Below are 219,325 nucleotides of genomic sequence, written 5' to 3' on the forward strand. Positions count from 1 at the left end.
TAGCAGGAAGCGACAAAGCAGGAGCGTCACAGGAACCCAAACCTCGCACGTTGTACCTTACGTTTCCAATGAAATCCCTTCTTTGTACAGGGGACAATAACTTTACAATATGTAGATGGACAGATATGCTACTCTGTTATGAATGTTGTTTGGTGTAATTGGGGCAATTTTTTTCATTTTCTGCTGTCGAAACCAAAAAGGAGGGACATCTATGTGTTTAAAAAATAGCACAATCGTAGACAAAGTGGATGCCGATCAGTCCCAAAAATATTTTTTAAAATCTTGGCAGAGGAGCTTAAATTTGTTTTAGAAAAAACATTTTGTCAAAGATGGACACGTTGATCTTATTTTTTGTTTCTTTTTGGAAAGGCTGATTTTTGTGTTTTTGCGTTGTCAGAATCTCTTGTGCTTTTAAATGATGTGTGGTGGACAAAAAAGTGCGACTAACCAGACCAGTCAGGGAATGGAGCTGCGACACCAGGAAGCTGTGGCCTCTCAGATTGGAATAAGATAAGACGCACTGGCCAGATAGCGCAGGTTTTTTCAGTTATTTTTCTGGTTTTTTTTACAGTGAATTCCTTTTTCTTCAGAAAAGGAAACAAAACACGAATAAAAAAAATGCTACAACGCGTTCCTAATAAGCACACATACACATGTGTGTGACATTTAAAAAAAAAGAAAATCAACTGAGTATAGCTGCACAGTTCAAAGTTATCACCTCTGGGTGAGAGGGCAGGGAAAACCCTTGCCGTGTCTTTGAGTTGTAACCTCTTTCAGTCAATCTGTGCTGGCGAATGAAAGTTGTACAAGAGGAAGAAGAGAAAGGGAGTGCATCTTTGTGTTTATCAAGTACTGAGTGACCGCCTTGGGATCTCAGGGAAACTGCAGCAGTCAGTGATTATATGTTTCTGAATCGCCTCAGTTGTTTTCAAAGAGCGATAGAAGGTCATCGTTGCTATTGCTGGGGAGGTCTGGGGGATCCAGGTAGGACAACAGTTCATCTGGGTTAGCGAGCTCTGGAAGAAGCTGTATGGTAGAAGGAAGGACAACAAAAATTTGCTATGTAAGTATTCAAGGAATCTCCTTGCATCAACTGTTAAATATGTCAGATTACAGATGTGAAGATTCTGATTGTTTCAGAGGACTTACGTCTAAGGACGGCTCAGGCATGTCTGACCCTGCTTGGCTGTCCAAACTGCTGGAGGGGTTGAAGGCCAGGTCGCTGTGAGGGTGGTTGTTGGGGCCGGGCTGCTGTTGTTGTTGCTGTTGTTGCTGCTGTTGTTGAGGAGGTGGAGCTTGTCGTGAGGGCTGAGGAGGCCCGCTGTGGTGTAGCTGCTGCCCTGATTGGCTCCCAGGGTGTGGAGACGCGTGTAAACTCTGCTGCAGTGGACCATGCGGTTGGTCATTGCCAACAGAATGAGGTATCTGTAGAGAAAGAGAGGGGGAATAATTCAGAATAGCCATATACGTCTTTCAACCTGTTTCATTTTGTGACTGCTAACAACCTCCAACAAACACTTTAAATATAAAGCTAAAGCCATAATTTGGCTAGCTCAGCTAGCTTGGCTAAATTTATGAATATGTAAGTTATATGGAAGTGGAGCCAATTATTGGTAAGTTTAGTTATTCTGACTCAAGTTGCATATTTAATTTAGCTGTAGCCAGTAACTGTTTTTTATGCTAAGCTATGCTAACTGGTTGCTGCCAGTATTTTCCCACTTTTATAGTTAGTCTATATACAAAGTAAAGCAAAAAGTATACATTATGTAACAAAATACAAAATATGACAGAGTCAGTATATTAGGAATTGTTGGTAAACTCACTGTGTCAGGCATATTGTGGGACAGTGGCTTGTCTTGTGCCATCAGGTTGTTGGGCATGTCAGGTGGGTGAGACAGCTGGGGACCATGCATGAAGTCATTCATTGACGTACCACCAGGGGTCCCGTGAGGGAAATCAAAGTTCCCATGGCTCTGGTAACTGTTGCCTAGACACAGACAGAATATGTTTAAAATTTTTTGTTGTTGCTCTGCTTTGTTTGCATAATTCTGGGTGCTACTGTACTTTTTGTACGTTTGAGCTACCTTGGCTTCCGTATTCGCTGTTATTGCCTCCTTGCCCAGAAGGAAGCGATGGGTATGGTGAGGGTCCGGGGCCAAGCTGAGCTATCATCTCCATCACATTAGGCATGATCATCTGGCTGGGACTCATCGTCTTAAACCTCTTTGCCAGTGGTCCATCTGGATCTTCTTTTATGTGAATTTCTGATTTTATAGCCACCGGCCGCCAACTACACGTCGGGTCAATTGTCACTTCCTCAAACTCAGAGCTGATAAAATGTAGATGAAATCAAATAGTTAAGTTAAAAGAAAAATACATATGCATATAAGATTGCACTGATGTTCCTATTTCTGCTTACTTTTGAATAGCATTCAGGATTCCCCACATGTACTGGTCCACCTCGAGTCCTTCTAACAACGCAGTTTTACTGAGGAAAAAAGAGAAATAGTATTTAAGAAAAAGTCATCTAAATAAGGCAAGTGCATGTACTCCTTAGCATTTTAACTCCTTAGACATACTTGCATACAGGACATCGCCATGTTCCCCGCTCACAGTTCAGTTGTAAATATGATTCCAAATCAAAACACTGCAAGAACAAGAAAATAGATTTTTTGAATGTATATTTCTATTTGTTTGTCACTTTTACTGTGATGGTGTATCCTTGAAGTCTTACCTGAACATGTTTGCAGTCATGCCCTCTTGCTGGAAGCTGTATTCGCCGGAAGGTGATTGGACATTTGAGCGAAACCTTGATGGCTGTCTGCTCCACGCCATCCTCCCCGTTTAATGTGGTATTGCCCGACGACGCTGCCACGCTACTGAAGTTCCTCTTTACTGTGAGGCAGGAGAAGAAACACAGTGAGTAAACAAGTACAGAGCAATGAGGACATAAGGGTGCAAAATGAATGTGAATACCTTTGGTGATGCAGTGCTCTGCAGGCAGAAGCCTCTTCTTCAGTAAGCCTTGGAGGACAGAGCGAACTGAGGGCCGATGGACCAGTTGTAGCACAAACAAGTGCGACTGGGGGGAAAAAACATCTAAGTGACTATCAAAGACATTCTCCTAAGGTGTATCTGTTTTATCCATTCTTTACTGTTTGATCAGTTGTGAAAAAAAAAAAGGAGACATGACAGATCCCTTTTGTTATTTTCTTTCTTTTAGCATTAAATATCATCTGATGGGAAACATTTTGCATTTGACTTGAGTGGATTTGTATGAACCTGTTTATTTTTTTCATTAGCTCTGGAAATGTGTGTACTCACACAGCAGCAGGCAGTGACTGTGATCTGGATCGTGTTCCTTCCAGGCTGGCATACATGTTTCAAGTGCAGGGGTTTGTGGGAGGTCTTGTTGTCTCCCCGCTCGATTGTGAGCGGCGTGGCGTTGACGCTGACTTGGACAGATGCCGGCCAGTTCGTGTTCATCTGACGGTCTTCGTGGTGGTAGCACTTAAACTGCAGCTCCAGGTCCGACCTGCACAGATAAAATATAAAGCGGTTACGGTTATGGAGGGTTACTGTATGCAATACATGAGTTAGAATAACGGGAATTCATTCTCACACATTAACAGGGAAATTTTTTGAGGTAATATATAACATTAATTGGATGCTAAACTTAGGATATAATCTCAGCTTGGCAGCAGGAGAAATCCTCATATCAGGACTCTTGACTTGAATTGACTTTTACTTAAGATAGTGATGAAGGAAATTGCAATACTCCAGAAAATTCTGAAAATTAATGCCTTAATGATCCTTACTTGTCACGTTCCTGGGAAAAGGGTTGTTTTTTTTTTTAATCTAATGTTCTTGGCTACTAATGAAAATCAATAAGAGAATATTTACAGCCTAAAAGACCCATATAACTGTTAAAGTGGATGGGGGAAAAAAGCAGTAGCACATAAATATGCGTTACCTCCACATGAGTGTCTGGTGTACAGAGGGCCGTAAATGGAAGACGTGGTTGCTGACAGCCAGGTTATGTTCTAGCCTGAAGGGCTCTAGGACTACTCCATCCCGCACTGGGAACGTCAGACGCAGTTCCTCGTTGTGGCTTGCTGTTTTTGGAGATAAGAACCAACCTTAAATCACAGACTTAAAAAAAAGTTTAAAACGCTTGAACTTACTGTTCATTGATTAATTACTGACCTGGTGGGGGAGGGAGTGCGGTGATATTTGGTTTAATGTCAGGAGGGAAGGGTGGCTTCACATCCTGGTTTGGCGACAGGTACGGCGGGATGTTACTTCCTGGTGTCATTGGAGGAGTAGGGTTCCCTGGCACAGGCGAGTGAGGGTAGTTCCCCACTGGCCTTGGAGGCTATATAAAACACAAATTGAGTTGTAAATCAACTACTTAAATCACTAAAGAGTACATTCAAGTATAATGTAATTTTAAATTTTAATAAACTGGTACCAAAGTAGACTTACCCCATTCATATTTCCCTGGTTGTACTGATATCCACTCCCAGAGAAGTTATTTGTTTGGCCATTGAAAGGTGGCTCTTGCTGTGATTTTAATTAAACAAATAATTTGTCAAATTTACACCATTATTAGCTAAAAAAATGTCAGTGAGACTTTGATAAAACTGCATATACAATATGAAATACACCATCACATTTTTATTGAATAGCTTTAACACTGCACCTTATAGTACTGGCCTATGGCACCACTGGGTGGTGGGTATTGGCCTTGCAGCTGCTGTCCTGGCATCCTCGGGCCAGGGTAGTTGGGGGATGGCAGCGGCCTGGAGGCATTTGGTGTGGGATATTGGCCCTGCTGGTTAGGGAACTGGTTGTTTGGTCCATACTGCTGCCCACCATAGTTTGGCTGTGGAATCAGTGACCGGGACATACATTCAGCATATAGCAACGGAGCTACATATTTAAGGTGACACTGTTGAATCCACTCACCTCCCCTGGGTACGGTCTTTTTATGCCTTGCATACCCATGCCCTGAGCCCGAGGACCTGCATAGCCTTGCTGAGGCATTCTTTGACCGTGTGCCCCAAAAGGCCCCATGCCTTGGCCCCGGGGTTGGTTAATTCCCATTGGAGGCCCGCTCATGTTGGATGCATTCATGCCTGTGCCCATGTTTCCAGGAAGGGATGGAGGGCCGCGGGGTCCTGGCTGGTTCATGAACTGACTGTTGTATGCCTGATTTGGCCCCATCTGGAAAGAGGAACTCATCTGAAAGACAAAAAGAATTTGATCAACCACCTCAGACTTGACTGTCAATATTACGCAGTTTCTGTTGAATCAAAAGATTTTATAGATAACAAACAAACAAACAAAAAAACTCCACCAGAAAGAAACAAAATGGTATCAACATCTGAGAAACAGTTTGTTTGCTTCTGTTGCAAATAAATGTGGTACTCCAGCTTGCTATTGTTAGCATTAAAGGGATAGAGCCAAAAGTCAAAGTTGATGAATTCTAAGTACCGTAGTCTCACACGTGCACAAAAGGCAACAGTTTATGCTATCAGTTTGTGCGTCATCCTACCGGTCCATATTGGTTCATGTCCTTATTCTGGGTTTCCTGCAGGGCAGCTACAGTTGCTGTTGCAGTGGCAGTTGCGGTGGCAGCAGCAGCAGCAACTGCAGCTGCGGCGGCAGCAGCGGCAGGCTGGGTGAAGTCAGAGGGAGGACGGGAGTGCGGAGGGATGCCCATTCCACCGGGTCCAGGATTCGGCCCTCCAGGGTAACTATAAGAATAAGCAAAAAGATATTAAAGAGAGAAGAGAATTAATTAAAGTAATTGTCTGAATTAGTTCTTTAAGCATTTTTAATCACTCCAGTGACCATCAGCAATCCATCTACTGGTTACTTACTTGCCACCAAAGCCTCCTCCTCCAGGGTAGTTGGGTCGACCGTACATCCCCTGCTGCATATAGGCTGGGTTTGAGTTGCCTTTGTTGGGGAACTGCTGCTGCGGACCGGGGAACTGAGGAGAGTTCATACCTGGAGTGTTACCAGACATACCCGAGGCCATAGGGTTACCACCAGGGTTCATGGGATTGTTACTGTTGGCCATGGGATTCCCCAACACCTGTTACACATTAGGAATAGAGGGAAAAACACATGTAAATGTTTCACTGATTTCAGATGAGGTTCAATTCAGAATACCACTGCCAAATACACAAATCTGCAGGTGGTATTATTACAGCTATTAAATATAAAGACTTGGAACAGGCACATTTTTACTCTCAAGCAAAAAGGGGATCTCACCTGGCTCTGGGAAGTGTTGGTCACACCCCACACAGTGGTCACCACAGACACTGAACCAGGAGGCTGGTTGGTGTTTTGCTGCCAGGGAACTGAGTCATAGGGAAAAGACCCATCTCTGCAGGGAATAGAAAACACATTTCACTTAAGCAAAACAAAATGGTTTGCCAAGCAGCACAAGTATTTACAGTATAGTTCTAGTAAGTATGTTTGCAACTGCTGAAAGACAGGAAAAGGCAAGTTATGTGGTTAAGCTTAAAAAAATATGAATGCGTCTTTTTCTTCTTCTTCTTGAAAGGCAAATGGTTGAGTTACTGTTTGCCACTATTGACTGTGCTAAATGCAGTTTGTCTGGCCACTGATCCATAAGGAACAACGGGCCTCACACAGAGAGGAAGGGCTTTCCCCAAGGGCCCAGTCTGTCTGTTCGCATACCCAACACACACAAACACATCTCACACACAAGCCAAAAAGCACAGCAGTGAACACTGACCCATGTGAGAGGCTGGGCTTCATGGAACTCATGGGGGGCTGCATGGGCACTTTTCCTGGAGGCTCGTTCTGCCTGTTCTTCTGGTGACGGAGGAGGAGGAGGCGTCCAAGCTCCTCACACCACGAGGAGAGGAGGGCTGGAAAGAGAGCAGAGTACATAAGTACTATTGGAGACCTGTTAGAAATAACTACAGAGGTACCACCCTACTATTGCAAGCACTTAAGAACAAAAAAAGCAAAACACTTCTGAGCAAAAGTTCATGTTAAAAATCCAAAAAGCAATGGCCTGACTGGAAAAAAGTGCACAAAAATAAATATGCATTGTACCCTATGGCACAACTGTGGAGCTATATTCTGTGCAAGGTACCTGCAAAATGGAACAAGCAAACAGTATGTAACAGTGCAACAACATTAAACACAAAGACATCCTATCATTCATGAGATGTGAAAAACAATGTTTGCTCAAGAGTGATATGTTTACAGGTTGTTATGATTTATTTATTTAGTAAATAAATTATTTATTTCAAAATTAGGGCGGTTTATTTTCTGGCACTTGTAGTTAGTGAATAAGCATATTTCATGTGAGGGAAAACAGGAGTGTTTGGGGGAAATGCACTAAACAGCTTATATTCATACCTCACACAAGTGCACACTGGGGCCATTGATTTATATCAACTGTGCTTATATTTACGCTAATACTCACATAACCACACCTAAATGTCATTGCATAAATAGCCATGTGCGACCCACATGCACAGGCTCTGCTATTTAAAATATTTTTATCCTGTTACTTTTTGTTCAGTTTAATTTAGTTTGAAAAGTCTACCCGTGGACAGAAATTTCTAAATCATGATTGTGTTTGTTCTAAGAAATGTTGGAACATTTTAAGAGCCCAAAGCCTGTACCTTTAAGCTGCAATATAAAGGATCAGCCTAAATCCTGCATGCCACTGTAGCTCATGGCCACTAGGGTTCACTCTGGGCCTGCAAATGAATTCCAGTCCTTCCCTTCTCCCCACCTACCTACCACTTGGTTAGGTAGCTACCACAGAGTGCGTTTGATCGAATCATATGCTTTTCATCTGCAGTGCATGTGTTTGTACTGTGCCAACTACAAAAGACTCACTTTTCCCTTTTCTCTCCCTCTCACTTCCTCTGCCTCCTTCTAGCCTCTCTCTGTGGCTGTCTGAGGAGAAAGGGAATGTGGATTCAATCAAAGAGCAGGGCAGCCACCTCCTCTTATGATTCACAGCACTTCTAGGCTGAGTAAGGAGCGGGAGGGGTGGGTGAATCAGAGTGCTTGGTGATTTCAGCTGCGGTTCGCGCAAAAAAGCCACGTCAATATGACAGCAGACAGTGCGCGCTGTCCTCGCAGGCAGATGCACCCTGCTGCCACATGCAAGGGTGGGCTGCCACATATTACACGCACACACACACACATACAGATGCAGACGCACAAGGGAGAAACAACCGAGATTAAAAATAAAGAAAATACAGAAGGCTGAATGAATCAGCGAGAGAGGAGACATCAGTCTAATGGGGCTGATAGGAAGGAGGAACAAACAAAAGCTTCTGACTCCCATCACAAACATGGCAACCCAGACATCTGACCACACATGGCTGCTTGCAAACCATACAAGCTTACCAGCACACTCAGACAAGGAAAGAAACAGCACGAGCTTATAATAACACACACACACACAGGCGTAAAATAAATAGGACACAAGATGTCCTCTGAGTGTGGCGAATTTTCCGAGGACAAAACTGAGTTTCTGCTTCGACACACAAACACACACCTTCTCCTCTCAGAGCACTGCACCCCAAAAGGCACCTCCTATCCTTTCATTTGAACACTGAGCACACCAGCCTCACTCTGTGTAAAGATGAGGGCTGGAATACAAAAGACATGTACAGATGGTGCCAGCAGTCTCCTTGCTTCTCCCTCTCCTCTCCCTCCCACTCCTTTAAAAGCAGCACGGGGCTCAGGCACAGAGGCAGCTGGGTTTTGCCTCTTTCCCACCCGCTCACGCTCCCTCTCTTTTTCTCTCCTCCTCTTCCCCCTCCTCTTCTTGGCAAGGCAGGTGCCAGGAGACAGGCTGTGCTGTTCCTCCAGAGAATTGATCTGACTTTACCACGGCTGTGCTTTAGTTGACGGAAAAGGCCGCTCAGGTGCACTTTCTGCTAAAAGCATCACGCTCAAAGGTAAAGGCGCAGATTCCTGAGTTACTTTTAATTTGATAAAAACCGGATCCAAGTGTGGCTAATAGGTTTACGGGTTTCACATCTATGTTAGTACGTCCTGCAGTGTTTTTAACAGCACCCTCCCTCTCCTCAGACCCCCTTCTGATGGAGAGAGTTTTCAATTCAAGGGCCTGGCGACCAGCCAGCATGTTACAGCTCAATTAAGTCCCATTATTCTCTTCCAACAAGGGGTAACTTGCACTTCTTCTATGTTGATAAACATGTCTCCACAATTTATCCCATAGCTGTGCCACTGTGGGGCCGTCTGGGTAAGCAGACAGCGTCCCTGTTTCACGCCGAGGCCGACATCAACAGCCGCAGGACATAAACAACAACCGTGTGGAACATAGCAGAAAGATGACAATACATCGGCTATCTGAGAGAAACAGGAAAAAAAAAAGAGAGAGAGAGAAAAGGAATCACAAGTGTTGCCACTTAAAGAATTATTCTACCCCATCATTAGATAAAGGGCTTATCTCTGCACAAAATTACCACCTCCACTAAGCACCAACCGGTTTAAAGGAGAAGCTCTGTCATTGACTCAGAGGATAAACTTCAGGTTTCAGATGACGGGAGGAGGAACAGCCAACTCGTTTCTCTTCAGTCGCTCCCTCCTACTCGTCCTACACCCAAACACGGCTCAGGACAGTGCAGATGAGGAACACAAAAGGATTACTGTTTCTCCTCTCCACTCCTCCCACAGACGGCCCTTCAATAGACTCATCTGTCTCTCTGAGAAGAGCCAAATCTGGAGATAATTGTCTCAGGTGTTGCACTTCCAAATCTCAAAGACCATTCTGGAGTGAATCAAACTGGCATTTTGTGCTAGAGAGCATCCTTCTGCCATGTTTACATTGGTCTCCCTGGCGGCAATGAGTCTCTGCCTTCCATAAGGAGACAAGGCTATCCTGTTTGCCTCGTAGATGGTCCCAGGGGCCCAGCTGAGTCTGAGCCGTATTGATATTCTGGTGCTCAGCTGCCCAGCCTGATGGTCAACCATGGCGAAGGGTGGTAAACGCATCTGCTGGGACTAGATGGGTGGTTCAGTGATTGGGTCTGCAGCTTCCAGCTTCACTTGCTGTCATAAAGCCCCAGGGAGACATGACAAATGACATGGACTGCATCCCTGACAGTTATTCAATGCTCTATCCAATGATAGCCTAATGCTCCCCCAACCTTCCATCCATGGCCCATGCAGACACGAGGCAGAGAGATAAACTGTGCTGATTAAACACTCTGATTTGGGCTCTGCCGTGCTCTCCCGAAAACAAAGAGCTTTTAATAAAAGGTCAGTTAACCCAGATTGCAACATTAATATTTTTGTCATTTGACTGCAAAGTTAGATGTTCATCTTTCGAGATATCTGTATGGAGGTTGATAGAATTTATTTTGTGCTGTTAAAAGATTCTTAAAATTTTGCTCATTTCTAAGAGTTTCATGTATCAGTTTGCTGTAGGCAACAAGGCAGCTATATAGGCATGTGTTAAAAAAATGACAGTGACTACCATATACTGTTATGTAGGCCAAGTGGCTGCACTGTAGTACCTTAACATGTGACTATCAGTGCTAGAGAGATCTCAATTAAAATTTCAATTGTAAGGTTGTGTGTAAAGTTATTTGCTTTTTGGGACATTAGCTTATTTTTAAGGTCTACTTTCTTTCTGCACTAACAAGGTAATTAAACAAAATATTCTAACACAGTTAAACCAATAAAGGTCGGTTATTTAGTGAGTTAGCTTGCTGCTAACCAAGCTAGCCAGCATTACCTTCTAATCTCAGTTTAGTAAACCGTATTGATTTTACACAGTACATGTGCACGTGCAGTCCTTTTACACCACAAGGCATTTTCCCATTCACACACGTGTATACAGCACATTATTCTATGCATCAGAAGCAATTTGGAGTCCAGCAGCTTACTCAAGGACACACTGACATGCAGACTGGAGGATTCAGACATTGAAACGTCATCTTTCCACTTGCACAGCTGCCCCACTGTAGCCACCACAGTGGTGATGCCCATGCCCAACATACCATGGACTCATCTATAAATACAACACAGACCAATCAATTTACAAAATCTGGAAATAAACTCGGCAGATGTTCCTGTGTCAATATCATTCATCCAGTAAAATCATCCCCAACGCAAAGCTGTCACTCATATTACAAAGTAAGTCAAAGTATGCAAAAACAAATACCGTGATGAATAATAATATTAAATTAATAAGAACAAAATACATCTTTTTTTGCAGTTGCTACTGGATGGCAAAAACTTCCATGCAGACTTCATGTATGCTACAGACATTAACACTGTATGTCATTACACAGTGTATATTAGTGCTTTTAAGAAATTGTTAAAAAATAAAAAAATTGAGCACCATAATGATTAAGGACCATGTGCTACAAGGGAGAATATAACCTTAAACACATGAATAGCTGCTATTACAAAGGTCACCCCTACACTTGCTGCTGCCTCAAGAATAGTTTCCTCTACTCCTTTTCATTTTCTACCTCCCTCCTTTTCCTTCCATTATTGGCAGGGCACTGCAAGGGAGGCAGCAGGTAACGCAGATGCCAAGAGTTTCTATGATCCTCATCCGCACCCGTTCTCTGCCTCCCCCTCCCTCTGCTCTGTATGTAATAGACACCTGCTCCCTTGTCAACCCTGGAGTCCCACCTGGCATTGTCCCACATGGTTTGGTCACTAACTTCCCCACAAACGCACAGCACATATCCTGTCATCACGTCAGAGTCACATTATCGACAGTACTTCCTCGCTTATTCCCTTATTAGCCATAGGAGTGAAGTCCAATTTTCGCAGTAAACCTGTCGTAGAGAATCACGACCCCTAAATGGCTTGTTTGAAGACGTTTAGCCAGAAGGGCTGAAAGGAGAACAAAGACCATGAGCAAACTAACAAGAGCAGCTCTAGTGGGCTGCACTCTTTGGTTTCTGAGAGCGCTCTATTCACATTCGATTCCGCCCACCCTCCCTCCTCTGCCCAGAAAGGATTGAATGGACACAAGCCTCCTGCAGGCCAAAGTCAATTAAAAGAAGACAGAGTCTAGGGAGCCCCGGTATCCCTGGTTACTGAAAGCACCTAAGAAGCCATGCAAAACAACCACGTTTAGTTTTAGCCAAAGAATCCCTCACTTATGTGCCTCATGTAGGTTTCCCAGAACTATAAAACTCTGGGATTTTCTTCAACATATGTATGGAAAACTACATGAATAAGTAGTTGCTATGGCGTCGCTTATGAAGGCCCAGTCACCGCTGAGCTCTCCTGCGTAAACTGCAAGCTGCATCGTAAATCATCTCCCGCTCTGCCTGACATGCACACAGTAACCAAAGAGCCACGGATGCCAACCTGGCAGGCATCAGGTCTCTCTTTGTCTTCACACAGATGCCACGAATTATTCATTGATGCCAATTTGATAATGAAATGGAAGCGACATGTTCGTCATGCAGGCTTTTTCACCAGCAAGGCGAGTGTATAACAGGTTACGGACCTGTCACCCCACGACAGGCCAGAAGATTGCTACTTGTTCATCCATGTCTGGATAATTAGGTAGAAGCTCACAGGTGAAACACCTTAAACACATGGTGCACATTTCACTCCCTTAAACTGTTGACATTAGAGGCAAACTCGAAATGGGGGCTGTCAAATTAGTTTGAGATTTTAAATTTGGGTGGCTATGCAACATATTTGAGGGTTTTCATAAACCCGATGAGGTGGGGATGATGTATAAAGTAGGCACATGTTGGTATCATGGCTGCTACACGGCATCAAAGTTAAGGGGCGATTTCACATGACTGCTATGCATCTTTCATTGAAAGATGAAAGTTAGTGTTAGCAATGCAAGATCAGCTTTGATGTGGATTGAAAGTATTAGTGCTAACAGCTATAAAACAGCATGTCTGTGTAGGCCAGACAACTGCCTCCTGTCTGTACCTCATCTTTTTTTTTTTACATTATTCCCTCTGCCACTCTCCCTCTCGGTAATATTGGAGTCTTGTCAATGAGTACTTAGGCCCGTTGCCTCACGGGGAGCCAGACTTGCTGGCTAGGTTTTATGGCCCATTTCAGAGCTGCCCTGGCTTAAATACAGCCTCCTGCTGGCCACATGGCCACAATGTCGTGCCATGTCCATCCGGCGAAGTGAAGAGGGGGGGACGCTTGGACTCCCGCCAAAAAGGTTTTACTGAGGCCACAAGCATATGTGGCCATGTGGAGGCAGGAAGACAAGGAGGTTGCTGTTTTAACATCCTGTGTTCCTTAATGTCGCACCAATGGTGCTGTAGTACATTTAAAAAAATAAAGTTTATAATAAAATATCCAGCTAACCTCTTTGACATGCAAATTTATCTATCTATATAGAAAATGCAGGAAATTTAAAACATGTATCTTCAAAATAATAGCAGTGCTCTCAGATTTCAGATAAGGATTTTCAGATAGGATTATGATTTAGGACTAACTGGATGCCAACTGGAACAAGATACAATATATGCCACAATCTCCAGATGATTAATGCAGATCTCATCAGTGGGACTGTCATTTCTTGGTCATGGTAACACAGAAACCAACCCTTGCCTAAGCAGGGCAGTGTTTTAAAAGATAATCTCCTTTGGCACATGCAACAAATCTCTTCCATTTAAAACAGGGCACGCCATTCAGTGTCTCTTTTAAGCATGAAGGTGGAAATCTAGCATTGCACCCCCTGCTGAGGATTAGTACTCTATGCATTAAAGCCAAACATCTCCCCAGCGTCAGTGTTTAGTCTGTTAAAATATACATTAAGCTGATTGGCAGCAAAACTCCTTCCAAACCTACATCTTTATGTCTTAATGTGGGAGTTAAGGTCTGGCAACAAAAGTGCCTGAGGTCAAGTTTCATAGCTTTTTTGAAAAACTGTTCTTAAGATCTGTCACAACTAAAAACGTGGACATTTTTTTTTAATTAATCTTGTGCTATAAAAATCAACATTTTGTTAAAGTCACACTTGCATTGCATGGCTCCTTAGCCAGAAACGAATAATCAGGACTGGATTATCACACAGTTATAATGCTGTAATTTTATTCTATTGTATTGTGCTGTGTGAATAAGTTAACTAAACTGAAGTCTCAAGACATGCTAACTATACCGAAATTGGTGGAAATCAAAGGAAATATGCAGAAGAAAGAAAAGTAAAACAGCAAATATGTTTATATTACTTCTAGTTAAAGTAATTACAATTTGAAAACAAGTAAGACCCAGCAAATGATGGAAATCCTCTTTATTCGATGAAACGCATTTCACTGACTAAAAATGGCCAATATACCAACAGAGTGTTGATCTAACTGTAGAGTTCTCCAACCAGATTATCAGTTGAGCAGACCTGCAGAGAAGCAGCTTACAGGGGCCAGACTGTTTCCCCAAGCAACAGGCTGCTATTAACAAAGGCCCAGCCTTAAGCCCTTGTCTACAATGATACTAATTAGCAATGGAGCAGATGTGCCTGGAGTTGTGCCCACCTCAGGGTGCTGGGCATGGCCGGCAGTGTCGCGACTGCATTCGCTGGTGGCTGATTCACCTGTGACCTTTACACAGTAGGCCTGGGGTCAAAGCTTCTTTATAAATACAGTAGAAGCTGACACTAGTGGAACCTGGGTCTGGTCTTGGCACCCCTCTAGGCTCATTAGGGGGCGATCGTGGCTCAAGAGTTGGGAGTTCGCCTTGTAATCGGAAGGTTGCCGGTTCGAGCCCCGGCTCGGACAGTCTCGGTCGTTGTGTCCTTGGGCAAGACACTTCACCCGTTGCCTACTGGTGGTGGTCAGAGGGCCCGGTGGCGCCAGTGTCCGGCAGCCTCGCCTCTGTCAGTGCGCCCCAGGGTGGCTGTGGCTACAATGTAGCTTGCCATCACCAGTGTGTGGGTGGATGACTGGATATGTAAAGCGCTTTGGGGTCCTTAGGGACTAGTAAAGCGCTATATAAATACAGGCCATTTACCATTTTACCATTAGAGACTTCCATATGTGCAACAGATCAGGATTTGAATAAAAAGCCCCCTCGTGATAAACATTCAAGCCAAACGGAAACAATGAAACTCAAACCTGATCCAAGCCGACATTATTCTGACACTGAGTGCTTCTTGGTCTTTGATGATTTTTTAAAATATTATACAGTGCTGTCCTGAGCCACCCCTTATTTCTTTATATTTTGCTAGCAAAATGCAAAATGGGTCCTGTGATTTACCGACACATTTACATATACATGGAAATAGAGTACACAGGGCAATTCTAACAAGCTTGTAAGTCAATACTTGGTATGGCCACCTTTATTCTTTAACACAGCCTCTTATGCAAGCTTCCTTATAATTTCTCTGGGAAGTCTTCTGACAATTTTTGGCGTTCTGACAGTGGGCTGTCAGAACGTTCTGACAGCCCACTGTCAGAACTCTTAATGTTAATTAAGAGTGTGAGCAGGCTTCTCCCATACAGTCATTCTGTCGCTGCTATTGATTGGCTATGTTGCTGCTATTGCTACTGACTGTGTCCCGTCCAATATCTTGGCAGATGTGCAATTGCCATCCCTATCTTTAATGACCATGGCCCTTCCACCCTTATTTATTATATTATATTATGATGCCCTTGTATACACCCCCACAATGTTTCCTGTAACTTCTACATAGTGGAGGTTTTTTTTGCACCTTTGTGGTCTTGTTATCTAATTTCGCTGTGCAGGCAACTGTACAATGACAATAAAAAAAGTTCAAGGTCAAGTTCTAGTTTTCCAGGCTTTCTGAAGGATAATCCTGTAGCGCTTCTATGGATGTGGACTATCTTTTGTTGCATTCTCTGAGAAGATGATCGCAGGTTTAATACATTAATAGTGTGTGTGGGATCATTGTGATGCTGAAAAATGAAGCCAATTGGACACTTTCTATATGATATTTTATAGTATATAAAAAAATTTGATGCTACTTTTCTGCATCAGTTTTGACAAGAGCTCCAAAACCACTGACTGAAATGCAGCCCCAAACATGACAGAGCATCTACCATGCTTTACATATGGCTCTAGGCACTCACTTTTTACCTCTCCTTAGACCTCCTCAGTACATATCGAGGAAAATTTGAACCAAAAATTTCAAATCTGGATTCATTATTACATAAAACCTGTTGCCACTGATTTTCAGTCCAGTTCTTATGTAATTTGGCCTCCTTTCCTTAAGAATGACCTCTTGGTAGCTACCCTTCCACAAAGACTATTTCTGATGAGATTTTGGTGAACTGTAGATGGATCAACTGAAGTGCCAGATGCATCTCTCAGGTTCTGTGTCTGGTCTTTGCTGGATTTTTCCCTATTTCTTAAGGACATGACTTTCAGATACTGTTCACCTGCTGCAGATTTGTAGCCGTGCCACTTCTTCCTTTGCCCTTCATTTATCCAGTTTCCTCAAACTTTTTAAGGACGCACTGCACACCATGTCAAGTTTTTGGGTAATAGGTCTTTAGGAATCACCTTGTTGATGCCAAAATACTTCTTTATGTCTATCAAACAGTTTTCTTTACATTCAACTAAAGAAATGGCAACAAATTACGTGTTCTGTGACAGGCTGATAGTAAGAAAGTGCTTAAAATACAGTTCAAAACGTTTTTTTTTTTTAGTTGACTGTTATTTTTAGACACAAGCGTTGAGTTAGGTGTTTTTTTCATGTTTGAACAGTTAGGCCAGTGGTGTGTTTTACCAAAGAAAAAACATTCCTTTGAAAATAGTCAGGTACAGGGACTGGACTGAAAAGGAATGACAGAACAATAAAAAGTCCAAATGAAAAATCAAAAGACCTTCAGAAAGCCTGTAAAACTACTTTAAAAAACCTTTTAAAATCACTTACAAGAAAGTCTGACTCCTTGGAAACAAAATATAAAGAAATGACGGGTAGTTCAAGAGCAGTATTGTACAATTGACTGATAGTGTGGAATTTTAAACTAGATTCCTGCAACAATTTTATCATCTTTTTTCATCTATCCTATTCTATACAGTCCATTTATTTCACAAAGTGTATTTTGTATTACTATTTTCACATCCTCTACTCATATCCATTTTACTATTATCTATATATAAAACGTCAGTATGCTTGTTTCCGATCGATAAAGTTTCATTGCATAAGTCTGAGGTACGTGCAGCTTACCCAAGTCTTACTAACTTGTTTACAAAAGTGGGTATGGAGAGGTATAATGACTTCAGGAACAGCTGATTATGGTTTGGACAAAAAGCCGAGAACATAAACATGAACTGTGACACAAGCAAGATGGCAATACATGTGCGACATGCTTCATACTGTAAAACTCAGACAGACAACACAACAGCAGCTACAACATGAGTATGTTTGCTTGGACTGAGCCAATGGGTTTCTGTGCACCACTTTAATATATGGCAAGTACCTGAGTCAGACTGACATCTCCTGCAGCAGCTGGTTTCTGTAGGGTTCAAATTTTACAATTTACTTCACAAAATATTCATTATATGACACACATTTGATTGTGAATTGCTCCCCTTTACAAACAAAAACACACGTCAGTGACCAGATGGTAAAATATATCTTGTACGCCACTGACTACCTGAGAATCAGCTATGACTGAAAATACTACTATAAGCAAAATTATGGACATTTCTTACTGTTACGTCATGTCATTCCCACCTGAATAAGACATTTCCCTAATTTCTTCAGTACATGAAGATGAAGTGCTTTCCACCTTCACACAACTCCCTAAAAAAGGACCAAATGTATGATTACTCGGGGGAACTAATCAAAAATTAAGATAAAATTAGCTGCTGCAGTCTGCTCTCAGTTGGTCTTGTTTGTTCTGTCAGATAAAGAACAGCAAGTAGGCGGAGGCCCTCGTGTCCCGCTTTGACATGAGGAGGAGAATCCACCCACAGTAACACCTGGCAACTACATGCAAATTTAAAACTAAGATTATCTATATTTTCAGGTGCGGATCACACCATGAAATAAGCTTTGGTTTTCTAAAACAGTACAAAAAAAGTCTAATTATTTTCATAAGAGGCCCAGTGTTTTCCTTCAGCAGCACTTATAATATCACAAACTGTATAAACCACTACAAAACTTGAGACTCTTTTCCTCATTCTGTCTTCAGTCACAGTTTAACATCTGTTATTTGGAAGATTCAATATCAAATGCGATCAAAGTCCCATTGGAGGTTTCACAATATAACGAGAAGTGTAAACACACTACAGCCTATAATTACCTACAGTGCATTTTCTTTGATTAAAGTAAAGCAACAAAGGGCCCTGCACTTTCCACGAGTATACAAATGGCATCAGCAATCGGCATGCTCCAGCGTGCTGTTATTTTGATTTGGAACTCGAAAAACTTCAAAGAAAAAAGTCCAAAAGTGCAATTTCACAACTTGGTGTGAACCCCCCCCCCCCAAACATGTTCAATACAAAGAACAAGAGATTCATTGAAGGTGACAAAGCAACAGTTATGAACAGTTGGAAGTGTGGATGCCTAGTTTTTGTCTTACCATGTTGGTAATTGTCCCAAAGACACATTTTTAGCAAAGAATTACTTGAATAATTGCCCAAATGCTGTACTGACTGACTGACTTTGCTGCACTGCTAAACAAAAACCCTCTCAGTGGAGAGAAAGCCAACAATAAACAACCGAAATTCTGGAGACCGAAGTGTTCGATTGGCGTCAGTGGGAGAAAATAATTACACCTGACTCTTAATCGTAACAAAAACTTCATTTTGCAGTTTGTGCTAAATACACGGCGTTGGGTTTGACAGGTGACGCAGAAAATAAATATAGTACAGGACACCACTTAATCACCACATTAATAGATATGTAATTTTATATTAGATTGTATTATTTTATTAATTTAAATCACAACAGCTGTCTCATGCTTTATATTGTAAGTTATGATCCTACAATAATAACACCAAGAACCCTTCAGTGCCTGATACTGGATAATGGGAAATCTGCGATACCCACAATAGTGCTTTTACTGGTATCTCACTTGAGTCGCTGCAGTCAGATTTTTAAACTGAAACCTGTTGCTCCCGTTTAAACTCTTGGACCGTGACAGAACAGTGAACTGAACCCAGTGAATTCCTTCATGTGCCTCAGCAGTGAGCCTGGCTGGTTGCACTGTGTGGCACTGAGGGGAGTGGGTGTGATAAACTGCCAAGAGTCTCGTGGAAAAACGCTGCCTCAAGTAGGTCAGAGCAACTCAGAGAGAGATAATCAAGGCCATTTTGACCCCCTCTGTGTGAGCTGTAAGTGGGTCAAATGCAGCAGTCAGCTGTTGCAACTCTATCACGCGGGGCGCTGCGAGGCACTCGTCATACTGTCAAAGCCCATTCCGTTAGTTTAAGACATGGCAGGGTGCCTGCTTGCACCCACCAATGCAGGAGTCAGCCTTCTATCTGCCCCCCTAGGGGTGAAATAATGTGAAGTTCCTGTGAGTAGCAGCAGCAGCAACAGCAGTGGCAGCAGATCCACCTTCCCTCTTGTCACTGAGTACACCCTCTACAAACACAGCAGTCTTTATCTGTTGTCTCCTCCTTTTGACAGCTCACAGCTTTGCAGCCCGGTCCTCTTCGCTGTGGCAAAGACTCTTCCTCAGTCTCCTCTCCATGTCTAAAATGCCACCCACATTTCTACCAGACTAACTCCAGCAATGTCCCTGCTTATTTCTCACTCTTCATTGAACAGAAAAAAAGGGAACTCATGTGTCTAGAAACACTTCTGAGCACAAATCTGCAACAGCAGAACAAAGACAGCCTAATCTTTGCACTACTGAGGGGCTATTTTAAAGCTCTTGCTCTGTGTTTCTCTCCATCCCTCCCACCTTTCTCTCTTCTCTATAACATTCTTCCTCTCTCCGAACCCCTCTCCTCCCCTTCCCTCCTTCTTTCCCCCCTTGTTTCCCTCGGTGTCTGAGGGCAGCAGCTTCTGTTTTCCTCTCTTCTCTCCCTGCGTGTCCAGTGACTGACTGCACAATACACATCAATTATTCATGGCTGCTCTCTGTGTTTCGCAGGCAAAACCAATCACAGATGGAGTCACTGCTAATGGGCTCCTGCTGTACTTGCCACCGGCTTCTTTGCACTCAAGCAACAAATACCCCAGAGACAATGAGAGGAAAAACAGGGATAAGCTGTTAAAAAAAGAAAAAAGAAAAACAGCAACTTCACACAGCACTAACAGCAACAAGAAGGAGAGCAGGACACGCGTTTGTGGTCAGAGGAGAATGCAGGTACGCATCGTGACAAAAAAAAAAAAAAATCACCAAAATTAGGAACCGGCTTCTGCTGCAGGAAAGGGTTAAAAGACTGAGAAGGGGGTGGGGAAGGGGTGATGGTGGTGGTGGTGGGTGGGTGGGGGGGGGGACAGAGAGCTTGAGAGAGAGGGTGGGAGGACAGGCAGAGAGGGAGAGAGAGAACCAAATGCTTATCTCCTCACCTCGGATGTATGCAGCTGTTATTGATGTATCTTCTTTTTCTGTCTAGTGATCCATTGCTTGCTCTCCCAATACACACATCACACAGAAGCAGCCACAGCCACTTCGCCAGAAGGGAGAGGGAGAGAGAGAGGGAGGGAGAGAGAGAGAGAGAGAGAGGGAGGGGAGGAGAGGAGAGGAGAGGGGAAAAAAATGCAGGCAGCTCACATTTCAAACTTGCAAAGGGGGGTGGTGCCTAATGTGCTAGACAGCCTGTATCTTGGCCTGAGTCCAGAGCAACGAGTAAAAGAAGCCTCAATCAATTCATTTAAAGCAACATTTGTTGCAGTGGAGAAACACTGCGGGCCCCGTCAGAAACGGTTCAGGCAGGTACACGAATCTGCGGTTTCAGCCCTCGAACCTTCTCTTTGCAATACAGTCGACTTAATCCATCAAACTAGTCATTGTAATTAAGGGGCATGGAAGAGGAGGGGGGGAGGAGGCTGGGCGTTGTGGCTTCCTGATGCGCAGAGGGTTGGTATCAGCGAGGGAGGGGCCAATTAGACCACATTTGTCTTTCAGCACACATGAGCCCGGGTAAGCTTTTGGATAAATAATTACACACTTATAAAACATGTAAACTGTGAGTACACAAGCCACCTGAGGCAGCGCAGGGGCTTCCATTGTCATCCGCTAATAAAAGTACTTGCACTCACCACAAGCGAGTCAAATCGGGTGTCAAATTAATGAAACTGATCTCTTGCTAAAAAAAAATTGCAATAAGCATTTAATTAGAGACATAAGGTACAATGTAAATCAATTTTAGTATGCAAACAACCAGTTTTCTTGTACAGTAAATTACTGAGCCATATGGGGCATAGCTGAAGATGCTACACCTCCTGCTGCCACAGACATAATAACTGCAACAACTACAAAGGAGGAAGGACAGACAAGCTCAACAGCTCTTATCTCTAGTCTCTCCTGTCTGTATTTGCTCTCCTGGTATTTACTATCAGCTAAGTGCACGGCGGGTGACTTACAGCCCAGCACCCCTGCTGCAAGTTAACACATCAATCACGGTTGGCTGGAAGACTTTCACGTCTAAGTGATTACAAAGTACAAAAACCCCCCACACAGATTGTCCAAAGTGGATACAGTGTGGATTTAGTGATTCTGTAACCAGGCCTTTAAAACTCATCTTTAAAATACCACAATAACTGGAGCCAAAGTCTGTTTTCATATCCATCTCCCTTATTTTACCCAAAAGTTCCCCTAATGTGGTTCCCCGAATCTGTATTTGGCTTTCTTTATGTTTATGTTAGCTTGCTTGAGAATGATAACAATAATGGGTTTAAGACTAGGTATCACAATAGTGTTTATCAGTGCTACCTGCTTCAGGATCTGTGCACGCTTACATAAAAAAGGGGTATGTCATGCATCATGTGACTCTTCTTCTGCACAGAATAATGCCTATGAGTGCTGTGTCCTCCAAATCATTAAAAAATGTAACAGTAAAACGCAATGCTGATGCAAATAATATGAGATAAACGCAGCAGAAAGTCGTTAATCATGGAATTTAGTGCACAGAGCAGTAAAATAAACATTTTAATTTCAGTTAATATAGTTATTTTAACGCTGAGTGCACTCTCTGTGCTGCTGTTCATTTCTACTGTGAAGGCTGCACATTAGAGCTCTGAAACTTTCGACTGGATAGATTTCTTCACGTATTTAAACATTAGAAACGGTTACTGTCTCATAGGCTACTTAAGGAGATGTGGAACTCTTTAGATTGTCATCAGATCAAAGTGAAATTTAACGTATTGATTAAATTTAGTTATTTAATATGTGTTCTAGTGCCTGTAATTTCAGCAGTGTGAAGTAGACTTAGCAGCAGATTAGAACCAAGTGTAAACAACATCTATACATTTTCTATGTCACCAAGTGAACACATACAAACTCCAGTGCTGAGCATTATTCTTTACTTTCACTAAGGTACGGGTTAATCAAGTTGCGCATTTAAAATGTATTCCCTCTGCAGAAAATCTATAGTTCTAGTGACTCCATTGCACTTATAACGTGCTGAAAATAATACAATTAGTAAAAATGTGGTTCTTCCAGCCTAGACAGGCTGCGCTCAGCATAAGTTAGCCAGATAAAAAAAAAAAAGAGAGAGAAAGAGCCACTTTTCTGGCACAGAAAACTCTGACTTTAAGGTCGCCATAGCTTGCTAACCCATTAGTCCAGCTTTGTAGCACACGGGTCCCTCAGGTAATGGTAGTGATGGCTCTACCTTGATAGAGAGAAAAACAAAGCCCATTTTCCAACTTCTATTACTGGCACACTGTTACCCTGGGTACGAAATCACCACCAGTGCCAAGATCTGACTTCCAAATGAAAAAGAACGCAGCACAACTTCATTCATGAAACATGCTTCTAACAATTGTTATTGTTTGAAAACTCGTGCCACTGACAGCGCATGTATCGTCAAGCAAATATTCAGCAAGTATTAGCAGGCTCCTGTCATTTCAACGGCAGAATCAGATTTCTTTTAAGAAAAATTAAAGTATACAAGTGTTATTTAAAACTTTCCTTTTTGCTAAAGCATATAGTTAGGGCTGGACCAGGTGACCCTGAATCCTCCCTTAGTTATGCTGCAATAGACGTAGGCTGCCGGGGATTCCCATGATACATTGAGTTTTTCCTTTCCAGTCACCTTTTTTACTCACTGTGTGTTAATAGACCTCTCTGCATTGAATCATATCTGTTATTAACCTCGGTCTCTCTTCCACAGCATGTCTTTATCCTGTTTTGCTTCTCTCACCCCAACCGGTCGCAGCAGATGGCCCCGCCCCTCCCTGAGCCTGGTTCTCCCGGAGGTTTCTTCCTGTTAAAAGGGAGTTTTTCCTTCCCACTGTCGCCAAAGTGCTTGCTCATAGGGGGTCATATGATTGTTGAGTTTTTTTCTGTACCTATGAAGCGCCCTGAGGCGACTTTTGTTGTGATTTGGCGCAAGATAAATAAAGTTGAATTGAATTATTTGAAATCATATTTATTATCAAGATATTATTCATATTTGTAATAATGAAAAACATTTTTTATTTTTTGCAGAAGCTCATTTAAGCAGCTTTTTAGCTCCACCAAGACCCTGAAATAAAGCCACCAATTGTTTCTTGAATTGACATTCAGTTTGATTAACCATCCATCCATTCGCTTATCCTTTTTCAGGGTCTATTTTTTCTGGAGCCTATCCCAGCTGTCATAGAGCAAGAGGCGGGGTACACCCTGGACAGGTCGCCAGTCTGTCACAGGGACAGACAACCATTCGTGTGCAATTTGGATTAATCAATTAACCTATCCCCACAAACTGCATGTCTTTGGACGGTGGGAGGAAGCCAGAGTACCCGGAGGGAACCCATGCAAACACAGGGAGAAGATGCAAACTCCACACAGAAAGACCACGGCCTGTTGTGGTGGAATTGAACTCAGGACCTTCTTGCTGTGCGGCAATAGTGCTAACCACCGTGCCACCGTGCTGCCAACCAGTGATCTTAATTGGATAGATTGTTGGTTGCTTGGTTGGATTCATTTAACCCATTAACCTCTGAGTCATACAAGGTCACCAACAATGTTTTTAGCCTTCTGTGTTAATCTCCATTTAGGAAAAGCCACAGCTAAACTATATGTTGAAACCCGTTGAGTGAAAGGAGACAGAAAAAAATATTTTGGTGTGGAAAGCTCCAAGAGTAGAAATTATAGCCCTGCAGAAAGGCATGTGTATATTCAACTTCTCTATTATGTGTAGAAACTGAGACCTTTCCACAGCTCACCAACAACATATCTGACCTCATCTTAAGCACCACTTAACTGGAAGGCATAAGCCGCTGAATGATCAGCACTTGAAACGACAGTTTTAAAGGAAATTTACACATGCACCCAAGAATACAAAGGAATTCAACCAAGTCAGTACTTAGAATAAAAGTCTTAGACATGTTCATTTTAACCTTAGCTTTGTCTATCTTCATCTTTGTTCTTTGAAAAGAATATCCCATTCAGGGGAATTTCCATTTAAAAAACAAAGTTCACTTGAAATAAGTTACATTCCTTGCATCAGTATTATCCTCCGCTTTTCATTTAACTCTTGCAACACAGCTTTGGGGGGCAAGACTTGCAAACTTTTGAACTCATTTGACTTGAAGGTTTTTGCTTTTTCAAGCCAAGTTTACATTATTTCCTATAAAACTGACTTGACTTACAAATTGTGATAGAAAATGTAAACAGAGCTTTGACTTTTCTACACGTGGCCACATTTCCTTGTCTTTAGCAAACAAACCCAACACCCCTCCTACACTGTCTCCTGCTTGTTTATGCTTGAACCGATTAAAAAACTGGGAAACCACCTTTTGATTTTAAACACGATGAAACAAAAGCAAAAATTGCTTGGATATTTTTTTCTATATCAAGCTGACACTAATAACTAAAACCAGCAATGTCTACTGATCGTACTTGAAAAACAGCCTGGCAAAAAGGTGTAAAAATGAGTGTAACAAGCCCAACTAATTATCTGCTGAATAGCTAGTTCACCAGGCGTTTGTTACATGAGAGAATGAAAAGCTTCAGGGGCTGAAAAACTTCAGCTGGAACCTCCTTTCACTCTTTAGAGCTGAGGAATTCCCAAAGTTTGCTGAAGCGCAAACGATTGGGAATGTGCCACTCTGTCTCTCTTGCAGGAAAAATCGTCATTAAGCATTTTGCAGAGGCTCTCGAACCGGAATGAACCGCCGGTGACGCTGATGAAACAGGCCTAACGGGGCTTGTAATGTACCCTGTGGATGGAGAAGGGAGAGGTGAGGCCCTGATGAGTTTTTGCAGACTGAGCAAGTGATGTCTTTGCTTTGAAGTCCTCAGAGCTCCACGAGTAATCACAGATTAATAGAGCAGGCTAATCCCATTGACAAAGAGGTCACTACTAGCAGACAGACGCCCCTCCCCCAGATCTGTTCCAACACTGTGGGCCACAAAGGGAAAAGAACTACAACCGGACAACCCCCCCGAGTCCATCCATTACAGAGATCAACTCACAAAAATCACACTGCATGATGGGTTTTCCAATTCCAGTCTGCTGGATAGTTTTACAATATCTAACAAACATTGTCTAAACTTCTTATACAGCTACATTTTGAAATCAATAGGATATTATAGCTAAGTTTTGCTCAGGTGTCATGAAGATAAAGGTCTATTTCTTTAGCGCTTTGCCTTCCTAAGCTTTTTTTTTTTCCTAAGATGGAAAAAAAAGAACAAACTAATGCCTTAAATTGTTGGAGGCATTTCATGATTAATCAATTTGTCAAAGCTACAACCTACTTCAGCTGTAAGCTGACTGTGAACATTGATTTCCTACTGCTGAAATCAGCTCAGCCTCCCCTTCCGCTCAATTTTCGAACATGTTCAGGAGAGGAATTTTAGATGACATAACAGAAATGTAATAGCTTGACCGCGCCGTGCGTCAGAGCCAAGACAAGTTAGGTCTGGTTAAAATGGGATGCCAAATCTGATTTACTTATTAGCACTCATCCGCTGACCTGATGTTTTCTGAGGCAAACAGCCCAGCTCGTAACCGCCAAAAATCGTGTTTTTCGCCCACTTTTAACGGAGACATTTCAGAGCAGATTACAAAATGCATGATGAGACTGAGCAGGCCAGCAGTTACAGGATATTCCTTGAAAGCTCTCGGGGCTTGGTGTAGACAGGTTGTTTTGTATATATATAAAAAAAAACAGTGCAGAGAATTTATAAAACACCCTCAGTACAAAATGAACATTCACCTCCAGGGACACAATTCTGCAAAAACACAGGAGACTATATTCATTTCAGCTCTTCCTCATATCCTCTCAACACATAAAATCTTTTCAGATTTGTTCTCAGCTGTTCAAGGCTTCCCAAAGTCTCCTCTGCCTACACTAACTTGTCTGTCTTTGGTCTTGTATGGCTGACCCCGCTGTTGCCACTCTGGCCCCCGTCATGTGACTTACTCCCTTCGTTTGTCGCTCAGCAACACCGCTGCAGGATGTCGGGGAGCAGGTCCTCCCTGGGGCCCCGTGGGAGTGTCTTTTAAGAGCTATCTCCCCTGGCTGCCAGAGAGGGTATTCTCTCCACTTTAACACCCTCCTTGACTCAGGCCTCCTCTCTAAAGGACCTGGGAGCTTTGCAGGAGAATGCCTCTGCATTGGTTTCCACTGCTCTCTCTACCTCTCTGCAGGCCTCTCCTCTGGAAATATTCATGCATTTACAGGTACATAATTGTCCATGAAATGTACTTTGGGATGCTGCCTAGACTCGAGAACTTGCCGCTTTCCAAATAACTACTGTTGCAGGAAATTATTCAGACAGAGAATCAATTGGCAATTTTATCTAAGCCCATAAAGTAGGCCCTGAGATTTGATTTAGCATTAAGTAGAATTAGAACATTTGGCAATGTGAGTTAACTGCAGGCAGGGAAGGATTCCCCACCCATGCCGACATAATAGTGACATTGCATGATTTGAAGCCTCTTATAATAGAAAAAAGGCAAACATGAGTGAAAATTCAAACAATATGTGCCTCTGACTTTCATGTCCTGGCACACTTAAGAGGGCTCAGTGTAGCGGCCGAGCACACAGAAGCAAATGCACGACCCAGCTTTCCCCGTAACCCAAGACAGGTGGAAACCACAAATCACAAACTGTAAAACAGCACAAAAATATTTCTGTTATCTCCTCTGAGCTGCTGACAGCCTATGCGTCTTCATTCTCATTGTGCTTCAGCATGCTTTTGCCAGCTCGATAACAACATTTAGCAGTCTGCATCTGCTCCAATAATCCATCACAGGACCGGGATGATAGAGGCGTATGAAAACAGGAACTCGTCATCACTGATACAGTAGTTCTTGTCGCATGTGACAAATGGAATATTCTGCTGTACGCACTTTATCTAAAACCCCAGAAAAGGTAACAAATTGAGTTGTAGTTCCCAATGTTGTGAACAAGTTCAAAGAAAACAGGTCAAGTAGATATTAAAGGGTAATGTTCAGTTGAACCTGGACTAAAACTATGAAGGGATTTTCTTGGATTGCTCTTTATATTGAATATTGAACTGTTGGTCTTGTTTAATCTTAAAAGTCATAAATAGTCAAGACTTAAAGGAATGAATTTAAAAAGATCAGTGCCCATACATCTGTGAGGGGATCTAGTCTAGAAGCAATAAGTGGAGGAAAAGCGGAAAAGAATGCAGAAATAAACTTGAGCGGGCCAGCATGGCCAGATGGCCTGAGACGGCGGTTGAGAAAACTCCGGTCTTACCTGCTGATTTTGGAGTGAACTTGTCCCTGTTGGCAGCGCACACAGCCAGGAGCCGATAGCCCAGGTCCAAGTCAAAGCCCTGCTGCGCTGCTACGCGGCTAACCACCTGAAAACAACAACAGCATGCAGCACAGAGTCAGTATGGCCTGAGGTATGTTTTCTCTGAAGAAAAAGCTGAACGACACCAAGTCTAAACCTCTTTTATTTCTCAGAAAACTTCACTTTCTAAGCATTATGATAGCTTACACCTACATATAGGTCAACAGAAGAGAGCAGAGGTCAGCATACAGTGCTGAATAGGGACATTACTGCAGAAAGGTGTTTCTGCAGGCTGTTTCATTATATTTCCAGCTCACAAACAACATTTTAAGAGCAGATTTTGGGAAATTTGCATAAACTCAATATTTCCCTTTGTCTCTAGCAGGGAGTTCCTAAAAAGGCCAGCTGAATAACAGTGGGGGCAACTATGAGAAATTTCCTCACTTGTTCCAAGCCCACACAAACATTCTAATGTGCTTATTTTCCAAACAGAAAATGTTTACATTTTTGATTTACCATCTGCAGCGCCATTTGCTTTGACATCCACATACAGAGAGAGCATCACGGCCTCATGCACACGCCTCCTTTTACTCACTCCAGTGCAGCAGCTGATGGCAACAAGCTTTGTTTTCATGATAAATATTGCAGATCGCCATCATAATCTGCTCAGTTCTTTCGTTCCTTCTCCTAAAATTTCCACAATTGAATCTTGAAAATCCTGCAAACTAATGACAGACACTCGCAAAGCTGTACGACTGCATCCGTATCTACTCAATACAGATCTGTGCTGGGTAGTTAAATCCACCACATGACGACTTTTCCCACAATCTGACTGTTAAAGGACAACCTCATTACAAGTTTATCAGTTCCATATGAGTAAGTGGACAGTAAGATGAGGAAAAAAATACTGCCTCCAGTCCAGAGATGCCGACTGAGAGGAAACATTAAGGGGAAGCATCAACATGCCACAGGAGGCCGTGTAAATCACCCTTACATCCCACATGTTGCTTTGATTTGCTGTCATCATTATCAGCTCAAAAAGAGCCACTCAAATCGTTTAGACCTTTAGGACATACTAAGGTCTGTGTGGACCAACGGGCCCCACTAGATTCCCCTCGCTGCCTGGCTTTTCATAGCAGCGATCCCGCTGTCACACGCCAAACTTCAGTACAAGCCCTGAGGTAGCACTGCTGCTGGGACCGTATCATTATCTTCTGTAAGTATAGTCTGGACGTGACACCAAAACAGATTATGTATATCTGGCCTTTATTTATGGGAATCCCCCATTAAGAAGAAGAAATATAGAGTACAGGCTGCCTAATTAGAATCTAAACTTGCGAGGGACATTTAAATGGTATTTTTAGTGTAAGAAGTTACAGTTCTAATTTCAGGACTTTAATTGTACACAGTCAGAGGAGTTGTGGTGAACTGTCTACCATAAGGCAATCATCTAAGCAGGCACTGCAAGGCTTGAAAGCAGGGAATTGCTACTCAGCTGTACATGTTTCTGTAGTTTCAAGCTCGATAAAATGAATCTTTTTGTTAAATTTGCTTGTTTTTTCCCCTCTTAAATATTTTGGAGATTAATCAACTTGAAACAAGCTTAAAAAATCAATACTGCGTCATACATGAATGCTATATATTGTCATTAAAAATACGATTTTAGAGTTATAACATGATAGCTTAATTGATTTGGGGGTTTTTTTCAAGAAAAAGCAATTCAACATCCAACAGAAGCTCCAGTCATAATTAAACATAAAAAGCCTTATTAACTCTTACATTGAGATGAATTAAAAGACTAGTTTTGAGTACCCATCTCCTGTTTTGAATACTGTATTACCTTATTAAGTCGTTTATTTATTTTTTTTAAAAGTCCTGTAATTTCCTGGGGTTTTTTTCCTCACTGCTACAGCAGCAAATTTCTACAAATGCTATCACCAGTGTTTAAGTGCAAGCATGCAGGCAAAACTGTAAAGTGTTTACCATTAAAGTCTGTGACCAGGTAATTTCACAATCACATCAGATTCTCTGTGCTTCCTCCCAGTGTGGTTCACACCAAGGTTTACACAACCTATAAACTAAAAGGAAAAGCTTTGAGATTTTCACGGCGGGAAACAAATTGAAGTGGCGAAATGGAGGAGAAGGCACCTGCTGCTGCACATTAAAGCAGGAACACAATCGCTTGAATGGAAGGACGTGTCACAGTAGTTTCGCTGAGGTCCACAAGCACAAACCTCTTGGGCTTCTTCACCTGCTGCAGCCGAGCTCGCTTGATGGGGATACAAATTACACCTAACAGGTGTGTCTGTTATGTAATGCTGGAGGCAGCATGTTAAAGCACAGTCAGGCCCACTGTGACAGGTGATTGACACACCCACTGTCTATTCACTGTTCTTTTGGCTGTTCTTTCTCTTGGTACTTGATTAGCTAAATTTGGAATCAGTGCATCAGCTCTGAGCATTAAAGGTTTTTGTAATAGTCAATGGTGAATGTTGGTTAAAACGTGGCATGGACAGCTATAATTATACTGGTTTTAATGGTGGCAAAATGTCATAAAAACAAAAACTTTCAAGTGAAATTTCACATAGCACAAATCTGCCTACGCATTTGCCTCGTATGGTTCATATATATATGTATATATAGCGTTAGCTCTGGTAGTTGTTCCTCACACATCTAAGCTAGCATAGATAAGTGCCGCATATTACAAAGTAAACAGGCTGTGTAAGCAGTGTGTTAAGTTTATCTTTCAAATTCTATATGTAATGCAAAACAAAACAAAAACAAATAAACACCACATATAGCTAAATGGACAATTTTTCAAGAGAAATTAGTCTACTATGTCAGTTTACCATTATCATATAGAGCTACACTTGCTAACTGGCTAAGGGTCATAGCAATAAACGACTATGTAGTTGTTCAAAAAATTAATTGCTAACTTCCAATTCAAGATTAAGCTATTATTCCCAGTGGAGCATTTTATTAAGTGAACATTAAACTCACTAGTATAAACAATATTCAGTCAGGGTTAAGAACTTAGCTCTTGACATATTGGCTGTGTCTGATTAAATTTAGTTGAAAATATACAAACCCTGACTACTTTGGGCTAAATGTTTTCTCCAGAAGCCTTAATTTCAGATGTCATAGGACAGTAATTATTCAATCAATCAAAAATCCATAGGCATTTGGTAAAGACACAGAGAAGATTGAGAGCTGATTGCTTTGTGGTTTGAGAATGTTTTTGACCTTGTGGATTTTATATCAAAGGCTGGAACTAAAGCAACAGAAAGGTGGCTAAATGGGAGCAGTTTCTACAAGGTTAAACACATTTTACATTTTCAGTGACCTCACGGATGATCACCAGGCTAAACATGAGTATTCTTGCATCCCCGAGGAGGTTATGGAAAGAGTGCAGCAGTTGTTCAAGCGGCTCATTCTTGAAACTCTGAACATGAGATTATGGAAGGTGCTCACGACTGGTGACTTACCGTTAGGCATCCCATCAGGCTTTGCTCGAAGGGGCGCTGGAAGGCTCTGGGGTCACCACACCAGTCCAGCAGCTCTGTGGCTGCTGTTTGGAAATTTGCTGGATTTTGTAGGTGCTATGCAGAAGAGGAGAAAGATGGAAATCAATGTGATTCCAGTAATATTCAAATACTTTAAGAAAATGGGACAGATAACAGGTAACTGCTGTAAGTAATAAGCATTAAACAAAACAATAAAACAAATAAGATGTTATGCTTGAAATAGAAGCATGACAATAAAAAATTGTAATAAATTTGTGCTGTCCTCTATGTTCATTTAGTCATTAATAAAATGTATTATCTTATTAGAATTCAATAAAAGCATTTGCTCGTCTAAAATGTGTGCAGTTACATGTTTTCCCACCTGCTCTGAAAAAAAAATCTAACCAGCTTTTAATATTTAACTTTTAATTATGAGCTCTTGGAGTTGAGCAAATGAGAACAGCATTTTTATGACCAAATGTTCTGAAATTTTGCTTATGATGCTTTGGATTAATTATTTTAAATGGGTTAAAATATGACCGCTCTAGGCTGATAGTATGTCCCAGTTCCACTCAGCTACTATCTCAGGTTTCTGTTGCAATAAATCTTCCTTGTATGGCTGCATGAATCCACGAGGAAGCCCTATTTCAGTAGCCAACCCTTGGCTGTTCTCTGACTTTATCTGACAACAAACTCCTTGACCTACGGACACCCTTTTATGGCATTCGTTCCCCTCCTGCAGCCAGCACTAACCTGCATTGTCTGTATTGCTGTAGAGCAGCACAGAAAACTGAAAAAGGACCTCTCTGGGTCTCGGTATCAACCTTACTGTTGGTCATTTCTCCTCTAAAAGCTTTCGAACCACAATACAAATCACTTTATACATAGCAGAGCAGATGCACCACCACCACCACTCTGCTGTAATCTGTTGCCTTTGGAAAGATTATGCACACAAGCTTTTGTAGTGCACTTGTACAAAACAGGAACAAATGGACTCCCACTCCATGGCATCAAAGGTAAATAGAGCGGTTTGTCAGCTTAAAGTGAATGGCTGCCTTCCTAATACGTCTGCGTGCTTTGATTTCACTGTCAGAGAGAGAAGAAGAAGAGGAAGTGACAGGGGTACAGTCACTGCTGTGCAGTGCTTTTTTCTTGCTTGCTCTTTAGGGGGCAGCAGAGGTTAGGATTTGATAAGGCTGCTTTCATATCAATTTACAAAGCTGGTGTTTGACAAGCAGTGGATGAAACCAGTCTTGTTTATTTCATACTCTGTCCAAGACCGTTCCCCACTCTTGTGATATGTCTTTGTTGGGGGAGACTAAAAGGAGATGTGGTGGGGTAGCAGAGCATTCAAATTCTACTGGTAGATAAAAAGTCTCCTGGAGAAGCACACACATCCCCAGATGCTAAATTTAGATGAGTCTGGAAGCTAGACAACACACGCAATCAGTGCACCAAGGATGGAAAAAGGGAGAAAAGGGGGAGGGAGGGAGAATATGTAGAGGGAAGAAAAAAAAATACACACCACCACTTGGGCTTGAAGTGATTACTGTTCTTTGCACTCAGAACAATTGGTCCCACCAGTGTGGCTGTCACACGGAGAGCTTGGCACTACCACGCCACAGATGTTCCCCTTTCTCTGGCCAAAACCCACCAATCAAACCTAAACTAGTGGCCAAGAGACCCTCTCACACTCTCCTATCCCCGTCCCCTGGGTAAGAATGATCCTCCAACACGTACACTCTTGTTAATGCTCGGTTCAGTTCAAGGGAAACAAAGAGAGACGGCACTTGCAGAGTCCTGAGAACATAGCTTTTTTCTTCTGACACAACTGGATCTGGATATAACTTCATTTATGTATCAGAAGTGATCGGGCAAAGACTCTTTCCATTCAGAATCACAGTTCTTAGTTTGCTGCTGTTGTTGCTCTACATTCATCGACACCCCCAGAGCACTGAAAACACGTTAATGGAGACAATTAACACTGGAAAGAACACAGCGGCAGACAGAAACAGCTGCACAAGCAGTGTAGGAGCGGTGCAAAGAGGACAGTCCTCCAGTTTGTCTTGAAATATCGCCGCTAAGAATGTGAGGAAGTGTTCCTGCGGCGAGAGGATGGTTCATAGTTTCTGGCGAACCCCTGTATGTATCAGCGAAAGGAGAGTCTGACAGAAAACTGGCTTCCCCACCGTGAGAGGAAAATACTGTCTCTGAAATAGATACCAACATTATCAGGCAAGCCATCTTCCCCAAAGTGCTCGCAATGGTGCAGTTCTGAGATGCAGGAGGAAAACAAACAGGCTCTGAGAAAAAACGTGTTGGGGGAAAAATCAGATAACTGTTTTTATAAATCACTTTTTAAGCATACTTGTCTGTTTGGAGGTTAAACAGGCGAACATTTGTTTTTCTGTATCACTTTCGAATAAATACAGATATATATATTTATATTCTAGGGTTATACTGTACCAACATCTCAAGCATTTTGTCTTTGTAACCACAAGACCCGAAACAGGCAAATTCTCACATCTGGAAGCTGTTTTCTTAAATTCTCCTTAATAAATAATAACCAAAACAAATATTCAGTCTTGCTGAGCAAATTTCTGTCTGCCAACCTATTAATTAGTCCCTTATCTTTCCCATTAACTGCATAACCTGAAACCAAAACAAAGTCACTCATTTTAAAGTCAGATTTAGCGCAATGTGGCAAAAGAAAAGAACGAAAGAAACAAAAAAATCCCCCAAGTGTTTGGTCGAGTTTGTTTAAAAATCATATTATTGCAATTTTACAACAAGACAGTAATTTAAAAATTACCACAGTAATGATTTTCTGATTTAACTTTCAACCCGTGATTCAATCAGGTTGACGGATTCCAATTTCCTCCACTTTATCATCGCGCTCAGCAGTAATTTATCATTTGAGCAACAAAATCAATTTGTTCCCCTGTCCGCTGCACTGGCTGGGAGTACTCAGAGAGACATGTCACATCTCCCAGAAAACAACAACACAATGGAGGAGGCTTCATTTATATTCCTGCTCCAAGTCGGTACTGCCTTCGAGATGCCAAATTTCAGCATGTGCACACTTTCAATTAAAGCAAACAGCTGGATTGGTTTACAATATTTCCTTAATTATTTTAATAGCTTGGATATTGGACAATGGGGAGCAGGGGGAGAAGATAGTGAGTTAATTGTTCTGATCTCCCCTGATGATCATCTTTGTGTGCGGGGAGGAGAATAGACGGTTGGCTGAATGGGCTCGCTGCTAGTCTAATTGGCAGGACATAAATGGTATTTATTATGCGGGCCTTCCAAACCCTGATTGTCTGCGGCACAAAGCTGCCTCTATTAGCAGGGTGCTGGCTCTTACTGGTTGGTTTGAAATGACCCAGCGCTTAACCATTTATTAGTTGGACTGAAGGCCTCCTTGTACGCCATGGATCTCTCTAATTGGCATGTTTACCCATGTGCTGCTTTCCTGGGTGCTAACATTGGGATGTATTTGTTTAAATTTTTGACTTGAGGGGTCAATACATTTAACCCCACAGCATTTGGGATTGTGTAAACTACTCTCAGACAAACACAGGTTCCCTTTCAAGTTCTGTCAACTTCCTTTACAGACCAATTCACCTGCTATTAGTAATACAGCGCTTTAATAGAATCAATTTTCTCTCCTCTTACAAGTAAAGGAGGGGAAATTGAATTATTTAATAGCCTGCTGTGAAGAAGGTAACCAGACTGAAGGCAGAGAGTGTTTACCTCTCCTTTTCTCTGTACCTTATTACTTAAGAACAAAAGGCCTGTTTCTACACATAGAGAAGCTTCGCTCTTTTTACTCCCCAAATGCTTGCCTTGTCTCTCTATCCGCCTCACCTTGCCTTATTTTTGGATAGCTGGGATAAAGCAGTTTACCACGTCCACATTTGCATTTAAGTGCAAGCCCCCATACATTGTCCCCCGAAGGCTTTCTGATGCACTTTTCAAGGAGGTGGACTTTGGCAGCACAGAGCCCAGAAACAAAATGGACCAGCAGTTAAGAGAAGAGATCAAAGGAAGATCCCTGTAGCCTGGGGTTACACAAGTATGCCTGCCTAATTCTGCCGAAGATTTGTCCTGCAGTAAATGGTGCTGAGAGGAGAACAAAAGGACACGCTGGGAGTCAGCAGCGGTGGAGGCAGAAAGCAGGGCGATGACGGGGGGAGGGAGGGGAGCCTCTGCTCTTTGACCCCAGTCGGTAACCTGAGTCACACCAGAGTCCTGATAATAGGAGCTGAACAGATTAGTCACTTAACTGTGGCCAAACAGGAAGATAGAGAGGCAGTCTCACCGTGGATGTGACTCACTACATGTGTGTACTTGGAAAGGTGAACAGGGCTGGTGAGGGTTTTTTTTTCCCTGCTTGTGTTTTTCCACCGGTAGCAGCAAAAAGTCCAGTACCTTACTAACTTACTGAACATGCTTTAGCCTGAAGGCTTTAAATGAACTATAAAACTTCATAATCAGTGTTAATAAATGGCAAATTAAAAGAGCTACTTTACTGTTAACAGACCACAACATGATAATCAGGAGGTTTACTTATTGGCTAATAATTCTTTTGTAAACCATTTATGTAATTCATCTGTAAAACCGCAGCTAATGTTTATAATATACCATGCAGTGTGTTTATAAAGTTTTCACAGATGTGTATAACACTTGTTTTTAAAAGCATATAAACAGATGTGCTGTAAATCACATGAATGTGAACCTGGAGGCTGCTGCTTGTGTGCTGTTTCACCCACCATAGACTTTCATATTCACTAGCAGTTTTTTGGGTCTACGGAGTAAAAATGTTGGATTCCAATGCACCCCTTCCCTTTATTAACCCAGATTTAAAAAGACAGAAAAAAAGGGGCCCTGTCACAAAATCAAGGAATAGGCCACAGTATTGCACAGATGTGTATGTCTCTGACACACCAGACTGAATAAGAAGCTCTCAAACTGCAGGGGCATGGCACCGCTGTGATTTTTTTTTAGAGAAGTAAACAAACAAGAGTTTGCTGATGCTATTGTGTTGATCTTTATTTTGCTCACATTCAACTTGGATCCTTTTTTTACTGTTAGCAGTCAGTAAAAATTGTGTGTGTGTGAGTGCAGGGTGAGATTTTCATTAGTGCGACAATTAAGAGTTTTACAACCGCTGGACTAAATGGTTGTAATCGAGGCCCTGGTAATGAGAACTGAGTCATTTACAAAACGACTGGATGATTTACTAACCATTAATAAATATAGCACAAGCACACATATGTGCAAATGAAGTTACAGCCTACAGTATATAATTTAAAATCTGTCATTTTATATTTAAGAAAATAACAAATACATTAATAATGATGCTTAATTATTGGAAAAAGTTATTAAATATCAACTTGTGATGATGCTAATCGCTGTCGTTGTCATCATCACAGTTTATTTATTTCGTTTTTTAATTGAAATATAATATTAATGTCTGAGAGCCAACACCTTCAACACCTCCTCACCTGTTTGATACACTGCAGACGGTCATTGGTCTGCTGTATGTGTCTGTCCATCGACGGAATCGAGTTCATGTTGATTGTCCCTCTTTGGCCTCTACCTGCCAGCCATTAAACTGGAGACTTCTGTAACACAAACACAGACAAATGTTAAGGCTCACCTCTTCCAAGTGAAGCTGCCAATTCCATCACCACCAGGATATTGCTGTTATAGTGTGTTTGTGTGTGTGTGTGCTGGGTGCTGTGAGCTGAGCAGGGAGATATTGATTTGGCAGGTGACAAGCACCTCAGAGAGCCCAAAGGATGACATTCCTCTCAGCTCCTGTGACACCCTTAACAAGCCCTGGCGGTTGCCCCGAACGGTGCCATACACCTTTGGAAATGACACACTGGACGTAGACAGGATGTCTGACTGTGTTTAAAGCACCTTGGGGTGAAAATGAACAGAGGTAGAGGGACACACACACACACACACTGAGTCGTAGCACCTCAGTCTGTCAGCATTACCTCAGAAAGCTGCACGAAACCCTTCCATCCTGGCCTGTGAGAACATTAACTTGGCATGTGGTTCTCTGTTTACATTACTTAGCCATTATGTAATCTTTGGTTAACAATTATCTGTACCCTGGGCCCAGACTTGCTCTACATTTTACTCCCCTTTCTCCTCCCTTCTCGCTCCAGCTACATAAGAGTTCCTCTAACAAAACCCCTTACAGCGCACTATTGATTTTGGAGTAGCAGCTTATAGAAAACCTTCTTCTTTTAGCAGAGAGAATAATATTTTATGGAAGGCAAACAATGAGGCTGTGAGCTGACATGCTACATACTATTATCACAAGTTAAAAAGTATCACCGGCTACATTAAAGGTTATCAATTTCGCCTCTAGGGGGTTTGATTTAATGTTGCATTCAGTGTCAAATAAATATTACACAAGGCTGTCGGCCAGAACTCGTAGTGACCTGCAGCTTGAAGTGGAAGGTTTAGTGAATTAATAAGCGCGTTTATGGGTGGTGAAAAGTGTAACCTCCATCTTCTCCTCCGCCTCACTCCCCCTTTATCTCATCCTGTCTCAATCTTTCCTTCTCGCTACTGCAGGGGCATCTCGTCCTGCGGTGCATCATCTCTCACTCAAACGCTCTTTCAGACCCCTCCCTCTCCACGCCATCCTTCTCCATTACCATCACACAGTGAGAAATTTCGCCGTACAAAGTACCTGAGAGATGAGGGAGCGAGGGGAGGAAAAAAAAAAGGAGAGCGGGAGAGAGAGGAGGCAGCATGCTGCACCATACTGATAATGCTCACTTAGGGGTCTCTAGCTGGATTTAACGGCAGGGCCAGTAATCTACTCCACTAGACAGCTAAAGAGCTTTTATGCTACCTATTGGAGCTGCTCATGCCTGTACTTGAGAGGAGAGAAGGGCACACTAGTGCATTCCTCTCCATAAATTAGAAAGCTCATAAAGGGGGGGGGGGGGGGAGATGTCCGAGTATTTTTTCCACTCCTCTTTGCAGATGGAAAGTGTTTTGTTTGTTGACATGTCTGATGTCTCACAGACTTACTGAATCCTCAGATGAAACATTTGAAGTGGGCGTGGCTGAGTTCTGATAATGATTTGAGGAATTTAGCATAAAAAAAACGATTGGGCATGGGTTTAAGTGACTTTCAGATATCTACAGCTTAATCAAATAACGTTCACATTTTATAACATGTGGTCATGGATACTCCTGTCAAACAACAGCTTCCTTAGTGACACATGTTTTATACATCCATCAGGTGTTTGCTGCTATAATACTCCCCCCAGTCACCTCCTTCTGCCAGCTGATAGTGAGCTGATCCTTGGCAAGGGTGTCCCCAGACCACTGTGCTCCTCAGCCACCAGCAGGTGTCTCCCTGGCCCTTCAAAGGCCTGGCTTGTGGCACAAAGAAGGCGGAGCAGTGTTGCTTTAAGCCTTTACAAGCTCTACAAATCCTCAGCTGCTGCTTCCTAACAGGGCCCACTCAGCCCGGCACTGCCTGTCTGACCTTGTGGTTATTGATGAGCGAGTCGACCTGCTCCCTCCGACTCTCTCTCTTTCTCTTCCCTCCTGCCCTTCCCCTTGCTCTCGCTCTCTCACTCGAGCTCTCCCCCTGTCATCTCTCTTACCTCCAACAGTGAGTTAAAATGAGGGGAAAGAAAGGTTGGGCTGCCATTCACCTCCTCCGTTTTTTAACCGGTTAAACACACGGTGCAGGAATCGCTGTAAAGCCTACGTGTGCACACATTTACATGCATTTTCTTCCTAAGATAATGACTTTTTTTTTTAAATAGCATGGCAGTGTTGAGGTGTAATTTAATTTCCAGATATTCATTTGTTCTAATTAAACACTAGTCCTTTGTTATATCTTTGATGACTAACAAGAGCCAATTTACAGATTAAACCCATGATGCTATGGAGATATGACAACAGTGGCAATTATGAGCCCGCCTCTATTTACAAGCTCTCATCTATCTTACAGATGCTATCGCTTATTATTTTCTGTGTGCTGCTACCTTTACGTGATGTTATTTGCCTTGATTCAGATAGTAACTCCGGCAATCCTGCCTGACGCTTCTGAGCGTGTGAGGGGAAATCGCTGCAGATATGTGCCTTACTTGAGCTTAATTTACTGCAAATTGCACAGCAGGCGTTACACAACAAGTTGAGCTGTGGATTCCTGCACAACAAAAGACTCGTGGGTGTGGGGGGAGTCGGAGAGTGGGACGAGAGCAGGGAGACCCGCTTCCCTCTCCTATTCAAGGGGGAGCTAAAATATATGTATTGAGTGGGAGCTGTAATAAAACGAAACGGGTGAGGAGATGCAGGCTGGGAACAAATATGAAAGGCAGTGGAGTATGGCGGCAAGGCGATGGAGCACCACCGGAGGATTGGATGAAATTATCTCTTTATAATCAGGGGGCTTCTGCATGGCTGCCTCCTCCATTGCCCAGTGACAGATGAGGCCTACCTCTTCAGATGGGCTTTTCACAGTGCTATCAGCCCACCTCTAGGGTAAAACAATGTTTTTCTTCCCCCTGTAACACTACTTTAAAGCTTTGTTTTCGCACGGCACCCCGCGGAGAGAGGACCGTCTCCTGTCAGACGGGGTCCATGTTTGTCTCATTACGTGATCATGTTACGTAAGCGTACCTTGAAAAGGGCTGCGGATTTAATTTGATGACAAAACTGTGCCACAGGAAGGGCTGGAAGAGGGTGACGCTAAACAATGTTGAATGAAGACACTAAAGTGCAACATTATCTGCAGTAAGTAAGAGGGAATTGCTTTTTGAACTGTCACAATCGCACAGTTTGGAATCTAAACATTATTTCAGACACCCAAAAACCTTCAAAGAGAGTTTTTAGCTTGTTAATGTAACGTAGATGAGCTGCGCGTCTCCGCTCTGCAGGATAAAAACAGTCGGAGAGGGAGAAAAGTAGACAATGATTAGCTTTATCCCGCCATCACAGCAGAACAAATGGATCACGAACCCGCGCCGCTTTACAGTCTCTCAACTGAGCTGTTGAGGCGCAGGGAAGTGGTAAACAGATTTAATTTATTCATATAAATGGCTTGTGAACCAAAACAGTCAGGCCACTCTGGGAGCGAGCAGTCTTGTTAAAGGATATTTCCAGTTTATTACATTTCTTATTTCCGTAGTTTTGGCCATTGCTCGTGATAATATTGTGCTCTCCAAAGTAATTGCTGAGATCTGGAAGCACAGTGACAATGCAACTACAAAGTGTGATAGGGCAAGAAATAAGATGTCAGACAAGTCGACAGGCCATCAATTCAGAAAAGATATTTGAAGGTAATAAAGTGTGCATACCTATGATATGGATTAGAGCGTTTTACTTCACAGAGAAAACAGCACATATAATGCAAGAGCAGTGAATCAAAGCTGAACTGGCACATCAGTCACTAAACTATGATGGATGCTGATAACACACAGGCGGGGTAATAATTTTAGCTCATGTGGAAGTTTGCTTAAAATCTATACAATCGCCTGAGAGCGTTTCCTTCGTGCCCTCCTGACTCATGTACCACATTTGAATGGAGACATTTTTCTAAAGCGCATCTCCCGAGGCGCTCAAAGTATTCGTCGACATGAAAAGGTGAGAGAGTGAGTGCGGCTACAGGTGTAGAAAGACAGCAAACTACGCTGGCTACCATCCCGACCACACGCGCGCACACACACAAGCACACAGATCTTCTCACCTTCCCTTGAGTGCTGGGCCGGCATCATGATACCATAACAACACCCTCAGTCACTCGTAATGTGCTTTACAACAACACTACAGGCAGGGTGTTACACCTCCGCAGAGCAGTGTGAAACACCCCCCTCTCCTCGACACACACCAAAACACATGCACGCACACACACCTCGCTAATCGAAAGCTACTAAGCTAAGCACTGCTGACACTATTAAATCTGAACACGGTGGCCTCAGTGAAGAAATCAGCATCATTCTCATACCTTATGGGGACATGTCAAGACTCAAGGTGATCCAAGTCTCCATGAGTCATCTGTTGTAGGTGAATTAGGCAATAAAGGACTAATCTGCACCATCATTGACTAGGGGTCTGCTGTTTGCAGCACTTGCTTAAGGGTGATAAAGATGAGGGAGTAGGAGGAGAGAAGGAAGAAGAGGAGGAGGAGGAGGGGGAGGAAGCATCTCTTTACCCTCATGATTTTAATGAGCTTTGATTCCGAGATATGTCTTGTTTTCTTCCGACTGTCGGCTGAGGCCGGCGTGAAAGCTCTCCTTTAATTATCTCAACATTGTAGAGAAGACCGTTTTTGTTTTTTTCGCACTGAGGGATGGGCGTTCAGTTTAGAGAGGGCACCTCTAGGACTCCAGGTGTCTGCCTGGTAAGTGGCCAGGCAGGCAGCGAGGACAAAGCTGTGTTTGTTCGACGGAGGAAAAAGCAGAGAGGATGGAAATGTGTACGTAACAGTGCTTCTTCCATTGTTGCCTCACAGAATGTGCCATAATCCCCGGCAGGCTCCATCCAGAGCTGGCACGGAGGATAATATGAGCTGCCTCCTGCCTGTCCCACCTCCCTGCTCTACCTCCCCTCCCCTCAGCCCTTCTCCAGCACCTCCTCCTCCCTTCCCCCATGTCTCTGCTGCACACACACATATGGACACGCAGCCACTCGAGTGCACACACACGCTCACACCTCCCCACATGGCTCCTTAACAGGCTTGGGAATGGATTTCTTTTATTTAATGTGGTTTGGTCTGTAGCTCCAGAGGCAACCGTGAGCGAGGGCGGGCTCGCACTTGTGCCACTCGCTCTCGTGCGTACACGCGCGCACACACTCAATCCAAAGGAGCCCTGCTGTGTTGGTCGCTGTTCACTGATCTCTCCCTCTTTCCCTCTGTCTTTCTCCATCTCCCATTCTCCCTCTAACTCACTCCACTCCCTCGCTCTGTCTTTCACGCAGATCCACATTCACTCTCTCCCTCCCTTTTTGCCCTCTCACTTTTTTTTTTTTCATGACAGCTCACATAAGCAAGCCTCCTGGATTCCTGCGGGAGCCCCACGTTCAGTACACAGAGATTGTTCAGCCATCAGGCACATCTGCAGCATGATTAGAAAAGCAAAGGGAGCATGGTATTGGAGGCAGGAGGCCGGGGTGGCAGAGACACCCCCCACCCACCCTTCATGGCCACCAGCAGAAGCAGAAGAAGAAAACAGAGGGTTGGGATCATAGAGGGGCCTTAGCAATATCTCCTCTCTAACCAAGTGTAACATTTCACCAAGTCTCAGAGGCTGATCTCTGACTACGATTAAAAAAAAAGGAGAGAGAGAGAGAGAAAGGACAAAGGCAAACGGGAGCCAGTCTCTCTTCACTGCCAAGCCACCATCCATCCGCTAGCCTGCCTCCCTCATGGAGCTGGCAAAAACTAGAGGAGAACCTGCAAACATGAGTAGCATCATTGTTTCTCCTTCTCCTTCTCTTGTTTGCTCTGCACTGCCTCTTCCAAAGAGCTACTCTTTTAATTTCCTTCCACCCTTACACTAATAGCAGACAAGGGGGAGGGTCAATTCCCCCGTGGCGCTAGAGGCAGCACAGATGAGCCACATGACTGTGCGAGCCCCCACCAAATGCAGAGCAGCGCGAGGTGAAACGGCTAGGCAGCTAGCCCCGCTCTGTCTCCCTGTGCCTGTGGTGCTCCATCAGCCTCACTGCTCGCTGCCAAGCTCCTTTCTCCTTCACAATCCTCCTGGAATTTCGGAGGCATGTGACGATGATGATGATGGTGATGATGAAACCAGTGAGCCAAAGTGTAAACCTGCAGCCATTGTTGAGATATGAGGTAAATTCAGAGTCTCACAAAAGAGAGCCATCACTACCACCCCTTGGAACACTTTGTCTTAAAAATTGCCTTTGATTGCGAGCATAGAGGAAAAGTCAAAGAGGCATTTTATTTCCATTTCTGTGAGTGATATTGTTGCCACGAAGGTGCCGACACTGCCTCAGACAACTTCTGAGCCCCCCCACCTTCCTTTCTCAGTTTTTTTTCCTGCCAGTCTCCTGGTTTATTATGCATTCAGCTCATGTGTCCCTCCTGTGAGTGGCTGTTCATTTTCCACATACCATGCTTAATCCGGCCAGCTAAAACTTTGAAATAGCGGGAGCTGCAGACGCAGCCGCTACCCAAGAGGAGCCATTATGAGGTCTGGGAGAGAGAGACTGATAGCGCTGGGGGGAGGAGTGACAGGCGAGCTGCAAGATACATGGGAAGGAATTCAAAGAAGGCTGAGAGCAGAACAGGAGGGGTGTGCGTGTTTGTGTGTTCGCTGCTTTACAAGCATACACTGCGTGAGAGTAGCTGTGATAAGTTAGAGGCAGTTGTGGGTGTTTGTTAGCTGGCGTGTGTGTGTTTGAAGGAGTTGTTGGTGTGGGCAGGGGGATGGAGGACCTCCTTGTCTCCATTGTGCCAGTGACCTTTGGCCTTTTGTGACTTTGAGTGAATGGGAGGAGAGAAACAGAAAGAAACAGAGAGTGAGGGATTTTAAATAGTGCATGAGCTCAACCTGCCTAGACACTGATGGACAGCGGCAACATGAGCTTTCTCTGTTTCACCAAAGGAGTCTGTGAAGACATACCATCAAACTGCCAGACCTTATAATGACCTCGCTAACATCTCCATTTGGAAATTTCATCAGCAGGAATATCGGCTTGAGAATATGTCTTAAAAATCCTGATTTATTTAATCAAAAGTCCAAAACCTGAATTAAAAAATATACATAGGAAAACAGCAACTGTGACCCTGTGACCAGTTATTTTAGATGTTACATTTTTAGAGAAAGTTTCATAGTTAAATAAAAAATACAGTCAACATCTGAAAGAAGGAATGCCACAACCTTCATCTTACAAATCAATAAAGCAACGATTCCCTTCACAACCATTTTCTGTTTTGTTTTTTGAACACTAAAAGCCATCTGAGATGTTACTTCATCTTTTTTGTTCCATTTTTCCAGAAACCCCCCCCCCCCCCAAACATTTTCTCCTCCAGTCCACAGACGTGAATTGGAGTGATCTAGCTGGCATGGCTCATAGAAATATATTCTTTTTTAATATTTGCAGATTGTTTGATAACCTTGCTGGGCGGACTGATCCCGTGTTAACAGCTTGCTAGTATCTACAGCCATCGGTCCCTCCGGGGAGAAGCCTCTCATTCCACAAATGTGCTCAATTAAAAAGAGCAGAGTGCTTAGAGAGGGCCAGTGAGAGGCCATTCCCTGCACCCGTTTGATCTGGAGTTCCTAATTGGTCAATGACAACACATTACCAGACAGGCGAATGCTTGATCTGCAGAGAGGAGGCTTTTTGACTAGGGCAGTTCGACCTCTCTTCCTTTCCCTTTCGCCCCCTGCACCTTCGACGTCCTACCCGCCCCCTCCGTGACCACGCAGAATGCGTGTGAGTCCGAGTGTCTCTGCATGTAAAAAGGGAGTATGGGTCTGACGTGTAGGAGGAGGCTGATTTAGAGGTTAGACAGCACAGGCTGCAGTAAATCCGTGTCACAAATCTTCCTTATGGAACCGTGGGAGGACACACGCGAGCATGTGATGAATCCCATGCAACACGCAGACCTCTGCCTCCCCTCCTCGGCCTCTTCTGGAGCCCACACCACACTGCTTGCGCTGCACTAATTTGCCAGATATCGTGGGCTGTTATGTTTTGATTGCCTTTGTGTAAATGAATCGGGAAGCCTCTCATTTCACGTGCAGCTGTGAAGAATTCCAATGTGTCAGGGAAGAAAAAGGAGATTCTCCAGGGAGAAAAAGACTTAGTGGAGTCTTCGATCAAGCACTGAAGACATTTATTCATTTATTCATCTTTCTTTCTTTATCCAGGCATCCTTGGATCATTTCACTCAGTGTATATTATTTCCCTATTGTGTGCGGCCCTCTTTAGGGAGTCGCTACAGCATAAAAACACCAAAGGCAAACCGTATCGCATGCAAGGAGTCTCAGCGATGCAGATCAGATGCTTGCACAACAGTATGGTCTCATTTTATATAATCCTACTGCTAGCTAAAAATAGTATCAAATTAATATTGAATGTTACTGTAGGAGAGGGTGGCAGAGTTCCAGCTTATGGAAATATGCTGTCATATGGAGCGATAACAGTCTATCCTTTAACACACCCATGTGAAAAAGAAACAAGTTATTAGGAATTTCCCACTGCCTCTGAAGTAAAATGTTTATATTTCATATATAGCTCTTATACTTGTGAAAGTGTCCCCTTGTTCATACAACACAATGTTTACTTATTCATACATAATTCTTAAAATTACGTTTTTATGAGGGAAAAATGCAAAAGGAGCCCGTTTCGTAAATAAATCACAGTCTTATGAGACATTAAATGGATATAAAACATAAAATTAGCTTTTAAAATCTCTTCCATACGGACATATACACTTTATATGCATAAACATCATCTGCATATACACCCCTAACAAAAGAAAAAAAAAGCAACCAATTAACAAACTTTAAAATGTGAGGACCTACCGAAGTGCTTAAAGCTTATGCCTGCATATAAACTCTTTATAAATAGGGTCAGTGGTCGGTCTGGAAACCCATAAGCTTCTCTGCTGACTTAGCCTCTGGGGACAACAGCCAATTTCTCGGCGCTTCCAGTGTAGCCGGCGGATATCCAGGCTAAGAGTTCCTGTTCCAGTCATTGTTTATGAATCCAGATACATTTGAAAAAAGCTAATAAAAAGCTAAATGAGAAGCAGTGATCCAGAGAGTACATTTTGGCAAGTGGAATCCCTCGTTTTGCTCTCTACACAGACCGTTTACCTCCATGCAACCAAAGACTGTTCAAACAAACTGATCAACTTAACTTGTATCACAAAAGGACTACAAATGAAAGGCTTCTGGTAACAGAAGAGTTTGCCAACATTCGTCTGCATATTCACTTTATAAAGATTGGGCAATATCATAATATATCCATATCACATTTAAACATACAGGTGCAACTGCTGATCATTTAAAATGAATTTGTTATGAACTGAGAGCAAAACATCACATTTGGGAATTATGGCAACAATGAATACAGTTTTGACTGAAAGTCCAGTCAATTAATCAATTTCCCAGCAGCAGTTCACCTTAGTTTTGTAGACAGGTATGTTGTTTGGGGGTATAATTTAGCAACAACTTGTCTCTAGCTGTTGGCAAACAACAAGCTCCACATCATCCATCAGAGAAGTTGAGGTAGCTTGACAGGTGAACATAAACAAAGCTGCCTGCAGTAGCATTTCCAGAAGTGTGCGGGAAACACACAGAGACACGCACATAGCTAAAGACAAACATGCACAAAAAGACAGAGTGGGAAGGTCTGAGAGGCAGCAGCACATTGAGGAGGGAGAAAGAGAGAAGCACTGGATCAGAAAGGCTGAGGAAATGAGTGCTGCAAGAAATGGAAAAAGCTGAGAAATTCTGTATCCTCCTGTTTCAGCCCCTGAAAACTGCTGAACCATCAGCAATTACAGGCTGGCTGGGTCATGAATCTCCCTCTGCAGTGGTCTGCTCTCTCTCTGCTGGCTGATAGTGCAGAGGTGTGTGGCCCAGTCACCTGGCCAGCAACAAACACGGAGACACGGAGACACGAAGCTACGTGGCGCTGCAGCTCCTATTAAGACTGTGCAAATCGCGCCCACACTTTGCATCTCCTTTTTCCATGACAGCAAAGTTTACGATGTTGGCGGTGCGAGCTCACATGCAAAGCAGATGTGTTTTTTTCAGGCGCACAGGTGAGTGCGATCCACGAGTGGCGGACCAAACATTACAGGCAGCCACGGGACAAAGGCGACAGAGGGCACACGCACATATGTCCGTGCACAAGTAAAAAGTGCTGAACATATAATTAGCTGCTCCAGTAGAAATCCCAGATAGGCAGTCACTTAATTAAAATGACTAATTACGGGCAATAAAAACTTCTTTCCAAACTGCTGTCTATAATTACAAGTCACTCCTTTTCTCTGTGGCAGCGTGCTTCAATATGTGTGCGTGTGAGCTTGCAGCCGAATGTGTTTGTGTGTGTGCACGTGATTGTCGCATCTCAATGAGTCCGTTTCTGCCGCTCATTCAGCGTTAGGATCCTCGGCTAATGAGATTAGTCAATAATGGATTGAAAGCAAGCAGCCTCCCTTCCCTAACACAATGGCCGGAGAAGCCATCCCTGTCAGTGACACGTCGATATTCACGCACGCATACACACATACACAAACACACTCGCACTTCCAAACACATCTAAACAACAGGGGCCTCCTTTTTAACATACAAATTGCGTTATAATATCGAGCGGCGCCTTTTTTGAGACAGTGACGTGCCTTGCAGACCACAGACAATTCCCCAGGATTTGAATTTAAATTGGGAGTATATCTAGTCTTGATCTACAGAAAAATGGATATTCCGGACGTCACGCCGGGCCCTCGAAAGCCCCGGATCTCTTTCATCACATTAATGAAAACTCCGTAGAGAACACCGAAAGAAAACAGTCCTACTAGATCTACGACTGCTGAGTGTCTGAGCCCAGGAAGGACAAACAAGTCTTGAGAGTTGAGAACTCTTCTCTTCTCAGATAAACAAAGACATGAAACAAGCTTTAAGGCCAGCCACAGCACAAACAGAGCTCCTTTCAAACGTGCGAACAACCTGTTCGCAAGGGTAAAATAAACCTTGCACAAACACGACACAGCGAGCTGCCGCCACTGTGCAGAACCCTCGTGCATTTACAAGAGAGACTTAAAGAAAAAGGAACTTGAAAGTGCAACTCAATTGCTTTTTTTTTAATGTCGACAATCACAAATCTGATGTTGCATCTAGTCAAAGTTCCTTTGAATGGCACCTAGCAGTCGATAACCACAGCCGTAATTTAGATTCAGACAGATCCTTTTTCTTTGTCGGCCCTTAACTTTTATAGTTCCAGTCCAATTTACTCAGTAAAATCACTTACTATCCTGCAGTTATAATCCCATTGACGAGTGGCTGAGTTGACAAAAATGCTAATTCACTCATCTTTTTTTTCCCTTTTCTTTTTTTTTTTTAACAATTGGCTCACACAATAAGCTTTACAGGCAGCAGAAAGTGCTCTTTTGGCAAATTTTATTAGATCCCAACTGACACTGACTTTCTGGGGCCAAAGTCAATATAGAAATGCTGTTATCCATATGCCTGCAGGTTTCACTTACATGTATGCATACATATACTGTGTGTTAGAGCTAACCTAGCATCTAAATAAACACACACACAATCCTCACCACCATCTGCCTAACTGTGATGTATGGAAGTGTGTTTCTGCCACTGGAAAAAAATGGAACAAAACTAAAAACACGAGAAAACTCAGCGAAACACTCAAGACAGATACACATGATAAACTGCTTTGATATGTTATTACATTACATTTAATGTTAATTTATAAGTTAATACTATTTTTTTTAATTTTATAATTTATTTAGCAAATTACATTTATTAAATATATCAATAAATAGGATATAACTAAATCTATTTATACCGCGCCAAATTATTTGTTCTTAATTTAGTGTTAAAAGTTATATATTGCCATTAAAAAAGCCTTAAAATTGCAGAGGATATCTGCATTTCCTGCGAAATTGAAAACTTAGTTAGCTTTTAAGTAAAAATTTAGATATATGCAACTCAGAATTTCAAATTACTGGCCTGAAATTTTGACTTATGGATGGCAATTGCTTTTCTTTTCTCTCTTTTTTTTAAACTGGTTGAAACAGCTTCCTTAGAGATGCTACTGTGCTACATGTGCTGCGACAGAGCTAATAGGGTAAGGTACTCTAGTGGATAAACGACTTCCAAACAACTCAAAATTTGTTTTATCTCTGTAAATAAAAGATGGTAATCAACATAAACACTATCTGTCACATCTGTGGGACACTGAACTAGCCTTGGGCTATATGCACGCTGCCCTGTGATTGGTAGATTGTGTTAGAGCTTTGCATAGCCTGTGTGTAAAATGTGTTCTCACCATTTAAGGCTGAAAAATGTTATTTAGACTATTTTATCTACATTTTATTCAGAAATGATGTATATGTATGCTCACGTATAAGGCAGAGTATGTAGCCGAAATAAAAAGGCCAATGCATTAAAGCAATTAACATTTCATAAAACACATATGTGTGCAATTTGCAGTGTAATTTGCTAGGGTGATACAATGGTATATAAATGTCGCAGACAGTATAATAACTAAACCGACACCCCTGTATGTAATATCCAGACTGGTTTATGTGGCACTGTGGTGTGTTAGTGTTCCTGTCATGCAGCCTCCCTGCCTGGGGTCAGCACGGCGCTACAAAAGGTCAACCTCCTAGTAATTTGTTTCGCCGCCGCCCCATCACCGACCAAACACAGGGCATTGTATCAGGTAAACCAATTATTATCTGACATGAATCGGAGAGCAGAGAGGTCCCATACGACCGTTTCCTCTATTATTAGCAAAATGTCTCTTTCTTCCAGCAAAAAGGCGCCTTGTCTCTGATTCCCAGCATGTCTTTGCAGCTACTTATCAGCTGCCAAGTGACTCATTTACCTGCAATGTGCAATTCTGTGTGAGATTTAAAGGTAATTTAACCTACATTCAAGACGAGAAAAGAAATTAAGCGATGCCGTTTCTCTCGCTCTCGTTTTACCTCCCTCTTCCTGTCTCCAAAGCATAAACAGCAGTCAAAACTGAGAGCTTTCTCCTGCTTAGTATTCAGCTCTAATTCTCCTGGGTGGACACCCCACTGTGTAGACAATCTGCATTTTGATTGGTGTACACTGGAAGTTTCCGCAAGGCTCTTTAAAAAGCCGCTACGTTGGAAAACAACATAGGACAGCCATTTAGAGATGCATTTCTAAGAATATTTAGCAGACTGTTCAGTGGGAATAGCAAATAACTTGGCGAGATTTATCTTGTTTCATTAAACAGAACCAGCACTGACACGAGGATATGATCTGAAACCGATCATTTGTTGCGCCGCGACTGTGTTGGCCAACATGAAAATGCCAGCGATATATAACCCTTTCAGAGAGTCATTTGTACAATCTCTCCATTAGGAGCCACTTTGTTCCTGTAGCCCCTCTGGCCTCAAACCAGGCTTCAGCCTCCGATGGCTGTAGTCATGGCAACTGCCTTCATTGTACACTTGCAAATAATGAAGACAATGTGTTTTCCATTTAGAAGAGCTTTTTTTAGTGCACAAAGATATGGAGAGTCCATCCTGACTGTTTCATTAAGGGGGCTTAATAACGCGATTCTTCTGCTGGCTAAACTGTGCGAGCTGAATCACAGATTAAATTGGCCTGGTGGGACGCGAGTCAATACCGATGTTCACGATTTGATGTTCGACAGCTAAACTTGGAAAAGTTGTTCTTCTTTCTGGCCTCGGTGGACACGAGCGTAGTAAGAAGAAACATCAAAGAACAGAGGAGCGCCACAGGCAAATAAATTTGTATCTTGATCACACAAAGTGAAAAAAAAAGTACTAGAGAGGCAGGCAAATGAAAAGTAGAAGAATTGCCTCTCGCAGGTATTTGATACCCTGTTGATTTTAGCTGACTTTAAGCAGTTTAGGCTGTTTTGAAACTTTTTACATGATTCTTCAAGTTTCACAAAATCTGGAACTTATTTTCATGTTTTAACCAACAGCTCTGTTAACAATCATATCATAAATTTCCCAGAAACCAATACCTGCTGACATCTACAGTAGCTTTCTTAAATGATCTCTCAACTTTGTCACTTTATTTTGAGAATTCACAACTGCTAAATAGTGCCACAAGGTGGTGCCTCATTCCAGTTTGTTTAGTTGAGGTGGCACTGAGAGTTGTAAACAGGCACCACGCTAGATTCTGACTATGCATGACTAGCAACTGTACCGATCAGAGATCTGGCGATGTATGATTGATATTCAGCACCATAAAAAGATAGAAGAAGAAAAAGAAAGCAGTGTGGAAGTTTCCTTATCTGTTTGGGTAAAGATCACAAGCTAAAAAAATAGCGCCAGTGCTCAAGCTAGGCAGCAGACCAGCACATTGCTAGTTAACACTAGAACAGGGTCATTTTGAGCCCTTGGCATTTTAGTGCTCATGTAACACTGTTAAAATAAAAGCCTCTCATTTCATTTTTTATGACTTTTCCCAAAAGGTTTTATTCATAATTCGCACACAGTGAATATTGGGGTGTGTGGAATAAAAAGAAAACCCCCCAAAACATTATAACCACTTATACCTAGAACCACAGAGAGAATCATTTAGACATCCATCAACGTTTGATGTGCCTGCTTGCCTAGCAACACGTATTGTTTACACACATTTTGTGTGATGGCTGCTATAAAATGAGACCGATCTAGCTAGATGTGATTGATAGATAAATATATATAATCAGTGCAGGGTTGGGCAGGTCAGGGATGGGCTGTTGAGCCATGGCAGAGTGGGGAAGAGTGTATGACGTCCTGTCCAGTTCCCCACGCGTCCTGCGTGGGGGAACTGGGCGGGTTGCTGGCAGAGCAGCAGGGGAACCATAGCTGAACTGGGCCAGAGTGTGGAGAACTAATTGGAGCAAAAGAAAGAATTAAATCTGGGTTTCAGGCCTAAATTATTCAGACATGTTAGGTATTGTGTTGCTTATTATACTCGTTATTTTATATTCCATTCTAATATATACAGACGTCCTAAAACTTAATATTAAGGTCTGACCTTTTAGAGGCTACCAGGCGTCTATTTCATCTGATTTCTACATTTAGGTCTTTTACCCTAATGGGATATTTAGAATTAGAAGGAGGTGGTGGGTGCAGGGGATGTTGCTCTTAACACACAACACAGCAAATTTATCCCCAGTTCTTGATTGTTCTCTCGTAGCTGAACTACTTTAAAAAAGTCAGTTTTCTTCAGATATTTTTAATTAAGATACAACATCATATGCAACACCTGTTTTCTCGTATCTCTAAATAAAGTAATTAGGATTTTTTTTTAAACTTCTTTCATGATGCAGCAGGTTTTTCAGACCTTGCTGCAGAAACGTTGCTGGTTTAAAACCTCTCACAGTTTTTGAAGATACTGTTACCATAGTCATCACAACAGACACAGTGGCCAAAGCTGTGGAAATACACCCAAGTTGTAATAATTAGGAATAGTCCTTTAACTAAGCACTTCCTGCATTAATGTTACTGCTGAAAACAGTAGCAAAAACTCAACAAGCATAACTAATTTTCAGACAACGCAAAATCCAAATCGGGAATAACGGGCATGCTTGTAAATTAGTGTTAGTTTTGTGAACATGTGCAAACACACAAGCACACACACACACAAAGAGAGCGTGGAAAGAATGGAAAGAACTTGAGGGGCAGGAATCTCCGTTCCACTGTTTATAGGGAAAACTCCCTGTAAGCTGAGCCAGCTTTCCGGGCCAAAATTAATTCAAGAGTTTTACAAATCACTAGACAGGAAACATGGCGTTGTTCTTCACTTCCACTTCTTCTCCTCTGCAGCCCCTGTAAACATTCTTTTGATTTGCTGTGTTGTTTGCTCGCAGGGAAAACACACAAAGCAGATAGTTACTCTAATTCCTTGATGACAACAGTTTATCTTGCAGAGTGGAGCGCGTTTCATAGAGTGTGCTGTGGTGCTTCGCGTGGTGTTTGTGTTAACACAAAACCCTGTAAAGACTATTGACTGGAAGTGCTGCTGTCAATAGAAATCCTATGATTTCTATTCTTGCTGTTGCGGAGCTTTGTGAACCTACAGTCTGGGGACTCTGTTCTCCTGCTTCCCTGACAACACAGCAAGTAACCTTTATGAAAAAATATTAAAAAAAAACCAAAACAAGGGCACCACAATACCACTTCAGAGCAGTTTTGTTGCTACAACAAACAAAGCAGTAAGCTCTGGCACTCCTGTGTGTGCGGGAGCCACAGTGCACTGTGATTGATATACAGGAGATAAGACGCTGTTTGACTCCCGAATCCGCCTCCAATCGCGCCGTCCCTGTGACGCAATGGCCGTACGTTATCTCTGCCACACACAACCCGCGCTGCTGATAGGCGAGGCAGAACCGCTCGTATCGAACACTTCCGGAAGAGTTTCTTGTTGAATAAATGAGCCACTTATACAAAATCTCTATTAACAGTATTGAGGTGCTTTGCTGATAGTCAGCGCAGACAACGACAGCAATTCAAACACTGAACAAAGACAAGCGCATTTGGAAAAAATGCTAAAATCAATTAACAAATCCATTAATAATCATCATAACTTCTAAAACGTTTTCTTGTTTTGGAACTTGTGCACTATCTTTAAAAATCTTACGGCCCTAGCATTAAACTATTAACCCAAATAGACTGCTTGATAATAACAGCAATCCCTTCTTGCAGCCAAATTTTCACCACGGATGCTGAAAAATGTAGAAAATCCACTTCAGCCCCTAGCTGCTCATTACCTGCTGATTGTAAACCAGCACAAGGAGTTTTCATGGAAAGCTTGCATGATTGGTACACTTCAGCTCAATACACCGCATGTATTTTTAATGAGACAAGCCTTTTTGATAGAGCGAGATTGCTAGCATGACTGATGATGCATTACATCTCAACTGGGTATTTGAGAAATCTTTTATGTGGGAGGCTTTATGTTTTGAAGTGATCGCAAATAATGAATTAGCTTTTAGTCATTTGTGGTCCCAAGGCAAAAAGAAGAGGAAAAAAAAGACTCTTCAGAAATCATTTATGCTTGTGATGGACACCGGATTGCTGGACACTTTTAAGTGCAGTCTCTTAGCTCCCTGTGGAGATCTAAGTTAGTCATTTGTCACCTTGTGGTAGTGCTGAACACATCCTTACGAGGCCCTGCCCAACGCAGAGGCTCGGCTAATGCTTCTTACTGGCTCTCAATGCCATTGCTTCGCACACATACACACACCGCCACATGATAAAAGCACAAGCACTGTTCAAGCACTTTAGAGAGATGACACGAGAGGACACAGTGTTGCTAAAGGTTAAAGAAAGCACAACAAATATGAAGACTGCAGGAGAATTTTGATTAATGCTAGACCTCCGCCATACACTCAGAGGTGCACACATATTCCCAAACCACCACCAGAGAGGGACAGAGGCTGCACTGAACCTCTAAGAGACCACCAGGTGTGACCTATTCATTATTTACCAACATAGGCAGGCTAGCAGCATCTGCACGCTGTGCACAACCCCTTGCTTTTTGTAGGGGAAATGTGTCGGGATCAGATGGGGAGAGGGCACCTTTGTGGATACACATCTTTGTTCACACACTGCCTGCCTGTCACCCTGCAATGCTCTTCGCAGCAGACAAAACGCATCTATGATTGTTCACAGCTATAAAGACAGTTCCACTTGTCCAGAACAGTGGCAGCTGAAGAAATCTATGCAGACTAGTACAATTACTAATTTCCACAAAGGCACGATCGCACAACTAAACATTTAAGTGCCTCTCCATATGGTTACTTTCTGGGAGTTCTGTGGGGCGATAAATACGCATCTTGTCGTATTAGCTTGGGTGGGAGGCAGCTAGCACATCCCCAGTGGAGGGGGAATATGTTGTCTGGTAACATATGTTTCATTTACTTGCCATTTTCTTCTCATCTGTTGAGGACTTAAAGGCTTTTATTTCATGTATTTCTTGTTTAGATTTAGTTTGAAATTGTGAGAGGTGGGGGGTATGTGCTTGTGCATATATGCACACACATGGATGCTAAAGTAGGCACATACAGATTTCCTAAATTAACTGTGAAATAATATTTTTATAAGGAGCCTTTGCAAAGACCTTAATAACCAACTGCTTAAAGAATAAATAACAGAATGATAGTACCACCTCTATATCCTCTTCCCACAGTAAGACTTGGTAAAGGTGTTTGAAGGCATCTGGTGACAGCGGCGTATGGACCTGTTCTCCACCTTTAATTTGAATGGCCCTCCAGCTTGCAATGGATGTTCAGGATAGAACATCTTGGAATGCCAGCTGCAGTTCAAGATGGTGGTGCTGGAGTCTCTTGGTTCATGTGACCAGAGACTCATACAGCTAAATGATATCAAAGAGCACCACAGCTGCAATGTGGCTGGAGGAAGAAAACATGAGACGGAGAAGGGGAGCAACTTAACTCTAACTAAATAAAATAAAAGGCAGGGGATCGCACGCTAGAAAATCAATTTTGGAATCTGTTGTTCTATTGGAGGGGTAAAACACATAGATAAAATGTATTTGTGTGAAACAATGGATTCTAATTATAATTGTGAGTTGTCACTATGAGCAAAATAAGCACAACAGTGATTTTCCTCATCGTTAATGTAAAGCTTTCCATTCAGGCAGCTTTAAAGAACAGAAACATCGTCTTCAAAGTTGACGGTGAAGGGGAAAGCTGCGCTATGTCAGGGTGCAACACAACATAAACATGCAGCAGAGCTGATAAGCGCCTACAGATGTGTATATGACATCCCACACAACGTCAGAACACAGAGAGAAGTCAGCAAAGGTCGCTACCTGTGAGGATGGAGCGAATTCCAGCAGATCACTGAGGATATGAAATGTTGACAGATGGGAAAAAGCCTGATGTCAATAACAAATCTGAACGGGGAGGGGGGATCACCTCATATCAGTGATTACTTACGTACATTGTGGACCACCACACTTGAGATGAAAGCCTTTAACAGATCAGGTGAGATAAACAGGTGTCATTACTATGAATGATCCATTTTATCCTGTGTGTATTCGATATTCTTTTGTCTTTTGTATAAGGAAACTGCCTTGTAGTTTATAAGGGTCATTAAGGTGGCTGACAAAAGCTTTTTTTCTTTAATGAATCTGGGTGTAAGTGTTCAGCCTCTTCTTGTTGAGACTATGTGCGTGTGTGTTTAGGTGATGCATTGCAGTGTGTGAAGAAACCTGGTTTCATTTCTTCTTGTAACACCCTAATGACTTTATTGTTTCATTCTTATCCAGCCTCCAGAAGCTATTACCATATAAACACCTGTGTTATCAAAGCACTGCAAACAATTTCCTGGATAATTTAACAAAGATGCGATTGTTGATTCCGTATGAGGTTGTGTGACTTATGAGTCTGTGTGTGTTTGTGTGCATATTTTGAGATATCTATTTTCTCAGTGAGTGTGTTTGTGTGTGGACGTTTTGAGATATCTATTTTCTATGTGAATGTTTGTCTCTGAGTGCATTTAGTTATATCCATTTCACGGTGTGTGTGCTTATGGGCGTGTGTATGTGTGTGCCTGCCTGTTTGTGTGTGTGTGTGTGTGTGTGTGTGTGTGTGTGTGTGTGTGTGTGTGTGTGTGTGTGGGCAGAGCGCAAACCTACTGGAACCTGGCTACAGCTGGCCACTTTTCAGCTCCAATTGTGAGGGAAAATATGTCTGAGTAACCATAAATGGAGGCTGTTTTGGTGAAGAGGGGACAGAGTGAATGCTCGGCATTACCATCATTCTTCGTGCAATCCGTATCAAAACCCTGGGTGAGGCAGACAAAAAGGGAACACTTGCATAACGTAGGAGCCTGATGTTACCCTGCAGATTTGGACCTCTAGTGCCCCCCCCTCCCCTTAGTCCTCCCTTTTTCTGTCTTTGACTCTCCCTCTGTTTCCCTCCCTGCCTCTCAGTCACAGGGGCTGGATTGTTCTGCTGAGGCTTGGCAGAGGCTGCGGATGGGAAAAGTGCAGGGGAGGCAGCTAACACTTCCTGCCTCCCTGAATCAGAGAGTTAACCTTCACTGAGGGCACAATGGCTTCTCGTTAGCGAAACCACCCCACATGCAGGCAGCCTGTCACCAGCCATGTTCCTGTTCGCTGACCACCTTTTGTGTTTCTCTGTCCTCTGTCGGACTTCATGTCCGACAGCAGCTGCACCTCAGATGAGCACAATGGAGCAGTTTTACAGTATAGCAATTAGAATTAAAAGTAAGCATTTAGTCTTTTTGAGGACTTGAGAGTGATGCATACTAGCAGACAGCAGCCTTACTTGGATTTGATATTTCGACTTGAATTGAGGTTAAGATTACAAGAGTGAAAACGAAATTAAATAATCTGCTGTGCACATGTGCATATTTGAATGGGTTAGCACTTTTGAATGGTACTATAGTCCAGTCCAAGCCACTTAAGTTGCAGTTCAGACATGCAGTCCATGTCAGTGCAGATGCGGATACATATCACGAGTTACCGTGATAGATGATGGCCAGAAAGTTGTTTTTGTACAGCACTACGACTTCACAGTGAGGCTGACCTTTAACCTTTTGGATATCAAATGTCATCAGCTGACAATTTGAACCAATCAGGCATTTCATTTTTGTGGCCTGTTGTTAAATTCTAAGTGAATGTTTGTGCTGCAATCGGATTTTCTCCGGGTGGGTCCCAGTGACCTTGACCTCTGGCCAGAAAAAAATATGAGCAGCTCATCCTTGGGTCCAAGTACAGGTTAGTAACAAATCTGAAGTAATTTTCTCGATGCATTTAGGACATATGAGGTTAATATTGGGTGGATGGATATAGAGACAACACAGGAAAACAATGTCACCAGCTCACTGGAGCAGAGGCACTGAAGAATAACAAGGTATGGAGTTTAAAAACAGACCTCTGTGGCCCACTCCTGATCCTTGAAGCAAGAGACTCAAGGCTACTGGAAAAACACATCTTAGTCTCCAACTAAATTTTCAGCACAGAAGTTGCTTTGTGGGCAAAAAAGTCTAGACAGACTCTAACAAGAAAGTGTCATTTGATTTGCCATTTGACATATCAAGGAATCTCATGATGCCTGCAGTTTCAAGCACTCAGGTTTATCATCCCTACAGAAAATCGCTGTGTTACAGACCTTCTTTGTATAAATAACAGAAATAAAAACCTTATCTTCAGAGTAATAGACAACCTTAGACAACTTAGGACAAGCAAACACTATACTGTACATTCCCCAGGATGGATTACGAGACACACACACAATCTCACAGAACTACCATAGCACAAACAAGAATGATATCACCCACCCACCACTGTAAAAAGGTCGATTCATGCTGGTGTATGTGATTGAGATAAGGGGTACAAAACAATGTGGGCTGAAGAGATGACGGGAAACAAAGCTGAATTTGTCCAGATGAGTCACAAAAGTCAACAGAAAAGAGTGAATGCAGTGGAGGTAAATGGTTTCTCCCTTGGTTTCCTCTCATTTTCACTGGCAAAAAAAAGGAGCACGAGGAAGGCTAGCCTAAGAGAAAATAAAGCATTGATTTTGCACACCGCCCTCTCTAAGGCAGAGGACTCCAATCAATAGGCTCAAGTAATACTCTGCACAAGTTTAATGCTTGAGCTGTACAGAGGCAGACAACTGCTTTGTCTGGAAATTATTCCTTTTTTTAAATTGCAGTGGCATTGCTGTTTGAAAGCGAAACAAAAGTAACTAGATCTGTTTAAAGAAACCATACCCTGGACGCCGATGACCAGAAGTCTGAGACTGGTGAAGCAGTTGGTGCACGCAGATCACCGTGTGGTCAAGGGTTCATCTAAATCAATTGGGGAAGTTACATGTGTTAGCCACTTTGTACGGTCATCTGGAAGAGAAAGGGAGGAGGAGGAGATGGGGGAGGGGTTTAAGGCATCAGGAGAGAGGGCCATGTTGCAAATCAGCAGCTGACCAGAGAGATGACCTCCAGCTAAAGGTGTGACCTTTGACACTGAGTTCTAGAAAAGCTGGAGAAACAGATACTGTCACTCTCCATGAATGGAGATTGAGTCAAGATAGGCATATGCTTCTTTGAAGTAGCCACTGAAAACTACAAACTGAAGGGTCTGCAGGTGATCCAATGCCTTCCACTAACATAAACGACCCAAATAAGTCTGGCTGAGCATATGGGGAATCTGATGAACTGAAAAACCCCCCCCCAAAAACAGTTCCTCCACTTTCATTTCCTGACTCCTTGCTTTTCCTTTTAAGGTGCCTCCCAAGTTCCTTCACCACCTGTAAAACGTTAAAAAGCCTTGACCCAAAGATTTGAACACTCATTAAGCTTTTTAACGTGGAGAATTCTCTGATATCCATTCTCTCAGATGTTTCTCTCTGTGCTGACCAAATGGTATATCAAGTTCAGGAAATTAGCCAGTTCCTGTCGGGGAAAAGAAAGAAAGAAAGAAAGCCGAACAAGGCCAGTATCAATGCAACACAGCTTTTACGCCGATGCTTCTCAGGCTTCTCTTGCATCCCTCGGACAAAATCAGAGAGAATCAAAGCTCATCTACTCTTTTATGTTGGCTTCAGAAACCATTTTGGTATGTTTTGTTGAAATTGAGACAGAAAATGAAAATATACAGCTGCATGCATGAATCTGAGCTTTCGCGGTGCAGTCAATTGCATGCTAGTCAAAGGGCAGACCTCTCAGCACCTTAAAAACACCTGGATATTCCTCTGGGCTAGTTCTTTGCAAATAATATGGCCATTAGGTCATTTAATATCCTCTGGATAAATTGCTTTGGACCCTCGAGACACAACTGCTGTCCACACATCAGAAACCAATCAAAGGTCTGTCCTAGTTATGGCAAAGACTCTGTCAGGCTTGAAGCCGCAACATGTCTCCAGGGAAATAGAGAGAGGCAAGATAATCAAAGACAATCCACCACTTCCTGTTCTTTATCAGCCCAAAGAATCTAAATGGGCTGTGATTAGGGCCTCGCTTTAACTAAATTTATCATAAGCAAGATTAAACTTTGAATGGCAGTGAAAGTTGACCCACTGAGTGGTCGGGTGAATGACAGCAGTATCGTTGCTAGAGCCACCACCAGCACCAGCCTGGGTTTGGCATGTCACACAACTGTGACCCCAGTCGCAGTCACAACCCACACACACAGTGTGGCTGTAGCACTGGTTGAAACACTAACCCTGCTGTTTCCATTGCACTCTTCAAACAGACAACTGGCCCCTGCAGCATGTGGTGAAAAGCGCTTTCTCGTGCATGAATAAACAAGTGCACACAAAGACAAAAATACAAGCTAAAGTGAGAAAATCGAAGTCGTTTACATGAAAATTTTTTTTTAAAAAAAACAACAACTTATCAGTGAGAATTCGCCCAGTTAGCACCCGATTCTTTGCTCGAATCTGCACAGTGTCTACTTGAGCTCTGTTGACCTGCAGGCGTCGAGGCAGACCTTTGCATGCTGCAACTGAAATTAGGTTAGGAGAAGTCATTTGTCTTTGGTGGAGGGAGCACGAGGAAAAAAAGAGAGGCTAAAGAGGCCAGATTGAGCAGGAAGGCTGCAAAGGGGAAGGAGTTCATGCAGACTAACATCTGTGATATTTCTTCACTTCATACTCCTTCTCCCATCCCCCCCTCTTTGCGTGTGCCAAATGTTAAGGTGGGGCTTACAAAAGCAGCAAAGTGTGAGTGTAGTATTTTTGGTGAGTGTTGTGAATAGCGCTGATGGCCACATGTAATCATAAATTCTTAAGAGTTTGAAAAAATAAATCAATAAATCAAACGTTTTTATATTCCTACTATTAAAGTCAAAGAAACTATATAAATGTTGTTATTTGCAATCCCTAGTTACATGCAACTTATGCATCTCCATCGTGGTTTCTTGCTGCTTTGCGAATGAGAATGATGTTACAGCTCATTGCTACACTATTTTGCAAATTCAGCAGAAGGTTAGGCGAGCTTATTGATTATATGCATTTACCTTTTCACCAACAGCGAGCTCTGAAAAGCCTCTGCTCGATTTCCAACAGAAAACACTAAACATGCAAATATACTTGATATTTCTAGGTGATTGCCTTGTAGTTTAGCTGATTCTGTGGTATTAAGCTACTTGCAAGGAGGTAAGACATCTGGATATTTCAGAAACTGTGAATTTGGGTTGATTTTGTGACCTTGAATAATATTGTAGATGTTGGTGCACTAACTCATCTGTAAGAAATAATAAAAAAAAACACTTTCTAAAGATGAATCAGATGATTAACCAAACACGCTGTATATTTCTTTATTGGTTTCATGTCTGTTACGCTTCATTGTTTAGACCTGCAAGCCTGAAACAGAACATAAACATATAAAACTCAGATTTAAAAGAATTTATGTAGAAGTACAGAATAAAAATACAAATATGAATAAAAATAATTCCCTGTACTGTTAATTTCTCTTTTCCACAAGTTTCCATTATTTTTTCTTCTTCACCTCTGTGCTTTGACCTCTGTAAATGTATTTATAATTGTAGTGTCTTTACCTTACAATATAAAACACCTTGAGGCGACTGTTGTTGTAATTTGGCGGTGTATAAATAAAACTGAATTGAATTGTAAACCAGTTCTACTGTTATTATTATTCTTATATTACTTTCAGTAAACTCTATGAAAAAAGTATGATGTAATGATATTTTAAAGCGTCACCACAGATTGTACAGTCATTCCCACTCCTGCTCTCTTAAGTACAAGCTAATTATGAAAATTGCCCTAGAACACAACTGTTACTAGTAAGTAAGAGGTGTACGAATATCTGTGATAACTGCCAATGTTTTGTCACCATGCCATTGCTGAGTTGTTTATAAATGGAGTCTAACAGGCTAACTAGCGCAGAGTGCTAACAGCTCATCCCTCTGTCCACGGTGGGGGAAAACCTCACTTTACTCCACTATGTTGGCTCATTATCTCAGCCTCCTCTCTGGGAAAAGCAGAACCGCAAAATGCCTCAGCTTGCTTGAACAGATACTTGCAGCGTGTTGTGGGCTTGCCCCACTTTGTCTTAGATACATTACATACTCGCACACAGGTATACACAAAACCTCTGTGCCCTATCGCTTGTTAATAGGGCTTTTCTTTAGGTGGATGTAACAAGGAGCCATGCAATGCCTGGGATTTTTAATAAACACAAATAGTTGCTGTAGGAGACTATAATGGGGCAGTTTGTCTTACTTTTTTAAAACAAACATATATTATGTTTAAGTTTAATAGTAGATTTAAAATGCATATGATTTTCAACTCATTATACAATGTGCACATGCTAATATGCAAGCCCCAGTAAATGTTATTAAGCCATGTTAAGACACTTATTCACATCTGTTACGCGCTTATAGGACTACATGAGTGTAGCTAATAGCAACATGTTCATGGTTAGATTATTCATGAGCAATTATAACAGTGACTGTTAAAAGCAATGATAAAAGTCTTGATTTTTTTTTTAAAAAAGAATTGCTTATAAAAAGTTGTTGAAAATGACTGAAGCAGTTTAACATCTTCATAACATTTGGCAAATTTGTAAGTTTAAGGAGCTTTATTCTTAGACCGTAACAATTAACTGATGATCACGCTCGTCTTAGATTAATTCTTTAGTTAATTGATTAATTAAGTAGTCATTTCAGCATTGCTAATTTGGGGCTTAAGACAATGAGTGAGCATCGCACCCTTACCCACACTGAGTGGGGGGAGGACACTATTCAGGAAGAAAATGCTTGGCCGCTGCTGCCACCTTGTTCTCGTGACTGGAAACATTATTTGTCTGCTGGCTCAGATGTTGCCTCCCGTCTCTAGGATGAGACCCCCCCCCCCCTCCTTTTTCCCTCCCTGTGAGCTCTTGTACCCCTCCCCCCTTCACAGTTTAGGACCCACCCTACAGGGGGGTTGAATTTAATAAAGGCTCCCTCAGCCACATGCTAAAAAGGTATGCAAATGTGCAGGTCCTTCTGTTTTCTGCTGTGTGTGTGTGTGTGTCCCACCACCACCCCCCCAAAAACCAACTGACTGCTCTTCTCTCGGAGCCAAAGCCAAACACAGAGGGAGGGAGAAAGACAGCGTGCGAGAGAGAGAGCAAGAGAGACAGAGAGAGAGTTTGGGTGTTTGTTTTTCAGAGGGATGGATGATTTTGTTAGGACTGCTCCTGGGTATTTGATCTGAAAAGCTATTATGATCATTGCGATTAGAATTAATTACATTACGAGCTACAGGAATTGTGAAAGAGGTACTTGATGTGCCTCCTTGTAGAGAGAGGAATCATAAACGCGCACACATCTAATAATTCCTCGAGAGCGGCAAGATGAAATTAATAGCGCAACAAAATTGGCAACCTCAAGGCCATTGCTAATAAATAAAATAATAAAAATTAAACACCCTTGCATATGTGTGCTGTAAAAAAGAAAAACAAACAAAAAAATAATAATACAATATTGACTTCTCCAGTCTTCTGAAGCAGCTCCTCCTCCCACATATCAGTGATCCCTATCTAATACAAAGGCCCCAGCCTTTGCGTGGCTACCATGATGACCCGTGTTCATGAGGAGGTGAGAGCTGATCATTTTGTTCCGATGTAGTGAGCCGTGACAGGCAGCAGTGCGGGAAGGAGGTTAGGGGGTGGGGGTGCAGAGGGGAAAAGGGAGGAGAGGAAGGCCATAGAGGGACCCACCAGAAGCAGCACAGAGTAAGGCCAGACTGAGGGGACCAGCCTTTCCTGCTGCTTCCTTCCCGTGCTCTTGGCCAGCTGAGCAATCAGGTCACCTCTCTTTCCCGTGTCGCTTCTGGTCAATTGTTCTCCTCTTTCTCCTCTTTCTCTCTCCCTCCTCTCCTCCAAGTGCTACAGCCTGCAGCTGTTGCAGCTGATGTCATTTTTTGATAGGATTTTGTCTGTGCCTGCTTGTTGGTTGCTGCCTCTCTGCCTAAACAAATGCAAACACGGTGAGGGCTCATTTAAAAAGGCACATTCTGCGAACGTGAGGATCTTTCATGTGGGACACGTGGAGGGGAGGAGGAGGAGGAGCAATCGCAATGCTGCTCTCATGCAAACCCGGGATAACATGCAAATATAGATTTGTTCTTTCGAGTTCTTCCTGGTATTATCATGAAAAGATGCTCGCTTAACTATGCAACAACACAGTAAAACATTTTGTCATGCGGCCTTTCCATTCATACAAGCAACGTTTTTTTTATTCTCGATCCATAAGCACCAATGCGCTACTCACTTCCTACAACCACTGTTAAGCTCAGTTAACTTCAGTTGAAGTTAAATTTGCAAAACAATATCAAGGCTTAATCCTGGGGGTGCTTGAGGAAAATCCATGGCAGAAACTAATACAGCACTTGCTTTAAGCTATGAGGGGAGATATATAGAGGGAGTTGTGATGATGCTAGCTGACAGTTAATTCCCAGCTTTGATGTACTCCAACACGGTCATGTTAAAAAACTCCCCTGTGTAAGTGTGCCGGAGACTTAGCGTCAAAGACAGATCAGATCGTGTTCTGGCTTGTTCAAAGACCAAGAATATTTACATTATTGGCTCAAACGGCATTCGAAGCGACTACATCATCGTCGTCATCAAGGACAGAACGGGGCATGCCGGAAAATTTGGCACATTCTCATCCCTAAAAAGAAAGATAAACGCAATCTTTCTTCTCTTTTGCTTTAAAAATGAGCAGTCTCACAACACTGAACAGACTCTAGAAACAACAATCTGGTGAAACCGAGAAAGAGATAAATAAAATCTGTGTGCATGTGCAACAATGTGATGCATACTATTTCCTGACCTTGAAATAACTGCCACTTATGAAAAGCTGTTTTGGTATGAGAGACACCGATTATAGCCCATTTCTAGGACAGCACATAATCAGTGTCCAAGTTCCAAATCAATGACCTACTTCCAAGCACACACACACACACACACACACACACACGCATATCCACTGAACATATGCTGTCAGGCAAACTCTTTTTTTAACAGCTTAATGTGGAGAAAGACAGAAATCAAATCGAGCCGACAAATTGTTTTGATCTGAAATTTTAACCGCAAGTAGACTTTTAGACACCCAAATAAGGGCAGCGTGATTTCATAACAAGCAGGCAGAGCAGCCGAGGCCCTCCGCCGAGCTGCTTGTGTTATTTTGACACTGGCTGGCAGCGAGGGGGGCCTGTGGGGTCACGAGCGCCAGTGCTTTACTAGTGAGAGTAGTTCAGAGCTGACCTGGATAAACTGAAGAAACAGTCGACGCTGGCTTCCACAGCCTCCCGCGCTGTGAGGAAATGTGAGTGGCGGCTTGCTTGGTGAGGTCAGGCTACACAGAGCGCAGCCCCTGCATGCCAGTTCTTAATGCAGGGTGGGCTATTTACAGAACCCCCCTCCCACTGCCTCTCCTGATCCCCTCGACTCGCCTCTACAACCCCCTCGAGCAGATTCACCACCACCACACAGCTCCATGTACCGTGCATTCATGCATACACATGGCGAAGACTTTTCAGAGGATCGAGCTCTAGTCTTCCAAAACCAGGAAATACTTCTGAGTGTATCTTTTAAATGAGACCTCGTTTGACCTGCGGGTACAAACAGTCAACATGAGACAGAGGAGACTGAGAGGGTAAATGAGCTGTCCATACATACACATGCAGCTGTCATGTACCGCAGCCCCAGACAGACTGCAGGCGGATGACAAAGACAGACAGGTCGCCATGATTTAACAACTAGAGGACGCTAGGTTACACGTGCCTTGGGTTTGTGTTATAAAGCTTCCCTTTTTCGATGGGTTAGTTCTCGCAAATGACAAAAATAGATTTCTTCATTTAGAGAATAGGTGCACATTAACCATCTCTAAACTCCACCCATACATTAAAATAACTTGCCTTCACTGTTCCTCCTGTCCATACTGCCTGTGGAGAGAACCCAGTCTGATTTCAGCATTCTGATTTAGACAAACCATGAGGTTTATTTCCAGAGTTACAGTCACACTGAGATGGTTTTGTTTGAATTTTTTAGGCTTTAATATATGCATCCTGGAGAATTTTGCTTATGCATATCGATGTAAGCTGTTTTCCCTTGGCTATTTTACTTCTACTAAGTCTTCAAGTTCATTGCGGTGGACTGGAGCAAAAATATCATGTTGCATCAAGAAAACAGTTTTATATTGCAGGCAATAGCTGAAGAATATATAGAGAAAAAAAGACACCATAAAGAAAGCTAGACTTTATAAAGATTTTAAAAGAGACTAGCTGGACTTGTATAACTTTTAGACTGTTTGGCTGTATTCTCTAGGCACACGTTGCTGCCATTAATTTTTTTTATTGTACTCTTATCATATTATTCCTATATCTACTTATAGGGACAGGCCTGTAGATTATCCACATAAATCTTTTAATGCCTTGTGCATGCATTTTAAATCCAACTCCCCGTGATGAACTCAAAAACTGGGCAAGTAAAATCAAGAGCATCTGCATAGCTACTAGTAGCAAGTGCAAAAATACAGGCAAGAAAAACCTGAACCCTTGACCCCCTGTGTGAGGGGATCAGGTGGCTCCGTTATGCTCCGGGGGCTTTTTGCTGGCGATGGTTTGGGTCCACTTGTTCCTTTAGAGAAAAGGGTCACTGCAAATCAATACAAAGTTGTTCTGAGCGATCACCTTTATCCTGCGATGAAACATTTCTATCCTGAGCGATTTCTTCAGCGTAACAATGGCGGCATTGAGGGGGGTCGCTGAATGGTTTGGTGATTATGGAAATTATGTGAATCATATTCTTAGGCCTGGGTAGTCATGGGAGATTTTAGTGCTCTCCACACCATATTCAAAACGCCCATTTAGGGAATACCTTTAGGAAGAATGGCATTTCTTCCCTCTAGTACAGTTCCGGAGATGTGGAAACTAAATGCCAAGGTGCATGAAACTCTTCTGGCAAGCAGCTTCTCACTAAGACATGCTATATGGGGCTTTCCTTTAATTTGTCACCCATCGCGGAAGATGTTTTTTCAGTCATTTTTCATGAAGGCGTGACACACATTAGATGAATTAGGCGAGCTGAGTAAAACTGCACGTATGTGATTTGTACTTTGGCCCACCAAGAAGAGGCCTCGGGGCTGTTAAGATATTTTGACGCAATCCTCCACGGCTGTGTGTGGCGTTCGAGTCTGCCGTTTCTCCTGGGAGCATTGATCCCGCATAATGACTTTTGTGGAAAAAGCTCTTTCCACAATGGACAGCCTTGTCTTGTGCCATACTCGTTATCAGGTTTAGACAACACAGGGATGGAATATGAACATGCCAGCGAGTGAAATAATCCTTTCCTCTTTTTCTTCTGAAAGGTAGATCAGGTTTTGTCACTGAATCACTGCAGAAAGCTATTATGCTGAAATGATATAAAAACAAATCAATTTTTCCTGTTCATGCATGGTTTCACAAAACTATTCCTCAAGCCCGGAGGAACAGGCACAAAATTAGTTTGGCTGAGCGTGGCCGTTAATACGGCGAATGGGGGGGAACCATTTGGGAAAAGGGATGGTGAAATACATTTTTTTTTTCCTTTTATCAATGAGAAGGCAAACAGAGTTAACTATTCATCCAGGCTTTATCACTGGAGACTAAATGAATGACTTCCTTTCTCTGTGCTTTGCTGGTCTCCAGAAAGGTTAAATGGGTATATCCTGCTGACCCTCTTCCCCACTTAAACCATAAACTTGACCTTCTTCGGGTTCTTGCTCTGCAGCCGAGCCGACTGGTCGCCTCCTGGAGGAAAAGTTCAAGCTGAAAGTAAAAGACCGAGGATGTTTTTTTCCCAGCATGTCAGGCACAAAGAAAATAAAACAGGTAAAGCTTTAAAAAGTGATTTCATATTAACAATAAACAGCAAACTGGCATACGAGTGGAAAATTCAAGACAAGAGCATTACGACCCACTGTCCTGCCCAGTGCATTGTAGTCAGACAAAGACCTCAAAGCTGTGTTTCTGGTGAAAAAGCAGAACAAATGGGGATTACAATATTTGAGGAAATAGAGTCTTTCAGTTGACCTACATCCCCCAAAGAGACTCCAAATTATAATCCGAGCATACATGTTCAGCTATTGAATTTTTAGATTCTGTATCAACACCATGAAATTGTGTTAGATGGCAACTAAATGGGCAAAAAAGGGAGATTAGTAGCTTGAGATACTGACAGCACTCACATGAATCTAAAGGTTGAAATGAAGGCTGAGGGCTCATGATTTCAATTGATTCTATTCTCTTCTAACTCGACAGCTTTAGATAAGAAAATCAACACATGCAGTTACATTTGACTGTGACGCTAAAAACAAACAAACAGAAGAATCCACGACTAAAAAAGTGCAGGCTGTATTAAATCATTCTTCACAATTTAGCAGCAGCCTCTGCAGTTTTGATTAGAGTATTCACCGAACCCTGCACTTTAACACTCTAAATCAATTAGATGAACGAGTGTGCACGCACACACACACACACACACACGCACATTTCAGCTGTTTAAATCCAATAATGATTTAATGCATGGGCATCCTCTAGCAACGACCAGTCCAATAATCATACACGCACACAAACAACATCCATTAACGGCTTCGGCGATGATAGCGCAATCACTAACAAAAAAACCCCCAAAACTTTTCAGTTATTTAAATGCGTAAAAAATATAGATTAAAGTGGCCACGCTGAAACTTTCAGGCGCACAATTTTAAGGCTTTTATTTCTTTGTTGATTAATGTCAGAGCATTAAAAAGGAGAAGTGCAAAGTAAAGTTGAACTTCCTTCTGTTTTTCTCGACTATTTTAAGGTTAGAGTAACCACAAGTTGGAAACAGATTCGCAGTTATTCCACCTACGACAACCACATCTCCAATATGTATGAGACTTACAGAGTCGCACAGAGACTTGATTTATTGATTTGTTAATATGCAAATTAACTCCTAATTTGTTCCTCCTTGTTTTCTCATCGCCGTTCTTTGTGGGAACTGACTTTACTTTGCTTCTGCCCTTTGCCTTCTATACAAATACGCACGATCATTATACTGTATTATTGTTGACTGTTTAAATAGCGTGTCTCTGTGTGTGACAGAGAAAAAGAGAGAGAGAGAACACTTGTGTGTATGTATGTTTACGAAGCCTCAGGAAATACCAGGACAGACATGCTGACTCTCCAGCACTTCGGGCCCATGTGACTGGAAACACACAGGCCAGATTGTTTGCATGTTTGCTTGAGGGCCGTGATAAGAACATTGGGTTAGAGAGAAATATCAAAGCAGAACTCGGCATCTGAATCTGGCCTCGCACCAAAAGAAGCGGTCCGGTTTGGCTGCTTATCTCCCGTTAAACTTTTGTTTTTGAGCGATCAGCCACCCTGATAATTTGCGTGATGACTCTTGCGTTCGTGTCCCCGAAGCGATCCAGTGCAGTCAGCCTCCATTGGCTCCCTGTTCTCATTACATTAGCATAATGCAAATGCATTTAGAGTCGGTAACCTTGCTGTTGCTCAGCACTATTTACAGCGTATACACACAAGCGCTGTGAGAGCTGCACTGCTTGACAGTTTCTCTTTGGCTACATGCCTCTGATACATTAATACATTAGTGCATCTGTTTATATAAAGAGAGGTAAGACGAGCGGGAAACGTAGCACCCTTTAACGTAACAAATAGCCATGTGACTTTTTTTGCAGTTAAAATTGAGTTGCGCATGATTAAGATGTTACTGGAGCTAAAAGACAGTTTCCTCTTTTTTCTAGCTGACATCAAAACATTTTTTAAGTCATTTAAGTCCTGCCCTGTCTTGTTAGAGGTCACTGGAAACCCAGCCGTGGATCGTTATGAAACTCAGGGGTTTTGAGTATTTTGAACAAAGGTGCAAGCAGCCAGTCTGAATAATTAATTCCTCCTGTTCGAGCTGCGGGGACTCTGATCAGAGCTCAACCTGGTAACACACTCTGTTATGATTGGCTAAAGCAAGGTCAGTGTCTTAAGAGACCTTGCTCTTAATATCCAGCAGCAATTAGTGGCTGCTGTGCGGGTGTTGCACATGTTATTATGTGATAGGGGAAGGAGAGTGACCGCGGGTAGAGATTTAATGTTATGTTTCTGCACGCTGTCACCAGGCAAAATGAAGCACAAATCAAGTGGCTAGCACATAAAAACACTGTTTCTAAAAGGAAGCAGGGTTACAAAAACTCTGGAAAGCTCTGGAAATAAGCAGTGCAACAAATAGTGACAGCTTAAAATGTGAGCATGGCAGTTCTTGGTAGAATACCTAGCATGCCCATCAGCATTTTACACCCTGGAAATGAGGGTGTCCTCTCTCACAGAAATGACGTCTTGACTACCGCTGGTTGGTGCGTTTTGGTGTTATTTTGGCTTATCATGCACCATTCACTATTTCTGTCCAGGTGTGTGAAGAGGCCTCTAAAGGCAGTTAGGTGATACATGAATGCAGGAGCGGAGGGATTTTACTATGGCACAGAGGGAGACTTCTACATCAGCTGGAAAAGGTGTTCTACAGAAAAATGTGGAAAAATCTCTACAAATGTTTGGTTTCCTTTCTTGTATTCAAATTCCAGCAAATCAAAGGGGGATATTTCTTTCGTTCTGAATAGCAACACCTATCTTTTAGGGGAAGACTACAGTGAGTCAAGTAAGCCTCGAATTTGAATAAAACACTTTAGGGTTGTGTTAAAATCACAGCTGCACAAGCAAAATTAACCATAACCTTAGAGTCAGTGGCAGGGTTTGTTGGGAAACCAGACGGGTTGAAGATGTTCAAAGGGTGATGCTGGTGGGATGCTAATGTGGGAACATGTCAGGTGAAAAGAAGCTGCTAATGAGCCGATGACCGCTTCGCAACCCACGAAGGACAAGGGTGTGACTAGGTATCGACTGAGGATCGGAATTGCAGGGAAACTATCCATTCCCACTTGTAGGAAAGATAAAACCGTGCAGAAAAAAAACAAATACAGTCACAGAGAAGACTGCTGTCTCCATCCGAACACAACAGCAACAAAGGAGTCAAACAGAAACTTCCAGTAAAATGACCATGAGACGGACTCCGCGCAACTGAGCGTCGACTCCCTATGAGTCAAGCCATTGTGAGGCGTACAGCGCACAAGTCTAGTTCCCAGTGAATCAGAGCAGTCAGCTGCCATCCACCACCTCAAGGCACAAGGCAGTCTAGCACAGGACTGCAGACATGTGACCAGATGTCTCACACAACCGCTGTTACTGTACTGAAACACTAACAGTGAGCTCTTAGATAGGTCCCGCCAGTGTACTACCATCTAAACATGTTTGAACAGGTTTTCTCAGTTTATGCAGTTTGGATACATACTGTGAAGATATAGCAGGTGTTTGTAAATCTATAGATAACTGTGACTTTTGATTTACAGTCTGCTGTCAAGAGGGCGCAGTGACATCAATACTGTAGCGGGAGTTTGTCTGAGGCCTTGCTGAGGACACCAAAATATCTCTCCACTTCTTCTGCCCCCCTTCCACTGACAGTGATACACGGCATTACAGCTGTCTAAATATTACTTCTTTTTTCCCCTCTTCATCTTGCTCCTCTCTTGCCTTTTCTGTCCCTGTGTGAGCTCGCAGACTTTGACCAGGATGAGTTTAGGAGGGACAAATGTTCAACTGGCGCAACTGTGGATGTCCACATTTGGGGCACCGTTGTCTGTCCGGCGTTCAGCTATAACCAGCCACACACCTGTGGTGTTACTAATCTTGCAGCTAACCATGATTTAATTACTCCCAAAAATAATGTTTTTACAAGGCAGTACCAACGTGTCAGTATATCAGCTTTTAATGCAGTTTATATAAGAAGCCACACTAACGCTAATCTCATAAAAGGACAAACAGAGCCATTGAAAGTCCTCTGCTCTTTACTTCATTAGTGGCTCAGCTTGCTCTCCTTATGCAAAGAGTCCCCAGGTGCATGAATGTTTCATGGCCACCCTTGCTGCCTGCTTCCCTCTGCTCAGATTCAGTCTTTCCTCCCTCCTCCCTGAGGAAGCTCAAACTCCACTGTCAATTGCACTCACTTACACTCTGCTATCGTCATCAGCAGCCAGGGGGAGAGGCGGCACATAAGACAGCTGTTTTGCCTTGATGACTCAATCATCCCCTTTAGTGGGATTAGCATCAGTATCATCATCCTTATCATAGCCTTTGATCCCAAAATTACCAAACAAGTCTGAAATTGATGACAATCAGCCTGTCAGACGTAAATTCACAAGTTGTCAAAAAGATCGGACTTCGCTGTATAACACTCAGTCATGCCAGATGCTACATTATACATTTGAAGTATGAAACGTATCAAGTATGAAGCTACTTTAAGGCATTTCACACTTTAATGTGACAAAGTTGTGTTTGTCGTAAATCTATAAATATTAAGATATCAGCTCTAGATCATTACTATTTATGGCCCATCCAACATAAGACTAGTGCCAGCAGAGAACCAGTTGCTAAGTAGTAAACAAGAAATGTGTGTCTAACCACACCTCTGAAGCATTTCATTGGATCACATAAATAACAATTAACTTTTTAGAGGTATTAGTAGATGTATTTTCAACTTCTAAAGAGGCACGCAAGGCGTTTTGCATTCTTTTCAGTTGTTATGCTAAGCTTAGACAGTTGCCTCTAGATCTTTCTATAACACATCCATGAGAGTCTCCTGGATTGAGTCTTTCTCCAGACAAGAGGACACTATTCCTTTAAATCTGTAGCTCATTTTTCTGGCCACTTTTTGCACTTTTATGGATTATGTTTACGTTTAAAGGTTAAAAACTTTTCCTTTTGTACAAACGCAGGTGTTAAGGAGCAACATCATTATTCATTCAGAGCTGTTTGTGGCCACCTGATAAGTGCAAGATCAAAATCCATGTTAGCTCTGTTTTTGGTCTTCACCATCTTCTGTCGGTTTATTTGACTATCCAGACATTTGAAGACATTTGAAGACAGTCTGTTTTTAGGTGAACAGCTCCTTGCAACAGCAAAAGGTCAACTGTGAGAATGAGTGAAAATGAGAGCGTGAATCAGACAACTAAGGTGTCGGTCACATAGTCATTAGGGACTGGGAAAAATGTGTATTTCCTATCTGGTTGGTGGTTACTGGGGGTAGCTCGCAGTCAACAGGTGAAATTATTTGACTATGATGCACCCAAAACCTGCTTGTGATTGTGAGCGGTTGCTAGCAGATTGCTGCAGTTACCCATAGTTCACCTAAAAGACTGACTTGTCTGCAAGCAATCACCATTTAGTCTCCGAGCTATAAAGAAACCAGAACTCGAAATGGAGAATTTTGTCTTTAAAATACAAGATTTTTCTTACAACTGCAACTGACACATTGCTTAAGGTGCAACTTTAATTCTGAAGTACAATCCTCGCCTTTACCAGTTTACATTGCACTCTTCACAGATCTACTACAGCTTGGCGAGCAGTTTTCCAGTGTTATGCAAACAGATCGCAATCTTCCCATGCAAACTACTGGTGACCGCGGCAACCAGCTAGCAACCAAAAACAACTGCAAAGTGGTATTTATTGCAGCGTCGTATACCTCTCTGCAACAAATTTTACGCCAGTGACCGCCTGCAACCTCCAGCAATGACTAATCAACTAGTAACAGAATACACACTTTTCCCTTGCTATCAGCGGGGCACTGAGCAATCTCTAGGCCCACGCAATTAGGGCTTTAGCGGTCGATTTAGCACAGATACCAGTGATTTCCAGATGCACAGACTGATCTCTAGACCTGTGTGACTGGGGCCTATACAGTGCAATGAAACTCTGAACTGCTCTGTAAAGTCGACAAATATATCCGTACCTTATTATCAAATTACTGAGGGGCATCACTACGATCGCACTACAACCTCTATCACGCTATTACTTTGTTTTCCGATGACCGTTTCAAATATTGCATGAATTACGGCCACTTGATGTAACTTGATGAATTTGAACTACAGCACATAGGTTCAGGGCTCATATTTGTCATCTTGCTGTGAATAGATTTTTAAAACGGGTAATCTGAATGGCAGTCAGATCAGCTGATGTGCTAATTCAAGGCCCTGCAGTGGTGCCAGTATAATCATTTCATTAGCTTTACACAGACACTTTATAAATGGAACAGTTAAGCTGTGTGGAGCTTTAGCTTGTTGGGTCTTGGTCATATTTTACAACAAAAATGTACTAATTTGATGAGGCCCTAGTAAAGCTTTCTAACAAAGAGGAATTCAATAATACAGTAGCGTGAGGCTATAGAAAGGTTAATGTGGTCCTATTTCGAGGCAGACCATTCACAAGCCAGCAACATGTCAATGCCAAGTGTTCTTAAACATATTACAGCATGTCATTAATTAATTTGTTGGCTCGTGAAGCGTGGCTTATTCAGGCTATTCATCATGAGCAGGAAATTGACAAGTTCTCCGTGGATGGCATGTCAAAGGGATATCAGCTTCAATTTTGCAGCAGTGGAAGCAAGCACTACTTCATTTGTTTAATATTATCTGCTTTTCTTTGTTTGAGCAGAGTCGGGTTGATAGCTTATACAAAGACAGATGAGATGTAGAGGACGATTCGGCAGGGTCACAGAGCAGTGGGGAGGTGCGTCTCAAAGCCAAGTGTTGGTTAACAGCTTCCTCCTGATGTACGTTGACTCAAGCAAGCTGTGGAGAACATCTGTCCCGAGTACACAGATACTTTGTACCGCCACAGTCGACCTGTCAATCACACACGGTCAGGCAGTCACTGACATGCTACCAGTGGTTGTGACCACCTCTGAGGATACATGCACGTATAAGCTGACACATCTACATTTGCATGTGTCTCTGAGAAAGGGGATATGAAGCTACATCTATTTTTAGTACAGTACACTGAGCTCTGCCTCTGTTACGCTGGTCTGTTCCTAGGACAGGCAGCTAGGTCATCTGCAGCAACAGAGAGCGCCGGGATGGAGAGATCTGGCCGTACTATCTGACCCCAGCACTCCAGCTCCTACATCAGTGGGAGACACTTACAAGATTCCTGGGCGGCCGTTGGGGGAGGCTATCTGGAAAGAAGAGATGCTTTCTTGACGGATGCTGTGCTCATCCACCTCTTTTTCTCTCCAATGACTAATGGGCTAATAAGTCAGCTGTCACACTGGCATGCTATCTTACAATTTCTCCTGGGAATACCACCCCACCGCAGTCTCAGCCTGAAAAAGGGATTTGTCCAACATTTCCAACCTTCATTTTAACTAAAAAAGAATACAACAAAAAAATTCAAATGAGCATTCAAATTCAAAGTCCAAAAGATAAGATGATAGAGAGATCTTAAGCACACTGCAAGAATGAAACCTCGAGTGCTATCTTGTCGTGCCAAGTTACTCAGCCGGTACCGTACAGGAAAATAATCTATGCACTCATCTGAACAATGCACCTTTGAGTCAACAGTCATCTTGACACAAAGCTTTAAGTGCAAAATCCTTGGATAACTGTTCACCGACAACAAATGTTGTTCAAATAATTCCACAAGGTTTCTCAGCGAGATCAAGTAATGTTTGTTGTAGCCGCTTTCACACAAGTCGTGTCATTATAAACCAGTCAAATACGATCCAGCATTCCCCCGACTGCTTTTGGACATTCCAATCCCACTGCTGGTAATAAGCAGAGTAAGATTTTTAGAGAACTGGGATTTTATTCAGAGAAGCTTGCGTTGAAACAGAATTTCATTAAGGGGACCTGTCTCTTGAATTCTGCAGAGAGCAAAATAGTTTTGCACTAAACTCTTGGTACTGATGGTTTAGATAAGTACGGCAAATATTCACTCTCCATGGTTACTGCACTGGAAATATCTTGTCATGTCACATCATGTAAGTTTGCTTCTGTTATCTAGAGGAATAAAATGCAATTACAGACAGCAAAATGGCCCCATAAAGCAAGGTAGTGCACCGTTTACATCGAGCTTAGATTGTTGTAACCAAGCAGACAGTGACGGACAGTTTAAATTGTACTATAACAAGCGCTTATTCACGTTTTCCACTATACTCCTATGTTTTCTTTCTAATTAAGCTTGGTGCTTTTCCCTAAAAGATTATCATCAAAAAAAGATTACACATGATCTTCATTTCTGGGCCATTTTAACTCGCGCTGACTTTGGGAAGTCTGTTGTGTATAACCCTGCATTCAAAGACAATCTCTGTATTTTTTGTTGTTTTTGTTTTAACATAGCAAACACTAGTAGAAATGTAGATTCTACTTTATACTAGCTAGCTTTTAGCATGTAGGGTATATAGGCTACAACAGCCTCATCACACTAATCAGTTTAACAGCTACTCATTCAGACCTGTGGGTATTTGGGATGAACAATAAATCCTGACCGCTCTGCCACGTGACTGGTTAATACAGTACTTCCACTTGACTTAACACCAGCCAGGGGAACAAGGGAGTTGTGATTGGGCCTGGATGTGAAATGGTTGCAAAGCATTAATTTGGCCACGGCCTGTTTTATCAAAATGCCTCTCTGTTGTTATAGTCAACAAAAATCTCTTCAGGATAAGAGTTCACTCGAATAAGTGATGATTATCCTTCTAATAGGCTTGAATATTTTCAAACCTGAAGTTAAGTGGCAGGCTCTGCTCCCTTTGTTTGCCTGAGCAGGGGGAGGTGGACATGTGTGCAGAGGCAGGGGCTCTGAGGCCAGGCCCTCTATCCTTCCTGTTCAGTTACCAGAGGCCTCTCACTTATCAGTTCCAGATCTAACAAGAACAGAGAGAAAGTCAGACCACTGACAGGAAGGAGATTTTTTTCCCCCTCCCCCTTTTTCCTTTAGCGAAGTTAACAGAATGTCTGCACCTTCGGATTTCGCAGAGGAAAGCAATTACTCATTAGAGCTTACACTGGCAGTACAGAGAAAAAGACCAACCTGGCAACCTTTAGATATCAACCCGGTGAAATGAAAGTGGGTGCCTAGTCTGCTTTGTAGAGAAAGACCTAGTCGATTAATCAATTAGTAAAACAGAATGCACCCAGCCAAGAATTTTTACACTGGTTTATGCAGCAAAAATTGCCAGACAGAAGCACCAGCTCCTCCTCGCTGAATAAGGTTTGGTTTGATACTGTTTTCAGACAAGAAATCTGAATATATCCCCTTAAGCTTTTACTTTTTTGTGATGGTCTACAGACTAAAGAAATGGCTGTAAAACAACTTTGATTTAGTAAATAAGGAGTTATGCTGTAAAAACTACTAGCTGCAACCCAACAAGATTTACTCCCAGCTGATTTATGTGGCTATCAGCCACTATTTACACTCCTCTGTTTGAGACTGTTGCTATTTCTCATGGCTGTAGCCATATCATCAACCCCCCTCCACTCCATCGCTCCACAAAGGCACTGTGAGAGGGGAAAAGTCTGTCACTGAAAATGAGAGAGAACTGACTTTGAGGCACTCGTGTCATGTCCCCGTTCATGTCACATCCCCCTTCGTTTCACTTGCTATCACCGTCTACCTCGTCTGACATTTCCACAATAATCACTTTGGTTTATCCCACTCAGCTGTGTGGCAGGCAGATGCTTGTCACAGCACCGTATTTCTCAGCATTCACACTGCTCTAATCAAGATTAACTACTCTTATCTATTCAGTGTGTGCGTGTGTGTCCTGGATGCCCCAATTCCTAATCCATAGCTGCATTGTATAATACAGTGGACAAACCAATTACATTCGCTTTCCACAACATAATTCTCCCCCTTCAGCGGGATGTACACTGAGCTCCATATTGCATAAGGATGAGCTGGTGGCTCGCCGATGAAGAGGATAGTTGTGACCTTCTGCATGTGTGTGTGCGTGCCTGTGCTCGGACTGCATATGGAACATAAGCACTTTGTTACACAGAGCCTCCCAGGAGCTCCTGATGAAATCAACATGTTCTGTGAGAGGAGAGCTGATGTTGGCCACACACAAACTGCTGCCATCACATGTTTACTAAAGACCCTCGAGTACAGCGGAGGACAGCGCATGCCAGTGCAAACAAAGCCGTGGTCTTTATATCACTGTAGTGACAAGGGAGGCAGATATCGGTTTCCAGTAACGAGATTTGTTTGATTCCTGCTTTGATACATATTTTCACACAAAGCAGCATCTGAGCTAAATAGGGAGTTCCCAGCAAAGACCGTTGAATTTTAGGATTTTAAAAATAATGTGGACACATATAGTTGTGCGCTCGGCTTTCAAACTTCACGAGGTGTACATTTTTATCACCTATGTTTATAGGAAACAAAGTAAATGAAATCATACAATAATAATGCGAGTCAGTCAGAACACCTCTCCCAGATGTTCTATTTTATGTTCTATCTGTTGCAGTGTTTACTCCTGTTTCCTGAACACCACATCAAAAAAGAGATATTGACATTCTCTGACCTTGCTAGCCTGTTAACTCTGTGTAAGCAAGCTTCATTTTTGCAACACATTTTTCCAAAATGGGAGCTTTCACCTGCTCCCTTATATCCCAGGATGTGAAGTGGATTTTACACCAGATGCCCTCCCTGACGCAACCCTCCCTGTTTAAGACCAGCACTAGGAGTACACTTGTGAGCCCCTGAGGCTTGATTTGCGCCTCCTCCAGGGATCTCTTACATAACCATAAAGCCCCTAACAAAGTTTAAAAGTCAGTGTTTTCCAAAATATTTGACTATATACTATTTGCTTACAAATCAACAGAAATGCATAGATACAAATGTGGACAGTGCAACTGAGCAATTAACCCGCGTTAGCTTCCCCCATTAAGGATTCTCTGATTCGCTCAACACAGGCGATCTCTTTTGACTTTCACACAGTTTAGCCAATTTAAATGGTAACTGTAAGCACACCATCAGGATGTAGAAGGTTAATTTAAAACTTCAAGTGGCAAACAAATGCAGCCTAAAAAGAAGGCTGGGAACAACTTTAATGAGCGCATTTGTGTAATGATAACATGCAGCAGCGAGCTCTTTGCAGAGCGCTCACACTTCCTGCTGTGGCGCAGATTTAAATCTGAGCTTGGCTATGTAAACCTCCGCCATATATGTTTCAGAAAAATAAATTACTCACCTGTGTTATTTTCAATCCTTGACTCTTCACCACTAAGGACCCCCCCCACCCATTCACACACCAGGAGGAGAAACACTCCAGTGTCTCAATTCTTCTGCCCCTGAGAAAAATCAGAGAAAGAAAATACATCAGGCGTCGCAGTATTATTTACCAATCTCCGAACACTGAATTATTACATTTGCATTATTCTCCTGAAACTCAATCTCATTCAGTGATTTCACTTCTCACAGATTCCTATGGGCTTTGAGTGGCTTCCATCTGCGCCTCGCTTAACGTGATACACTTCTTCCCAGCACGGATAAGCTCCTTCACGCTCCCGTGCCCACAAAGGACAAATCAAAAGAGCAGCCGACACTTCACACGACCAGCATGGCATCATAAACATCCACCACACGGTAAGTTCACTGCCGTGGCGCATTCACAATTCACTCCCAATTGACAGATAAGCCTATTAGGACGGTCCTTTACTATAGCTTGGCACCCAGTCTGGCAGGCAGAACTCCTGCATATACCCAGTGATATGCAGACCCTTAAAAAAATGACCATATTTTCTTTAAGGGTGACTGGTGAAGTACAAAACCTATAAATCAGTTAGGGAAGAAAGTAACCAGCAGCTAATTTTAAACCAAAATATATATAAACATACTGCTTATCATGTAGGGTCCACACAGTTCAGAATCACGTCTTTTGTTTGTTCGCACAATTAAGTTTAGAAGCTTTAGTTCCCTTTGTGAATTCATCATGATAAGGTGTCCAACTACTGGGATTCAGCAAACACTGATGTCAGTGCTCAGACAAACGGATGACCTCAGCAGTTTGTTGTCCCACAAACTCTCAAATGCGAAGACAAATTGTAGATGTTTAAGCCTGTCATTCAGATCTTGAGAGAGGGCCATGAGAGGGTGCAGAGTGCAACTTAAGTTCCCTGCTTTAAATGAAGGGCCACATCAAGGTAGTACTTGTAAATAGTCATCTCTTAAGGTAGTAGTTTCTCAGTTTGTTCAGAGAGATGAGGCTCAGTCAGGTCCAAAGAAAAAATAAGTTTTTGTCACTCTTAAAATGTTGAAGTATAAAATTCCAAGGAGCTGAATGAGTTATAGAAGAAAAGAACAAATTTAATGGCGTTTTCATCAGGTGACACGTAGCATACTAGCCATTTCTGTTCCCAGGCAGGTTTTTAGTGAGCTCATGCTTTGGTTGACAGGACAAGGCTAATACCCAAAATCTAAAAACTGTCTAACCACAAAGTGTGTTTTAGCATTCAGCGAGAGAGGGTGATCCCTTGTGTCTCGCACTTTTTTAATCCTATTTTTATGATTGGAAGATTTTTCAGGCGGCATTTCTCCCCTGTTGGAAGTGCCGCTCTCTGAAAAGAGAAAGTGGAGGAGCGCTGGGGGCTCAATGGGTCGGGAGAGAGGAGGAGGAGGAGGGTTTGACGCTGGGTGCCTCCTTTTTAAAGCCAGATTCTCCCCAGATACCTCTGTGCTATTCATCAACAGCTTTTCCAGGGCTGTGAAAAATCAATGTGCTCTGCACTGCAAACAGTTCATAATGACAGGGGATGGAGGGAAAAAAAGCTCAACTGCAAGAGAATTGATTTGTTTAAGTACAATAACACGGCTCTGCAGCGTGGTGAGGAGGAGGCTCGAGCACCCAGACAAAGACTGACTGGCAGTATGAAACCACAAGCAGTAATTGATAAACTGCTGGCAAAGTGCAAATACAGAAGCCTGTTATCTAATTAAAGGAGTTTTTCTCAAAATTACAACCTGACAGAGGAAAATACGTGATGACTAAATGTCTTTTCTAAGATGGGTAAACACGAATAAAGAGCATAATAAGATTACTCAAAATGTGAAAAACAGAAGATATTCTCAAATGAGATGGCGTATCCAGAGGAATTCAGAGATTTTTTCGTCAGAGTTGATGAATATTTTCGAGGTCAAATTAATATCAGTAACTTAAAAATGTTTGCTTTTATTCTAACAAATACCCCCAAACGTGTCCTTGAACCGACTTGCAACTTAAAAACAAATAATTTGTACTTTCAGCACTGAGTAAGTAAAGTCACTTCAAAGGGCACACGAGGATGGTTTGATGGTACACAAAGCCGAGTCATCACAATGTTTCAGGATGACATTAGGCTTCTCCAAGGGAAAGGGGGAAAAAATCACAAGGTGAGGTTTTCGTCCTGATGCTGCAAAAGCCAGAAGCCTGGAGTAAATTGTGTCAAGACAGGCCAGCACAATAAAACATTTCTCCCTGCTGCTTTTTAAGCTGGCCACAGAGGTGCATTTATCATTGTTATTATTCCTTCAGAGAGGGCCTCCCAGGTTTAATTGGGTCCTCATGGAGTCAAAATCCCCACTGTTGCTGAAGCCACTGGAGCTGGACAAACTTATTCCTCCCAAGTCAGCAGCGGGTTTTACTGGCTGCGTCAATGAACAGTCATTCAGTGCAAAATGGCCATGAAACCCGCTGGCGAGCCAGAAGGGCAGTGGGCTCTCGGTGCCACCCGCTAAGCCTCGACAATGGCATGAGAGGGACACCTGGAGAGAAGCACTCACCTGGCTCTGCTCTCAGCGCTGTGGGGAAAGCTCTCGAGAGCCATAGGGTGTCCGTCTATCCAGCCAGTTCTCCGGGGCCATTATTCCCAGTGAGCTGCATTTTCATTTTAACTCGTAACTACAGCCGGATTTAAATGCATATGGATATGAAAGCATGCGAACAAATGGAGGAGGAAAAGGATTAAAGAGATTTTTAGGTCTTAATAAAACAATTAGTGAAAATGATAAGCAGCTCAAAAACATAAACACAGAGAGTTGCTTTAGCATTAAAAGTGATGAATATGCTGAGTGTAATTAATTATGCCATGGGTGAGCCTTCTTTAAAATCCACAGTATATTTAGCACCCGTTTCCCTTTTTTTAATCACTTCCCTTCTGACAAATATGTACAGTGACTGGAAACTAAAATTCTTAAAAAGGAGATAAAAACAGTTTTAATCAACTATATTCTTAATAAATACCAGCTTTGAAACGTTTGAACTCCCATTCACCTCCCTTACTTCTACTTAGTGTTACCTTGGCACATGAATCACCATTCCTGCTTTAGACCACTTCCTGTTGTTGATATAGTCAAGACATGCAAGATCAATCAAGATATGCATCTCCTCTTTTCACAAGCTTTCTAAAAAAGGCACTTCAAGTCAAAGGAGAAACAGACAGTAACAGACTACTTGTTTGCAACGATTTTCATAATCGAAGCTAATAAAAACTATAAAAAATGAAGCACGGGAAACACAGAGGCAATCGCCTCACTTTGCAGCACAGTGAGTTTGTTTACGTATACACCAATATTGTAATTAGAGACAAATTAATTGAGGTTTCTGCCAGCTGTCATGTGATAGCATAATTATGTTATTTTTTTGTGGAATTAAGGTTAAAAGTCAATATAATTCTTTCATATAAACCACAGTAGGGTAACAAATGAAGACTAATTAAATTATAAATTGATTGGTTTAAATGACTATTTCTGTAAATAGATCTGATAGCAAATTTTAGTGCAAATACTACAATTCAAGTAATATTTAAAAGGCAGTTTTATGGATTTTAGAACAAAAAACCAAAACAAACAAAAACACATGGTCACTAATTAATGACACGTAGTTGTAGAGACCAGAAACAATTTCCAGCTTTATTCGCCTCACATATGTCCAGTTATTTGTGGTCCACTTCATGAATAACAACATGCTCACAGTGTTGCTGGCAAATAGCCATATGCATACTCACAGCCACATGCTAATATAGCATTACCAAGGAAGCTCTTCAGTGTGCACAAAGTTTACCCATGTTTGCAAGGGAAGCACCATGAAAACATAACAGCAAAACCTAATCTGGTACTTAAATTGCCCTCACCCAGAGGAAAATGCCCATTTTACAGAAGCTAAGTCATTAAAGCTAAAGCTAGCCAGAGCTCAAAGCCAGACACAAGCCAGCAGCCTCGGTGTGAGCAAATTTTTACTACGGAGAAAACAGAAACCAAACTCCACGAAAACTGATGCTGCTTCACAAATTACAACCTTAGCAACAAACCAAGTTGCTTATTAACATCTATGTGTGGTGGCTACTGATTTTTTCACTAGCATTAGCTAACATCTGCGTTACAGTAATCAGAAGATTTAATGGTTTATCCAGTTTTATCCAGTCGAGCTGGCCAACCAAGCACCCGCAAAAATGGCTGACACCCTAGCGTCATCTCTCCAGAATTGTTGACATGTTTCCTGATTACAATAAAAGAATTAAATGCATCTGTGATTTTTTTTTTTCAATGACAGACACATACGGTACACAGACTGTTATTAGCATAGCCTGTTTTGTTTTTGTTATATTAAATTCAGTCCAGTTTATTTCATAGTTAACATCAAATTTTTGCCCTCAGTGACAGTATTATGAACCCAAGGATGCAACTTCTTGAGCGTGAACTCAGTTTGCTTTTGTAAGAAAAGAAGTGAGCTTGAAACCTTAGGATCAAGAGTTTGACCATTAAAAGTTGTTTTTCTTCCCCCTGATTGAGATTTCTTTTGTGCTTATTTCCTTTTATTCTAGTCCATAAAGTGTTCCTTGATGTCCTTGAATAGGATGTTCAGACAATCTTCTGTAAGTACCTTAAATGTACGTGGAGGTAAAGCTCATGATGCTGGTTTAGCTTTCATTTTGGAACCCTGACTACACACTGAAGAACAGAGACAATTATTAAGTGTCAAAATACTTGCGGGGTGGGAATGCGGTTGAAAATATGCTTCGTTTTGGAGAGCAAATCTGACTCTAAGTTGGCTATTACCCATCTATCGTTAACTAACAGCTACCTTCCTAAACTAGCAAAACAATGTCTTGCATGGATAAAGCAGTCCACCCAAATATGTTAAGAAATTAGCTTCCAGGTTTCAACCAGGAACAGTCTGGTGTATCTCTCATCGCTAATATAACTGAGGCTGTTCTAGGTGTTACACAGAGAACTCTGTGTAAATTAGTAAATTATAAATGTTTTGAGTTAATACATTTTGAATCATTGTACTCAGTGTAAGTTAGAAAATACTGTATAAACAACATAAAGCTCTTCTCAAGAATGAATTTAATCTGTCAATTTATCCTACAGGTTATATTGTAGATACAGTACACACTGTAGCTTAGTGCCTAATGGAGGATTAATTGGACACTATCCCAACACACATAATGCTTCCCTCAGAGGACATCCATACAGAGTGAAGGCACAAAGAGTCACACCATTTTTTAGAGGTGAAAAGCCATCAACATGAAGCATGTTGATGCACTGAATGAATGCCGTAGAGATGATTACAGGTTTAGAGATAATGGTTTTTACCATGATACATTTACAGGGCATGAGACGCCTGCTCAGTGAGCTCCCCGATCTTCACTCTCTGCTGATTAACACAAATGCTGGTGCCTACTTAACCACCATTGCTGCAATTACATGGAACCTCTCTCTCTCTCTCTCTCTCTCTCTCTCACACACACACACACGCGTATCCACAACACACACCCTTGTGCAAAAAGGTGCAGTTGTATATATACTGCGTGCTACCAGATCAGGATCACAGCAACTACCAATTATGTGTCTTATTTATGCAAATTCAGGTAATTTACTTCCTGCTGTGCATAACTTCCCAATGTGTTTGCCCTCTAGCATCAATTATCTGTATTGCTAGATCACCTAAACAAGTGAAACAATTGAAGTCGCCCCCCCTCCAAAAAAAGCTGATCTTCCAAATGAGAATAATTTAAAGGTTAATTTAGAGGTTTATTATAAGGGATTGTAATGTCTATCGCTGTCAGAGGTTGTGTGTGGAGGCGTGGAAGAGATGACCCAAACGCTGGACTCACGGTGCAGAAATGAAGAGGATTTATTGGAGGGTGAGTGAACAAAGCAGGACCGATGGAGTGACTGGCTGGCTGAAAGACTGGAAGAATGGCTGGCTGACTAACTGAACATACAGACGGAGGGACGACATGAACATCAACATCAATGACACGACAGAGAACTGGTGAAACCGAGGAACTTAAATACACAGGTTGAATGATGACAATGATTGGAAACAGGTGAGTACAGGGCTGAACATAATCTGACTAATGACACGGGAGACAAGCTGACACGGGAAAAAACAGGAAGTGAGAACATTAATGTGGCGAACCAAACTGAACATGAACAAACTGAAATCACTGGGTCAATGACCCAGGAACCCTGACAGTACCCCCCCCGTTCAAAGGCCGGCACCCGACGGCCAAACAAAAAAGAACCAGAACAGGGCGGGCGGAGGGGGCCCAGGACGGAGGAACGGAGTCCACACAGAGACAGTTCAGGCGGGTGGCCACGTGGCCCGAGGCCGAGACGAGACAGTTCAGGTGGGCGGCCACAGGGAAGGCAGCAGCGACCACTGAGCCGGTCCGGTGGGCGGCTGCGGCGGTCGAGACGAGACTGTTCCGGTGGACCGACCGTGCGGAAGGCTGCGGCGGCGACGACAGCGCAGGTCCGGGGGCCGACCGTGCGGAAGGCAACGGCGGCCACTCAGGCGAAGGCGGTCCGGGGGCCGGCCGTGCGGAAGGCAACGGCGGCCACTCAGGCAAAGGCGGTCCGGGGGCCGGCCGTGCGGAAGGCAGCGGCGGCCACTCAGGCAAAGGCGGTCCGGGGGCCGGCCGCGCGGAAGGCAGCGGCGGCGGCGAAGGAGACGACGGAGCAGTTCAGGCGGCCGGCCGCGCGGAAGGCAGCGGCGGCTCTCCAGTGTTAGGCGTGCTGGCCATGGCCCGGTGGGCACAGGACCAGACGAGGCAGGACCAGGCGAAGCACAGGCTGGAGCTGCAGCAGGCGAAACAAAAGCCAAAGTCGAGGCTGGGCCAGACGAGGACGAAGGCTCTGAGGCTGGGCCAGACAAGGACGAAGGCTCTGAGGCTGGGCCGGGCGTGGGTGCAGCTGAGGCAGAGGCCGGGCCGGGCGTGGGTGCAGCTGAGGCAGAGGCCGGGCCGGGCGAAGCTGAAGCCTCTGGCTGGAGACAGGCCGGGCCAGCGGGTGCGGAAACCCATGGCTGAGGAGCGGCCGGGCCAGCGGGTGCGGAAACCCCTGGCTGAGAAGCAGGAGAGCTCACAGCTGGCTCTGGGTGCTGTGGCTGCAGGTCCGGGAACTGAACAGGATGGTAGACGGGCGACTGGGCTACAGGCTGGACAGGGGCAGCTTGAGCTACAGGTGAGTGGACAGGAGCAGACTGAGCTACAGGTGAGTGGACAGGAGCAGACTGAGCTACAGGTGAGTGGACAGGAGCAGACTGAGCTACAGGTGACTGGAGGGCAGGAGGAGACTGAACTGCAGGTGAGGGAACTGACTGGAGTGGAAGCTGAACAGCAGGTGCGGGAACTGACTGGAGTGGAGATGCTAAGGGATGAACAGGGGTAGGTGAGGCTGACGACGGAGCTGAGGTTGGTGTGGCTACTGGCTGAGCTACAGATTGAGCTAGTGACGGAGATAAAATTACGGCTTGGGCTAGTAAGGCTGGTGCCTGGGCAGGGGACAGTTCAGCTAATCTAACTAGGGATAGTGCGAGGGCGTGAAAGGCTGGGTCAGGAGGTGGATGAAGTGGTGACGTAGCAGGTGAACCGGTTAGCTCTTCCAAGTCTCTAGGGAGGTCAGGCTGGGTTCTGGCTGCCCTCAGCCTGGGCGCTGGGACGGGCACGGAAGGCGGCTGGACACCAGTCACCCCCACCACTGGGAATTGCTGAAAATAGTCCATTTTATGGCGGCGTGTGCGCCGCTTTCTCCGGGAAGAGGAAGCGGCCGGGATAAACAGCTGAGCCTCTGGCGCGGTAGCCTCCGTTGAGCCGAGGTGGGAGGCGTAGCCGTTGTGCCGTGGCGATGGTGGAGGTCCGGCGAATGAGGCGGCAGGTGTGTGAGCGAGGAGCGGAGCGGCGAGAGAGGGAGCGGCCGCAACGCGGCGTGAAACGTCCACTCTCCGCGGCAAATGCTCCGGTGCAGGTGAGGCAGCAGGTGGGGGAACGCGGCGTCTCCGAGGCCCGCCCAGAGCCAAGCGAGTGCCCTCGAAGACGTGCTCTCGCTCCGCGAAGAGCCGCTGTCTCTCCTTGAGTTTTTCAGCCCACAAGGAGAGCGCTACCTCCTGCCGCTCGTAGAGGTCCGAGTCCGCTGGGTCAAAAGCGTGTCTTCTTGGCACGGGTCGTGTCATTCTGTCAGAGGTTGTGTGTGGAGGCGTGGAAGAGATGACCCAAACGCTGGACTCACGGTGCAGAAATGAAGAGGATTTATTGGAGGGTGAGTGAACAAAGCAGGACCGATGGAGTGACTGGCTGGCTGAAAGACTGGAAGAATGGCTGGCTGACTAACTGAACATACAGACGGAGGGACGACATGAACATCAACATCAATGACACGACAGAGAACTGGTGAAACCGAGGAACTTAAATACACAGGTTGAATGATGACAATGATTGGAAACAGGTGAGTACAGGGCTGAACATAATCTGACTAATGACACGGGAGACAAGCTGACACGGGAAAAAACAGGAAGTGAGAACATTAATGTGGCGAACCAAACTGAACATGAACAAACTGAAATCACTGGGTCAACGACCCAGGAACCCTGACAATCGCTTAAGAACCTTGATTCAGTCAATTAAATGTCTGCTGAGATCAGGGAAAGGCAACAGTCTCAATCTCAGTCACTAAAACAAAGCACTTCCAAAGTGTTCAGCAATGAGCGCTCCTCACACAGAGAAACTATGAACAAGTGGGTCACAGGGAAAAGTTAAACGGTTGCAAAGTAGACAATGGCACGTGTTTGATCAAATGTGGTCTTTACTGTGTGTTTACTGAAGCTGTAAATGGTTATTTCACTCAGTGCATCAGAAGTGGTGCCCAAATCAAGAAAAGACCCGTTTATGAAAGCCGATTGTCACTTTAACAGACTGTTTTTCTATTTCCAAAGAGTGAGACGATGCTCATGAGTCCTGCATGAATTGATGGCTTCAATACTGTTTTTCCTCCTACTCCTCTCTCTATACTATATCTTGTTTCAAAGGCGAGAGCAGCCCAAGAGGGTGCTTGTGTTTTTCTTCCTTTGTTTCCAGTCTTTCTGTATCAGAGTGAGAAGGTGGTAGCAACTCCCACAAGGGAGATAGAGCTGGAGTTGTAGACTGCTGGCAGAGCGCTAAAGCAAAGAAATGCTGCACCGTCTGACCAGCGACATAAAAACAATGCCCCTCCTGCCTCCTTTACCTTGTCCTGCTTCATCTGCAAAGCAAACCTGCAGCCATAGATTCTTCCTTGGTCACCTGGCTGTTCTTACTGTTTCACCAGCCTGTGAAGGGTTTACCAGAGGTGAAAGACTTCATAATGTGATAAAGACAAGCAAGGCAGAGAAAAAGAAGGAGATCCTTTAGCCAGCAGCAAATTAGAGGTGGATGTGACAAGCCCTTATGTGTGACAAGAAAGAACCTGTATTTGCATTTTTAGCCCTCATTCTTCATCTCGTTCCCTCATCTTTGCTTCCTCCGTCTCATAATAAGGAAAAAGCAATGTGTGAGGGGGCGGGGGGGGGGCATATACACAGAGGAATCCAGGGAGGAAAAAGAGAGCACATTACTATTGGGAGGGGAAAATGATTAAAGGGTAAGATGAACACAATCTGCTGGTTCCAGAGGAAAAGGGAAGGAATTTCCAGAACCAATAAGCAAAGCATCACAAGTAGACCTGCCTTCATGTTATTCAACCATGACCGTGCTGGCCAAAGCACATTTTCTACATCCGACTTTTTGCACTAGCATGTATGTTTCATACACAGCCAACCATTAGAAGTCCTTGAATATTGATTTTTTTGTAAGGCACTGCTATCTTCCAATTATTGAAAATATTACAGATTTGATACAGAATTGCACATGTGGGCTTCTGATTGTTGCAGTTAACCAGGTCTAACAGTGTTACGATGACTCGGTTGCAAAGGCCTCTCGAGGCGAAACGGGCTAAGAGAAAGAGAAGGAAAAACAGCAACATCAATAATGAAGTGAAGGAGACGGGAGGAAGAAAACAAAGCCGTTCATAACAAATGAGAAAACAGGCAGAGCGTCTCATTGCGAGAACGCTAACGACAATCAATTAGCAATTCCTCATGATCTTGGGTGCGTCGGAGTATAAGGTGTCTTAATGAGTCCCATTTCCATTAGCTGCTCGACTCGAGAGGCATAAGGAGGAGGCTGCTTCCACCAGCTCCTCCATCTCAATGCCTAATGACTGCGAGAGTGGATTACTCCATCAATTCCTTGCTTCTCTTTGTTTATCCCCAGCGTAAATAATGGTCAACCATTACAATGCATTAAGCGGGCCACTCTACACAGAGCGAATGAGAGCGAGAAAGAGGAGCACAAGTGCTCCAGCAGCATCCTTCAGTGATCTCCAGGAAATCGGCTAATACCAGGCATGCCATGTGGCGGCAGGGCGGGGGTCGGGGTTGTGGGGTGCGGCATCTGATGCTTGTTGAATATTTGGCTGGTGTTTACTGGGCGCTATGTTTAAAGAAAAGCATCAAAAAGGTAAGAACAGAGCACAGAGTGAGCCATATTACCCTAAAAGATTAGTTCAATAAAACCACAACCCACGCAGAAAATAACCCGATAGGCTATCTGTGCAAGCTGCTCATTACAACCCATAGCTACATTTTTAATCCCTGGTCAATCCCCAAAGCTCTTGTGGCTGCAGGTTGTGATGCTATTACAGAGGTAAAAAGTCTGTGAGAGTGGGATACTGGGGTGTGGGACCTGAGATGCTATGTGCACCTATCTGTTTTTGCACTTTCATAAAACAAAAATCAGTTGAAAACAGGCCGAATTATCTATTTTGATGCTCTGACTATCACAGCCTAAACTAGTTTTGCCTCCATTGTATTTTCTGACAGAATGACCCTTTAAAAAAAGTTACCCGTTTAACTCTTTGGATGATTCATAAATATCTTAGATATAATCTGTACTTTTTATGTCAGTTTGCTCTGATTCGAATCTTACACAATCAACACCACACAGAGTACTGTTCGAGTAATACGACCCAAATAATCTCTCCTCCTTGTTGCAACGCCTTCACCCCGGATTGTATCGATCAATATTTCACCCAAGGCCCCGTCCCTCCATTTCTATTTCGCTCTCTTACTCTCGTTTCCCCTCGTGTCATAGCACCGGACAGGATAAAAATTAAACGCATCAGCAGAAAAACACACAAGTGGAAATGATAGCGCTGCTCAGGCCACTCGGGTCATGAATTCAGCTAACTGTGCTTATCACAGGCTCCAGCTATTAGTCTTAATAGCTGCTGTGACAAACCGCCTTGAGAGGAGATGGGTTCTGCTTCTCGGGGCTTACCACAGACAGGTGATTCTCATCTGTGGTCTCTTCATGTCACACAGCAGAGCGAACTGTCTGCCAGATTATTGTAGCAAAACATCAGAAGCAGGCGGTCTATTATATATACCAGAGCCATATGTTTTTTCCCATACTCAGCATCCATCAAGGACAAAGTAAGTATTCAATTAACTGATGATTTAAAGACCTCAAACAATTATACGAGGAAAGCCAGTGAATGTTCTTTGGATATGCCACATGCTTGTCCAGCAAAAGTCCAGCAGTTTATCTCAGTTCTTTAATAGTTTTACTGTCTTTTAGCTAATTGTTTTGGGTTTGTTTGTTGGAACATTTTGGTGTGCTCTTCCAGCAATAACACAGACATTTATTAATGCTCATCGCAGACTGCTGTCTGATCATTCAGCTGGAAAAGTTTCATAATATTTCTTTGCAGAAAATTGATAACCAGTCACTTTCACTTCTCAAGCCTGCAGCTTAAATAACTTCTCATTCATCACTACTGAACAAATACAGCTTGTATTACATTGCACTTTTCTTCCGGTGGAGAATCGACTACAGCTCTGCAGTATTTAAGGCAAACACAATCATTTATTTCTCCCTACGTGAGAATGCTCCTAGACTACGGCGTAAAAAGAAAACGTTGCTGGGGCCAAGAAACGTTAGTGGCATAAAGCCGTACAGAGAAAAATGATTTTTTTTCCCCTCTCAAATAAAGGTTACTTTCTGCAGCCCTTCAAGGAGCCGTGCTGTGCTGCCACACAGCCGGTGGATGGAGCGGCAAAGTAAAAGTGTTAAGCTAGGTGCCTTACAAAGTAAAAACCACATGAAAGCAGCGCATAGAATAACATAAGAAGTTGGCCCGCATCAACACCCCCGCAGAACAGAAAAACCATTGAACACACCAAAGTCCTGGGTGCCCTTTAACGTGAAGCCAGACATTGGCTGTTTCGAAAACAAATGTCAGGCAGTCTTTTCAGGCAGAGTCCTTTCCCACGAGCTACGGCTATCCTCCACTTCTTGACAAACGACCAAGCTTGTGTCTGGGACCATGTCAACAAGTTGCTTTGTTTAGACGGTAGGGATGGGGGACTACTTTGATGCACTTTGAAGCATGTCTTCCTTTACTGTCGAGACCTGGTTTTAGGTTTGGATTGGGAGAGAGGACACACTTGTGCCTCCACTCATGGGCAATACTCAGGCTAATGCTTTTGTCGCTGCGGTGCTTTGAGCCTAAATTAAATAAGAGTCTACAATTTCTCACATTTAAGGATGCTATATAAGCTGCAGACCACAAAGAGAGGTGGCAGAAGCTGTAGAGAACGGTTACCGCGACTAAGACGAGGCAGTATATTTAACAAATATGAGGTTCAGAAATGTGGGGCAGAATAGGGTGTATAGCTCCAGATTTGAGTGTAGAACAATGGAAGTATGTGCTGATTTCTGGCCTGAACAATGGCAGGATGACATGAAGCCTGACAAAGACACATAGAGCAGCAGGATCTACAGTGCAGACAGGAGAAGCAGTTTCACAGAGTAAAAACACTGCCAAAAAACATCTCATCTTCCTTTTTCCGCTTCCAACATCTTTTATGTGTTCTGGCACCTCTGGCACTCATAAGTCAAAAGTGAGCAGTCAAACTTTAAGCAGCACTGTGAGCACAGCCTTGTCTATTGAAATGAGCCAGTCACTGCTTAAAAATTGGGCGTGAGCTAAAAAAAAACAAAAATCTTCACGGGAAGGTGTCAACAGTTTCTATCCAAACGCAGTGCATATTTTTATCCAACTTAACAGGAAATTTTCACAAGAAAATGTGAAAAAATAGACATTTCCAACCAAGACTTTGATGCAAATATAAGTCTTTGGGTGCTTTAGAATTAAACCACCCAAAGCCTTTCCAATCGGATGCCATGAAACGTCTGCAGAAGAGAAGGGCTCAACTTTATGACAAAGGTATGAGAGCATCTGTCACACCTTGAAACCATGTGGAAACCAGTGGAAATATGTAATTTTTTTTTTTTTTTTACTGTATTCATTTCAGGAACAGCACAGACTTTTTGGTGGTCCACTAACATCTGTTGCAATTTTCCATCTGTCCAGTGTGGAGAAACCTCACATCAATGTTTAAAATGTACACATCTTCCACATTTTTAAATATTTTATTAATTATCTAAGCCTGTTTCCACTGCAATCTGTTGTTGTTTTCTATATTAATAGAAAAACTTCTCCACCTCAGGGAACTATTTTGACAACTTGAAAAGATATAAAAACAGGGCACATGGAAAAGGACATAAGGTTATAGTAGATTTACATATTAATTTGGAGCCAGCATTTTTATTTAAAAAATATGTTTTAACAGGGAATAAAATGATAAATAAGTTCAATCAAACCATGGTTTGTGGGCACCAGTTAAGACAAACATGATTTTATGAGGTTGTGTCTAAATTATCAGCATTTCTAAGCATAAAGTTGATAAAATAATAACACAATTATAAAGCAAACAAAAGCTATACAAAAACAGTTGTGCTAAATGGGGAAGGTAATGAAATCTCTTGTCTCCCATATGCCACTGAAGGCACTCAAAGTGCCCTTCATTATTAATGTCCTCAGAGCAGCATTTGAAGCAGCTTTGCTTCTCTTATCAATCATTCATCTGCTTTCCATTGAACACGCTCTGATTCTCTAGTGTCAAATCAGACTTAAAGTGGCTGAAGGACCACCAATCTCAGGTTTTACTTTAATTAAACAAGGCCGTGAACCTCCAACACTTGCTTGCAGTGCCACACAAATGGGCCCTGAGTCATTTGTTATATTAAGCGCCCGTCTGCCTATCGGTTTGACTCGTATCTGCACAACCTTCTGGTTTTTGTCAACACTGAAAACTTGAGATTCAATCAAAACAAAATCATGTCGAAAAAAAATGGGTGGAAAAACAAATATGTGTATTCAGCCAAAGCTGCTTCCTTCTCCCTTTCCTACCTCGCTCTCTGTCTGAACAAGATCCCATTTCTCTGTACTGCAGCAGGCGTTTGGTTAACAGCAAACATAACCAAACTTTGTGGTCTGCCCTTCTGTGAAGTTGAATCGAAAGCATATCGTGCGGAGTTCTTCAGTGGCAATCTCCAATTACCTTCTGCATACAAGCGTTCACTGCTCTGGAACTTTTCCATTTCATTATTGCACTCAAGCTGCCCCCATCGAAAGCCAACCGGCAGCAGCGGCAGTGGCAGCAACACAGCAGACCGTGTCATCCGTGCACAGCAGGGGGATCCTTCCAAGCTGCAGAGAATTCCTCGTTTTTGTCTGGGGGAAAAAGATTCATGTCTATACAAACCACAGGTGCAAGTGATTTAAAAAAAAAAATAGCGTAATGGGGCAGGGGTAACGTTCAGGTCCCCCTCGGCTTTGTTTGTCGCAGTTTATTCAGTAGGTCAGCTTTCCCATACTTTCATTAAGAGGTAAAACAGTGGAGGCTAAAACAACTGCCTTTTTCTGTCGCCCGCAGGAAATGTTTCAGCTCAGTGCCTCACGCTCAGAAAACCTCTGATGAAATCATTCGCCAGCCCTCACAATGGATTTGGGAAAGTCGAATGAGGGCTTATTTGATGCAACTTCCACTCAAGAGGCCAATTCAGCCTCACCAATCAATACTAATCAACAGGGAGATGACAGGAGATGAAATTCCCTCTGCTGCAGCCAACGTAAAGCGCACAGGCTCTTCTCTCTCAAATAACTGAGTCTTCCTACTCAAATATAGCGTACTTATTCTTTCCTTTCCTCGAGTATTCCTGCAGGAAGTATTCTTTAAACTCAAATCATACCCACAAAATTGTTATTTTTCTTATTTTTCTATGATCACTAAACAGCTGAACACGCATGATGCAAACTAAACTTTCCCTATCAAAATCAGCTGCATCTCAAATGCTGATACTTCAGAATAAGCTCCAAACAAGACTTTTAAGTTATAAACCTCTATAACTTAGTGCAATGTAACCATTTAACTAACAAACAGACTTAGCTGCAATCCATCACTGATCAAAGCTCACTGCAACACCATGCAAATGAGTAATCTACAGCACAGACGTGTTTACATTATCGAGCTCTGTCTGAGTACAGCCTGTAGAGGGGGGCCTTTCATCTTAAGAACCAACAAAGAGCATGAGCTTTTCATCTTACCAGGAAGCATATATTTAATGAGACAACCTCTGCAATCTCTGCTGCCATGCAAAGAGTCTGACCCTGCACCGCGGCTCGGCAGCGCTGCCGAACAACAGTCACGGCAGTCTAGACGAGGCCAAGCGTCAACTGGGGCCTCCCGAAAGCTCTTGTAATGCACAAGGAATTTGGTGCGATTTCCCCAGAGCGGAGGGGAAACGCATGAGTGAAAGTAAAGAGGGGGCGAGATCCCCGCAGAGGTCAGAGCGTGTCCCTGGAGGTGTCAGGGAGAGTAAATGGGCATGACTGCAGTACACAGGGTTATACTCGCTCTCCTCCCTCCCTCCCTCCTTCTCCCTCGTCGTCTTCGTGGGGTGCCCACTCTGACTCGTCCCCAAGCACCTCAAAGCGAAAAGCAGCACAGCTCTGCTCGCATGCCACACAAATTGGAACAGGAAATGGTTGTCAGCTCCGGGCACAATCACCACCTTATTTTCCAACAATAAAAAAAGTCCAAAAAACAAAAAAAAGATAACGTTAAAGAGGATCTCTCGGACGACACGGGGATGGTGCTTGTCTGATGACTGTAGAGACGGCTGCTGGTTGTCTGCACGGCTGGCTGAAGGCTGACACCAGTATAAAGGCACATGAATATTCAGTGACCAAGTAAATGAAGCAGATAGCACTTGACATGTTTAACATCCACCTTTGGCACCTTCTCTCTGCAAAGCCAACAAGGTGAAGCAGCAGAACAAATATGTTGGTTGTTGGTAGGCGGCAACAATCCCTGCTGATGAATTGGATGCTTTCGAACAAAGAGAATGAGCTTCAGTGGGCGAGCTACATCAAAATAAGCCGGACTTAGAAAAGCAATCTGGTTTCCTCAGTGGGATTTGAGTTGCTAAATTGCTACTTTTTGGAGACAGGCATTAAAATAAAAATTGTAGCATGATACCTTGCAATATGCTGACATTTCCATTCTTAGAAAAGCATGTTTCCCCCAACTATAATCCCTGCTGGTATCAAAATGTTTGCTCTCTAAATATTTACCAACCCAGAGTCACATCTAAAGCCGAACACAGGCACCTTGAGACTTCCTTTTTTTCCCCCCCAAGTGTTGTGTCCCAAAGGAAATGCAGTGAAAGCACTACAGACTATCTGGCAAGTGAGTAAACTAAGCACACGATGCATTCCTCCAACAACTCAAACAGCTCTGAGAAAGCAAAAGAAAAAAATCTGCCACCAACAAACTGCACTTCTTGAAATTGTACCTGTGTGAGAGAGGAGGAGAATTCATGTGGTTACATGCATGCAGTTTTGATGCCGAAAAACGGACACAGTGGTGCAAAATATTACTGCAATTGGTAAAGTAATGTAAATATTGACACGTTGATAGTGCTCACCAGTGCTTATCCGGCTGACCTGACCGATGACAGCCATTTAACATCTGCTCAGTAATATTCCAGGGTTAAATAGGTGGTTGACTAAAATTTTCCGCATCTCTCTCTCCATGCTCGGGGACTTTAAAGCATGGAAACTGTAACTCCAGACTTTTCAGAGCTACCTTTTAAGCCTGCTATTGGACAGTAAATCAGTGCTGGGATTCCCTGATTGTCATCAGGCGCTTGATTCGTGCATCACAATCATTGGTTCATTCACACTTGTGTGACTACCAGCTGGCTAATAAGACCCAATCAATTAAGCAACACTTCTCATTACGCCTTAAGTTGAATTTTTTTAAACTATTTGTTAGGACAACAATATTTAAGACTTCAAATATCAATGATCAAAACTCTGTCTGATTAGTAAAGCATTTCATTTAACCTCAGATTCTTTCCCAATTACTCTGCTGATGCACCAGCCCAGCTTCTTGCTCGTGTGGTAAACTCTAATATTGTTGATCTAAGATTTAACATCATGTTAACATTTATGCGAGATTAGCTCTCTGCAGATTTCTTACTTGAATTCTTCGGCTTCCTCAAAGAAGATTTAAGCCTTTCCAGCCAAATCCAGTTATACAATAATTTGTAATAAATGGTAAATGGGCTGGTACTTATATACTTTTATACTCAATTTGAGCACTCAAAGAGCTTACTTACTACAAGTGCCTTTTTAAAAAATACATAAACACTCCAGTAAATTCCTTGGGGGCAACTCGGGGTTCAGTGTCTTGGCTGAAAATACTTCAACATATAGACTGAAGGAGGCACGGCTCGGAACAACAACCTGCTGATCAGCAGATACCCTGCAAATATGGCACATTTTCAGTGAAGCAGTGCTACTTGTGCTGTGGACACGGGTTCAAGGAAACAAAATTTTCACTGAATTCATCACCTTCTGGTCTAGGACATGCAAATGCCACTTGCCACACTGATTTATGATATCACATGATGGTGGCACGATTGCTAAAACCAGGTAGTTTTCGGCACTCACTGTGTTATTCGGTAAGATTTTTGGTGTAGTATTCCCTTAACGGTATTGGTTAGCCGTTAGCATGCTCCACATGATCGAATACATAAACGTGTATTCACACAAACACATGCAAGAAAAACAAGAGGAGCCATGAATTAATTAAGAGGTCAGTGCTTCTGGACAAAACAAAGTAACACACACACACACAAAAACACATACTCTATCCCCCCCCCACTACTCAGTGCACCCTGCCTCCTGATAAGCTGGTTTGCCAAGCTTGCTAGTGCCACTGATGGCTCCGTTTGCACAAGCGCTCCATTGTTGCTGTGCAGAGTGGACAACTGCACTTTGGACCTTTCAGAGGGGAAAGCCTTTTATTATGTTTCCCTTAAGGGCATCCACTGTGTTTTATCTGCAACCTGCCAGCCACACACACTTTAAACACAGCATTAAGGATATTCAAGGATAGAAAACATAAACAGGAGCTGCTGCGTATCCTGCGCTCCCGCTGTTAAGTAGTGTACAGTCAGTTTTTTCCTGGGTGCTGATTTTTTTTCTCCTTCCGGAGCTTTAAAAGACTCATAAAAGGCAGCTGAATTATCTGTGTTGCTGGAACCTGATCCACTGCCGGCTGACCTTTTCCCACAAAGCAATATTAAACATAATAGTTGGGCTGAGTTAAGTGATTGCAATTTATGAGTCCATTTAACTTGATTCAATATTGGATGACAAATGATTACCTCTGTGAAGTAAAGCTTACGTACACAAAAATAACCCCAGCTACACACAAACGCAGAGCTTTATCAAACTTAACAATCAGCTCAGTGTCTGTCGGCTGCAAGTCTGGCTCAGCGGAGGGCTGAACAGAATTTTAAAAATGCATGACAAGACTAGAAGTAGAGGAAGAAGGAGAGGTTGCATATTAAATACACACAGATACCCTCATCTCCTCTTCTTCTTTTTTTTGGCTCCAGCTCCATTAAGTTAAAACTGATGCGTATTGAATAGATGTTTCCTCAAAATTTGGTCAACTGGCCAAATGGATTAAGTATATGAAATTCATTTTCCTGAGTGCATTGAGGAAGTGTCAAAATGAAACATTTTCAATTTAGCCCCTTAAGGTCCAAGATTTCTTCATCCTCCTGTACAACAAGCTGCTTACGCTGCAAAAACAGGCCGCAACACGTTGCTAAACGTGGCCCAGGCCTTAAATTAGCCCAACACAATCCACATATTTGATTCACTATTGCAGCCTGAGAAGAGTTACATGACTTTCAGGCATCCAGCTCAGACTATAAAGAAACAATGTAGCCTACTTTGCACACTCCTCACTGCTCTCTTTTCAGCCACATCCTCTTGGATTTTATGACTCTGGTTAAAATGCAACCATTAAATATTCATGTGTGAGGGCTTTCACCCGTGAAGCAGCTTCCCCCTCTCGCTCTCTCTCTTTCTGTGCGAGCTTTAGAGAAAGTGAGAAACTTTTTGATTTTAACTGACAGGAGCTAAATATTAAAAAAGAAGCTTTGGGAGTTCGGCAAAGTATAGACTACTCCTCTCCAATATCCTCCTCGGCTGATATGAGCCTTGCCTTCTTGGCTTTCATCCTCATTGTTCTTAAAATCTCACACTGTAGTGAGACTTGTCGAGTAAATTAACATGACAATACAAACTGTGGAGATTAATGAAAATAAATACTCCGTAGCCGAACAATGACGTTATGAAAATTGATGGTTGACAGTCATTCCAAAAACAATAGAGTTTCTTTTCTTTCTTTTCTTTTTTGGTCATCAGCAAGCATCACATCACACGCATCATAAACTGTATCTTTGAACAATATTGCTCATTAATTTTTCACTTGTTGTCTCGGCTGTTTATTATGCAAAACATTTCAAACTATCAGCAGCAAAAGTAATGACACAAATAATTCATAGTTTCCTTCTTAGAAGTACTGGCAAGCTCAAATCCATAATATATAGCAGGTTAAGAGAGTGTATAAAAATTAGGTATGAAATTATGTCTTCAGGTATAGACAGCAGCATAAATAAGGCTGAAATGTGATTTTGCTGCAGTGAACATTAGGGAAATTTCCAAAGCTTTATTTGGGTAGATGTTATTCGCATACAAATCAAGGGATGCAACATTCAGGGCTTCTCCAAACAAGTGATTTTCTAGACAAATGAAGCAACTGCTCCGACATGTGAGGCTTGCATCCAGTCTTTGTGCTCAAGAGTGGCAGAACGCATGTATGACAACTCGCTGCTGTAAGTTGATTTAACTGCTGAAAATTCATGAGGGACGAGTAAAATGAAACCTAACAATACTATTGTTGTCTGAGAGCAGCCGAAGTGCAAGCAGCATGAAAAGTTTATTCATTCTGAACTAATCTTTTTAGTGACTTGGGAGTAACGATTCGTACCACTTACTAATGAGTGAGGAGCCCAGCTAATCATGAGGATATTTATGAATCTCACTGTGGCAGCTAAGTCCTGCCATAGGCAAGAGTACAGTCCATCACTATCGTAGTTTGGACGCCGAGTGTATGTGAAACATGCAAAACCAATTACTCTTTCATCAGCCTCTCCTGCTTTGGCACTCAGCAGCTGATTGACACACACACACTTTTCTCTCGCACTTTCCTGAAAGAAGCCCCTTCCCAGAAAAAGAGTCAAACTTTCCATCGGTGCTCATCGCCGTCTTTGATTCCAGACAAATGAGAAAACAAAATGCGCAGGACGGCTTGTGAAACACGAAGCCTTTCAGAGGTATTCTTTCACTTTTGGAAGGCTGCCTGCCCTTTTGAAAGGGATTTTCTTCAAAGCAAACATCGCTGACATTACCCATTCTGCACCCAATTAAAATTTATTGAACACATGTAGAAAACACTGTACCGCCAATATCAGGCACAACTAGCTTGTCACAAACAAACAAATACAGCGATCACAAGGACAAAAAAATAAATAAAAAGAATCCTTTCCCGGCCTTTTGAGTTCATAACCAGCATTTAATCCGCTGTAATGATTTACAATATGACAAGTCGGGCAAAATTTACTGTGACAGATTGAATGGGGCCCAACATAAATATAATTACAGCTCACATGATCTTCTCCACCTCCCTCCTCCGAAGGAAGTGCACACAAAGACGACGAAGGATACGCAGCCCGCAGTAATTTGCTTTTTCAATTTGCTCCTTGACATCAGCTGGTGCCAGAAAAATAAAATCAAGAGCAGCAAAGCCACAAAGTGCTGAGGATTTAACGGTGAACTCAGGTGGTCCTTGTTACAGCAAAGCCACGTTGTGGTGTTTGACCTCAAGCAAAACCTCAGAGTTAACGTAAAAGCGGTAACTCTTAACTTCCTGTTTAGGGATCAGTGCGTTTAAACAGAGTTCAGGAGGCGTGGTGTTACACTCATGCTGATGGTTAAAATAATACTCTGGCTCACTTCTTTAGCTCTCGCTGAACTGCTTAAAAGTCTTTGAACATTTAGCCAGCACAAATCTAATGTGACACCTCAGAAAAACACTGATACTGGCCAATATATCTGTGCATCCCAAATTAATAAAATTATTGTCATTAAGCCATTTCTTGGATAATTGCTTAACTGTTAAAAGCCAGCTTGAAATACTTCCCCTCTAAGCAGGTTAAACTTTATTTCTGAGTTAAAACATCATTCAGTTTAGAACTTACAGATGCCATCAGAAGCTCTCTGACAACTGGGATAGATACTTCTCTGGCATTTTATGGACTAAATAATTAAATCACTTAATCAAGAGAATGGCTGATGCTGAGAGACAGCAAGACAGCGCGTGATTACTTAGTCTTAAAGACGTCTAGAAAGGTAGAAATCTCCACATCAGAGAGGATAAACATTTGTCGATATGCACAAATGCTGTCGAAGAGCTAAAGAAATATAGGCAGTTTTAAAGGGATGCAAAAACAAATAGCACTTTACAAAGTAGTTTAACGGCCCGACTACTCTCCAAAGAAAGAAGTCGTAAACTTTGTGAGAGGTGGCGACACACAGGGGTAATTCTCTGAAAGAATCCCGCTGTGACTCCCACCCACCCATCCCGAGAACACCCCAGATTTGGTTTCGCATTCCTGCCTCACAGATAACGCAGACGCACACAAGAAAAAGAGATGAGACGCAGACACTTTTTCTGACCTCGCACTATTTCATCTCACTGACGATGTTTACGCCATGAGTCAAGCGCAAGGATATCTCCTCTCTTGTTCTTCCTCCAAGATGTGAAGGATCAACCACTCCCTGGCACCCCTCGACAGCCTCCCCCCTTCCATCACCCTCCATGCTAATGTAATACACATTAGTGAAACCAGCCGCACACTGTGCACTTCCACAGTGACACGGAGGATGCTGGGCCCTCGGGTGAGCCATCTCTCTCTATCCCTCCCTCCCTCCCTCCCTGACTCTCTCCACATGCCAGGCACATCACGGGCACAGCCTCGCACCACAGCGTCTGTGACTCAAACATGCCCTCGTTTCGGAGCAGATGGTCAAAAATAGCGTCCACTGTCAACATTTTTGTAAGCCGTGGGACCCATTGGGCCACACACGGTATGCCAGGAAGAAGTGCAATATACGTGTGCGCGCGTGTAAAAATAATCTGGTCAGTTACAGTTTTTCTCGGTTTGATACTGACAAAGTGAGAACACCCTGTTGTTGCAAAAGAGCTTATGCAATCGGCACCTATAAATAGGAGTGTGAAGTGTTTCTGCATATGTGTCGCACTGCATGTTTACATTCAGGAACACTGCCCAATTAATTAGCATTCATCATCAGCAGTGGTGGCTGTTAGGATATCACTGATTACTATTAGTGTGAAAGAAATCTATTGTCTGCGGTCGCGGTTCATTTGCAGAAGCCAAAGGATGAAGGAACGTAAAGAAACATGGAGGACATGTTTACACTAGAGTTATTTAAAGCACTCTAGGATCTTTGCCTGTAATTTACATAAAATGCTAGATGGTCAGATATGATGAAATGTCTGTGTGCTGCAGATAAAAGTAATAGTAATGTAAATGTATAGAAATTTTGGATTTGTGCTACATCATGCTTTGAGTGATGCAAACCAGGTGTACTCTCACAGCTATGCCAAATTAGCTGAGGGCTACACCTGACCCTGGTGTTTTGGTAAATATTTGCTTACTTTGGAGCAAATCTGCACCACGGAAATGTCAGACTTTAGCTTTCTGCAGTGCCTGTTTACACTACTGACAACATTTGTCTGCCTCATATTAACACTGAAGAGAGGTCTGAGATTTGAGGATTATGAGATGGGAAGTTACAGAGCTTAAATCTCAATCAACTGAAAATTGTGTACAAATAAGGCAAACTCAGAACAGAAGGCGTGCTTTTTGCGACCTATAATGCATCAGTCGCATGTTAAGGGTTAACATATTCCACCCTATCCAGCACCGAGACCTCTCTCGTGATCTTCTTTCTCTGCCGACAGCTGTCACGTCAGTGTATCAGCTCCGGTCTGTGATGCATGCCTTGCACCTGGGTAACCGACCGCACACAGACACGGCGTTAGCATGAGGGTACAGTGTAAGCTGACACACAGGCTGTGGGTGTGGTGTCACGGCTGTCCACACTTCATCATCAGTAAAGACTTTGTTTGAGCAGGGAGGAGAAAATAAAGTATGATTGGGTCACAAAAGAAACAAAAATCATTATGGATTAAAAACGCAGCAAGAGAATTGTAGCTCCGGTAAACAGATGCTTAAAGGATTATTCAATTAAACAGTTGATCAGCAGCTGTAAAGAGCTTCTGTAGTGTGATGACTTTTTCTGTTTTCTATAATTGAAAACTGAATGTGTTTTGGTTTTGGACTGTTGGTTGCACAAAGCAAGCAATCTGAAGATGTCACCTTGGACCTCGGCAGTTTGTGCAAGCTGTTTTTTTCTATTTGTGCCAATTTTAAAGATTCAAACGTTAAATTATCAAGAAGAAAAAAACGATAAATGAATAAATAAATCAGCTTTTGAGTCTTTGGTGAGATGGATTTGCAAACAGGGCAAAAAAAGGACTTAAATAGGAGCAAAGAGAAGATCAGCATTTTTTTTTATTAATTTATTTTCTTGCCAAAAACTGCACAAATATGAAAAATCCCTAAAAAGCAAGCCTGGTTGCTTACTCAGAGTACACATCTGGCTATAACTGCTGTAATCTGCCATGTTCAGATTTTATGAAGGCTGCTGATGGTTTTGCACTGCTTCTCTGTGTGTGCACATGTATTTTTGTTACCTTGTCATGCTTATAAATTTAGGGTCTTGTCTGGCTGATTTGTGATAATACTATGGAAGTCAAGTTCTACCTGTTCATCTGTAATAATATATCCAGTATCTTGTATATTTTGAAGCAAGGGCAGGATTTTCATACATGCTAATTTTACAAAGGTAACCTCACAGTGAGTACACAAGTGCTCTTAACATGCACAGCAGGCAAAAGGCTTGCAAAGATTTATGTGTCTATTCTTGTCTGAGTGCTTTAAATGAAGTGGAAAAGCATGCATTATAACCCACCAATCAAAATATATTAATGCAAATTTTATATTTAGTCTGTTGTTGGGTTGTTGTCTTATGCCAGCATCAATCAGATTTAATCAAACTGCACACAAGCAGTACCGACGATGACAATTTATAAGCGTGAAACTCACAAATACTCAAAGATCCCATGAGAATAAAAGCCATGGAGCCCTATCTACTTTGGGTCACCTGCACGCTTTGCCGCAGTGACTATGCAAAGGAGAACAGGTGAAATGCAAAACAACACTTAAGCAGAACGCGTCTTTTGTGTCAACATACGGCAACAGATGAATGAGAGATGGGGCAACATGTCAGGGATTTTATCTACTTATGTTTTACATCTCGATAGCAAACTTGAAAAGATCTGACATTTGTGTTTGGGAAGGGAGGGGGCGTGGGGGGTGGGGGTGCTTGGGAAAGAGATTACCCTCAGACCTTTTCTTTGAGCGCAGGAGAGAATGGGGGAAGGACATTCCCTGTGTATTAGTAAATCCCAGTTAATTTTCCCTGTCACAGAACAATAAGATATGGACCCCCGTGGGCTCTGTTGAATGTAATTCCACCACTTGCTCAGAATCACCTTCATTACTCATCAGAGATGTAGATCTCTCTGTCTCCCCGAAAAAAGAAAAAAAAAATCCTCTGGAGCGCACACTAGACACTGATGCTTCAGCAGAGCCCTCTCGGGAGCCTTCCCGGTGCCCATTTCTTGATAGTGAGATTACACCTCTTGAGACATTTTCAAATTTTGAGAGCTAGTTTCTCGGTCTTTGCTCACATTTAAGAGGGGAATATGCCTGCTATGCAACACTTGGAAGATTTGACGGGATCCTCGGTTGGACCTTGTTTAAATTTATAAAGGCTGAGACTTTATAGAACCGGATGTTTTCCAAGATCCAGAGCCTTTCATTTACACTTAACACTGCGACAATGCACTGTCATCATCCGCGTCTGTTTTTCACAGCATGTCACATTTAACATGCATGAGCCTGCGACTGGTGGGGACCCCACAAAGCTCCAATTACATCCAGTGTGGGTTAAGACTCACAGATTGTATTCTTTTTTTTCTTTTGCTTTTTGCACAGCTATTTTTCAGTTTGCGCTCTAATTTGTCCACTGAAATTCTAAAACCCTGCTGACAACAACAAACATGCAAACAAAGAATTAGTAGATTTTAATTGCACTTTAATTATGAGCAATAAAGGAAGGAATTGTTTTCATAATCAATTAACAGTTATAATGCTGGGAATTCTTAGAAAAAGATTTGACTGACATCTTTAAGGAGATTGTTTTGTCCATTTGGTTGTCTGAATATTTAACTTACTCTGCAGAAAGTATTTGTATAACTTTTAACAAAAATAAATAAGTAGAAAATCAGTTAATCGATTAACCCTTTCATCTGTTTTAGATTTAAAAAATGTATTTTAATTTCACATTTGCTTCCCATGCCTACCAACGAGCACAAACAACTAAACAAAACTTGAATGTAATCTATATTTTTAATGATGTTGTGCCTTCTATGAAGCTAACCCTGCTGTCTTTAAACCTATTAATCAGACGGTGTGTGTCTTCTGTTCTGGCAAACTTCCCCTCCAGCATGGCTGCAGCTGTAAGAGGAGGCAAGCCTATTGTTCAGACTAACAAGGGGCACAGAGGTCACATGCATTTTCACAAGAGCTTTGCCAGAGGGGTTGGGGAAGCAAGCAGCACACTGGTCTGTTTGGTATGGATCTACACTAAAGCTTTTTCTATAAAGTCACATCGTTCCGAGTCTATTATAAAAGGGGATAGATTAGATTAGGTGAGATTATGTAGAGGGGCTCTTTAAAAAGAGCAAAAATAACACACTCAGTACTTAGCAGGCAAGTCAACAGTGGGATTAAGCCCAAAGAGCATGCTGAAATCCAATGCTAATATGCACAATGGTCATCCTTTCACCGGCTCACATTTAAATGCTCTCAAACGTGGTGACTTTGGATTTCTCAAGCGATGTTAATAGTTACAGCAGCAACTGAAAATCAGACTCGGGCTGTGTTATCGCTTTCTGCCATAAAACTGAAATTTCACAAATCTAAAAAATCCAAAGAGCTATTTATTTTGCCTCTCCTGCATCAAACTGTCATCTCTGTCTTCCCTCCTGTCAAGCCATCTCTCGCTCTCTCTCGGTGTGAGTACAGTTTGTACAATAACAACTCCTATCACCAATGCAACCGAAAATATGCACAAAGTGGTTGCACACGCTAACATGATTAAATGATGTGCGGTCTGGCGTCACTCCCAGCACCTCTCCCATCCCTCGCTATGCTCTGTATCTCCCTCCTGCACAAAGCAAGTACGCACACACACACACACACACATACAGATTCCCTTTCCCTGAGCTGTGTTTTGAAAATAGAAGCTTCATATTAACAGTCAACAGTCAAGCTGACAGGTACAGTCAGAGCATTCTATCCACCATAAAACCCCTCAGTGAATATCTGCGCGGTACACATGTTACTGCAGCTCCGTGTCACAGAGGTGGAGCGTCGCGAATCATCACACACACACGAGGAATGCAGAATAACATATGGAAGAAGAATACGCTGGTATGATGTAGCGCAAATGGTTATTTTGTTATTCAGATCAGCTGCATTCAGTTCCCTTTACCGAAACAGTACAAGATGTGTAAAAAAGATACTATAGGTAAAATATGTTTTCTGTGTTGTAGCTGGCTACGGTGGAAGTCAGTTTCAAGCCTTTATGCTGCCCTGTGATTAACGTGTCTCAACCTGAGGGTCAAGATCCTTTAATGTGAGTCCAATCTGAAGCAACATGTCTTACATAGACTATTTTGTTTATTTTGATTGATTATTTATCAACAACCAACCTGTTGCTCCCTCCCCCAAGTCTGTTTTTGCTGTGTGTATAGTCTTGTTGAAAAGGACATTCTTTTTCCCCACTCTCACCATGTGATTGCTACAGCAGATCCCTGAAGTTCTTAACAACTTCCCATACAGTTAATTCTGTTTATTTTAAGTGAGAAAATGGATTTCTTCCTCACCACATTCGCTGATCATACTAAGTAATCGTAAAATGAATTTAAATGTTAGAGGTCACCATGTGTGAAATGTTACCTGTTGCATTTTTGGCGCTTCCACTTAGTCACAATAAGCCACGAGGACCAATAAGGGCTTCATTTGTAACAATGTGTTGCTTTTCATCAGTTTTGTATGTAAAATTTATATCTGCAGAGGATTCGAAGTAGCTTGAGTAATGCATTTAGTTACTTTCCAGCACGAGTTACAATCTCAAAGTCACAGCAACACTGCACAAGGTTGTAATTACTCACAACTAACATAACAGGACTATTAAGTGCTGTTTGACACAAAGGTAAACCTCATGATTAAACTGCTATATCTACCAAGTGACATACTTTCTACCCCTCGACTCTCCTTACCATTTGAAAATAGCCATACCAGCAGGGTGATTCATCCCAAGAGTTTATTCTCTTGAGTAAAGACAACACAAAAAGGACCTTGAGCGAAACCTACACAAACCTCCCACAGGCTCTGACCGCGGAGGAAGAGCTTTCGGTTGCTTACTCGTTCACCTTTTTTCTGTTAGACTGCTTCAGAGAGCTCGCCATACACAGGAGCCGCTCACTGCAAGTGGAATTCCCAAGCTGAATCAATAACATTATGATATTATACACAAGCTAACAGGCCTATTTACCAGCTATTTACGTACATACTGTTGGTAAAAAGAGGCTTAGACTGCAAACCTTTGGGACTGGTTTTCTTTTACTGTTGTATTACAGATCAAAGTGGTCATATTTCCTTTCTGAAAACAGCATTTATTCCTAAAGTTTTTGGGTGTATTTCTGTGTCACGCCTCATGTGTCATGCGTTGGATTTCTTTCAGATGAAAGAAGCATATGATACACAGGATTGTAGTAAGTGAGATCAGCTAGTTAAGACACACCAGCTCTCGGTCTTCTCACAGGCTGACCAGCAGTGCTGCTGGAGGTAATGAGGCCTCTTGTGTGTCCTCTCTGATCTGAGAGTTGAATAATTTCCCATGTGGCACAGTCATTTCCAGCTTCCGCCTTTACTCTCAGCCCGTCGGGCGGGTGGGACAGCAAGAGCAGAACCCTCCACCCTGCGCTGACAACGTGTTGCCATTGGCAGCCTTACGGTGCCACATGCAAACCTAAGCCAGCCTGGAGTCTGGACAAAAAGAAAAGATTTGCTCAAGTGTGTAGAAGATGCTTTATGTATGATTTAATTTAAAAATATATATATTTAGCTTCTCTTTATTTTTAGATTTTGTTCACTAATACGTGTATCTGCAGAAACTTGTCCTTTTCACGACTTTAGTTTGTTGTGTCGACAGTTTCCATTGGTCAGCAAGAAACTGAGAGTTAATAAATGGTCTACTTCAGCACTCAGACACACGTGCTGGGTTGCAGATCTCTGTTTCAATGTGTCTTTTGTTTGACGGCTGGTGTTTCAACATCCTCAACTTGAATAGAAGAAGGTCAGCCTGGTGGGGTCTGTGGTTATTCAGGAGCCCAACCTGGGGCCCCACAGAGGTGGGGTGATGGGGAAGGAGGGGACAGGACCTCCTCTGTCTGACCAAAATTGTTCCAATAATTGAAAGTTTTAATTTTCCCAAATACAGGCACTCATTCAGTGTTTATGTGCCATCAAGTGCTTGTGAATCAGCCAATGATAGCCTCCTTCTTTGACATCAACTCAAATCTTTCATTCAGCTGTTATCTCAAATTCCGAAAACAGCAAAGTGAAGAAACTCAACAAGACCCTTGAAATTACATGGCAAACATGTAAATAAGCAAGCGAGGGTGCTTAATAACTGCAGTCCCCACGGAGGTTTTTTATGACCCCCATATGTGGCTCGGTGCAAAACACTCTGCTCGCAGGACAAACTTGGATGCTGCAGCAGCTAAAAGTAGATATGAGCCGAATGAACTTTTCAACAGCATAACACAAAAGCAGGAAGAGCTCTCCTGTGCATCTTAATAGGGGGACGAGAAACATCTGCACAGATATGTTTGCTTGCTTGATGCTCCAAAACTTGCATTTTGTAACAGAAAAGAAAATTACAGATGACAGAAACTCTCACTCGCTCTCCTCTCTCTCTCTCAGTCACAATGGTTAGGAAGTAGAACAGGAGCAGAGTCAAGCTTACTTTTTTTCCACTTGGCCATGCTTTTTTGCTTCCTGGACAGATGTACTGCAAGTGAAAGGCAACCTAGTTCTAAATGAGAGAGCCCCCCCCCCAACCCCAACCGGTTCCATATATTCAGACAGCTGGAATTTTGGGAGTCAACTTGTTAAACCTCTATGAAGCGCTAATGACCTACAGCAACAAGATAACTGCAGGCTGTCACAGACATGCTTGCTTTTTTCCCATTATCATTTAATAGTATACATGTGCTGTTGATATCAAAGTTCGGAAATTATGATTTTATGTGACATTCATTGAAAAATCCCGAACAGTGCTGTGACCGTTATTACCACGTCCAGTTATTCTACAGCTTGCACGTATCACCCAAAAACCCATTTTAGACAGACCATGTGCTTTGTGCGCATCAAGAAGCTGAAGGTAAAGCAAACCCCACATCATGAAATGACGCACACACGCGCACCCAGACACGGTTCATTCTGCGAGCGAGAGCCATACAGCCTGCTACAGTGTAGCCTCCAAGCCCCAGCGCGTTGGAGATCAACGCGGCATCTGTTACTAACGAAATGCACAACCTGCTTATTAACAGCCCGCCGGTTCAGTCCCGACGCCACGAAGCGGCGTGATAGTAAATAAAAAGCTGCGGTTTATTATTACAGGCTCCGACGTGCCGCTCGGTGCCAGTTCAAGTGGTCACTCTATTGTTGAGAAACAATCTGAGCTAAAGTGGAAACAAAACCTTTTCCGAGACAAGAGCCTCGCAGCGCGACACCGGGAACAAGCAACGTTAAGTTTGCAGCTACTCACCGGGTTATTAAGCGCAGAAAGTCCTCGGTAATTTTCGACTCTTGCTTTTTTTAAATATCTTCCCCCCTCGCGGCCACTGAGAATGGGCTCGGCGTCAGTGGGTGAGTAACTGAATAGACTCGGAGAGAGCACAGTAAGTTGAAGTGTCAAATTACATTGGCTATTCTATTACCAAAGGGACCCATGCTCGGTGGCTGCTGACAAAATGTGTCGCGGAGTATACACGCGGAGAAGCCATCAGGAGAGAGCCGGGAGCGGAGTCGGACTGTCGCTCAGCACAGCGGCCATATGGTATCTGGATGTGCTGGAGCGACCCGCTCTGATTGTGGCTCTGACCGGGTCTACCGCATTGTGTAGTTATGATTTGGGGATGTTTAAACAGGAAGGTACATTTAGATTCAATAATGAGGCTGTTAAAGCGTCATTGCTGGGTATTTTAGTTTGCATTTCGATACTGATTTAATAAATGCTATTTATGACAGTTTCTAAGGAAGTATTAACTCTAATGGCCTCTAATAAATTAGGTTTAGACTGATCAGAATAGACGAAAATATATGTTTTTAAACATGACAGCAACTACTTCCGCAAGTACTTGGCCACTGATGCTAATAATAATAATAATAATAATAATAATAATAATAATAATAATAATAGTGGCAGTGAAATAAATAAAATAACCATGCAAGGACAATAATATTTCCCTCTGTAGCATAATCTGTCAGTTTATCAGCTGCATTATTATAAGCTAAACATCTAAACATAATTAATAATGGGTTTAGTGCCTATTTAATGATCTAATAAATAGCAGTAAGAACGTGCACGGTCTACGACGAGCGCATTAGCGCACACGCGCGCTGTCACGCAGCGATCCTTTCCGGCGCTGACGCCACCCTCCATGTTTTGCAGGTCGCCGCTCTCTGATGGAAAGCTCTGAATAACAAAGACATGTTTGAGAGCAGCAGCGGCATCAGCAGCAGCAGCAGCAGGCTGGGCTGAGAGCTGACGTCAAGGAGCCATGACTGTGCCAAGCAGCATCCAGACTCCCGGCCACCACACACGCAAACAAACACACATTGACCTGCTGCTCCTCACTGTGGCCTGTTTGGAAGCAGCCATGTCAAAAGTTAGAAATACAGCGCCCTGCTTGCTGTGAGTGACTCTTCACCTGCGATCATGGTCAAACACGAGTTTTCTTAAGATCGCACTTGTATTATAATTACAAGTCATCACACAACAGAAAGGCAACATTTCATCTATCTGGACAGTCTATCTACCCCAGCTGTCTAAGTTAGAGGGAGGGATGGGCGTAACAATAGGCGCCATGTGTCCTGCTAAAAGGTGACAGGAAGCATTGATTTCAGTCTGTCCCAAGCTTGTAAGCCAACTGTGAATTAGCCAGGGATGAATACATCCCTTTAAGGGAGATCGTAGACAGCTGATTAGCAGCAGTTACTTCAGGAAACAGGATCAAAGTTTTGATTGCAGGATACCAAAGCTCCATCAATTTTACTGAGATGTTAATTGCAATAAAGCCCTCTAGTGTTCAATGCGTGATTGTTGCAAGGTGCACAATAAACAGCAAAAATCTTTAGTATGCAAGAAACCACTTTATTAAATGATTGTGTGTAACAAACAACTGTTTGGCAAGCAGACAAAAAGCAAAGCAAATCACTAGCAGTTTGGTTTGATTAAAGCCAGCCCAGCCAGATAATGGTTTTTAAGCTACTTTAGTGCTCAGCTGTTATATTCTTTTATACTTGTTGACTTCTAATCATCAAAATGCTACTTTTTGAAAATCTAAAATGTCATTTGAAAATGTTCTAATACTTTAGATCATTATTTTCAGGTAATATTCAGTGCATTTTGGAGCCTCCCTGCTTCTTAAATTCTTAAATTGCTACTTTTTAATGAGGCTAATTCTGTTAAGTGAGTCACACCCAGCTGAAAGAACTACAAGTATGCAGTGATTACCTTTTTTTCACGCACGTGAGCTACCAAATTCAGCAGATTCATGCTCCATCAGAATGTGGAGCGTGATTCACATTTCACCCTGAATTTCTGACTTCATTATTTATAATTCTCAGTAGTTTTGTAGATTAATATTTGGCTATCATGATATTAAATCTTTACTCTGGTAAATGATTGGGATTTTTTAAAAGGAATCAACCACACAGACCTGTGATCTCAATGTTGTAACACCTCCCGAGAGATGTTCCGATGAACGCCAGTGCAAGACAGAAGCATTGATCCAATTAGAGGGGAATTTTCCTCATCACAACTGGTTCAAGGAGACCTAGTCAAGCACAGTCTGTCTGCGAATGCTTATAAAATCATATGCAAAGTGATGCTCAGTGGTGCAGCATCATCTGGCTTGAGTGCAGACTCTGTGTGACATCAGATTTACTCGATATGCTTTACTGGCAGGGGCGTGCTGGTCCAGCAGTTAACAGTGTCACACCACAGCGAGACACACACAGGTTTGATTGCTGGATTTTTCTGAATGAAGCTTCTGTATCCCATTGTGTTGACTCTGGTTTCATTCTCTTGTCAGCGGTGTATAAAGCTTGAACTCGCAAGGAGGCACTAAGGACAGCAGAAGTGGAGATCATGTAAAATTCTGCTGAGTTAAATATACGTGAATCAACATTTTTATACCAACCATAAAAATACATCAGTTCTATCTATCTATCTATCTATCTATCTATCTATCTATCTATCTATCTATCTATCTATCTATCTATCTATCTATCTATCTATCTATCTATCTATCTATCTATCTATCTATCTATCTACTGATTCTTCATCTAATACTAAATACTAAATATATCTTAGCTTAATTACATATATCTGTACATTTCTGTTGGTCAGACTGTGTAAGGAAATGTCTCATGCAAATCATATTCTCACATGATGAATTTTCAACAGGTTTTTAAATAAATGAGTTGTTGTCAATGAAATATATAAAAATATTCAAAATATTTCAAATGCATGAATTCATAGAGCTGCATAATGTTCATGCTGAACCTGTCTGCAAACTGTCACAATTGTAGTGAAATAACTTGTTAATATTGGGGGAAATATTGTCGCCTTGGTAAATAATGTCAACAGTGGTGACAACAGACGGTCTTGTCTCACATTTGTAATACGAACACACTGTGTTTTTTTCCAGTGTTGTCACCGCAGTCGAGCGCCGATCACACACAGGGTTTTGCATACAAACAAATGGTTTTGGAGGCAAGAGAAATTAGATTTTGTTTGTTTGAATTTCTTTTTTTTTTTTTTCCATGTAAAATTTTATTTGAACCATTATTTGTCAGAGAAAGACTCGAGGTCTTCTGTCATATGGCTGCCATAAAGATAGCTAAATGACTGATAGGTGGAGGAAAATCCTGCCATATTTTAATTTAACTTTGAAAAGCTAGATAAATTTTAAAGACCCGATTTAAATGGCTTAAATATTTTTTAATTTCCCCACTGACATCTTCTTTTATGAACCTTCTAGGTAAGACATATATGCTGCTGAACCTTTCAAATAAAGTACAAAACATGTTGCTGATGTTGGACTCCTGCACGTCCTGCTGCTCCTTACATAAAAACAGTACAATATGATCTTTGAAAGCGTGGGCAGGGAGATGTCTGTGTTCTCATTTACAGTTCCCACCTGGTTTATGAATGAACAACCACCGGGCTCCAGAGACCAGCCCACATCCTCCGCAACAGACCAACCACTGGCTGTCTTCCAGTCAAAATGTGCTCTCAGTGCACACTTTACTCCACTGTGGACCATGAGCTTGTGCTGCTCAGCGGTATGTCCGAAAATATGGAGAGAAAGGATAGCCTTGGAATCATACAAACGCTAGTGTTCGACAACTGTTCCTGCATATTTCATGTCGCTTCCTTTAGATCATCTTAAAAATGACTGCTGTGGATGACAGATTCGCTACTTTGATATTTCTGAGCCCTTATCATAGGCATCCTCGTGTGTGTTACTGGGGTTCTTTGGGGCTCTGTGTGACCTGATGACAGCACTGCAGACTGTTAAACTGTAGAGTCTGCTCAACAAATAGGAATGCAAAGGATGGAAGGAAACAGCAGGGCAATTAGGAGCGAGAGGACATGGCTCTGCAAACAGAGGAGACAATTGCACTCGATTTGACAAAAAGGCATGAGGGAAATGTGTTAAACCCCATTGATTCTCATTACAACAGGAGAGGCAGACAGGAAGAGAAGAGACATACCTAGACAGGTTGTGGTGAAGCCTCCTGACAATTTCCTCCCCTCATTTTTTCCCTTAGACTTTTTTTGAGCAGCACCAGCAGAAAGCTGGCTGCTGGCACCCCATGCTGCTCTGCTTTGGGGGAGCAGAGGGCCAATCAATGTGTGCTCACAAAGGGGGAAGAGTATTCAGAAAGCCAACTGTTCCCCCAGGCCATGGGCAATGAAGAAGTGGGATAGACAGAGGCAGACAGTGCAAGCAAGGGGGTTGACAACATGTTTCCTTTGCTACTATACTGAGAGGAATAACATGATCACTGCACCAGTGACGTGCAGCAAATATAACACTGTGAGACAGACAACTGTTCATTGCACCTACATAGGGGTTATTAAAAGCATTACAATAAGACAGTACCAATAAATAATTCTATAGTTTGTCATTTTATGGATGTTTTAGTTCATAAAATAGCAAAAATAAAGAAATTCACCTATATTAAATAAACAATTTTGATAACCAGATGCATAAAGAAAAGTTATTTATTCGGTTTGTAGCAGCACAAAATATATAAACCTACATATATTCAGTTTACAATGATATTTAACAGAGAAAAGTGCCAGAAGGGTCCCTGTTTAGTCCAAAGATTTTCCTGCCAATTGACAAACTCGCTCTCCTCATATATACCAAACGCTCTGGCAGCCTATTTAAACCATTTCCCACCACTCTATCTGACATTCCAGCGCAGCTGCTCGTGCTGCCTTGCTTTACTGCCTGCTGTTCCGACCCCTCCACCACCCGACATCCACCTGTAGGTTGGGGGGATATTTACTCATTACGCCTCAGTTTCTGTAGAGTCATTGGGAGTGATTAACTCAGAAGCTTGCTACCGCTGTTTAAATAAATGTTTTCAAACTTGTGTCGTCTGACTTAACTAATCCTTCAAATGATATTTGAAAATCATAATAATAAGAATGAGAAGCTATTAATGGTTCGATTAATAAGGACTGTAGTTTTTTCCTTTTTGTCCTTTAACATTATCAAATAAAACAGATTTGGATTGTGAAATCTCTCATCATCTGGGCAACTTGTAACTAGAACAGTAGACAGAGACGGCCCGAGGGTTTACAGGGTCTTAAACAGAATTTGATTTGGGGACCCGCTAACCACCCTCCTTTACATTGCTAGTAATAACTTTACTTTTACTTAAACATTTGTGCATTTCACATCTAACACAACCAATATCATGGCTTATTAGTGTGCTGGAAAGAAATAAATCAGCAGCCAATGCATTTTAAAATCAAGTTAGGCCTAAATATGACCTTTTAACAAAATGATGTAAATGTAAAAGCAGACAGTATTAAAAAATGAAAACTAATAGTAACAGCTACTAGTAGGTTACCATCCACTTTCCCCCCCCTGTTTCCACACATCATTTAATCTCGCGAAACTGAAGGCTTGTCTGATGCTTCTGTTTAACTAATGTCATGATTAGTGAATCCTAATGATAAATAACTGATAAATGATTATTCATGGACACATACCTTTATTTTGCAGTTTTTTACTTCCTTTGTGTTTTTTTCTTTTCATCCGCAGAGGGATAAATGCTTCTTTGAGACATACTTGTTGCAATCATCACTTACAGTGTGCACGTTACTCCATCTATGATAGTGAAAAAGATTAAACAAGTAACAAGTTAGGTTTCTAGAAAATATTTCATCATCGCTTGTATGATTCATATATCATATGTACAAATATATATATTTTTATCTACCAGTCTTAGGTTACATTTCAAGTGCTCTTGTAGGCCCCCTGCTGGTGGAGGCAAGAGGAAAATAAAATTTCTGGAATTTTCAAAAATTTAAAAACTTTCTAACTTCACAATAATTTAGAAAAATGCTATTTAACAGATAATTACAACCACTGTATACATTTCAGGGGTGTTAATCTTCAATTATATGGTTTAACTAAATGTATAACATGTTGTTCCGGTGGTCCAATGGCAGTTGTTGCCTCACACCATTGAGCAGTTCAAGGGATTACCCTTTAACCTTTTGACGCATACACTTAGGTAAACATTTAAAAATCGTCATTTAACAACACTTTATGACTGTTTGATTCAATAATTTTATAATTTCACTGTTTATCCTTGGCTCGACTCTCTCATGCTGGCAGACCCTGCCATTTTTAACAGGGTAACACAGGAAGACAGATAACCATTTACTATCATTCCAACAGCCACTTTATACCAGTTAACCTGACAAGCATGTCTTTGGACGAGTTGAACTCTAGAACCTTCTTGCTGCAAGGTGACCGATGCACCACTGTGCTGCCCAGCTATTGTTATATTGGCTAACTCATTTAACTAATCAAAGAACACAATGAAATTTGTGATTTTTGTGTTCTCTGTGTTCTACCCTCTCCTAGTTTTGTCCACGGTAAATGGACTTCACTTCATATAGTGCTTCTTTTGCTCTCACCTAGCACTCCGCGCACTTTTAAATCTACAAGTGGCATCCATAGACACATTTTTGATGTTCGTACTTGGGGTTCAGCTGCTCTAAATCTTGAGTCACCACAGCGTGAGAATAACCAGTGAGGAGTAATATTACTACACTGCATACTCCTCTTAGCAAAGTAAGTAAGATACTTTTTCAAAGTATTGAAAAATAAACATACACCAAAACCCTAATAAACTAAAACTAATACCTGACTATGGATTTAGTTCAATTTATGTGTTTTATGTTCTTTAATGCCACGGTGCTATGCAATTGATCCCTACTATATGTGTGGGATATAGATGTTTTGTCATGCAGTAGTAATTATGTATAATTTGTATCAAACAATCCCTGCGTGGCTGACTGAGCTCACAGCGGGTGTTCCACTTAATAAAATCACTTAGTATAACAACTCCCACCTTGACATCTCTCTGTTTCTCTCAGAGGAGACAGTTTAGGTGTATTTCAGTGCTATGGAGACTTTTTTGTTTTCCTTTTATGTATTACCTGACAGGAGGTTAACTAGCTATTTCCAGCCCCATTATTCTTCTATAACTCCAGGGCAGAGTGAAAAGTCAATTATAGTCTAAGCATACTGTGTTTGTTGGAATCCCATGCTTGTGATATACCCTGCTGAATCATTTTCTGCTAAGTGCAGGCGTTTAATTATTAGCAAGACATTACAAGGTTTAATGAGATACTAGAGCAAATTGCACTGTAGTTTCATACACACCAGTATCTCACCATGATGGCAGTTTCTCGACAATATCAGAGCCAGTCTGTCCAGCCCTGTGACATTTAAGTAAGATGCTCTCCTTATCATAGCGGATGGGTTTCAGCTCCTCGACTGGGAAATGTCACATGTTTTTTAAGGTCAGGTTGAATCTCTCCAGTTATTTTTCATCAAAAGAGCTTAGTGATTCTCTCTTATGATAATGTGCGTCTACATTATCGACATACCTGTACTGAGATGGTGCTGATCTACAGCATGATTCAAAAGGTAAAATACAACCCTGGATATGCTTACACTGATATAGATTTGCCAAGATGTGACGGATTAAGTGTTTCTCAGAATGCCTACCTTATTCTCAACCTGCTTGCATCCATTGTCAGTTAGTGATTTTTCATTTTTCATAGTGTCGCACCAGAACGCCATTTGTGAACTTGTGAACTTGCAATAGGTCTTGCTTGTAGGTGACAAAGCAATATATGTAGCAGAGCTTTTCCATTAAAGCAAAAGCATGGGAAATTCAACATATTGTGCTGCTTTATTGCATCACAGTGTCCCGAGAAGCTATGGTTCTGCTTCTTCTATAATGGAGATCTCCCCCCAGTGTTATTGAGTGCACAAAGAAGCTGTTGTTGTTTTTCAGGGAACTGACACTAACAGCTTCCTTTTTCCTCTGATGTTTCAGACCTTTTCTACAAACGTCCGCTGCTGGGTATTTGCATAAATGTTTGGCCAGTTAATTACCAGAACAAGAAAAATGCACAAGGAAACCGCAAAAGAAGATTTGAAATGGAAAATATAACAGTTGTGTGTTAAATAAAGGGGATGTGCTAATGGTGATGTATCACCAAAACGTGTGGAGTAGCTGAGAGAGGACACAAAACACAGCTTCTTCTTTTTTTTTTCCAAGCTACTCTATAAAGTCTAACAAAACATGAATCCAAAATAGAAAACATGTGAAGCTAAGGAACACAAGAGAAGGAAGTGGTCACACACACACATACACAGAGGTGATTGGTAATTAGGTGCTGGTGCAACATATAAGCAGGATAAACCAGAAACACCTATAAACAGTAGGACTGGCACATCTTACCAAATAAGTCCCATTTTCTGTTTTTTAGCATTTTTGTTTCTCAGCAAACATTCAGAGCATCCATCTGCTCTTGGAGAGGGCAGCACCTCTTTCCTTTTATGTACTTGTGGACACAGCAGCAGAATGGCAACTCTGTGTTTTATGGGATCTTCACACTTCCTAAGTTGAAGTTAAATTTAGCGCCAAAGCTTCTTGCGTGCTTTCATGAAAACATTTGAGGGATTCATTCATTCATCAGTGCTAATGTCTCTTAAGTGAATGTATGTGTTTGGAATAGTCATTGTCAGTAGCCTCAGGAACTATATATCATGATTTGTACAGTTATCATCAATTAATTTTGCAGTAAACTTGTAACCAGGCACAGTTAATCCTGGTTCAAAATGAACCTTTTTGGAGTGACTATTCCCATAAGCATAGTGTGTGTGTTACTTTACCTTACAAACACTTTTTTTCTGTACACTTTTTCCAGTTACTTTTTGTACATTAGATAAAAAATGTTTCTATCATAGTCTTAGTGATTTTCCCGGCATCTCTTATATGCTGGAAAAACCCTGGCTATATATTGCATCACCGTGTTTTTTGTAAACAATAGAGGTGGTTACGTCATTACGCGCCTCCTTTGGGATAAGACTGGTTCATAATTGTGGCTGATGATGGGAAATTTTACAGACATTGTGGAGGACCTCTTCTATTTCTAAATGCAGGTTTGTGAAATCTGATAACTGTATTATCTGATTGAAAAAACAAAACGACAAAAAACAGAAAACAGAATGCTTCATGTGCTGCTACTATCATAAAACGTCAGAGTCTCTGCTGACTGTTGCACGCCACCTTGCATCATGGGTAATGACCAACAGGTTTTGGTGTGTAACAAAAAAGACAACTGTTGCAGTGCATTATCATTTTTAAAATCTGCCAAATCTCAGTCAGACAGTAAATTAGTAAAGAACTTTTAAACCACAGACTTGTCTCATTTTCACAAGCCCTAACAAGAGAAGATGTAATGGATAGGTATGGAAACTTTAGGGCTGTTTAAAGGCTTTTTTCCCCCTGAGCCAGCCTGAAAATAAATAGCAGCTATTGTCTATGAAAACTACTTCATTTAGCAACACGTAAAGAGTATTTTAAGTAACTTGCACAGCACTGTCTGTTATGTAATTCTGCCATTAATAAAGAATAGAGAGTGTTAGTCCTTTACAGGCTTTGGCGTGTACTTTCTTTGACAGTGCACTTGAAATGTCATGCAACATAAGTATACATTCTGTTTGTTTCTTCCTGATTAAAGGCAGGGCAATTCTAAATCACATCAAGTACACTTAAATGTACTTTGATTAGTCCACTGTCTCATAGAGAAATCCCCAAGACAAAAAATGCCAAGAATCTGACCTTATGTTGGTATGAGTAACCCTGATTCAATTTATTCCAAAAATAGTTTAATTAAACTTTGCCTAACAAGAGGCTATGATGTTCAATGCCTTATTAGATAATGCGAGGTTAAAAATTCAAAAGGTGCAGCAGCTTGTTAAGCCCCATGGAGGGCAGCAGTAGTACCTATTCATACTTGCACACACGCAGACACACACTTGTACAAACAAGCCCATGACACCATCTAGTTCTGCTGCTTTGCAGCTTCTCTTAGCCACATGTCTGTTTGGCAGAGGTTGCTGGGCAACAGGCTACGTAAACCTGGCACCTGACAGGCTGAAAGAGAGAGCAACAAGCCATTCTCTTATCATGCTGAAAAATGAAACTCTCCTATATGCCCACATGGTACAGTTACAAATTTGCATAAATGCTGGAATAATTCAAAGTCACCACCATATTTAATGTCAAGTGTTTTAAAATAGATGAGCATCAGTAACAGGTAACGTTTGAATCATCATAATTGAATTTTATGTCCAATCTAAGTCAAAAAAACACACAAAAAATGACCTGTTATCACAACAGTACAGGTTTTGTTCCAATGCATGGATGTTATTGAAATGTGCTTACAGATCCCTGTCCTCGCTCTCTCTCAACACACACACAGACACACTTTATGAGTGCAGAGTGTAAATCACTTCAGTATTTCCACTTTTTTATTCAACATCAAGGTTGGGGGCAGCTTTATTATCATGTAAAGAGCGCAAAAAGAGCAGAAAAATGCAGTTATAGCCTCCACACATGTTACATACTGTGTTTTAGAGAAAAAGATTTACCACAGTTATAAAAGAGTAAAAATGAAATTCAAAGTTCAAGAAAACAAGCAAATAAAAAGTAAAAAAAGCTCACAGAATTTGAACTAGTCTGTAAATATTAAACTGTCAGGACTAATGCAGCCGTGTAGCAGTTATGGAGATACAAACTATGTTGCTGTGTTTTTAAGTTGCACGTTAGTGTCCTATTACAGTGTACTGCACCATCCTGAACTCATAATGGCAAAAGAGTATATTGGTAAAAGATATTGCACTCTATAACAGGGTGAAGTGTTTTGTAATGACTTCATGAGGGCAAGGAGGGAAATGAATATCCAAATAATTCGTGCTGCCTATGCAACATGTAGCACAGTTTTAATAGATGGGTATTTAAATGTTGTCACACTGATATTGGATATTGAGGAGCTTCTGATACTTTAAAATGGAAAATACTCAAAGTTGTGGGTTTCATGCCAGTTTATTATGAGATTAGTCAGGCTTGTGGTTTATGAGACTTTTAAGAGTAACTACTTCAGGCCAAAATATAACACTTTATGTAGACTTTCATATATCTTGGAAATGCAAAAAGTCTGCAAAATGTGTTAAAATGTGACCTTTGATCTTGTGACCTGTGACCTTTACATCACTGTGTTGCACTTTCAGACAGGTTGACAGATGAGGTCATGGAGGAGACTATGATGTTCATCGCTGACACTGTGATCTGTAGTGAAAGGAGGGTATAGCAGGTGGAAGTGAACTTGGAGAGGTGGAGGTATGCTCTGGAGAGAAGAGGAATGAAAGTCAGTAGACGCAGGACAGAATACATTTGAATGAGGGGTAGACAGGTGTAACCGTGAAGACGCAGCAAGCAGAGGTAGTGAAGGCAAATTAGTCTAAGTATCTGGGGTTAACCAATCAAAGCAACAGACAGTGCACAAGAGAGGTGAAGAGGAGAGTGCAGGCAGGGTGGAGTAGGCAGAGATAAGTGTCAGGGGTGATTTGTGAAAGAAGATGGTAGTGAGACCTGCTATGATGTATGGTTTAGAGATGGTGGGACTAATACAAAGACACAGGAGGTCGAGCTGGAGGTGGCAGAGCTGAAGCTGATAAGATGTTTTTGGGACTAATGAATAAGGACAGGATTAAAAATGAGTCCATCAGAGGGACAGCTCACATTGAGCGGTTGAGAATTTGAGAGGCAAGGCTGAGATCGTTTGAACGTGTGCAGAGGAGGGAGAGCAGACATATTGGACAAAGGATGTTTAATATGGAGCTGCCAGGCAGGAGGAGAAGAGGAAGACCACAGATAAGACACGTGGATGTAGTGAAAGAGGACATGCAGGGTGTTGGTGTGACAGAGGAGGATGATGGGGATATGGTGAGCTGGAAGAAGATCATCTGCTGGGGCGACCCTTAAAGAGAGCACCTGACTATTCTGTTACACAGATATGTTGGCACCCCTCATTTAAAAATTGGTTTGTACACATTTGGCAGATTTATTGCAACTTTGCCTTTGTTTCATGTTGGGTTGTTTAACAGTGTGTAAGGTGAGAAGGTATGCTCAAGCTGCCCATGTGCAGCAGAAGGGTAGGTGGAAGATTTGCATATTCATATATCTACTAAAGGCCGAAAAGATGTAGAATTACTACTGAGCAATCTCAAGGTATGTATGTAGGAAATGTTATTTAGTTCTGATATCCAATCTGCCCTATAGACACACAATGGTCATGCAGTTGTATACAGCTATTTGCTAATTACCTCCTGGATAAATTAACACGAGTTTTAAAAACACTGGAGTGGTCATATATGATCAATATAGGGGGTTTGCATTTAGTTGTTTATTTACTTTTGATTCTATTACATTTATTCCCATAAATAATTAGCTACTGACCACTTGTACACTTTACTTTTTGTTAACCTCATTTTGTGTTTTTGTGTTATGGATGATTCAAGGGAAGGGTTTTCATTGATCTGTTTCCTACAAAGGACAGAGTTCAGAAACAAGATGGATTTCATATATCTATTATCTGATGTGACTTCTCCTCTTTAAGAGGATATGGATTTTCTGCCACTGATTCAAGCAGTTAGGATGGGCCAAGGATCTTCTGCTTCTAAAGGTTGCAACTAGAGATGGACCGATCCGATATTACGTATCGGTATCGGTCCGATACTGACCTAAATTACTGGATCGGATATCGGAGAAAAATAAAAAATGTAATCCGATCCATTAAATATCACGAAAGCACCTCACAAAACTTGCAACACGCCGTAACTCGCCTCAGAACGTCGGAGCAGTATGCATCACGTGATAGAGCAGCTGTGGCATGCGGGACCTGTCGGTGGTCTGGATAGCATTTGGAGCTTCGCTAGCAACCTGGCATTTCATCTCCGACAAAGTTATCCCCGAGAGAAGTAAAGCAAGTGTGTAAGTCCATCTCTGAATGTTTGTAAAGCATTCCCACGTTAAGCTTAACGAGCGACTGCCTCTCGCTCTCCGGCTGCTACTTCAATCGTGAAACTGCTAATGATCAGCTGATCGGCTTTTCTGTCGTGAGTCTCTCTTGTTTGTTTTTGGTCCACTTTGCGCCAGAAAGAGCAAACCAGCGGCTGAACAACAGCAGCACGTTTAAGCTTGATAAGCTGTTGTTACAATTTATTTAATATTACTTTCTACACCAGGATCTTTTTCTACGTAGCTGACGGCTGGTAACTGTGCAGGGGCGGATCTAGCAAAGTTTAGCCAGGGGGGCCGATAGGGCATTAACTGGGAAAAGGGGGCACAAAGACATACTTTTCTTTCTTATTCTCATTTAAAATGTCTAGCTTTTAATAAATAATTATCTGACACCCAAAGTTTTAATTTGATGTAAAATGAATAGAAGTCAATTACTGTATATAGTGACTATTAAGTCTAATATATTTACCCTAGTAAGCTATAGTACATTTTCCTTTGGGAAGGTACCATCTGTGCAGTCTGCAATTTTGTTGAAGAAAGATGTTGAATCTATTTAATATTTCTTGAAAAATAATTGATTTCTGTGCATTTTTTTTCACACTGCATCAAATTAAGGTTGATTACGTTGATTAAGCATCATGAGGTGGAGCGTGAGGGGTGGTTCCCTATTTTTTATTTATTTATTTTTGTTGTTGCTGGGAGTTGGAACCCTATTAGTTAGGTTGCTTAATATTTACGCTAAGTACTCTTTAAAATACCAGAATAGGGAGGATGGTGTAGGTCTAAGTTTATTAGATTGATCAGTATTGCTGAACTATGAAATATTTTTTTTGTATACAGGTATAACAGAATAGCTTTAGTGTAGTTGTTGTTTTAAACTTGAGTATGAACTTGCAGACTTGCAAAATGCAGCAAGATATTTTAAAAAACAGTTTTGTTGATTAAAAAACACTATATCGGATTCATATCGGTATCGGCAGATATCCAAATTTATGATATCGGTATCGGTATCGGACATAAAAAAGTGGTATCGTGCCATCTCTAGTTGCAACCAGTGGATTTTCTGTGCTCTGTAGGATAAAAGGTTACACTGCACTATATAAACTTTAAGCTGACATTTATCTTTGTGGTAGGCCTGAAATCCTGTTTTCTAACACTAAAACTAATGCTAATTAATTGCTCCTTTTTAGTTCATTGAGTAAAAAACAACAGCAACAATATTGTATTTTCACTTTTGGCCTGATTAAATTAGGTGCATCGCCCATCCCACTTCCACGATGTATTCTGCTTCCACAATGTGAACAGCACGCGGTTTTAGAACCATTAGTGTGCTAGACTGTCTAAAAATCACCTCCTTAGCTCTTCCATCAGGCTCCCCGCATTTGGCTGGCACTGATAAGGCCCCGCCAGAATGACCAGGGGGTCACAATTTCACCACTGAAGTCAACGGCAGAGATAGACCACTGTGTCCATCAAAGTGTAACTTCAGGCTGTCTCCGCAGTGTTGTCATTTCCCAGGCAGTGGGATGCTTTGAATTAATCTGAAAAACATGGGGAGAAAGATAGCTTAGGCAGTTGTGAGGGCTGACACTCCTCTTGGCCTCTATTTCTAACACATTGTCAAAACGTTCATGAAGGCTGAATGCGTTTGCAGAATTTCATATCTCAATAAAGTGTCTGTAGTGATTATTCCATTTTGACAGAGATTACATACAAACGAACTTGTCAGCAATATCTTAATTCGGTAAGAAAATAATACATGATGTGGTCGTTGCTCCAGGTATATATGAATATAAGTAGCCTGTATAGGTGTGAGTCTGTATACTCTACAGTACTGCCAGTTTTTGTGTCATAGGTAAAATAATCACGCTTACTGTCTTGTTGGCATTTATGACAATTATTATAATACAGTATTATGCATTTATTTAGAAATAGAGATCAGAATAAAAAGCAAATTTAATGAGATTTAGAGGTGCTTCTTAATGTGTTGAACTTTCTGTGGAATCATTTATAAGTTTATTTGGTTTTTGAGCAAGAGCTCCATGACACTTTAGGGTCTGATCAATACTCACTAATTATACAAAGCCTTTCCCCCCCACTTCTGTTAATGACATGCACAACGAGTGAAAGACAAAATTTATATGTCACTTTGCACTTATTATTATTTTACTTACAACATGACACGGCAAATATGTAAAAACTAAAAAAAGCAATTAAGTAAAGGAAAAGTACTATAGACATACGGTATGGTCAGCCTATTAGAAAATAACAGTTTTAACTCTTTCATTATATTTTCAGCTTAAACTGTCATTATATTCACTTGCGATATTTTTTAAAGAATACATTTTATGCAAATGTGTCTACACTGTCTGGATGTTCAGGTCAGCGGGGTAAAAAAAAATGTAGCTACAAAACTTTCACCAGTAGATAATTTGCACTGAGATCCTACTTTTGCATTACAAATTATCTGGAATTCTGTGTTTCAGTGGGGTGTATGCGGTGCAAATATGTGCTAATATTCACACAGTTTCTCAATCAAATTTTTTGTGTCTTTTTTTTTTAATATTCTGTTTTTATTAAAGTTATCACAAATAAGAGAGTATTAGAAAGTAATGTGAACTGTCAATGTTTAATATAGATTTTGAATATACATTAATAAAATGTTAAAATGTTTAGAATATGGTAAAGAATAAAGCTGGAAAGGAGAAGGAAAAATATGTCCCATATTGTTTTCTACAAGCTCTCACATTTTGCAAGATATTTACCTTCACACAGCCTTTATGTCTGTACTTTAAATTAGATACATTGTACTGGAAAATCCAGCTTACCAGTAGGAAAATTATCAGATATTCCCATGAAAGGTTCCCCAGGTGATTACTTACATTAGGACAACTACTAACTACAATCTAGTTTTCTCAAATATGTGCAAATATGCAAAGAAGGCAATATCTCATTAAATTAACATCACTGTAAATAAATCCTGAGATGTGTGTTTTGGATTTTGTGTATTTTTCATTCCAGTAGTGTAAAAGAAGGCATGCTAAAGGAGGAGCAAAATAGCCCCCAAATCACAAAATTGACTTGTGCAATAACAAACATGTTGTTGCCTGCAGTGCTAAAGCCTAAAAACAGCATGTTAATGATGCGGTAAATTCTATAATTTTTAGTTTCAACGCTTGGCAGTTTTTTCTATTTTCCCCTGTTATGTGTTTATAAGTACTTTGTAGCAATTTTCCAAATCTGATGATTACTTTAGGATTTAGAAATGCACACAGTCCTTTGAGTTACTCCATGCTGCACACGGGGCACAAACCAAATTATTTATGACATCAACATAACTTCAAAGACCATATAGTTACATCACTATAGCATCTGCCATGAAAGGATTGCAAGGATTTTGCAGAAGTTGCGCCAGCCATAAAACTGTATTAGAGTGCTGTGTGTGTGCATTGTCACGGAGTTGAGCCTCTGTGTATAGAATTGATTTGTAAATACCTTCTTGACAATACCTTTCAAACGCAGTGAAATAAATCCCATTCAATCCAACAAGCTGCCAGTACAGCCATTTGTTTGTCCATGACTAAACAAAAGGTGGCTGAAACACTGCTTTAGCATGTGTGGTGTATACATGTTTGACAATGACACAGCTAATACTAACACGAGGAAGGCTCAGAGTTCAACTTTAAGTTTTCTGTTTTTGATTTTTACAACACTCATAAAGAGGACAGATCTCTTTGTGTGTAACGGCATAGTCATGTAAACAGCGCTTGTAATATTTGGCTAAAATAAATTAAACTAATAAAGGAAGATCTGGAAGTCTACAGGATTAAGAACTGAAACTTTGTTCTTTCTTTCAAGTTGGTCATTTGGCTTAACGTGTGCTAATGCGACACAGGAAATGACCTTAAAAGTCCTGCTATAAAGAATAAAATATTAATGATATGGTCTGTACCATTAATAGTTTAATCTTTTTAATAATATGACAGTTAGACTATAAGTAAGACTATAAGTGCAGCAATATGTCAGCTGTCTACTATAAGATATGGAAGACAGAAAATGTATCTAACCACAGACTTTAATCAAAGAAAACCAGCAAATTTGAAAAGAATGTGAGAGAGGGGTGCAAAATAGGTCGGGACAATGGCTCTTTAGACTTTACTAAAACTGCTTTCTGCCAAGAAACAGCACCTAAATCCCTACAAGCTAAAATATGCACAGGCTGTATTTTAAGAGAAAAATTGTTAATTCGTATTGGTAATCGTATCAATATTTATAAATAAAAATCAAATTACTATACTGATAACAATTATAAATAATTATAAGTATGATAATAAAAGCACAAAATGAATTGCCACATAATAAAATGAGAATATGGTAATCGTTCAGATATATCTAAAAGGCATACTGGTGCTATGACTATGACAATCAAATGTGCATTTATCTCAGCTGTATTGTGGTGAGGGCAGAAGACTCAGAGCTTAAAGACTTGCTAATTAAAGGTAAACCAGTGCAATCTTGTTTTAGTATTATGATTATTTCAGTGCACTAATTCTTTCGTTTTAAACTCGCCTTTAATCTGTGTGCGTCGTGTGCATCATACATCTGTTATTATTATTGTCACCTTTGTTTTGAGTTTTATTTCTGCACTGCACATGTCATCTTATGTATAAATGAGCACATGCTGTACAAAAGTGAAACTTGCTGAGAAAGAAAGTTAAGGTGTTAATAGCACAAATATTATGATGAAGCGTCTAAATAACAACAGTGAACAGCAGAAAGCCAGTCATGCTTGAGGTCCAGCAGGACACTTGACACGACACAAGGACATCCTGAGGACGCTGGAACAGCTACAGCGAGCACACACACACTCACACAGGCGCACACACTCACTCCTCACCTCAAGACTCTGGAGAAGCTAAACCATCCTCATTTCAGCATTATGCCTCTGCCAACTGCCAGAGGTGGCGCTTGTTGTTCTATAATGATGATCAAGTACTTCAATCCACGACGCTTTTGTCTTTTTTCCTTTTGCTCGGATCCCTGTTTGCCAAATGATAAAAGGCTTTTTATTATCCTACTTTTCTCTTCCAATTTGTACTGTTTGACATATGTTGTCCCTTATATTTCCCTGACCCCTCCTTGAACTCAACATGTCCATTTAATGCGGTGGATAAATGGTGGGTACCAGGTCTCTGCTCTGGGACCTCTTGGCACTCGGCTCGGTGCTGAAGGAACACTTATCCCCACTCACCCACGTCAAATTCATTTTCTGGCATTGACGCGAGGCAGCACCATGGTCAGCTCATTTTGAGTCAAGGTAAACTGCCAATAGTACACGCCGTGAAACAAGATGAAACATGAAATATGCTGGCACACAATGCAGCGGTGTGGATCTCCGTCACAATCTTCCCCCTAACTTGCTCTCATTTTCTCTCACTCTAAGTCACTTGAGTTTAAGTGGCGCCATAATCCCCGAAAGGCAATTACCATGACAACAGCAGTCAAAATTTGAACTGCAGTAATTAGCGTGTTTAAAAAATTGAGGAAATTATGTGTTTTCTATGAGAACTGGTATGTCACACATCAGCGTGTGAAGTGAAACGCCAGGGATGAACCTGCGGGTAGAAATGAGGGAGTGAAAACTATCCGAGCTCCAGTTGTACACAAAGAGAAAAGCAGAAGTCTAGGTCAGTGTATTAAGATCTCCATTAATCACTGTGATACAGTGGAAGCAATGACTTGAGCAGCCCTTCTCGGTGGAAGTGATGTCATGCCCGTGTCTGTAGTAAAAAATGATGGTGGAAAAGGGACTGCTCTGAGTCTCAGCAGGGCCGCAAAAAAAAATATCATAAAACATCATCTGATGAAGAGGCTCTTTCTTCGAGTATGTAAACACTGGCTATGGCCCTTGATTCCTTAGTGGGGAGAGAAAGTGGGAGGGCTATTTGTTTTCTTTTTTCTCATTCTTGTTGAAATTCCCAGCATGATGCATCCTGAATCTCATTGCCCTGGATAGCAGCTTGTTGGAGGTGCGTGCAGGCTCACCTCCAGCTTTGCTCAGCTGCTGTAATAGATGTGTTTGTTGCTAAGTGGCGGTTGTAATGGGATGCTTGTTTGCCTTGCTCGGTGCACTTTCATCCTTCACTGTAGTGCAAATGCCACGCAGCAATTTGTCTCTCGGCTGCATGGCTTTTCCGTTAGGCAAAGGAAACAAAGAGTCTTGTGACATCTTACACTCTGTATGCACATCTGAATGTATGTCGTACATGCGGGCTAAGTATTTGTCGTAATTTGCCGCCAGTGGGCCGTTGGGTGTAAAAGGCCATAGCTGTTTCTGCCTAGCCCTATCATTCCCGGTGCCTTTGTGCAGAAAAGGTGCAGGCTGTACGGATTTAAAAAGGTTCCATGTGGGCTCCAGTCCAGTTCTGAACTACCATACACACTGCAGTGCTCCATAAATAGAGAAGCGTGAGACATGGGCAGAGGTGTAGAGAAGGGTAAAGATAGCGCCAGGTCTCCTCCCACACAGTTAGACTGTCACTGGCTTCAGTGAATCATCCAATCATGGATACCGCAATCTTCATCACTGCTTTCCAAAGAAAAGTCCCCGCTGGTTTCTCTCAAACACTCCTGGGAGTTATTTTAATTCAGGGACCTTCCAGTGTTGTGTACAGTTGCATCATTTATATATCTGAGTATCTCGGTCTCTACAGAGGATCACCTGAGGTCAGACTGTTGTGCTTTAAAATTTTCACCGTCTTTCAAAGCAGAAATAGGTTTCTTTAATTTTTTCTACAATGAATTGAAATCCGCTTTTCCGCAGCATCTTGAAGGCTTTTTAAAATTTCTATAGTTCCTATTGTCAGATCTTGCTGCCACGCAGAGTGCGGAGAGGCTAAGTGACATTTAATTTAATTAGACGTAATCATTAGATGGTGCATTCTTGTGAGTCGCAGCCATGACCTGGATTTGTAAATCTGTGTAAAGAAATCTGGAACATCATGGAATATGTAACCTTGTTTGCTCAGGAAATGTGTGGTTGGCTTTTCGCAAAATAAATTTATTAATCTCAAGGGACATGCGTTTAGTGTATTTGCACATGATTATTATCGTGCTATATAAATAAAGCTCCCTGTGCAGTATTAAGGAAGCAGAATGATGGCTGAAATGTTTGTTTGGCTCATCTTTCCAATGTAAACACTAATTCAGAATGTTTCTGTAAAGGTTGTGTTTCACTCTGCACGTAAATGAAAATACTGCCTCCCGTTTTGCCATCTATTTCCTTTTGCCATTTCATTTTAGTTGCTTTTGTAAGTTGCAACTCTATCACTTCATCACCTCCCGCCACTTCTGTATTTTCTATTTTACATGTGGTTGCTGGACTCGTGGGCAGCAAGGAGACTTAAGTGATTTCCCTGCTGTGTTTTGATAAGTGGGCAGTGCGAGTCCTCACAGTGCACTCTGAGGAGGCTGTCAGAAACAAAATCCAGACTTTTTGTCACCGAAAGTATTTTTCCCTTGGTTCCACTGTAAGTCACACCCATGACTGTTGAATGTAAAAGCTGCCCATTTCTGAACACTGAATAACACCGGTTAGAAAAGCTATTTCATGTGTATCACTCTTCTGGTCTATAAAAAAAGTGTAATGTAAAAGTGACTCTTGCTGTGCTATAAGGATTTGACTCGTGGGTTTTACATTTATTTATTTATTTATTTTGTGACGCAGTTTTAACCACCAGGTAATAAAATCGCGGTGTCCTGCACGCCAAAAATTTCAGAGCGGAACCACAGGAAAATACTAAAAACAGGAGGAAATTTCCACTCGCTAAGAGTCACTTTAAAACTGCATTAATAGATTTTTCTTTTAGGTGGCAGCATGGAGAGACACAGGAAACGGCTTAAGAGACTGGTAGAAAGGGCCAGCTCTGTGCTGGACAGTCCCGTGGACTTCTTCCATTGCGCTTTATGTGCATGTGTGAAATCTATGAGTGCATAGCAACCATTTCTAAAAAATATAATTTTTTTTTTTATTTGTACACTATTTTGTTTTACTTTTTTTTCTGAGACTTTGTCTTTGAACTTTTTCTTGTTACCCTTGTACTGCTGTAACAGGTAAATTCCCCCATATGGGATTAATAGTCTAGGTCTAATGTCTTGTCTGCTTTGACTGCAGGACAAAAAAGGCGGAGAGAGGGAAGAGACACTGAAGAGAGAAAAGCTCCAAAAAATTCCTTTGTTGTGGTTAAAGATTTTCTATATTGTATTGATAAAAAAAAAATAAAGCATTTTGTATGATGAGTTTTAAAAAATAACAGCCCCAATGTTTCTTCAGGGAAACACTGACTAGAAGCAGAGAACAATGAGCTAATCAGTTTACAGTCTGTAATTTAGATAATACCGATTTACACACCAAGCAACCATGGAGAAGAATTATCTTTCTGGCCATATTGTGAAGCTTTTTCATTCTTCCTTTCAGCTCTGCTTCTGTCTGTGACAAATATATCATTGTTGAGCTGGATATTTGGATGTCTTATTAGTTAGTCACAACCCTTGTTTGCCTGCATAGCTACCACACTGTGGGTATACACAGGACAAATGTGACAATCAATGTTGTAAAGTGCTGAAGTGAATCCTCGCAGTGGGCCTCCCTGTCTGTTCACTCTACAGGGCGCTTCCAGTCAGTTTGTGTACAGCGAGCTGAATATCTGAGGTTCACTTGGCGCCACATGCAAATGGGAAGTTATCTCCAAATGGTACCGGAGCTCGGCAAGGTCACAGCCTGCTATGGTAATTAATTTTGGCAGCAGTGTGTTGTAGTTGTATCTTAACATGGCTTGGATGTGCCACGCCTTTGGGCTCACATGTGTGGTCAGATAGTCTAACAGTAGCCACAGTTTGCAGCCCAGGGCTATAGCAGTAATAATATGCCACAACTGACCATTACAAGAATCAAAGAAACCACAGACAAGCTCATTCAGCGAGCTCAGTATAAGTGGTTATTGCCCCTCTGCACAGAACTTGATTTGAAATGGCAGGAGAGGACTCCCATATCCCAGTAAAAAAAATGTCAAGGTACAGCTTGACTTGGCGGTTTGTATAATAATATTACAAAGAATTTCTGAAGAGCTAGAGTTTATTTTTTCTCTAAAGTTTTGCATTCATCATCAGGAAATAAGTATGGGATAAACTGCTGGATGTGTGCTCAAGGCCATGAGTCAGGATCCAGCAAAGGAAAGTGTAATCTGCCAGCACTGACACTGAGCACTGACCCACAACCAAGGTATGATGGGATACAATTTCAATCGACAGCCTCAGTCATTGGTAGGTACAGACCTGAAGCGCTCCAGGTCATATTTCTCTGGCCTTCATTAATTGGTATTTTGACTACAGTCCTCTCTCTTGTGGTAGACCACCCGTCCACCCACATGAAGTCCTTGAAGTGTGACATTGCAATTACACTCACCGTGACACATGGGAGAAAATCCCACTCTGCTAATAGAGATCTGGCTGGCCTCTTCTCCCCTCTGCACTGAAAGGAAAAGGGAATTTTCAATAACATGGCCATTTATAGCTGCTACCACATGGTAGAATAAAGCAGAGGGCAGAAGCACTACTTTTCACTATTGATGGTTGTATAATGCTAATGGTTTGGCAATCAATACGGCATTGCAGTGGCTCTGGTAAATAAAATTACGATCAGGACACGCCACACAAATGACCTTATGAGTTATGCATTTAAGTACTAAAGCTGTACATAATGGCATGGCTATATATTTAGCATAAATATCAGTGAAATGGAAAGAAAACTACACATCATCTAGTAATGGGACCACTTTAGCGAGTTCTCCAAGAACACCCATCATCCAGGTCTGTCTGTTTTTTTAATGGTAACTATACTTTTGTGAAAAGCATGCTGGCATCTTGCCGATATGTTGACATAATCCACCCACAGACATAGACTTGTAATCACATTTACATTTAATTCACATTTTTTTTGTGTTTACACTCACTCTTTCAAATAGATGCAAGTAAAACACAGCAGAAAATAAATAAAGTCAAAGACTAGCGGTCCTTTTGCTCTATTTTCACCTGTAAAGCAGGAGTAGGGTAGGCGAGGTTTACCCTGGTGTAGGTGTGCCGCAGCGGTCAGTTGAAGAATCCGCGAGTTTACTTCCAGAGACAATAGCCAACTGTCGCCACACTATGGCAGAAATTTACAGGATGAATGCAAAGAGGAGAAACTTGTTTAAGCAGAATGCTGTTTGAGATTTATTATATTATATATATTCTATATATTATATTATATTAAAGCAATGCATTATCAGGGCGTGTAACATCTAGTCCTTTTTACTGAATTATTTTTAGATTTCACTGGACAAGCAGTCCTTGCTTTTAATTTATATATGAAAAATATTGATGCTCTCCTCTGGAACTGATTTCATTCAGTTTGTACCTGTTTCTTAAGAGGGATTAATATGGAAAAACTGTATTGTGTTTGAGCTTTTAAACCAATACTAATCGAAATATTAGGCACTATGTAAACATAGGTATAGTGTCGCTGGTTGATGTTGAGCCTTTTTCAAACCAATAGCATTATTCATTGGCAATGAGTCTCATTTGCATCGTCCAGGAGCCTTTGTGATTGCCTGTAATGAAAACACACTTCTTTGGTGATAAATAAAATGAATGCACAGCAGCTTAATGCAAATTCTGTTGCCATTATTCAAGATGATGGCAAATATATGCAGTAGGACTAGCAGAAATACAGTGCATAGTAATTGTATATATACTGTGTCGTATGGCATGAATAAAAAATAGCTGTAATTTTTGCACTACATAAACCTGCTCATGCAAACACAAAAACAATATTCTATTAAATTGTCATAATAAGTAGTTTTGCATATACAGTTCTATTTATCTGAAATACTGATGTACCAGCATATTGAATGTCTGCACATATAGAAACATGATGTGTATGTATGTGTGAGAGTGAAATAGAAATTTGGCTCATAGGCAGAACTTTAATTGCATGACTAATATTTAATGAGCTAAAAGAGTCTCTCTTATGTAAGTTGGAATTATCCATTTTTTTTTCTAATTAACAAGATTGCTGCAGCCCCCATTAGAGATGGACCGATCCGATATTACGTATCGGTATCGGTCCGATACTGACCTAAATTACTGGATCGGATATCGGAGAAAAATAAAAAATGTAATCCGATCCATTAAATATCACGAAAGCACCTCACAAAACTTGCAACACACCGTAACTCACCTCAGAACGTTAGCAGTCGGAGCAGTATGCGTCACGTGATAGAGCGGCTGTGGCATGCGGGACCTGTCGGTGGTCTGGATAGCATTTGGAGCTTCGCTAGCAACCTGGCATTTCATCTCCGACAAAGTTATCCCCGAGAGAAGTAAAGCACGTGTGTAAGTCCATCTCTGAATGTTTGTAAAGCATTCCTGCGTTAAGCTTAACGAGCGACTGCCTCTCGCTCTCCGGCTGCTACTTCAGTCGTGAAACTGCTTAAATGATCAGCTGATCGGCTTTTCTGTCGCGAGTCTGTCTCTCTTGTTTGTTTTTGGTCCACTTTGCACCAGAAAGAGGAAACCAGCGGCTGAACAACAGCAGCACGTTTAAGCTTGATAAGCTGTTGTTACAATTTATTTAATATTACTTTCTACACCAGGATCTTTTTCTATGTAGCTGACGGCTGGTAACTGTGCAGGGGCGGATCTAGCAAAGTTTAGCCAGGGGGGCCGATAGGGCATTAACTGGGAAAAGGGGGCACAAAGACATACTTTTCTTTCTTATTCTCATTTAAAATGTCGAGCTTTTAATAAATAATTATCTGACACCCAAAGTTTTAATTTGATGTAAAATGAATAGAAGTCAATTACTGTATATAGTGACTATTAAGTCTAATATATATACCCTAGTAAGCTATAGTACTTTTTACTTTGGGAAGGTACCATCTGTGCAGTCTGCAATTTTGTTGAAGAAAGATGTTGAATCTATTTAATATTTCTTGAAAAAGAATTGATTTCTGTGCATTTTTTTTTCACACTGCATCAAATTAAGGTTGATTACGTCGATTAAGCATCATGAGGTGGAGCGTGAGGGGTGGTTCCCTATTTTTTATTTATTTATTTTTGTTGTTGCTGGGAGTTGGAACCCTATTAGTTAGGTTGCTTAATATTTACGCTAAGTACTCTTTAAAATACCAGAATAGGGAGGATGGTGTAGGTCTAAGTTTATTAGATTGATCAGTATTGCTGAACTATGAAATATTTTTTTTGTATACAGGTATAACAGAATAGCTTTAGTGTAGTTGTTGTTTTAAACTTGAGTATGAACTTGCAGACTTGCAAAATGCAGCAAGATATTTTAAAAAACAGTTTTGTTGATTAAAAAACACTATATCGGATTCATATCGGTATCGGCAGATATCCAAATTTATGATATCGGTATCGGTATCGGACATAAAAAAGTGGTATTGTGCCATCTCTAGCCCCCATGCATGAAGGAGGTCTCGCATATGATGTGTGATGTGCAAAAAATATAAGACTAGTTACTGTCATCAAAGTCTCTGATTATAAAATGTTCTGAGCAGCAAGATAGCCATTCTAATGCAGCTTCACATTACTTTTAATTGTTTTATGCGCAGTGACTCGTAGCCTGTATGTTTTGGCTCTTCTCAAAAGCACCTTTTATCCAACGTGAATTTGTATCGGCTTTTGATGGATAATTTGACGGAGCCTGCCTTCACTTCCAGTTGTTATGATTAGGATAAATATCGCCGCAGCAGGCACAAAAGTCTGGACTGGACATTCATGGCTAAACACATTATGCGGAATCAAATTAAGAGCTGACCCATCTCTACAAAGTGGCTGAGACGGAAGGACAGCTAATCATCAATAACAGAAAAACACCTCAGAGACGAGAGCTGACAGCAAAGTGTCTAACACAATCCTCTTTCTTCTACTTTTTAAAAATGTATTAATTGCAAGAAAGTTATCATCTTTTCATTTGTCTGCAATATTTGATGCTTTCATCCAACCTCTCAGTGTGCTCTCGTTGCACAGCATTTTCCTTTCCTTTTTCTCAGAGGACTCACTCCCTCCTGCATCTTGTTTTTTGATTTTTTTTGTTTTCGAGGAGTGGTATGCAGGACCCCATTTCTCTCCACCTTCTTATCCCTAAATCCAAGCTGGTTTCCATGAGAAACTGGGAGGAATGTGTTTTATTAACATTCTTTGTGGAATACATATGCACTTCTTGTTCATCAAATCCAAAGCAGCCCACCGCCTCTCTAATCAAAAGCAGCCCGTGACGCCTTTTAAGTGGGGCTCAAGTGTCTTCTAAGAAGCAGCATGTCCATATGAATGCCACAAATGACCACATGTTAAAGGGTGTTGATCCACAACCAGTTTCGTGTGATCCCTTCCTGAGAATGATACAAATCATTTTGGCGAGATTATGACACAGAAACGATGTAAATGTGCGCATCACTATCAAACATTTAGCACCGATTAACTAACTGTATCTCAAAAATCAAACTTCTGTTGTATTTTTTTAAAAATTCTTTTGATTCTGTTTTTCTTCTCTATCATAGCTTATTCCGTCTTCGATGTTTTAAACCTGCTCTTTGGCATTCCAGAGCTGAGGGGCAATTTCAAGCTTAGAAAAGTGAAGGAGCCCAGAGATCAATGGACCTCTGCGCTGAAGAAACACACGGGCTAACATGGTGAGGGTCATGGCAAACATGCATGTTTAAACACAGGACTGGGAATCATTCAGCTGTCAATCATATGCAGATATTTCAAAGACAGAAGGATGAAGTCGTACAGTAGATTTTCACTTTATATCCAAGTGGCTAATGGGAAATGTTGGATGGACACCATGATGGTAGTGGTGATGTTTCATTAGCATCTTGTTTTAAATGTGCTATGTCACTTCAAAGCATTTTGTCACATAAGAGCTATTATTTTAATATCATTTTAATTCAAATGACTGAAAATGTGCTGCCTTTATTTGACCACAAACTTACTGTTGATTCAATTTTAATTTTCAGTGGCCAAATCATACAGCATTGTGCTATCACACACAGTATTAGTCACTCTGGATGATCTACAAAACTCACTGTCAGTAGTTTTTGGTGGTAGGATTTCTTCAGTAGCAGTAAAACCTGTGGTAATGGATTATTTTACGGTTTCCACTTTTTATTATGGATGCTAGAGCTAGAAAGTTATCTTCATTAGCATAAAAACTGGAAATAGGGAGCATAACTAGAGCATAACCATGGTAAAACCAAAAAGAGTAGATTTTAACAAGCTGGAACATCCAGTTTTAGAAACCTTTTCTTTTTCAATTGTGCAAAGTCAAACTAAATGTTACAACCTGTTTTCAGTCTTTGTGCCAAACTTAATCAAACAATTACCAGCCTTTAAGGTTTTGCAAACACATTTTGGATGAGTAACAATATAGTGTTAAGTGAATAAGACCCCTGAGATAGAGGCCTAGGCTGGTCCCTTATCATCCTGCAACTGAGGGGAATAATTTATGTTCCTTGGTTGATTGATGCATGGTTACTTGAGGCTGATGGCAGCACCTGTAAAATCAATTCCTAAAGACACAAAACGATGGTTAACTAGTGAGTGGAAACCACCACTCACTAGGTAAAAATATGTATTACCCAACTGATTACTGGTTAATGTCGCCTTGTGACTGACATAGTTGCCCATCACAGTCTCCAACTTCTGTCCAAGCAGCAGTGAAACTGTGAAAAGTGCAACACAAGCCAGAAACTGAATGAATATTATCCTTTCTGGTTGACAATTGCACTTTTTCAAGTATAACTACCGCTTGATTTATACTTAGCAAGTACTTGCATACAAGAATAACTGTTTTCAAAGCTGTGTAGTGCACAACAGTAAAATAGTTGCAACAGCTTCAGAAACACACTGCTTGATTTAGGTAAGACAACGATAGCTTATGCTGGAGGCCGAACACTTGCTAGTAGTGTATTAATTTAGTTAACTAAAACCTCATCACAGGGAAATGTCTGCTCAAAGGCTATTTTGAGTTGTAAAAAGTATCTCCATCCAGTGATGTCTACAAAAGTTCTGACTGCAGTGAAAATGGCTTACCTCTTGGCAAAAAGATAAAACTGAAGTACCACAATGATGAAAATGTTAAATAAAGCAAATCAAATTCACTTTTATCTCAGTTTATGTGAGTTGGCAAAAGATAGCTGACAGATGGAGCTGAAACGAACAAAACCTATCCGATCCACATGGTTAGATACCACTAGAGGCAAGTTAAGAGGGGAAAAAAAGCCCTTTTTAAAGCCATTTGAGCGGTGTCACCTTTTCAACAACCACATCACATCCTTTACCTCTTTTTAACAAGCTAAGCCTCAAACATGTACTCAGTCGGTATTTGTGGAGAAGCTGTGACTCAACTAGCCACTGACACAGTGACTAAGAGCCACTTGGTTGCAGGAAACACAAAGCAAATCAAAACAAGCACTTTTTGATCTGTGTGGTCTCTTTGTGGAGCGGCGGACGTGGTGAGGCAGTGGGGAGCGAGGGGGAGGTTGCCGTGTTTCACCTCCTCGAAAATCAGACAGAAAGTCATTGATTTTCCCATGACATACCCAACCCCCCCAAAACACACCCTTCAGAGTCAGACGGCTGGCGTGGTGAACATGCACACCATCTCACATGAAAAAAAAAAAACCATGCTCCTTAAACCCAGAGCCCTACCCCCCACCTTGGCCCAGAGACCACCCCCTCTTCTCCTATCTCTCCCTGGCTGTCTCTCTCTCGCTCCCCCTGTCTCATTTATGCCTTTGCAGAGCAGCTGCTGCCCAGAGAACTGAGGGAGCAGCATTCACATCTGAGCACATTAGTCACCAGATGTCACCTTTTGCTGCCAGCCCATCGAACATCCAGGCAGACAATGCCCCATGCATTCTGAACATCTGACTTACGATGTCTCCTACAAAGGGGGCTGGGTGGTGCTCTGGACTCCCAACAGCCATGGCTGGTAAAGCTCAAAGCCACGTCGACAGTGACACCTACAGCTTGTCCACACACACTTAAAGTAGTAGCTGTTCTTGAGGGATTACTATCAAACGCCACCTTGAGATACCCAAGCTGATAGGGGATGAGATCCCTCTGCAGAACGGATGAAGGCAGGCAGATTTTACACTAAAAACAGCTACTTATTTTATCATCACCAAACAGTTTATTGAGAAATGTGCCCAGAATTTGGAGTGTTTACCTGTTTTCCTGTATCCTAAATATGTCTGAGCTGCTCAGAGATCTGAGTCATGTGCAGAGATGCTTTCTGACAACCCTGATGCTGCTTTTGACACTTGCAACAGATCTGGTGCTGTCACCTTGAGGGTATCAAATCTGTGTTCAGGCTGAAAGACAGCAGCTTGGCGTGCTCTGCACTACAGACATAAGGAGACAGTTTGCATGTATTTGCCAAGTAGAAGGTCTCTCTCAGAGATGTAAACAGTGGTAAGAGCACACAGAATAGAAAAAAAAAACACCCCAGAGGCATAAAATGTGTGAATTGCAGAATTCCATTAACCAGCACATGTACTTTTTTAAGCCTCGGGTTGAAGTGAAAGTTTTTGTTTTGAAATATATGCCTTTTTCACTCTAGTTCACATGTGCTTTTAAATAACTTTTTTGTAAATAACTTCATGACACTTTTGTGACATCACTGATGCTTAATATCGCATCCCTACAATTATAATTTAGCGCTTTGCAATTTTGGTATTTCCTACTATCAGAAAAACAGGTGTAACAACTCTGTGATAATCCCGGGGATTGAAGAGTCCTCACAGACTGACTGCGTGGTCACGGTGCCGAACAAACACTTATTTGTAGATCTCCTCATTCAACAGCTGCTTCTGGAGGAGTAGCTTCTAGACATCAAATGGATGTTTTACAAAAACACCAGCAGCTACCCACCCATCAGAACTTCACCTTTCAGGCAGTGTGCTCAGCAACGTCATTAACAACACTGCTCAAGCCCAAGTCCAGGCCCTATTCTTCTTCTGCTCTCTTCTGTCTTTCCTCTTTTGGCTAAACATAATTTACTCTATAAGACACGCCAATAAATACTTGCATATTTGACGTCATCAGGTTTGCAGGCATTTTGTTAAAATGAGAGGGAGCAAGTTCAGGAAGTACAAGTAACATATTTCTAGGCATACCACTCCACCATAAAAAGCTTTCAGAATAGATACCTATATTAGTCAATGGGGTGTAAAATGGATAAGTAAATATTTGCAGCAAAGATACATTTAATAGGGAAACTGCATACTGTATAAGAAAAGTTAAGGGTGCCAAAAACGGGTGCTAAGGTACTGTTTAACAGACATTTTGGCGAGGTCCCTCCCACCTTCCTGCCTTCTTGGCCCCCCTATGTTGTCCTGGCTGCCCCATTGGACATTACACCTTTAAAGTAACCTGAGGAAGTCCATATCATGGGGTCAAATTTAGCTCAAACAGATACATAATTTTTTTAATGTATTTATTTATTAATCTTTGCTTCATGTTCAGCAGGGCATGGGCTCAACAGTCTTAAATTCTTAGATTCATAGTTTCATCAGACAAAACAACGATTTAAGTCCTGTTTCACTTCAACTGTTTATCCTTGTTACACCTTATCAGTAGCATCATCCTCCATCCTCCGCCTGTCTTTGCCGCTCTCCATATATTAAACGAGGGGTGGCACTTTCCCCTCATAGCTCTGCTACGTCGAGTCACCTCCAGACATATTAGCATATTTATCATCAGCTTCACAGACTTCAAAGTCTGTGTTTGCTTCTCACAGCGATGAGGAAGCGCCACCAGGAAGTCAGCACAGATTGCAAAGCACTAGATGTTCCCCAGGGATCAAATATCCATTTAGGTAAAGGGGGGCTGGGCTATAAGCAGAATTCAATTCATTTATTTGCAGTGGTGATGATGTCTTTAGCACTGACTTTAAATATTTGCTCAGTGCTAACTGCAGCTTTCACCACCGTTCTCTGATGTTAACACGCTAATGCTGGAGGAAGCACTTAAGATTTTTTTTAAAGATTTGTTTATATGCTACACAGCAAAACATACATCAACAGAGTAAACTGTCACGGGAGTGGAACGGACTCAGGCGCAGACTGAGGTAGCACAGTTCAACGACACTTTATTAATCACACTGGTGCACTATATACACGTGAAGGGGGGGGAAACACCAGGGTCCCGGGGATCACTTGGCTGGGGAGACACACTTCTTCGCACTCGCTCTGCTCCTCGTCCAAACAGTCTCCACACAAGCAGCTCAGCTCACTCTCCTACTCACGGGGTCCAGGGGTCACAAAAGGGCTGATCCAGGTAAACCTGTTTACACAGACGAGGGTAAGTCGAAGGCAAACACGGGAACAGTAGAATCGCAAGGAAGCCAGGCAATACTAACGAGAGTTACTCAATATTCCAGCGACGAACAGCTCAGAGCCCCAGCCTTAAGAGCCAGAGAACTGCAATCCGCTCGAGATCAGCTGCAGGTGCGTGGGCCAAGGGCAGGAGCCCAATCAGAGCTCCGCCCAGGCAGACAGGTAGGAGAGACAGAGTGAGAGAAAAACAACAAACACTTGTGGCCACACTGGGCTGGCCAGGGAGGCACAGGGACCATGACAGTACCCCCCCCCCCCCTCAACGGGAGCCCCCCGGCGACCCACCAGGCTTACCCGGGTGCAGGCGGTGGAAGTCACGGAGCAGGTCCCTACCCACGATAGCCGACCGGGGCACCCAGGAACGTTCCTCTGGCCCGTAGCCCTCCCAGTCAACCAGGTACTGAAAACCCCGACCCCGGCGGCGGGAGTCCAAGATGCGCGAGACGGCGTAAACCAGCTGGCCACCCACGAGCCGGGGCGGCGGCGGGGGCCTGGAAGGAGGGCACAACGGGCTGGAGACCACCGGCTTGACCTGAGAAACATGGAACACATCATGAATACGCATGTTGCGTGGCAGCGCCAAGCGGACGGATGCAGGGTTGATCACAGCACAGACATCAAACGGGCCGATGAAGTTGGGGGGAGAGCTTCCTGGATTCGGCACGTAAGGGCACGAAGCGAGTGGAGAGCCATACCTTCTGCCCCACCACATACTCAGGGGCGGCCGTCCGGTGGCGATCCGCGAGTGCCTTATTCCGTTCCTTCGTCCGGAGTAAAGCCGCCCGAGTGGCCCGCCAGGCCCTGCGACACCTGCGGAGGTGATGTTGGACAGACGGAACAGTATGCTCACCTTCAACCATGGGAAACAGAGGCGGTTGGTATCCCAGAGACGCCTCAAAGGGTGACACACCGGTAGCAGAGGACGTGTGACTGTTGTGAGCATACTCTATCCACGGCAGGTGTTCACTCCAGATGGCCTGGTTATGGGAGGCGACACAGCGGAGGGCGGCCTCCAACTCCTGGTTGATGCGCTCCGTTTGGCCGTTGCTTTGCGGGTGGAAGCCAGAGGAGAGGCTCACCTTGGCACCTATGGCAGAGCAGAACTCCCTCCACACCCGCGACGTGAACTGAGGGCCCCGGTCCGAGACAACGTCCTCAGGGATGCCATGGAGCCGAAAAACGTGCGTGGTGAGGAGTCGGGCAGTGTCCAAGGCTGTGGGGAGCTTAGGAAGCGCAACGAAATGGGCAGCTTTGGAGAAACGGTCAACGACGGTCAATATTGTAGTGTTACCTGCAGATGGTGGCAGACCAGTGACGAAATCCAGAGAGATGTGGGACCAGGGTCGGCTGGGTGTGGAGAGTGGCTGCAGACATCCAGACGGATGTTGATTGGAGTGCTTATTTCGAGCACAAGTGGTGCAGGCGGTGACGTACTCCCGTGAGTCTTTAATGAGGGCGGGCCACCAGAAATACCTGCGCAGGAATGCAGTGGTGCGGTTAACTCCTGGATGGCAGGAAAAACGGGCCGTGTGAGCCCACTGGAGCACCCGGGACCGGACAGCCGCCGGAACAAAGAGTCGATCAGGGGGGCCCGTGCCAGGATCAGGGTCGGTTTCTTGTGCCTCCCGGATGAGCTCTTCGATCTCCCACGTAACTGCTCCAATAACGCAGGAAGTGGGCAGAACAGATCCAGGGTCGGACTCCTCCCCGACTGCGGCGTATTGCCGGGAAAGAGCGTCTGGCTTAACATTACGGGAGCCTGGCCTGTACGTGATGGTGAAATGAAACCGGGTGAAAAACAAAGCCCACCTGGCCTGCCGTGAGTTGAGCCGTTTCGCCGAGCGGATGTATTCGAGATTTTTATGATCGGTCCAGACAATGAACGGCTGTGCAGCTCCCTCCAGCCAGTGCCTCCACTGCTCCAGAGCCAGCTTTACGGCCAGAAGTTCGCGGTCTCCGATGTCATAATTCCTCTCAGCTGGGGAAAGACGACGAGAGAAAAAAGCACAGGGGTGGAGCTTACCCTCGAACCGTTGGGAGAGCACGGCCCCTACTCCAGACTCCGATGCATCCACCTCCACAACGAACTGCAGGGTGAGGTCAGGCTGGCGAAGGATCGGGGCGGTGGCGAACCGTTCCTTGAGGCGAGAGAAGGCTTCCTGAGCCAGCAGGTCCCAGTGGAATGGCACCTTGGGTGATGTTAACCTAGAGAGAGGCAGAGCAATTTTACTAAAATCCCTGATGAAACGCCTGTAGAAGTTAGCAAACCCCAGAAAGCGCTGAAGCTGCCGGCGATCGGGTGGTCTGGGCCAGTCCAACACTGCCTGAACTTTTGCCGGGTCAGGTTTCAAGTCCCCTCTGGTGATGATGTAGCCCAGAAACGCCACTGAATCCATGTGGAAGTCACATTTCTCTCCTTTAACAAAGAGCCTGTTCTCCAGCAGGCGCTGCAGGATCTGCCTTACGTGGACCTCATGTTCCGCTTTAGATTTGGAGAAGATGAGAATGTCATCTAAGTAGACAAAAGCACATCGGTTAATAAAGTCTCTGAGAACATCGTTAACAAGAGCCTGGAACACGGCTGGGGCGTTGGTCAGGCCGAAAGGCATCACAAGGTACTCGAAATGGCCTAGGTGAGTATTGAAGGCCGTTTTCCACTCATCCCCTTCACGGATTCTCACCAGATGGTAGGCGTTGCGCAGGTCCAACTTACTGAAGATCGTGGCACCCTGAAGTAACTCAAAAGCAGAAGAAAGAAGGGGCAGAGGATACTTGTTACGAACAGTGATTTTGTTAAGCCCGCGATAGTCGATACAGGGGCGAAGGGTCTTGTCTTTCTTAGCAACAAAGAAAAACCCCGCTCCCACCGGGGAGGACGACGGCCGAATGATGCCCGCAGCGAGAGAGTCAGCAATGTAATTCTCCATAGACTCCCTCTCTGGCTGAGAAATGCTGTACAAACGACCAGAGGGAAGCGGAGCCCCAGGCAGGAGATCAATCGCACAGTCATACGGTCTATGAGGGGGGAGTGAACGCACCCCATCTTTACTAAACACTTCAGCCAAATCATGATAAACACGCGGGACCGAGGTCAATTCCGGAGGCTCGACCGGCTGGTCAGGCCCTGGAGATGTGGTAGGAGCGGGTGCAGCTTGGAGACAGTTCATGTAGCATTCGATGCTCCACCCGGTTACTCTCTCTTTCTTCCAATCGATGTGCGGATTGTGTTGGAGCAGCCATGGATAACCCAATACAAGGGGGGTGCGCGGTGCTTGAAACACGAAAAGCTCGATGCGCTCTGAGTGGTTACCCGAGAGAGTAAGAGACAGGGGTTCCGTGATTTGGGTTATGTCCGACAAGCGTTGCCCAGACAGGGCTGTGACAGCAAGCGGATCGGGTAGGGCGTGTAGTGTGATGTTTAGCTTTTTTGCCAGAGCTGCGTCAATGAAACTCTGCTCAGCACCTGAATCCACTAGAGCTTGAAGAGAGTGGGTAACATTCTTAATGGTGAGTTTTGCAGGCAACATAAGCCGGGGGAGAGAACTTTTAGTAGTTATATCGCCCACCAGTATTCTCTCAACTACTGGCGAGCGCGCCCTTTTGCCCGTGCGCGGCATGAAGAGGCAAAATGGCCCTGACGGCCGCAATATAGACACTCACCGGCAGCCATACGCCGTTGACGTTCTGCGGGTGAGAGCTGCGAACGTCCAAGTTGGGGAGACACACTTCTTCGCACTCGCTCTGCTCCTCGTCCAAACAGTCTCCACACAAGCAGCTCAGCTCACTCTCCTACTCACGGGGTCCAGGGGTCACAAAAGGGCTGATCCAGGTAAACCTGTTTACACAGACGAGGGTAAGTCGAAGGCAAACACGGGAACAGTAGAATCGCAAGGAAGCCAGGCAATACTAACGAGAGTTACTCAATATTCCAGCGACGAACAGCTCAGAGCCCCAGCCTTAAGAGCCAGAGAACTGCAATCCGCTCGAGATCAGCTGCAGGTGCGTGGGCCAAGGGCAGGAGCCCAATCAGAGCTCCGCCCAGGCAGACAGGTAGGAGAGACAGAGTGAGAGAAAAACAACAAACACTTGTGGCCACACTGGGCTGGCCGGGGAGGCACAGGGACCATGACATAAACAGAGTGTAAGCCAGACATATCATAAGATGCAAATGAACACTCTCGACATGTACTTTTTTTTTTGCTTCTATTTCTTCATAAATCCTTTAATCTGTATCTGTGCTGCCAGAAAACTGGATAAACAGTACAGTAAATCTTCTGTAAACAACATCAGTCTTACCTGTGCTCCGTCCACCCCTGAAAGCTGAGTGGGTCAGGCTGCATTTGTCCTCTCTGAGTGCACACTTGATAGACAGCTTGTCTCAGTGTGCGGCCAGTAAAACAACTACTCAGGTTAAAGAGAGGTCAGCGAGCAATAGGTTTCCCACTGCACTGCAGCGTATTGCTGTACGTGGCAAGGTTCAAGTTAGAGGACAAGGTGTACATTGACCAAAGAGTAACAATACAGTCAGGTTCAGTAAACCCATCAGTCAATGCATCCACAATATTTTAAGGACTGAGCAATGAAAAAACATGTGTGATAGGAAATTTTTTTATTATTTATCCTTTATTCCAAATTACTGAGTTATTAATTTGAGATAGCAACACAGTTTCTTGCCTGTCCTGTTTGGCTCTTTTGCCATCAGAATTATTGTCTAAAGGCGAAGAAAGATGCCCAATGGATTTACTTTACCAAATGGACCATCCCAGCCTTGCCGTAATGGTCGATTTGATTCACCTTTTATTGTTTATTTGTTAATAATCTTCTGCAATTTAATGCACATTTTGTGCAAGGTGATGTTTTTAGATACATTTTTAGATGTTAGTGGCAAACCTTTAGTGGATTTGTAGCAATGCTGTTTCACCTTTGGCACCTTAACACGATGCCAGTGTTTGATGTTAAACCATTTAATTTGTGATGACAGATTTGACAAAATTAAATTTTAATTTATTATTATTATTATTTTTTTAATATCTAGCTTTTTGTGAGTATGGGAAAGGCTACTGTAAGAACTTCACAAATAATCTGCAAATGGCACACATGAAGTTTCCTCTCATGGACATTATGCCAAATTACGTGACACAGCACTAAGCTTATAAGTTTAACTATAGGTAACTGAACTTCAGTTCACAAACTTGTAAACATCAAGGGCACAGTTGAGTTGATTTTACCCTTATCTGGAAAATATCCTCTTAAGATCGAAGAATACAGTGTTTTCCATCCATTCATCAGCTGTCCATCCGTCAGAGGATCACGGGATACTATAATGGCTACTCCAGCTGACACCTCAGACAGGTTAACACTCTGTTGAAGGGCCATCAGAAAGAGACAGAAAAATATCCATCCTCACGTTCACCTTTTCTGCCAGTTCAGAATCCCTGATTAACCTTCCAAAAATGTCTCCCACAGTGGACTGTGGCTGGATGTGGGAGCACCAGGAGAAAACCCACACAGGCATAGGGTGATGAGGTTAGCAGCAGGTTTGAATGCAGAACCCTCTTACCACAAGGCAACAGTGCAGTAGTGTGCTGTGCAACCACCAAGAAAATCAGTCTTGATGAATAATTAACAACTAGTCTACACTGGAAGTCTAAACAATTACTGCCAGAAATGCCAGGAAGGGGCTCTTTGGAACAAGTGACAAACTTGTGACTAGAAGGACCAGAAGGGACGACTGGTTCCCTTCAATCATATTGCCATTAAAACAAGAAGGTTTCACCTGAAGTGGATTTTTTGTGACATTAACACAGATTCTCTGGTTTTTGTCAAGAGAGCAGTACACACGTCTCTAAACTGTGTAACTGTTTTCTTGTTTAACACCACTGATAGCTTACCTTGTGTTATTCACTATTTAGGCAGTTTCTTTGGTACTTTTCTGGTCAACAAGGCCTTAGTTTTGGTTTTCCCTTCATCTATGCGGAATAATAATGGATCTGTCTATTTATCACAGGCAGCACGGGGCTCGTGTGTAGGCGCTTCCTGTGAACCACCACAGAGTGAATTGCAATCTAACATGTTCTCCCTTGATTTTTAAACATACATGCTCTGTTAATAATGTGCTTTGAATCATTAATATGCTACATTGTAGGCACCCATTGTAACTGGAAAATTAGTTACAGAACAGTGTCTAACTGCTTCCTACATCACTAATGCCAGCCCTCTCTCTGTGTCATCTAAACCCAATGCTAATGAAGCCTGGGCACACAACATGCAGAAGGTTGAATATCAATTTAATCAGTCCCTCCCTGCAGGGGCTTTCAGAGAGAAATGACAGCCAAAGTGCATTAGTAATTCAACTGCTGTCACCTCTCATAGCTGCTTACCTTGCAAACAAACTGCTCTAATGGCACCTGCCTGCTGGGCAATTTCAGCACTGTAGAGGCAACAGAACATGAAATGGACTGGAGACCACTGACCTAAATACAAAAAAGGATGACTCTAAACAAGGAGTAGCTCTCTTGTTGTCAAAGTGGGAAATATCTGGGTAAAGTGTATGCACATCGAGAGTAGTTCACTGAGATTGTGTCTCTACTTTCAAGGCACACTTTTAATGGAAATGGAAGAACAGTAGAGTTGTATCAATATATATTCTTTTCAGGAAAAAAAAAGCTTCTTGATCTGAAATTCCTGCCAATTATTTTGTCATTAAAAACATCTTCCCCTCACATTTCTAATTAATATCTACAGATAAGAGGTGCAAACAATACTTAAATACAGAAATGAATAGATAAAAGAAAGAGTTCATTACCTCCACTCATACAATTGAATTGCTTTGACATAATCCCCTCTTATTCCTCAAGGGGATGGGGGAGGGAGAAAGCTCCACGGGAGATGGGATTGGGTGCATGTGTGTGTCCGTGTGTGTGTGTGTGTGTGTTGGGAGGTGGTATGGCTCATTTCAGTGTCAGCCTCTGTACGTCAGCAAGGGGGAAAAATATGCAATTTCTCACTGCTTCTAGTGTAGCAGTCCATGTTTTCATTCATGTGTCATCATAACACACTGATGCTGCTCAGTGTGTCAGCTTGAAGGGCTGATATGAACTTGATGACTGGTGAACTAGTGCCACCTGTTGTTAGTAGTCACAAGTGTTACATTTTTGAATTGCTTTCATTTTGAAATTAATCTGTTTTGCTGTTTTTGTTTTAAATTTTGTGTGCGCGCGCGCGTGTGTGTGTGTGGTAATCTTTCTCTCCTGGACTGCAGTGTGAGTCCTCTCTTTTCAGCCAACTGCATGCTCAATATGCTGCGGCCAGATGCCTCTTAGCAGCCAAGCCCCTTCGCATCAATATGTCAGGTCAATAGTGTTGGTGGTATTGAATGTGTCAAAGAAAAGAACTTCACTCAGGGAGGTGGAGTGGTGGTGGCAGAGAGGATGGGATCCAGGTCTCCTCCGGCCAAATATATCCATTCCAAGACAGAAGAAAAAAAATCAAGGCCAGGCACGGCTGGGCAGAAAGCAAGAGTAAAGATGAGTCAAGAGGTAGTCAGAAATATAGTGTCACCCCCCCCCCCCCCAAAAAAGAAAAAGAAATGCTAGTTTTGAACCCAAAAGCGCATCCGTGGTGTGACTTTGCGCTGCATGGTTACCCCACAGCAACAGACACACCTTTTCAGTCGCTCATGACATGATGTTATATGCTGCTCTCCGGTTTATAACATAGCAGCAACATGGTTGGGAGTTCTCTCAAAGCCATTACGCAAACCTGTAATGAGGAGCCGCCTGGCGTGATTAGTATTATCTTGGACACCTATTAAGTCCTGATTGGATGACACAGAACAAGACTAAACATTTCCCATCCGGTCGTAGCGACTGCTCATTTAATCACGGCAGATACTGAAGCAAAAGAGCATTTGCTTGAGTACCCCGGCCTCACGCATGAATATTTAAAATGCTGCACGCAGTCAATGAAACTACCTGATTGTCTGTTTAACCAAGGCCGGCTGCTTTTTTAGTAGACTCCCTCTCGTCTTTAACTACTGCAGCGCTCCAGTGAGAATCCCCTTGAACACAATTGATTCATAGTTATCTATCTCATAGCTGAGGGCTGGGTAATCACAGCCAGAGAATCAAATCTCCCACACTACTGGTCCACAAGGGAGAAGAGTTTGTAAAGAAACAGCCCTCCTCCCTGCCTTAATTGTGTTTTTGGCCAGTGGCATACAGATTTAAGTGGTGTTATTGTTGTTTTTTCAATGTTGGGATTACGGAAAATGATTTAATTAATCTCGACAAGGGTATGTGTTATCAAGCTTCTAATTAATCAAGCCAAAAAATGTGCAGGCTTGATACGATCAATAGATTTGGACGTGCATGCCACTGCAGATGTTGTTAAACGTTGTAAATTACAGAATCTTTTATATTGTAGTATTCCGGCACGGTGGTAGTTTTGAGTTGTTTACAAAGGTATTAGAGGTATCTGCCTCGTCATTATCTGCAATGACAGTGATACAAAGAGATGGATTTTTTAAAACCTAGCAGCTACGTAATATGGATAATAAAACCATAAATGGTAATAACAGTTATTATGAGGATTTTTTTTGGGGGGGGGGGGGGGTTGTGGAAATTGGTTGTTATTAGTGGACATTTTCAAATGCCCCGTGCAATAAAAAAAAAACGAGATTATACTGTAGGTTAGAGCTGTGCGCATTAATAAACACATGCGGATTTACGCATACACTTTCACACAACTCTGATCTCTCAGATTGTGAAGTATGCAAATGTTTTGCCATCGACTCGACCCAGCGGAGAATGACAGTAACATTTGATGCAGCGCAGCTTTTTCGTGGAGTCCCTGCAGAAAGCTATTTTCACAGGATGTTATGTATGCATTTTTCAGACAGATTGCTGCAGGAGACAGGAGCTCTGGGGGGTGGGGGGTGGGAGCAAACACGACTGGAATGAAACACAAACCATATTCTGCTGAATGAAGCCAACCACAGGGCAGGCCATAAAGAAAGCTGCAGTCACTTCATATTTTTACACAGCAAAAATAACAATTTTCATACATTTTTGAAACCTTTATCCCCCCAAGATTGAGGAAAATACATTTTTATAACCAAAATGTTTTACTCTCACAAGCACAGCTCGTTTTTGGTGTACCATAGCTACTAGTTCACTCAAATGAGCTTCCAGTAGTTGCTCATTTATTGCACACAAAGCTACTTTCAGCTGCTCCCGTATTCACAAGGGGTTGCCACAGCAGGTAGCACCACATGTTTGATTTGGCAGATTTTTTTATTTATTTTTTTTACGCTGGATGCCCTTCTTGATGCAACCACAAACGCATTTGTTTTTCCTCCCGGGATCGACCCAGGGATCTTTAACTTGTTAGGTGAATGCGTAGACTGCTACACTGTGGAGCCACTTAATTTATTGCACACAGCTATTCAAGCAATTATACAAGAAACTGTGAACCACTTTGTATCTTTGACTCCTTAAACTGCTACTGTACCTTATTTGCATAATATAAACGTGAAACCATTACAGTGAGTGTCATGCAGTCCCTTATTGAATTATACAGCAAGACACCATTACCAAATATCATTTTCACAGCGTTCCATTTTCTTGAGGACTTCAAGGTGTGCAGATCAAACATTGCAGTCTGAGCTAAATATTGAAATGCATAATGAATACTGTACATAACAAACTGCTTTATTGATATTAGACGCTTTATATGGGTTCCTTGTTGCTAATCAACCAGTTTTTATTGTCTTTGTTTTGCAAAAGATTCATATCTGTCAATTAAGCTCATATATGATTGAGACAGTGAAATAAAGAACCAAATGAATACATCAGGTTCTTGACATGTTTGTTCTTGCATATAGATACAGCATAATAAACACCTAATCAGCTAATCGCACGCATTTAGGCATGTAAAAAAGTAAAGATAACCTGCTGAAATTCAAACTGAGCATCAGAATGGGGAAGAAAGGTAATCTATGCAGCATCTTTGAATATGGCATGGTTTTTGATGCCAGATGGGCTGGTCTGAGTATCTCAAAAACTGCTGATTTATTGGGATTTTCCCACACAACTGGGAACCACTTTCATGCCAGAGGTCAGAGGAGAATAGCCAGTCTGCTTGGAGCTAATAAGAAGAAGTGACTTTTTTTTTTTTTTTACAACCAAGGTATACAGAAAGGCATTTCTGACAGCACAACATGCTGGACCTTGAAGCAAATGGGCCTCAGCAGCAGAAGACCACACAGGGTAACGGTCCTGAACAGGAAACTGAGGCCACACTTCCAAAAGCAGGCAGTAGATGACTGGAAAAATATTGCATTGTCTGATGAGTCTTAATCTGCGATAAATCACATAGTGTCAGAATTTATATAAACAACATGAAACCATGGATCCATCCTGACTTGTATCAACATTTCAAGCTGGTGAGGGGTTGTATTAACATGGGGGATTTTTGTTTTGTTTAAATACCACAGCCTCCCTGACTATAGTTGTTATTGCTGATTATTATTCTTGCCATGAATCTATGCCATGAACAGTTAAGGCAGTTTTAAAGGCAAAAGGCGGTCAAACCTGGTACTAGGAAGGTGTACCTAATGAAGTGGTCAGCAAGGTTATCTTAGATAATAATTGTTGCAAGTAAATAACAAACAGATATACTGACTGAAGACACGTTAAAGTATCCATGTGCACATATTACTATTAGTATTATGGCTATGAGGAGTACAAAAAATAAACTATTTTACATGAACTTAGCAACCTAGACTGCACTGACTTCACTCACAGAATAATGAATAAAATGATCAGATTTTTAAATTTAAATTCTCCATAATATATTTATTACAGTGTGTTAGAGGACTTTGTATATATCCATTATCTATAGTCCATTATGTGTGTGTCTCTTTTTCATTAATGACAAATTGAGAGTAACCCTAAGAATCCCCTGCAAAGCCCCCATCTCGTGTGTTGTGCTGCTGCTGAAACGACTCTATATGCCCCAGATATACTTGGGCAAGTATATGAATAGCTTCATTTTTTTTCTGTGACTTCAACAACCTTCACCACAACTGTGACCTAAACAAATCAGACAGTTATACACTGAAATGCTTCCATACTCCCGCTCTTACAATATGTGGCCACTTCTACGTGGTGGATCAAAGCAACACATCTAGCGAGTGCCAGTGAAGAAAAGTGTCTTTTTTCCTCGCCTTTCTGCCGTCCTTCCCTGGAGATGCCCGAACCCAACCCTGCCATCTGCTGGCTCCATCCAGGTGAACAAAAACTCATACCGGCAGATGACCCAAAGCACCTGGTGTTATGGAGATAAGATGCCAGACATTCCCATCTCCCAGCAGCTTTTTGCACGAGCTTCATTATCATTAGGAAAAAAATACACTTATATACAAAGCAGCGACAGCTTTTAAGGAATCTCGGCGAGCACAGATCATTTACAGAGGAAAAAATAGACTGTGCATTCAGGAGTAAGAGAGTAAGGGAGAAGTGTGTGGAGGGTCGTTGGAGGAGGTTTCAATGCTTCAGAGAGGTGCCTCATTTTCCAGTACCATCTGTTCCTGGTTCTGCGAGCTGGAAGCCTTGTTTATGTCAAACACCTCCCACATGCTCCGAGGAGCCAGACACCAACAGCAAGGACTCCATCACCTGTTTCAAACAACTGCACAATGTGACCCTCTGCATTCGTTAACTACTAATCACACCATGTTTGATGATGTTGTTAACCCACTCCTTGCGAGGTTCCCAGCCTCAGGCTTTTTTTCCTCTTCTTCTTTTTTTTTTTATTAACTTACAGCCAGCCCTGAGCAACTGCTAATCTGTGCTTTGGACAATGAAAGGTTTGATGGAGGGAGAGAGGAGGAAGACCAGATCTGTGCTGGAGGCTGGAGTCGGCCCTACTTCCCTCAAGGAGGACAGAAAGATAGAAGGAAGACAGAGGCGCATGAACAAGGCCACGCTCCTCCATTTCAATCAGCTGCTGCTGTCTCACATGGCAGCAGAGCATCCAGAGGGGAGGTGCCGCCATGAATCCTAATTGCTCCCTTTTCGCCACAGTGTAGGGTGTTTCTATGCAAATCTGTCTAGAGAAGTATCTAGTTTATGCAAGACCAACTGTATGAACTGAAATGTGAGCAGGAATCTCACTCAGACAAAAGCCTTGGCAGGGAGATGCAGCTATTATAATTCATTTGGATAAATTATTCATTTTGCACATGGCCCTCCTGAGTGCAGGACAGAGCGCAGTTTCACACATGCAGATGTTTTGGCATGTATGTATTCCGCTACATCGATGGGCACTGGCCTCAAGTTAAGATATATGGCTTTAATAAGAGTGACGAAGATGCAAAATAATGAGATGTCTGGGAGCAGTGCAGACATGTCCACCGAGAGGACGAGAGAAAGTAACATTATTCTTCAGCGTGTGGCAGTTAGAGCAAATTCTGCTACATTTTTACCTTTTATTAATACCCAGTGATGCACATTTGCAACTGAAATGAACGCACACACTGTATTACTAAGTAACTCTGTAAGTTCAAGCTTGAAGAGTGAGGGCGCTGCTTTGCGACCTTGCAATAATTTTGGTAAAGTGACATGAACTTAGCAACATAACTGCTACGTTAACATCACTGATTGTGAAAGCATGCACCATTGCTCATGCTAGCATGGCTGTGACACCACGCTATTGTATCTTATGAAACCACTGCATGTGTGGCTATGTCTCTTCTCACCTATATCAACAATGGCTCATCTGATCTACTTCAGACTTGGCGCATGTATCGATGGGAACATCAGTAATTGCAGTGTCATGTGTAAAGTCATTATAGTGAGTGATGGTCTCATTTTGGGGGGTCTTTGTGACCTCTGTGTGTGTGCACACAAAGAATGCCACGAAAAAAGTAGCTGGTAATATCATGAAATTGAAAACAAATTGTACAATCATTAAAGTATTTTGCGTTTAATTTTAATCATTGTTTACTTGCGTCATATTCTTTGATGTTTCAGCAATCCACTATGCACTCAGGGTTGAATAGTCCTAACATTTTTAAACTGTTATGCAGCTGATGGCTTGACTAATATGTGATGACAACTGAATCAGAATGTCACATTATTAGTCATGTTTACCTGTTTGCTATCGTGCCATTTACAGAAATAGGACAAATATAGAAGGTTATATTCCATTGCTCTGGCTGGAAGGGAATACATTTCAGTGTTAGTCATTTTAGCGTTGGCACAACGTGGTCTCATTCCCAAATCAGCACTGGGAATAAGACAAGACTCTTGGCTTGAGCCACTTGTAGTCTAGGTAGTTCTAAACTATTGTTATATTATTACATGTAGTGCTAGGCAACAACTCTTTACATCAGTCATAAGGAGTCACAATCATGCTAGCTGGCTATAAGATACTGTTTTCAGCAGGCAGATACAAATCCATCCATCCATCCATCCATTCTCTTCTGCCTACCCTTATTGCAGTGTTGCAATGGGGATGGGGCCTGCAGCTACCATAAGATGAGAGCTGGGGTAGACACTCACATTTACATGCATGGGCAATTCAGAATCACCAGTTATTCTAACCTGATGCATGTCTTTGGACTGTGGGAGGAAGCTAAAGTTCCCACACAGAACCCACACAGACATGGGGAGAACATGCAAACTCCACGCAGAAAAGCCTTGGCATGGAGCGATCGTTAGCACTGTTGCCTCGCAGCATGCAGACTGTTAACCATGTTAACCAAGTCACCAGCAGCTCCAGATTAGCAGAAGTGAAGACTACCAGACACACATCGGCTCCAGCAGCCTTTACATTGTTTTATACGTACCATAGACTGTATAACATGGCTGTAGCTTCCTGGTCAGAAAAATTAAGTCAATACAGCAGAGCCTTAATACTGAATTTTAGCTGAAATTTTGATCATACTGTATTTAAAAAAGGACGAGCATCTCTGGCATGCTTTTTGGCTACTGACTTGTACTTCACTGGCCGTCAATCATCAAACGAGCAAGTGATTTCACAGTCACACCTGCGCCTCCTAATCACATCTAGTTTTTTGAAGCCAAGATGATGACAGTGGATTCAAATAAAAGGATTCCAGAAACCAGTGGATGACATAAAGGCAGCAACATCCATCATTCACACTGTCTGTCAATCTAAGCCGTAACGCCCTAACTGCATTACCCACATCGATGACTTAATAAAATCACACCCTGTAGAGTTGGTTTAAAGGTGGTAACCGTCCATAGAGGCTAAGCCCAATTTTTCTGTCAGGCTGTAAACATGATTTTTAGTGCTGCAAAATTGGGCATTTTAGCATTGGAGTCTATGGGGATTTACTCAGTTTTAGATGTAGCCTCAAGTGGCCAGTAGGGGAACTGCACATGTGGCACATAGACCTTGGTTTCAGTTTTCAGCTCTAGAGTTCACTACTTACCTGAGGAAAGATGATTGTATGTCTTTGAACTTAGAATGGCTGTCCAAAATGTCTTTTTTATGGTATTCCTGGACCACCCTGCCATTACATTATCAGCTGATTCTCACATAGAGTTCTGTACACTGTAATAGCCTATACTAAGTGTCACAAACTACAGTATGTGTTGATTCATACTGACGTAGGGTCAACCAGAGCTTGTAGATCAAGCATTACTGTCTTTCAAATGTAATGATATGCAGCTCTGTGTGCGCTGTGCTGATCAATGAGAGTTGTGAGAAGAATACAATGAAGCCTGTCCCCATCCCCACCCTTGGTACATACACAGACGTATACAGAAATGCACTCTGACACCTGGCTCTTATTACAAACCCGTCAGTCACAAATGACCATAATCTATACTCTTCTCCCAATGGCCCTCCTGGGAAGCTCTCTCCCCTCATTTCATTTTTCACATCATCCTCTTTCACTTTATTTTCAGTAATTCAAAGCTACTAAATCCAAATATGAGTAGACACGGAGCCCTGCTGTTTTGACAAGTTAAATGACTACAGGCAATGATGTGCTTCCCAGCCGGTCTGTAAGCAGCACACGTCGCCAGTCGCCACATTGCTGTGAGTTTAACAGAAATATGCTCGCGTGTGTGTGTCGATGTGCATGCGCTCTCCTTATTCCCGCGGCCGCGTGGCCCTCTGCAGCATCTTTTTGAGGTGAAATTGAAATGGATTGGGTAGCTCAATATTTTATTGACATCAACTTCACAGAATGTTGCTACAGTGACACCGAGGATAATTATTTCACCACAGATTTCTTCCTCCCTGCATTTCTTTCCCTCTCTCTTTCAGCCTTCCTCCAAGCCCTTCCATTCCTGTAGAGAATTAGTTCTGCATAAATTACCCAGTGGAATATTGAATCAGTCTCCAGCCACCAAAGGCGAGTCTGTGTGGCTGATTACCGAGCAGTACACGCAACACGCGTGCAGACACACACGCGGAAAGAGGAAGAGGGGCCTCTGAGCGAAGAGATGACACCGTTGCAGAAAACATGGTGAGGAGGAGGAGATGGAGTACGGGGGATAGGGTGGAGGGAGGGGCACCAGCCAGTCTGGATATGGAGAGTGAAAGCTGTATTAGCCACCCTAGCCATACACTATCTCCTCATTACTTAGTCATTAGCAGGGGCATGGTTTTAAAGGAGGAAGGGATCAATCAATTGTCTTGGGTCAATGTTTTGTAGCCTGATTATGAACCTTGGGTGGCTCTGTAAATTAAGCACAGTAATTACTCATGTTAATTACACAATGTTGGTGGCTACATTGATCTACAAATACGTTTAGAATAATGTAAATGGCACGTGTGGCGCTCAAGAATTAGTATTATTGGGGGGCTTATGAGTGCTTTCTATTTACACATATAAATAATTTAGGTAATTTTGCATAATAGTACGATTTAGATCATCAAATAAAAATACATTAAATTGCTTTGTATCAGCTTCTTAAATGTAAAGATTAACCATGTCTGTTTAGCTTTGATGTAATTGAATAATATAGTGTATTCACCATATTAGGATTTTTGTCCTTGGTCTCTGTATCGTTTCCTTTTTTCGCTCCTCTTTACCCTCACCTCCTAACTGCTTGCGTTAGATGGCTGCCCCCACCTTTTTGTTGGTCTCGTCCTGTTAGAAGGGAGTTCTTCCTTTCCACCATCCCCGAGTGCTTGCTCAAAGACAGCTGCCTATTCATTGGAGCACTCTCTTTAATATTGTATGAGGTTTACTTTACAGTACAAAATGCCTCGAGACGACTGTTGTTGTGAGTACTGAATACTAATAACGTCAATTCATTGTGTTAGACTTTTCACCATTTTCAGTCTTAATAAAATACATAATAATCTAGGGACTCTCTCAACTTTAGTATACATCAATCCTGCAGATTTTGTGGAAATTGGTAAAGTGCATTATCTGGTCATTACATACCCTAGAGCTTCAGCATATACAAGGGAAAAAGTTGCATAATTCATCTAAAAGCCTTTCTCTGAAACTAAATCTATCACAATTTAGCACAGTGACAGTAAAGAAATCCCTGGATCCTCCCTCCTGAGAGATGGTTTCCCTGAGCAGACCTCGGATCTGAGATATTCAACTCCTCCATGGGGAGTGCTGCGTTTGTGAGGTTGTGCTTCTGCTCATGATTGGACGATTAACCAACCGTACTGTATTTCATACACAGTTTTGTACACATAGATGCTCAAGGGGCACTTTAAAGAGCGATTACTGTGTTACCCCTTAAGCTGAAGGCGTTGTTAGCAGAAGTCCCTCAAGTGTTTATCTGGATCATTTCTCATGCTGTGTACGTATATGTATATGTTTTAAGTAGTGGACTATCCTTTTAGAGACCAACCTTTTCAGGAAGCTGTTGTCACGAAAGGCAGATTGAAAAAGGGCAGACCTTGTTAAACACTGTGTTAGAGTTTCAATTAGAGGCCTTCTTAGATTCACATGTCAGCAGAATTAGAAAATTGCAAATCAGATTCAGTTGGGCAATTTTCGCTGTCAGTGGTTATAAGCTGACAGAACAATTAATCAACACAAGCATGTTGTGGGAGGAAATTTTCATCAGGAAGTCATCAGTCGCCATCAGTGCCTCAATGCCAACGCATCAAAGCACACAGGTACAACAGCAGGTTTGTTTAGCCCGAGCTGCCTCCCTCACACTGTTTCCAGCGGCTGGAAAAGCATTTGGTGCCATCTAGAGGCTGAATTGTTAAACATACATTATATGAAATAAGAGCATAGATCGATGCATTTTCACTGAGGAAATATTTGAGAAAAATTGTCATGGAAATCCATCCATATATATAAATATATATGTTAGTGTGTGTGTGTGTGTGTGTGTGTGTGTGTGTGTGTGTGTGTGTGTGTTGAATTGATGGATTTATATGAGAATCCCTATGTTGTTATATTTAAAAAGATTTAAGAGTACATTAATTTTCTGAACAGTCATCTGGAGTCCATTAATATACTTCTCTTCATTTATTTTTATTTCCCTTTCATCATATAAGCAACCATTCAAAAAGTCATAGTTCTAGTTTAAGAAGAGGTTTATTTTTTAAAGAAATAGTGTTTTTTAATTTAATTTAATTACTTTTTTGAAGATGAGCTAAATTCACCACAAATCCCCCTGGAAGTAGTACTCCTGTTAGCCGCTAGGTGTCAGCATACAGGTTATACTAGCTGTATCCGTACTTCCGTGACTTCTCTTTCCGCCTGTTGTTGGGTGTATGCTTACGATGCCTTCAATGGCTTTTATATACTCAGATTATTATTATTATTATTATTATTATTATTATTTTTAATAAATAGGCAATTAAAAACAAGCTTTGTAGGACTAGGCTGAGAAGACAATCGAGTGTAAATTTTAATAACAAAAACCCACAATATGAATATTATAAAATTAGCCTTTGTTAATTAAAATTAACTCAGCATATGATCGCCACATTTCTTTAAGAAGGAGATACTATGCGTATTTTTATGTCTATATTCTAAGAAGCTTAGAAAGAAAAAGTGGATTTTTATGTCTATATATTCAAATAATTAAATATATCCAGTATTATTCGGTGAAAGCATCTTTTTGTAAGTTTCCTATAGTTTTGTTTTTTAAATCTGTAAGGGCTGAAACAATCAGAGTACGTGTTGTTAAATTTCAAATAGACCCTGAAGGCAGCACTGCACGGTGGCTCCCATGCATGCTATCAACACATTGCATGCTGCTGACTGCTAGCATATTCACAACATGACAATATGCTGGCTATTTCTGTAGCTTAGCATCCTGCAATGAGGACAACATAACAATTTACTTTCGTGTAATATTATTAATGTAGTAGAAGCAGCCAAAATGGTGAAGGAGCAGTTCAGAGAGACAGATGTGGCCAAAAAAATGTGAGTATGACCGAGAGAGGACTCCTGTTAGCCTGGTTAGCTCGCCGGTTATCCACACAAGTTGTTTAGGTAGTTAATATAAGAATAGTTCTGAATTGCCGGATAATTTAGTCGTACTTACATAACGTAATTGTGGAATAGAGTTGAAAGCCTCTATGGACGCATTTAAAAAGTGTGATTAATGAGTAAATAAGCTTCATTGAATCTGCATATTGGCAACTAAGTGTCACGTAAACGCTAGTGTCACCCTGTAAGCATGCGTCACCCAATAGTTCAGTAAGTTCAAGATGGGATTTTATAGGTTTTCTTGTAAGCTTTGCCTGTGATATGCTAGAAAAAGTGGTTCCAACAACAATACAGCTGTGATCAGGACACGAACGAGCCAAATACTTTAAGGAGAAAAGTTTGATTCGAATGACAAGAGGTGTGTTTGGATAAGGACAGGTGAGGCTTTCAAACCTACGAACATGGTACCAGCTGTCAAGCATAATAATGGCAGCATCATGTTCTAGAACTTTTTGCTACTAGTTTCATCCACTTTTTGACAATGTACAAAATGGATGGAGTAATAAAGGAGGAGGCCTACATTTAAATCCATTAAATATGCGTCCTGTATAATCATTATGAGAACAGTTCAAAGAAATCATTTAAAGTTCAAGATTACTATGACTATGACATTGGTTATAAACTTCTGACCAAAGCTGGACCAGAGCTCAAGCAGTCCTGCTTATGTTTTCTCTTGTTACCAACTGAGCTATTAAACTCTTTAATTTGTTTTTGCTTTATTTTATGTCATTGTTTACAGAAGCCACATCTGCTTCGGCATGAAATCTGCCGAGCAGATGCGGCAGCAGGCCCACATCCAGGTGGTCAGTAAAAATCTCTACAGCCAGGACACCAAACACACTCCACTGGCCTATGGAGTGTTGGACCACCGTATGGTATGACATGGAAGACTTTTTACTTCTGTTTGCAATGACTCAAGAAAACACCTGAGAAATGCATAAATACAGAAATACAGGGCATAAGATCTAGTTAGAAGATATACTTTTTTAAATATACATTTTGAGATTTAGGCTCAAGGCTTAATGGAAGCTGTGGTATAAAGGCATGCATATGAGAGAGACATTTTCTTTGTGTACACGTGTGTATACACTTGTATTTATATAGTTTGCCTCTACTTTTCTAAAATTAAATAAAGGAAAGTTACTTTATGAATAAATAAGAACATAATGGTATTGTTTTAAGAGCTTTCACTCTTTATTATGACATATTTAAACATTTAACTTCAAATATTTTAACATTTGCACACTAAAGCTTCTTTTGGCTGCTCCTTTATTCACAGGGGGTTGTCACAGTGGGGAAGTCCACATGCTTGATTTTTACACCACTGAGCTCTTATATGGGTGTTTGGTAGATTTGCATTGGTGCATCAAAAACAGTCTTGAATTACCCATTGAGTTAATCCTCATATTTCAGCCTTATTTCTCCGATCTCGTGCTTTCTGCAGGGCACCAGTGAGAAAGACAGACCGTGCCTGACATGTGGGAAGAATCTGGCTGATTGTTTAGGACATTATGGCTACCTGGATCTTGAGCTGCCCTGTTTTCATGTTGGTTATTTCAAAGCCACAATAGGAATCTTACAGGTAAATCCAGTGTTTTCTTGTTGTAGTGACTAAAATATCTTACAAACCTTTCATTGTTCCAAGAGTACATGTTTAAGGAATGGCAAGGCACATTTTAAAATAGTATTTCTCCTTTAGGTGTCACTAGAGTGCCATAAATAGGCGAGAAATAAAGAGATTCTTTATTTCTTGAGTTATCATTTGTTGTATTGCCAAATGTTAAAGGTGAAATGATATGCAATGCATTTCATAATTTTAGACTTGTGAGAAACGATAATTCAGTCCCCTCTTTCTGATGGGTTGTGTATCCAGATGATTTGTAAGACATGTTCAAGGATAATGCTGACGAAAGAAGAGAAGCTGCAGTTCATGGATTACTTGAAACGGCCTAACCTGGCCTACCTCCAGAAACGTGGGCTGAAGAAGAAAATCTCTGATAAATGCCGCAAAAGGACAGTCTGTCTAAATTGTTCTGCTTTCAATGGTGAGAAGAGACCTTTCCATTTCATAACTGGTTCTTTTTAAAAGCCACCCTGACTTGATTGCTAAATCAATGTGTGTGTGTGTGTGTGTTTACTCTTTAGGACCAGTCAAAAAGTGTGGCCTACTTAAGATCATCCATGAGAAGTATAAGACGACCAAGAAAGTGGTGGATGCTTTTGTGTCAGATTTCTTGCAGTCCTTTGATATTGCCATTGAACACAACAAACTGGTTGAGCCACTACTGACCAGAGCACAGGTGAAGTTTTTTTACTACTAATTTCGTCATATGGCAACACATGGGTCTTATTTTAAAAAAGGACCAAAAAGTAGACCTAATATATCGACATGGCTGTGGCTTACAGTCACTGTATGGTTTATGGATAATTTAGAAAAATATTAAAAGCAATTATTTTAGATGTAAGGGATTTTTAAAATTTCTTTCTATGTATTTATTTATGTTTTAGAAAAATCGATGTATTCTTTGAACTCATTTCTAATTCCCTTTTCAGGAAAACCTGAATCCTCTGGTGGTGCTGAACCTGTTCAGGAGGATTTCTGAAGAGGACATCCCTCTGCTGCTGATGAACCCCGAAGCAGGGAAACCCGCAGACCTTATCATCACCCGTCTCCTTGTGCCTCCTCTTTGCATCCGACCGTCTGTTGTCAGCGACCTCAAGTCTGGCACCAATGAAGACGACCTCACTATGAAGCTAACAGAGATAATCTTCCTTAACGATGTCATTAAAAAGGTATCTTTCAACTGTACAGGTTAACAGCAGGGGCAATTAAGATTCATCTTCAAATCATCAATCCTTTAAAAATAAAAAGTCTGTCTGTAATAGAGTTATCAAATGTATTGTTTAATTGGAGATGTCCCACTTAACAAACTCTTCTCTTGCAGCATCGTATGACAGGAGCAAAAACCCAGATGATCATGGAGGACTGGGACTTCCTCCAGCTGCAGTGTGCCCTTTACATTAATAGTGAACTTTCTGGTATCCCCCTCAATATGGCACCTAAAAAGTGGACTAGGGGCTTTGTGCAGAGGCTCAAGGGAAAGCAAGGTATAGTGTGTAATAAAATTTTGGCTAATTTAGCAACATTTAATTAAATTTTTACTTTTTTTGGCACTTGGCAGATGTTTGCTTTTATGTTGCTTGTACATCACACTGAGAAATGAAGAGTTTAAGTATCTAAATGACTGATTTTGTCTACTCTAATGGCGACTCAGGTCGATTCAGAGGAAACCTCTCTGGCAAAAGAGTGGACTTCTCTGGCAGAACTGTCATTTCTCCAGACCCAAACCTGAGGATTGATGAGGTGGCTGTCCCTGTGCATGTGGCCAAAATCCTGACATACCCAGAGAGGGTAAATCTTCTCCCATGATTAGCAGAAATAACACTAAATACCCATTTTTGATTTTAATCCTTGTGAGTGTAATACTGTATCTGAATTTGGCTTATCTCAAGGTAAACAAAGCCAATCTGGAGCTAATGAGGAAACTGGTCCGTAATGGTCCTGATGTTCACCCTGGAGCCAACTTCATACAGAACAGACACACTCAGATAAAAAGGTGAGGCTTAGGACTTTGTATTTATTTTACACCATACTCTGTTGTATTCTCTCTGCTTTAATATTTAAAATATCCTTTCTTTTTATTAGTCTATACAGCTCAAGTTCATTATTCTATTTATTTTATGTGATGATAATCTTTAGTGGGCACACATGGAATTTAAATGGTTTAAAAGTACCACTTCCCAAATGTTTATACACTGACAAAATGGAAAACCGGTAATAATCTAATTTATGACATCTATGATGTGAGAATGTCTGAAAAAGGAGCAAAGTGTTTCAGTATCGCTGCCTGTGGGCTGTTTAACTAGAAAGAGCAGATCTTGCATGTAAAGTTTCGGCTGACAAGCTGCTTGTCAGAATTCAAGATCTGTATCTTCCAAACTTTGTTATCATATCCTTTGAAGAACTGAGGCATAAATGTAATCTGAGTAGAAAACTTTCATTTAATGACTGCAGCTGAGAGGTTTTCTTGTGAATTGTTGTTGAATTTCCTTTTATTTCCCTTTTTTGTTTAGTTTTTTTTAATTAATTAATCTTTTTTATCTACTGTTTTTTGTTTGTCAGGTTTTTAAAATATGGAAACCGTGAAAAGATTGCCCAGGAACTGAGGATTGGTGATTTGGTGGAAAGGCACCTAATAGATGGAGACATCGTCCTCTTCAATCGACAGCCTTCTCTGCACAAACTCAGCATCATGGCTCACATTGTAAGATGGGTTTTTTTGCCCTAAATACTTGTTAAACTGGTATTGTAACCATAATTTTCACAGCCACACAGAGAATTATTAACGTATTGTTTTTCTAATGAAAATGATAAAGAAAACAAGATTGAAAATGTTTCATACGATTCTTTTGCTGGTGTGCAAACACACACAAAACATCTTAACTAGGTTTTAGGACTCCTCGTGTTTTATCCGCAAAGATCGTAGTTTTGCGTATAGTTTTTTTGACGTTATTTCTTACTTTTTACTTGCAAAGGTTCTTTTAAACCCAGTGCTAAGTCAAGTCAATGCACGCACATCTAGAAATGTTTAAAGTAGAATACAGTTGCAGTCAAAATAATCTATTTGCACTTTTTAAAATTTAATAATTACCTGTTACACACTGAAAACATGGTTCCTGAACATGGTTCGCATTTTAGCTTTCTCTCTACTTTAAAAAAAATCTTGACTAATGAGAAATATTTTAGTTGGATCCTTTTGAATGACATAGTTTTTGGCACTTTTCAAACTAACACACAGGCCAGGGTCAAACCTCACAGGACATTTCGGTTTAACGAGTGTGTGTGCACGCCATACAACGCTGACTTTGACGGGGACGAAATGAATCTCCATCTACCTCAAACTGAAGAAGCTAAAGCTGAGGCTCTTATCCTCATGGGGGTATGTGTCATTATACTACATGGTGTTTAAACAAACTGCACACAGACAGATGTGGTTTTTGAACACATGAAAAGCTGTCTACAGGAAACTGCAGTTAGACAACTCATTATCTTTTCTTTCAGACCAAAGCTAATCTTGTCACTCCAAGAAATGGCGAACCCCTGATTGCTGCTATTCAGGACTTCCTGACAGGTCAGTGCAGTGATGTGTGGTAGCCAACTGTAGATGTTTTTGTATGATACGAGTGTCCCGGTTCTCAAAAGCATCATACATAGATGTATAATGTATGGAAATATTAAGAAAATAGTTAAAAAAATTGGGAGGTATTTAAAAAAAATCCATTCTCTACCAGATGGGTGTGCAGCTTTGCAATATTTGAAAGGCACCTGTTTTTTAATTTCCCGTGAATTAACAATGTGTTTGTACTGCCTAGGTGCTTACCTCTTGACGCTGAAGGACACCTTCTTTGACAGATCAAAAGCCTGCCAAATAGTAGCGTCAATCCTTGTGGGTAAAGATGAAAGAGTTAGGATCTCTCTCCCTCACCCGGCCATAATAAAGGTACTCCACACTGCTGAGCTGGTTACATAAGTCTATATTTGTGACCCAGCACTAATAATCTATTCTGTGTCTGTCAGCCCATGGCTCTGTGGACAGGAAAGCAAATCTTCAGCCTAATCCTGAAGCCAAGTAAGGAATGTCCAGTCAATGCCAACCTACGCACCAAGGGCAAACAGTACTGCGGCAAGGGAGAGGACCTTTGTCACAATGATTCGTGTGAGTTTCTTAAGTAAAGACGTCCACCTAATGAAACCAAGTGTAAAGCTTTTGTTTGACTACATCTCACATTACAAACACGTCTTTATAGCGATGAAGTTTCAGGAGGAGGCTTTAAAGTTTGATTGTGATTGGAATTAAATACATTTAATGGATTACATTTGTTTGTCAGCAACTACCTAGAAACGTTTAATGAAGCCTGTATGAGCAGTAACATATGAGCAAAAAATAAGATTGAGTAACTGCCCGTCGCTAGGAGAGTTCATCAAATTTTAGTGTGATTCCAGAAAATGTAGCAAAAACAAGAAGCAGTAATCATGTTCCTGAAATTCCTTTGAGGTTTGAGAATGTCCTGTCAGATAGGTGTCAGGTGTCTCGAGGCGAACAGGGTGCGATGTTTTATTCACCTGGTGTTTCTATTCTGGATTTAATAGCATCGCTGTTTGTCCTATTCTTGTCATATCCCCAGTTGTGGTGATTCACAACAGTGAGCTGATGTGTGGTAGCATGGATAAGAGCACCTTGGGATCTGGCTCGAAGAATAACATTTTCTACATCCTGCTGAGGGACTGGGGACAGCTGGAGGCTGCCAACGCCATGTCTCGCTTGGCAAGACTTGCTCCTGTGTATCTCTGTAGGTGGTCTACAAGGAATTTATTACTTATTTCTTAGGTCTGATATATGCCAAGATATCTTCTAGTGTCTTGGTTTATATTAGAAAATTCAAAACCCTTTAAGAACAATAAACGATTACACAGAAGGGTTAGCCTGAAGTAATGCAGAATTATTTTTTTAACCTCAACTTTCAGCAAACAGGGGTTTCTCTATTGGAATCGGGGATGTTACACCAGGCCAGGGTCTGCTGAAGGCTAAGCAGGACCTGTTGGATGATGGCTACAAGAAGTGTGACGAATACATCGAAGCTTTGGACACGGGCAAGTTGCAGCAGCAGCCAGGCTGCACAGCAGAAGAAACCCTGGAGGTAGGCATGGACAATCTGCATCATTGCTGAAACATTTCATCACCGCACGAGACGAAAGCTTTTTCATTTAATTGATACCTTCCCACTACTTCTTGAACACCACACCAGTTGTGAGTCATTCAGTTCTATTCAATCCAGGTTTATTTACATAGTGTCGAATTACAACAACAGCTGGCTCAAGGCACTTTATATGGCAAGGTAAAGAGTTAGGAGGTAAAGAAACATAAGAGCTAAGGGAGATGGGACAAAACAAACATTTTGTCACATGCTGCAGTGGTGTGTAAACACCTGGGGAGTGAAAAGAGTTCAGTGAAGAAGAAATGCTCGGCAGCAGCAGTTTGGGCTGATAGCAGTGTAATCGACGGATGGTTCAGGTTCACCTGATCCAGCTTTAAGTATAAGCTTTATCAAAAAAGAAAAGTTTTGAGTCCTAATCTTAAAAGTAGAGAGGGTGTGTGTCTCCTGAACCTAGAGATTTATCCACAGCAGAAGGGTCTGCCTGCCACTCTGCTTTTAGAAACTCTAGGAGCCACCAGTAAGCCTGCAGTCTGAGAATGAAGACTTCTGTTAGCATAATAATAAGTCTTTAACTCCATCTTCCAAAAGCGAGCATGTGCTGTTGGAAGTAGACCTGTTGTAGAAGAACAGAAGAATTAATCAAGTGTTACAGCTGTGGTTTGGTCAGTATTTGTGTGAACGGTAGGCTCAGTTTCATGTTCTTAGCTGACATGAGTGGCACCTGGTGTTGTCCCCTGCAGCTATAGTCAATCTGGTTCAAGGTTTGTGCATTCAGAGATGCTGTTCTGCCTTCATTGGTTGTAATGTAAAGTTTATTTTGCCTTCCTATTAGCTTGAAGCAGCCTGGCCATCCTCTGTCCTGACAGAGTCATTTTCAGCTAGAGAACTGGAGCTCACTGGATGTTTTAAATTGCTTTTCTTCTCCATTCTGATGCAGCTTCAGCAGATCATCTTGACCATTTCTACATGCCTAAATGCATCACGTTCCTGCCATATGATTGGCTAATTAGACATTTACATTAATGAGAAGATGGACAGATGTAACTAACAAAGTGGTCTGTGGGTGTGCAAAGAAAAGAAGCAAATTGTTCGATTCATTTATGTTATGGGTTTACATTGCAGGTAATAGACCAAAGAGGATGGCAATCATTACCTCAGTAGTAAAGGCCCAGATGCACACAGAAAAATTAGTCTTCTCTCATTCCACTGATGGATAATAGATAGAAAGTAGGTTTGGTGACAAAGATGCTATTTTCAGTGCAATTCATGTTGCCAAGGAACAAAGAGTATTAAAGTTTTTCTTCCGCACTGGCAAATTAACAGAGTGACATGGCGAACAAGCAGTCTGGCTCTCAATCCAGCTGATGTGGAAACTACCAAAAAAAAAAAGAAAATGAGTCCATGACAAGGCTCCATCCTGCAAACCTTGAACTGACTGCTTGTGTTCGAGAAAGTTGGAATCAGTTTAAGGCCTTAACTCAAACGGTTAAGGTCATTATAAAAGCCCAGGGAGGAGCAACAAAGTACCTGATCTGATGTCTTTTGTTTTTTTATGAATCCCTATTCCTTTTTTCTTCCTCTGCTTGATTGGAAATTAACACACCATTAATTGATATATCTAAATTATAAGTTTTTTGAGGTTATTAAACCAATGTCATTTTTTGTCATATCTGTTATTTATTAGCTAAAAACCTGAGAAGAAAGCTGAATGAACATCATCCAGATGTGGTGATTTCATTATTTTCTCGCATGTTATTAATTATAAGCGCTGCCAGTAAAACCCAAAACTTTTCTTCAGTTTCTCAACAAATTGACTTTTTACGATCTAATTTCTGTATCTCTTGTCTTTCCAATATTTCCTGTTTGTCTGCACCTTTTGTTCAATAAAAGGCACAAATACTTCCAAAATTGTTCAAGCTCTGAAATCGACTTGACGGTAGGCTGCACATTGGCAACAACTGACCTTAAATAAGATCTTCACTGACCGATAGTCGTCATATCGCAGAGGGGCCATTTCCAACGATGATCCGTCCAATCATCGGGGTTTTCATAGGCTGAGAAAGAGCAATGTGTTTGGGCTGGGCTAGTTTTTGGAGAGTACAGCACGAAATCATCCAGTTTGTCTGTGGAAGCTTAAAAAGTAATGTTGAATGCTGTGATTTGTTCTGTTCATATTTATAGGCTCAGAAAGTTTCACAAGATTTTATTTAAGGTATTGAAGAAAAGGAAGTGTGATATTAAATTTTTATTTTGTGTATAAGAGAAGACCAAAAAAGGATAGATGTTGGTGTGCCATCTTTCAAGATCATTTTGTGTGTGTTTGTTAAAAGGCTCTCATCTTGAAAGAGCTGTCTGTCATCAGAGACCGAGCTGGTAGTGCCTGTCTAAGGGAGCTGGACAAGAGCAACAGCCCTCTAATTATGGCTCTCTGCGGGTCCAAAGGTAAGCTAACTGGAAAGCAAACAAAACAAATCGTAAAATCTTCATATAAATGGTCGATGAAGGTGTTGCCGTGTCTACGTGCAGCTGGAAAAAAATATTTTGAAGAGCTCTGAGACACAAAGTGGCTTCTTCTTGTTGTCAATACAATATTTACATGGATGGATGTTTTTTTTAGCTCTTTGTAATGGTAAATAGTGAAGGACTTGACAGAAAAACTGTAAGACAGGAACCAAAAGAGCCTGGTTACATAATCAGATAATACCACAACAGTCACATTTTTGTCAGGCTTATTAGCACTAACAGACTTACAACGACACTCAAGGACTCAAAGGACAAAAAGCTATTATAGAAGTTATACAGTTATGTGTATATTATGATTGAAAATTCATAATCATTGCTGCCAGAACAAGAAAACATAATCTTAACTCAAAGGCAATAAAGAAGTAAAATTTCTTCCATTCATATGCACTCAGAGCCTGATTGTTACTGTCAGAAGACAATTTATGTTAACATACTTATACACCATAAAATCCAGGAATATGCTGGCAGTGTTGTCCGTTAGCTACAACATTCTAGCGAGGATGGCGTTGAAAGGTGGGCAGACACAGGAGTTTTATTAAACGTGTGATATGCTAACAGACACTGCATTTTAAATGACAGTTTTAATTGGCCTCACTGCACAGCCAGAATCTGCGAGTGTTCTCTCTTCACAAATCAGCTACAAGAAATCACAAAGTGAAGCTCGCATTGAGCATAAATACAAGGCTCAAGGACACTTTTGTCCACCGCTGGCTCTAGTTGAGTGTTTTGGTTTTTCTTTTCTTACTATATGATTTCAAACAAAGTCCAATATATTGGGTATTGCAGACACAGCCATGGAAATAATGACACACGGTCTTCAAATAAAGTGTGTTACAGCCCTGTCACAGCACAGTTACAGCCCTAATCTTTAATGTTTGAACTAACTTTAGTAGCATTAGTTACATTTAACATTTTATAACACTGTTCATGAACTAGGCCCTGCGTCACCATGTGAACAGGTGGATGTAAGATTGCTATATTTCTTGTTTGCATGACAAAACTCAGTAGGCTTGATAAGCTGTTAATAAAGAGACCGTTAAACTACAGTGTTTCTAGTTGATAGATTTTTCAGGGCTTGCCAACCTGTTAAGTGCTAAATTGTTTAGTGTGTCTCACTTTTTCATCTGTCCCTGCTGTGTAACGCAGGATCCTTCATTAATATATCTCAGATGATTGCCTGTGTGGGCCAGCAGGCCATAAGCGGCTCTCGGGTACCTAATGGGTTTGAGAATCGCTCCCTGCCTCACTTTGAAAAACACTCAAAAGTAAGACCTTATTTATTTGTTTTAATTGTGTTACTATGTATTCCTTAAGTGCCATTCATGTTGTAGTTCTGGATCTGTTTTTTGTGATTTATTAATCAGTTAATTGTTGAGGCTTGTTCTTGTAACTGGAGATTATATGCTACAAACTTTGGTGTTTGACTGTAGACCTGATGTGTTGCATCCAAGGCTCTGACGCACTTTGATTATTTCGTAGTATTATTTCATTGTGCTACCCCTGCATCCAATACTCCAAAAGCTTTCATCAATTCCAATGTAGCTTTCATCAATTTCATCAATGACTAAACATCATTATGTTTAGTCTCTTTGCTTCTTTTTTTTTCTGAGAAAATAACAGTGCAACTGGATAACAGTTTCTTAGAGTACTCAAAGCTCTATTAATAGCTCACTGATGATTTCTCTACAGCTGCCTGCTGCTAAAGGGTTTGTGGCCGACAGCTTCTATTCCGGTTTGACACCCACAGAGTTCTTCTTCCACACCATGGCTGGTCGAGAGGGTCTGGTGGACACTGCGGTGAAAACTGCAGAGACTGGGTACATGCAGGTAAAGCTTTTTGGACCCATTTCTTTTGAGCCTTTTCACACAGTTCACTTCTGACGACTACTGCTGACACTGAGTCGCTGCAGGTCTTTACTTTGTCCCCAGGATGCTAGCATTTTTTTTGCGTGTTATATTTTAAGTTTTTATTGATTCCCCCCCCCCCCCCCCCCCAGCAAATTTTCTATTGCACAAAGTAATATTGCCTGTTTCAGTGTTTTATTTATTAATCCATGAGATCATATAAAATTGTGAAAAAAGGAAAAATGTCATCCCACATTCTCCTTGCAGTACGTCGTGTTAAAAAAGCCTCATTCCCATAATTTAATTTATTTTTTAAATCAGTCTAACTTTGCACATTAAATATTAAGATTTCATAGTATGTAATATTATTATATAATCATATCTGGAGCACTTTCATCATAGCTAATTAGGGTTTCTTATTCATTTACGCGGACTGTGGTTACACACTCATAGTGCAGTGTTGATGCAATTTGCAGTTCCATCGCATGTGTCAGTGTCATTATTATTTTGTGTCGTTTCTCTGTATTTTAATAGAGGCGTCTGGTGAAGTCTCTGGAGGATTTGTGCTCACAGTATGACCTCACAGTACGCAGTTCAACAGGCGACATCATCCAGTTCATTTATGGTGGTGATGGCCTGGACCCCGCTGCAATGGAGGGGAAGGATGAGCCACTGGAGTTTAAGAGAGTCCTGGACAACATTCGGGTGAGTTAATCAGAAATCGACAGCTTGACAAGCAGTCAATTTCTGTGCACTAAATATGTGCGAACCAGAGTAGAAGTTAATTTCTTCAGCCTTAAAATAACCCTTATTCTTTGTTTCTGTTGCAGTCACGTTTTAATTGAATATTTGTCGGCCATTTTCATATAGTTGAACTTTCATAAATTGTTTATAGTTATAGTTTGCCTTTTAAAAGATCTCCTTATTTCATTTGGTTTATTTCAAGGAGTAATTTTAAGATGAAAAAGCCGTGAGAAGCCACTTACTCTGGATAAACAAGAGTCCTTCTCATTTAGCTAAAAAATTCAGTGCAGGAATTAATGGGGTAAAAACGGAGTAAGCATGTACCAGCCTTTAGAATCTCAATCTGATATGTGTTGATGATTTCATGCGTTTATATAAGCAGTGGTACGATTTATGTAATGTAACCTTTAATTGTTTTGCCTTGACGCATGCTCATGCCCAGTTAAGGAAATCCCAAAAAGTTGATTCTGTTCATCTTTATATTTCATCCCATGTTCTTTAGATGAGTAACAAAATGTTTCTCCTACCAAAGACGCTACGTCCAGATGAACAGAATCAACTTTTTAGGACCTTTATTGTTTTATTGTAGTCAATAATGTAGACATAGTACATTTGACAACTTTCAGCCCCCCCACAGTCATTATTTTAGCTTAAAAGTACATTTTCTAGGGTTGCGTAAAGGACATCATCCATTTAGAATCAGCCTTTTCTATTCATTGTATTCAACTTGATAAAGATTAGTTTGACTCTTCAACCGTTTAAACTTTTAAAAACAGTTGCTTGTTCCTTCCTACAGCTGTCAGTGTTAATATCATTGCTTTATTGTAGCAATGACCATGATATTTTAATATTAAAGCAGACATGAAGTTTCTGAAAAATCTAATGTTTCTGCAACTCCTTCTTGGACCCGGTGACTGGTATGATGTGTTACTAATTCCAGAAGGTGGCAGTAATTCACCCACAGGTTACGACAGAAAAACATCTTACTAATTACGAGTTATCTGTTTAAAAAGCCAGGTACTTTGATGTTATAGGCTACTCTACAGACAAAAGTGAAATGCAAACCCAAATACTATGACCGAAAATGTTCATCAAAGTCCTTCAAGTAATGAAAAAACATCTTGCACTGAGATAAAGCGCAAACTATGTAAAGGTAACAGATGGGCTGTGGTCAAATGGCACTAGTCTGATCTCTGCTCTCCAAACCTTGACTGTGCAGGTAATTTGTTACCACCTTGTGGGCAATTGGGTGTTACACAAACTAAAGGCTCAACTGACCACTTGAATTCAGCGGATTAGCTGAGACTCCACCCACTAAACATGGCAACTCCAGGGTACAAGAGCCCAACGTAATGTCGGCCATAGTGTAAACTCTTAGACTTTAAAATGATTCCACAAGGCAGTGGATGTACATTGGCTACGTCCATCTTTAATGTGTACTTTGTCAAATATACACACAAAAAAGCTGTGATTAAAAAACAAACATAGTTTAATTAAAAAAGGCACATTTTATGGTTTGGAGTACTGGTTTTGTTCAGCAGTACTGAAACTATTTGAATATTAAAATGTTGCTGTTTTCTTTTCCTGCTACTGTAAACAGTCTGCTTTTGAGCTGGAGAGGCAAAAAACAAACAGCTGAATAGTTGAAATTGCAGCCAACTAATTTCTTACTAACATATTTTTCAGAATTTCTGACCTTGTGTTTAAAATGACTCAAATCAGTTTACTCTGCCCGCTAAACTGCCTTCCACAGAGAATCTTTGAACTGACCTGTAGGATTAACGATTAATTGCTCTATTCACCGTCAGGTCATGTCTCATGTGTACACAATCTGCTGCTTGTCATTGAGGTTAAAAGCGTTGTTGTTTTTCTGAAATCACTCTCTAAGATCCAAATAGAAATCACAAGCTTGCAGCATTAGAGGTTCCATATCTCTTAAACGAGGTCTTTTTAACTAGGATAACCAGCAGAGAACAAATACAGCTTTTTGCCAGTAATGTTTCAAATAATTACGATAATTTAATGAGTTTAATACATTTAATATGAATCTGTTACTGGAAAGGTGTTCTGATTTGATCCGCTCATTGCCAAGGGCTGTGCAGTCTGTAGACAAATTTTTAAAGGATAAATATGAAAAAAATAATTAGAGTGGCTGTCTTTTACATATTATATGCTCAAAGCACTGACCCTTAAACTGGGACAGAAAGTATATAGTACATTTTCTTCATGTTCACTTTGAAGCATTTTCAGCTGCTATTAATATCAACCATCATGAGCTATTTACAGCTGAACTGTGAGTGCTTCTGATCTTCTCTGTTCCTCCCAGGCGGTCTACACGTGTCCAGATGAGCCTGCACTGAGTCAAAACGAGCTGGTCCTCACTGCAGACGCTATCATGAAAAGAGCTGACTTCTTATGCTGTAGAGACAGCTTCTTGGAGGTAAACCCATCACAGTATTTGGTTAACAATGTTTTATAAATTTTTTTTTTAATTAGGAAATTATGGCATAGCTTATTATGCTTATTATAGCGTAGCTTATTATGAATAGAGTTTCAATTGAAACTGATTCACAGTAAGCTTAGTGGTTATATTAGATGTTAAAATAAGCACGAAAGTAGCTAGGTAGTGTTTTTCTTGGGAATTGTAAATCATGACTACTTACCACTTTTCTGCCATGTAACTGCAGCAGTAACCTCCATCCATCCTTGGCTTTTGCACCACCTGATTTAGTTATTTGGGTAACATATCACTGGCTTGTAGTCTGTGTTTTTCGTCAGGTGATGGAACAAAATTGTTTCCACCTTTAGCGAGAACAGGTTAAGTATTATGCTTAGTTGGAGTTTCTTGAAGAAGCTCCCTTTTTAGGTACCAAGTTATTATCAGAGGCTGACACATAACTGTTATTTGCAGACATGCCTGAGGTTGTGCACTAGGCAAATGGCCTTGCTATAGCACTAATATCGTGATATGACAGTTTTAAATGAATAAACATAAGAATTTATGCTGGTATTATGGTGGATTGATATGATATAGCACAACGCTTAGAGGCCACAATATCAAATACACTGAGATAAAAATTCAAAATAAGCAACAACAAACTGTTTTTTATTTAGGGTATGAGAGGCTAAGAGTATGTTTTTATTTATTTATTTTTGTTTTGTTTGGTCTTTGTTCTTTGTTCTTTTTTTTTTTTTTTTAGTAAAATGTAGCACACATCAGATCTTTGGTTGAAACGGAAGACTGATAATACATGTCCTTTGTAGTCTGTACTTAGAGGAGTCGGACGGTTGGAATAAGTCAGGCGTGCCAAATCATTTAAACTGCTCTGTTCCTCGTTCTGCAGCCAGATGTAACCCTATAAGACAAAATGAATCAATATGTTGATCAATTATTAAATCATTCACTGTTGGAAGTGAGAGGGAGCCTTAATAATATTCTCCAGAAAAAGCTGAAAAGTAGTTTTTACCAAATGATACCAAACGAGAATGCATAATTACTTTGTTGTGGACTAGCCGAATAATTCATTTAGTGCCTTTGTGAGTAGGGCTGTGCGATATGACCAAAATCTCATATCCCGATATAAGAATTCTATCGTCCGATAACGATATAAATCACAAAAATGTAACATTTTCTGTAAATTCTGTGAATCTCGGGCAGCTCGACTTGCTGGAAGTGTTTCCAGCTGCGCGTCATGTTGCTGGAGTCGAGTGTTTTAACAGATGCATGAAACTACATTATTAGACATAAGTTGTAACGACCGCCGTTTTATTTTTCAGTATTTATTACACGGCGTGCTGCGGGGAAAAGCCTGTTCTAACGTTTGAGTCTAAGGTTTATTTTTTTAGCACCTGGCGGCTCTTTTTTAATTCTCATCCGTAAATAATCTGCTCTTTCAGGTGATTCAGTTTATTTTGAAAAATCTCAACAGGATCTTGAGCTTTATAGTGAAAGGTTTATGCGATGGTGTTACCGTCGTTGTTGCTAACCACAACCCATAAAAACAGGCGCTTGTCCGTCCTAGTGTGGTTATATTAAATATAAGAGAAAGAGAGAACTTTAAGAAATTAATATAGCCACTACAGTGACCATCAAAACGATGAAAAAATATTAATAATAATAATAATTTTTAATCAAATACAGAGAGACATGCTGTCATCCAAACCCAAAGCCAGCTGCATGCAGTTAATGGGTTTTCTGATGGTAACAAACATGACTCTTTTCCCTTTTATGAAGGAATTAACTGACACAGGCGCAGAGAAGTACCTGGAGGTACAGTTATCAAGCATGCGGTGAATTTTGAATGGCGTGTCAGTGACAATTGGAAATCATTAATGGAATAATCCTGCTGATGCTGTTGTATAATAAAACAGCGCCTGATGTTGTTCTGTACTGATTTTCCAACATCTGATTGCTCATTTTAAAGTGTTGCTGATGTTTAAAAAAAGACTTGTCAGTGTGTTGTACTGGGCGCTTGAGTTCTCCACTCCTTAACAGTTTGTGATTTCTAACAGCTGCATGACAGCAGCATTTGTTGTTGAGGATATGTTTGAGTTTGGAGGTGGAATTTATTCTCTCCTCTCTACTTTAGGAAATAAAGAAATTCATTAAGAGCATTTCAGAAAGGATCAAGAAGACTAGAGACAAGTACGGCATCAATGACAATGGGACTAGTGAGGTAGGTGTCACGCAAGGCTTAACAAACTTCAGCCTCACAGCATTTGAAAAATAATTGGTATTCTTTCTGTCTTGTATTTACAGCCAAAGGTTCTTTATCAGCTGGATCGTGTAACTCCTACCCAGCTGGAGAAGTTTCTTGAAACCTGCAGAGACAAATACATGAGGTACAAGACTCATATCCAAGTTTGAGGCTTGTTATTTTTGTTTCTCGGCTCCATCTGTCCATCCATCCTTCCATTAGGTAACCACAGAGCCAAAAATGGTTGCTCTTTGGTTTTTAATCATAAAAAAGTCCCTGTTACTACATACGCAGCCCAAAATATAGAGAACAATTGAGAGGAAATTTGTAATCAATTCTGATTGTGCTTCAAAAAGCTTTAAAGTAGTTGAAGCTGGGGAGGAATGAACAACTCATCTATTTTAAGAAAATGAAAAGGCAATGCAACAAACACTTAGAAGTGTACTGAAAGGTTTATTGAAAGTTTGGTAAGGATGTGGAGGTGCCAGAAATATTCACTCAAAACCAAACTATAATGGTTGTACTAGAGAAAAAGTCAGAAGGCTTTATGCCATCAGAAACCGTGCAGAGTGACTGGCCATCATTGTTCCTTTGACAGCACTGCGCTAAACTCTGCTGGAGCTTGAAATAGCATGCTGTGTTAACCATGTTTTTTGTGATTTCTGTTTTTAGAGTCAGCCTGGGGTTAAGATTTCGTTTTATTTTTTTAAGTGGTTGACTTTGTTTCCCAAATGATCATTCATCTTTTCTGAGAGCTGCTAAAATGACATTAGTTTAAATGCAACTCCAATTTTACTTGTCAGTTTGATGAAAGCTGATTCAGCTTAGAGACTCTGTCTTGTAATATATATATATATATATATATATATATATATATATATATATATATATATATATATTTTTTTTTTTTTTTTTCTTTTCGTTTCTCGATAGAGCTCAGATGGAGCCAGGATCAGCAGTTGGGGCCCTTTGTGCCCAGAGCATTGGAGAGCCGGGTACTCAAATGACACTAAAAACCTTTCACTTTGCCGGTGTTGCATCAATGAATATCACTCTAGGAGTGCCTCGCATCAAAGAAATCATCAACGCCTCCAAGAACATCAGGTATGATATTCAATTATGGAGATGTCTCATTATATTCCCTCTGTCATTTGCGCCAAGGACAAAAAGACAAATATACCTCACAATTCAAAGTTGGCCATGGGCTTTGTCTTGATGTCTTTGTAACATCGCTGAAAATTACTGCTGCAAGATGGAGTAAGAACGATTTCAAGACCTCCGCCTTCCTGAATGGAAGCAATTCTTCTGTTTGACATTTACTGTCAGACGCCAGTGCTGGATTTTGCAGCTCTAAAGCTGCCCATTCCACTTTTATTGTGAGAATATATTTGATCACTTGCTTCAATCCATGGCTTACACACAGAATTAGAGCAGTTAGCAGAGTAAGCTATGCTTGCCCATGGTGTTTTGTGTCACAGTAGTGAATACATCCCTAATTTGTTTTGAATTATCTATTGAAAATCCACTCAGCACTCCTATAATCACGGCTCATTTGGATGTGGAAGATGATGCTGACTTTGCCAGGCTGGTGAAGGGGAGAATTGAGAAGACTCTTCTAGGAGAGGTAACCTGAACCAATCAGATTTCCCTCCCTTTTATTTACAAATCAAAGCTTTGAAATCATTACTAAGGGATGTCAATGGTTCAAGTAGAGGTGTTGTTTTAAAAAAAAAAGAAAAGAACAAGCTGTACAGAGCTGTAATAAGGTAGGTTCTCATTTTGTCCTTTACAGATTTCTGAGTACATAGAAGAGGTTTTCCTTCCAGATGACTGTTTCATCTTGGTGAAGCTGTCACTGGAGAGAATAAGACTGCTGCGACTGGAGGTACCACAGCTTTATTACTTTTACTCCCACTTTGTGTGAACATCTCAGGCACTTCCCCCTCCTTTCACACATCTAAATTAGTTCTGAATTAGTGCACCTGGGATGTTAATCTATAGTTTTAATTGTCATTTTACGTAAGCTGGGATACCGTTGTGCTTGTAAAAGTACGTATGAGGCCTGGGAACTCGGGGATAATGTTAAAACGGACTGTCCAGCGCTGCTTAGACTTCGTTGTGTCCTCATTTCTACTATTTTTAGCTTCTCAATTATATTTGAAGAAGAAATAATGTTCATTTTTATACCTTCAAGGTTGATTTCAGGATGTAATTCATCCTGCATATTTTCAGTACATGTTGGGGTTTTGGTTGAACTGCTTTAGAATAAGGGAAAATCAAAACATATGTTTTTATACTCTCACTTTTTGCTTTATGTGCAGTTACAGATAAGTCTGCATAGCTTAAACCATTGGAACACTGAATTCTTTGTTTTCTCTACCTACTAAAATATGATAACACTGCATTTCTTTAATAGTAGCAGCTACAGCACAGTGCTCTGACTCATGAGTGCCTGCAGGTTAAAGAGAAGTGCGTTTTGTGCGGCGTGGAAAAGAAAACAAGCTGTGCCTTTGATTTCTCGTCTCTTCTCAGGTAAATGCAGAAACGGTGCGTTACTCCATCTGCATGTCTAAACTGCGAGTCAAACCGGCAGACATCGCTGTACACGGGGAGGCGGTGGTGTGCGTGTCTCCTCGAGAGAACAGCAAAAGCTCCATGTACTATGTGCTGCAGTCACTAAAAGCAGAACTTCCCAAGGTGAGAATGTCACGTGTGCAATGGTTGTTTTCTTTTGTGCACACATGCTTTCTGTGTGCAAATTGAATTCAAGGTCAAGGCCGGTCAGGGCTTCTTACCTATGGAAAATTCATGTTTAGAAAGCACAGATGCTGCACTGTGATTTCTGCCGATGTCTGAGAATACTGTATGGATGTGGAGCAGCTGAACACTGGATGGCAAATTTGTTCCTTTGTGATACTGGGCTTTATAAATTACACTGAATTGCCTTTTAGTTTAATTGCTCTGTTCAATAAAATATTTAAGAGTGTTTTACAGTGGACCTGTTGTGCTCATTTTCACTGCTTTACTTTTATTCTTTCACTCTGGTTTAAGCACTAAGTCATGCAGCGTTACTCCATTAAAGTATATTTATTGTGTTCTTGGCCTTGGTGGAAACCTTTAGTTCATCCTTTATTTAAGAGCAAAAATCAACTTTATTTTCTCTGCCTTCCTCCTTCCCTTTGAGCTGACTTTCTTATCATTATCTTACCCTTGTAAACAGATGGTCTGAGCAGCAGGTGGGAAAGGCTGCTGTGAAAGTGATAACCATATTAAACCTTTAACATAAAGTGTATCGTATTTCATATCATGTCTTGGGTTTTTGAGGCCCCTACATCATCAGTGTGATTATTTATTAACTCTAACTGTGACCCCCCATTATGTTTTTGAGAAATAAATTGACCCATAAAAACAATATATGCATTTAACTTTATTGTTGATGTTGTTATTGTGTTGTTTTGTTTCTTTGTTTGTTTTTACCTGAAGGCTCAATAAACTCCTCGGTTTAAAAAAAATATATATAATTGAATTTTTTGGCCGTTATTATTTTGGTAAAGATTTAATATGTCACTGTGAATGTATGACAGAATATACTTTTCAGTACATGTTCTGAACTGTTTAATGCTTAAAGTGCTCTCAAAGCAGGGATAACATGGAGTCCTGTGTATTTTCTTGTCTTAACTGTTTGCACTTACTCATTTGAAAGGTGGTGGTTCAAGGGATACCGGAGGTTGCCCGAGCTGTCATTCATATTGACGAACAGAGCAGCAAGAGTAAGTACAAACTCCTGGTGGAGGGGGACAACCTGAGAGCGGTTATGGCGACACATGGCGTGAACGGAAGTAGGACCACTTCAAACAATACTTATGAGGTATGAGTCTTTTTTTTCCCCCCAGTGTCAAATGTTTGTACATCATACATTTTTATTGATATAAAAAAAGAAGAATGGGGTGCAGAGGTTTTATGGTGAATTTTCTTTTATGCACACAGGAGGCTCAAAAGTATACATACAGGCTCAAATATATACACAGGCTTGTAAAATGGACCGATTCTTATATAGCGCTTTTCTACTCTCCTGGAGTACTCAAAGCGCTCTATACAACATGCCTCATTCACACCAGCTCATACAAGCACTTCTAAAGTGCAAACTAATGAACATTCACACTCCGATGAACACATCAGGGGGCAACTTGGGGTTAGTATCTTGCCCAAGGATATTTGTCATGCAGACTGGGAAAGCCAAGGATCGAAGCGCCAACCTTCCAATCAGTAGCTGATCTGCTCTACTATCTGAGCCGATGGCTTTAGCAAATTGCATCTTGACCACAATTTTGGCTGAATATCTGCCCACTCTTGGGAGAATTGGTAGAGTTGATTGAAATTGGTTGGTTTTCTGCACAGACCCTACGTTTAAGCACAGTTTAGAAATTACAGACCCAACCATTATGCCACCAGGGTTAGCTGCCACCTGTCAGCTGTTACAGCACTCTTTGATTTTCTTGTTGTTGGAATGGTTAAATGCTCAGAAATGGGTGTTTGTGTGCCCAATTCCTTTTGTTTTTAAAGTTATTAAAGATGTGTCTTGAACACTTATTTACCCTGGAAAAATAGCAAGTGAAAAAAATTATTAGAAGCCCAAAATTAACAGGCTATTCATTCCCATGATGAGAGTAGGATCACTCTGAAAATCCAAGCTGAAGATTTAAAAAGAAAAAAACTGCACAACTGAAGCATTAACATTTTTGCTGTCATTGATGGGCAAAAACATTTGCACAGTTTTTCATTCACTTTTAATTAAATTGTCATCATATTTGTGTCTAATATTGTCCCTAAGTGTTATCGTTTGGTTAGAAATTAGTAGAAATATGTGTTAGAGGCTCATCAAGTTTTCTTGTTATATGATACAAGTTAAATAAATAAATTAATAAATTAATTAAGATAAGCAAAGCTAGTTTAAAAGTGTTTCAGCCTAGATCAGCTCTCACTACTTTGCATTAATGCTTTTATCTAACAACACAAAGCCTGGTCCATGACACACAGGCTGTGAGACAAAAGGACTCTAATAGAGAGCTGGAAGTTGTTGCTGCTGCTACACTGAGTATTCAGCTGTCCTTGTAGGCTGGCAGTTTTTGATATTTCATCACTCAAATGGAGCACTAAGTTTTCTAATACATCCACTCTTGTGCGTTTAAAATAAATAAATGAATTTCTTGGATGAACCTGTTGGCTCAAAGTGCATGAAGTAACGGACACGTTTTAAAATGTCAACTGTAAAAAAAAAAAAAAAAAAAAAGAAGGAAAACAATCGCATAAATTATGCCAGCTGAAGGAACTGAGAACACTTTCAATTGGCTGTGGGGAGTCTGCATCAGGGCTTTTTAAAATGTGTTTGTTTTTTAAACAAGCTTTTCTGTGCACTTGATAGGTCGAGAAGACCTTGGGCATTGAGGCTGCTAGATCCACAATCATAAACGAGATTCAGTACACCATGGTGAACCACGGAATGAGCATTGACCGACGTCACGTCATGCTTCTTGCAGATCTCATGTCCTATAAGGTAAGAACCGCTGATCTACATACATTACATGAATTAATATCCTTTCATCTCCTTGTAGGGGAACTAATGTAACCATCTTCTATCCTTTAAGGGTGAGATCCTGGGAATCACCAGGTTTGGTTTAGCAAAAATGAAGGAGAGTGTCCTCATGCTGGCTTCTTTTGAGAAGACAGCCGATCATCTCTTTGATGCTGCCTATTTTGGACAGAAGGACTCAGTTTGTGGTAAGCTGCTGTTTCATCTGCATAATGAAATTGATCTTCGTGACTTGACTGGCCTGTTAACATCCCCCTGTGTTCCTGTTTCAGGTGTGTCTGAGTGTATCATCATGGGGATTCCAATGAATATTGGAACAGGACTATTTAAACTGCTTCACAAGGCTGACAGAGATCCCTCTCCAGTCAAAAGGCCTCTCCTCTTTGACAATCCAGACTTCCATTTATCTTTGATCACATAGCATCAAAGGACAAAACAGCAGGGATATTTAAAGGTTTTTTTTTCATAGCTGACAAATATTATCTTCAACTAGTACAGAAGTGCCTGCCAATGTGTCACATCATTTTCTGTTTGGGGATTTAACAGAAAATGGGATTGTGTATTTTTGTTGGTTGATAAACTGTGAGAAGACTGAATTTCATTTTAAAAGGCTAGCAGCGCTCCAGGTAGAATTACTTATTTAAGTTAAATTTTGGGTAACAGCAAAAAAAGCAAAAATGTAAACACTTTAAGGTCATAATCTTGTGTTCCTGCACTGATCACACTGTGAAAAACATTGTTATAAACAGGTGTCTCGCTAACATGAGAAAGATTACCTCTTAATTATGAAACAGAATGGATTTCTTCTGTGCTGGTACTTAGTTTTGCATAATATATGAACTGCTTGCATCTTAGCGTTGCAGCTTCTCCCACATCGCAAAGCTCATATTTGGTTGTTTGACATTTTTATTGGGTTTATTTTTTCTTCAACATTCAGTTCAAGAGAAGTTCAGTTTCAGTTCAGAAGTTGATCTTTTTACATCTTGTAAGAAACCTGTTCTTATAATAATGTAAATAATGTAATAAATAAATTACTCAAAGCCATGTTCTTTGGTATTTACAGTGATTTCTACAGCAGTGTTTTAGGGTCATACCATCCAATTTAGTGTGCTATTTTTTTATTTTATTTGAGTAGCCTCAATTTACAACTGTGTCTTTTTAGAGTCCTTATTAGTGTTTTTTTTTCATTGTATCTAGTGCAGAGTCCAGCCATCCAGTGGAAGGATTATATATGAGGAGAGGTAAAAAGAAGTTCCACTTTGCACCATTCACACTTAAAGCTATAGCCCACTGAGACTCACCAGATAACCTAACGCATACGGTCACCTGCTGAACAAGTGAGCTAAATTGGCACCTTCTTATTAGTTTACCTTTAACTGATTAATTCACTCAAGCTGCTCTGATGGCAGCTGTAGCTTGGCTGATCCCCAGTTTCTTTCATTTGAATGTCTGTTACTTGAAGTAGCTGCAAATAAGCACTCATATGACTGTATAGCCTAAAAGCTCATGGTTAAAAAGCGCTTTTAAATGGCCTCCTTATATTTCTAAATTAAGAATTTGAGTGCAGTTGCATTCGCTGAAACTAATGTGTAATGGCTAATGAGTTATCTTTGTGCTTTTCCCCATGTAGTTAAATTTGTTTTTCAAGGAAAAGCCTTGAATTTTACTCATGTTGTTGGTAGAAAGAGGTTTGACATCAAATATAGAGATGATCAGATCAAAGTTCAGTCCAGTACACCGGTAAGTACTTGTGTGCTCAGTAGTTAAAAGAATCATTCCTGTCTCTGTGCTATCAGGAAATAAAAGGCTTTTGGAGTGCTATAATGGAAAATACAGTAATATGGTCAAAATGCTTTTTGGGGCCCAGCTGGCTTGTTTTATCCTTTTAACTTGTCATTGGTTGTGGCAGCCTTCGCCAGTGAAAGTTCTTTTAATCTGAATGCAACAACCAAAGGTTTGTGTTTAACCTTTTTCTTGCCCATAACAGTGTATGCCAGTCACGTTCTCTGATTCATTGGAAACTCATCTGTGAACTTCAGAAGACCCCTGGAGCTTGCAGGCGAAATCTTATCGTTTTATCTCCGATGACCAATTACGCCCTCTCCCCTCCCCTGCTGTGACTTTGGGTTAACACTGGAATCCTTAATGGCTTCCATGAATAGAATAATTGAGAACTAATAATAACAGAATTTATTGTCTATATGGGGTAAATATTTGATATTTAAAAGACTGATTTTAGGTGGCATATTCTTTTTGACTCTTCAAATATAACTAAGCACTTGCGTATTTCATATTGCTGCAAGGCATCTGTTAGTTTGCTTAGCATTACAGGTGCTACAGCAAGATATCAGGTTGAGCTGAATTCTGATGAGTCCCATTAATAACCTCTTTCAGAAATGTTTGCCCCTGTGCGTGTGTCCTTAAGCACATAACTACTCTGGAAGAGAAATTCTGTTCTTTTGAGTAGAAGGGGGAGGAAAAAACTGAAACATCACAATAAGGTTTAAACTGTCTCACTGTTCATATTCTTTTGCTTAGATATTCACAGTAACACAACACATTTTTTAACATTGCTTTTCTTTCTTTTGAGATCACAAGTAGAAGGTGTTTCCTTTCTTCAAGCAACAGGTGAAAACAAAGTAGTTACACTTTGATACCCAGCCTGTTCTCTCCAGTATTATTCAAACTGTCTAAATTTAGCACTGAAAAGGGTGGGACTTAAGCATAAAACTTAATACACTGCTATGAAAATTACTTATTTTGCTTCTAAATCTATGTATAAGCTTTTCTATCTATCTAAGCTGTTTATAATCAAGTGCCTAAAGATGCAATTTAAAATGTTTTTTTTTTTGCTAAGTTGTCTGCTGTGTTTAATTATAACCATGGTTCAAGCCTTGACTATAGAGCCTTATGTATGCTTGAATGATTCATAGGTAAGTGTTAACTGGTTCAACAAACAATAAGCATTCCTCCAGAAATGTTCAGCTTCATGGACTGGACTATAAAAGAGTCAAAAGGGAGCCAGTGTCCTAAAACGTTTAAAAAACCTTTCGAACTATCCGGTCTTTAAGTGATGACGTGACGAATCCTACTTCCGGGCCTAAAGTAGTCTGTGTTTAATATGGCTTTTGTGTTGTTAACATGTTTAATGTTTTGTATTTTCTTCTATTTAATCTCAAAAAGCTCCTAAAACACTCAGTGATCACTGTTGACCTCCCTCGGCTTTTATTACCACTAATCATTTATTTAAGCTCAGTTTTTAAAACCTTACGATGTAACTACAGCCCAGCCCATGCAGCAGTATATGAATGACTAACCTCGTATTGTGGATGGATTATCTCAGTTGTTCTCCTGACTGAAGTCTGGTCCGTTTACAGCCTCCTGCCATGCGATTACATTTGTTCCTGACTACCGAGAACCCTCACGTTAACTTTTATCGAGTGGAAAAAAAGTTAGCTTGTTTATAGCTAACATAGCTGTGTCACTAGCGGTCACGTAGCACATCATTATATACCAGCTAGCCAAACTTCAGTAACCCTACAAACGTCACTGCTGTTTAGTTTTCTGTCTTCATTTATGTTGGAAGTGATAGCAGAGCTGTACGTTTTAATTTGTTTCCAAAACCCCACAGTCAGGACATGCTATATTGTATTTAGATGGAAGCTAGAGAGCTAACTTCCTGCTAACTTCTAACTCCGTTAAATTCCGTTTTCACGGATGGCTGGATGTTAAACTCAATTGTTACACCTGGTAGAGCAGAACGCTGATCATTTTATTAAAGATGAAAGACTTTAGACAGTTTTTCAACTCTCAGTAATGCCACAGTGATTGTTTGATATATGGACCTGCAGCGGAGTTTAGGCCCAGACACGGCTAGTGACGTCAGACTTAAAGACCGGATTGCTCAAGACCACTTTAAATTTTAACATTTGAAATTGCTCAGACTCTTTGGAAGCAAAAACTGGAAAAGATGAAGTGGCACAAGACTTTTTTGCAGTACTGTATCAAAAGTGAGTTTTGCTGTCAAAAGGAATTCTGACTCTAAAAAAATATCCAGAGACCTGGAATTTACAGAAAGAGCTCTTTAATGCACAAGAAATAATTCATGAAATAAGCAGTAATCGATCCGGTCTTCTCGTACACAAATATAGCCTGCTCATGCTTAAGTGATAACATGTCGCAGTGAATTCCCGTTCACTCCTTTAAGCTTCGTCTGGTAACATCCTTCAGTCCAGTCACGGTCTTTTAAATGAACGATGGGTTGATTGTCAATGAAATCTTTAAATCCTGCACAGTTGTAAAAAGTAAAGTCAAGCTATTGTTACCAGCACAGACTACTTACCACAGAGCGCTTTAGTAACCATAGAGAGGAATATTTTACTACATCAAGAGCATAAAATACTACTGCTTATGTGAGCTTTCTCTCCAAGAGCTAAGATTTGACAGACATTTATAGCCTTTTACTTCAAAGCCATAAACTACAGGATAATAAGATATAAAGTGGAAATACTACTGAAAATGAACAGCATATTTCTGATCTCCAAAGAAAAACAGCGGGGGCTTTCTCCTGATTTACTCTTTTATTAATCAGAGCATTGCTCAGTGCTGTGTAAATTTGTAAATCAAGAGGTCCCATGACACAAAGACAGTGCTGTTTCAACAGCTGAAATGATTCAAAAAGGCTGCAGAACACATCAAAATTAAAGCATCATTAGGGCCCAGCTGTTTAAACTAAACATAGCTTTAAGCACACACGAAGCATCATCCAATTACATTTGATAATCCGGGCAATCACAATCAGTCAAAAATCAGAAAAATACTAAAACTGATGCAAAGCCTGAACTTCATGCTCAGAGAACACAAAAGGCACATGCTATGCACCTTTAGGCGGCTATCAATGGGATTCACCAATAATTCATGTAATCTGAGTTTGATAAAAGATTAAAAGGAGCTGAAATCATGTGTTGCTGTATGCTGCTGTAGGAGTCTTTCCTCAGAGTTTAATAAGCGTCTCCAGTTTCACAGATTTAACTACAGCTGACACGTTTGCAAGTGGCTGCAAGGAATAAACACAATTTGAGCTCCTATTAAAACTTTTCTGAAACCCTGATTTGATTCTGGTGAGCACGCTCATATGTAGCATGAAACTTGTGTTTAGGATCGTGGATTGTGCGCATCCTGTCATGCAAAGGTTGTGTGTGTTAGATAGTAGAAACGGGCAGTTTTATATCCAACATGTTGTCAGCAATGAGATAAGAAGGCTGTCTGATTGTTCAGTACCACTGAGGCGGAGAGATGCTGCTTATTTACAGTAGTGCACTCTATTGCAAATTTTAGCATGATTCATGAAAACTCAAAATGCATGCTAAAAGTAGCATATTGATAATATTTTTAAAGCTTCCACAGTTTCACAACAGTACACCGGTAAGTACCGGTAACAGCCATGGTTTAAGAGAAGCTAAGCTCCTCCCCTACCCGGGGCTGCACTAAAGACTAAGCCTGGTCTCGTTGCAGACCCTGTCTATATACAATACCATTATCTTCCGCGCTGACAGGGATTATTTAAGGCTTTGGAATGAAATACTTAAAAACGTGCAAAGCAAATCTAGGCCAAATATAGATAACCTAGAAATATATATATATATATATGTATTTTCCCTTAAGCACAATTGATGAGCTCCAAGACAGAAAGTTTAACACCAAAATGAACAGGTACTTAAACTTTAACACTAAAGACATCAGAGTCGCAAAAATATTACACAGACCGACTTTACAAACTCTTCTGTTTGTGTTTTTATAAGAAGTCCACAGTCACAACTTGTACCTCGCTTACTCGCTCGAGTATATCCAGCAGGTTTAGGCTGTTTCACTCTTTTGAACATCTCATTCTTCCACAGTCAGTGATAAAATAAAAGGCAGACAGACTTTCTGTCATGATAACACCTCATTTTGTTTACATTCATTGTTCAGCATTCAGTATGCATTTCTAAAACTCTTCAGACGGTCAACAGAACAACCACTGATCACTTTCTTTGTGTTCGCGTTTGTATTGCTTTTTGCACAAAAAACATCAGCGACTACAGCCTTCACACATTACATTGTGAATAAATGTGGAGTATGTTTTACCCTCTAAATGTTTTACTCTGTCTGCATCACTTATAAATGGAGTCGATTTGGCTTGTAGTCCAAAGCACTTTGAGTCATTAAGAAAGCCTTAAATTTATGACCACCCACTTCCATTCCAATTTTCATTGATGTTGTCAGATGGACAGCCATTTAGGAAATTAAATATGACTGTATGTTTTGTTAAAATACGCTTTGCAAGCTTATTCAAGTGCTATTGTTCATATTTTCATCTATATTCCTGAAAGCAGAATTCTGTTTAGTAGTGGCTGGATAAGATAGAAGATTTAAAATGGCTCACAGAGGGAGACGTGGTGGACAACAGAAGAGAGAACCTTTTAGATTAGGGCAATTATAATGGATCATGGTGTAAACAATGGCCAGTGAGAGACTGAACTAGGGATACAGCCCAGTCTGACTGTTCCACAGTTAGAACAGTTGTGTAAACTGTGATTCATTCTGTAAAAGCATCAAAGCAAAGCCCATTGAACCCTTTCCTGCTGTGTTTCTGTGACTTTGTTCCTGTAGGATGCTGGTTTCTACAAAGAGGGGCAGATCTGTGTTTAACACGTTGTGCAGATTTCTTCCAGTTATTAAGACATAAGGATGTACAACTTCAAATGCTGACATAATGTGTTGTGCATGTGTTGGGTTTGCCATGTTTGTGTGTTCTGATTGACGCACCCGTTGTTGTGAGCTCAGACGAAGATTATTTTTGTATGCAGCAGCAACCTTGCAAAGCAGTGTATTAAGACAGCCGACAGTGCGAAGAGGTTTGAAAATTAGTATTCATCCCTTCATGTATTGTGAGATTTAATCTTATTAAACTGTACAGTGGCTATATTTACTTTCTTATGATTTCACCTGCTCAGCTTATGATTAAATAGTCCAAAATAGGCTTACACACATTCTGTGATATAATAAAAATTTGTATCTAAAGGATGGTGACTCATGGAAAGAGGTTAATCTCTGATCTTAAAGGTTTTCAACTGAATTAACCTGAAACGAGGTGTTTTTGCTGACTTGAATGCAAATGCAAACTTAATGCGAATTTAGCTGTCGGTGAAAGATTAGGCATCTCTTCTAAAAGCATAGCTCTGCAACGTCCTCTACATTTTCATTTCCAAACAGTTCCTGCTGTGCCGTAATACAATTTCAGATCATTTGGGGTGACATTGAACACTCATGCATCATTATGCTTTCACGAAGAACTGCTGAATGTCCTCCAGATTTTAGAGACAAGCGGAAATGATTTCTCAGTAGGGTCTGATCACCCTATACTCAGTTTATAGTTAAAGTGTCTCTTTGTGATATTCATTAACAATCTTTCTTCTGCGCTCCTGACCAGCATGGGAATACATTCCCTAACTCCTTGCTCTGCAGAGATAAATTATCAAGCTGTTGGACTTTTGCATCTTTCAGCCACATCAGTGAAACCTGAAATCACATTTGATGGCCTTGCAGCTGCTGGCCCCAAGTGAAAATAATTGACAGCAAGCGTGGCAATCCAAGGTAAGCAGTTAAAACACCTCAGATCCGGGACAGTTCCTTCTCATTTTACTTGAGAGGAGCTGTTTGCAGGGAGCTCCGTTTGAATGGTGGAGATTTTCTCTCCCATTATTTCCAGGGACCTCTCTCCGTGTGATGACGTCGAAGGGCCCTTCTCTGCTGAGTGCGGCTCCAGGCTATTGCCTTCGTCTGGCTCCAGGAAGGCTTCTCTACTTTGGGGTTTGATGAACTGCACACTCAGTCTAGGCGCCGCCACAGCGCCACTCTGCTGGGTAGGCTTTCGAACGCAGTGGGAGAGGGTGGAAAAGCAACTCTTCTTGAAGTTCTCGTTCATGAAGGCGTAGACGATGGGATTGTTGAAGCTGTTGAAGAACCCGATGGCCTGAACAGTGGCGATGATCATGTTGAGTGTGACTCCGTCGTATTTGTTCTCCAGGTCATCTGGAGGACAGGATAATTACACATAAAGAGGATTGAGGCTTTTAATAAATGGAAATGTGCACTTAAGCAAGATCTTTTTTTATTTACTCCTGAAACCACAGACCCCTTAATGCACCAGGCAATGCTTACAGTATTCAAACAGCATGTGGACTGTGTGGAAGGGTGCCCAGCAAATTGTGAATAGCAGAACAATGGTGATCATCATTTTCACAGCCCTTTTCTTTTTCCTGTAGAAGGTTAAAAAAAAAATCAAAAAATCAAAATCGTTATATAAAAAAATGTAAACTACACAAATGTAACACATGTCTTATTGCAGGGAAAAAGCAGGTGTGACCAGGAACATTAATCATGGCACTCTTCTTGCATTGGAATGTACCAGAGAGATGCAACAGTGAGTCACTGTGGAAGTGAGTCTGTATTTGTGTGAATTTCTTCAAAAGACGTAATCACCTTTAGCAGCAGTACCTCGAAGAAGCTGTTTTCTGAACTCTCACATCTTTGTGGAGAAATTCTAGCCTATTCTTCTTTACAACGTTGTTTGAGTTCATTGAGGATTTTGGATATTTGTTCCTGCACAGCTCCCTTAAGGTCCCACCACAGCATTCCAGTAAGGTAGAGGTCTGAACTTTGTGCATTTGTGACACCTTGAGTAATTTCTATTCTCAGCAAAACTGTTGGAGATTTGCTTCTGTGCTCGGGATCATCGTACTGTTGTATGACCCAGTTTTGGCCAAGCTTTAGCTGTCGGATAAATGGCCTCAAATTTGACTCCAGAATACTTTGGTATACAGAGGATTTCATGGTTGACTTGATGTCTGTAAGGTTTTCTGATCCTGTAGCTGTAAAAAAAAGTCCAAATCAACCCTCCATCACTGTTTTTGAAAGTTGGTATGATGTGTTTGTTCTGATACGCTCTGTTTGCTTTTTGCCAAATGTGGTGTTGTGCATTACAGCCAAACATCTGTGCTTTCTCCTCTGTGCAAAGGACATTATTTAGAAATTTGTGCTTTCTTTAGATGAAATCTTGGAAACACTAACCTAACTTATTTTTAGAAAGATGAGTTTTTCTCCTGGCAACGCTTCTACCAAGCCATATTTATCCAATCTCTTTCTAATTCTACTGTCATGAACATTAACATTTAACATGCTAACTGAGATGTAGCTCCTTGATCTTTTCTAGTTTCCCTGAGCATTGCACAGTCTGACCTCGGGTTTCATTTGCTGTAAAGAAATCGGCACTGTGTTGACACACCTAAATACTTTAGAACACCAAACTGCCAAAACCTCAACTTTTATAAGGTGCTCGAACATAGCTGATAGTCAGTTAATCAAGTGTATTTGATTAGCAGTACTTGGCTGCTGCTTGATCTCTTAATTCTGATGGAAGCTTTAAAGTTTTACTTAGAGTCCTATAAAAGCTTTCTTTTTCACAATACAATAAATCTTTAATGAACTCAGCCAGTATCACATATTGCAGGTCCAAACTATGCTACCTGGTGGCAAAAGTATCTTAAGTGCAGTGCCCTAACGATTCTCCTGGCCCTAAATGTATAAACATATACCCATTTCAGTCTCTGCCTTTCACATGTTCTCTCCACAAGAGCAACAACATTGCTCAAATGACTAATAGTTTATGTCCAGGAGAGTAGAGTGGAGTACAGCGGAGAGCAGGTGTTGCATCTTCTTGCAAACCACCTGTTAATGTTAGTTTCAGTCAGTAAAGATAATGTTCTGTCCTTCCCTTGAATCTAACTGTAATTTCTTTGGATTGCTGTCAGTCTTGCACTGATATTAATAGCGTAAAATGAACAACTAACATGGCATGCAAGTAGATGTCACCTAATCTCCTTATTTTTTAAATACAGGTGTTCTTTTTTTTTTTTTTTTTTTTTTTGAACTTTTAATTGCAAAGCAGGGAAACAGCAGTCACCAGCATATACACACACAGGACAAAGATGCATCTACATGTATAGCAGGACGTGGGAGGCAGAAAGAGAAAGCCAACAGCAATATTCATAAACAATGAAAAAGGTTAACAATCGTCCCTTTGTTGCCAGGCTAAATCCCGTAAGCCCGATTTCAACCTCTGAGCAGAAGGAGTGTTCAAGTGGGCCAAAAAAGGGTCCCATATGCGATAGAAAACAGGTGTTCTTTTTCTTCTTCTTTCTTTGCTTAACTGTTGAATTAACCAAAAAAAATAAAATAAAAGTTTATAGTTTAAATTTTTTTTTTTTTTTTGAAGAGCAGGTTCATTTCTTTTTGTAAAGATGACTAGACCATGCAGCAAGGGCAATAATGCAACAACAGTGCCCCCATTCTTGACCTTCCACCCTCAACTATTGACAGTTCAGTTCTGTTAATTGGAATGCAAACAAGGCCAAACTGAAACGAAATGTCATCTACAAATAAATATGGCGGTTAAATATCTCCATCAGACTTGTCTAACCCACCTTGATATCTTACTGATCTCCCTGTGGTTCATGGTGCTGAGGACTGAGGCATCACCCACCCTCTTGCGGATCCACAACTCTATGCCAATGCATGTGTAGAGGAATAGCATGGCTGCCAAAGGGAGCAGGAAAAGGGCCACCATGATGAAGGTGGTGTACGCCTGCCTGTGAGTCACTGAGCTCCAGCTCTCCTGACAACACACATGGTAGTGATCGTACAAGAAGTCGTACTTCACCTGAGATATGGAAAAAGAAAAGCTTTTAGTCATGGAAGAACGGTCAAGACAGCTGAAGTAGGTCTGACTGACAGGGTGGTTTTTATCCAATGCTTTACTACATTTGATTCACACTGATGCATTTTTTTTCTGACAGGTTTGGTGTGCCAAGGAGGCCATCTGATAGTAGTAGGCTTCCCTGAGAGGACATAGCATATGGTATAATCATGTTATGCCATCCCACCAACTAAAAATTATTACTTTTACAGCTTTAATAAAACCAAACCCCAAACACAAGATTAAAATTAGGGTAGTTTAAAATTTTAATTAAATCTCAATTAAAAAGCATCTATTCACAACATTTGTGGCTCTGCTGTGAGTGAATTTAGAGCCTGATTCAGGTGGAAAGTTAAGATAAAGCCAACATGTCTTTTCATCTGTTGTGTTCAGAGGGATTACCAGGAATGTGAACCTTCTTCAAGCTAAAAAAGGCAATCTTATGTGTTTTTTGAAGGGCACTTACCTTTAACTGTTGCACAAACAGCATTGGTGAGCCCACTATCACTGAGGCAATCCATACAAGTCCTGCAAGAAACAAACAAGTATTTAATACCATCAAATAGAAAACCTATAACTTTAATACTGTGTCTGCTAAGGCATTTCAAGGAGAGCAACTTTTTAGTGACAAACAGCAGTCGCAGTAGCCCTATAATTAAATACCTCTCTTACGTAATTCATAATCTGTCAATCGTGTGCAATCTCTGTGAGATACCTGCATTTTTCTTTCTTCTTTATTCCAATAATGCAAAGCCCAACCCATAACACCAGACATTGTATGGCATAATGTATTGACTTTTTTAGACATGGTTTAAATTTAAAAGGAGTATTTCTTAAAGAGGGTGGGGGGGTGGGGTGGGGTGGGGGGGTTGTTACTTAACCCCACTTACAGACCTGTGACCAATTTAGAATAACCAATTAAGAACAAAATAATGGCAGGCAATACTTAACCTTCACCACTGAATACTTGTGGGAATTTATTTCCCCTAGAAACTATTTAAATTAAACAGTCAGGATGTGATTGGTGTACATACTTTCAGGTTTAACTCAATAGGTTTAAGGAAGGATTTGTATTAACTGTTGCTGAATTACAGATATTTTTATACCCTGTCCCACAGGGTACCCATTTTTAGATATATAGCCTAAGGATTATTTTTTTAATACTTGGATGAAAACTCTTTACAGTCAATGACTGCCAGAGATCTAGAACCCATGGACATCACCAAATCCTGCATTTCCTTCCTTAAGATGCTCTGCTGGGACTTTGCTGCAGCCATCTTCAGTTGCTGCCTGTTTGTGCTTCTTTCTGCCTTTAGTTTTGTCTAAAGTAACTAAACACAATGTCCTGTTGAGTTGAGATAAGGTGAGCCCCCTGCCAATTGAAGAATATCCCATTTTCTGCCTTCATAAGCTCCTGGGTTGCTTTTGCAGTGTACTTTGGATCATTATCCATTTGCGCTACAAAGTGCTGTTTGATCAATTTTTCAGCATCTGGCTGAATCTGAGAAGAGTGTAACTAAAAAGATTTCACACGCATGTTTGCTCGAGAGTAACACTTGCTTTATTTGAATCTCTGATAAGTGTCTTGTCAATTTGGCATGCAGAATTCTGAGCTTTGCAGTGTAGGCAACACGCACATGTAAAACCCCATGTATTTCTATCTGTGAATCAGCATTGCTGCGATATTTCTCACATAACAGAGGATGCATAAGTACAACATGCCACTCTGGTAAACAATCAATACCTAGCATCTTGTATGCTCTTCTGGACGAATACTGCCTCCTCATTTTCAGTGGGAATACAATACCCTGGTATCTCTCAATAGCAATGCAGGTCATTGTTAGGATGCCTGTCACTATGGCTGTAGTCTGTATGAATGGAACAGTCTTGCAAACCAGAACCCCTGCAAGTAAAAAAAATAAAAATATAATAATGAATATAATGCAGCATGCAGAAGAAACATTTTACAAATTATGATGACTATTTATTAAAATGACAAGCTCAGACCTGGCTATGTTCTTGCTATGATAGGTTGTTTGTCAGCTTTTAACAATATTTCTGCAGGTCAGTGTTAAAAACTGTTTAATATATCAGCTCCCACTTAGTAACCACATGCTGATTTTTAACATCAAGCCCAAGAGGTAATGATTCATATAGTGTTTTTAGAGGTTGTAGATTTAATGCTTCATATCACTGAGAGTTAATACAGTTATGTACAAGCCTTAAGATACTATAAGACATTGAAATAACACCCTATCACACTGTGAGGAGACAGCACTTTAAAGACTCTGCAAATAGAATCACCCCTTTTAAAAATAAAAAGCAACAACAACAAATTGTTCTAGTTATATCCATTATCCAGTATTCATTATATTCAGTATCCATTGCATTAAATAAATGTTGATATGAGCATGAGCTTTCATTATCTATGCTGTAACAGAAGTGGACATAACAAGAAAACAGTCTGTAATTTTAGAATAAAACATTATAAGTGTGTTAATTTAATTATTTAAATGTTCACATCGACAGCCACTTATCCACAAATACTTCAGTGCATGGTTTGGGGGACTAAATACACAGTAAAATTCGGAGTGTTAAAATAACACTTAAAGAGTTAAATTTAACACTGGTCCCGAGTCTATTTGGTCCCATTCGGAATTGGTGTTAAATCAACTCTTTCTATAGTGTTAAAATTTTAGAGTAAAATTAACTCTAAATAGAGTAAAAATTTAACACTGAGTAACACCGCAGAGTGTTAAATGAACCTAACACTACTAGTAGTGTCATATTATTTACTCTAACATAGTGATAAATTAACTCTATTTGAGTAAAATTCCACTGATTTCTAACACTGAATTGAGTTATTTCAAGTTAACACTGGGGGTTCAAATAACTCTGATGAGAGTTGATGTTACTCTATACTGTGTTATTCATACACTTTTTCTTGTGAAAAATTAGCTCTCATAGAGTAAAATTTTAAATTAATTTTACACCAAGTAGTGTTACTAAAACTCTTCCTCTTCCAGCATGAAAACCTGGTTTCTAATAATGCTTTAAAATATAAAACAAGTAAGCAAAAACCACAACTAGATAATACGTTTAACGGCTTTATTTTGATGTCAGGCTCAAAATATTAAAACATCTCATGTAGTGTACATAAAACACTACACACACAAAAACAGTCATAAAACACTTTAAAACAATGAATTTAGTTCGGCATAAAATGACAATATGGAACCACATACAGGGAGGAATCAGAAGTGCCATACTTCATTTGAAGATCAAATGGTTTGAAGTAACACAGCTCTTTTATGTTCAACACCTTCAGCACCATATTGGGGTGCATTCTGACCTTAAATGCATGATAATGGTCATCAAAACACAGGGTTTCCATCAGTTTTCCACAGAGCAATGCAATGTCATCTTTCACAACAATACTTTTGATCTTATAAAACACTGGAATCTCAGACACTACCTCTGTACAGATGATAAAGTCAGGGCGGTACTCTGTACCATGATGTTTTATCCACTTAGCTGAAAAAACACTGGTAGACAACGCAGCTCCAAATTTTAAAGCAATTTCTGGACCTTCTTTCAGCTCTCCAAGTGTCACCATCTTTCCTGGTCCTAAAGCTAATCTTTCGAGGCTAAAAGACTCCCAATACATGGCCATACAACTTTGGTGTTTCTTGGCCAATGTCATTGTAATGTTTTTAAAGCTTTTTAATTGCTTCTTAAAGAAGTTATGTTTGGCTTCGTAACGCATGCACCACATGTGCAGAATTGGGCCAATATTTCGTATACTGCGAGGGTAATGTATCATGAAGTGATGCTTTGGTAGGAGACTGAGTGTAGGAAATAACTGCTTAAAGAGCTGATGATGATCAATAATTAAATGTTTGAGGTAGATGGTCATACCTTCTGACAGCACTGGTGAAAACACAATATTGACAATTTGTAGAAGCAGAAGTAGAAGATGCCAGTAGCTATCACCCACCTGTACCAAATCGCCAAACATCAAAGGTACATTACGCAATAAGCACCAAGATTGAATTGCATTTAGTCCTAAATCATTACTGCCATCAAACAACTTTACCCTTGGTGGGCGATTTCGCTGCTGATTGAACCCATAGTCAAAGGCATGTATTCTACCAGCAAGTTGTTCAGCACTTAGGAAGTTCTCCTGAATGTACTGCAGCACAAGTTTCACCTCTAACTGAGCAACTCCCTCCAAAATGTCATGCATGATATCTACAGAAAAATTGTTGGCTGTGTTGAAATATTTAAGTGAATTCAAGAGACAAGTGCGTTTCACACCACATACATGAGGTAGCGTAGGATCTCTTTGTACACTTTCACAGTGCTGCTTATGCATATCAAGAGTTCTTAGTGCAACACCAGAATCATCTTCACAGAACACACTTTGAAAACAATCCTTCTCAAGCAGACAAAAACGACAACAATATCGAGCTGCAAATGACTCCACGAACCCAAACAGACTATGCAAGCCAAGATTGTCCCCAGTGACCTGGATTACAGTGCCATGAACCAAGTGTTTAAACATGGGAAGTTTCAGTCCCTCTGTCTCAAGAACTTTCAGATCATTGACAAGTGGCTCAAGGATTGAATTAAAGCCATAACGCTTTGAGTCTTGTGCATGAAAAAGAGCACACAAATGAATATTGACCAACAACGAATTAAAGATTGGAGGAAAATTCCTTAGTGTAAAGTATATTGCACCTAATTTATGTACACCCTTTTTAGAGCCCAGGGGATTTGCAGTTTCAAAGTCATCATAAAACAGTTGAATTTGTAAGGCATCTTTTTCCTGCAGAAAATAGGGGACATCTTTTAACATAGGCAGCATCGATTAAGTCTGCATACACACCTTCTCTGGACACATTCCTCGACTTGAACATGTCGACAACATGGTGGTTTTGAAAGATAGTTTTCAGTGTTTCCAAAATAGGAACATATGCAAACCTATCGGTTACAATGACTTGATCAAAAGTCCCTGTGATCTTGTTTCTTCTACTGTCAAATCTTGTGCCAAGCACCATTTCAACAGGTTCAACAGTTGCCCATTTTTGTTTAAAGTGCCTATTTCGTTTAGCTTCTGAATTTAACAGTGTGAATGGGTTTTCAAAGTTTTTGAATGACTGCTCTAATTTCTTTTTACTTGAAGTGTCCTGTGAAGGTAAGCTCTGTAAAGCTGCATCTTTAGCCTGAGTATGAATCTCAAAAAACACTTCCTCCATTGAGGAGACAAAACTATTCACAGTAGATTGGCTTAATCCAGCTGCCCTGAGCTGTGCAACAGTAGAGGCACACATATCCAAAGTGCTCTTATTTGAACTTTTCAACATTTCAGATGTTGTGGGTGTTTCTTCTACATTAGTTGACACCACCTGCCCTGTAGTGATAACTTCTTTAATTGCCACATCAGGCTGTAAATTAACATCAGTGTCAGCCTGTTGGTCGAAATAGTTAAGGTGTTTGGTATTTAAATGTTTTCTAAAACCTGAAAAAGTGCCAAACACACAGCCACAGTCACGCTGGGCACATTTAAGGCGAAGATTTCTTCCGGGTAAGTAACCATGGACTAACCGTAAATGCCTAACAAGCATGTTTGAACCAGTAAACTCAGCCTGACAGACAAAACACTTCATGATGGAGAATTAACCTTCAAGCCCTAACGAAGCAACCTTGTCCTTATTTCAGCAACTCTGGGACTTTCTTTGATTTTGCCAACATCTATATTGTACACAGTGGTTTGGATGAATGTGTACATGTTGTGAAGCATGGTGTTGTAAGATGTGCCAAACACAAAATGTGCTTTAAACAGTTCATCAAAAGCACCAAGTGAAGAGGTAGACTTGCATGGTATGGCATTCTTGTCAAGAATAATGAAGAACTGGTGGATGTCATGCTTTTTCACCCCAACAGCCAGGAGGTAGGGTTGAGTGCTGGTAGTGATGGCATCAAGGTGCTCTTGGATATTTGTTCCAGTCTGAAAAGACAAATACAGACAGGCAATAAGAATCAAGTGTTTCTTAAACTGGTAATTCATACCATAAAAATAGAAAAGAAACAAACCTTCTTGAAGACTACAAGATGCCTTTCTGCTTGAGAAGCTGACACCTTTCCTGGTCTCTTCCGACCCTGACCAGATGGTGGAATCAAATGTAATAGCAATAGAATCGCTGAGAGGTCACTGTCCCAGCCTGAAAAAAAAAATTGTTTTATAATAAAGTTGAATCATCCTCATCAATAACAAATTTCAATGCATCTGCATTGACAAAATGTTTGAGTAGACCCAAAATACAAAAGGACAGCTGTTCTGTGACAAACATTATATATCCTGTGAATGTTCTAATTAAAGAAATAACAGCTCACCAATGTCAGCATTAACTTCAGTGGCATCCTCAGGAGAGTCAGCTGCCAGCAAGAGTTCTTCCAGGTCACTGGTAGAAGGAAGCTTTCTGCCTTGTTGGATAATCTTTCTTTTGAATGTTGTTGGCCACCTCTCCAGCAACCTGCCTGATACATCCTCACCAAACATCAGTACAAAATCCTGTTCAATCTGTAACAGGGATAGAGAACAGAGAATTATATCTGCTATCTGCAAAAAATAAAATGTGTTTACATTGTCAACGTAATGAAAAATATTCACCAAGCCTTTGATATCTTTGAAACGTGGAAACACAGACAGTATGTTGCTTGACAGCAGGGGGTCAAGGACCATGTTGTGTCGATAAACAAATGTCAACTTCATCTTCTTCTTGACTGTGTCTTCATCAGCTAAATGTTTCATCAGAGAGATTGCTTCCTTGCACTCATCCTCACTCAGCACGTTCTCTGTAACAAACTGCAACTCTCGTCTGACAGTTGGTCCACCACACTGGTCTTCACCCGATGATCCATCTCCTGGTGCTAGACAATATGAAATACAACTTTATCAAAACTAATAATAACATTTGATAACCATTATTAATACAGAACCACAATTTGGAACTGTATTATACGTTTCCACTGAATTATAAGTGTTACCTCCAGATGTTAATCGCCTCTCTTTAGCAGTGCATCTCTGTATGGTTTTAATCCTCCAGGCCAAGTACCCAGTGCCACTCTCGCCATCATAATAATGTTCCTTGGAGAGTGACATATACAGACATTTTGTTTATTAATTTATCAGTAAGTTATGTGACCATGAACAGTTGATAAGGACATACATTTTGGCAGGATTTAAAATTTTGATTTTAGTTGTATCAGTTATTGCTGTTAGCTACTTACATAGCCATTTTTTGAGTACGGGTCACTGAGGTAAGGGAAAAAGGTTACAATTCCTCTGGCATACATTTCTTTTACCTGCCGTGGTGGTGATGTACTGCAAGATCAAAAGGAAAAGAACTAGTCAGCTTCGCTGGAATTAATAGAGATTTAAAATAATTTGAAAATGATAGTAAAAATCACAGGGCCAGAAATAAATTACCCATTTTTTTCTGTCATGTCAGCTACCAGTATGTTGACCATTTTTCTTCTGGTTTCATCCACCAGGGACTTGGTCCGATTGTACTCATTTATTATACGTTCTCCACCAGGTTTGCTTGTGAGAATGGATTCCACCAACTGGAAAACACAATAAAAACATTCTACATGTTGATATAACCACTACAGTTCAGAACACTTAAACTACAAACAAAAAAGACACTATTAGAAGAATGTGGAAATCTGTTAACTCTTACTTGCTTAGCTTCTGCATCCAGCTTCTGACGTTTCCTCAAAGGGCTGTGAATCTGATGAATGTGTAACATTTAGTGTACAATTTTAATTAGTTAATGCTTGAGTTAGGTAATTTAAAATTTAACGCTAACTAGCGAATTGCCCGCGCACTGAGGTTAGCCAAAATGCTAGTTAGCTAGCTAATGTTAATATATAGATCCCAACACATGGAGGGTTTCATTTAATGGAATTTCGAACATGCTAGAACACAACACAATCACCACTACACACTGAAATAAATTTTGATAACAAGCCTTACAGTCCAACACTGATATCAGTCAACTTTTTTAGCTAATTAACAACCTTACATTAGCATACAGATAGTGTCACATTTGCTTCTGGTACAAAATGAAATATATAATAAACATGGACAAAAGGAATGTAACCTTATTTTAACGTGCTACCTGTGCTTAAAATGTCGAATTGTTGGTTTAATAAGTAAATATGAACAACTTACCCTGCAACTGATGTGAAGAAAATGGCGTCGTGAAAAATCCTCTTGGTTTGAAAACCAGTCTGTGGTGGGAGGAGCTTTCTAGAGTAACGTTGACACTGTCTCTTTTAACTCCAGGAATCATCACCCACACTGGGGGGCGTTTTGCTCCAGCTGTTGTTATAATGACTCTATTAGAGTAAATACACTTTAACACTGCTGATTTAACACTGGGAAATTTACTGTGTATGATCAACTGGCAGTCTGGAGCCAGCGGTGCTTCACTTGCCTCCCGCTGTGACTCCCTTCAGGTTTCTGACTCATAACCATCTGGGTTTTTTTTTTTTTTTAGCCTTTAAGAGACAGGAGGTCTTTATCTGCCATTTAAAGGCATTAGCTCATGGTGGGGTTCCAAGAATCTCTTTAAAAGTTCATTCCTCCGAGGATGTTTTTCCCACCCTGTTCTGACTCTCTCTGGTGCCTGAAATGTGCACATTTCTTTTTTTAATGTGCTGCTGTACTAGATTTCATTCATTGCATTTTTGAAGCTGTACTGTGGCTTATAGAAAGGGACATCTTTCTGAGGTGCAGCATGTGTCATTATTATTCAGTTTGTGCGCTTAGTTAAAGTCATGGATAATCCGAGGTGTAACCTAATGGCACATTGTATCCCCTCACAGCAGCAGTCTCGCGATTTAATATTTAAATCTTATTCTTATCGAGAAAACGATCCTCGTGCCTGACGTACTGCTAAAAAGTTGGTGGCTTAATATAAGTTCATAACTCACCGCCGAACCATTCAGAGGAGATGTTCTGCAGCAAAGTAAACGGTATGCAGAAGAAAGTGATGAGCAGGTCGCTGACCGCCAGAGAGCAAATAAAAATATCTGTCGCCGTCTGTATCGTCCGTTTCTTCACAATTATGTAGATGACCAAACTATTTCCAGCGAGAGCCAAGACGAAAATAACCACATACATGATCACGAAGGTGGTTTTGGCGCTGTACGGTAACTCGGGGATGTAGACGAGCGGCTGGATGTTGTAGGCGTTGATAAAGTCCCGACGGCTCAGGTTGTAGTACTGGAGCATCTCCTGCAGCACTTCAGGAGTTATTTTAGTGGAGCCCTGCCCCGAATTTGTCGAAGCTGCGGCCATCCTGAACTGTGTCCTCAACCTTGAGACGAACTTGGCTGCACGGGGAAAGTAAAATAAAGAAATCAATCAGCGGGAGCTCTCAGCGGAAAGCTGCTTTTTTAACCTACAGGTGCGCATCTGGGTGTTGCTGCCTCGCCTCGTTCATCCACCAGACCCCGATGCTGTTGCTGCTGCTGCAGTTATGTAGTGCTCCGTGTGCGCGTACGGGTGAGTGTGTGCGCCCGCCCTGGTCAGAGGACAAAGTGACAGGCCAATGGACGAAGTTGTACCATAGGCTCTCTAAATGCCCCTATCCTCAGATTAGATCGTTTAGTCCTGTTAAACTATAAATACACGTAGTTTAAAACAATTAACCCGTCTATAACTTTCTCTTTTTAGTTAACACTCCATGCAGGGTGCTAATTAAGAAAATTAACTGGACATTTTTCAAACCATTTTGGCAACTCCATGAAGCAAACTAGTACAGTCATTTGCAATTCAGTGAAACCCCATATTTGCTTGAAAATAGTTCAAAGCCAACACATTCATTGAGAAAAACTGTATTGCTTTGGAAATTTGATGTCAGAAAAAGATTTCAAAAAACTTTAACACGGTCTTGCATCACATGCATGTGTTTTTCTTCACAACATAGTAAAGGCGTTTGGGGATGGAGCAAACCATTTGTTGCTTCTGGAGTCTTTTAAAAGTAAATACGTCTCACCACTCACAAAGACTGCCTGAGAAAATAGCAGCCATAAGACTGCAAAGAAGACCAGCATATATTACTTACGTTACAAGCCATTAAAAATAATGGACAGTTACAAAAAATCTCTGGAAGCAAGGAAAAGAGACAAAAACATTGTTGAATAGCTGTTATCAGTGAGCTCTTCAGACAGCAGTGCATAGGAGACAAACATAGCTGAGTGGAAACAACAGTATCTCCTAAAGCACACTTCTGAGGAGTGTTGTCTGTAAACACAGTTTACCACTGCATTCACAATTGTAATCTCTACTCAAGATTGACTGAGGGGAAGTGATAAGACATTCTAATGGATCAAAATTTAAAATTCATGCTTCCTCCAGGCTAAAGAGGGAGCAGGACTGTCATTAGACACTTCCTGAGCCAGTAAGTTAGGGTGCATCAGTGCGGATGACACTTGTACATCCCAGAATGTCCCATTAATAGCGAAAAATAAATACAGATGTGGGAGCAATATGTGCTGCTATCTAGCTAACATCTTTTCATGGAAGGTCAGGCTTATTTCAGCAAGACAACCTTTTGGACATAAAACAGCAATCTAGCTCACAGACCACAATACTGTCTGCGAACATCAAGGGCATGAGTGTCTATGGACTATGATGCTTGCAGAAAGCATTGTGAGCAGTACTGAGTTTAGGGAGGAGGTGAAAGAGAGCCAGGCGAGTTGGAGGTACTGCATGCTCTGTTGAGAAAGGGAATGAAGCCAGGAGAAGCAAAACAAAATGTGTTTGTGAAGGTGAAGATGCAACCAGGTAGCAAGGAGGTGGATGAGTTTAAATACCTGTGGTTAACCATCCAAGTGTACAAGAGTAGTAAAGAAGAGAGTGAAGGCAGGGTGGAGTGGATGGAGATGACTGTCAGGGGCGATTTGTGACAGACATATAGCAGCAAGAGTGAAAGGGAAGGTTTACAAGATAATAATGAGACCTGATGTATGGTGGCACTAATAGAAAGACAGGAGGCAAAGCTGGGGGTAGCAAAACTAAAGTTCATTTTTAGTTTTTTTGTGACCAGAAAGGACAGAGACAAAATTTAGATGATTTGGACATGTGCAAAGGAGGATAAAGGGGTTTAGTGTTCAAAGGATGTTGAATATGAAACTGACAGGCTGGAGAGAAAAAGGAAGGCCACAGAGAAAATTCATGGATGTTGTGAAGGAGGACATGCTGAGGGCTGGTGCGACAGAAGAGGATCCAAGGGTGAGATGGAGGCAGATTATCTGCTGTGGGAACAGCTGAAAGAAGAAGTCTGGTACAAAACTGCCATAACTAACAGACACGTCAACCATAATAGTCGCCTTATAAAGTGAAAGAGGAACAAGGCATCTCCAAACTGTGAATGAGTCATATGTCAAGCAAGAATGGAAAAGCATTTTTACTTCAAAATTACAGCAATTTCTCTCCCCAGTTACCAAATGGGAGTATTCTTGAAATAAGAGGCCATGTAATACAGTAGTAAGCATGCACCCATCGCAACTTTCCTAATATATCTATATCATGAGTATATATTTAAATAATAATAATTTCTTGGGTTTAACATTTTATATGCTATTGGGCTATTTTCAGTTCAATATGGATTTGAATGATTTTACATGTGATTCAGTGTTTTTGGAAATAGTGTAACTGCTGCCAGGAGGACTTTATTTTGTCTTTAGTCAAAAGGAAAAAAAATCTGCAGCATGATTTGAGATCCACAATTTGCTTCAATACTAAAATGATTGTTACAGCCTGACTTTTCACTGTAAAGTCATATAAAAAGAGATTTGAATGACAATGTACAAGATTGTTTGTGATTTTCAATTAAACCCATTACAGCAGATTGTGCGTTAAGTCTGGATTTCAAACCAAATGTATTTTGTTGTCACCCGCTGACTCCACCCCACGCTGTGTAAAAAGCGCATCTACTCTTTTTGCTTTTATCCAATTAAACTGCCCCATAACTGCTCCTGTAATTTCAGAGCTGCATTCATCAGCCATCACTGCTGAGTTTTGATGAGCCTGCTCATCATTTTAACAAGAAATCTGCACTACTTGGCAATTTTCAAGTCTCAGTGTAAGGAAGAATATGAGTTTTTATTCTTTTTTTCACTTGCTGAGCTGTGTTATAGTGGTCTGCACAACATGAAATATTAGAAATACCTTATACATTCGTGGGGTTAGGCCAGTTGGTGAAAATAAATTTGGATGGTACATTTAGAGGCCTATGGTATATGACGTAAAATAGTACTTGAATCCGGTGGTACTAATGATCATCATCATCATCTTAGATTGTTATTATTTTTTTCAGCATGCCAACATGCTAATTATATGCACTGATGACAATGTCATTTATTTTTATTAAAAAATACTGGACAACTAGCAAGCGAACAATAATGACGCTAATCAAAAATGGTGTTATTGCTGGTGGTGTTAGGGGAAAAAAACTGCTTCCACACTAGTCATCCATGTAGTCGTGCTGTTTACAAGATAAAGCTGACAAAATATAAGCCCGGCATAATTTAAATCCCCAGATGGTAATGATTTTGTTTTATTCATAGAAAAGCAGAGATGCAAGCACCAATAAATAGTCTGATTAAAAAAAACACATCCATGCACGGTGGAGTAATGGTGAAGGCTAAAATGAAAGCGTTGGGTACATGTGGCAAGCTGAGCTTAGAAAGACTAAACTAAAAATACAGTGCAGGTGCTCCTCTACATTCAGCACAACACAAAAACCTGTGTTTTACTACGTGTGAGTAAGAAACAGGGCTTGTTCAAAAGGATGAGCAGTGGATTGTAAATTTTTTAGATGTTAGTAAGCTTTCTGGGGTTTATGCTAACCCAGTGCTACAAATATTACAGCTACAAGCATGTATTTGTTTTACATAACAATCACATAGGTGGCTATGACTGGCAGATATAAAAATGCCTTACCTGAGCTCCTTCTTTAATTTGTAAAGAAACAGCCTTGAGATCAGGGTCTTGGTTCAAGTGTTCAATGCATACAAATATTACATTTGTCTTGTTTTGTTGTGATGGTGAAAAATACCTCATGCTTTACACGCATTTCCTAGAAGTACACGTTTATCTTTAATAACAATCTTTTTTACAACCTTGAACACAAAGTTCGAAAATGCAGAAAATACATAAGGGTTATCAAGATGACTGGTCTCTAGGAATCAAAGACTTTCAAAGACCACTGACAGAGCTGTCTGTTTGCAATCTGTGCTTTTGCTTTTACAGAGTTCCTTTCTTGCCCATCTACTGTCCCTGGGTGTTTAAAGTAAGGGCAGAGCTTCACAAACTTCACAGCATAGTGTAACTCTGCCTTTTATAATCTCCACCATCCAATAATGCCACAGAAAAACATAAACACAGTAAGAAGAGATTGTTTAAAAGAACTGAACTAAATTTATTACAATAAATTATTTGGCAACTAGACACTGATGAAGCAGAATAGAGAATCCCGACAGCAGTAGGAAGTAAAACATGGGGTGGTGATGAAACGGGTAGAAAACTCTAAGCAACCAGATTGGGAGGCGGTTCACAGGAATGAGACACTAAAATCCAAAGTGACAGAACAGCACAGAGAACAGAGACCGATTGACTCTCAGATGATAGGCAAGAAAACTAGTCGACCAGAGTGATGAATTAAACAATGTGGGAAGGTAAAAGCGATGAAATGGAATAGAGGCAGGTAAGTGAAAGCAAACATTCCTTGTTCATTTTGTGCAAAAGTTGTTATATTAATCCTGCATGCCTGTTACGCCTTTTCCCAACCTTGATCTACCGTGGTCACATAGTGCTCATTGTTCTGTCAGCGGTTTGCCCCCCTGTGACACTAACCAATCATACGCGCCATTGTTGACAGATTTTCTAAACATGCTAAGACCACATGCCAAGAAAATCTAAATTCTGGGGCTGTACTTCTGTGATTGACCGTAACAAGCCTTTCCCACCTTCCTTGAGCCAACATTGTCATAACTCACTGTCCAGCTCAGCCACTTGTGTCTTTTTTTAATGCTTTCTTGGCTGCCTCTGTTTCCTGCTGAGGAGCTGGGAATTGCAGCAAAAGTCCACATCCACTGTTGTTGTGGGGATGCTAGTGTGTTTTTTAAATTTTTTTTAACTTTTTGCTTTACTTAAATAAACTTTCAAATCTCTGATTGGATAAGATTTGATATGTTTTCTATGTTTCATTGTAATTCAAATGTGGCTTTATGAGATTTGCAATTTATTCCATTCATTTAATTCGTATTTTACACAGCTTCACAACATTTTATTTGAAATTCGGTTCGTAATTTAAGTGTGGTTAAAGTTTTTTCATTAAAAAAAAAAACTTAGCTATTTTGAATCTCTTGTGGTTAGATCAACCTTGGTACAACTCTTCTGTCGTCTGCCTGCTTGCCTGCATCCCCTGCACAGCTTTCTCTGATTGTCCCCAACCCCCCTCAGTTTAAATGATCCACTTCAAAGATAAATACCATCCTTCACTCTTCTACTGGATCATTCTCAGTAAAACCTGGAAATCTTATCTGACTTTTTTGGTGCTGAAAAAGAAATAGGGAATTGTAATGTAAAGAATTTTTTTTTAAACTAAAACACAATCAGCTGCCAGGAAACTAGTATACTTTAATGCAATACTTTTGTCCACATTGAAATATCCCTGAAATTCTAGATGGATTTTGTTGATGGATGGATGCAATTTTCTTTTTTTTACAGATCTTTGTGGTTTCAAGACAATGTCATCTAATCACTTGATGACTTTTTCTCTGGCATTACTCTGATCTGCTCACACGTTTCTCTTATTAAATTAGCTTTAAATGAACTGAAATGAAATTTTTTGGTTCTTATTTGTTTCATCTAACACCATTTTTAGTTTCACTATAGTAAGCTTAGTCTCCTCAGGGAACACCACTCAGTACTTTTGTTATTTTTGTAGACTGACACACACAGAATTCATACTACTAACACATTCTTAGATTAGCTTTACTTAAAAGCTTCACTGTGAACAGGGTATTTATCGGACACTGGTTGCTTGTTGCGTCCTGTCTTATTTGTCTTATTTCCAGGGTGAAGACCTTTAAAGTTTTTTGTTTGGCATTGCAAACTTCCTACAACAACATTTGCAGGAACTAGCTCAGCGGGCTTTTGCTACTCTGATGATCAAGGAACTCTCTGAGTTTCTGTTGTGTTCATTAAATAAAAAATAAATAAATTACATTTTCTGGAAAAATGAGTAGAATTGATTAGACAGCTTATTAAATGCATGAAACCTGAAAACACTGCATCTTATCTAAATTCTCATCAAGTCGTTTTTTACATTACACTTTCAAATTTCATTGCTTTTGAAATTTTCTCCCTTTCATCACACAGTCGGTGCAGACTTGTCAGCTGTACATCCTTTTATGCTCATCCTGTGAGCTATTGTGCTAAGCTCTGACAAGGGTAGTTCACTCATTGTCATGGTTAATCACATTATTTTATTGTATGATACCTTGGTGCCACTGGATTTTAACATGTCTCACACTCATACAGTAAGACAAATGGTGGGGGTCTAGTAAGGAAGTTGGGGGAAGCAGACAGCTCCACAGGAAGAATCTTTTGTCTCTTCGAGGACTCTGGTAGGTAGCAAGGGAGTGTGAACCTTAAGGTGTGAAACAGCTGTGTACTGATTTATTTATGATTCTAGATTTAGAGCAGAAGTTTTTTGCACTGCATTTTAAAATGAAAACAATAGCATTTATTTACAATTAAAGACACAGAGCAGAAAGTGTGTTACTGTTTTACATCCACAGACACACAAGAAAAGAAGCAGGCAACATGAGGTCAAGTTATGGCAATTTTATTTGTGTATTTCAGTACATGTATTTAGATTAGAGTTTAAAAAAAAAAACGTCCCAAGAAGAAGGATGGGGTGAAAGAAAGGTGGAGAGAGGAGGAAGAAACTATTGATCTCCTCAAACTTGATGCTGCTGGGTCAGTTCTTTCTCTTCTTCTGCTGTTGTAGCTTATCTGCTTCAAGGTTGAATGAGTTGTGCATTCATTTGATGCTCATTTGCATACTTTGGTTATAACGAGTGGTTGTTTGAGTTACTGATGACTTCCTATCAGCCCCAAGCAGTCTGTCCACACTCATCTGAGCTTTGGCCCAGAGTCAACCGTCTGGGAAAACCCCAGTAAATCAGCAGTTTCTGAAATATTCAGACCAGTTTGTATGGTACAGACATCCATGTTCAAAGTCACTTAAATTGCTTTCTTCCACATTCTGATGCTCGGTTTGAACTTCAGCAGGTCATCTTGACAATGTCTACATGCCTAAATACATTGAATTGCTGCAGTGTGATTGGCTGATAAGATGCTTAATGAGTAGTTCAGTAGATCAGGTGTATCTGACAAGTGAATATATATGCAAGTGAAAAAAAATCATTCACTGAGGACAGCAACTTAATTTGTTTAACTGAAGGCACAGGAGAAAAGGTAATTTTAGAAAATTAGATTTTGATGCACAGCATACTGTAAACAAGAGGTGCAAAAATAGATATTCTGAGTCTTTGGGTATGACGGTGCATGGCACAAAACATCCACGAGTTACAGGTGTGTGAATAGAAGAAAGGAAGGGCTACAGAAATGATCATCTAGGAGATCAAATAGAAGGAGATCAGTGTAATTTTTCTTCACATTTTCAACAAAAATGCTAACACTCATATTAGTTCTTACATGTTATGTTTTTCCTCCGCCGGCACAGCTGCATGTGCAGGTCAACAGAAAATGACTACACCCGCTGTTGGTTAAGAGGTCAGTATAAAAACACAGTTGGACAAGACAAATTTCTACCAAGGTGAAATGAATCAGCTGAAATAGAGAAAACATATAATTTCCCCCCTTCACTTATTTTTGCACTTTAAAAGAAAGAAATATTTAGAAGTATTTAGTGTTTAGTCTAGACAATATTGGGCCCTTATGAGGAGATGATAAAATGCAGACTGATTTTTAAATTATTATTGGTGACTGTCAAGCCTTTGAGTCGCCGAGCAGCTGAATAGGGGAATAATGTTGACGCGCCCGCTGTTTAAAACGTAAGTCAAAGTTCCAGGTTAAAACTCCTTTATTTGTTATCAAATCCTTAAAATCCGTAGAAAAACAGTGATCAAAAACATTCTAAGCTTGAGCGGTCAGCAAAACTCGACTTCCCCCATCACCCACTCATTCACAAAAATACCCTCGGGACGTGAACAGGTGATATAGCAACCACTATCACTATTACCAACACCACATGACCCAAAGCTACACCTAACCACAACAGTTATCTTTCAAGGTTCAGTAGAAAAACACAACTGTCCTATTCAAACCAGACAGGGATTAAACAAATACTGATTAATGATTCATTTCTAATCTTGTCTGACTGGATTTTTAACTGACTTGTTGAATATTTATGTAAAAATAACTTTGAGCTCTCTTGACGACTTTACCAACCAGATGATGATTGATGTCTCTCTACAGTTCTGTGAAAAAGTATTTGCCCCCTTTCCTGAGTTTCCTGAGTCATTTATTAAGGGAAAAAAAATTGCCCCCTAAATGTCATAACTGGTTGTGACACCGTTGGTAGGAGTAAAGTGTGTGTGATAAGTCTAATTTTGCTTTGGAGGAATTTCATCCGACAGAAAGAAAACCAAATCAGGAAGGGGGAAATATTTGCTCACAGTACTGCATAAAGTCAGTACATGCAATAAAATACTGCATAGTTTGCAAATCAGCCAAAAAAAAAAAAAAGAAATAAAAAATTCAATCTATGAATCTATACCTGGGACTCTTTATATTTGAAGTACAGTATCCCAAGACGTCTCTTTAGAAAAATTGTTTACCTTTTCCACTTTGAAAAAGATCAACTCCTTCCTTCCACATTCCTTATTAAGTTCCATCCTTGTTCCAAGAGTCAGCTTAACTCTTTAACATTAGCATTTTTGTACTACGTGCTTATTTAAATTACTCTACGCAATATTTCTTTATGGCAGCCAAAGCATGCAGGCATGCAGTTGGGGATTCACGCCACGAAGTTAACCATAAACTCTTTTTACCCACCGATAGAAATGAGATTTCTGATTAGATTTTTGAGTCCTAGTTTGGTGTACACCCTCGTTCAACTATTTCAAGGACAGACTTACATAAAAAAAAGATGTCTCAGCAAGTATTGGAGGCCTGTGATGATGAATGCCCTTACCTTCAGAGAGGGATATCTAGTTTTTATTAAGTTCCATCCACCAACCAGACAGGAGATTAACCCATAGAACTGCATCTCTATCTGACGGAAAGCAAACACAAAACCTATACATTAGACAGCAGTGATGTGTCGCATTGTGCTGAGTGATTTGTTGCAGTGGTGGACATTTTATTTGGGATTACATTTTTGTTATACTCAGCCATAAGTTGGCCATATAATTTTTTAATTAATTAATAAATTAAATTTTTAATGTTTCTATAATAGTTACTGCAACTGTATGTTCAAGCTGTGCCAAATTACAGTTATTTACTTGCATTTTTACTGGCATTCCTCAACATAAAAAAATGTTTTAGTGGTTGAATGTTATGCTCGATTAATTTCTGACTTCTCACAGAAATTCAGTGGGCCAGCTCAAATTTGTGCATAAAAAAGTAAATTTGTTTTCTTATTTGTCTGATAACTAAGAATAGTTTTCGGTTTTAAACAATTCTCATGAATGCTTTCTAAAAAAAAACTGGTGTTTTCTTGTTTTTATAACAGGTAGTCTAAAAAATTTTATTGCCAGATTAAGTTCAAAGCACTTTAACTTAATCTGGCAGTAAAATGCAGCTTATACTAAAGCAACAGTAATAGGAACCAAAAATAAATCATTCATTATAACACAACACAATATAGATCGGTAACATTCCCGTAACATGAATTAGGTTTGTAACATGAACATGAACACACCCATCTGAAAGACGAATGTTTCTGCATTTTAACAGTAAGTCAATCTAAAATTGCAAATGGTTTTCTCATCTGCAACACATACAGTTTTTCTCAGTTGCTTTGGTGCATTTCTCACAACAGAATTAAACTTTGCACAACAGTTAGTTCAACCTCCACAACATGTAGTCGTTTTGGCACAACCTTGTGGCGGTTTCATGTTCATTGCGTCCAAAGGCAAATGCCTTTGGACATGAAGCAGTTGAGTAAGTACAAATATCTAAAGAATGGTCACTTTTGACTTGCTATTCATCACTATCTCCTTTCTTTTATCATGAATGTCACAATTATTTATACTTGTACCGGCTGAATAGTCATTGTCCTTACAACTAATAGTCTTCATTTCATTGCTTGTGTCAGTGCACTCAAAATTTTTGAACATCTTGTCAAACACTTTGTACACCCATTTTGAAAACCCTATTTTTAAGGAGTTTCCATGAAACCCCTGCACACGTTTGTATATCTTGACGAAGCGGGATTCAATCTTGCAAAAGGCGTGAACGAAATCACATTGGAGAAATAGCCACCATTGATGTCCCAGGCCAACGAGGAGGAAATATTACAATGTGTGCAGCAATCTCAGAAAATGGCGTTCACACCCATATTCCTCGTATTGGTGCATACAATACACAACACCGGTTGGCTTTTCTGGACGCTCTTTATAGGGACCTAATCCCACAAAATGAAAGGGATGATCCTGGTGACAATCGGACAATGTATGTAGTGGTTTGGGATAATGTTAGCTTCCATCACTCTGCTGTAGTCGGGCAGTGGTTTGCAGCACACGACAGGATACTTATGGAGTTTCTTCCTCCTTACACTCCATTCCTAAATCCAATTGAGGAGTTTTTCTCTTCCTGGAGGTGGAAGGTATATGACAGGCATCCACATACCCAAATGACCCTGCTAGCAGCTATGGATGCAGCTTGTGATGACATCACAGCAGAGTCCTGCAGAGAGTGGAGTTGACACTCCAGAAGATACTTTCCCCGATGCATCGATAGAGCTGACATTCGCTGTGATGTTGATGCAAATATGTGGGCAGACAGACGGGAGCGTCTAGATATCAATGATTGATATGCAGCAGTGTCTGTTTTTCAGTTTTGTTTTTTTGTTTCATAACCACTGGAGTGAGGTTTACTGTCTAAGTGAGTTTATGTTTGCTGTAAAATGTTTGATTTACTGTATTTCCCCAGTTTGCACAATGCTGTGAACAGTTTCAATTAAATATTATCAAGAGTGCATATGGAGTGTCTTGATTTTCCTTTACAATTTATGGTTTTCAACATGCCATGCATGCTGTCCAGACTTGACATGTCATTGGGAAGCACCTACAAAGAAATCCGTCACAATGAGAACATGTTCAAACCATTTGATTTTGTGACCAAAGGTGCTGGTGTAATGACTTGTAATTGTGACAGCCCTGACACTTTGATTGATATAAGTACTTGGTTTTGATGAATGTATTATCTGTTTTGATTAAGGGACTTGCTTTTGAAGCATTGACTACTTATTTTGAACAACTGACTTTTCTTTTTGATGAAGTGACTCACTTTTGCAAGTTATCCACCATGTTTTGCAGTTTGCACTAATTGTTTTGAGAAGAGCCTTAGTAGTGGTGCAGAGATCAATTCTGTTGTGAGAAATGCACCAAAGCAACTGAGAAAAACTGTAATATCATTAAATGCTCCAGAGAATCAATATGTCTGTATGCACGCGTGCAGGCCATTTCTGCTGTCAACTGGTGACCTAAATACTGCTAGGATATAAGTGGTAATATAAATAAATATGGTCAATATAAAAACATTTCCATTGTGTATGAAAAGCATACTCATTCACTATTTGTCTTTTGCCTTATATTCTAAATAAATGAGGATCGCTTGATCAAGGTTCACACCTGCTTTACTGTGAAAACGTCCTACACTCTCTGTATCCTTCCTATTCTATTTTATCTAACTCAATCTTGAAAAGGACATCAAACAGCACCTTGACCCTGCTTCTGGATCATGTGGTTGACCCTGAGTCCAGGAAGAAGCTTAGACATATTTTCAACTGCCTTTGTTGAAATGCTGCCCTGTGTAACCTGGCGAGAATAAAAGGTTGCTGTATTTCTCTTAAAGTTCTTGCAGTGGTATGAATCACTAATGTTTCTGAATACCCCTACACATTGTCTGTGTTCAGTGAAGCGTATCCAAATACAGTTTGCACTGACAGTTGAGATATGGATTGGGTTATATCACATTTCTTCAACTGTTTATTGAAAAGTGAGGCTGCAAAATGACTACTCCATTGATGGATCATTCTCAAGACCTGACAATATATTCACCTAAGTAGTTTAAATTAAGCTAATACAAAGCAAAGCACACAGAGCTATGACCTCACCTACAAACAACAAGAGGAAGGAATAATAAGCATTGTGCACATTGTGTATTGCCTTGAGGTTCACTCTACCTTACTTCTACCTCTAAAAGACGTGTCATATATACAAGAGACTGTGAATTTAAAAGAAGGCTGCTAATTATTTATGGCTATGCAAGATATTCAGCACTAATAGACCGCACTGGCTGAGAATGAGTTTTATTTTCCAAGAAATAAAACAAAAATGCAAGATTTTAGGAGGGACTGATTGCTGAAAACTCTCATAGCCGTCTAATATTGGCAATAAGCAGTGCCCATGGGATGCCTCTCTAGCTACTGTAAACTAATCTGATGCTCGTCTTATTAGATGCAACAGATTTGCCTGCAGGGGAGAACTGTGCAGTAGAACTGCTAATAAAATATTAAGATAAGATAAGATAAGATAAGATAAGATAGAACTTTATTAATCCCTCGGGTGGGTTCCTCTGGGAAATTCGACTTCCAAAAAGCACAGCAACGACCGAAGTTACAGTTACAGAATTGTTTTATATATATATATATATATATATATATATATATATATATATATATATATATATATATATATATATATATATACATATATATATATACACGCCTTTGGAACAGAGGATCGCAAGTTCGATTCCTGCCTGGGGCGTCTGTATCCAGTAAGGGTCCTAAGGCTAGACCCCCTATGCTAAGCAAGCCTACCGCAGACATGAGCGAGACAGATAAATATGAAGGCATGCCGGCTCGGACGTTGCCCGGATCAACAAGGTCCGCGTCAGGTGTTGAGGAACCAGGGCACCCTGACGAAAAGTGGGCTACTGGAACAAGAAGGCATCGGTGGGCAAGAGACGAAAACAGGGCGTTGTTGGAATGCTACTATGCAAGTAACCCCGGCGGAAGGGGCTACATGAATAGGATGAGGGACCTATGGATTCTTCGATACCCAACATCCACAATGACGGCGAAACAACTAGTAGCTCAGTGTTCCAACATTCGAAAGAAGGGACTGCTCTCACAGCTAGAGATTGACGAGGTACAACACAAATGCTACGGCAAGGAGGAGTCAGGACGCCAGGTCAGGGGGGAGATATCATCACCCCCACCCGAGATTGGGTACATAGCCCCAAGTGCGATAGGAGAAGGATCGTTGAGTGCGAGAGGAACTGACCTGAAAAATAGGATAATGGCCAAGCTTGAAACCTGGATCCCACGTAGCCGGTTACCAAGATTACGTGAAGTTCCCTCAGAAGGTCTGCTAGATGATGTTAATGCAGCACTACGGGCAATACCTACAACCACGATTACCGACACTAACAAGCTGATCTACAATACGGCAACAGTGATCAGTGAGATGCTTGGCTACAAGTTGAACAGCGACAAGGGGCAGTACCCTCCATGGAGAAGGAGGCTAGAGGGCAAGATCAAAGTAGCACGGAGGGAGGTTAGCCAACTAACGGAGTTGCAGAAAGGTGCGACAAATAAGGTGCCTAAGAAATACAGCAAGCTGTCCATACCTGAGGCCTTGGAAACTGCCAAGCAAAGACTCACAGCCTTGGCCAGCCGCTTGAGGAGGTACACCAGAGAGATAGAAGGCAGGAGAATAAACCAGCTGTTCTCCACAGAACCAGCAAAGGTGTACTCTCAGTGGCAAGGGAACAATAAGAGAACAGCACCACCAAGGCTGGAGACGGAGCAATACTGGAAGAGCATATGGGAGAAGGATGCAACCCATAACGGCAATGCTCAGTGGCTAGAGGATCTGAGGGCTGACCACAGCGACCTCCCTGAACAGGGTCCAGTAACCATCACAGTGGCAGATATCCAAGAAAGGGTCTCCAGTATGAAGAGTTGGACAGCACCAGGGCCCGACATGGTTCACGCCTACTGGCTGAAGAAGCTGACTGCACTCCACGAGCGTCTGGCAGCACAAATGAACCAGCTGCTAGTTAACGAGAGACACCCGGAATGGCTAACTGAAGGCCGGACGGTCCTGATCCCCAAGGACCCCAAGAAGGGACCGGTCCCCTCCAACTACCGACCAATAACCTGCCTCAGTACTACATGGAAGCTCCTGTCAGGCATCATATCGGCTAAGATGAACAGGCACATGGGTCAATACATGAGCGGGACACAGAAAGGAATTGGCAAGAATACCAGAGGCGCAAAACACCAGCTACTGGTAGACAGAACAATCAGCCGAGACTGCAAGACCAGACTGACCAACCTGTGCACTGCCTGGATTGATTACAAGAAGGCCTATGACTCAATGCCCCACAGCTGGATACTGGAATGCCTAGAATTGTACAAGATCAATGGGACCCTAAGAGCCTTCATCAGGAACTCAATGGGGATGTGGCGTACAACACTAGAGGCCAACTCCAAGCCCATAGCACAAGTCACCATCAAGTGCGGGATCTACCAAGGAGATGCTCTGTCCCCACTGCTGTTCTGCATAGGCCTGAACCCCCTCAGTGAGATCATTAACAAGACTGGCTACGGATACCGACTACAGAACGGAGCAGTTGTCAGCCACCTCCTGTACATGGATGACATCAAGCTGTATGCCAAGAGTGAACGAGACATCGATTCACTGATCCACACTACCAGGCTATACAGCAATGACATTGGAATGTCGTTCGGACTGGAGAAGTGTAGTCGGATGGTAACAAAGAGAGGGAAGGTAGTCAGAACTGAGGGGATTGAACTACCAGAAGGCAACATTGCAGACATAGAGGACAGTTACAAGTACTTGGGGATCCCACAGGCGAATGGGAACCATGAAGAGGCCGCTAGAAAAGCTGCAACCACCAAGTACCTGCAGAGGGTCAGGCAAGTCCTGAGGAGTCAGCTGAATGGTAAGAACAAGATCCGGGCCATCAACACGTACGCCCTGCCCGTGATCAGGTACCCTGCTGGGGTAATAGGCTGGCCAAAGGAGGAGATAGAAGCCACTGACATAAAGACAAGAAAGCTCCTTACCATGCATGGAGGGTTTCACCCCAAATCCAGCACCCTGAGGCTGTACGCTAAGCGGAAGGAAGGGGGCCGGGGACTGGTGAGTGTCAGCACCACAGTCCAGGATGAGACAACGAACATCCAAGAATACATTAGGAAGATGGCCCCAACTGACCGAGTGCTCAGTGAATACCTCAGGCAGCAGAAACCCAAGAAAGAGGAGGGAGACGAGGAACCATCATGGAAGGACAGGCCCCTGCACGGTATGTACCACCGGCAGATAGAGGAGGTGGCTGATATCCAGAAATCCTACCAGTGGCTGGACAAAGCTGGACTGAAAGACAGCACAGAGGCACTAATCATGGTAGCACAAGAACAAGCTCTGAGCACAAGATCCATAGAGGCTGGGGTCTATCACACCAGGCAAGACCCCAGGTGCAGGCTGTGTAAAGATGCCCCAGAGACAATCCAGCACATAACAGCAGGGTGCAAGATGCTAGCAGGCAAGGCATACATGGAACGCCATAACCAAGTGGCCGGCATAGTGTACAGGAACATCTGTGCCGAGTATAACCTGGAAGTCCTGAGGTCAAAATGGGAGATGCCCCCAAGGGTGGTGGAGAATGACCGAGCTAAGATCCTGTGGGACTTCCAGATACAGACGGACAAAATGGTGGTGGCTAACCAACCGGACATAGTGGTGGTAGACAAACAGAAGAAGATGGCCGTAGTGATCGATGTAGCGGTTCCGAATGACAGCAATATCAGGAAGAAGGAACACGAGAAGCTGGAGAAATACCAAGGGCTCAGAGAAGAGCTCGAGAGGATGTGGAGGGTGAAGGTAACGGTGGTCCCCGTGGTAATCGGAGCACTAGGTGCGGTGACTCCCAAGCTAGGCGAGTGGCTCCAGCAGATCCCAGGAACAACATCGGAGATCTCTGTCCAGAAGAGCGCAGTCCTGGGAACAGCTAAGATACTGCGCAGGACCCTCAAGCTCCCAGGCCTCTGGTAGAGGACCCGAGCTTGAAGGATAAACCGCCCGCAGGGGCGTGCTGGGTGTTTTTTTTTTTTTATATATATATATACACACACACACACACACACACACACACACACACACACACACACACACACACACACACACACACATATATAAATACAGAGACAAATATAAATAAAATATACAAAGGGGATAAATAGAATAAATAGGAATAAAAAATAAAAATACAAGTGAATTGCACATTTCAAGTATTGAGTCTATTGCACTGTTGACTATTTACAAAAAGTATTGCACAAGGTATTGTACAGTGAGGTGAAGAGGCACTACAGCTTAGTTGTTCCCCCCTCCTTTGTCCTCCTGTTTCCCCTCCCTCTCCCCTCCAGAGAGGAGTTAAACAGTTTGATGGCGTGTGGGACAAAGGAGTTTTTAAGTCTGTTAGTTCTTGTCTTGGGGAGAAGCAACCTGTCACTGAACAGACTCTTCTGATTGTTTATGGCCGTGTGCAGAGGATGCCCAGCATTGTTCATAATGTCCATCAGTTTCTTTAATGTCCTTTTCTCTGCCACTGTCACCAGAGTGTCCAGCTTCATGCCGACCACAGAGCTAGCCCTCCTGATCAGTTTCTCCAGCCTGGATGAGTCCTTCTTTGCTGTGCTGCTCCCCCAGCACACCACAGCATAGAAAAGTACTCCAGCAACCACCGACTGGTAAAACATCCTCAGGAGCTTCCTGCAGATGTTAAAAGACCTCAGCCTCCTGAGGAAGTACAGTCGGCTTTGGGCTTTGAAAGAAATGAAAGATAATTTAACTTAAAGAAATGCAAGTGGTTTGTCTTTCATGTTGGATCTTTAATGTAACTGTCATGTAACAAGTTGCTATTGTTCCATTTGCAAAACTAAGAGTTTTAGTTTTAGTAATAGTCCTGCAGTCAGATTTCCTGCTGCGCCTACATCTGGTCACATGACCCTTGGCTTGCAGTTCTTTATTTACGAGTGTTGAGAAGGTTGTATACGTCGCAATCTGAATCTAAAGCGAATAGTTTTTTTTTGCTAGAACAATACAGCAAGACCACATTAAAACAGTCAAAGGTAGGAAAGTAAATTCAATTTTGTGGTAAAAACTAAGCGGTGCTTTTTTTTTCTTTTTTTTCTTTGAGATTTGCATAAAT

The 219,325-nt window shown here is 41.3% G+C and overlaps 4 protein-coding genes across 7 annotated transcripts; 1 reads left to right on the forward strand and 3 right to left on the reverse strand.

Moving 5' to 3' along the window:
* Nucleotides 1-638: 638 nt before the first annotated feature.
* On the reverse strand, nucleotides 639-109,788 carry LOC146626823 (zinc finger MIZ domain-containing protein 1-like). Its single transcript, XM_085361474.1, has 23 exons — nucleotides 109,693-109,788; nucleotides 79,163-79,262; nucleotides 36,843-36,962; nucleotides 31,315-31,428; nucleotides 27,791-27,896; nucleotides 6,773-6,908; nucleotides 6,283-6,397; nucleotides 5,886-6,103; nucleotides 5,558-5,759; nucleotides 4,969-5,244; nucleotides 4,703-4,885; nucleotides 4,486-4,563; nucleotides 4,207-4,375; nucleotides 3,974-4,115; nucleotides 3,325-3,535; nucleotides 2,977-3,082; nucleotides 2,735-2,895; nucleotides 2,580-2,647; nucleotides 2,420-2,488; nucleotides 2,085-2,329; nucleotides 1,824-1,987; nucleotides 1,150-1,425; nucleotides 639-1,026 (listed from the first exon to the last, which is right to left on the reverse strand). The coding sequence occupies exons 3-23, from the start codon at nucleotides 36,909-36,911 to the stop codon at nucleotides 919-921; spliced, it is 3,216 nt and encodes a 1,071-aa protein (XP_085217600.1). The 5' UTR covers nucleotides 36,912-36,962; nucleotides 79,163-79,262; nucleotides 109,693-109,788; the 3' UTR covers nucleotides 639-918.
* A 49,769-nt stretch (nucleotides 109,789-159,557) lies between these two features.
* On the forward strand, nucleotides 159,558-182,678 carry polr3a (polymerase (RNA) III (DNA directed) polypeptide A). Of its 2 annotated transcripts, XM_085360821.1 has the most exons (32): nucleotides 159,558-159,704; nucleotides 160,510-160,645; nucleotides 161,215-161,352; nucleotides 161,644-161,815; nucleotides 161,916-162,070; nucleotides 162,324-162,563; nucleotides 162,716-162,878; nucleotides 163,046-163,182; nucleotides 163,284-163,387; nucleotides 163,954-164,095; nucleotides 164,630-164,770; nucleotides 164,893-164,962; nucleotides 165,204-165,331; nucleotides 165,409-165,547; nucleotides 166,017-166,181; nucleotides 166,357-166,529; nucleotides 168,878-168,989; nucleotides 170,217-170,335; nucleotides 170,760-170,897; nucleotides 171,450-171,620; nucleotides 173,986-174,099; nucleotides 175,894-175,929; nucleotides 176,249-176,335; nucleotides 176,419-176,501; nucleotides 177,290-177,460; nucleotides 177,887-177,980; nucleotides 178,149-178,241; nucleotides 178,889-179,053; nucleotides 180,060-180,224; nucleotides 181,779-181,910; nucleotides 182,002-182,134; nucleotides 182,219-182,678. In XM_085360821.1, exons 1-32 carry the CDS (start codon nucleotides 159,661-159,663, stop codon nucleotides 182,365-182,367), a joined length of 4,209 nt encoding a protein of 1,402 aa, XP_085216947.1. In that variant the 5' UTR covers nucleotides 159,558-159,660; the 3' UTR covers nucleotides 182,368-182,678. The 2 variants fall into 2 exon arrangements, with proteins under 2 accessions (XP_085216947.1, XP_085216948.1); XM_085360822.1 differs by lacking the exon at nucleotides 175,894-175,929.
* Nucleotides 182,679-189,621: 6,943 nt separating this feature from the next.
* qrfprb (pyroglutamylated RFamide peptide receptor b) lies at nucleotides 189,622-202,111 on the reverse strand. The gene is made up of 6 exons (XM_085360826.1): nucleotides 201,745-202,111; nucleotides 194,486-194,644; nucleotides 193,208-193,269; nucleotides 192,470-192,705; nucleotides 190,149-190,246; nucleotides 189,622-190,019 (listed from the first exon to the last, which is right to left on the reverse strand). The coding sequence occupies exons 1-6, from the start codon at nucleotides 202,109-202,111 to the stop codon at nucleotides 189,622-189,624; spliced, it is 1,320 nt and encodes a 439-aa protein (XP_085216952.1).
* On the reverse strand, nucleotides 198,434-200,315 carry LOC146626826 (uncharacterized). Of its 3 annotated transcripts, none has more exons than XM_085360825.1 (7): nucleotides 200,234-200,315; nucleotides 200,035-200,128; nucleotides 199,792-199,891; nucleotides 199,415-199,647; nucleotides 199,138-199,324; nucleotides 198,838-198,965; nucleotides 198,434-198,751 (listed from the first exon to the last, which is right to left on the reverse strand). In XM_085360825.1, exons 1-7 carry the CDS (start codon nucleotides 200,272-200,274, stop codon nucleotides 198,434-198,436), a joined length of 1,101 nt encoding a protein of 366 aa, XP_085216951.1. In that variant the 5' UTR covers nucleotides 200,275-200,315. The 3 variants fall into 3 exon arrangements, with proteins under 3 accessions (XP_085216951.1, XP_085216950.1, XP_085216949.1); XM_085360824.1 differs by having other exon boundaries at nucleotides 199,415-199,665; XM_085360823.1 differs by having other exon boundaries at nucleotides 199,415-199,674.
* Nucleotides 202,112-219,325: the final 17,214 nt, after the last annotated feature.

Source organism: Diplotaxodon limnothrissa, linkage group LG8, assembly GCF_057381915.1.
Source record: "Diplotaxodon limnothrissa isolate DT_005_m linkage group LG8, D_limnothrissa_male_GT1.1, whole genome shotgun sequence".
Classification (NCBI taxonomy): Eukaryota; Metazoa; Chordata; class Actinopteri; order Cichliformes; family Cichlidae; genus Diplotaxodon; species Diplotaxodon limnothrissa.

What these genes read in the sequence shown, in the direction of transcription:
- qrfprb (XM_085360826.1), bottom strand. Translation starts at nt 202,111, where the DNA reads ATGGCCGCAGCTTCGACAAATTCGGGGCAGGGCTCCACTAAAATAACT. An exon ending in CTCCTCTGAATGGTTCGGCG is followed by an intron (nt 194,645 to 201,744) that starts GTGAGTTATGAA and finishes TTTTACTTGCAG; the next exon opens with GGGTTCTGGTTTGCAAGACT. An exon ending in CCACATGCTGTTTGAATACT is followed by an intron (nt 190,020 to 190,148) that starts GTAAGCATTGCC and finishes CCTGTCCTCCAG; the next exon opens with ATGACCTGGAGAACAAATAC.
- LOC146626823 (XM_085361474.1), bottom strand. Translation starts at nt 36,911, where the DNA reads ATGAACTCGATTCCGTCGATGGACAGACACATACAGCAGACCAATGAC. An exon ending in ACATGAACCAATATGGACCG is followed by an intron (nt 5,245 to 5,557) that starts GTAGGATGACGC and finishes TTTGTCTTTCAG; the next exon opens with ATGAGTTCCTCTTTCCAGAT. An exon ending in TGGCGATGTCCTGTATGCAA is followed by an intron (nt 2,489 to 2,579) that starts GTATGTCTAAGG and finishes TTTTTTCCTCAG; the next exon opens with TAAAACTGCGTTGTTAGAAG.
- polr3a (XM_085360821.1), top strand. Translation starts at nt 159,661, where the DNA reads ATGGTGAAGGAGCAGTTCAGAGAGACAGATGTGGCCAAAAAAAT. An exon ending in ACTTTGAAAAACACTCAAAA is followed by an intron (nt 170,336 to 170,759) that starts GTAAGACCTTAT and finishes ATTTCTCTACAG; the next exon opens with CTGCCTGCTGCTAAAGGGTT. An exon ending in CAGAGACTGGGTACATGCAG is followed by an intron (nt 170,898 to 171,449) that starts GTAAAGCTTTTT and finishes GTATTTTAATAG; the next exon opens with AGGCGTCTGGTGAAGTCTCT.
- LOC146626826 (XM_085360823.1), bottom strand. Translation starts at nt 200,274, where the DNA reads ATGGTCAACATACTGGTAGCTGACATGACAGAAAAAAATGG. An exon ending in TCAAAGATATCAAAGGCTTG is followed by an intron (nt 199,325 to 199,414) that starts GTGAATATTTTT and finishes TCCCTGTTACAG; the next exon opens with ATTGAACAGGATTTTGTACT. An exon ending in ATCTTGTAGTCTTCAAGAAG is followed by an intron (nt 198,752 to 198,837) that starts GTTTGTTTCTTT and finishes TTGTCTTTTCAG; the next exon opens with ACTGGAACAAATATCCAAGA.